The sequence below is a fragment of the Vidua macroura genome, chromosome 6 (assembly GCF_024509145.1).
Source record: "Vidua macroura isolate BioBank_ID:100142 chromosome 6, ASM2450914v1, whole genome shotgun sequence".
In the NCBI taxonomy this organism is placed as follows: Eukaryota; Metazoa; Chordata; class Aves; order Passeriformes; family Viduidae; genus Vidua; species Vidua macroura.
In genome coordinates this window covers 12351666-12640023 of record NC_071576.1, presented here as the reverse complement: position 1 = coordinate 12640023, position 288358 = coordinate 12351666, and the positions used below count along the sequence as shown (strand labels likewise).

General features: G+C 42.2%; 4 protein-coding genes across 13 annotated transcripts in view; 2 read left to right on the top strand and 2 right to left on the bottom strand.

The window, feature by feature from the left end:
• Nucleotides 1-65662: 65662 nt before the first annotated feature.
• Nucleotides 65663-128051, bottom strand: SETD3 (SET domain containing 3, actin histidine methyltransferase). Its single transcript, XM_053980922.1, has 13 exons — nt 127920-128051; nt 104074-104183; nt 102339-102431; nt 99129-99277; nt 97939-98011; nt 97183-97439; nt 80815-80873; nt 78842-78956; nt 74517-74591; nt 71700-71866; nt 70972-71057; nt 69075-69235; nt 65663-68459 (listed from the first exon to the last, which is right to left on the bottom strand). Exons 2-13 carry the CDS (start codon nt 104174-104176, stop codon nt 68016-68018), a joined length of 1782 nt encoding a protein of 593 aa, XP_053836897.1. The 5' UTR covers nt 104177-104183; nt 127920-128051; the 3' UTR covers nt 65663-68015.
• A 332-nt stretch (nt 128052-128383) lies between these two features.
• CCNK (cyclin K) lies at nt 128384-145278 on the top strand. Of its 9 annotated transcripts, none has more exons than XM_053979582.1 (14): nt 128384-128498; nt 129136-129240; nt 129777-129850; nt 129960-130047; nt 130273-130539; nt 131549-131630; nt 132241-132372; nt 133162-133267; nt 133408-133465; nt 135257-135426; nt 136332-136615; nt 140651-140684; nt 141746-141820; nt 143953-145278. In XM_053979582.1, the coding sequence occupies exons 5-14, from the start codon at nt 130343-130345 to the stop codon at nt 144576-144578; spliced, it is 1764 nt and encodes a 587-aa protein (XP_053835557.1). In that variant the 5' UTR covers nt 128384-128498; nt 129136-129240; nt 129777-129850; nt 129960-130047; nt 130273-130342; the 3' UTR covers nt 144579-145278. The 9 variants fall into 9 exon arrangements, with proteins under 9 accessions (XP_053835557.1, XP_053835560.1, XP_053835558.1 ...); XM_053979584.1 differs by lacking the exon at nt 128384-128498 and adding an exon at nt 128525-128717; XM_053979587.1 differs by lacking the exon at nt 128384-128498 and adding an exon at nt 128525-128722.
• Nucleotides 145279-145385: 107 nt separating this feature from the next.
• CCDC85C (coiled-coil domain containing 85C) lies at nt 145386-256174 on the bottom strand. 2 transcript variants are annotated; one of them, XM_053979592.1, is made up of 6 exons: nt 255142-256174; nt 187961-188037; nt 171859-171963; nt 157445-157540; nt 150724-150822; nt 145386-149125 (listed from the first exon to the last, which is right to left on the bottom strand). In XM_053979592.1, the coding sequence occupies exons 1-6, from the start codon at nt 255851-255853 to the stop codon at nt 149036-149038; spliced, it is 1179 nt and encodes a 392-aa protein (XP_053835567.1). In that variant the 5' UTR covers nt 255854-256174; the 3' UTR covers nt 145386-149035. The 2 variants fall into 2 exon arrangements, with proteins under 2 accessions (XP_053835567.1, XP_053835568.1); XM_053979593.1 differs by lacking the exon at nt 157445-157540.
• A 25497-nt stretch (nt 256175-281671) lies between these two features.
• The window catches only part of HHIPL1 (HHIP like 1), a 20627-nt gene continuing 13940 nt past the window's right edge, over nt 281672-288358 (top strand). The window contains exons 1-2 of the mRNA XM_053980616.1: nt 281672-281938; nt 286724-287370. Coding sequence (XP_053836591.1) covers nt 281672-281938; nt 286724-287370 — 914 coding nt within the window. The remainder of the gene's footprint in view (nt 281939-286723; nt 287371-288358) is intronic.

Genomic DNA, 288358 nt, shown 5'->3' with positions numbered 1-288358 from the left:
ACAATTGTTGCACAGATGTCTTATCTCGAGTTGTACTTCAAAAATTATATTTACAAAAGAAATACATGTTTAAATATATTTTTATGCTTTACCTACTATGTATTGGAATAAAAATGCAGATGTTCAATGAGACCATATTTTAAAGCTAGGTCATCGGTGCTATCTAGATACAATGTCTAGCTTAATATCTCTGCCTATTCTCCTCTTGTTATTCCCCAAAAATTCTCACACAGTCTTTAACACAGGTCAGCTGAGTTATTTTGATAGTGAGAGGCAAGCTTCACATAGGTAAGGTTTTGTTACTCATTTTCATTAAAAGAAGGGCACAGCTGATTCCTCTGAAATTTCATCTGTCAGCAAGTGATGATTATTGTGTAAGTTATCTTTCTTTTATTGATAATTCTATCATGTCAGTTACTTTGATATATATAGATACCTGCATAGAAAGTGTTGGGTATTTATACATCCTGATGCCAAACAAAGAGGCAGTCAGTCCCACTGTGATTGCACTTGAGCTCGTGTGGATGGAAGTACTTCAGCTGTAGGATGGCACCAGTGGTTTTAGATTTCAAGCCCATAGTCTGCAAGGAGATGTGCGAAAGCATGTGGCCACATGCCAGATTCTTGGCACAGTAGGCAAACCACAAATTTAGCTAGCTCTTAAAAATACAGGCTGAAGAAATAATTTTTGATGATTATATAAATTAGCAGTGTAAGATCTATTGTTAAGTATATCATGGACTTTCTGAAACAGGAACTTAGAAGCTTTGGACCTGATCCGTGTCTGTCTGGTACCTTGGGTAGGCATTCAGGCATGTCCAAAAATGAGTGCCCAAAGGTACCAGATCAGAGTAAAAGATTTTATCCACCCTTTACCCTTTACACACGATGTGCAGGAGCATGCAGTCAGGAGGTCTCTGATCACAATGCAGACTGTGTCTGGGCCAGATTCTCTGAGCGATGTTATCTCTTCTGACATGGCACAGGGAACAGAGCTATGCCCTTTAGTCCTGTTTGAGTCCTGGACGTGGCCCACAGAGACTGTTTGTCTCCTTAAACAAACTGAGGGTACAGAGGGTTTGTACTGTGACAGGAGGAAAGCTGTGCACTGCCCCGTGCTCTGCCCTGGGTGGTGATCTTGAATGTCAACTGTTATAAACTCAGAGCAATAACATCTCTTGTTTCACAGATTTATTATCAACAGCCTGTGTTGCCCATTGACCTCAAGGTGGTTTTATTGTACATCACCATGCTGTGGTCACATATCTCCAGGTTACAATGAATTGCTGCTTATCTCTTCTTTCAACGACATCACAGCTTCGTGACCCAGCTGGCTCTGGCCTGCCTGTAAGGATGGATGTGGGGCCTGAAATCTGGTGGCCATGCCCTCTCAGGTGTGTGGACCCCCAAAGTCCCTCCTGCTGCTGAAGCCATGCTGTGGGTATCTAAAAGGCATTCCGCTTTTTAATTCCTTAGGGAGCTGCAGGATTGAAGCAAATGTTTTGTTTCTTTACCTCTCTTGCATCTTTGCCCTTGCCAGGCATTTTCCTTCCAGCCTCTCTTGTTGTTTCACTGCAGAATTCCCACACTGGCCCCCGCTGTCTGTGTTATTGGTAGACTGTTCCCCCCTGCTTGCTGCCTTCCTTTGCTGTATTGGTTTGACCTTTCCCTGGGATAGCTAGCTGTTCCCTTGATATCTGGAGGTGTTTCTCTAGGGCTAGATCTCCTCTTTTTATACATTTCTGTAAGAGGGACTCATGTCCTACAGATGATCTTGGTTCCATTTTAGGGAGTGTTTAGCATCTCCAGAGTTATAGATTTTGCAGCTCTGTAAAGCAGGTGTCTATCTCAGCTCCTGCTTCTTGAGGTGGGGTAAAAGATACAATATTTCTCCAGAGTCTCATTCTGTCTGCAGGGTCATGATTCTAATCAAACACCTTTATCAGCTATTCCAGTGTTTCAGGCATTATTCCTGGCAACAGCATCTCACTTGCTTCTTGTCCTTTAATTCCCAGTGGGACAGTAAAAATCCTTACCTTCATTTTCTCATCTTTATCCCTCATGGTCTGCATACAGACTTGGTTCTGGCTTCCCTGCTACCATACAGGTTTGGGCTTTTTTGTCTACCTTCACATCATTGTTTGCTCTCTTTCTGTCTGTGCTCTATAAACCTGCTTTTTCTTGCTTGCTCTGGGCCGACTACCTGGGTTCATGTGCCACATGCTGTGTGATCCCAGGAGAGGACTGTAGTACTTCTAGGTGTGGCTCTCTATTAAGACAATTTCTTTGTTTATGCAGATATGCCACAGACACTGGCTTCCTGGTGCTGATAAATGCTTCTGTCCTGCAATTCTTGTCTGCCTGTCCTGTTCCCAGGGGTAGGCTACAACTGTCCAGCTGTCATTCATCACAGTACCCTGAGCTGCTGCTGGGTGGGATGGGACATGCAATAACAGCAACCCATTTGCTCTTTTGCTCTCTTCTTGAGCACAGTAAGGTGTCCAGCCCTTTAGAAGCCAGCAGCATACAACTGGACAGACATGGTGGGACTGTCTGTGTGCAATGGGCAGGACTTGTGCAGTCCCACAGACACATATGCAGCCCTTAAGCTCTATCACACATGGAACGAAACAGACATGGCACAATTCAACCTAGCCTAAAATGCATGCTAAGATTATTCCACCAAAAAAAAAAAAAAAAAAGGCTTAAAATGCTTGTTTATCTCCTTTTTTTCATCATAAGAACAGACTATCTCCAAAATGAAGAAAACATGAATGTGTTTAAGAAAGAAGGAAGCTCAGAGAAACGACCCTGGGAAGAATATTGATTCTGCTTTGCTTTGCTGGGAGAAGGATTCCTTGCTCTTTTGTACTTAGAAAAGGAGAAAACTTTGGTGTTTGTAGTAAATGTTCAGGATCCAAATCTTCTCTTCTTTGATGTAGCTACTGTTTTCCTTTACTCAGTGCAGCTATCCCAGTATAAGACAAACAACAGAATACAGAACCAGAATGTATTTTTTTTAAATAGGTTAAAATATAGATGAATGAAAAGCCCTGCTCTCCTGGTGTTAATGGAAGGCTTCTTTGTATTTAGTACTGTGGAGAAAATTTATCCAAGAGCAATTCAACCAAATGTAAATATTGCCCCCTACTAGTACTGCCAAGATCAATGAGAAGCTGAATTATCTGCCTTGTAAGTGCCATCCTTTATGTTAGATCAATGCTGGGACTGGTTACATGCATACACTTGATTTTGCAATACCTTTTTTTAATTTCTTTTTAAATTTTTTTTTAATTTCAATTCAGTGAAAGCAATGCCAATAAAAGCTCTCAGGTTGAGGTCTCTGGAAATTGAAGTCATCTGGTTATCAGAAGAGGACGCTTTGGTGTGGCATAATCCCATTCCTGTGGTATTTTGAAGAGATATCACCCAGGTAGCACCAGCCTGCTGCCCTCTGATCAGCTGGTCTGACATGAGTGCAAACTGCAAGACATGACTGTACACCAAGGTTTTCTTACTCAGCTTAATAGGCTGCAGAGCTCATTCCTCACTGTTCATGTAAGCTTAGATCCTCATTCCTGTGTTGGGTTTCTCTATAAAGAAGTGGGAATTCATTTTCATTGCATACTCACACATTTTTATTCATTTTCCACAAACATTCATAGAGGAAATGTTTTTGTTTCTTCCTTCCAAGAGTGTTCCCAGAAAGTCTTGCAGTATCTACCAAGAAAGTTGGACCCTGATCCAGCAAAGCAATTAAGCGTGTGCTTAAAATTACAAACTATCCCTGTGACTGAACAGTCTGTCAGAACCAGGACATCTTTCTCCTGTCGTGACTTTTCATTTTGTGATTATAAATTATCAAAGTAAATGAAGACAAGGCAGACACAGAGTAGGCTGCAACAAAAGTGCACAAGCATCATCCCACACAACCAGCCCCAGAGACAGGTAGCTGGGGCCTGGAAAGCACATTTGTGCTTTATGTTACTTCCAAATTCAAATTTTTGTGTCCACTTAGAACTGTCCCCCTTGGCCTCCAGCTGGACCCAGTCAGCTTTGCCCAAGCCCCCCTGGATGGCACAGCTCCTATGCACGTGTCCACAAGCTCCCTGCAACCCCAGAACTTTCCTTGAGGCATTTCCTACACGTAGACCAGGGGGATATCAGCACCTATTCTTTGGGGAAATTCCTGTGAGATGGAATCCCTGCAGCTTCAACATGGCCACAGCAACATTTTTGAGCAGCTCAGGATGGAGCTGGTGGTGCCAAAGCTTTTACAGGAAATCTGCGCTACGTGGAGCAAAACTGTTTCAGGACACCCTGAGGAGCCTTAAAGCAATATGACATTTTGTCAAATTTAATCCAATTCCACATATTTTGCCAGCGCTTTCCAAACTTCGTTGTCCTACGAATCTGGCAACTCTTCCTTGTCTGCCCTTACAAAACAGGATCAGCTTTCAAAGAGAAATGTGCCCAAGCAAAATCTGCATCTTCCTTGCCAGCAATTACAGGAACATTTTCCATCTCCTTTGCCTTTCTCTAAGAACCTTCTCCCTCCCATTCAAAATTCACTTTATAGGACTTTCAGTCCTTCACCCTGATCTCCTGCAGGCAGACTTACTAGCTGAGGAATTTCTCAGGCTTTCTCTTCGGGAAGCTGAATCTCCTTCTAGAAAATGAACACACTTTGTAAAACAAGTTTTTACTTATTACTGAGAAAAAATGTCCATCTTCTATGATATGGATGAAGAGGTGGTTGCTCTGATTAGGGTAAAAGAAACCAAATAACCCTCATCCAGTCCAATAATAACTGAAAGAGCAGTGGGCTATAAATGTACACTCTTACCAATGCATTCAAATCTTGCCATCTGCTGAACAGAACCTGAACTGGCAAGCCATCTTGCCTAAAAGTGCTAAACATTAAAGAAAATTTTCCTTTGGCTCATGTTGTCCAACTATTTGTCCTGAGAATCTGACAACTAGGGCCACTGTTCTCACAGTACAGCAGCAACTCTGAAGATTCAGTGAGCTAATACTCTTGTAATAGTTCATATTTATAGCACTCTTGCTTGAAGGGTTTTTTTTTCCTTCAAAGCCCATTGGTGAAGGGATTAGGTGGGGTGAGGGGAGAGATAACTATCCAAGAAAGTAAGAATATACATCTGTGAGTCATCACTTATCTTAACAGACCAGTCCTGAGAGCAAAGAGTGCTATGGAAATGTCTATTTCAGTCCAATTAAAAAAAAAAAAAGTTTGGAGAAGTGAACATTTCTGCACAGATTGTCACTACTTTGTGAATACTCACTGAAAAAGCCATGAATCTGGTACAGCTCTGCTGCAGACAACTTTGGAGGAAAGCTTATTCTCCGGCCGTGAATTATGCACAGATAATTATACTGTTCTTTTTTGGCAGCCCACTCTGTGGTTCCCATCTTGGCACATCATCTCCTGTTCCAAGTCGCACACCCATTAGCTCAAGCCTGAGAGCCCTTCCCCAGGTCACACGCACAACACCCTCTGAAGGAGTGGAACCATGATGACAATTTGTCAGATATGATAACTAACAAATTAGTGCCTTGCATCGCCGTCAACGTTTGGGGTTTCTGATACAGTGCATGTAGAGCTATTCATTAGGCATGTTTGACAGAGGGTGGGAGGGGAGAGGTTGTTTTGTCTTCCTTCACTTTTAATTCTGACAATTGCAAAGACGCTGCAGGCTTCTCAGCTCATACACACAGTGCACTATCCTGGCTAAATCCTACTGAGGAGAAGAAATGAGCTCTCTTGGGTGACCACTCCAGCGTGTAGGAGTGAAGCATCCTTTTCATATTCTGTCAGCGCTAGAGCAAAAGCAAAAATCTTTCAAAACATCCTTCATGTATATATTCAGATTCCTCATACTTTTGTTCCACTTTAGGAACATAAGATCATTGGAGACGTCCTAGTTCTAACAAGTATTGTGGAACTACGTTGTCAGAGACTTTTAAAATGTTCTCTTAGATATCTCATCTTAAGATGCAGCCCAGCAGCTGTGAGATACTGTAGTCAGCTACAACTGCTACAATTTGTTGCAGCTCAGCCTCCTGGAATAATCCCTGTCAATGAATCATTATGGATTAGGCCATACTTAAAAGGTTAATTTATATACAACTGCTGGAGCTTGTATTGACCCTTCTTACACTGGTCTAAGGCACTGAATGTTTTATTGCCTTTCTGTATAAACAAAAGTTCCAGATAACTGCATATCCTTGACAAGATGTTCTTAACTCTTTCAGTGATGGACAGCCTTTGTGAGAAAGCTTTGCTCATGAGGACATCAGGAGTGGTGTGTTTGGGGACATACCATACCTGCATGGGGTTACTGGTGTGTTTGCAAGGCAGTCCCATTACACCATGGCACCGCCAGACTGGATTTTGTAGTTTTATATCCCTGATAAATATATAAGAAGGGAAAGCTGTGCAGAGAGTGCTAAAATCTTTCATTAGAGGAAATGGTGGGATTTGAGGGATATGTTTATTGTTTGTTGCTCTAATTTCAGCCTGGAGGAAGGAGTTGTGTGCCTGGGAGGTTGTCCATTTCTATACAAGTCTACCACGTTTCTAGTGAAAACATGATTCAGCCTTACAAACCTCATGTCACCTGATGCATACTTAGCCACCCTACAGGTAGGTGTTAGAGCCTTAAGTGTTATTTGTGAGCAACATTAAACATATGTCCTGGACATTTCTCCACTGTGTAGCCACAAGACAGTGGATACTGTTCAATTACCCAAGGTATCCTTTAATTCCCAAACATACTTGGTGCTAGCATGGCTCAAGAAAATAATAAAAACACACTCCCATAAAAACTCAGCAATGGCTTAAATGCCTCCAGTTGCTCTGTGTGGTAGAGATAGTGTTTGCAATCCATCATGGCCCAACCGTATGTGATGGGAGCACAGGTTGACCTCAACCATCTTCTGTGTGTGGCAGCTGCTGCAGTGCTGCAACCTGACCCTCCCCACAGAAATGCCTGCCAGTACTACAGCCAGGACCTCCACCATCCTGAAACCATCACAGCAGAAAAATCAGGTCCTGATTTTGCAGTCTCTGGGCTGCATTCACTACAGGCATTTTGGGTTTCCAAATACTACTGGAGCCTGTAACCACATCCCAGCTGCAGTACCCCTTGTTGTAATGACTGAACCACGGTGTGCTACACAGACTGGGACTCCCAGCACACCTTACATGCCTCTTACATCTGATTTCATTGTGTTAGAGCACGCATGAGAGCATACCATGTGTCCTCTCAGCCATCCCTTACTCAGGCATCTGCTACCTGCATGTGGAAGCACCCTCTCTGCTGGCACTCTTGAGAGGCAAAGATATGAGATGCATGTCTTTGTCAAGGTTTACCTAGATGGAGAGTCCTAGCCCTTCTGAAGCCATTTCAGTCCATGTTTGCCAGAGAAGTTTCCATCAACTCTTCCTTCTGACATGTGCCAGGATTACAGCTACGATCTACAATTTTTTCACAGCTTAGAATTTTTTTGGCAGGAAAAGGCCACCATCTTCTCCTCCCAAAGCAATCCCAGCAATCCCAGTGTGAATATTATTGCTGCCATGGGTTGTGTGACTACAGCTGGGTGCTGAGGTCTTCAAACTCCTGTAAAACAGATGATTGAGGGATAGTCCAAGGACTTTGTAAGCCAGCCTATCCATCTCTGCATATCTGGGCAGTGCTGCCACAACGAGCCTGGTATCCTGATGTGCCAGGAAATGTTCATGGCCATCTGCAGATGTACAGCTCAGAGCTAAAACTGAACAAGTGTTAGCATAAAGCACCTTAGGGACACTCAGGTTAATTTGGGCTACTTTATCAGTACTCATAAACCCTATCCTCACAGATTTAACACTGGTCTTCTGCCAAGACAGTAGATCATTGTTCTCCTGGTATGAAGGACAGAAGCAAAACTTCTGTCTCCCCTTCCCATGTACCCAGAAAGGACAAACACACAGGGGCCTGATACAAAAACCATCCCTCATACAGAGTCTGTTTGCTTCTTCTCACAACAACCTGAAGATATAGAAAAAGATTTTTATCTTTACAAAAGAAACATTTTTACAAAGCCCTATGCTAAGAACTTTCCTGCTTCATCTTTGATATTATCAGAGGGCTAAAGGCCCTTTTCTGCCAATGTTGTGTGTCAGTGTCATGTACTGGAGGCCCCTGTTAAACCCAGTACCAAACCTCCCTGGGCAGGTTATCAGTACCTTTTTGCTGCTGTTTGCCCATGTTTCTCCCCTGTAGAGATCCCATATCTCCCCCAGGCTCAAGGGAAGCTGCAGCCCAGTGCTATCCCTCCTGGGGCTACCCACCCATGCAAACAGAGAAATTAAGAAACCTAAGGGAGCTTCCAAGGTCCTCAGATGTAAGGAGGTGGCACAGACTTTCTAATGAAATGTACATTTGATATCAGCTGTCCACTTAGGTCAGATTAAACCTACTAGCTTGACTTAGAAATAAATTCAATAGCAATCTGGACAACAAAAACAACTCAGTGGGCCCACGGTGTCCTGTTGCAGTACCTTGCTGTTGCCAGATCTCTAGCAAGGATGGCTGGGACAAGCAAGCCTTGAGATGTTTTGTCATGGGAGTGTGGCTGAGCAAGCACAAAAGTGCCTCTTGATCCTGCTCCTGTTTCTACATCTCCCTCTCTGGGAAGGGGAGACACAAGCTGACTGTTGGGGTCAGTTTTGCTGCAGGAGGGTTCCCCCACTGTTTGTTGCCACATCCACACCCAGCTCTTGGTTGCCAGAAGTGATTTATGATGTGGTGAGTTATTTTTGCTGAAATCAGAGGTACTTCTGCTAGGATGAGAAAATAGATCTAAGTCCTGCCTCACAAAAGCAGATAAGGATCTATCTCCTTTTGAAATTAAAGGCTGCTTTAGAAGGCTAAAACAGGTCATCATTCTCTCATAAAAACTATGTGAAAAGAAGAAAAAGTCTCCTCCCGTGTCCTCTGGATAGAGATGCAATACAGAAGGGGAGGCTTGCTTTCCTCTTTACCATCCTGCCTGAGCTCAAGGCCAGGTTTCCCCTGAGAAGAAGCACAATCCACCATACTCGGTTTCCACCAGCATGACTTCTCTTGCAAAAACCCTTCCACTTGTTGTAGATTATAAAATATTTATTTGCCCAGAGATTTGGGCCTCTCTTCCTTATTTCACATTAGTGTGCTAATCGCTGGCAGCAGAGTAAGTCTCTCTCCCCCTCAACATGCACGGGTGCTCTCCTCCTTCACTTCAATGGATATTTATTTTTCATATAAAGTAGACTAACTGGAAAACCAGAGTATCTGATTACCTGGGGGCAGTGCACTGTGCTGAAATGATGTGCAGCAAGCAGGCAAAGAGTTTGAAGGGTGGTCTCTGCTTTCCATGTTAAATAGTGTGGTTGCCATAGGGTAAAACAAGATACCTCTATGGCTCAGCAGCCTTCTTAACCCAAATACAGTGGGTATGTAATAGTTTAAAATATAACTCTGAAAGGACTTCCTTTAATGTAAAGTTTACTCCCTTGATGGGACTTAAGCCACAGTGTCTAATATAATTTTTTTTTCCATAAAAATGGCATGGAACTTAAGGAAGATGAAAATCCAAAGCTAAAACCATCTCCTTATCTCTCTCTTGGCTTAGACGATGCCTCTTTTCTGACAAAAACCTCGTTGTGGGTAATTAAAGGGTTTTATTTGAGAATTTCTCTCATTGAATTCTTGAGTCAAAGACCAAAATAAAAAAAAATTATTCAGAGATCATTCTGAAATTGCTTGGCCTTTGTGATCCTGAAAATAGACAGAAATTTCACTATATCATGAATTCTCTGTTCTCCTTCCTATCCAATAATATTTGAAATTCTCACACGACTGCTTACATGAGTGGACAATTACAAATCTAAGCAAGAAGATCAGAGTATGTCTCCTAAATATCTTTTGAACTTTGACAGAGGGCAAGTCTTACCCCTTACCACCCTTCCCCAAAGAAATCAGCCTTTGCAACTACTTTGAAAGTTGGCTGTACCTACAATGTTATTGAGAGCATTTTTCCAACATTGCAAGAAAAATTGTCATGACAACATATTATTAATAACTAAACCTGCTGCTGTTCTTCCTCTGTGGCACCAAAATGCTAGAAACTACTTAAAGCAGGAAAGATAATAATCTGTTTAATAAACATGTTTGTGGAAGACAGAGCTTCTAGACCTTTTCTAGATGAAGAATCACCTAATTTGTATTTTTAAAAAAATGCACAAAAATAACTTTGGAAAATAAGTTCATTTATTTCTGTCAAACTTTTTTGTTTCAATATTTGTGAATGGGAGAAGCATATATAGTAGAATTTATGTTTAATTTTGCGGTGTGCCTCTGACCAGGACCAGAGTGTTGGTTCCTGGGCTGGATAGTGAAGATTGTTTGGCTTGGGCAACAAGATGCTTTGGTGATGAGAATTTCTGGTGTTTTTGCTTCGGTGCCTGGTTCCAACACAGCCCTGGTTTGTAACCACCCACCTGTGACAGCTGCTCTCCATAAACCAGTTGATGACCAGCACTGGGATTGGCTTAGCTAAAGCTCCCCAAACAAATGCCTGTAAGGTGCTTCTTTTCAGAGTAGACCATCAAAGGCACAACTGTTAATGCCTGACCACCTTTGCAAATCTCACCTAACCTTGGTCTCTGCACTGGGAAATGTGCTGATGTCCACCTGCAGCTCCAGACTCTACCCTACACAGGGCATGAGGGCACTGCCTCCTGTGTAAGCTGTCCCTGCTGCTAACTCTGCTAGCTGCAGCAGTCATGTGGGGCTTACACAGGGCTTCTCCCCATACCAGACACCCTTGCAGAGTAGGACTGAAGCGGGCTGGCAGGGTGTGAGACAACAGTTTGCACAGATATCTTTCAACCTGCACCTAGGTTGTGACTGAATATATGCCCTCAGGTCTACAGAGAGCAATATAAAGCCTTTCCTTTAAAAAATATGTTCTATTGGAAAGCGTTTAGTGTAGTACAAAGCCAGTAACTGGGTGTGTCTGTTGAAACTCTGAGTCATTTCTCAAGTCCACTCCAAAGCCAATTTGAGTCCTAACGGGCAAAGGAGCAGTTAAGCAATTACTGCACACTGCAGTCCACACTGCTGATAAAAGACAAGGGATCAGGTTGTCACAGCTCAGAGAAATGTCCATCCCCATTTTTATGTTAATCACCAGGGCTAAGGTTTTAATTCATACCCTTGTCAATTTTGTTGCAATAGGATGTAAAATAAAATTGGATACAGATTTGTTTCAGTCAATCCAAGTTATAATTATTGGTCAAAAGTCACAACGCCAGACACATTTATTGTTAGTTATCTCAGTAATCTTTAACCTTCCATGGCAAAAGAGCTCCAAAGAGAAATAGAAAACAAACAAAGGTTGGGCATTAAAACATGATGACTCAACTGAACCTGCACTAGCCTAAGACTCTATTTTCTCTTCTTTTGTTTTAAATGTCCTTGCAAGATTATAAAGCCAGCTTGACATCTGTATCAGGACAAAAGAATTATTAACTTCATAGTGACCTTGTCCATGGAGCATCTGTGGAAGTGTTAAGTTCTCTGAAATTCATGGGGTTTGACCAATCAAAACCCACATCATCTCCTACCACTGTGTGAGAACTTCACATATTGCTTAAAAGTCTGTGTTGAACTGAAGATGTTCATTAAGTCTGTGCACAAATTCCAGCCTGTTTGTTAGGTACTGAAGGGGTAGATACTTCAGATACCATGCAAAAAAGCTCTGAAAAAGTGCATATCACTGTACTGAATTCATATGCCACTTGATATTATGTGCACCAGAGCACATAAGGTATGTCCAGAGAGAGATCACTCACCTATTCTTTAAATATGCAAGCGGAATCATGAAATGTCATTGGCACAAACTGAATTAGACAGCACTCTGCCAGCAAGGCAGATGAGCTTGAGTTTAAGGCTCTAAGGAGACCTGGGTTCAAACCTCAGCAGTGACTCTCTGTTTGACCACAGGTCAATTAATTGCTCAAATAATCTTTGTAAAGTGATGTGAGACCTTTGAGTGAGGGATCATGTAAGAGCCAGGTGATACACACTTTCATTAATCTCTGGTGTGTCTAAACACAACACTGAAATAATAGAGCTGTGTGAAAGCATGATTTCAGTTCACAAAGATTCATTTCAATTTGGTCTGCAACGGAATTGCACAACCATGTTTTGGTTTGCCTTTTGGGGTTTAAAAAAATTCCAGTGTTGGCTCTAATACTGGGAATCAGGATTACTGAGACACTTCTGAAGATGTTCAAACTCTGTGATGAACCAAGTCTGTGGCTCACAAATTTGCAGAGAGAGAATGCGTGTTGGCTGCTGGAATTTTTTTTTTGTTGTTGTTGTTATTGTTTTGTTGTTTGGGGGGCTTTTGGGGTTTTTTTGGGAGGTGTGTTGTTTGACTTAGGTTGTTGGGATTTGGGTTTTTTTCTTGGAAAGAATTGTCTAGTTTCACCTGGTTTTAAATTGACACCATGAGAGAGTACTTTTGGCAGGTTTTTTAGTCCAGACCTGTGAGTCCTCCTAGCTCCTGAACAGTGTGGAAATAGTTTTAGAAATTCAGGCAGATTAGAGAGAGAAAGAGAGAAATGGAGCTCACAAGGGAAAGAAAGAGAAATTTCTCAAAGGGCTAGCAAATCTCAGCAACCTTTTGACAAACGTGGTCTGAGTTCCAAGCTTGCAATGAAACCTGAAGCCAGGCAAGTTTCTTGTGATTTGGGGCTCTGCTATGAACATTTTGCACAGCTCTAGCTAAAAGGATCTGTCCTGCTGTGCTGCACTCTGTGCCCTGTGTGCAGTGCATTTGTCACTGTGCAGAACAGAGGAGGGGAGTACGGATCAAAGGCATCAGAGAAAGATGGGCTCAGCAGCATTCAAGGATCAAGGTGCCCCTTAAAGTTTTTCTGGTTTTCTATTTGTTGTTAAATATTTCTATCTGGGGGCATATGAGGGGGGAGATGCAGAGAGAACTCTGTAGCCCTCTAGTTCTGTGTGCTGCTGATCATTTCTGCATGTAGCACACTGAGCCTTGTCAATTAATGCCTTAGCACCTACATAGAAGTACATTTGTGATCTTCATGTATAGAAAATCAATCTCATTCCTTTTGAGAAAGCCTTGTCTGCTGGAGCAGACCAGCTCTAGAAGCCCACTTCTAAAATAGTGTTTGTGATGCTGCAAAGGAAGGATTTGGATTAATTTCTGTTGCCCTGCTTATGTGCAGAGATCTTCAGGCAATCAGAAACATCACCTGCAAATCTTCCTGACAGTACAATTTTGCCTGAAGCTATGAGGTTCAGTCATACACAAGACGTCTTCCTTCTAGTCTCACTGCTCTTAGAACAGTGGCGGGCACACTTTCTGTTTGCATTAAGCCAAACACATAGACTCAGCATTTGGCATTGTTTTTAAGTCTATCATTACCTTTGTTCATGTTGACATCAAAAGCTTCCTTCATGTGTGTGTCTGTGAGCTCAGTGAAGCCTCTTTATCAATCAATCAAACAACCAGGCAATCAATCAACGTACAACTATCTGAAGCTAAATACAACAAGAGAGCACGTCAGGCAGCTACCTGGCTTCTAATTAGGGCTAGGTATTATTCTAATTTCTCTGACTTGTTCTGTACTTCATAGGACCTGGGGATGTATTTTGTCATTAACATGTCAATAAAGCAATACAAACGAGGCTGGAGGGAAATACCAGCTCCCTGCACCACAGTGTCAGCCCCGGTCTCTGATGCATTCTTTTGCTGGGGGGCGGGAGGGGGAAATGCACTTTCAGACGTAGTTGATCAAAGAAATATCATATACAATAGATTTTCTTTTCTTCACCCCAGCGGCTGGGTGGCCCATTGCGATTGATTGAATTTTATGAATTAAGTGAATAAGTGAACACACAATGACAAGGAGGTTGTGCTACAAAAGCTAGGATGCCAGATTCCGCATCTCTTAAGCCAAGGCCATTTGGGAATAATCCCACTGACAGCAATGGAGTTACACCAGATTTCTTCTGAGGCGGCTTGGATCAGGCCTGCCTTGTTTTTTTGATTGCTGTAATTTAGTTTAATTATTTATGCTAACCCTTTGTGCCATACTTTAAATGTGTTGTGATATATTTTCTCAAGGTAGAGAAAATTTAGTAATATAGGTCATTACCGCAACATTAACGCTATTAAATCTTTGGAGAGAAGAGATCCCACTGCTGGCAGTGTGAAAATGATGAGGTATGTAGATTAGCACAGAGTGAGATAAAAATGCTCAACTGTAAAAGCAGGGGAAAAACAACAATTCCTCTTCATATCTCATGTTATTTGGAAATAGCAAAAGCATCTTATTTCTATTTTCTGTAATATGATATCTGCAAAATAGAAAAAAAAAAAAAAAAGGAGGAAAGTGTAGGGATCCTGGAAATATATGCCTAGAATTGAGAGTATCCATCTCTTTCACAACATCAAGAGCACCCAACTCTTTCACAACAATGTACTTTCCTTCACCCTTGGAAATTTCTCCACTGCACTCATGACAGTGAAAAAAAGAATATGAGAAATAATAGCTTTGATGACTGCAGAGCCTGGATAAGCAGAATTATTGTGCTTAGTAAATTATCAATCTCTATTCTTATGTGGTTGCATAATTCAGATAACTTAAAGGAAGAGCTGTTCTGTTCATGAGATTTAGGGATTGTTTAATGCATGAATGAGCTGCTGCCATCTTCTGACTTTTCTGAGTTCTGCAAATTAAAAAAAAAAAAAATTCTACTGTAATCCAGTGCCCTGGGGAAAATACTTGTAGTGTTAGAACTTGGAGGCTCCTAGGGCTCCTTTAATAATTTTTAAATATGATTAAGTGCTTCAGGTAACTTTTACAAACATATAAAGAAAGATTAAAATTGGAGTTTGGATGTATCAGAGGATTACCATGAAGAGAAGCAAATGAAAACACTTTGCCTGGAAAATGCTCTTTCTGACAAAGTTAGACCCTAATTTGCTTCTCTACAGCACTATGGACAACTCTATTAAACCACTGGGCATTTTCCATGTGTAACTAGAGTGAAAACATGACTTAAACAGCTGAAGGTAGTACTGAGATGAGGATGCATTTGACAATGCAAGCTCTAAGGGAAGGCTCATAGTTTACCCTATATAAAACAGAAGGAGCAAATGAAACGTCTGGCTGAAACAAAAGCCTTGAATTGAAGCAATTCACTTTCAAATTTTTCATGTGACTCTTCGGTTTTACAAGAGGCCAAGATAGAATCTCAGTTGTGAGCATCCACAGCCTTGGGGACATTTGAAATGGGGACCCATATTCTGCACTTTGAGTCTCTTTGAATATCAGTGCTCTTTCCGCTGTTATTGTTTTGAGGTTTTCTTGATGCAGTGTTTGCTCATAGAGGCTGGATATATAATCCTATTCATTTATCAGCCTCAGGGAAATCCAGGGAGATTCTTTCAAGTTTATTGTGAGAAATAAAGACATTATGGGCTACTTTAAGTGAACTGTGACTACTGCCTGGCATATTAATTGCTTCTGGATTGTCTTCTCCTTCCTTATGGACCCTACTCAGGTAGCATTGCCTGAAGAGAGACTTTGTGCTGAGTCTGAAGACTGGCTATTCACATATCTCAGGAAGAGATATGTGGATGTGTCTGGGGAGAAAAAAAGGTTTTGAGAAAGAAACTTTAAGTCCAAGATAGGTAATTTTTGTCTCCTACCATTGACTTGTGCTCAGCACCAGCCATTCTGAATGTTTACAGTTTATTTTCGAGATATTTCTGCACTCAGCCCATAGGTCTGGCTATCTGTACACTGATTTTGGTACCTGACAAAGTGAAGCCCCATCAGACAGCCTCTACCATCACAGCATCCCACCCTGGCAGTGGAGGCACCCAACCAGGGGGGAGCACATTCTGTGAGCACTCATCCTACTCTGGGAAAGAGCCGCCTGAAGTTCCCCTGGATCTCAGCATGCATCCAAAAGGGAAATGCTGTGGATAATTTAATAAACCCAGAAATTCACTGGGACTATGCCCATAATCCTAAGGAGCAGATTACCCATCAGGAATTGTAGCTACAAACATTACCTAGTCAGAGAGTTTTCCTTTCATTCCCTCTGTTGGATATACTGCTGTCCTCTTTAATTGCTCTGTCTCTAAGGAAAAAGAACAAGTTGATAAAATATGTTCTGATCTGCAAATCAATAAGAAAGAGTCGGAGGATTTAACACATCTCTCTCCCATGTGCTCCTTTCTGCTCCAGCAGCAGCCCAAATCTTGTAGAGATGACATGACTTCTAGGGGTACTCTCATACACATCCTGGTGCATGTTCTCAGGTGAGATGGGTGGAAATGGAAGATTCCCTTTGCCATGTGAATAGATAGGTAGACTACGATCCAGAGCAAGTACAGGACAGCAAATACTCAATGCTACTTCTGTCAGGGGAGGGAGAACCCCCAGGTCAGACAGTTCCTCTGAGTGTGGAGCTTTCCACAGTCCCAAGCAGAAGCAGCTCCTCGCTCCAGCAGCATAACAAAGCCCCAAAGCCTCCTGAGATGAATCTCTACACCCAGCAGCATCTGTCCCTATCAGACCAGACCTGATCCAACATGTCTGTTACCCACTGTACCCTTTGCTCTTCAGCTAAAGAAGAGCAAAGCACCTTTCATTGTGCCTTGGTGCAGGAGGCTGGGAGCCCCTGGAGGCTTGGTGACCCGCCCTCACCCTGGCAGCCTGCACCTTCCTGCCCACACAGTATTTACAGCTCTCCTGTGCCAGCCCCACTGCCAGCTGTGAGAGTGCCAGCATGCTTCCTTTCCATTGCCTGTGGAGAGCCACGAGACAAGAAACCTTCTGCCTGTGTGCTGAACCAGTGCTGGCTTATGAAGTATATCTGACATCCAAAGGCCAGCTGTGCTCCATTCCATTCCTAAAATCTCGAGCTGGTGAATGAAATGAATGAAATGTAAGTGCTGCTTTATGAGCTTCTTTTATGTAGGCACCTCAGGCTGCACAGGTGTGCTAGGAGCTGCTGGGATGGGAGCTGTGTGTACGTGGTTAAGCCATGCAGAGACACTTCATCTTGGGAGCACATGACGAGGAGAGGAGAGCCTGTTCAGAGACACCACTGACCTGGGCCTTGAGGAGGTACAAGGCTGGAATACTGACCACACCTGGCTGTCAAAAGTGCTCTCTCCTTAGCCATGGCTAAATTGCAGGGTGGGTAAATATACTTTAAAAATTCACATTCTTTCTATATATTCCAAAATAAATTAGCATCTTAGGCTTACTGTGTTAAAAGTACTGGCAGCTCTGCCTGAAACACCTGTATCCAGGAGGGATAGCAGGTAATCAGGACACATATTTATGTATCAGGATGCCTGCAGATTTCTGTGTAGCTTTGCCATTTGAAACAAAGTCTTCCAAATACTGTAACATATTTCCAAACTACCTTTGGTTAGGAAAGGTGTTTCCATGATGTTATAAACTCTAAATCCAAGAATTCTTGAGGAGACTTTTGCATTATTAGATGATACTGCTATGGGATGAAAGTGACAGATTTTCCATATGATGGTCCCCCCATTCTTCCACCCCTCTCGTGCTATTAAACTGAAGATGCAAATTTTTGTCATTCTCCCCAGTAACATGCACAGCTGCTGTCATCTCCACAGCTTGAGAAAGTGTCTTCTTGCTTGATGAGTGAAGATCAGATTTCCCTATGACCCCCATGAAAATTTGTCTCCACTTGCCCAAGAAATTTACCCTTTATGATACATCCTGCATTCACTGCCTGTGAAAGAAAAAAAAAAAATTACATGGAAAATATGCTATAAGCTGGTGGGGTTTCCCACCCTCATTACTGTTCCCTGCAAAATGTTTTGAATCTTGCTCATTGCATTAATATATTGAGACCCTCTAAAGAAAGCTGGTGAGACCTTCTGGTGATTTGCAGCCCTTGCTGGTGACCATGCAGACTCTGGCCTGCAAACAGTAAGGAATAGATGTACAGCCTTTTGTGTTAAGAGCTTTCATGCTTACTGGGCCTGTTCAGAAGCAGATGCTGCCAAGGAGAGTGCAGTGACATGTCTAAAAATTACAAGTCCCAGCTTTGCTTTCCTTGTTCTCATCTCCTAGAGTAATTCTGACACAAGGACAAATTCTTTCCCCCACTGAAGAAAACAAAACTTAAATAGCTCTCAAGTTCATTTGTTGTACCTTCTTATCAGACTCCTATTCCTGTTCACCCAGAGTAAAAAAATTACATTTCTACTTTCTCTGCTAAGAATGGAAAATGGCTGGTCTTTAATCTTTAACCTAAGAGGCAGCTGTTTTCCAAACACAGCAGAGTCACTGCTACATCTATCTGCAATTGCTTGTCCTGAACTTTAGTGCTCAGGCCATTCTGGGTGCTCAAGATCCTGCCAATGAAGAGTAGGAGTGAGAAGAGTGACAGAGCTGCTCCACTGCACAAACTCTCTGACCCAGCTCCAGACTGACAGAAGTTCCACTGGGAGAAAGCTCCCTGCTCCATCGTGTTTGCACATAGGGGGAACACAGACAGAACATTTTCTTTTAGTGCAGAATTCATTTGGTGACACTTTAGGGATTCCTATGAACAAATGCTAATTCAGAATTGCCAAATAGTAAAACTGGAAATTGAGGAGACGTTGCACAGCAGGAAATTTTTTAAGTGCTCAATTGCTTATTCTGTTCCCTGAGAAAGTCCTTTACCAAAAGGGAGGTGAACTTACATGTGATTGAATAACTCTGGGTGATGTGTGTGTGTATCTATATATATGTGTGTGTGTGTGTGTGTATATGCTATAAATAAATAACTCAAAGATGAATATGTGTTTCTTTTTCCAGAAGATATTCCACAGTTGATGTCTCTTTTCACAGATCCCACCTACACCATAGTGTCACTCATTTATTTACCTCCATTTGGAATAAATGTACATTCGGAATAAATTCAAACAAAACTTGTATAGAAGGTTGTCCAGCAGAAACAGACTGAATGTTAATTATAATTATTTGGGTTTAATGACTACAACTGAATTAGTGCATTAAATGCTGTGCAAAGTAAAAAGGAATTCCACACTCTCAATCACATAGTACTTGACTAGAACTGGCTTGAACCTACATGGTGCAGATTGATGTTAGAAGAGTGTTGAGTCAAATTTAATTATTGCCTTTGAAATCCAGAGACATTCAGGCTTTACCCACTCTTACTTTCCATGGAAGAATGCAGAAGTGTATTAAGGTTCTGACTAGTAACTCTCATGGACATTTTGTTCTAGAATAAATTGAACCGTCTTTTTACTCAAAGATTTCTTCCTTTGTATTGCTGGTAAGAAGACAGCAGACATTTGCATGGTGCCCTGGCAGCAGAGGACAATCTTGCTCTTGGTGGCCTTGGCTCTGGCTCCCATATCAGCCTCTTTTCAACCTAGTTTCAGTTCTTAAAATAACAAAAGCCAGGGAGCCCAAGGCGCAGAGCTGCCAGCCATTCTTTATCTAGAAGGTTGAAATAATAGTCTGGATTTTTGGGGAGCAGTTTCTTGAGAAAATAGCTGAGGCTTGACATTTTCTTTGATGTTTGTCCACCAGAAAACTAAAGATCATGGAAGACAATATATTTTTGATAATCTCTGCACTGCTGTAGGGTTTCATACTAACTCTGTTATCTCCTCTGGGTATTTAACTAGACTTAAGATGTATATTATAAATTGATTTGTCAAAGGACGTGGGGGAGACTGAAAGCAACTAAAGTGGTAGCCTTGGATCAGCCAACTTTAACATGTGGTTCTCTCACTTTTCCTGGAGTTTCACAGTCCTCTGGGTGGGCAAAGTGACCTACTTACTAATGGCCCCAAACAGATTGTGAAAAGAAACAATAGGACTAAAGTGCTTTATGCACATGTGAAATAATTAAGACATTAGAAATTGTTCTCTATGTGTTATTGAGTGATTCCTCCCCCTCACTTTTCAGTGCATAGGGTAGACAGTAGCTGTAAGAAAAAGCCAGTGGTTAAGGGGTTTTTTGTCTGTGTTTTCTTTCAAATTGCAGTCTGAAATGTTTCTTTAATTAAATCCATAGAAAATAAGTTGCATTACTGATTTCCTTTGAGAGGCTTCTGGTTGATGCAAAGGCAGTACAAATCTGTGACCTCCTCAGAGGCTAACTTCAGGCTAACTTCTGTGTTGTCTTCCTATATGGCTGGACACAGACACAAGCTATGAAGTAAATATCAAAAAGTTGTGCAGCTCCAGGTTTTCAGGCCAATAGCAACACAAACCACTGGCTAAAATCAGACTTAAATTCAAGCAAATGTAGCAGTGTATTACTGAAACATTCAGCCCTTTCCTGTCTGCCCCATCTTCTGCCACCTACTTTGTCTCTCCCTAAGGGCATCCCCACTCCTTTCCTCGCATTATCCAACTGTCTTTTAACTATTGTTTTCAGAATGTCTCTCCTGATCTTGACCAGTACTGGAGGGACAGAGATATAAACTGAATGAGTCTCAGTGCTGGAAATTCACCTGAGAAACAACAGGGCTTCTGAGAGCATAAAAAGTAGGAAAAAAAAAGATATTTTCAGATTAATTTTGCAGTCCCTGTTGTTGCAGGCCAAAGCTACTTGGACAGCCCACATAGCCATCTGTGTTTCACAGTGCTTACCTGAGCTGAACTGTCATTATTTTATTTCAGGCTTATCATTAGCTTTGAACAGAACTTTGTCAGGTCTAGGAAGGGAAGGCAGAGACATAGTTGTTGGCCGAGTCTGTCTTCCAACCACCTTCAACAGAAGGGATGAACCTGTCAGGAGCTGATTTGCCTCAAGGTATCCTGTGGCAGTTATTTGTTAGTCCTGTTACCACTGACCCGCTGACAGTGACTCTGGCTCCTGGTTATGGCCATAGAGAAACTGTAAATTAGGGGTTGGAGACTCAGAGACAATGATTATTTTGCAAAGAGACAGCTCTCCAAGAATGTGTTTGCACACATGCTTGTGATTTGGCTGTGAAGGCTTTCCTTGCCTGTCATTCCTATAGATGATGAACGCCAGTTGTCAATGAATCTCTCAAAGATCTGAAATTAATCTTTCAGAGACCTGCTCTGGGATCTTCAGTATTAGAAGAGAATTTACAAAGGAATGCATTACAAGAACTTACAGCCAGCAGTGGTTTGCAAGGGATCATGCTTTAAAAGTAAAACTATTGTTTAATGGTGCCAAAATTCATTCATTCTTGCAAAGTCTCAGATCTTCTTCCTGCAGCACATTCATTCTTAAATATCATACTCCATGCATGCAGCCAAATTTGGTATTTACATGATGGGCACTGCAAACCAAAGCTCCTTAATATAGTTGCAGCCTTGTGATGGGATTATTTTCCTTGTGAAAAAGCAGAATATCAAGTCCATTAAAAGATATGTGAAGTATGGCAGCTACACAGTAGTTTTATAAGACTAAGGCAGAAAATGATGTCTTGCTATGCTGAGTTGAGGCCTTTTCTAATTTTTGACAGTTTACATTTCCAACCTATGTGGTAAAAATCCTCTTTGGTTAGCACCACTGGAGCAAATTCAACTTTCAGCAATGTGGGTGTAGATTTGGAGTAATTCCATTCTGAATGGCAGAGATACTTCAGATGTGCTCTAGTCCCTCTCTTACATAGGTGGCATGATGGAAAAAGGCTGAGAGGAATCCAGCTTATGGAATTATTATTACCAATGACTTGACCATCACACATGTTTATCCCCAGGGGAATTACAACTGCTGAAGTGAGGGACATATCCTATGAGAAGAAAGACTTTCAGACTTGTTTTGTAAGAAGCTATCTGAAACAGAGAACAGAGACCTTGCTCAGGAAAGAACAACACTGTGTCTAGCAGAGGATTATCCACAGGTCCCACTCTGGCTGCTGGGGAACTGGGGCCCAGAGACAGAAATTGCTGCAGGGCAGTGGGAGGCCACAAGCAGAGGGAGAACCAGACCCTGGTTGGGAGTAGGAGATAGGTGCACGGGCTGTATTGGGAAGAAGCACTGAGGTAAAGGAAGGTGTGTACAAAACAACACAGTATTGTCCTTTGCAGGACAGGAAGAGTGTATGTGTGTGTGGATCAAGAAGTTACTGTTTCATGCCAAGTTTCAGGCTGCCATTAAGCCAAGTTTCTATTCTTCTTCCACCCTTCTCCCAAAACAGATTAACAAGAGGGTGATGCAACTTCATACTGGCCAGGGCTGGATTCTGCAAGCCCATCCATCACAGCAGCCACTGGCTGCCACAGGAAGCCATAGAGGCAGCATGACTGTGTTTTAGGGAGGTGAGGAGAGATGCTTATCTGGAAGGGAGCCAAGGCCAGCTGCCCCATGACAGGTGTCCCCATTTTCCCCATTCTTCCCCTTGCCTTGCTGTGTATCTGCTTATCAGTCAAGCTGTGATTTTTCCATCGCAGGCAGGGCTGGAGTGGGATGTTGCTGTATGCCCTCTCTGGCTTCTAGTAGCTGCCTCTCATTACTGCCATGTTGCTAAGGCTTTCATGACTTTTGTCCAAGCCCAGCAGCTGGATTTTGGCAGCCTTCCAAGCACTTCCACTAATGTAACTCAAAGTTACTGTAGGTTTTCTCAGGAGTTTCAGGTTGCTGCCAGACTCTCAGCGATGCTGGCTTTTCCTGACTCCCCTTCTCAAAGGCTTTAGCTTTAATTCTGGATAGTTTACATCTCTGGAGTCGTTAGCTGCGGGACCTGTGTGCTTCTCCCTGATTATGTATCACTCCAACATTTCATCAGAGCGAGGCGCAGCTCTGGTGATGTATGACATGGGAGCATCATCAGTCAGCCGGCGCAATAATGATGCATTAGCGTAATATGCCTTCAGGATGGAGTTGTACTGATGATGTATTTTCAAAAAGATGGAGTCCCAAAGAAAAGAAACAGTCTGGAGCTAATTCAGTATGAACATGGCCACCGAGAGCACACAGTGTGCAGATGATTGGGGTAAGAAAGATGACTTTCCATTACCCATTCTGACCCTGATCCTTTCTTTTTCTCCTTTAATCTTTCTTCTTTGTCCCTTACTCACTTCTGTCCTCTACCAGCACTTTTCTCCTCTTACTCTTTCTTTCTTTCTTTCTTTCTTTCTTTCTTTCTTTCTTTCTTTCTTTCTTTCTTTCTTTCTTTCTTTCTTTCTTTCTTTCTTTCTTTCTTTCTTTCTTTCTTTCTTTCTTTCTTTCTTTCTTTCTTTCTTTCTTTCTTTCTTTCTTTCCTTCTTTCTTTCCTTCTTTCTTTCCTTCTTTCTTTCTTTCCTTTTTTTTCCTGTTTGGGTTTTTTTCACACTGGTGACTCTCATGGCCACTGGCTTTATTCATATATTCCTGTCTCTCACAGTCTGACCTTGTGTCATGCTGTATAACTTAATATTATCCCACTAGAAACTTTTTCCCTTCTCTGAGTGAGATAATATTAAGGTGACCTGTAAGTGCAATAGATAAAAATCTCCAGGCCATCTAGGCAGTGACATTAAAAATCATCACAACCCTTAAGTGATGGAGGGGGTGAAATCTTATGGGATCTTTTCTTGGCAAAGGCAGCAAATGTGGGCTGAGGAGTGGCAACCCCTGGGATTTCTCATAGCCTTCAGCTTCTGGAAGATGAGAAGTGTGTTAACCCATTCACACAGCTAACAATATTAAAACAACAAACAGCGCTCAATCAAACCCAGATTGTCATCTTTCATTGGATAAAAAGTAACCTTTCTAATAAACATTTCAACTAATAAAGACTACAAAAGTAATTAGACTATTAGCTTGCTAGCCCCTGACACCCAGACAGTCATTTGAAAGTAACTTTCCTGCAGTATTTAGACCAAGACAATTGAATGACAGGAAGATATTATACCAAGATGAAACATAAATAAAATTGGCTTCAGTCTCGTCTGGAATTCAGGCTATACATGGAACTCAGATAATGCCCTCAGTCTAGTCCTAACATGTTGTTAGCATCCACCTCAAGAATACATGAATTCTAGGAATTTGATCTTTCAACACTCTCAAATGTATATTCCGTGAAATAAAGAATTTTGCAATACCTCACAATACCAAAGAATTTTGTAATAAATATTCACCATGGAAAATAGAAAAGACTTTTTGTGCTATTTGCAGTTATTTTCAATTTTTATTTTTACTGTAACTCTTTATTTATTATCCTTGGGTTTTATTTAAATTTCATTATACTCAGAGAGTTCAATCAAGACACAGCAACCCGTTGTAAAAGGAACAGGGTACATACACTTAAAAAACCAGTCCTTGCTCAGCCACTTAATCACTACATCCTACACAGTGCAGAATTTCTCTTTATGTTTAGAGTGAGTTAAAAATCCTCTGAAAAATGCAGGGGCTTGTAGCCCTGGTGGTTGAAATCATCTGTTTATTCATGTATAACTCAGGCACATCAGTGTGCCTCAGCACTGAGTTGAACTGACACAACAAGTGTTGATTTTCCATGTCTAGTTTGTGGCCTCACTGTTATAAAAGCTACTAAGCAGGTCAGCTGTGGAGACAGGGAGAAAATGGGCTGTAGCCCACTCTGCTCATTTCCCACAGCCTGCCATGCTCAGTGCAGTCAGGACCAGGAAGCAGTGACCTGCAAGCTTGATGCAGTTCTGCTCTTGCTGCTCCAAATTCATTTTCAGTTAAATTGTTCAGGAGGGAAACTGTAGTATCTCTGGAACAGATATCTTGCTTTTCATTTACTTCCAGCATGAGCTAATTCATCCTCAGCTCATCCAGATGGAAAACCAGGTCGTTTTATTCCCTTTTTACAGGTAGAAAAATTGAAGCAAATTTAATTGACATATTCTGAGTCATAAAAAAAAAGGAAGAGCATGGGTAGCTTAGAAGTAGGAGTCTGCTATTCTAAAGCACCAATTCTGCTTCAGTCCAGGAAAGCCAATTCTGCATTAACTTTTACCTCTTCTGAAATACAACTTCTAAATATCTATTCATCAAGTATCAACATGAATAACATTGTAATTCTTTGATGTTCTTTTCACATAAATTGCCATGAGTTTCTCTACCAGTATTAGGTCATAAAGGTTTGGCTTGCACAATGAATGCTGCCAGAGAGATGATCTCTGCTGCTTTCTAGCACCAAAGCTCTAATTGGCTGGTGAGATTGATTAATATGTGAAGCAAAGATAAGGTCTTTAATCAATCTTAGAAGTAATTTATTGAGAGTATATGACAAAGCCATAAAGGTTGTTGCAAATGACATATTTTAATATTAAAACCAGAATCTTCTGCCGTTGTAGAGGTTTGAATATGTTTTTTCCCCTGTTTATAATAAATTAGGATTGAAATTAAACAGATACAAAATAAAAGGATGATTTGTGAATGTAAGTCTCGTTATCACTAGTCAGTAATATCCATAGCACTGGAATTCCTTGCCCCGGAATGCCTTAGAGCCCAGCCCAAGGTTGATTCATCCCAGCTAACACCTGCTATCACTCCAAAGTGGTTACTTATCATCATGTCTGATCTTGATGAGAAATTTGAAAACACTATGCACACTATTCTCATTTCTCTCTTTGTAGAAGTAAGGTTGAATAAAGTATAGGTGGTTACATGAAATGTCGGTTTCAGTGTATAAAGAAGTCATATGCCACAATATGCTGAGGGCTGATCCCCTGCTCTGCAAGGCAGAAGGGAGCATTTATCCTGCACAGATATCAGATTCAGAATGGATCCTCAGGGAAGGTTGGGTATTGTAAAGATAAACGTGTTCCTAAATCTGAAAGCTCAGCCTGAGACTACACTCCTATGTAAGGAAGGGATATGCCAAGACATTGCATAAGAATCTGACAGCTTGCTAGCTGGATGAAACAGAGAGAGACACCTCTTGGGTGATCTAACATATAGATAGCTATAATTATGTATTTCTATTTCTATCCACCTGTCTTGAAATTGAGTAACTATGCTGTGAAATTTTGATTACAATAACACCAGTATCCTCTGCATTTACCTTAACATTTCCCTTATGTTCAAAGTGACTTTAGAGTAACTGAAAGTCATCTCATTGAAAGGACTTGACAAGCCTCAAAGTAGGATCCTGGACCAACATTTAGAACTACCTCACTGGCAGAGCTGTACAAGACTGCTTAGTGATTTGTAGTTTACATCCTCAAGGACACCCAAAAAAAGGCAATCATTGCCCCTCTGGGCCCAGGAGTTTCTCCAAAGGATCAGTGCAGAAAGCACTAGCCAGAATAGGAATTTACTGTTAGTTATTATTTTTCCAAATATCACTTTTTCAGTCTTACTCTGACTACAGATTTCTTACCACAGAGTTTTTTGTTTGTTCAGCTGCTCTCCAGCTTCTTTTCAGTCACCTCAGGTGAAATGAAAGGCCAGTCACATTCAAGATCAAGCAAAACTGTCATAACAAGGACTTCCAGGGTGGTTCAGAGTAAGCCCAAATTCATCCCCTAATGCAGATAATATGAAACAGGGAGCAGCCAAGTGTGATTTTCACATATGACACAAAGATAAAGGCATTCAATTCCATAAAATTTGCCATCTACACTGTCAGATGAGGAAAATGAGGCAGAGGGAAATCTTCAATTTTTTTCTGCTACCACACAAAACAGCAAAGCAAAAACAATTGTCTGAAATACAACTCAAAAAATTCACTGTAAGACCAACTTCCTTTTTTTTTTTTTACTGTTGTAGTCATTGGCATGTAGAAGCAGCAGCTCTAAAGGCATGTCCTCAGCACTGAAGCCATGTGCATAAGAAGTGAGAGGATTTCCATGTGCAATGGAATGATCTGGTACAACTGCAGTTAAGAGAAAGGCTCTGCTGTTGATGGCCAGAAAGAAAGTGCTTGGCCTAAGAAAAGTAAAACCCATACATTTTGTTTCTCTGACCAATGTGAAAGCTTCCTGGAAAAAAAAAAAAAAAAAAAAAAAAAAAAGAGAGAAAGGAGTAAGGAGAAAGGAGAAGGAGATGTGCAGTTTTGTTTCTAATGATGGAGTCTGTACGACCCTTAATGACCTCCTCCCATCTTCAGGCTCTCAGTGCCCTGAAGAGCAACAGATGCACAGCTGGTAAGGCTAAATCAGGCCTGACAGCACAGCAAGACGGCTGGGGAAAAGGAGAACACTTTTTTCAGATATTAAGTCTGGTATTCTGCCTCTTATTGTGCAGGAGTGTCCTAATGAGGGAAGCGTGCATATAGAAATTAGAGATGGGAAAGGCTATCAGGTCATCTTGTCCATTCTCCTACAATGAGAGAAGTTCTTAAAGAAATATAGCATTAATGTGGGGCCAAAGAACAGAAGAAAAATCAGGAATTAAGTGAAATAAGTTCCAAAAGCATTAGTAGCTGTTATAGGTAACACAAGTTAATAAATAACATTAAGGCAGATGTGAACATTAATTGGCCATTTAGATGGGTGTGAGTGAAGTTATTAATGACAGACAGTTCTAATATATCCTGTCCATGTCCATAGTAAAAGCCAAAAAGAGACCTCATTCAATAGCATAATGAGGCAGTCAATGGATGAGCCAGCTATTTGACCTGTATTTTTAGTGCATTTAAATAGAATAACGAAAATATGTTAACTACAGCTGATATCCAGCAAGAGAGAGAGAGAGAGAAAAAGCATGACATGTCTTTGCAGGGAAAAGGGCTGGAAGTATTACTCCAAAGTTTACACTGTGCTTAAGAGTGGCAGGAAAGATGGTGGAGAGGTCGTATCACACAAAATACTGCACTCTGACATCTATCACAACAAAGCCCTGGTTGCAAATCTCACCATGGAAGAATTATACCCTAATCTAGTTCATTTTGCCAGTGGTCACTGCAAGCCAATGCAGCCACCTGTCATGAAACAGGGATTGATGGTTGTTCTAGTTTAGATGGGTTGTGGGATCTGTGCTGGAAACATCCTCAAACCTCTATGACAGTGGTTCTGTCATAAGCAGAGAAGAATTTGTGACACCTAGAGAGCATTCTACAGGTCTGCTCAGCACTTCCCAGAACCTCTTCTGTACAAAGAACAAAACATAAACCCAAAACTTGGTCATCACATTGCCTCTATACACAGTCTGTGACTGCAGGTGACTCAGATTTTGTAGACATCCTCATAGTCTTGGAAATTCTGCGGGCTCATTTGCAGAGATGATGCTGCCACCAGCAGATTGAGAGTAACTCCATGATCCCAAAGTGTTTTGCCCCACCATCCCTGAACATGTTCTCCAAACAGGTGCCAAGACTTGCTTGGCATGCACCATGACAGTCTGAGGAGAGCAGGGCAGGATCCATTCCACTGGCACAACTGGGCTTGAGACAGGAAGGCAAATCTCATGGTGTGTGAAAACAGCCCATGCTCATTGGAAGCAAACAGCATGGATATAAAACTTCTTGTGTGACTGAGGCCAGAAAAAATACACACATGAAAGAAAGGTGGAGATTGTTGGCCACTGAGACACATAACAGTTTTGTAATGAAAAAAATTGGTCCTACAGCTTAAGTAGACCCAGTCCTTTCTGCATTCAGTCTTCTGGACGATGATTGCTTCTCATTCCAGTGTTTAGAAAGAGTTTAGGGGAAAGGAGGGGATTTAATCTCATGACTGACCTTTACAAAGTATTTACATACACAAATATTTAAAACATGCATAACACCTCTCCTATTTGCCAATTTGTCTCACTAGGTAAGTCCTTCCTGAAGAACCATTTGCACATGCAGCAGTCCTGATCCTATTTCCACTGGCCTGTCAGTGGGATGTGGGGTCTTCTTGGGACGCTGGCTCACCAGGCTGATGGGGTACTGTCATTGTTGGGGTGTCTGAAGGGTGAGGTCAGTGCAGCCCGAGCACTGGGCCTTATTCTGAGGCATCGACCACTTGTGAACAAGGAGATGGGAATCTCTCCAAAGAAGGAGTTAAGGAAGGTAAATCCTAGGTAATTCCCAAGATGCTCATCAATATGCATGAGTAGACAAAGCCAAAGATATTAAAAATGCATTTTTTAAGAAAGCAATGAATGTCATGTGCCTTCTTCGTGGGATGTTCCACTATCCCAGAGGTGGCAGGCGAGGGACCAAAAAGCAGTATTCCCAACATCTTTTTCCCAGAGATCCAAGCTAGCATATTTCCCACCCTCCTGCAAGGGTTAAACAAGAAACCTTTTCCGTGCCCCTGACTTTGTCTTCCCCCTTCTCTGTATTCGTGCTTCCCTTGCCGGATCCATTTGCAAATGATATCACTTGTCTGCATATTGTCACTTGCCGCCTGCCCACCCATTTATCAAGTGTCTGCAGCTCGGCACAGGCTTGCCCTGTCCTGCTTGCTCCATTGTTCCTCCTGACCCAGGGGAAGGCGCGTGTGAGCGGGAGGGGAGCGGGAGCGCTCCCGCGGCCCCGAGCCGGCGGGGCAGAGCGCGGCGGGGCAGCTGGGAAGGGACAATGACAGGGCGAGACTGACAGCTCCCCCTCCCCGGCTGGCATTGACAGATGACCTTGCAGGGACAGCAGCCTGGGCCTCCCCACAGACATTAGCTGATATAATGGGCTAGACTGGACATGCCATCCTGGGAACGTAGGAGGTAGGGAAATCATTCCGGCTTGGTGGAAATAAACTCGGCCGTTTACTTTCACAATAGATTTTCCCTCAAACTCATAAACTTGTTTCTCAGTAACCCTAAAGCAAAATGATCATGGAATTTGAACACAACATTTACCAAGTCCTAATGAATAACATAATTATCACTTTATGCAAATCAAAGCTCATTTGCATATGTGAATATTTAACTATTAAAAACAACGCTTTGATCTTGAATAAAAATATGTATATCACATAATCATAGCCTTATGGAACATGAAAACTATCTTTTTTTTCTTTCTTTTTTTTTTAACTGTACAGTTTTGCTGCACTTGGGTTTGCTGTTTGAACGTTCTCAGCAGGGACTCCATCTATGGAGCTTCTTCCCCAAGGATGTCCACTGGGGTCTCCCGGTGGCTGTCATCCCAGCTGGCTACATTAGGCCTTTCTCTTCAGGTCACTTCATCACTGAGCACGGCAGCCTTCCTTCAGTTTGCTTTTTCCTTGCCCAGTGTCCTCTTTGGTGGCAGGAGCAAACCCCAGCTCTGCAGCCCAGGTGGGCTGAGTGCTCCTGTGTTACGCACCACCCGGAGATGTGCCAAGAGATGGGTACTTTATACATTAATTACAGAGTAAGGGAAGAAGTCAAACTCTGCTTGCATATTTAAATCAGACCACAGTAATACAGATTTTTCTCTTAGGGAAATATTACCAGGGATCACAGAGGAAGCAAGAGTCTTTCACAGGAGGTTTCCCCACTGAAAGCTTTGAACCTGGTTCACAGAATAGCCTTGTGAAGGAACACTTGGAGCCAAGGATCTAGAAGCATCCAAGTGCCCAACACCCACAGGTATCATCTTAAAATTGCTAAAAAGCAGCTCTGAAGGTTCAAGCCATGCACTGTGATATGTTGAATGATAAACCGCCTGTTTATATACTGGAGCTATTACATGTGTTTATATACATATAGTGGAGCTATTATCACTAGTTGTTGTCCTTTGTTATGTTTCACTAAAAATCAAGATTAGATTTAAAAAAAAAAAAAAACCCTTACAATTTACTGAGTAACTCCTTGTCAGCAAAGTTATTAATAGGCTATTAAACTAAATGAACTAATAATGTGTAACCAGTTAGTTAACATTCCCCTACAGGCTATCATTGATTATGGATGGCCCCTGATCAACAATGTGTATACCTAACTGGAGTGGGTAAGGAATATCAGGCCATTTATTGCCTTGTACTTCTATCTGATGGCTTGATGTGGTCCCCTAGGGATGTGAAAGAGTCTCCCCTCCTGGGCTGATGGAGATATACCTTCCCTGCTCCCCCACCCCATCACCCCCTCCCAAATCCAGGTTTTCAGTTATTGCCTTGCCCTGCCTGCAGTAATCCTGTGTGCTAAGGAAACCAGACAGGGACACAAAGCATGTTCTTGACACCAACTTAGTGAGGATGGAGGTGTCCACTTAGGAAAAAAATAAAAATTGGTTCCAGCTCTTAGTTCCAGCACCTGCTTGAGTATTCTGCCCTAAGTTTTTGCTGGAGCAAGGCTTGCTACCTTTGTCTCTCTCTTGCAGGTAATATTGCCCGGGATAAAAAATATTCATGCTCAAATACTTTTTTTTTTTTTTTTTTTTAATCTAGCATTTGATGAAAACAGTATCCTTTTGTAGGACTGTCTGAAAGAGACCCTCTTAAGCACACCCTGAGAGTCCATGGGTTCAAATGCTTTATCATCTCTCCAAAAACCAAACTTGGGTCATTCCCATCCTGGCGGAGCACAGTAACCGCTGAGCTGTTGCAAAAACTGGGAGTGGTGACGAAGGAAACAGGTGGTAGCACTTGCACCTCTTCTGATATTTTGTAAGCAAAGGCTGCTGTAAAAATTTAACTCCAGGACTGCTTATAGTGCCATGATTCCCAGTTGGACTTCAGTGACTTTAAAGTCTGCGCTGTTTAGAATTTGAGTGTTGGTTTGAACTTTGCAGTTTGGGCTTCAGTCTAGCAAGTGCATATTTTAAACAAAGAAAACATTTGGCAAATAGTTGATTCTGCATGCAGGCAATGTCCCTCTGCTCCACACAATTTATTTTTACAAGGGTCTAAGGGAGACACATTTCTCTAAAAATAAAATACATCCACACAAAGCTGAATTATTCCTTCGCAAACACAAACTGATCTTTGCTTGTTTTCAAGCATTCTATCAAATCATAACAACAAAGCAGCACTGTACTCCTTTAGTTAATGAGCCTGTGGCTGTACCAAAATCTTACCCTTTCCATCCCCAAGCACATGCATTGCTCCTACAATGCTTTTGTCCATCAGAATGGACATTGTGACCCCCGACCTTTGAAAGGCTACAGGTTATTGATGGCATTTCCTACACACTGTGTAACATGACAAAGTGCAGCTGATGCAAAAGTAAATTATTAGAGAAGAGTAAAATACTAAGGGTCATTTTTTTTTTCAACTATTCAACTTCTCTTTGCAACAAGTACAGGAAGATGATGTTCTTCAAATCACTGAATTCCTCTTAACGTGCATAGCTCAAAGTTTAGTGATGTGCAAGAGAGAAACTCCTGTAGATCTGTCAAAGGGACAAGAGAAAACATAATTCACATACCAGCACTAACTTGGTATTTTTAATAGGTTGCCAAAAATCTTCCAGCATGTGACGGGTTGACCCTGGCTGTATGTCAGGTGCCCACCAAAGCCCCTCTGTCACTTCCCTTCTCAGCTTCACTGGGGAGAGAAAATACAAGGAAAGGCTCATGGGTCAAGATAAGGAAAGGAAGAGCTAATGGGCAGAACAGATTAAACTTGAAAAAATTAATTTATTTTGTCATCAATCAAATTAGAATAAGATAATGAGAAATAAAACCAAATCTTAAAAAACACCTCCTCCCCACACCTCCCTTCTTCCCAGGTTTAACTTCACTCCCAGAGCCTCTCCTTCCTCCCCACCAATGGTGCTAGGGAATGGGGGCAATGGTCAGTTCATCATATGTTGGCTTTGCTGTTTCTTCCTTCTCAGGGGAGGGACTCCTCACACTCTTCCCTTGTTCCATATGGGGTCCCTGCCAGAGGAGACACAATTCTCCAATATGAGTATTTCCCAAAGCCTCTCTTCACAAACTGCTCGAGTGTGGATCACCACCTTGGGGTGCAGTCCTTCAGGAAGAGAATTTTCCAGCATGGGTCACCAACATTATCACAGTTCCTGGCAGCAAACCTGCTCCAGCATGGTCTCCTCTCTCCAGAGGTCCATAAGTCCTATCAGGACCCTGCTCCAGTGGAGGCTTTCCATGGGGTCACAGCTTCCTTTGGGCATCCTCCTTCTCTGACACTGGGTCCTCCAGGGGTTGCAGCTGATTCTCTGGTCTACTGTGGACCTCCATGTGCTGTAGGGACACAGCTGCTTCACCATGGATTGCACTATGGACTGCAGAGGATCTCACCTCTGATGCCTGGAATACCACCTCCTCCTTCTGCACTCATCTGGGTGTCTGCAGAGGTTTTCCTCTCACACATTCTTAGTCCTTTCTCTGGCTGCAATTCTTCTAGTGCTGCAATTTTTTTCCCTTTCTCTTCAAAACGTTACCATCAAGACATTCACTGTCACTGATGGGTACAGCCTTGGCCAGCGTCGGGTCCATCTGGCAGCCCACTGGCATTGCCTCTACTTGACATAGGGGGAGCTTCCAGAATCTTCTCACAGAAGCCACCTCTATAGCCATCCTTGCTACCAAAAGCCCGCCACACAAACCCAATACACAGAATATTTTCAATAAATGACTCTTCTGTTTACTTGGCCAACAAAAGAAGCACCCCAGTGCTCTATGCACAGGATCACTCTGATCAGAAATGACCAGCAAAAATTTGTGCTTGAGCATCTTGATTCAAGACTTGTAGAAAACCAGATGAAAGAGGATGTGAATTGAAAGTGTGTTTGTTACTGCCCCCTTTTTCCCAAGGTATAGAACAATGAGGCCCAGATGTTATGATTGCAGGAATGCTAAAAATTTCATGAGTTATTCTGCAGGCAAGAAAAGCCACAGAAGGTCAGGCCAAACAGGCTTAGGGTTTGTGTGGGGCAGGTGCTGTTCAGAATGAATCTTTTTAATGTGCAGTATCCATTACCAATTGATGTCAGAGATCCTCTTATAGATGGATCATCTAATGTTTTTTCATAAAAGGCAGAAAAATATCCATAGCAAACTTTCAACACATGTATTGGAAGGAAAATTTGGAGTTATGGAAACACAATATCTGTTTTGACCAGCTAAGAATGGCAAGCTCAAGTTTTATTCTGCTGTCCTTTCCTATGAAAGGATGATTAACAGTAAAAAGCAAAACAAAACAAAACCCCAAGTTTGAAACTATGCTATGTAAGAAAATTCATCCGAAACTCTTTATTTCTAGATTTTAAGTAACTAAGCCTGCTTTCATCAGATCACCTGTTGTCAAGTCAGCAGGTTTGAACAGGCTCAGATCTAACAGTACATAAGTGTGGCACGTATTGGTCTGTGTTTCCAGGACAGAACCCCAGTTTAAGCACAGTTCAAGGTCATACACAAGGCAGAACCATGTGGAGAGTTTGCAAACCACTAGCCTCCAGCAGCTCCCAAATGCTGTTGGGTTTGCTCAAAATGATACCCAAACTGTGGGCATGCTGCTTGTGTTCAGCTCGAGCAGAAGATGTGGTTTCATTGCCAGGAAATTTCCCATATCACAGGGGTTTCCCACATGGTTTCCCTACATGCCAGTGTCTGCAACGGCAGCTGCATAAGCTGCTGCTGCTCCAGACTGCATCTGAAGCAGAACCCTACCTATGACTTCTACTTTCACCCTTCTGTCCTCAGAAAAGTTTTCTCTCCCTTTTCCCCGATATCCAGAGCAGTTTTGGGAAAATACCAGGCATGCCTGATGGTCTGAGATAAAGATACCCGGGTCAGCAGGACTCTGGACTCCTCTGGGAGTGGAAACCTGGATGCAGTCCAGGACTTTGATGGCTCTCCTGCACATCCACCACCCACGTCTGCCATGGCAATCCCACTCACAATGTGGCCATTGACAGCACATCAGCCCCCTATTCCTGAGGGCAGAAGGTCCATACACCCCAGGAATTTCCTATGTCCTCACTTTAGTGTCAACACACCTGCAAATGTCCCTCCCTTGGAGCAATGCTTCCCCATTCAGTGATCCTCTTTCCAGGCCATCCTGCCCTGCTTATTTATCCAGAGTCACTCTCAGACCCCTGTCTCACATTTCACACCACCCACTGTCAGAAGAAACTACTGACAGAGAAAGATTGACCAAAGACAAGGAGGCAACTGATGTCTTGCTCCCATTCCAAACAAAAGAGTGCAGGAGCAGAGGGCTTTTGTCTTGGCTATCTGGGCTTGTGCACACAGCATCTGCCTGTATTGGCTTTGCACAGCCAAGCTTTGGTAGCGGGGATGCTACACGGATGGCTTCTGTGAGAAGCCACCAGAAGCTTCCTCCATGTCCAGGAGAGCCAATCCCTGGCAGTTCCTGGACATACTGCTGTTTGTGGCTGGTCCAATTAGAACCTCTGTGATAACATATTTAGGAAGAAGAAAAAAAAAATTAAAGATATTGTGCTGTTGTAACTGTGGCCGGAAGAGAGTGAAGCAGGGGAAGGACTCCTCTCCCTGGGCAGCAGCAGAAAGGATGCGTGAACTGACCACAACCCCCATTCCCCATCTCCCTGGGCTGCCAGAGGGGAGGAGGTAGAGTAGGGGAAGAGAGAGGAGTGGGGAGAAGTTGTTTTTAAGGTTTTGTTTTACTTCTCATTCTCTTGCTCTGATATTGTTCATAATAAATTCAGTTAATATGTCTAATCTGAGTCTGTTTTGCCCGTGGTGGTATTTGGTGGGTGATCCCTTTCTGTCCCTATCTCAGCTCATGAACCCTTTGTTATATTTTGTCTCCCCCCCCTGTCCAGCTGTAGAGAGGCTTTGGTGGGTGTCTGGCATCCAGTCAGCACCAACCCACTACACTGCCCCGTTTGAAACCAGCCCTGTCTCCTTTCCCATGGCACCACTGCAACAAGGCTTGGAAACACATTGTTCTGTGCACTAGCAAAGCCAGACTCTGAATGAAGAAAGGTGAACATTCCCCATGACAAACACCCTTCTCCGCTTTTGGTACAATCATGTAGCTCCTGCTAATGGCGAACATTTCCTGGCCAGGAACATTTCCTTCGGCAGGACCAAAATCAGAGTTTCATTTACTCACATTTCCTGTGATTTCTCTTTAGTTTGTCCATAATTTCATACAGACATTAAGCTTTCTTGCTATATATATCTCAAGTAGAAATCCATTCAACCAGAATTCCCTTAATAAAGGTTAAAAGATTTGCAGTGAAGAAATGTCAAAATACAGTAGCTTATAATTGCCCTCAAATATGCAGTTTTATATATTTACTTCATGGAGAGGAACCTTGGCATATATTTAATTAGAGAACTGGAGCCTGCAGGAGGTCTTGGAATGGAGCTCATTGTATTTTGGTTTGGGATGAATTTCACAATCTACTCTATAGTTTTATTAATCTCCCCAAGCATGAAAAAACTCCAGCTATTTATGTAGAAAATGGCAAGGAAATAAAACATAGAAGCCTTTGGAAGTGGTTTTAAGCATAGCAGGAGAAATTACAGTATTTAATGTCAGAATCTAGACAATTATTACAGAATAAATGGCTCCTCGCAAGAGAAATAAACTTTGAACCAAGACAGTTAATTGATACTTCAACAAAGAAGACATTTTTATGAAACAGAAATTCTGAAACAGACTTTTAGCGCTTTTATCAATTAACCAACAATAAAGGTTACAATCAGCACCGGGAAAGCCTATAGTTTGATTCCTGTTGACATCATCTTTTTTGATTAAAGCTAGAAATGTTTACCTGAAGACCTGCAGAGCAGGAACCCGAGAAGTAAAGCTCTGGTGAGCTTTCTAACACCAGCTACTGGATCCAGAAGAGAGTGTAGATGAGTGTCACTTACAAAGGTTACTTGGTGGATGTTATAGAGCCACAGCTCAGTGTGGCATAAAATGGTGCCATGCCAACCAGAACATAAGACTTGTAGATCACTTTTTTCCACTTTTTGCAAGAGGTGGAAAACCTGACCTCATGATAGAAGCAAACAAGGGAAATGCACATATGTAATGCCATGTGTGCCAAGTCCAGGGACATCAGCAGGTGGGGAGAACTTTGAATCTGAAGACTTGTTCAATCATCAATTAAAATTAGCATCCTTCTGAAGGGAGTTAATACTTCGTCCCAACAAGGACAGGCCTGGGGTACCTCTAATGGTAATCGGTGACAGGAACATGCTGCTTTGAGTTGGCCAAGGGAAAAGGGTGATTCTATCCTGAAACAAAGACTTTCCTTCTCCTCTTTCTACTTCCTGAAATGTCAAGGCTAGAGGAAAAGTGACCAGAGTAATGAAAGCAGTGAAATAAAATGTTAGAAAATACGAAAAATTCTATTTGTCAGATAGGCTCTGGTGTCAGAATCACAGATCTAAAAAACAAGCTGTTATTTTTCACTGCTTTATTCCTCCATGCTTCTACTTTTTCTCATAGGAAAGTTAGTGCAGGTTAAAATGTGTGGTAATGGGGATATTTTCCACTGAAGTAAATGTAATTTAAGTGTAATAAGACAGAATACAAGTTTCCATGGCAAAACAAAGAATTTGAGAAACATCCCATACATCCCATACAAACTCAACTTGTTCATTTAGAAGAAAAAAAACACCGTCAAGAAATAGATTTATTTTTTCCTGGCTGATATCTGAAAAACTTTTTGATCTATAAAACCAGACTCATGTACTAGTGTGAGTACAAGCATTACCTCTTACCAGTTCCCTGAGAGTCGCATACACACAGCAGAAAGTATAAAGCAGGCTGACTTTAACAGCACAAGGACCTTAAACATGTCATTTTAGCCAGAGGGAATTCATTACCAAAGATCTGAGACAAAGGCTTGATTAATTGTATGTACGCTCCAGCCTACCCCTTTCCTCACTGTCCAACATGTTCATAGTTGAGGCAAAAGGAAATTTCACACCAAAAGAGGAAAACCACACTGGTTTAATACTTAACTTCCACTTACCCCAGTGTGTACTGGAATCCTCAGCCCTGGGTTAGAGACACAGGCATCCCAGGATGCCAGGTCTGGTGTAGGGGAGAAAGTAAATCTGATGCCTCAGGATGGGATTAGAGAAGTTGGGGAGTAGAAAAAGAAGCTGCCCAAGCTGACGGATAAGAAATGTCTACAAGAGGCCATGTGGTGTGCAGTATTTAGTGGTGAAGCAATTAAGCAGAGGCAGTTATAGCTACCAGTGGGAGAGAAGGTGGCACCTATCTCCTCTGAGAGTCCTGGTTGTAAATCCTTTCTCAGAGATAAGAAAAAATACTAAAAAACAACTAACAGTTATCTCACCCATATTTTTCCCTTAGCCACATAAGAGGTAGGAAATTGCTTTCAAAGTCTTCCTCCTCTCTCCTCACCCACACATCTGATTAGAAAGCAGATTCAAACCTTGGTCTCCCATTCAGGAGAGTGTCCTCATCACCACCTTCTCAGGTGTTTGGGAACAGGACTTCCTTAATAATACTCTGCAGAATCTGATCTACTTTGTTGTAGCTAATTAAACACCTGCATTCAATTATAAAAGCTGACTCTCTCACCTTTCTCTGTAAGGCTAAAGGATGAGGATATATGTCCAGAATGTGATCCCAAGTTTAATATTTGCTCCCAAGGAGGGGGGCTCAGATGGCTATGAGGTTTGAAAGGCCTTTTTCCCAGAAGACCTTGTGGCATTTCCCACTCCACTGTGCATGTTCAGAGCGTGCCAGGAGGTGACCCCATGTGTTTTACTGCACCACTGCAATATCAGCTGTACATGGAGAATCTAACATGGTGCTCATGTCACTGTTCTATTGGTGCTGTTAGTGGATGTCTGATGGGTCACATACCTGCCCAGAATATCTAGCTGGAGCACAGCTCCTCCTCCTGCTTCACTGTAACAGTGAGAGTGTTTGTGCTCCTTGCTCCACAATATGCAACAGTGCCAGGAAAACATTTTGCCAAGGATAGGAAAAACTGACTGTTCCTCCACCTACTTTCAGTAGCAAGGGGAAGTATTAGAGTTCTCTTAAAGAGGAGAAAATGCATGGACATGAAAATAAGGTGGGAGGATAAAACCTGTCTGCATCAGGCATCCTCCTCCCTCTGGTACTACAGATGCCCTATCAAGAGGAAAAGGTTATGTAATGAAAGAAGTCTGCCTACAAAGCCTGCTGCTACAAGAGTTTGCCAAGAAAAGAGACTCTCAAGAGAGTGCCTTACAACAGCCTTAAAGCAAGATACTGCAAGACAGAACCTCAAAGCATGATCTCTGAATACTAACCTAGAATGGGTTAAAGGGGTAGAAAGACCACTGAATCAACCAAAAAAAAACACATAAAGAGCCATCTCTGGAGATTCTCACTCACTCATGTTACTGCTATTGCAAATAACAATAATAATGTTTATTTTTGGTTGCAGGAGAGTGGAGGGCTGAATGACTGGGGTTGGTTGTATTTTTAATTGAGCCAGCAAGAACAGAATTTGAATCTAACAGAAGGATGGACAAATTATCATACCAAACATTTCTGGTGTTCAGTGCCACTTCCTTAGGCCCATCTAACAATTAATGTTATGTGACCCATATGACTGATATGACCATGTAATAAATGCAACTGATATGACAAATTAACAAAGAGAAATAGTGTTGGTAGCTAATACTGCCCATGTTATCCAGGTAGCTTTGTCTTGCTCTGCATTTGTTTCAATTCTGTTGTTCTTGCACACGGGACCTGAATATGCATTGTCATGAAGGAAGGTAAATGGAGGCATTTAAATACTTAACTGCCCAACAAACCATGAAATAAAATGCTCAGTCCTTGTTTGATTCAAATTTTCATTAACAGTTTGAGATTGCCAAAGACAGATGCCAGGAAGATGATTACTGATCCCAGAAGTAGCCAACTTCTGATACTTCACTGATACTTCTGGAACCGTTCATCCTTTGTACATACATGTGTTAAGTATAGGTTTCTCTCTTCCCTTGAGCACTGTGATTCACAAACTGATTGTATTAAAAGAGCACAGTGAGATGAGACCCCAAGTGAGTTAGGGACACTTACCCATGTGCTTGTGCTGTCTTTCTGAAAGAAAAGAAAGGAGGTAAATAGTCCTGTGCCCCCTTTACCTTGTGAGGTACAAGCAAACACACTTACTCAAGATGCCACAGGCAAATCTGTGGTGGGGCTGGGAACAAAATCCAGATTTCCTGAATCCTCTCCAGTGTCTTAACCTCAAAAGCACCCTTTCTCACTAATCAGGTATATCAGACGAGTCATCAGACACCTATATGTATATCTGCTTACCCTGAGATTTGTATACCTCTGCGGTCCTGAGAACGAGTTTGTTCTCTCCTGTCTCACCCACAGAAGTTTGATAGGGTGGTAAAACCAGCTTAAAGATTTCCTTTGTTCTGATGAGCAAATAGCAATTCTACTCAAGCCTCTGACCTTGGTCATGAGGACCTGAGAGATGAAACAGCTGTCAGGTGGGCTAAATCCACATGGAAACTTCCTCCTGGTTTGTGCTGCGTTAGGTGTCTCTTGGAGTATCGGTGGCTGGATGTGTTGTCTTGATGAAAGCAGGATAGGCAAACCAATGAAAGAGGCTCATCAGCAGCTCTCCAAAACCACCTTACCTGCAAACAGAAGGCAGGCAAGCAAGGCATGGTCTGCTAAACAGAGAGTGAACAGATCTCAAAGAGAAGCCAAACTGTGTGGAAGTTGCCAAAAACCACTGCCACTGTGTGCAGGTGAGAATCCTGTTACCTTACCATCAGTACATCCTTCCAGATTAGAGAAGCAGAGTCAAGAGCCATAGGAAATCTCCAGGTGAATTTGTTAACCTTGGCTCCATTACTAAGCCAATCTTCATAAGCAGAATATCTGCCTTTCCATTTCCTTTGAAAACAGGTGCTGCAGACCTTGTCTCTAAGTGCAATCAAAGTCTGCTGTGTTGAAAAGAATGTTGACAGAGGTAGCAATAGGTATGACAGGAACATATGAGACTCTTTAAGCTAATCATTAAAGCCAGGATCAAGAAAGCAAGTGCTTACAGGTGCTTCTGTCAGCCTTGTCAATCCAAGAGAAAAAGAGGAGATGGGGGTGAACTCCTGAAAAAGTAACAGATGAAAAGTGAGGCTAGTATGATAAGATGGCAATTCACAAAAAAAAAAAAAAAAAAAAAAAAAAAAAAAAAAAAAAGGTGATTCAGGCAGTAATATATGCTGGTACTAACTAAAAACACAAAAAGTGCATAAGGAAAATGTTGTGAAACTGGCAAAACTGAATAGAATTTAAGAAGAAATCAACAGTTTTGAGAGACTAGCATATTATCACCAGAAAAACGTTCTTACTCTGGCTGGAAAAATAAACAGAGGATAAAGTTTTAACTGTAGGTGGTGTCAAAACTTCTACAGATCTCAGTGGCACCAAGACCTTGTAGAAAAAGAAAACACTGCTGTATCAACCAGCTAGAAGCCTTGGGTGGGGAGAGCCCAAACTTTTCAGTTTCATCACTGTTCCCGCCACCCATGAATTTTCTGAGCTCCTCACAACAGTGTCATTCCCAAAGACTTGGATAGTGTGTGGTACATCTGCACTGCACGTTGTGGTGCTAAAGGAGGTAGGTCTAAAAGAACTAGCTTGAGGATGAGAAGCAATCCAAACTTATTAGCATGGTGCTCTACTCATGCCAGTTTATTGTGCTAATGTAGCTATATAATTTCTAAGTATCCCTGAACAACACAGCGTTGTGAGATCCGGATCTGCCAAGAGCACAGATGTGTCAGTAGGTTGAATGAAGAAGGTCTGAGACTAACAGGTTGGTTGGAAATGTGAGGTACACCAAAGGAGGCTATTACTTTGTGCTGCTTTAATGCCTTCTAATTTTTTTAATTAAAGCTCGGTTACAATATCCCGTAGGGAAATATCCCTTACTGGCAAAAAGAGTAGGCCAAGAAACCTCACAAGCTCTCTTCTGACATTAATGTCTATTACTCTAAGTATCAGTCCAGCCCAAACTTGTAGGAGAATAAAGCTACCACACTCCTACCACAAAAACTATTGTTCTTAGACAGTAATTGATGTTTTTCCATATACAAGGACCAGATAATCTACTTTCATGCAAAATGACTTCTTTTAGGTTAAGGAAAAACAGCAACAAGAAGAAGAAGGGGGCAGGGGGTGGTGGTGATGGGATTAAAATAAAATGCAAGGTCTCCAAGAGAGACCAGTGTGTGTTCACTTCCACGACAGGCTGGAGCAGGCAAGAGGAGCATGGCTGCTCCCTCTGCACACATACAGGATTTCTTTGAAATTCCATGTGTTGCTGGCAGGCTTAAATGTTTTCTTTATTGCATCGGCCTTTCAGGGCTCCCAGTCATTTGGCTGTGCTCTTATCAAGCTTTGCAAATGGCTGAAGTCCAGTGAGGGAGCGATCAGATGCATCTTTGTACTTGGGATCAAGACAGGAACCTGGCTACAGAAAGGTTGGTTTGGCTTCAGCAGAATGGCAATGATGATGATTGTGCTGCCTCCATGAGCCCCCTCTGATATGGTTAGGTGTGAGCTTCCCCACGTGACCACATCCTTGTGCTGCATCGTGTTGCACACTGAGAGAGTAAATCATGTGGGGAAGAAAAGAAGCATCTTGTTCATTCTGTCTTCATACCATCTCAGCAGTGGTCTATGGCCAGAGCCTGTCAATGTCACACAATGTAACACAGCACTAGTGACAGCAAACAAGCGAAACAATTTGAACATGGTAAAACTTTTGCTGGAGTCAGTCCAGGGGTGACCTAGCCCTGGAAAAGGCAGCAGGACAGGGCTGCCTGCAGTTGCTGGATCTCCACTGGAGGGAACAGCAGTGGTGGAAGAAAGAGGTTGATCTGCAGGGCTCAGGGCAAGAGTGACAACCTGATTTATAGTTATGTGCTGCATCAGCTAAAGGAGCTGTGGCACTTTCTTTTCAGCCGGCTGTGGTCATCAGTTAATTGTCCATGAGAAGGTGGAAATCATTAAACCTCAGGAAACCCTTGTGTCTGTGAGTGTGAGAGTAAAAGTGTTTTAGGCAGCTAAACTTACCTGCTAAGAATCAATTTTACTTTCTCTGAGGCCCAGCTCTGGTTTCCACCCCACATGCACGTACGCTCTGGCACACACAGACAAATACATGCACATAAATACTAAACAAATACATTCACCTTGATAGCATTATTGACTATTTGATATGGTCGGATTGCTGAAGTTAAAAACTCTCCAAAGAAAAGAGTTTGCAGATTTCTGTCAGCCAGAGATCTATTACTCATGCTCAACCATCTGGTATTTAATGAGAATATGACAAGCTGATTGTTATTTTTTTTTCACATGGCAAATTGAAAAATGTGACTTTTTGATCTGTATTTTAATTACACCCCCTCTGATCTCTCTCCCTTGCACTTTCTTAGTAATATGATTTTGGAGAGTAAACACATTCTGACTTTCTCTATTAGCCCTGCCTCTCAAATGGATAAATAAAATCTAATTTCTTTATGTTTCTCTGATTTACCTGTGTTCGGTGGAGGTTTAAAGAAAATTATTTATGTCACATCTAAAGAAGAGCTTACGATGAAAAGTGAGACTGCATGACTGCAACCACCCTTGGTACTTCACAGCTTCCTGGCACCCTGCTTTATCCATGCCATTGCAGCTTTCCCGGGAGGGGAGTTATTTCATGTTGTATTTCATGTTTCAGGCATTGCTATTATCTAATAAGCGCATCGTTTTGCTCCAATGCCGATAATTAAAAACATAACATAATGAACAAAGAACCAAAACAATTCTGCCATGAGAAGAAGGGGAGATGATACAAGTGCTAGAAGTCAGGATTTCTGTCAGATTGACCCCTCTCAGTTCATGACATGTCTCTGCCTGCTTAGTTGGGCCTCATGCCTATAGCTGCAACTACATCTGATTACATATGAAAGCCTGACTTTAAAGGGACTGGACCCAATCACATGACATGTTTTTGTCCAAGTTCCACTATCATGTGACAATCTACAGTAGATTTATGAAATTAAGCACAGATGGCTACTTTGTTTTTGTTCTTTGAACTGACAGCTGCTGGTGTAAAAATAAATTAAATTAAATTTCATATAAGTCAGACTCTGAGGTTTTTTTTTTTGGTTAAATAATCTTTAAGGTCCCCCCCACCCTGCACACACATACATTCATTTTAAGGTTTCACTGGTTCTGGCCTTCGCCCCATGATCCTAGCACACCCCCAGGAGCTTTTCCCAGCTACCCTGACAGTGACCTTCCTCCTCATGTGGGCACACAGCCCCTGTCCCCAAACAGACACCAAGCTACAGTGGGGACAAAATGTGCCAAGCCTGGCCAGTGGGCATAGCTGAAGTGGGGCCATTTAAAGCCACTTTCCATGAGGAATCTCAGCTAAAAGAAGGGAAAACCCCATGAATCCTCTACCCTGCAAGCCTGCAGGAGAGTATTCCTAAGCCCTTAGGAGCTGTCAGCTCTGAAAGGCTGCATCTGCCAACAAAAGTGGGAGGATTGTTAATAACTGAGCTGCTAATAATCCAATATATAGGGAAAACCAAAGGAAGTCACTTCTAGGTAGGGAAAGCAATGGCAGGTGCATAAAAGAAAATCAGATGACTTTTTAAGAAAACAATGTTTCAGGATTAGCCAAAGGGTTCTCCTGTATTCACAAATCTCCATGGAGCACTTTAAAGTCTTCTGTGTTTGTATCATTTAAAGTGCTGCTATTTTAGGTCAGTGTAAATAAGTCATGTGTGCCGTCAGCCTTGTACAAGTGCTTTCTGCTGCTTAATAATACATGTGCTTGTCCATTATAGGGGCTACACGGGTATGTGTTGGGATCTGGAGGCAGTCATGCAAAGATCCTGTCTTTGGCATGGCTGCTTAATGCTCTGAGTTAGGGCATGGAGTGTATGCTTGTGATGACCTAGAGCAGGACAGAGGCTAAACAGAGCTCTGATCACAGCACCCAATAAATAATTCATAAGGAGCTATCTAATGGTATCGCTGCTTTCTTCCCCAGCTATGCCATCAATCCAACACTATTGCCTTTTATTTTATTTATACAGAGATATCAGGGCTCTACATAGCATGGGGTTAATTGACCACATCAGAATTCTACTATTTCAAATGCATTTCAGCAGTTTTCTGGGGTCTGGTGGGTATTTTGGAATTATGTCTCAGGTTCCATCATGGAGATGCCTGGCACAAAAGATGCTATTCAGATGCAGCATCCTACAGCACACAGCAAGCAGAGCATCTCCAGCCTGACAATCCCTTTGGATACACATTGATGCTGAGCTGCAGTCTCAGCTATGGCTTGTGCATCCAACAGACTTCCACCTCTGTGAAAGGTACTCCAATCATTGGTCTCAAGTGGGAGCAGGACATTCTGTAGCCCACTGATGTAACCTGGCATTCCGTGCTCCTGTATTGTTCACTCCTTTGTGAGTCCCTGCTCTCTCTGGGTCTCTTTTCCCATGTATGTAATAAATTCATCACTGTGGGGACTCACATCATGTGCTTATCCAGAAGTGAGCACAACGGGTTCCTGTTCCCTGTGGCCCTCTAGGCAGGACAGCAGCAAAGACAACTGGTTTCCCTAAGTGCCACAATGGCACGGCAGTGTCGTGCAATAGCCTGAACACAGGACAGAGAGCATCAACTTTCCAGATCTCAATCATTCGATCATTTTGCAAAGTTGCAGTGAAATGTAGAAGTGATGGTGAAAAAGTAGGCCTGTCCATGATGCATAATTACTGAGTTAGTGCTTAAAAAGCACTCAGGGGTTGGAAGCTGTGAAGTCCTGCTAGGAAGCTGCTGTGGCACATTTTCTTCAGTGCATCTGCATGTTGCTGCATCCAGTCAGGTAGCCATCACCCTGAATTAGAAGTGGATTTTCTTATTCTGAGTCAGTTACTTTGTGGGGAGAAAATGAGTTAAAGTGCCTGTTTTTCCTGATGGATATCTCAGAGAATTAATCAGGTGATATTTTTAAAGGATTTTGCCTTGTTCTCCTGTGATTTTGCCCCAGAGAAGTCAAATCAGATTTGCCATTCCCTCAACAGGAGGAAAATTCAACTAATAAAAGAGCAAACTATCATACTGGAAAAGCCAAATCTCCAGGTCTGACTTGCTGGGAGGGAGATGCCAAAATACCTTTACAAATCTGTGTGAGTGTCAGGTTTGCAAGGTGCAAACTCTGTGCTTATGAGAAAAAAATGAGGGTTTTGTTAGCAGAAGCTTCCCCAATCACACCTCCGCAGACCTCTGCAGGCTACTGAAACTGAGCACAATGTCTGTGAAATTAAGAGGTGAAGAGGAATTTGGTGAAAGAAAATGGTGAAAAGAAAAAAAAAAAGTAGTTTAAAATGTTTTTTTACTTTCCCCTTCAAATGTTACAGTACTGATTTCTTTGACAGAAAAATTAGTGTGTGCATGTGTCTATGTGGTGAGTTATAAGGAGCGGTTTAGAAACAAGATTTCTGATAGAAAACAAAAGCACGTCAGTTAATAAGTATGCAGTAATGTTGAAAAAAACCCACAATAGCGTTTCTCATGCATATGTGGGAGTGAGGGATTGTAAGAACAAGTGGTGGCTGCTTGCCTGGGTTTATCAAAGCCCAGTAGGGCAATATCACCTCTTTGTCTTTCCTGGGCTCAGAGTCATCAATCCCTCCTGTTCCTTCCCGAGCTGTGAAAATGTCAAGGGAGAAACTCCTCCTCCTGTAACAAACCCCAGCTCCAGGCAAGCCCCGGTGCGGCTCTCCGGGGCCCGGGGGAGCCGGCCGGGCTCCGCCGGCTGCGTGAGGCAGAGGGGCTGGGCAGAGCTCCCGGCTGCTGGGACCGCACAGCCCCGGGGCTGGGCTCCCTCCAGGGCCGGCCTCCCCCAGGGCTGGGCTCCCCCCAGGGCTGGGCTCCCCCCAGGGCTGGGCTCCCCCCAGGGCCGGCCTCCCCCAGGGCTGGGCTCCCTCCGGGGCTGGGCTTCCTCCAGCGGGGCTCCCCCGGGGCTGGGGTCCCTCCAGTGCTGAGCTTCTCCAGGGCTGGACTCCCCCCAGGGCTCGCAGTCCTCCGCCAAGCAAGTAAGGGCAGGCCTGGCCAGGGCACCATGGGAAGCAAAGGGACTTTATGCTGCCTTGGAGCAGGGGCTGGCCCCATTTCCTTGCTCTGACAGGGCAGTGCTGGAGGCAGCTTTGCTTAATGGCTCAGCTCATACCTGAAACCACAGCTTCCAAAAAGCCTGGAGCCTCATGTGCATCCTGTTCCACAGGGCTCCCCTTCCCACCGCCTCATGCACAGCCATAAAACCCAAGGACCCTTTTTAATAAGGCAACCCTCAGACTGTCTCCCCTGTCTGCCTAGCCCCCAAACAAAACCTTTCTGGAGGGATGCGCTGCTGAACTCCAGCTCCCTAGGACTGCTCCAGTGCTCATGGAACCCCAGGAGCTGCAAATCACCTCAAAGAGAGGAGGAGGAAAAGGGCCCTTGATGCCCCCTGGGAGCCAGTGCCCCATGGAGGGCCGTGGGTGATTGGCCAAGTCCATCTGCAGGAAGGCACAGTCTGTGGGATGCTGTGGGATGCTGTGGTGGGAGGCAAACAGAGCAGACAAGAGGAATGCAGACAGGGATGGCTGGAGGGGCAGGGAGGAAACTGGAGGGTGGCTGAGGGCAGGACGGGAGAAGAAAGGCTGGAGGACAAGTCAGAGAGTGGAGAGGTATGAGGTATGGGATGATGTGGGAGATGTACTCAAAGGCAGAGCTGGCCAAAGCCTCCAGGCTGGAAACCAGGTGACAGCCGAGGTTGTGGGGGAAGCAGGTGCCTTCACTGCACCTGCAGCACAGCCCCCTCCCAGGGGTAACAGCCCACATGTGGAAAGCTGGGCACCACAGGAAGGAGATCACACAAGCATTGCTTCATACAGGAGTGCTGACAAGCTGGAAACAGAGATTTTATCTCCTTCTATACCTGATGTGCTGCTGGGACAGCAGGAGGGGGTTATGCTGCTGGTTTTACCAGCACACCAGAGGTCTGAGCTGGTGGCTGAGGGACTCTGGTCCCTGACCACGGTAGGAATGAGTGATGGTTTACAAAGGCACCTGTGCAGATCTGTGGCCTTCTCCCTGTGGTCAGGTAGGGGCTGTGGGCAGAGCAGTGTTTTTCCAAGTGTGCTAGCCTGAGAGACAAACATTTCTCTGCCCTCCATCATTTTATTGCAAAAGTGATTCTACCAAAACCATCCAGTTCAGAAGAGATTTCATGAGGAAACAGAGACAAGTATCCAAACCAGGCAGAACTCCAGAGCAGTAGTACAGGATCAAGCACAGGATTTGCCCCAGCTTGATATTACTGTGCTTGTAATTAAAAGCTTTTTTCTTCTGATTGCAAAGATAACCTCATAAGTGTTGCTGACCATAATCCAAATCAGTTTCATATACTTGAGCCTGCATATACTCTGGAATGACAAATACTTCTGAGAAATGATACCATTCTATTGCTGTCAACAAAGCATCCATTGCTAGTGGCACCCATTCATTGTTTGAGTGTTCAGCTCATGTTTTCTCTTTGCTGCTGCTGGACATACCTTCAGACATCAGTGGTAACCTTTTCAGGGTGGTGCTGGCATTGCCAGGAGAGCTAACAACCCTCAGATATGTTATATCATTTGAGATTATTTTAAAGGGAAAGAGAAAAGGAGATTCGTCCTCCTCTGTAAAATTTACTTATTAAAATTTTGAAATCCAACATTTCTTCCTACATTCCCTTCATTGTTCAGATCCTGTCCTCTCCTCCAAAGCAGCCTGTAGCCTACAGAATCTCCCTCTTTGTCACTACAAGTACTGACATATGTTCCTAATAGCTTAAGAAAAACCAGACAATATTTACAAAGTAAAAGAGAGTTTCTACAATGACATGTAAGGGACTAGGTGGGTTAAATGACTCTCTTGAAGAGCAAAAGGATGAGCCCATGTCATACTTTCTTCCAAAGGCACACTGTCAGACACTGCTGTGTTGTACATGGCCCATCACTGTAAAGAGCCACATCACTGTATATTGCCTTCAGTATTTCTAAGGAGAGCAGACAGGGCCCCACTCTGAGGGGCACATCAGTAACCACACAAGCAGAGCTAGGGGAGAAAACCTTTGTGGGAGGCTCAACAACAGCCAGGACTGGCCCACATCTTTACTCCTGCCCTGTGCATGGTCTTGCTCTGTCAGCTCCTGTTTCCTCCTCTTGTGCCAACCAGCTCCAGGGGAATAGGTCAACCCAATTTCCTAGAACAGAGACATATATTTCTCCTTCTGCACCATGAGTAGCTGCTGCTGCCTATGGGAGTTGTCATCCTTCCTGCACAGGAAAAATACAGTGAATGGAAGAGGCTCAAATCCCATGCAGATTTAGAAAAGAGCTAGTTTCTCATCCAGAAGAGTAGAATGCCAGCTCCATTGTCTCCGATAGCAACCCCAGCTGAAGAAAGCAGAACCTGCAATGCTGTCACAGATTTCACTGCCTTCAACACCTACTGATAAGCCATTAAAAGCTCGAGATTCGAATATATCAAACTAAGAAATAGCCCTAGATTGGCTCATGGTTCCAATACACATTAAGAATTTATGCCTGTCAGCCCAAAGTTTGTAGTAAGAGATGTTTCTTAGTGACCTGGGAGTAGGTATGTAAATAGTGAATTAGCAAAATGTCCGGATGACACAGAATTTTTTAGGTTATTCAAGACTATAGGGAGCTACGACATGCTCCAGAAAGACTTGACCAGACAGCATGATGGAAGATGAAATTCAGTGTAGACATGTGCAAGCTAATGCACACTGCAGGAAATAATTTAAGCTTTCATACATGCCAAGGGACTGTGAATTAGTGATGAGAGGCATTATGGTGGACACACAATGCCTTCAGTGAAGCTGGCTGCACAAAGTACAGCCCAGGTCAGCAAAGGAATGAGGGGAAATTCAGATATCTAAAGATGAGTGGGGTGATACTTACATGGCAGAAACCTTCTGGGTCAGGCTGGAATATAATTTAAAGGTACCTGTGAATGAGGCAGCCCTGGAATCAATTCTCTCACTTTGCCTCAGCCAGGTCTTTCAGGGCTCTCATGTCTTACACTCTGAGAAGGTCAGAATAGTTGTCAAGCCTTGTAAAAGAGCTGGACCTTACTGAATTCTTTTTCCATCCATGAAGTCCTTGAAAAATGATAGGTATCCTGACAAAGGTTCAAACTTGGCAATTAAATTCCCATGAGCTGGAATTAGAAAAGGTGTCCCACTTACATGAATAGATTGCATAAAATTGTATTTGGAGGTAGTTTCAACAAGGCTGGTTCCCTGAGTTTTGCTGTGGATAAGCCAAATGTACCTTTAACATAAGGCACTATTGCAATATTACCAAAACTGAACCCCCCTGGAGTGGGAAAGGGAAGACCCTTTTTTGGTTAGGGCTTTTTTTTTTTTTCCTTTGAAACAAAGGGCATAAAACAATGTCTTGGAATGAAAGTCCTATAAATTAATTTATATTATAATTTCTGCAATGCCTTTGTATATAAATGGAAGTTAAGTACATAATTTATGGAGGGTAGTATATGTGAATTGGAGTCTCAAACCCCCTCAAACACACTCACTCAGGCATGATGTGTAGCACACTAACACTCTCAGGCAGTGTGCAGATTGCAATAGTAAAAAAAAAAACACTCTAATACTGTGTGTTACAATAATAAATGCAGGAATTAGAGGGTTTTACCTCTCTGTAAATAAATTATGCATATGTAGTTTTAAATTAGCCAAATTAAATGATTAAAGACACTCCATTCCTTCATAAACTTGTCTCAGGAGTAAGGAATGCAACATACAAGCAGTGGTCTCTGGTTCCTCTGAGCCTCACTGTTTCATTTGAAGCAATCTTAGATGCACTTTCCTTCCCTCACAGCTTTGCAAGGACAGAAGGAATTTTATTTTTCTTCAGTTAATTATTTTCAGATAAAAGCCAGTGTTGTGATTAGAAGCACTAGTTTTGTTTGCATTGGGATGTTGCTGGGGCTGGAGAACTACCGTGGCTCCTCAGAAGTCATCCTGCCCACAATGACTGGTCCCAACATTTGTGCCTCTGGTTTTAACCAAGGTTTTCAAATACCCACAAATACCCTTCATGACTGGGCTGGCAGTGGAAGTGGAGAATGCTCCTGGAATGCAGGTCCACAGTGCCTTCTCTGCACAGAGCACCATTGTGCCAGCCTGTCAGTGGGTCTATGATTTGCTGTGGTACGTGGCTCTGTGACTCACAAGTGGCTACAAACATCGTTGCCCCTTTTCCTGTGGGAGGGAGTTTAGGCCATATCTCAACAGATGCATTTCTCACTAATTCCATGAACTGGCACTGCAGCCTTAAGCCAAAACTCAACCGTCACAAAAAGAAACTGCAGAGTTTTCAAGACTGTTTCTTTCCCAGTATTACCAGTGCTGTCTTACCCCATATTACCAAACAGGGCTTGACTCTACTACATCCTAGATACCAAATTAGCTCAGTTTTTCCAGGGAAAGTTTGGACAGTATCTGTCACTCTCAAAGCATTTAGCTCAAAATGTCATTTTATAGGTGGAGAAGCTGGCAAAGGAAAACAGAGCATCTTTCTTGAGGTCACAGAGTAGAGCAGTGGAAGAGCTAAGATACTCGATTATCGCTGTGGGTCCTGCCCTTGGCCAGTACCACCTCCACACACCATGGTAATTTCATCAGCTGAGCCACTGCAAGATACTATTTCAGCATCACTCAGCGCCTCTCAAGCAACTTGGACCCTGGACAGCTCAGGCATTTACAAATGATAAAACTTTCCAGGGCTGTATGACCAAAAAGGTCTACTGAAATCTGCACGTTAAAACAAAAAATATCAAACAGGGATATCCACCTAGATTTCAACTGGATTTTACATGTATCTGCTAGGGAGGAGTACACAAGCTCGTCACTCTGTGTAAAAATGTGTATTTTAGTGGAATTCTCTCCCCATAAATCAGCTCAAATGCTGATGCTCAAAGCAGTGTGAAAGCAGAAGGAGTTTAAGTGAAGGCAGTGTGGGCATGGCACATGTTCACAAAGCATTTCTCCTTTAATTTCACCTGTAAGTACAGAGTGCTGATATATGCATTCATTCACTGCATTTTGGCCATAATTTCCCTTCTTACTATGATACCAGACTCAGGCTTAACACACAGCATGTAAGACAAGAGGTGTCTCTCAAAACATTCTTGGTGTTTTGGAGAAGATTCCCATTTTCAACAGCAGAAGAAGTTGACTGTTCACATCCACAGCAACAGAGTTTTGGGAAGCAAGTCCTAGGTACAGGCAGTGGGATCAGGAAACACAACAGACTTTAACCTGCAACTTTATGAGTTTATGAATGGGATTATAAATAGATATGAAAAGCAGAATCTTCAGAATCAGATTTACTAATCCAGAGGTTCCTGAGCATTCTTGGTACAGTAAGCATGCCATCCATCTTGGGAATTAGGGTAGCTGTTCCAAGGTAACCAGATACTAAGGCTTCTATTATTCAGACACAAGGTAATTACAATGGACTCCAGAATTTGGTTTATGCTTTGGAGGGAAGTAGGGAGAAATTTTAATCTCACAGTGCCGATATTGATTCTGTGTGATCCTAGCCAAATAAAGATCAAACTGCTTCCAAGATGTTTTTTCTTTTAATGCTGTATAGATCTGTAATTGAGAGAGACACTGCAAGTTTCTGATACAAATACATCCTCATGGTGGAGATTATTAGCTCATTATAGCATGAACCAGAGGTTTTATATATTAATGGGGCAAATACACTGGAAAGAGTTGTGGTCTTTTGTTTAGAAATCTTCTCTTCCAGAGTTTTACACCTCTCACTAGCCAACTTGCCATTAGGATTTGGAAGAATGGAGTCAATGTTCACACAAAACGGCAGACCATGAGGCTATGAGCTCTTTGGAGTTTGGTTCTAGTGTGACAGGTTGCCAGCTTGCCATGGCCTCCAGCAACAGTTCAATACAAATAACCAATGCTACATTTTCTTTCCCCACCTGTTTGCAAAACTTTACCAGTATGTATTTTCAACATCACAAGAAGCTGCTACAAGCTGGCATATATGTGTGCACACCAAAATGTGTATCACGTGTCTATGAAAGCTGGAAAATGCTTCACACTTTTAAATCACTTAAGTTATTGTGTTTGTGTTTGGATCCTGTGTGGGATATGTGTGAAGGATGTATGTGAAGGACAGAGACTACGGCATCTGTGAGGGCAGGTACCCAGTGGGGTTGCTGGATGAAAATGCAGGAGGAATTGAGAAAAAATTGTCTGAACTACAGAGGACATGAAAATCTTGGCTCAGGAAGGAGAGAGGTGGCAGGGCTACACCTCTGCTCCTCATGTGTGTCATTCGGCAGTATCACTCAGATCAGATCCTACTCTTTCTTGCATGACATCAGGTCACTCATGATGATGGTCTTTTCTGCAAGTGAACTTCAATACAGAGCCCACAGAGACAACCATAACCGGGGCCGCACCACAATCAGCGTGGCCAGCAGGTGGAGGGAGATGACTTTCCTTGACTCTGCTCTTGGGAGACCCCACCTGGAGTGCTGCATCTAGCTCTGGGGCCACAATATAGGAAGGATGTGGACCTGTTGGAGTGAATTCAGAGGAGGCCCACAGAGATGATTAGAGGGATGAAGTCCCTCCTTGATGAGGAAAGAATGAGAGAACTGGGATGTTTAGCCTGGAGAAAAGAAAGCTCCAGGGAAACCTTATTGAGGTGTCTCAGTACCTGAAGGGGTACAAGGCACCTGTAGAGGGACTGTTAACAAGCACAAGGGGGAATGACTTCAGAGTGAAAAAGAGTAGGTTTAGATTAGATATTAGGAAGAAATTCTTTACTCTGAGCATGGTGAGGCACTGGCACAGGTTGCCCAGAGAAGCTATGTGTGCCACATCCCTGAAAGTGTTCAAGGCCAGGTTGGATGCATCTTTCAACAACCTGGTCTCATGGGAGGTGTCCCTGCCCATGGCAGCTGGTTGGAACAAGATGATCTTTAAGGTCCCTTACAACCCAATGATTTATGATTGATGATTTATTCTATGATTTATGATTGTGAAGGCTTGCACAGACCCTGGTAAGAAACTCTACAGCTCTGACACAATTTGTGAACATCTCTGGCCTGACATGGCCTGAGCAGAGGCATTTCTTTTGGATCATTCCTGGGAGATGCCGACCTCAAGAACTGCCTGGTGCAGATGATCCCTGTTTGTCCTTACTGAATGGTTGTACAAACTATCTTCTGAGCATGAAGACATTAAACAAGAGCCAAAACCACTCATTCTGTGCAGTCCTTGTCCTGTACAGTAAAAAGAGAAAGTACCTGGAGAGACAAGTTTTTGATTCAACCCACTATTGGGAAAACTGAATTTGGAGCTGAACTTCACAAAGAAGTTATGTTCTGTTGTTTTTCTGAAATTATGACTAAAAGTGAAAAGTGTGGAGTTTAGCAATCTCTGTTCCAAGAAAATGTACTGGAGAACATGTCCCTATTTTTATCTATGCAAGTAAAAATATTCCAGGAGACATTAAACTTGACTATAGAATTTCTTGTACGATCATGGCATGCAGCACATGAACTTCAGGAGATGTAAAAAAAACCACCAACACTGGGCTTATAAAAATAAGAAAATTCATCTTAAAAAAAAAAAGCATTTAAGAAGACATAACAATTGCAGGCACTATAAGTTAAGATAATCACAAAGCTCTTACATTCTTGTCCAAAATACTTGTTAAATGGGATCATGTAAGCTGAGAACTTTTTAATGCACTTGAATTCAAAGCCAGATATCAAGAAACCAGATTACAGGCTCCACCTGTGAACTGTGGAAACTCTATCATCAATAGCAGTGATTGAAATTATGAGCATGGAACTCCATGGAAGTGCCACGGAGCATTTGGCACTTGGCACAAGACAAAGTGGGTTACTGAAGGACTTTGATATTTGACCAGGCAAAATGGCAATCAAAAAGAGAAATACCACCATAAACAGCTTTGGTGTTATGAGCAACCATATGTATTCCAGTGGAGGAATCTTTGAGGAGTACAGAAAAATTAGAGGAACAAAGAGGGGAGATCCTAAAATCACTTTCAGGCTGGAGGAAACTAAGAGCAAGAGGCCTTCTGTGCCTCTTTCATCAAAAGAAGAAGCCTGGGAGGTAAACTTGACTATTCCATACAAGTATATTCACAGAGGGAAATTTCCAGGGACTAGAGAGAGAGTTTTTGCATCCAACAAAACAAAGCAGTACAAAATCTACCATTAGGACCTGAAGCAATAGGAAAATTTTGTTTTTGAAAGTGAGAGTCATCAAATATTGAAACAAGCTGCCAAGAATAGCAACAGAATCACCATTTTCCCCTATCTATGTATCAACACTGGATGACTTTGTCTTGGACAAGTGCACATTATGGACTTCTGCCAGGTAACTGGATTCAGGGTCAGTGTTCTAGTGAACCCTTCATGTCTCAGGATATAAATCTAGAGTTGGTGTGGTTACTCCTAGTGCATTTTGGAAAGGATATAATAGTATCTGCTCATGCTTCAGGGCTTTCATCAATCTTTTTAAAGGTTCAGGATAAGGATCTTCAAGGAAACAGTTTCCTGAATCTGCAGATTCCTGAGCTACTTGTTCTACATTTTCACGAAGAATCAATAGTGTAGACTCTGCCTCCTTGTGCTTCATTTGTCATTTTCATGGTCTTTTTGGCTACCTGAACCATGCCTCTTTAGACATGTCCTTAGATGATAGCAGCTTACTGGGTTATATCTGGAAGACTTATCATTCCTACAATATTATCCAAGATTCACAGCTTATTTCTGTAGGTTTTCCTCTGCTGTCCAGGGTTAGCTAATGAATATCTTGATTACAGCATTCATAAGAGATGATTTACATTTTTTTCATTAAAAATGTCACTGGAAGTCCAGTCTTCCCATGCTAAAGTATTTGAAGCCACTGCCAACATCATACATGGTTGATATTAATTAGAGTAGAGGATGACAGCACTTGGAAAATGACCTTTAACAAGTGCTTGTTCTTTAGTTAGACTAGGTCATTACTAGAGTTTACCAAGCATTTTCAATAAAACTGGAATCTCTGACTCCTCTTCAGCTTTAAATTTGAACAATGAAAAGTAGTGGAGACTCTTCATCTACCATTGCCACTAGCCTGTCCCACCACAACAGACAGCTGGTGATTCCTGTGTATCATCTGCTCTGAGCAGCAGGAGAAGGAAAGTGGTGAGCTTCATTCTCTCCCTTACAAGCAGAGCCTTTCCTTTGCTGCACAGAATCAGGCTCAAGAAGATGGAGGACAACCACCCCAGCACAGTTCCTTTTGTCATCTACACAAAGCTTGTGGAAAAGGGAAGAAAAGCAAGCTTGCAGCCTGTGTTGTCACAGGTAGCAGCCATGTCCAAAATACGGGCAGAGCAGACTTTAAGGAGCTGCAGGCCTGTACCTCATCCTTGGGCAGTACCTTCCCTGCACCACAGCTTCACTCCAGGGCAGTGACACTGTGATCTGCCCTCCTAGGATGCCATGGTTCACCCTAGTTTCTTCTAGGTGCTTTTCACCTTACAACACTGGAGTTTCAGAGTGTGTCACTGGAAAAAAATCCATTTAGAGACACTCTTTGTGCTCATACTTCAGTCGTACCAGGTACCATGGAGCTGAGGATAAAGCTGCAAGCATGGCACACACCATGCAGAAAAAAGGGCAGTGGGGGCAGTCACTCTGTTCCAGCAGTTCTGGACAAGATGGGGTGAGCAGAACAAAAATCTCCCACCCAGCCTCTCTGTTCAGAGAGCAGGGCTTCCCACCATGCTCCACAGCTAGCGGGCCCCATCAAATCCTGCAACTTGCTCCTTTCTCTGTGAGCCACTAAATGAAGGTTCTGGGCATAAATCATGCTGAGAAATTATGCTGCAGTTTAAGAGAGTCAGAACAGAAGGCCTGCTTAGGAAGCAGTTTGAAATTATTGAAAGTAGCACTTCACATTTCCACAGCAGAAGCCTTTATAGGCTGGAAGTCTCAAACCTTGATCACTTCCAATTGAAGCACTTATAAAAAATGTGCACTGCTGGAATATTTTAAATGACTGTGTGCAGTGTGTACTGACTGAACATTAGGGGCTTCAATTAAATAACAGTTCAGAACATAATGAACTGAAAAATTTCACAGTCTCTAAAGTGAGATAAGTATGAAGTGAAGAAGAGAGAATTAAGAAATAGTGCTCTGAAAGTAGCACCAGCTAGTGCCTGATGAGACTCAGGCAGAACCACAACAGAACACTTTGTGAATTGGGGTGTTATGTTTTGGGTTTTTTGGTTTGTTTTATTTTCCAGATCCCTCAGAGAGCACAGGATATGGCCAGGTCCTTTTTTTTTTTTTTTTTTTATCAAAGGGTGACTGTGCTGAAATGGGGGATACACATACCTGTGAGCTCAGCTCAGTCATGTCTGAAGTTAGGCGCTTCTGGAGGCACAGTTTGTCAGCTGCTCCCTGCTGTGGGCTCAGTGGATAATCTGGAGCACAAGTCCAAGGTTCTGGCCTGATATTTTGCTAACACCAAGTCCTTCTGCAGTTCATGCATTTACTAATGAAATAATGTTCTCCTATGACTCCTATGACCAGACACACAGAGTACATTTGAAAATGCTTGTATGCAGCTATGGAGAATGATGCAGCAAAGACTGTCCATGCTGTCCATTTCCTCTGAATGTCAATTAGAGGAGAAGAGGGATGAGCAAAGCTAGAGGTCTGCACCACAATATGAGGCACTTGCTCAGGAACACTGCAGAATGCTTTACAAAAGGGAAAACTGACACTCAGCATGCCAACACACTGCATTTTGGTGACTGCTGACTTCAAACTAGGGCTACTTTCCCTTTGTTCCATGGCTGGCTTGTTAGCTTTGGAGGCAAATCCCTTTACAGACTTCCATGATCTCTAAAGCACACTTATTTGGTTTGAAATGGAACAAAATGAGATCTCATTCCAGTAAGTACCGTATTTATCCTGTTACCAGAAAGGGCACGGGTGTCTTTAGAGATCTTGCAAATATGAAAGATGTTTAAAAAAAACCAACAAACATAAAAACCAGGAAAACTGACACACTTCAGATTTTTAGGCTTATTAGGTTTAACATTTCTATGTTTGAGGTTTTAACTGACTTATTACTATTGTTCTGTCTGTATTATTTCATAGCAACCTTTGGTGGTACCTGCTCTAGGCCCATCCTCCTTCATTTTTTTTAACTGGTGAGCTCCTGTAGCCAAATCCCAGCTGACCAAAGCAGCTGTACTCTCTAGGAGCCCAAGAAGACCGAAGATGATGGCCAGCCATATCAACCTCTATCAAGGATATATCACTTACATGCTGCATTTGACTTGAAACTCTTGAAACTAGACCAGAAAGGACCAAGAGCTGAAAAGTAAGTTGATCTTATTTAGTGGCTACTCTAAGTCATAGAGAGTTAAATCAGTTTGCCAGCAAGTGTTCATGGGGATGTTAATAATCAGGTGGAAGTCAGGAGCCTGCATTTATTGCAGTTTACCTGACATAAACCCAGCATATGAAAAAACGGAACAGACTACAAAACCCATTTATAAGCATATGTGGTAAGCCTAATGATTTAGGAGTTCTATAAAAATTGTAAGTATGCTCTGATCTTCAAAAAAAAGGTTGTCAAATAAAATAAAATAGGAGGGAAACTTATGCACATTTCCTCAAGCTCCATATTGCCAAACTGATGAGTCTGTTATCAAAGACTTGGTCTGACCGGTCTTTTGAGGAATGTAGGAAATCCAGCCCAGACCACTGAACTTTCATTCTGTCATGCATAGAAAAAGCATCAAAAGCAATGCAAAAACTTTGCTCCTTAGACAACCACATAATTATTTGCCCATGGCATAAGTTTCTACCTTCCCCCCTCGATCCAAATCTGCTTGTAATCTTAGGACTGAGGGCTAATTGCCATCTTAATTTTGTCTGTTTACTTTAACAGAAATCTGAAGCGTTGAGACCAATGCTTAGCCTTTTCAGGCTCCTCCTGAGTGGTGGGATTCTTGCCATAGCATGAAGTGTCAGTGGTTAACTATGTTTTGTTGGGTCAGTCTGAAGCTCTCTGCCTTTCAGACTCCCTTTGGTTCTCCTAAGTAAAGGAGGAAGAATGGGACTGCAGCTGAACCAAAGAGCAACTTTACAATTCAGCTTCAAGTTTGTTCTTCAATTTGCAGCAAAATGCATTCTTGACCACTTGCATCAGAGGACAAAAAGCTGTTAAGATACTGAGCTCTTCAAATCTTTGACTTTAGATTTCAAAGAAAAGGGTGAAGTCATAGAATCATACAAGCTTATACTCTTAAAAGGTCATTTCAAACCCAAAGCAGGGTTTAAATTTTAAGCTGATTTTATGAACAAGGCATAGATTTCTTCTTACTCTCATGACTGACCATGAACTGTGTTTTGGCCTGTCTTCACATGAATTTTCTGCTAGTAACATATCAGCTTATGAAGCAGGTCTGTCCCTAAAGCAGGGCACTACCTGGCTGGTGACTTTAATGGGACTCAGCAATCTCTGAGCTTTCTATAATTTTGCTAAATTTGAAGATGACCAACAAATTCTTAACACTTGGCACATAAGTAATATATTAAATGCTTGAACAACATGTAGGGAAATACAGAGACCCAGTTGTTTTGTTTGGTTTTTTTTTCTTTAACAAATCAGTCTTGAAACATCAAAATAGTATGTTTTGACAGATCAAATGTTTTCAGTTTTTTTGCATGAGGAAGATATGCTAAATCTCACCCTTTTCTGCATATTTGTGCAGTTTAGACTAACACACCCCTAAGAGAACATTTTTATCGGTAAATCAATCAGCTATGCCTTTCCCTAAATACCTTTTCTTACTTCATATATATGTATCACAACTAGCCATTATCTTAAAGAGTCTTTAGAAGCTCTCTTATTTAGAGACTTCACCTTGACTTCATTGTCTGTATTTGACTTTTTATATCTTCTTGGAAATGGGATGTTTCTCAGTGTTTTCCAAGTTAATACTTTATTTGCATTTGCCACTACTGACCAAGCTCAGGGAAGATGCCAGCTCAGAACAGGTAAAATTATACCTATGGATCCCAGTCTGTCCTTGGGGGAGGCTTAGCACTGCTGTCACAGCAAGACTTTCTTCCCTCAATATATAGCTAGGGAGAAAAAATCCCAACACTTAATGATCTTCTGTTTGTGAAGAGGAACTGCTTATTTTAGTAAACATTTGTTCTAAACAAGTACCAGGCACATCTCTTTTCTTCTTTCTAGAAACAATCTTGTAGTTTGTTCACAAAACTATTTCAGATGAACTTAGAAATTTAACCCACTCTTGTGACCAGAACTACAGATTCAGGCTCTGCCACCCTATTGCAGCCCCTTCTTCATGTCAGAAAACATAATAATGCTTCTTCATCTCAGAAAAATACTGCAAAAATTCAGCTTTGTGAGTGCTGCAAGGCATTTAGAAACCATTGGGAGAAAACGTGCCATGAAAGTGAATGTCTTCACTGCGGGATGCAAATATATGTTAAGCAATAAAATTCTACTTCCTAAATAGGCTTGTCTTGCTTTGATATTCAAGGATATGAAAAAAAGACATACATACTTCTCATTTAATCCTGCCAAGTTACAAAACTTGCCTATTTTTATACAGTTGCCCAATATGGAAGACAAAAATAGCTTTCTTAATAAAGAGAAAGAAAATACTAGCTAATTTTTCCCGCTGCAAAGCAGGAGAGGTCCACCTCAAGACTGCACATCATTTTAGGCTGAAATTTTACCTGTTGAACCTAATTTTGCTGAGGAAAAATGCTGCTGCTTCTGAAAACTCAGCTGAAGATAAGTGAATTGTCCTGTCAGAGGATATTACTACTCCCAAAAGTAAAATCTGAAGAAGAGATTAACATGCTTTGCTGAGAGTAAGCTCAATAACTATCATTGTGCTGTGTATTTGCTTCTCGCAGCAGACGATATTTGATCACTTGAAATGATTACTTAGCTTTAGCTGAGAATGTTTTGAATCAAGTGGCTCTAAATCATCTGTCCCACAAGTATTGCTACCAGCTAGTGAGCGTTTAGACAGCATTAGCAGAGGTTAATAACACCTCTCAAAGGGAGAAAGGGCAGGGAGTACCTCAAGAGTGTGTGTGCGTTTCTAAAAAACCTCTGGGGACAAGGCAAGAGTTTTTAAGGCAGCAGCTAGACCTCTCCTGTGAAAAATAAGCCACATCATGCCAAACTGTATTGCATTTTAAAATCAAAAGCCACACTCTTTTCCCAGGGGGAAATAATTTCATCTAATCCTGAGCAATGACATTTGAATATGAATGTTGTGCAATTACATTGGTGAACATTAATAGTGCTGGACAGTTTGTATCCCTGTACTTGAAGTGTCCAGCAGCACAGGACTGAGAATTTGAGAAAATGCTATCACCATTTCTTAGGTTTGAGTAGTAGTACTTGCACTACTTAATGAAAAAAATTACACAGGAAACACTATTATTTTCATTCCACAGCTTCTTATCATTTGAAAGATTTGCATGTCATTCCTGCATTGAAGTGTTTAGCACCGACCTATAAACTGCTGCTGTAATATTCCAGGAGGACTCACTGTCTTAGTCAATACCTAAAAATTTCAAAAATGAATGTGAAAAACGGGCTTTCAAGCATCACTCAGTGCTGACATACTATAAAGGTGCAATGATTTTATTAATACAGCAAATGACTACTTCTGATTCATCTGAAGACATTTCTTCAATGGATCATACAATTTAAAATTAATAAATATGCTTTTAGATAGATACTTTTCAGAAGTAATTTTTAAGTGATAGCTTAAGAAACACAACATGCCAATGTAGCCTTTAGGAACTGATGCCACTAGACAGAGCTAAGGGTTTATTTTTACCAAATCTTGTGGCTTCTTAAACCCAGGTATTATTAAGGAATGCAGTATAACTAGGTTTTGGTCACCTGAAAACACCACCACCACCACTTCCTTACTCACTTTGATTGTTTATGCCGTTTAGCTGTGGCTTGATGTTGCTTTACAGCTGTGGGAAAAATTACATGTGTACGTGGAAAAAATTAAAGGGACAAAATATGGATTTGCATAATTTAGAAGCTTAGGTAGAGTAAGTTAACAGGGACGTACGTAGAAATGGCTTTAAACAGCTCACTGTGATGTACACTTTTCTCTTTCATTTACCTGTAGTTTGATCTGTGCTACTCCTTTCATTTCAAATCCATTGCAGTTCTGGTCCTTTTGTTACTAACCATTCAATAGCATCTTGACAGCAGAACTACATCTTCGTTCTCATTTAATAACTATTTATCATTCTGTATCTGCCCATTTTCAAGAAGGAATAAAGTTAAGTGTTCCAGAAATTGGAAAAAATTGAAACTTGACCTTTATTAAGTGGGTTAATTGTCACAATCTCAGCATGTACAAAATTAATGACCAAAAAGTGGAACTTCAGAGTTTCAGAAGACTAGGTTAATGTCCAAAAAAGCCTAAACTCTGACCTTCTTGACATATGCCAAAAGAAACAGCCACCCTAATAAATTACTACCTGTGTGCAATTATAATAAACCATTCCTAGCATCCAATCACTTGAATTAATTGCTACAAGGCAGTGGGACTTATAGATATTCAAGGCAATCTAAAAATTCCTTTGCAGTTCATAGGAGGTTGTTTGTGCATGCCTGTTTCAGCATGGAGATTCAGTTTTAAAGCACATTATTCATACCTTTGGACCACAAATCTGTGTATGAGCCCACTTAGTAGTGCTGAAATTAGGAGCCTTGGCTGAGGTTTTAACATTACTGAAAGCGGTGAACCAGTGTGGGATAAAGCAAAGGCAATGGAATGTCCCTTAAAACCGTATCATAAAGCAGTTGCTGGATGCAGGACACCTACACAGTTTCCAAATTTCAGCCTTACATAGGAGGAACAGGCAACTTCTGTGAATACGACAACAAACCACAGCACATTTAAATTAAACAGCATTTGCAAAAAGAAAGCTGAAAGAGAGAATGAATGTGCCATTTGCATGGGTCCAAGGTAGAAGCACAATGTGAAATCTACTGACTTCCACAGCACCATGTCACACACTGATGAACTGGCCAACAGGACAGCCCACACTTCTCCACAGATAGAAATGCATCTAGGGAACAGGCAGGTTGCCCTAGCTGAACACAAAGCAAGAGGGTACCTGGTCAGAAACGTGTAAGTGAAACAAGGCTGCAAACTGGAATGAAGCTACTCTTGGTACTTGCCATGCACAAGATGTTACAGGGAAATTTGCTTTTTGTCCCTGTTAATACTATTCAAAGGACAATTTATTTGTGTGTTCAGGGCTGGCAAGCCAGCCCATTTTTTAAAAACAGTAAACTTAAATAAAATACCACCGTTTAAGTTCAGTTACCTACTTCTGATGGTGTTTGAATCTGTGCTTAACTAATGGTGACTCAGTTGTGAAACCAACATTACTCATGTGCAAGATTCTATCCCCTGTACTCATGCACATTTTAAGCACCTTTCAGAAGAAGCAAAGTCAAGTCTCAAAAGGCTACAGATCTGTTTCCAATTCACATCAAGGTGCTCAAAGATGCACCACAAGATGTGGTGGTCAGCATCAACTATTTTGCCATGTCTGAACTGGATTTAATTGAAAAATGGTCTGGTTTCTCCAGATAGGGAAGACTCAGGTTCAGAAGCTTCTTCTGTACTTGATAAACTTTAAATAATAAAATAATGCTATACACAAAAAATCACGTGGATGCAGGTCTCTAATTCTAGACACATTGTTTCAGGTGACTGACCTGAATACACTATCTTCTATTTCCATACTGCTCTCTGTGGTTTTGTCCAGTCCTTCCATGATGGATTTGCAAAGCCTTTCCTTAACCCCCAGTACTGAGCAGTTGTCCCCCAATAGCAGAGGAGCAGTTAATGAACAGTAAGTCCAACCCAGACTCCCTGAGGTTACCCCAGCACTGCACTGACAACAAGGCAGCAGCCACTAACATCTGCTCTTCACTGCCAGTTCAACACAACTCTTTGTGATCCATATGTGTTTGTGATCCATAGTGATGCCCTTGCCTAATTGTGAAATTTCACAGTAATTACAGAACTAATGGAGATGATTTTGAACACTGATGGAAATAATTCCTGAACTTCCTATTCTTCAGAACAGCAGCTCCTGCCTCCCGGACAAACTAGCTGTTGTCCCCTTTTCTACTTAGGGAAGGACATCTCCTCAGTTTCCTCCCCTACCTAGCTTAATCTCCCATGATTAAAAATTACACCAGGTCCAGAAACAAGGACCATTTGTGGTTTGCTTTTTTTCTTAATTATGGACTGAGAGGTTTTTTTTGTTTTTTTTTTTTAACTGAAAAATCCTCCACATGGTTTCCAAACTTGTGGCATTTGTTAGGAAATAGATGTAGAACCCACAAACTGCTAAGAAAGCTCTTCTAACCGTGAGTCACCAATTTATGTGCTGTACTTCGCACAGCATGCAGTGCATGAAAAGAAGAAAACTCGATAGAAACTATTAAATATAGATGGTAATTATGTGAAAATCATGTGGTCACATCTGACTTCAACAAGGATCAGTTAAAAATCTTCTAGAGGAAAATTGATGGGTAGATAAATTTGGTAGGGCTATGTTTTCACTGAAAACTCCTGTTTAGAACAGAGTATAAGAGATACCTGGACTGAGTTTCAGTCTATAAGGTCAAGAAAGAAAAGCAGATTTTGGGAGCCCCTTTCTTTTGTCTGATTGAAATACTTCAAATGACGTTTCATAATTACTTCACATGCCATTCTATAAAATGAGGGAGAGAGAAGGGCAGCAGTAGATACTACATACTGTTTTTAAACATGTGAACTAGAGGAGATTCTGTAAACTAAATCTTCCAGAACACCTTTGAATCATGCGAGTTTCATGATTCCATGATGATCATTCCTCCCTAAAGGCAAATCAGCCTCAAGAAGGCAGCTACTGTTGGGTTGCACAGATTTTCTGTACATACCACCTTATAATGATGTCTGAGGCAAAGAATATCTATTCTAGCCAAGAACAAAAACCATCCCACCTCCCCAGCCAGAAGGCTCTCATTTCTCCTTCACTCATGACAGCACTTAAGGTACAGTTGCATTTACACTTTAAAAACATTTTTCAGGCTGGCAGTTGTTGCTCGATTTTGTATATTTGACTTTATCAAGAGGGAAATATGGACATCACCTTGTGGCATGGACCCAAACTAGTTACAGGTTGTTAGGGAAATGATTCATCAGTAGGTAGGTTCATGTAAAATTCAAAAGGCTTTTTTTCCCCTGTTTTGCTTTTGGAGAACAGTCCGAGAAATGCAAGTGATGTCTTTCTTACAGGAATACTTTAGATAGCTAAACAGAAGCAAGATTTGGCATTTAGCCTGGGATTAGTGTGAACAGCCTCTTAACCAAACATTATGAAGAAAGTTAACTTTAAAATGCTTTGAAAGGTCTGTTTTCATGACAGATGGTAATAAGGGCTCATCAGTGCCAATTTTTTTTGTTTTCACCTCAGTTTTCAAAATCTTAAGTTTTAGGTTAGTGCTTCTGAAGGAACCATTACATCCATAGAGGAAAAATGCAAATTACAAAATTAGATTACTCACTATTTTTATTGTGTGTAACATATTTTTCTAAATAACACTAACAGATGAAGAGTAAGAATTTGACCATGCACTCAGTAGAACACGTTCCCTTTCTTTTACTAGAATCCTTTTTTGGGTTTTTTTTTCCCCGGCTATTTGTCCTTTAATCTTTATCTGTATACCTGGACAGATATTCCTCTCCCCACAGACCCCAAAAGATACAGCAGTCAGTAGCAGGTAGAGGTTTTGTTTGTATAATACACTCACTAGTGAAGACATGGTAGAACTATATTTTATTCAAGAAAACCCACACATTCTGTACTGTGGAGACCACAGGCTTTGCTAAGCCATAGATATTAGCAAATATGGAACAAAATACAGTGTATCAGATTCAATCAAAGCATTTAAATTCTAAATTACAGTTATAATTTTCAGGGAAGGCTAGTTTCAGAATTGCATCATAGTATCTAGTACAATGTTGTGCAATGTAAGTGGCAGAAACAGAAGTGGAGTATTGGTCCTAATAAAAACCAAAATGTAATGACTCTTGTATGACATTTAAATTGTCAAGACAACAATTCCATAACATTCTACCAAAGGCAGCATATAGTTACAAAAATACTGGTCCAGCATCTTGTTAGTGATGAAGCTATATCCAAGGTGCAATGGCAACATGCCATTCTTAGTGAAATACTTTTTAAAAAACTATTTTTTCTATTTTCCCCACACGGATACTAGCTGAACATCAGAACTTCTATGACAACCTGAAAGAAGGTCACTACTTAAATGTGTATTGCACCAAAGATTGATGCAAAAACACATGTTCCAGGTTGCAGTATGAAAGAAGCAAAGGCCAAAAAAAACCTACAAATGTGCCAAAAGACGTTTTACTGCAACTGATCTTAGATGAGCAGTTTGCAACCTCTATTAAGTTTTGAACAACTGTCAAGCTTTCCATTCTATTCATTATCACAAACTTAAGGATTCTTAAGGATGTAAAAGACAAAGTCCTTAATATTGAGAACAGATTTAAACCACTTTATACTCCTCTGGATTGATCCACAAAATAAAAATATTCTGCCCTCCTCTCCTCCTAATATGCTGGTAATTTCAAAGTCAAGCCATGGAATTACCCTTGTTCTGATATTGCACAGTGCTAGGACTGTATGGTTTCCACCTCGAAGTTCAAACAGATACCATGATAGTGACCAAAACTGCTGGTGACAGTAGACCTGCTTAAGTTGTGGAGGTATCGCAAGAAATGTGCATCAGATGAAGACACAATCTAAATGGCAAAAACCACTGCAGACTTGGCTGTGGTTTGGACTTGGGCCAAAAATACATAAACCTGTTTGCCATTTCCTGTGAGGAAGCAGGATCACTTAATATCTTAACCAAAAGTCGAGTAAGATCAGGTAACCATGTGAATTCAATGTTACATTCAATAACACAGAAATGAAGGAATAGCAGACAAGAACATTATTAATATTTTCCTTTTAATAATGGTTTAGTCAAAAGTGTAGCTTTGAAAATCTCTAGCTCATTGTGAAAACCTGAAGAAGCTGGGAAGCAACCTCACTTTGATCAGTTTAAAGCTGTGGCTTGGCCTATCTGCTTGCAAAATCTCCAGTAGCTCTGCCAACATTGTAAATAAAAACTACTGCCTGGAAATAAAAAGTAGTCAGCCTTTAAAAGTTCATGAATGTTGTATTGTAGCAGCCTAACTCCAACTGAAGAAGAAAGATATTTTATACAGTAAACAAAAGACAAAGTAAACTGAAATCTTCTGAGATCACTTTAAGTGTATACAATTTGGATTCTCATTGACATTTAAAACTACCAATCATAAGGTTGCCACCTTACCTTTTTCTGGACTGGCACACCTGATTTTAAACAGGTTTTCCTCCAGTCTCCCAAGTTTCTGATCCTCTCATTCAGTTTTCTGCTGTAATGCTCCCCTACCTTCATGCTGAATACCGAGTCAGTCCTGCCTTCTGCTTTTCTTGGCAGGAGGCAGAGCAAGCTTTTAATTTCGGTAGTCAGAGTGACAGAACAACAAACGCACAGCAGATAGAAGAGCTTAATTCTTCCCCAGGAAGAAAATACATTTGGTTCAACAAACGGCTGCAAAATCTTCCAAAGGCACCTCTTTCCCCAGTTTTTGCCTGAAAGCAAGATGGCAATCTTAATTGAAAAGGGATGCTAAATCTTTTAAATAACTTAAAAATTCATTTTTATATAAAGCAGCAAAACCATTTTTCTCTGCAGAAAGAGAAATGTTAACAAAGGAACACACCAACATAAATGCACTGTTGATAAACTTCAGCTAGTTTAATTTCACAAGGAAGTAAAATTTTAGGACTATTCTTTAACCTCATCAGTACTTTCTGAAGAAGATTCTTTGGCATCTTCAGTCCCTCTGTTGCTTTTCTCTTTACTAAGATTTTCACTTTCTGATTTGGTCCCATTAAATAAAGAGTTTTCACCATTTACAAACCCATTCTCTGTGACTTCAGCATCAATGGCTTCATCAATCTTTAAGTCCCCTTGCTCTTCCACATCTTCTAGGTTTCTCAAGACAATAGGGAGTCTAGAGTCTGCCACAGTGTTCTCCAACAAGGCAATATGGCCCTTGTCATACTTTGGAAGCGGAGCTCCATCTGCCATTTGTTTGGTGTAATACTCTCTGCTGGCAGCTGCGCTCTTCACTGCCTTCTCCAGGATCTCTTTTTCACCTAAGCGCAGTTTGATGGCCATTGTTGCATGTGGAGTGAGGTCATGAGTCTCCAGGAAGGACTTATCAACCTGTTAGAAAAGAAAAAGCAAGTCTGCTACTAACACCTAACACAATAAAACAGTCCCTCACCTCATCTCTTTCTCTGAGCAGGATGTGACACCAGGCTCTCCAGGTGAAGCCAAATGGACACAAGGGGGGTCTGCAAGGAGTCCCAGTGAAATTTGTCATGAAATCATAAAAAAGCCCAAAATTTCTGCACATAAATCAGTCTGCATGACAAGCAAAGTCAGGTTACTTCACAAATACATGCAACATGTAGGATCACTTATACATTTGCAATAGGTGCATATTTCTTTGCAGTATGGAGAATGCAAGTAACTGACAAGTTGAAACTGATTCCCCATCTTACTTGCAGAGAAAAAAACAGGTAGTCTCTACTTGGAAAATCAAAGGAAAAATACATTAACAAAATTACATTAACAAAATTTCCTTTTTTGCAATCTTACTTGATTTTACTTAGATAATGCAAAACTGTTTCTGCATTTAAAAAGTACAGAATTAATTATGTACTAACATTCAGGTTGAAGTTTGCAAAGACAAGATGGAGGACAAAATAGCTTTTCCTACAATGACAACGCAAAGAAGAATTCAGACTTTTAAATTACACATAATGATAATTTTACCTCCACAGTTGTTTTATAGGTTTTCAAAAGAAGGGATGCTCTGGCTTCCAGGAATGTCCAAAGCTTAACTTCATTGTCCCAGCTAACAGGAAAGTCTGAGTTCCCCAGAGTGAAGATTTTGCCAATCGCATGCTCACCTATCAAGTGCTCCTTCAGCTCTTCTGCAATAAGTATAAAACCAATCTGTTAAAAAACAATCTCATCATTCACTTTGTCAGTTGACAAACTGCAGAAAGATTTATTTTCCATCGTATATCTTTGAGCAGCTAGCAAAAAATAACCCTCTCCTCAAATAAGAATTATCAGATATGCTGTTTTTTTTCTAGGATTTGCCTCAGAGAGACAACTGAAAGTCTTCAGGTCAGCAGAAAATGAGCCTTCTCTCTACCTGGAAATAAAGATACTTTAGATATCACAGCCTCTCATACACGGCGTAAATCTGTGTCAGTGAAACAGAATGTTTTGTAAAATCATTCATAAATGAAAGGGAGTAGATCTGTAAAGAGTGCAATGAACTTTTTGAGAATAAAAGGAACAAGCCAAAGAGTGTGCAAATAGCAATGGAATTCTTTTTCTTATTGTTTTGATAATCTTTTTCAGTAGCAGAAACTTCCTACAGGTGGTCAGAAAAGACATCCATCAAAACTCAAGAGCAGAAAACATTTAATCAGCTCCTTGACATTACACAAATTTCATTTAAGTTTTAATTAATTAAATTGACTACTGCAAAGCAGTTATGACAAACTTCACCAAGAGCTTGCATGTAGTTTCTCAATAAACCATTTTCTTAAACAGTATTTAAGACATATAAATAAAGTGAGCACAATCATATACCAGAGAAAAGCAATTAAAGCATTCGCTAGCTATATTTTCCTCTCCAAGCCAAAATTCACTTCCTCATCAGCATCCTAAAATTTTCTTCCCTTGAATTTACTTCCCAGAAGTATCAGGCAATTGGAAGAGATGGATGTTGTAGGTCTCTTCCAACTGAACTGTTCCAGTATATTGTAATTCCTTAGTAAGTTCTAGAAGATGGATGACAGGAGGAAGTGAAGGTATGACATTAAGTTACATTGTTGTTTACTAAAGAAAGCAAATACATCACATGCAAAAACTCTACTACTTCAGTATTCCTGCTGGCACAAAAAATCCACATCATCTGCACAGTACTTCTAACTGCAAGGGAGTTCTCTCACTGTCATGACAAACTGTCACATCCAGTGACATCTAACCAGCAAGGAGCTATATGAGCATTTAATGAGAAGATTCACATGCACAAATAAGGTGAATATTTATTAAATGTACACATATTTTGCCTCACAAATAAAAGTAACAGAGGAGAAACACTAGAAAGACAGTCTGCAAATACAGAAATTTGATTTAGATTACCAAAATACTGAATATTTAGATCACAAATTACTAAAATATTGAAAATATTCAACTTTGAAATGACTCTTCCATATTTCATCTACAGTACAGAATATTCCAATTTCATATATGTAAATTATTCCAGTGGTGATGACTAAAATGCTGTGGTTTTAAGCATGTAAACCCCTAGGTAGGTCTTGCATGATCTTGTTCTGCAAACTATTTTGAAACCTAAGAACTAGAGATCAAACTCCAAAGCTCACTCATTCACAAGAGTCTGGGGGATTAAAAGAAATAAAAAATTGTATCATCTCATGCTTTCAGAGTTACTGAAATATTCCCTCAGATGGCATGGCCAAAGATTGGGGTTCTCAGTAGCTTATTGATTCCTTTTTAACTTAAACTCCTCAACTTTTCTGATCTTCTGTCTTAATGTTTTATATCTATGTTGTCTATCCCTTTCCTGCATTAAAAAGAATCCCCACTACAAGACACACATAAATTAGGTTATATTCACAAAATATCCTACCTTCACTCATACAAAACACTCGAAGGAAAGCCAAAAGCTGGGCAGAGATTGCAGGCTCAGTGGAGTGCAAGGCAAAAACACTTGAACTAATAAAAGAAATAATCAAACAACAACAGTAAATACAAGTCCAATTGTAATATCTTTTAACTTATTTTAACATAAAAGACCATAAAGTATTCAACAAAAGTACTGCTACAAAAGTAACTTAAAAAAAAATTAGGTAACATGAGCTCAAACGGAAAAGCTTCCCTAACCTGTATCTGAAAATAATGATTATCTCTACAATTTCACACTTAAAATTATTTTATACAGCTTTCATAATAAATTCATGAAAATGCAATGTTGCATGTCTGCTGCTCCTAATAGTACCCTCTGGACTGCAATGACTAAAGGAAAATGCCATGCTTCACATACTGAGCATTATAGTATGTCTGCAAGGGATAGGAAAGAAAGTAAAACCATAGATTGCTTCAAATTAATCCTTGCTCTGTTTTTGTTCAAATGGTTATTAAAGCAAAGGCTTTTTTCCTTATATATGGTTCAAATTAGATGATAATATAGCTCAGAGAACTTCTGTAAATATTATTACAATAACTTTGATTTGCTATACAAACAGGAGAAATCTTACACCTAAGAAAATTATCACAAAAGAGCTTCATATATGCTTCACTGGACACTATATACTTTGGAAATGTTTTTAAAAACCCATGGCATTGTGTTTTACTTACGTTGGGATACCAGCACGAGCTAAGACCTCTGCCTTCATAGCATACAGCCTGTCACTTTTACTCACGCCAAGCTTTATTTTCACTCTGTCATGTGAATTATTATCAAAGAAAAAACCACTGTGGATCACAAATTCAGCGTTTGACCGAGTGCCATAAAAAATGTAAATCTAGAAGGATGAAAAGAGAAGTGAAGGGACAGGAAAAAAGCTTAAGATCAGCTCACAAAATTGACATAATTTGAAAGTTATTTTCTAGAAGAGTTACTATTCTGAGCTTTGGTTATATGAAGAAACATGCTTTGTTTTCTGCTATTGACTTAAATGCTGTATACAATGTGGCAATTACACTTTAGAGGTAGCTGTAAACATATCCATGTAACAGAGGCTTTGAAAGCCAAGAAGAAATTCTTATTCTGTACTTGAAAATAAAAATGTTCTGGTTTCTCACACTGACATAAAGTACCAGCATACAGAAATAAGCTTTCAAAGGCTTATTAAAGGATAAAAAAAAACAGAGACAAGGAGGGCCCATTAAAAGAAATGTTTCTGGAGTCATTTTCCCCAACCAAATGTCCATGCAAAACTATACTGCTGATAGATCAATTTTGCTTTCATTTAAATGTTACCTTAAGATATGGACATACCACAGTACATCATACAGAGAGATATGAGCTGTGTTCAGCCAGTATTTATTTTTGTTTTACTCTGAACTCTTTTCTATAAAGCATATAGTTACTTGAATTCACATTTTAAAAGAAGTTCCTAAATATAACCTGCAGAATGTATTTAACTCAGGGCTAGGCGGTATGAAATTCATGGGACTAGAGGTCAGGGTAGCAATTGTATTCTCCCACATCAAGAGGATATTTTCCCATTTGTGTTTGATAACAAAATTGTCAATCAGAAAAAAAGTTCCAGCAGTTACAGAATTCCCTTCAGAACCTCAGAGTACAGCAGTGCTCTGGATGCCTGTAAGCTTCCATTCCTCTCCAGCTGACAGAGAAAGACATGGTGCTCTCCAAAGGGCTCAGTAACAGCAATGCTGCCATTTACTTTCTCTGTTTTCAATTTTGTATACAAGCTATTTATCCTAAGCACTAAATGCTTAAGTATGATATTGAATTATATTAAACATTATCCTGTAACACACTCATATGATGAACATGTGACCTGACTAGGTGTATTAAGGCAGTGGGTAAGGAGAGAGTTGCTCACCCTCTCAAGTTTTAAAACTACTGTGATACATCTCATATTAAACTAAAAGTCACATATCATGTATGGATTACACAGTATGCTCTTACACCCCACGACTGTTTTACAAAAAATCCAATTAAACAGAGTGAGAATTGCTTTATTCAGGCCAGTGTTTGACAGACTCTCTGGACCTCTGCTGCCTAACATTTTTTAGTAGTAAAAGCATGGATCATGCACTCTTCCTGCTGAAACTGTAAGAAATGACATCTGTATGGTATATTAAAGGACTGAAGCATTATATAATTACAGTGCTTTAAAGATGTCACTAACAGTTAAAGTTTGCACAGAAATTCTGATAAATAGCAGACAAAGTGAAACTACTAAAATAAAATTGAAATACAGGAACCCTCTATAATTGAAATGGAGAGAGCAGCCAGAACAGCTATATGACACATCCATTGCCAGCTGTGGAAAATTATAAATTGGATCACTTCTGGAAAAACTGTGGACCCCTTTTAACTCATCACACCACAATTTGAAAAAAACAGAAAATATTTGACTACCATAACAAATTCTGAGAGCAAAAATATACAATCACTGTAAACCTCAGCATAGCAATGAGGATAAATACACTTTTGGAAAGATGTATTAAAAAAAGAAAAAATGCCAGATGTTTCTTTGTTTAAAAAATAACAATGCAAAAGAAAAATTAAAATAAAAATATTATAAATTGTAAGACTGGCAATAATAGAGTAAAAGTAATAACTCAGAGGCTGAGTTAGAAAACATTTCAGGATATTTCATATACAAAGGCTTTGTCTGGCCATGCTGACTGCACAGGCAGTAGTCAGAAAAGGAGTGCTGTTCCACTTGAGGGTTTAGGCTGGCTACTGACACAGCACAGGAGCTTCCTACAATCCTGGAACCACTGTCTTCAGTGCATCACTAGTTTGGACACTCAGTTTTGTTTTTGAGCAGTTCTGAGCAAAATACTGGATTCTGAACTGTTCCATGCATCTTTGCAAGACTCTCCTGCTGTCTCAGGATGAAGAGGTAAATGCATGCATGTCTGTGTGAAAGGGATAGAGTATGTTTTTAGGTTCTCTCTCATTTACACTAAGCACTGCAGTGACAACAGCATGGGTTAAAATGACTGGCAACTATACTGCATTTCACCTATTTTAAATGAATGAATACTAACAAGAAACATAAGCCAACAAACACCATTGTTAAAAAAGACTCTACAGTCCATTACTGCAGACAAATCTAAAAAACATTTATCTTTGGTCCTTTGGATATGGCCTTTTACTAAGCTCTTTCAGAATACCAAACTTGGTGGCTGTGTATGTTCACTCACAAATGATTAAATATTTCAACTAGTTCTATAAAATACAAGGAATAAAACTCTCCTACAGTCAGGGTCTACCAAGTGATAGAAAATATTCTGAAAAATGTACATGTTTCTAGTTTGGTAGCATTTTCACTCAAAATTATCTCAGCATAATAAAATTCAAATGTAGCAGGGTTTAATCCACACCGCTACATTATTAAAATTTTCTAGGGAGTCACCAAGTGTTCACAGAACTTAATGGAACAACAATACTGTAGACATTTTTCACACTACCTGTTCTCCAGCCTTGAAATCTTGAAGTGCTACACATTCACACCGGTCATCTTCCAAATTGTAGCCTGTAGTGATCTATCCAGGAAAAGAGTGACAAGAGCACCTTTAGCATCTTATATTTCTCTCTCCCACCACTGACAAATTTTCCTATTGGAAATAAATATTAACAATAGGAATTGCACACATTTCTTTCTCAGCACAATAGAATATAGCTGATAGTGATATAGATAGAATATAGCTGATAGTGATTGCTTTACAATTCCTGAGCAATCTCTTTTTGAAAAAAATCTCTGCATTAAAGAAATCTAAAGGAGGAAATAACCTACCTGAAGTGAACAGAAGGCTCTGAGGAAAGTACCCTCCATAGAGCACAGACAAAGTACCATGCTAAAGCCAGCAGCTTGTTATAAAGTTCTGGAGCTTTCAGTCACTCCCATGAGGCCCAAGGGAGCAAGGCACTGACAGCTCTATATGCTGTGCTTTATCCTTCAACTGCCAACACATTTTTGATCTCTCAATGAAAAAGGATTAGATAACTGTGGATCTTTAGGGGATACAATCTTCAGAGAATTATAATTTACTTGAAAATAATCCCTTTATCTAAAAGTTAAGTAATACTCTTAAAATGCTAAAAGGATTTTTGAGATGGTAGCTGGCAATGGAAGAGGATAAACTCTCTTGACAAACCTGTACTTCCCCAAAAATAATTACTAAACTGTAAAGGGGTCATACTAACAAGTAAAGCTATCCTAAAAATGTAGTATTTTTTATTAAGTGACAAACAGCATGTTCTTGAATAGTATGACCAGAGATTCAGCCACAGGATGGAACGTTAGCTGCTGAAAAATCAGAAAGCAACTTTTATGGTAGGTAGACTGAGTTCAGTACTGACAGAGGCAACATATGGAAAAATATGCTCTGGGCCTGGGGAAAAACCTAGAAGAAGCCAAAGACTCTTTCTCAGCCTTTGAAAATGAAAACATACTTTTTGTAAGTTGACTAACATGAGTTGCAGTATATCCCGATTCCCATCTTGGATTCAGCTTGTCCAAAGACAGAACTCCTCAGATTATTTCAAAAGCTTGGTTGATGGCTTACACATTAATAGTTTTGCACTGCTTGCATCATTAAATGTGCATTTGTCAGCCGAAACAGTGCTTTCAAATGGAGCAAATCCAAAATGTCAGCCCCAAGCACGGACAGCCTGGCCCTGCAGACGCTTGCAGAAACCTCCCTGTGCAGATGCCTCACTGCAGAACTGTTTAATGGGTTTGTGGGGATCACTAAAGAACACGAGAGTCATGCAGTACAGCCCACTGAGAAACACAGGCTGCAGTACTTGAACACAGAAATTCCTGTGCATTCTCTAATTTGGACTGCACGATTTTAATTAAGATTTTTGGTTTAGAAAGTTATCCTACCCTGAACTGCAGGTTAAAAATGCTAGAGGATGACATATCTACCTTCCAAGTTCAAATACAGTCATCTCATGAAAAACCGTACTTTTCATCCAAAAAAAGAAACTCTTGACCTGTCCTGAAATTTTCTTAGGGTGTAAACTCTGAAATAGTTCTGAATGTGAAAAGTCCACTCCAATCCCTTGAAATGCTGGTGAACAGGAGGCTTTCGCAGACTGAGAAATTCCAATATTTTAAGAGAAGGATTCTGTCAGTTTAAGCATGCCTCACTGGAGTACTGATCTTTCTTTTAAATTTTTAGTTTTGCTTTAAAAAAAAACCCAAAACAACGCACAAAACCCAGCAGCACTTCTGAAAGACTTTTCTATAAAGCATAATGGAGTGCTAGACTCCTATTTCCTCTTTCTTTTAATAGCAGTCACATAAGAGAATTAACAGGGTGTTTACTTCTCTTCCCACATGATAGCTGACAAATTGCATCCCTTCAGTTTTATTTCTGAAGCAGACTGATACATGAATTTCAAGTTGTGCAGTTTCAATAGTCTGCTTGGTCAGTGATTAAGGATGGACCCAGCCCAACAGGCAGAATGTAGCTTATTCAAAGCTCTGTCAGAACTGGTAATCAACCTCTGACTGTCAAAATACAATCCCACTAAAGAATAACAATGAGAAATGCATGAAGACAACCATTTTGAAATAGTTCTTAGAGGCAGGTTGATCTAATTAATAGTGTCAGAAGCAAGAAAAAGCTGGATGGACCTAGCGCCAGATAAAATCCAAAGAGCATTTTATTATCGAGCTCTTGGAAAAGGGTCCTGTGGAATAAAGCAAGAACAGGGATATATATGGTAGCTGATTGACTTGGGAGGTATTTCAGCACTACATTTGGAATAAACTAGACAGGGGTGCATTGAATGTCATCGTTTGTTTCTCACTTTCCTGGAATGAATAACAGTTTCCTTGATGTATTTTAAAGGGATTGTGCTATGATTAGAGCAGAGCCCACCCTCACATCACTCTAGAATAATGTAAACTACGATATAGGCAGCTTACAGTTATCTTAGCAGTCACCCCCCATTTCTAATATACACGGCAACTAGCACACAACAGAAATAGTTTTAGTAGCTTTTCTTAACCCATTACCAATTAACAATACTACAGTTTTCTATCCTACCTGAATTTATATCCATTTACATTATTTTCTGTAGAAATATTAAATAAATTACTGAAATCTTTACATATATACAAAATATTTAAGTTCAGCACAACCTCCTTTACCCTTTAGGATATACTTCAGCATAAAAAAATGTTTCCAATCCTGATATACTACTGCATTAGGAGGTTTGGCTCCAGAGGCTGGCTCCATATCAAACCCACTGTTAAACAGCATAATAAAAATAAAAATTACTTTATCAATTTAAATAGAAGTTTGAATGAGTAAAACATAAATAGCTGCTCTTTTAATATATGCTACTTAAATTTTCCCTCACAGAACCTTGATTCTCTTCCTCTTTACTCTAATCCCAACTTTGAAGGCATTCATTAAGAGTTGTCTAATGAATACAGACAAGTCTCTGCAAAAGCATCTGAAAGAGATGCCCAGCAGGAAAAGGATACAGGAAGTACCGACGCTTGCAGCTACGACTTACATTACAAAAATACACATTTCTGAATTTTAAGCAATTTTCTTTATACTGAAGACTCTCACATGAACTTTATTGCTAAATCAAAGCTGTGAGATTGCATAACAAATAGGCAAAGGAAAGAATCACTGTTAAAGAACAACATGTAATCACCTTGCAATAAGGAAAAATAAATAAATAATAAACCCCAAACACTCGCAACTTTGTAGCTTAGCCTACCATGCTGTAATTGATACAGTCATAGTAACACTAAATAAGCTAAATGTCAAGTGAAAAACAATTTGCTTTACAGTTTGTTCTTTTAAAACAGACTTTTTTTATACCAACAGCACTAACACATACTTCTGTCCTAACACTCAGGTCAACCCTCCCACAAAAGAACCAGATCGCTTGAAAAGGATGGTTATATCCAGTGCTTACAATAAATATCTACTGGAAACACAAGTAGGGAGTATGACTTTTGAAGTGTACATGAGCATAACTAAATAACATTGATAAACCAGCCTCTCTGGGTTCCCACTTCCTCACCTCAGCATTAACTAGTCTGTTAATGAAATCAGGAATCATCCCCTGAACCAGCGCACGTAAGCCAAAATGTCAGCAGGTCTGACTTTTTATATACGTATGTCACCTTTTAAATGTTTAATATGCCCTAAAGTAGTATTTTTGCATTTTGTTTCTTTGATGTAGTAACAGATGTACTGTTTTTGTTGAACTAGGCTTTGTTCTTGTTGTTGCTGTCTCTATAACAAGGCTCTTTGGGCACGGTTAGGCGAGCAGGCAGTATTTCTTAGTTGCAAATCTCTAACCACTTTCCCTAGTGGTAGCTACAAGAGGCAACATCCATCAGTGCCTGCTTTCTGTTCTCAGAACAATTCTGTCCAGCAATGTGCATCTTTTTCAGCCCACCAGAAACAAAGCTCCATGTCAGGAGACTATTCAGACTTGTCTGGACAAAACATTTCATGTAAATGAAAACTTTAAAAAGTACATTATAGGTACATAAGACAGAACTTTACATAAGTATCAAATCACTTGTAAAGTTTTCTCTAGATGAAGAAAGCTCTCCCTGAAAAGCTATCATAAGATATTTGAGAAACTAACAAACCTTTCTTTCAGATATTAGTTTTTTAGGGTCTTTTGGGAAGATAACATACCTGTGTTAAGAAGCATAACAGAAAGTGTTACTAAACTGCTGTATAGCAGTTGAAAGACTTAATACTTAAGCCTGAAAGTCTTTCAGCAACACTGAAGAAATCCTTACCAGTCCATTAGTATGATTACACATGTCCCATAAAGGTATTAGAGCCAGTGTAACTCTGGAACCATCTTCTGTTGGAATCTGGTTCTGCCGTGTCATAACAGAGGAAACTGCCCATCTGCAAAAGTTAAAAACATGAGATGGTCAATGTTCAAAGCATTAAAATACAATTGGCCATAGTCCCACCTGAAGCAATCATTTAGACTGGGAGTTTCCAAACTTAGTTTCCTTAAAGATCACACTGACTATAGGAACAGTAGAAGGCAATATCATTTGCAGGAAAAGCAGCAGCTCCCAGGTTTCTAAGACATGCACACAGAACAAATACCAAACCAGGATTGTGATCCCTCTTCTCTTTGCAAGAGAATCTTCATACCTTCCATTGGCTGCATTCCTCAGCCAGAATCCACTCCCTGTGTCAGCTTCTGCTTCCCAGCCCCTCACTGCATATGTACCTCACACTACACATCCCAAGCCCAGGGTCACCTGCTCCTGCAGCTTTTCCTGCTGGGCAGCAGGAGCTCTCATCTATGTGCAAACTCTTGTAAGAGCCAGGACATATTTTCCCCCTCACTCTATAAAAAGATTATGTACTGCATGAACTGGAAACCAGTGCAACCACCTGACACATGCATGATCATTTGCTGTCTCTCTTCATTTTGCAAGATTTTGACTTAGGTCAGTATTGCTAAATTTTCTGCTCAATAGTATTGAGAAGAAAAAAAGCCACAACATTCCAAACAGATATCCAGGTAAAAATCATGAAGAGAGTACTACATAATTCTTTAGCACATGGATATCATTCAAAACCCTTCTAAGTCAGGTGAAGTAAACAAAATACAAGCTACCTTTTCAAACATAAAAATCTTTAGAAAAGCCTAGAATTTCAGTATTTTCTAGAATTTAATTTTTTATTTTATACCTGACAAAAATTAATATTAAACACCAGTGGAAAAAAAGAATCTTAGTCTCACCATGTTCTGGCCTTACTACATACACGTGTTGTGGGGTTTTTTGAGGGAAAAAAAGATGTCACAGGAGAAGGTCAAAATAAATTTAATTCCTATAGACTCCACTACTAACATGTACTTAATATACAGAATAAGACTTCCTGAAGGACTTCTTCAGAAGAACTAGACTGATAAGAAAGACAGTGGCAAACTGAAATCAACCTAATGTCTAAAAAGAAAAGTTAAACTTAAATTGTGGATAATTCTGATATACAAACACTGCTTGAAACACAGTAACAATATGCTTCTTGTTAATTGTTGCAATTTGTCTGTAAATTTTAGACCATTTCACTTGTAAGTTGGTGTGTTCCTTAGTGACTCTTTAAATGAAGGAGGCATGCTTTGGAAATCCCACTTTCATAGCCTTGCCCACAAGTACAACTAGGCTAGAAAATCCCTTATGAATACCTTTTATTCATGCTATTTTAATAATTTAACAGAATTAAAGCTCTCATTATCTTAATTATTATTCTTTTTATCTTAGTTCTGTCACCCTTTACAGCACCTCCAAGTGACACTCATGCTTCATGTGTACAACTTCCATTCTCCAGCTCTCCTGTTCAACAGCAGCAGCTCTAGATATTAACTTTTGCTAGTATGTGCTGCTCGAGCCTTTTATTAAAAAAAAAAATTTAAAAAATTTTCCCCAAATCCTAAAACTCCTGCCACGTCAACTGAATTATTTTCTTAAGAAACAAGGAATTACCTTAGTAATCTGACTATGTGTGCCAGTGGGCTAAACGAACTGCTTATAATGAATGACTATTCTTTTGTAACAATTAAAATCTGCTTATTTATTTCACTTTCTTCTTCATTAATAATGTGTATTAGTATTAAATCCTACAATTAACATTTCAGTAACAATAGGGCTTTCCCACCGATGAAGACTTCCAGGGCCCCATAGTTTACCATAGTAAAAACAGAAAAGAAACAAAGAAAGAAAAAATAATTAAAAGACAGACCAACCTGTAGTCGTCATAAGTGAAAGAATCCTTTAAGGGCAGTTTGCTGGCATTAGGATGGGTCTGCAAAATGTAAGTTGCATAAAAAGGTGAAAAGAAGAAGAAAAGAGAAATCAGAAATCAGTCAGCAGAATTTCATTATTTAGCTGCCTAACAGATCCTAACAAGAGCCAAATGAAGCAGGAGGCGTCCAGCCGCACTACAGAGGGATCATCATGCTATTATGCTCTCATACATCACTGTCAACTTAATTTGTTGTGCCCAGCAGCCGCCATAAATCTGTTTCTTCATATTTCAAGGCTGGAACCCACAGACTTTGTACAAAAATAAAAAAAAATTTAAGGTGGACTGAGTATGTGAAGGTAAAACATAATCCAGCCCTCGATGCACAGTGGGGGAAAGAAATCAGACAATAAGTGTACATTAGCTTTCACCAACTTCCACATTTTCCTCTCCTCTGTGATAGCAGTGAGGTATTTCACAAATGCAAGAAATATTATACAATATTTTCAATTCTCTCTTGATACCTGTAACAGTGTTAACCTGTATTCAGTAAAAGTTGCACTACACCTCTGAAACAAAAGCAGATTAAAATATTTAAATAGCTTTGGTGACAAACACTGATTAGGCAGTATCTACATTAACCCATCTACACACGCTCCTGTCTAAAAGTGGAGCTGTGTCAATTGAGAATGTATACCACAGTTCTCATTAACAAGCAAACATTGAATTTCCAAAAGCTTTAAGAAGCTCTGATACCCGTTATTTTTCTGACTAATTATTTAAAGTCTCAAAAATACAGGTAGCTTTAAACCCACATTCACACATTTCTTTAGAACTTTGTTCCAATTCACAAATGGAAAGCCGTAGAAGCATAAATTTTAATCTTCAGGTTCAATTAGGTCTCTGAGACGAATTGAAGCAAATGATCAAATGGTTATTTCAGAAGATACAAATGATTTTTTGCATAGCTCTATCTTTGCGACGCTTTTAATGCATGAAGCTCCATGTAGTACGCAGTTTTTTACTCTTGATGCATTAGCATCACAAGTGCGTGGTAATTTATCATTTCTCACTGTAATGTACTTGCTGGCACTGTGTGCAGGACAGTAGGGGATGAGGTAAAAGTGGCTCAAACCGTAAATCAATTAGAAAACAAAAGCTTGTGCTCAGCGCGCAATTTTAGGCAAATTATATATTACAAAAGACTGCCAATTGGGTGTGAGGTCCCAGGTGGCTGCTCTCCCTCAGCCCCTCCGGTTAACCCTTCCGATGGGCTTTCTCCGGAACATGACTGAAGTTAACATTTCCAGTGGCTCCTGTCCCTCCCCTCACTTTAATTTTTTTTTTTTCTTTTTACAGCACTCTACGTTTCCTTATGATTTTCACTCACATCGATGGCACAGTCATTGTGTAACAAATCCCTTCGAATTTAATTGTAGCAACATACTGTACAGTTGTTTATTCTCACAAAAACATTCAGCACAAACCCAGGACTGAGACAAAGCCAAGACATTTCAGGAGGCACCTTCGCTGCCGGACGGTCCAGACCCGAGTCCAGAAACGAACGCAGAAACTCAGCCTTCAGCTGGAATTAATTATTACAAACAAAAACCTGCCTATAGTTTTCATTTATGACAATCTAATTTCAACTCTTAGTGTTATTGATGTATTTTGCAGCAGCTTGATAAATTAAGCAGGGAAAGACAGCACCCACACTGCGAGTATCAGCCCCTCAGTTTCTCTTTACAGCACGGCCGCGTTTCCCTGCGGCCCGTGGCGATCGGCGTGAGGAGCCGGCTCTCATTGTGCGCCTCACGTTTGCAGCCGGCGTTTCGCATTTAGCGCCGGGAGCCCCGCGGGCGCCGCTCCCGCGGCCCACGGCCGTGCCCGGCCGCTCGGCCCCGCTCCAGCCCCGGGCCGGGCCCTCACACCGCTGGCCGCGCGGGCCGGCACTGCCCCCTGCCGGCGCCGCCGCGCACCGCTCCGCTCGGCGCGCCCGCTCCGCGCTCCTGCCGCCCGCCCGCGGGGCGAGGGCACCGAAACAAGCGCCGGCAGCACCCCCAAACCCCGCGCTGCACCGCGCACCTGCAGCGTGAGCAAGCGCCCCGGCCCAGCGGGGTCCGACCTGTTCGTCCCAGGAGAAAGATGCCGGTAACGCAAACACCTCTGTCTGTCCTCTCTGTTCTCTCCTGCTTTCCTCCTGCCCCTGAAACAGCAGCATTTAGCGGAACATGCTGTTTTTCCAAGGGTAAGAATGACTATGGTCATAATGCATTGGAAGTGAAAAGGCATCGCAGACACTGCGGGGGCTCAACAGCCAAAAAAAGCGACAGCTACAGCCCCTGTGTCCAGCTCTGGCACACACCCCATTCCAGGAGCACCAGCCTACAGCCTCAGCCCAAACCTGGAGCAAATAACCATAGAATTCAAGATCTAAACATGTTGTCATTGTCCTCTCTGTAGGAAACGTGTATTAGATCAGGGGATTGCAGGGAGATCAATTGTTCATTTCACACAAGCAGCCCCCTGTAATAGCCAACCTGAACACCCACAACACATGGGCAAATATCCTGGATGCTGCCAAATGCTCTGTCACCCTTCCCGGTTTGTAAATCGGTGAAACGTTGGGATTGCCCCTATGTGGACACCATCCAGATGTAATTCACATAAAACCACTAGTAAATTACAATAAAGGACAAAATATATGGTCTTAAGAGACACAGGGCAGAATAAAAATCCCAGCACATGTAATTACCATATTTATAACATCCCGTGGTACAATATTCCAGTAGCTCTTTTAAAGTTAAGATACATCAGCATATTTGATCATGTTAGATTTCTGATTTGGTCTATTTTACTATGTAACTTTAAAACCCTATAGATTACAAGAATCTGAAGACACACAAAAAAGAACAATATTCTGATTAAGAATTTGATTTAGTATGCAGCTTCTCTTTATAGTCCCTTGGTAAAAATGAAATCTCCCTAACAAACACTTAATAAAACCTGTCAATATATCTAGAAAGAAAAATGACACAAATGCATTAAGTATTAAATACCCTTGAAAAAAGTCACATATTCCATGAATTTTTGATGTACTATCTTGACATTAATGTAAAACCTTGATATTTATAATTGACAGATATTTAATAAAGTATAGAAGATGACTGCTGCATAGCATGCAAATTGCTCAGACTGCTCAAAAAAGATACAGACGTATTTAAACTAAACAAACACTTAATATGTAAAAAAAAAAAAAAAATCAGATCTAGCTTTTACAGGTTCATGCAGCTAGGTCTCTACAGATTAGCTTTCAAATGTGACATTATCCACTACATGAACCCTAATTTTAACTTACCAAGTCTGTATGAAGTAGTTTCAGAAAGTTGGGAGGGGAAGCTTTAAATAAAAAATGGGAACATGAAAATGTGAATATATTCATTTAGATGCAGGTCCTGACATTCTACTGAAAGAGTTATTATAAAGAACAAATACCATTTATTTCGTTACCCTTTCTGTGAAAATATTGTCAGAGCTGGCAATCAGGGTGATGACCACTGCAAAAACAAATAGTGGCATGCTGAATTTCATTTTCCTCCTGATGCTGCTATTCCTAAAAAAAAAAACATTAATAAAAAAATGCTTTTTCCCCTTCAGTGTTCCAAGCCTTCTTTGAGACATTTGGAGGATATCTCAAAATAACCAGAAATATTAAAAAGTAACAGTGATTGCTGCCAGATTGTCTGCAGCCACTGTGGAAAGAGACAGACTGTTATTCTAGTCACCTAAAACACTATCAGACTAGAAGCCAGTTACTCAGTATGGCAATCAGAGGAAGGGGGGATGGGGGGGGGGAAGAAAAAAAAGAAAAAAAAAAAAAAGAAATGGATACTTCCAAACACTTCCACTTTTTTCTCTTTTTGTGAAGCAGTAATATCCAGGGATTCACATCTCATGTTTAATGCCTCACAAACAAGGAACACTCCTGATGTGCCATAGGGGCCTCTGCGTTATTAATTTCTCCATCAAACTTTTAGATGGACATCACAAGGTAATGATTCTCAAGTTCCAGAAAGTAGATGCTAAAGGACTCGCACTTTGAGGGCTTGTTTCAATGGCATGAAGGCTGCAGTGTAGAATAGGTGGGTTCCCTTCCAGCTAAGAAGCCATCACAACCTTCACTCTGCTTTCCAGCCTAGGGGCATTCACCTCCTGTCACAGTGGCCAGACTTCTGAAGACAGTAACCCTTTTCCCTCTTCAATCACAAAATGCTACAGCTCATTTATCAGACTTCCTAATCTTGATGGGGAATTTCCATTAAAATTGGCTTAACATTTGCTTGTTTACCAAGTGATGCAAAGAACAAGTCCAATTACTGTAACACACAATACAATGTCTGAGTAGAAGCAAAAATTAAAGTTTACTTAGTGTTAAATTTGTGTTCACATCTACACTACTAGATGCCTTGAAAAGAACTGATGTATTTTTATGTGAAGTCATATTGCCCAGTGTATTCCTTTGTTCTATTAACCCTTGTATAATCCAAGTAAGAAAAAATTATTTTAATCACTAGATGTGATCAAAGTTAGGATTTTTTTTTTAAAAGACACCACCTCTAAACTGAGATAAACTGATTATTGTACCCATCTACTACTCCACTGCAATACATAGCCAAAAAAAGGTTTTTAAAAAATCCTTGTTTTTGTTGGCTTCCTGAGTTTGTAGACAAAGTTGGACTTCTGTGTCAACTATTTCAAGTACTCACAAGTCCAAGGCAAAGCTGTGGGCAATCACTGCACTGATATCACTAAATCAGATTTCAATCATCTCAGAAACCTGTTGTATCCCCATTCAAGTGGTGAAAGCTCTACTTCTACCCCAGGAAATGATGGTAGCTAGTGTTAAGGGTATACTGAGGCCACCACTGCACTCCCTTCACAGCCCTCAAAACACTAAGGGTGCTTGAAACAGTTAAAGCCAAAACCACTTTAAGTTTCCACCTTGTTAACTTTCATTCCTTTGAACATAAACCCCAAGGGTTAGTTGCTTTTGACCAAACAATTTTTTTCCTCCTTAACTTTGCAGATTCTTCTCTCTTTCCACTGTACTCATTAACATGGGGAGATTTCGTTATGAGCCTTAGTGGATGCTACTTGATGGTTTCAGGCCAATGTGTAGGTGTACAAAAACACAAACACACACATATTCAGGGCCAGAAGCAGGAAGATCTGTCAGCATTTGGTGGTTACTGTCCCTTTCCTAGCTCTGGAAATCCTTTGAAGCAGCAGCCTTGAAGAGAAACTCCTCTCTGTGGAGCTGCTGAGGCTTTAACTGCCCTAAAGCTAAGTAAAATAAAGAATTCAGAATGGAGGATCCTAGTGATCTACAGGGAAACAGGAATTCACTTTTTCCATTGGACATATGCTGCCTAACCTAATGAAGGAAGCCAGTTTACTGTACAGGACACGAGACAAAGCCAAAGATTATTTTACTTTGTAACAACAGTTTATAACTACAGAGGCATGCTACAGAATTTTCAAGCAGGCCAATTCATGAAGTGACAGGAATAAGGTTCCCAAACTTGTGCTGTTGTATGACTTTCCTAAAAGAAAAAAGAAAATTCTACTTTGCAAAACCTAATAGAATGAATCTTAATATGAAAAAAGGTACCACAGGATTGAAACTTCTTAAACCTAAATAATATTCTTGCTTAATTCTTTATGTCAGCAATTTTTATTTACTTTCTGCCAATATACACAAGAAAGCACTGTTCCAGACTATTAGGGGATTCATACAGCGGAAGCAAAATGGAATGACTCCTTCTGGTGCAATGGAATTTAACTGCACAGTCCCTTTTTCTGTACCTTCTACCTGCAAAATTGTTCTTTGTTAATGAGACAGCAGTGGCACAACAGACAACTCAAGCCATTAACTATTAACTCAAGGGTCTGAAGGACTGACAACCCACTTCACATGCAACGTAGATATTGCTGTTTGGTAGACAAAGTACACAGAAACAACTCTGAACTCACTGCAACTGAGTACCCCACCTCCAATCTTGTGCCATCTCCTTTTTTAAACAGAGGCAAGACAGCCATGGACTCCTTAACATCCACTTCTTGATTACTCTATTCCAGAATACTACTTATTCTGTATGTGTGTATGTATACATACACAATTCTAAAATACTACTAATCTTTCCCAAAACAGAAGACACTCAGATACAGCATTTAAATAAGTGACCAAGTTCTCTATACCGTTTTTTGTCCTTTCACAAAATCACTTAGAGCTAAGTGCAGCCCCATTAAGGGCTGAAGTGGGAGAAGCTGTGCTGAGATTAGATGTGTTTATCAATGAGACAGCCTCCCGAGTCCTTCCCAAAGCAGTTCACATGACGGAAGGACACACGAGCTCCATTATGTCCTGTGGTAAATCTCCTTGCAAAATATGAGTTTACTGTTCATGTTGGGCCTTAGATTTACAGGTTCATTCTGCAACATTTCATTCACACAGGTACAGTAAGATAGCTACAAAACCCAGCTTCCTTGCAAGGGTCTGTGCACACCATGACACGTCTTTTCCTCTATAGGCTCTTCCTGAGATACAAAGTTTACCTTGAGCATTTTTCATTTCAGGAAACATGTTACCTTGTTAATTTCAGGAGCTGGACTTTGATGATCCTTATGGGTCCCTTCCAACTCTGGGTACTTTACGATTCTGTTTAGTGCAACACACAGGAACTATGTTCATGCACAAATTCACCCCACAACTCTACTATTAGTGAACTCCACTATTAGGTGAATCACAAGCCACAAATAAAATGCTGTGATGGAAACCCTGAACTGCTTTGACAGGACAGAAAGCGTATTTCGGATTCACAACCACCTCTCAACAAAAGAGTTTGCTAACAAGCATCAGTATTATGCAGTATAGCTGAAGTTATGTTACCTGTGATTCAACTACTCAAGCTTTCCAATAAATCCCACCAGAAGCCACTTAGGTGGAAGCTTGGATCACGATTATCTCATAACTAAGCTCCTACAGGCCATGGTAAGTCCTGGAATGAGAGATACTGGGGCTACAGTGGTACACACATCCAAAAAACTAAAAACCTACCATTTCCTCTTCAACCCACATTCAAACAACAGTACAAGAAAATAAACTTTGGTTTACTTAGCAACATATCAATGTCCTACTGTGTGGAGTATTAGCAGTGGGTCTGACTGAAGAGGATAATCCACTTTGTAATTTAGTTAAATTACTAATTTTAACAAAGATAAGTACCCTGTATAATTTTGCAGTGCTTAAAGAATACATCCTTTGAGTATTCTGCTCTAAGAAACATCAGTTATTATATTTTAAATTTATGGAACATTTGTAACTGCTGTTATATCAGGAAAAATATTAAATCTGCACAATAAGTACAAACTTTATATGAGAAAGTATACTTGTAAGTGCATGATGATCTCCTGATGTCTGCTGAGGCACTCACTTCCACAAAAGACACAGACAACATCCCTGGTGATAGACTCAAATGTCCCACAAAGTGCAACTCAGTTAAAAAAAAAGCTACTAACAGAAAAGCAAACAAAAAACTGTCTCCACTCTATTGGCTGTAAAAAGAGATGCTTATCTGCATTCTCAGCTAGGAGAGTGGTTGAGAAACCCATCTTCAAAAAAATGCCTTAAAAGCCCATACTATTAACAAGAGAATGTATTATTCCTCCCAAATGTGGTTTAAACTAAGCAGAAACAAATTTTGTTTTGCACTGGCACATACGCTTTGAAATACATCTCTGCTTCTCTGGAGGAAAGCAGGCGTTTAGGCCACTATAGCAGAATCCATTCAGAATATAAAATAAATTAAAACCTGCTGATTATGAGATCTTAACAATGTCTGTACAATGAAAGATAACATCTATATCCAAAATGAAAGATATCTTTTATCCTGTCTGTCCTCCAACTTCAAATCATTTTGACTCTAAGAAATAGCAGACACCAAGCAGGATGTGCCTGTATTCCGATCTAGGCCAGCACGGTCCAACTGGTGCCCATCGTCTGAATCTGGACCACAGGATGCCTCCATATGGCCTGCCACCTTTTCCTTGGAGGAGATAGGGAACAGCTGTTTGAGGAGCAAACGCTGCCTGAACAGCCAAACACCTCCTCCTGTGTCCGGCTGGCTCAAAGCCCAGAGCTGTCGCCGTGTTCCTGTGGAAGGCAAGGAAGGAACGGGGGAAGAAGGCAGCAGAACCTCCCACCCACGCAAGGACTTGAGCTCTTCATCTGCCTGACTCGGACAGATACAACCCAGCAAAGCCTGGGGCTGCTTCTGCCATGGAGAGGGGCAGCCACAGGAATGGCCTAACGAAGCCCCAGGATCTGCTGTTACTGTCATCATGGCCGAGGGTGGGATATACCAGAAGTGACACAAAAATCAGGAATTTGGCACATGTTTGCAAAGTCTAAACCACCTTACAGTAGCTACACTAAGTGGTACAGTACAAGCATACTGTCAATCTTCAATCTGCTGCCAGCAAAACAGATTAATACAATATTTTGGCCTTCACAGAGAGGAAAAACACAGAAAAGCATAAATATATTTCATTATTAACTGCCTATTTATTTATTATTGATCAAGAAGAACAACTTGGGCATTGAAACCCAGACAAAGCAATTTAGATAGCAACACTATTTTTACCTTTGCAACTGCCCACTCAATGCAATTTTAAATCTCTCCTTAAGGTGACATGCATAGTAGACAAGTGAAAAAAAGGGAAAGATTTTACAGGTTTACAACTGTGCCATCTTTCTTCCACCCATTTTTCACAGTGTCGCTGACATCATTTCCGAATAAAAAAAGCTGTTTGACTGGTATGCCAATGAGTACAAATCAAGTAGGGAGGAAAACTGAGAATCCTGAAGACCTACCTGGTACAGAAACAAAATTGAATTCTGTTTCAAATACATTTGCCTTTTGACTGCATATTGGTTGAACTCTTTGGAAGCATTAAAATATTCTCTATTACATCAACTTGAAAATAATAAACACCTTCTGATTACTTCAATAGGGTGTTTTTAAAAGACAGTATACTTGTCTGCATCCAACATCCAAGTAACATTTAGCACACAAAAGTTAAATGGTGGTGTCTTCAAGCCAAGTACAGAGAGACACCAGATGTTCTACTTCACACTGGCCTGGAAAATCATATGCTTATTGGAATAGGATAGATTAAAAACAACACAGAAAAATAATATAAGAGCAGTGTAAGTAATATTGAAAGTATCGTCACAACTTCAAAAATTGGTGTAAAAATTATGCTAGAGGTGTGAAATCTCACCTAATATACCCAATATTAAAGTCACACACAATACCAGATTTTAAAGATGCTATGATGAAATCTAGAACTTGATGTGTTAAACATCCTAACTAAAATGATATTCCAGTCCCCAACAGCTAATGACTGGATTTTAGAAGTTCATTAATGCTAAATCAATTAGTCAAATTTTATATGAATAATATATGAAATTTAGTATCTGATCAAAAGGGATTACAGCCTCCAGGAAATTAAGTTTTCTGTCCAGTACTGCACACAAACAGATCAAAACATCTTTGGATAGATTACTGCAAAGCTTGTATTCACAACGGGTCTACAACACTTTCACAGTGTCCAGATGTCGATACACCCTAGTCAGAAAACTGTTTGACAGTGTTCCTGTGAAATGCTGGAAGCAAATCAGATTACAGATAATACCTAAAAATTATTAACAACTTCTACCAAATAGATTCTATTTTTAAAAATATTAAAAAGAGTGTGACTCATGGGGCAGCTTCTGTCTTCTTGAGTCAGAGGAACTTGACAGAAGGAAAAGGAAGTACTAGCAAGTATTTGCTCATTAACTTTGCAAAGAAACATAAAACTGAGTCAAAGAAAATAAGTTTACTTGCTAAAATGTTACTTAAATAGGTGACTTTGCTTTCTCCATTCAGTAAGATTTCTAGAATTAAACTGATTTCTCTTGTACTGGGGAGCCCAGCTGGACACAGTACTCTGGGTGTGGCCTCACCAGTGCTGAGTAGAGAAGGATCACCTCTCTCAACACTGCTGCCAACAATCCTAATGCAGCCAGGATGCCATTAGGCCTTTTTGCTGCAAGGACACATTGCTGACTCATGCTCAGCTTGTCCCCCAACATAATAAAGGGATCATTTCACTCCAAGTGCAGGACTTTGCACTTCTTGCTAAACATCAATTAGCAGCCCATTTCTCCAGTCTGTCAAAGTCCCACTGGATGGCACCTTACCAGAAGCTGAAGTGAGGCTAACAGGCTTGTAGTTCCCTGGGTCATCTTTCTATCCTGAGGATAGGAGTGACATTTGCTTTCTTCCAATCCTCAGGAAAGTTTCCCAATCAATGGGAAGATGATGGGAAATCATCGCTCAAAGATCACTGAGAGTCACTGAATTTGCTTTGGAAAGGACCTCTAAGTATAACCTAGTCCAACTCCTCACTGTGATTAACAGGAACATCTTCAACTAGATCATGGTTGCTCAGAGCCCCATCCAACTTGACCCGCAATGTTTCCAGGAATAGGGCATCAACAACCTCTCTGAGCAACCTGTGTCAGCGTTTTGCCATTTTTTTTGTAAAAAATGCCTTCCTTAGGTCTAGTCTAAATCAACCATCTCTTAGTCTAAAACCATTACCCTTGGTCCTCTTACAACAAGCCCTGCTAAGAAGTTGGTCCCCATCTTTCTCACCCCTGTTTAACTACGGAAAGGCTGCTCTAGGACCTCTCTGGAGATCTTTCTTCTCCAGGATGAACAAGGCCAGCTCTCTCAGCATTTCCTCACAGGAGAGGTGCTTCAGCCCTCTGATTATTTCTGTGGCCATCCTCTGGAATCTCTCCATGTCCTTCCTGTGCTGGGAACCCCAGAGCTGGGTACAGTACTCCAGGTGGGGTCTCACCAGAGCAGAGGGAATGAATCCCCTCTCTCAACCTGCTGGCCACACTGCTTTTGATGCAGCCCAGGGTACAACTGGTTTTCTGAGCTGCAAGCACACATTGCTGGCTCCTTCACCAGCACTCCCAAAGTCCATCTCTGCAGGGCTGTACTCAATCCCTTCAACCCACAGCTGTATTGATAGCATGGGTTACCCCAACACAGGTGCAGCACCTTGCACTTTCCCCTGATGAACTTAATGAGGTTCTCAATGGCCCATTTCTCAAGCTTGTCCAGGCACCTCTAGATGGCATCCTGGTACTTGGGACTGCTGAGGCCAGTCTTACCAGTAAAGGAAGGCATTTGATACCCCCATTTTATATGTTATACATCACAGTCCCCCACTCCATCCAGCAGCAGGCCCACATTTCCTCCAGTCCTCCTTTGGTCACCTATGTATCTATAGAAACCCTTTTGATCACTTTTGATATCTCTTGCAAGACGAAATTACTGCTGGGCTTTAGCTTTCCTAACCACATCTCTGGATGATTGGACAATGTCTCCATACTCCTTACAGGTTACCTGTCCCTACTTTCACCTTCCCTATGCTTCCTTTTAATGTCTGAGTTTTTGCCAGGAGTTCCCTTCTGATTCATGAGGCCCCCTGGCACTTTTGCCTGACTTAGTGCTTTTGGGATGAACTGTTCCTGAACTTAGAGGAGGTGATCTATCAATACTAACCATGTTTTCTTTCTTGGATCCTTCTTCTCTCCAAAGCCTTATCCCATGGGACTCTTCAAGCAGAAGGAGCCAGTACTGCTGTCCTGAAGTCCAGCATAGTGACTTGCAGTTTGCTATGCTTCCTCCTCTCAGGATCCTGAAATCCACCACCTCATGATCACTACAGCCAAGGCTGTCTTCAACCTTTGCATCTCCAACAAACCCTTCCTTGTTTGTAAGTATGAGGTCCATGAATGCAAGTAGCACCTCTCCTCATTGGTCCCTCCAATGCTTGGGCAAGGAAATTCTCCACAAACCTCCCAGACTGCTTATGCCCTGCTGTGCTGTTCCTTTAACAGATACTGGAGTGAAGTCCCTGCTGAGGACCAGGCCCTACAAATATCAGGCTGTTTTTAGCTATCTGTAGAAGGCCTCATTCACTTGCTTCTCCCTGTTCAGGCAGCCTTATAGCAGAGGCCAATACATTGTCAACCATATTGGCTGAGGTTAAGGCTTTTTGTTTGTTTTTTTCTTTCCAGCCTGATAACTTGCTGGTGCTCTTCAGAAAAAGAAAAAAAAAATGTGGTCCCTCAGTGGTCCAAAGACTACAGGCTGAAAACACTGTGTAACTCAGTGCCAAATTGCCATCCTGGACAGTCCCACAAAACTGGTGTTTTTTTCCAGCACACGAGAGGCAGCTACATAGAGATACTACTTATTCACAGAGTGTCATTGAAGGCATACAGCCATGGCAAAAACTATGGTTAGCTAATGGTCTGCTGGTTTTGGACTTACCACTTCAAAGATTTTAAAAGACAACTAAAGTTATCATAAAATTGTCTTTTATTTAGGCAGGTAGTAACAGTCTTTACTACAGCTGGGGAAAAGATACAACACTGGTTCAAACCCATCACGTTCAAAATGTAAATAGTTTGGACACTTCCACCTTCTCTAAGTGCATTCCTTGTCTTCATATCTTGTTTTGAGTCACAAAAACTTCTCTGTAGCTGACTACAAACAGGCATAGAGATGCACCTGAAAATCAAACACAAAGACCACTGCATATTCTTTTAAAAAAGCTTCAAACTTGGCTGTATTTTCTTTAGAATATAATCTCACTGTGATTGTCTGTAAACTATATGGCTCCCTCTTGTGTCTATTATACCACATTTCAGTGGACAAAACATTTTTAACATTAAGCCATAAATAACTGGGCTTTGTTCACCCTTCTGCAGGCATGCAGTGCTCATAAATTTTAAGGAAGTCAGACATACCTTCCTTTCTCTTCCCCTGAGAAGAGAAAACCCTGCAGCTTACAGAATTTCTCTTCAGAACAAACTATAAAAAAAATCTTGCAACTACAAGTCTGCAGCAATTACAGTTATCTTTTGAGCATTCCTTGTATTTTGATACCAATGCAGAGGCCAGATGCACAGTTGAAGTACATCTGCAACAACTTTTAGCTATTTTTTAGTTATAAAATTATATATGTTTAGAGAGGTGTCAGTGTGGTTTACAGAGCCTGGCTAACATGCTTAAGAGTTTATTTTTGTCTCCTCAACATCCCACCTGTTTCTGCTTATCAAACCAGACTACAGTTTAGCTTGCAACAGCTGTGAAATTCATAAATCTGCCCATTCTTCATGTGTAGCCAGACTAAGCACTTGGAGAAAGAGTCAGAACTGCAGCAGTCACCCTTTATGGAAAAGCTAAGGAAATAAAACAGAGCAGCACTTCTCAAACTATATTTGAAACTGCACACCTATCAGAAGCCAAATTATTTTAAAAGCAGTCTAGCAATACTATTTGGAAAGAAAAAGAAGCATTTGAAGACAGGACCTGTTAACCCTTTTATTACCCCCACCATTAGAAATATTTTGTAGACTAAAAATGTTGCAATTAGAGTATTTTACCTGCACAAAGTAGTCCCTTTTTAGTACCTTCAAGTAGCAAAAAACCCCAGCTTTTATTTCAAGATGCTGCTAGCATTACTTCCCAGAGTAGAACAACTATCAATAAAGTAAACATTGTTTTAAGATTTTTGTATTACAAAAAACGTATTTCTACTTAAAAAATATACTTTAAAAGGTATTTGTATTTTGAAAAAATTAGTCTGCATACTGAAAGCAATATGAAAATCCTGGTAACACATGACAGCTTTCATTTAAACACTTCTACTAAAGCAGTAGTAGTACTGAATGAAATGATGTTATACAAAAATCTAAAAAAAACTCATTTAATCAAGCTTGCAGAGTACACTGCCTTTTATAGACAAGCGGGCTTGCTTTGCTTTTTTCATTTATATGAAAAATTTCTCTTTCGCTGTTTCTTCCCTTTTCCATCTGCTCATGAATTACCCTTAGCATTAGTATTTTGTGGGTCAATTTTGTTCAAAACATGATATGAGTACATGTAAGCTGATACTAAAATTAATTTGAGCTTTTATGAATAAAGAAAGATGGTACTTTGTTTTAGGGAAGAAAGAGACTTCTATTTTTTCTCTATGAAGTCTTTTCTTCCACCATTTCATAAATTACAAGCTCTTATTTTTGAGAGCAGAAGCAAATCAAAAATTTAAACTTTTCTATAAGTTTTCATCAAAAACATTAATAATAGCTGCCCAATACATACAGTTGGCATTCCTGGAGCCAACTGAATTTATTTGACTTTCTAATGTGAATAGCAGTATTTGCTGAATAGTAGTGAAGAAACATTCAGCTGAAATTGTGATTACATGGCAGTGCTGAAGTAAGGCACCAGACAACCAGGACCCACTTAAAATTTAACTAATACTTATTACCTCTCATTCTGCAAGGGAAAGTAAATAAAGCAAATGAATCCTACCTGATCTACCTTCATCTCATGTTCAACAATGTGAAACAACAGCTATAGAAAAAGATACATAACAAGAACACAAGACAAGCAACAAAAGCATTTGTCAGGAGAACAAAAAAAAAAGCCTGATCTAATTTTCTGACCATTCTGCATTTCAGAGTTTTTTTTCAATTAATGTTGCAGTCACATAACAGTACTAGTGCAGGATTAGTCAGTGAAAATGACAGAACTGGTCATAGTGATAGTTCAGTTGATTCAGATGATTCAGTTCCGAAAAGAACTGCAAGAGCAAGAATAGCAGCTAGAAGAATTGGATAACGTTCCACAATATTCTGCTAATAACTTGTTAAAAACAGTAGACCTTTTTTTTAAAAACAGTAGACCTTTCACCTTTTTAGGGTGAAAAAAATGTTTTAAGGCACAACATTTAGAAGCTCTGTTTGATCAGGCAGCATATTTCGAGAAACTAAGTGAAGGCTGGAAGACCAAGCATGGACTGGCAATCTAGGATAGGACACAGAAAGAAAAAAAGAGTTGGCTGAACTATTGTTTCCTGTACTGTGACACCTGGAAGGAAGAATTCAGTTCCCTTCCAATATCAAAGCCATTGTTTCTAGCTTATTCCTTGTGCATCTGATTTGGCATTCACCAATCATTTTCAATTACTTCAGTTTTCAAAATTTATCCCTCTGCTCCTTATACTCCATAAACTGAATTTGTGTTTGAAACATATTCAGTTCTTGAAACACCAAACAGCTACACGAAATAATGTAACTTCTGTTGAATTAAAACAGTTGTCAGAAAAGCTTTGGAGCTCTGGTAACACTAAAGGATAGAACTGCCTTGTGTCTTCTGACCTCTCCCATGGCCAAACAAAATGTCTCTAGATCACACATTTGGGGAGATTCAGTACATAGAGCCATACATTTTTTATACAGATTGTGCCACAAAAAGCTTTGAATGTTTGGACATTGAGCACTACCTTGAGAACAACACATCAACGTTCACTTACAACATTATATCTAGATATCAGTCAGAATAACAGAGTTCTGTTAGAAACTTGGTTAAAGTCATTACTTCAACTACATCACTACAAACACAATGAAAAGTTCACCCATCTCAAGACTCTCCATACCCTAACTGTTACCAGATGGATTTATCTTTGTGTTTGAAAGCAATCAAAATAATTACGCTAAATAGAACAGAAAACAACAGTTAATCCACGTTCATTGGAAATACAACATATGCAATGGTTTTATACTGTCAATTAACAATTATAATTTTACTTTGTTAAGTGCAAACTACACATTTTTCAAAGAATCAGACGCATGCATAGGTTGTAGATCCCTGCAGGTCATGTAGAAAAGTTTCCAACCTGCAAACTTCTAGAGACTGGCTAACAGCAGCAAGACGAAAGCAGTGACTGGATCATTCCTTATCTCCTTTTCCCCAGAACAAACAAATCCAGATCCCTTAGTCTCCCATACAGATAAGGGTCTGAAGCAAATTACATCTTAATAGCCCTCCTCTGGTCTCATTCCAGTTTGTCAACAAGTTTCCAGTTCGTTAATGTGTCTTTTGCACTGGTGGGCCCAAAATTGTACAGTATTCCAGATGAAGCCTCACCCATTTTTAAACAAAGGGCAATAATCACTTCTCTCAACCAACTAAATACATTTTTATATATCTATAAGCCTACAGAACTGCAAAATTTCAATAGCAGTTCAAAAAAACAGCAGGAAATTGCTTTAATGATTCAGACTTTCAAATGCAATATACTTGTACTACTATTCAGCATCACTGTTTTCACACCTTCCACAATAAGGATCATGAGAGCAACATGTATATACTATATTTAAGATTCTTACCTGAATAACTTTGTAGAAATAGGCATACTGTCGAGCTGTATTTTTATACTGGCTAAAAACATCATGTATGGCCTGAGTTGATTGAAGATACTGTACTTCATCTTCTTCAAAATAGAGAGGAGTATCATATTCACTGGGGAGAGTCTGGATGTAGGGCAGCCAGAAAGAGTTGGGGTTGGCTCGCTCACAAAGGAGATGGAATGCCAATGTTATATTGCCCATGGCTTGAAGAATTCGATCTTGAGAATACAGAGATCCTGAATTAACCAAGAAAGGTGAGGAACTAAATTGATTCTCCATGGAAAATATCATCTTAGATTTACTTTAAATAATAGCTAAGCACTTAACAGAAAAAAAAAGCTTTTCACGTTTCTAAAATATTTAGCTGCCTACACTGTATTCTACTGCAAGATTTTTGACACAGAAAATGCCTCGTGTACAATTGCATGACAAAACTAGAAGAATATTCTCAATACCTCAGAACATTTTATCTCCAAGTATTATACAAGCTACATGATACGTGTTCAAAATAACACAAACACTTGTGGAAGATATCCAGTGCACTCAGCCAGAAACTAACCGGGAAATTAAATTCTTTCCACTGACACTTCAAGTTTCTAAGTATTCCAAACCTGATGGCTAGCATGATAAGCAAGCCCTGTAATAAAAAAGATCAGCTAAAAAAAAAAGAAAGTCTCCTACTGAAAGATCCCATAAATATTAATTTCTTTCTTAAGAACTTCCTTGAGCTCTTACCTAAGACTGAATTTTTAGCTGACTCAACCGTCATCAACAGTTTTCTAGGAACCCACAGAAACAATTCTTCAGCCTACAGAAAGGAAAGAAATGCAAGAGGGTCAGCTAGCATTTATATGATATGCCAAGTGTCTCAAATATACTCCAACTTTAAATTACAAGCTGTTTGCATTATTTTTTTAATATAAAAAGTATTCTGAATCAAAATTCTTCCTTCTCTTCCAATGCAAATTCAACAAACAACCTGTGTTTCATATTGTGGTAACAAATGTTTCAATCTGCATTACACAAAGCTTTAAACACAGGCACTTGGATACAAAAAAAGGCCCTTCCATTTTGGAACTGCCAATAAGTACAATACAAAGTTAAAGCTATCAGACACATTTTATTGCTAATAATTACATGATCACATATTTTCTCACAGTAGAGTTTTTTCATATTGGCTGTTTTTATTCTAGAAGAACTGTTCAGGATTTTTATCAATGTATTAACTGTGTGCTAATGAAGCTCTTAAATGATTATACTGTGCTCATTTTCTAATAGTCTTTCTACAACAGCTGATTGGTCTTCAAACCTGTTTCCCACCTACAAAATGGGAATGGAAAGACAATTTTAAATGCTTACCTTTTAACAGTTACCTAACTCTGTGTGTGCCTATACTCCTTATCTGATGATAAAAAAATCCTTTACAATTATCATAATTTGGGGATTTTTTTCATTTTCACTGGAAAATAGGTATTGCAAACACCTCTTTCTGAGACAAAAAGACCAATTCTTTAAAAGAATGGACATGAATGAAGAAGAGACTAAATAGGTATTGCAAATACCTCTTTTTCAGGCAAAAACCTTTTCCAGTTCTTTAAAAGGGAAATAAAAGAAGAGAAGAGACTAAATAGTTAGAAAACATGGAATAAAGGGATACATCAGTGTGGTAGAGTACCCCGGTGATTAGGTAAAGAGTATCGGCAACGTAGAGAGAAAAAAAAATTGATTAAAATTCACAGTACTATCAGTAGTCATCAAAAATAATACTCTATTTTATCAATAATGTTATTCTCAAGTACACAGAGTTGGTAATGTTTCAGAACAGAATATGCAGTTAAAAGGGGGAAAAGGGTGAGCATTTCAGAGCTCTGCAGATACATTCCAAACACGATTTTCTAATCTAAGTCAAATGTTCACATGCTCACCTTTATCTCTCTTGTTGCTTTCAAACCAAATCCCTCCTCTTCAAAGTTAGCTATTTCAAAACCCTCTGTGGATGCTCCATTTTCAGTTGCCCACTTTATCAATTCAGGGAAATAGTCATCTCTTTTTCCATCAAAGACAACAGACAAACCTACATACACAATTTATTGAAAAACAAATGCAGAAATAAGAGGATCCAGAAAGATAAAAAAGCTCAGTATAGAAGCCCATGTTAAAAGCTATCTGCTATCTCACAGCAGTGCTACTTTGAAGTAGCTGAGTCAGAACTGGTCTCTGTTAAGTGCTACTCAATACTATATAAATGTCATACCAAATTTTCATCAAATTCATTATTGTGCCAAATTGGCTTACCAGTCATCTTAAAAATGCAACTGCCCAAACTGAGCAGCAATGAAATATGAAACTTTCCTCTTCTTTCCCTTTTAATAAAAGCCAAAATATTTCCAATCTTAATATCAGTGATAAATGCAATCACCACAACATGTAGATATAGACTAAGAAGAATTTGACAGGCAAGCTGTAATTTCATTAATTTAGCACTGCAACTGATGATAAGCAGATCTTGAGTTCCTTCTTTCACACACAAGGCAGTTAGCCTTTTCCTGTAGCATATGGATCTACTAAAATATCTAAGGATAGATCTAAGGATAGATCTAAAATATCCAAGGATCATCTTCCTGACATCACAGAGCTCATCCAAATTTTTACACTTTGCTTCTCCAACAGCATGTGGTCCACCAGTGAAATCACAAGCCTCATTCATTTCCTCAGCTTTCCTCTACTGTGAATTCATTTGAATCTCTCTGTAATAGTTCCTGGCTAAACTCAGCCAGCTCCTTTTGTACCTCTGCCTCTGTGTGTTCTCTTCAATCCAAACTCTAGAGTCAGATCATATTAAAAGCGTCCAAAGGCCCCCCAAATGCTCAGGCCATTTTATGAGTGACAAAATGTCATCAGCAAGATGCTTTACATCAAAGATATTTTGGCTAAGCACAGGGAATAAAATACATTTTGAGATTAAAATCCCCATTTTAGGGAAATAGCATTAGTGCATTTAAAATACCCCACTCCTGCCTCCAAATTTTGCATTTCAAGGCCCAAAACCAATCAAATCTGTAGTTAACTTAAAAATGCAAGTATCATTTAAAACTTTCATCTTTGATGATGCAGTATAAAAATTTATTAAGCATTTCTAAAGTATTTTTTGGAATATAATGCCCACACAAACATAGTAAGACTTCTTGCATAGTTTCTACAGAACTTGGTAGGTATTTACACTATCCAAGATTTTGTTCTTTTGATTTCCAATTTTTGCTACTGTATAATAACCACTGGAAGCTTTTAACATCCAGCTTGTACTTGGGACCATTCTTTAAGCATCTCTAAAATTCTACTTCTGTTCCTCATATACAATGTGGACCAATACTTCCCATTTTTTTTCCAAATTAAAGAGAAGACCAGCTCCTTTAAGTCATAAGCACCATTGGGGAATAAACAGTTTCTACACAGAACAAAATATAGTTGAACCGATGAAAATCTATATAAAAAATTAGCTTTATTTAAGATTTTGCTAATGAGTCAAACAAGGAAACCTTTAGAAATTAAAAATACTCAGTTTTCAAATTGAGAGTTTTCTATACTGAAAATCATTCTAGTTCACATCCTGCAACCCCATGTTCTAGTCAAAAAAAGCATAAAGTAAAACATTTTTGGCAATATATATTAATTTGTACATCTCAGAGCTCCCAACAAGAACTTCCTCTGCTAACTGTCTAAAGCCTCTTTAAGCTAGCAAACTCTGTATATTAACTACTATGTTCTATTTAAAATAGTCTTGAAAGACACCATACCATTGCTACTCACTACGTATGTGAAAATGTTACATGGAAAGACACTTGTATGTCAACAGCAGTGTGGTTAGTAGGTTTTGTATCTTCCAAAGAAAAAAATATGCTCTATTAACATGATACTGTTACATTAATTCTACCATCTCTGCCAGCAGCATCTTCCCCGTGGATGGTTTAATCTTTCTGGTGCAGAAGAAAGATTCAGAGAAGAGGCCAACCCCAATGCTAACTCTGCTCTAATTAACCTGAATTATGACTTACTTTAACCCATATATTACATCATAAAAACCTGGACATGTACAGTAAGTTTACAGAAGTCATGGCACAGTTAAAAATGAACCAAGTTCACATCTATATCACTAGAGAATGCAGTCACTGAAAGAGCATCGTTTATTCTTCCATACACCCACTGCCAAAAACTGGTGTTCAGAGGTGTGTTAAGTCCTTTCATGCAGTAAGATCTTTATGTATCAGTCAAAATATATTAAAAACAGGTGTGAAAGAGAAATTTCAAGCCTCTTCAGTATTTGGTTTATCAAGCAACACCATGAACTAGTCAAGCTCCATTTATATGTAGTCTGGCTTTCTTGCTATTACTGTATAAATACCAGAGAAGAAAGAATTGTTTAGGACTTTTTCAGGTACGTCCAGCCCAAATCTATTCATTGCAAGGTTAAAAAGTTGTTTCTCAGTCATTAAAATATATCCGTCATAGAAGAGGTTACTTTTACTAAAATTATATGAAAAGGATTTTTTAGAACATGCCTCCAAGCATAACTAAATTAATATAAAAAAAGCAAGATGTTACAGACCATAATAGAAGAAAACTGATCGAGTATGAAAAATAAGCATACCTTAAACTTTGGAAAACTGGCAATAAAATTCCTCATGAACTGTGATATTATAATAATTTCTTTATTTTGATTATGTGCTTCATTTAGAGCAGAGAGACTTATTAGCTGCTGCATTTATTTTGTGACATACTTTTATCATCACCTGATGTCCTGATATTGTCTTCCTGAAACTGTTTCAACATCCAGTAAAGTCTTGATGTAAAACAGTTACAAATTTAACTTTAGAATGTTCAGATTTATAGAAGCAGAGCACCAGACTATGCAACCAGGAACCAAGGCAGCCTATTATTCTCTAAGGATTGTTACTTCTAGTCCTTCAGATTGTGATGAGAAAACAATTTCAAGCTCCTTTTTCTACTTATCAGACAGAATTCTTACAGGACCAGCTGTCTGTGATAATCATTCAGAATACTGAGTATTAAAATGGTTAATGCCAGTGGTGAAGCCCACCTGAACATTTCAGAAGCACTTGCAAGTGTTTCACATTTACCTTTCTGCTTTTTGCGGATTTTCTCCACAAGCGAACGGATCTGTACATATTCTTCCCATTCTTTACCTGGACCTGGGGGAGGACTGCTGCATTCTGGAAAGAAAAATGTTTTCTTTAATTAAGTACATTACATATCTATACACACATATACATATATACACATATATATGTATATGCACACACACACATATATATATTTTAACCTCAGAACTATGGTTTCACAGTAACTTAACAGAACCCCAGTACTATTTGTCCTTCAAATATGTTTACATGGCAAATAAACCAATCTCCACTGTTATAATCATCCCATTATAAGACAGGTAATTAATTTAGAGTTTTGAAATCTTAACAGTATAACTTATTTTATTTTTAATATTCTTTCAGATATAAGAAATAGCAAATGTCTAAAAAGCTTGGAAGAAAAAAAAAGGTAAACAACCAGGCCATTAAGTAAATAATATCTCAGATAAGACAAACAACAAAAAAAGTGTCTGTTTTCAATAATTTAAGCAAAGCACTCTGTTTACATTACCCTGCTTACCATCACTCTTGCTGTAATGAAAGCAGATAATAGCATAGAGCATACCTTAAATATTTGAGAAATTTGCTGGTACATACATTTGACCTGCCTAGTCAATACTGTTTTCATAGATGCACAAGTACTGGAGGAACAAGCAAAGGAACACAAAGCCATGCTTTAGCTTTAGATTACATCCACAGTGTCTCTGCCAATATTCTAAATGTCAGTGTGTGGATTTCTTGATCTAAGCCATGTAAATCCAAGTGGACAGCTGAAGATTACCTTGCTCAAGTGATTTGAAAAATCTCAGCATTGAATAAAATATGGAAGCTTGACAAAAAGAACAGCTGATACTTGTCTTTGCTTAGCAAATTAGATCTACGTTTTATTTTTGGTAGCAAAGCAGAGGCCAATTGTAGCATAAGCATCAAACTGCTTTGCCAACTCCTTGTCTCCTCCTCATGAGCAATGCTAAGAAAAATTTTAATTTTTCTAAGGCAACATTTAGATGTGTCCAGAATATGAAAATCTGGACTTCTGTTTCAAAAAGAACTATATCATAGCACAGTTACTAATGACAGTAGAAAGAGTCAATAGTATTTTAGCATCATTGTATGAAATTATGCTCTGCTTTTCATATTTACTAGAAATAATGGATGAGTTCCAAGTTCCTCAACAACTGAAACAATCTTTGGTCTATACACAAGATCTAAGCACTATGAAAAGTTTCCAAACAGCAACAAATTTATCTAAGCAACAAAAATATCTGTGCAATTAAAGTGAGTTGTATTACTGCTTCCCACAGTTAATTTCCCTACTCTAGTATCAGTTCAAAGTACTGATCAAGTGATAAATGGAAACAGTGTAATTCTTCAAGTTTACAAGAAAAACATTTTTGACAAAGCTTAAATGCCAAATTGTCTGGTTGTTTAAAAATCTAACCTAACCCACTATTTAAGCTTATATTCAAATGAAAAGCCAAATGCTGCAACAAAAATGGTCTGGCCAATAAATACCTATTTAAATAAGCCAATGATGGCATATATTAACAGAGGTAGTTTAGTGTGTATCTCAGAATATCTATCTTAAGCACTCTGAAATAGCAAGCTTGGCCACTTACAGAAAAAATACAACTCACTGGCTTCAGCAAGAAAATGTTTTTGAGTGGTTTGCACACCATCCCTTTTCCCAGAGAGGCATAAAAACAAAACTTACTTTGCAATAACTCACTAATTAGATTCAACATTTCCTTTGGAGATACTGTCGCTGTGGCTCCTGTACCTGACTTCTGAGTTTTCACTCGGCTTTTCTTCCCCATCTTCCAACTAAAACAGATTAAGAAGCACACTGTCACCAATTACAATGAAACAAAATATAATAAGTATGAATGAATAGATCTTCTTTCACTAGTCACATAAAAAAGAAAAGAATGAGAAATTATTTCTCACCCATATATATGTGCAAGTATTATTTGCATGGCCTGAATGTAAGAGCTATACAGTGCAATCTGAAGCAATATTTCATGTAGTTGCACATTAATTACTTCAGGGTAATTAGAAACTAGAAATCTTAAGAGACAAAAAGAAAAATTATTCTAATCACATGCAAATTCATTAGTTGTGAACAAATATTATGGATTCCAAAGTATTCAGGCTATAGAAAACCAGGTTATTTTATCTCATCAGCTGCATGGCCAATAGCAGCTGAATTAGTATTTTGACTGTATGTTACATAGTAATTCAAAATGAATTGAAAATTAAGTATTCAATTTCAAAATAAAATCCAAATACCATCTGTATATCTTTGCTGCAGCTTCTTCTGATTCAAGGCAACTAGTTAAAGAAAACTTATTTTCAGTTCCCAAAGTAAATGGAACATCATCTTAGGCTGGTACTCCAATATTCAGTGCCCCTTGTTCTCATGCAGGACTTAAATCACACAACACCTCCTGGAACAGCAGTGTAGTAAGGTGTGAAATATCCAGGGAATTTCTCACATGCACTGGGAGCAATTTCTGATGCTGGCACTGAACAGGCTTCTAGAGGAAGGGTTGTGCAGGATCTGGTACTCATGAATAAGGAAGAACAGCTTATGCATGAGACAGCCAACTGCCTTGGATGCAGTAATTGTGAAACTGTAGTATAAGTCTTGAGAAAAGAAAGGAAGGAAAAAAGCAGACTAAAGACTCTGGACTCACTGCAGTAGACAGAGCTGGGACTTCCTGAGGGAATGATAAGCAGAATGACCTGGGAGGCTAAAAATGTGTCCACGACAGCCAGTCATCTTCCTGAACTCTCTTCTCTGAGCACCAAACAAGCCTTCCCAACATGAAAGAAAATCAGCAGGCACAGCAGGAGGCCAGCTGACTGCACACAGGACTCCTCACTGACAGAACTCACATGAAACAGAAACACAGGTAAAGTGGAACTGGGGACAGGCAACTGGAGAATATAGATGCACTGTCTGGGCAAGCAGAGGATGAAAGAGGGAGGCCAAAGCTTGTTTGGAGCTGATATTGAGGATGAATGGGAAAGGCAAGAGGAAAAGCTTTTACCATGAGCAGAAGACACTCTGGGCAAAGTGTAATTCAGCTGCTAAATCAGGAAGCTACCTAGGTACAGAAAGGTACAGAAAAAGTTGAGACACCTGACACTTTGGCCATGGTCTCTACCAGCAAGGGCTGCTATCAGGTTTACCATGTTTCTGCATTTAGTAGCAAAGTTTGAGGGAGAAAAGCTACCAAATCCAAAAGCTATCTAGGTAAGCTGGACCTACAAAAGTATGTAGCATCAGATAGGAAACATCCAAAGTACTGAAAACACTAGTTGATGTCTCTGGAAGGCTGCTGGCTACCATCTTTGAAAAGTCATGGTAATTGCTCATGACAGGAAACTGATAACTTAAAATCAAACAAACAAAACCCAACTGAAAGGCAAAGTGGAGGCAGGAGAGAGTAAAGGATCCAGAGAACTAGAAAAGAGTGAGTCTCACCTAATTTGCTGTACAAAATGTAGATTGAATTCTAAAAGGAAGTTATTTCCAGGCACGATGGACCTAAATGTGACTGGGATCAGAAAACAGACTTCTAAAGGCAAACCCTGCACTGCCTTAAGCAGAACAGTAAGTGGCTTCATGGACCAGGGAGAATTGGTGGTTGTCAGTGCTTTGACTTATGCAAGGTTTTTAATACTATCTTCCATAGCACCCCAATTATCAAACTAAGGAGACATGGACTGAATAGGCAGGCAAAAAAATCCTTGAATTGTGAAGTTCAAAGAGTTTTGGTCCATAATCCTTTATGCCAACTGATTAGGTGCAGTATTTCTCAGTAGACAATTCTGGCCAACACCATCAGATTTGGAAGCTAGGACACTTACAGGATCCTCAGCACATTTACACACAATATAAAATGGGAAAAGCAGCCAACATGTTGAAGGGCAGGACCAGCATTCAGAAGGATCCCAGCTAACTGGAGGAAGAAGCCAGAAGTGACTTCATTAAGTTATACAAAGTATCCTGCATTTGGGAAGGAAAAGATCATATACAGTATCATAGCTACAGACTGGACCAGCAGCAGCTCTGCAGAAAAGGATTTGGAGACTCTAGGAGACAGAAAAAGCCAGCAGCCATAAACCAGTGAAAACTAAGCACAGTTTGACCTGCATAAGCAAAAACATAAACAGCAGGTCCAGAGAAGCAATTATTCCCCTCTGCTTGCAGTGGTGAGGCCACATGTCCAATGCCGCAGCTTTGGGCCACACAGAGCAGGAGGTACTGGCAAACTGAAGCACATCCAGAGGAAGGCCACTAACAGGGCTAACACCTAAGATGAAAGACATCATTTGCTCAGTCTGGAGATGAAAGCGAGTCCACTATTGCCTTTATCTATGTGATAGGGAGTTATACAATAGGTGAAGGCAGATTCTTCTCAGAAAACACAGCAAAAACTCAACAGGCAACAGACACACAAGGCCTCAAAGAAAATTCTACATAAACATAAGGAAACTCCTCACCCTGAGGATGGTTGAGCACTGAACAGGATGGAGCATCTCCAATCAACCTTGGAGAATTAAAAATTTGACTCGGCAAGGCCCTAAGCAACCTGATTTAACTTTGAAGCTAAAGCAGAAAATGGAGCCTCTCAATCTCCAGATTTACTTTTTTTCCCCTATAATTCCACATGTTATTGCAACTGAAGTCTTCACATCTATAAGTAGTCTATACAGGAAATAATATCTTCCTGGACAGCATAGAAGATTCTATGTCCAGCTTCTTTGTAGTGAGATGGAAGAGAGACAGCCATGTCCACAACTTCAGATATCTCAAAGATTTCAAACATCTACCCAAGTCATCAAGATCATCACGGCCATAGCAGCTTTAAGTTACAACACACTGCACAGCAAAATCCATAAAAGGCAAAAATCACTGTACAGAAGCAGTACTTTGGGCTCCAGGTGTTCTGAACATTCTGTGTATATAAAAGGAATAATTTTATCCTTGGTCAGTGTAGTTAGCTGACCCAAAATTACATGTTTCCTCTCATATGCTACCAAAAAGTTTTGCTCTTTGGCAACTAGTATTAATACTGCAATGTACTGACCAGCAGCTGAAAATTCTAGTAGGAAAGGTATATAATCTGGCTGCTTTCCTTTTCCACTAAGATTAGAGAGAACAAGCAGCTACCAAAACCAAGGTTTATTTTAAACAGTAACTTTGAATGATCAGGAAGCAAGCCAAGTTAACATTGTTAACTTATTAACTCAAAATTAAAGGAGCTCAAAACTGACTGAAAAACAACACCTCATAAAAGGAGAGAAAAGTCAGGCAAAACTATAAGGTGTTTTCCAAAGGGAAGGCAAAGAAAATGAGTCTTTCATTTTCTGACATTAAACATAGTGCAAGAACAAGACTAGCTCTGGGTACACACAAACCGTGAAGTCCTGGGGCATATCCACATCCCCTGATTTTAGCACTCTCTGACAGATAGATGTCAGAAGCTCAAGCAACCCACCTGTGCTGCTTAATTTTTATCAGTCCCCCTTGAGTTGCATAACTTACTTTCCCAATACAGTTTCCACCATGAAAAGCCCACACGTGCACTGGTAAGGAGAGATCCCACAGATCCAATGTAAGAACCACTGTCTGATCACATCTCTTGATGTTTGTGAATGAACACTGGACATCCCCTTGAAAGGTGTTGTTCTACCACAAACAGTTACATTTGATATGAGATTTCAGCACAGATGAAGAGGGCAGTAATGCTCATTATGCAATCCATGTTGAATTTATAATAGTATTCATTGGAAATAGGATCAATATAAAAGGTCAACCTGCCATAATGTAGTGTGAGACAAAGATAAAGAATCACAATACCAACAAAAAATTAACTTAAGAGTTTATTTTTATGGTCTTCCCATTATACAGTCTTTCCATCTGGTTTGTTTTATTCTTTACGCCCCAGCAGTTTTCTCATGGTACATCCTTCACAAAGATTTTATTTGCACATCACCTATTGCATGTTCCACTCTCCTGTATGCCATCCTGCTACATTTATTTTAGACTCTTCTGCTCTTAAGAAAAATCAAGTCAGATGCATCTGTAATGGATCCAATAGCAGGAGTGTAGATGGAGTCCAAAATCTTAAAAGCAAGAACAATGCAGTTCTGTGTTGATTCATAGGAATGTTTTCTACATTCCCTCTAAACACAAGTCCCTGCATCTTTAGAATCATCAGAAAATTAAAGCACTCACACACAATATATTTCATCATAAAAGTTATAAATTATGAGCCATAGTTTATATCAAGATACTGCATATCTAGTATTAAGATATGCAGGTTGAAAAAAATGAAATTATTCTGAAGGATTTAGTTTTCTCATTTCCAAGAATGAAGCAAGTTAACTGATCAATTAATTGGGAAAAAACAATCTTAGCAAATGTTCTCTATACACCACTACCAATATACTGCATGCTTTTTTCTTTCCATTATTTTTTTTAAGTTGTATTGAGAGGAATAAGCTGCTTGAAATATAAACATCCATCAGTAAATTTATGAGAAGAAAAAAAACAAAGAAAACTGCGGACATATTATAAATGGAGATATGAGAAGTGCCACCATGGATTCAGAAAAACAATACAGCAATACATGAAGCTGTTCAAATATGGTACACAGCCAGCATTAATTTTTGAATTTTTCCTTGTATGAAACACGTTAATAGCAAGAATCCATTATTCCAATGAAAGTATTGACAAGTATTGTCTAAAGATAAAGCTGATTTCACAGGATAGGAACTTCAGCTTCCCAAATACAAGGAAAAGGAAAATTTGAATAGTGTTTTGTATTTATATTACCACCCTAGATGAATATTGTTTCAGAGGCCAAAACCAGAAATCTAGCTGAAATCTGGTCTACACAAGTAAGAAATTCAAGGCTAACATGAGATATGTCTCAGCTACTACTGATGTTCAAATAACATACAGCAAACATACCATTGAAAAAAACAAGTTCATTGAACACAACTCATAAGATTGATGGCACCATAACCAGAAATGCATTTTTTTCAGTAAACTGCTACCAGTATATGAATATGAAATATGCTCCCTAAGTATCTCTGCTCTCTTCTTTGATACATCTTCTTTGATGCATCCTGTCTAACTATCGCTTCTTAGCCATCAGAATTTCTACAGAGAAAATATTCTGCATGAATGATTAAATCAGCCAGTCTCTCTCACCAAAAAAAAAAAAAAAAAGCAAAACCAAAAACCATCAGACAGCTATCTTGGGATATCCGGTTAAGGAAGTATTTCCTTTTAGGGAATCAGCTAGCTTGATCAAAACTGTACTTTTGGATCCAAGTCCCAATCAGAAAAACAGGTTTCTACTTCCTACATACTCGTCTTCATTCACTGTTCAGTTACACGAAACAGATATAACTATTTAAACCTAACACATTTGACAGCTGTATTGTTTAGCAAGAGCCATAATTTGAAAGGATTTGTTGCTATCCATATCTGTCTAGAAAATGAATTCCAAATACCAGCACTGTGAAGTCTATGTAGCATTAAGAAGTCACACATTATATCTTATAAAATAAATAATTTAAAAATAGATTATGAATGTTTTTTCAAAACTTCTGAAATCTAACAGAACACTTCATCCAATTTCATGTTTGAGAAAAAAGTTTAGTTAAGGAGTGCTCTGCTGTATTTAACCAGCAAATGATGGATTATAATGATAGTGGGAGACCCAATATGGAGAAAGCAAGTATGCTTCCTTTGTGAAACTATCTTTGTAATTCAATTCGTGAAACAGATTTTTGAGTTAAATTTCAATTCAATTAAAAAAAAAATCCTAGAATTCCACTAAATATTTGTAATTTCAGGCAAAAAGGAAACCAGCATATTTTTAATTTTAAATAAAATTTCAGATGAAAAGGTTTTTTTCCTGCAAGTGACTTAAATTATTGTTAAGAAAGAAAGTATGAACCTTCTTTTTGACACTGTAATGAAAGAAATAGGTGTTTGCCTGTACCCGCATGACAACAGAAAAAGCAATAAACACATATAAAAGATATTATATATATATAAAATATAGCAGCACAACATGGGGAGAAACAAAACAAAAAATCCTTCAGATGAACCACAAACTTTATTGATGTCTGAAGAAGCAGCACACATTTCAGTGGAAAAGCAATTTGGTTTTTTTTTTTCCATTTGGCTTTCTGGTTCTATTCTGGTGAATAGCTTTTAAGTACTATGCCATGTTTTCTTTCAAATGAACGTCGTTGAAAATTCCTGAAAGCATTCTCCAAAGAGCAAGTACACTGACAGCAACGATGAATAAGCTTAGTAATACAGAACACAGACAGACTTCCAAATATAGTGTATCAGCTGGCTTGACAAAGAGTATCATGCCAAAACTGGCAGTGAGGGGTGTAAATGATCCATCTCCCTCTCTAATACTGCTATCAAAGAGCAGTTGTGTTGGGTCAGATTTTGAACTGGTTTCCACATCACACACAAAAATAATATTTTAATGAGCTGTAAAATATGCTTCCTTTTGCCTTACAGCTTTAAAAAGTGAGCATGTTTACCTAACAGCTTTAGGAGGTAACCATGAGATGTCCACACAAAACCTCAGACATACTGAAGAACTGCCTCTAAGTGAATGCATTTTTGTTCTTTTATTTAAAAAATAACCATGACTGCTTTAGCATTTAAGAAACCTAATACTTCTGGTATTAGAGAATTTGACTTCATCACAGGACCACATTTCCTTATGGAAGCAATGCCAAGCTTGCATGATAAAACACAGATCTTTGCAAATAATAGGTCAGGAAAAAACTTCCATTTAAACATTAACAAACCCCCCAGTTCACTGCAGCGCTACATAGAGCTGCAGTCAGGTTTGATAGAAAAAAAAAATTTAAAAGATCTATCATTGAGCACTATAAAGACACCTACCTCTCCCTCTAACTGCGTAAAAATACAAGTTTGCAACCTTTGTTACAAAACTGTGAATATGATCATTGTGCTAAGTAAACACTATGTTAATTTTTAACTGTGCTGGATTTAAAAAAATTATCCCACATGATGCTTTCTTTTCCAGTGGCCTCAGAATCCCTGCAGTGCTCTGTCACCCTCCTCATCTCCTCTGGGACTCAGAATAGCTTCAGCTATTACTTTTTACTTTACAGAGCAGTAAACCAGCTACCCAATAATTTGCCAGAGTTTTACAATACCAACCAAGTTAGGAATTCCCACAGCAAGAGTCACCTCTCCAAGTTTAACTTTGCTTCAAGGACTCAGTACATTTCAATGCAGTACCTTAACATTGCATCTTCTTTAATTCAGATCCTTGTAGATACTAATTACATTATGTTCTCATTATTACATAATAGTTACCACTCCACGCATCTACTTGGCACACACAGGCACAGATGGCAGAGGGGTGCAGGTCTAGAATCTGTATTAAAAGGATACATATGGGTAAACAAGGGCAGACAAGGAGAAGATAAGGGAATTCTCAAGCCATGCAAAGAGCAAGGAGAGGTGAGTATTGTAGGTGGCTGTGGGATACATTCCTTGGCTGTATCAAAAGGGAGGACAGATGAGTGGGATGCACACAAATGAGGCTTTCAATTTCTTTTTCTAGTTTGACTGCCTAGCCTAAGTCCTCTTTCCCCCTGCTTCAGAGAGGGAAGTGTATCATCTCTTAGATCAACATATGTTAAGAAGCCAGGGTCTTAAAGGACAAGCTTAATGCTTATAGGCAACTGACAGGAGCTCTCCAATCTGTATGTAGGAGAGCACAATTTTACACTTGATATGACCAGTTTCACGCAGAATGTGATCTTTTGCTTCCACTGAAGCAAGTTTGTTTTTTTCTCCTAAACTTGAATCTTATGACTGTGGCTAAAAAGATAAATACATTTCATAGCAAATAGATGATATCAAGAAGTGTAAGAACAGTGTGGGTGGAGGAAGAGATCTGTGATCTTTAAGAAAAATTCAGCTTATACATTTACAATGAACACTATGTTTTCTTCTGAAAACCACCTACATCATGTCACTTGGAAACCACATTAACAGTCTCATCACTCCTAAGGTATTAATCTAAATGTTCCCAGTAAATAAATTACTGATTCAATCCCTTTCCCTCCAGCTCTTTCATCTTTGATATACTCCACCCCTTCTCTTCTTACTATTAATTCTCCTCCCCTATGACCACCTTTTCCTTTTTCTTCCACTTCTACTCTTAACTGTTCACTCTGTAGCAATGTATTGACCACCTTTTCCTTTTTCTTCCACTTCCTCTACAAACTTGTCCCAAAAGCTGTTCTAAATACAAATGTCATTGCAGTTCACTGTCTGTGTATTTTCTTTCTCCAGCATGTCTCAGTTCTTCTGTTTAAGTTGCAAGCTCTTTTGGACCTTCTGTGATTGTATAGAGGAATAATAACAAGGCAGCCTTTTTTTTTTTTTTTTTAAACAGGATCTGAAGTATTTCTCTAACACTGATGACGATGCTGACAAAAATGACCTAAAGAAAGCACTAATAAGATTAATAATAGAAGAACACATGTTTTTTCCACTTATGACTGCATTCCACTTAAAATACAATGTGAATTTATGTTTCCCTTAACCATAACCCACACAATTTCTTTCAAGAGCCAGCTTTGATACATGCGCTCCTCGTGGCAAGATGCTGTACTTAGTATCAGTCCAATGCACAACACAACTAACAAAGAGTGCCCTAGGATCTTCTGCTCTTCCAAAACAACTTGCACCCCTCAAATGCAGCTCCTTCTTGCTAGTTAATCTGAACACTCTATTCTATATAAAATATAGGCCAGCTGCTTAGGCTTTTCATTTGAATGTCAAGTCACGAAAGCCATCTCCAGCAGCAACCCACAGCTCCAGATACTCATGACCTGCAGAAGAGAGAGATCCTGGAACACACTTATATTGGTTGCACGCTGCAGTTTTTCCCCAATTCCATCTTATGAGGTTCTGCTTACTATTGCCCCCTCCCTTTCTAGTGTCTGCTTCCTGGACTCAAGACCACCCAAAGCCACAGGTCTTCCTCCACAATCTCGATTAAAAACCACTTATTACATTCCCTCATATCTTCCCTTCTACAAAGGACTGCACTAAACAGTATCCTCCATCTCCTGGAGGAATAGAGAGAAGTTGCCCTGCTCTGTTTTTTTTGTAAAGTCTACAGTTTTAATCCTTACCATATTCTCCTTTATTTTTCTTATCCCCTCACCCTGTCTTTTACCAGAGGAAAAGTAACAGTGACAGCAATCAAGAGCAAACTACTTAGAGACCTACAGGAAAAGCAGGACAAGGGATTTTATCCAATACGTTCATGCTGCTTCTTGCAGCCCAAGCTGCAATGTAGTAAGCTTCCCTTCTTCAGGAGGCCGGTGAAATTATCCAGGGCAGCTTCTCCTACTTCATACACAAACTCACTTTTATTTTCTTTTCAAAGACCTGATTTAACCACATGATCTATTTGCAATAGGACTCTGAAGACTTTGTCACTCAGGTAAAGCAAATTAAACAGGTTGTCACCATCACTTCTTAACAAGAACAGTCTTCCTGAGAAAAAGTCTTTGAAAGCCTCATGTCTTTTGATTAAGTTATTTCCTTCCCATACCTTTTCTCATCTTTCTCACTTAGCAGATGGATTTTATTCCCTTCAAGAGATAGGTATCATTTACCTCTGCTCTCTGGGATAACTTGCTTCTCACCAGCATTTCTTTTCTTTGAGGAATCTACACTTTGCTGTTCTCTAAAGTAGACACAGTACCATATGAAAAGTACAATCATCTAAATAAATGTAACTGATTAAGAATAAAATTTTCCTCCAATGGGGACAAAATAAAGACTGATGCAGAAAATGTCTCTCTAGCCTTTGCTAATTAAAAGAACTTACTGGCAAAAAAAATTATTAGAAATGTATGCCCATGTTCTTAATGCTTCCAAATGAATGCTTTCTCTTCCTACAGGTTGGGTTTGAGTACAATTACACTATATGCATGCCATTGCTTTAAAAACAGTTAACATCAACTAAGTAAACAACAAAAAAATTGTTAGATAACATTTTTGCTTTTGTACTTATTCAGAAAAATCCAGTTCTTGCAAAGCATCTGTTTTTCAGCTAGACCATCTTTTTACTTCATATGGGCTATTTACTAAGGTATAAGACAGTCACATGATTGACATATGCTTCAATAAACCCAGATGTAAAATGTTGACTGTTTGTGAGAACACTACTTTTGTCCTGGAAGAGTTGTTTGCTATGGCAGTATAATCCCAGAAGAAACACCCTCAACAAATAAAAGAAACTTTGAAAAAGTTTAGTCTACAAAACAAGTGAGATTAGTTTTTGTCTAGATCTAGCCTCCCAGTGCTCACATAAGAAAACTTCCCAAATGGTAAAACCATAAATACAGAAGTGCTATTATGGACCAAAATATTTATTAGCCAGTATGTCACAGAAAGTTATTTTGATTTTACCTGTTATCCTGTGCACATACATATTACACAATGATTAAGTAAAATTGTTCATATGCTAAGACACAAACTAGTAATTATGTGCTACCTTTGCTGTACTTAAATGGTTCTGTAAAGATCTAAATATTCCACAACTTTCAAAACTAGATCCTGTGATGGCTTAACACAACCTGTTCTACTTGACATTGCAATGTGCCAACAAGGCTCAAAATTACTTCAGTAAGTCATTTCAGACAGCAACTCCTTGGCCATGCTGGCACATTTACCAAGTGTCTTCATGGAAATCTTAATATTAATGATGACTAATGAGATCAAAAACTAGGACCTGCCATCACCATTTCCTGTATTTTGCTTAGTCAGACTACTTTTTAAAAGTAGAAAAAAATACTTACATTGATAACTATGAAGGCACAAGTTAAAATTAAGCAATACTATGTTAATAGAGGTGCAACAAAACACTGTAACACTCAATACATTGCTACAGAGTGAACAGTTAAGAGTAGAAGTTCTGTCCCAGTTCAAGACAGCTGATGTTTTTTGAAATTCTGGCAAGGCCTTGCATGCAATTAGGACTTTAGAATGATGCTATCTAAGTATATATTTCCATGGTAATTGTTTTTTAACGCAAAATGTATATTTCACATAGCTTTGTCTTGGTTACTAATAATCATAGTAATTTCAACCACCAAAAAAGAGGCAGCACCTCTACAAATGGGGGAAAGAACTACTAATAAAAATTTAACCCATTCCCCCATTTGTGTTACTGAAAAAAAGAAGTGTGTGTGTATACCATTCACTTTTTTTTCACATTCTCTAGAATGCACAGAAAAGATTGATTCATATTGATACATATCACTACATATTTACTGCAACCTTCTTCATGTAACTGCTAGAGCAGAAGGAAAGGAGCCTAGCTGAATAGCAAAAAAAATTCTTGGGTATCACTGTGTAATTTTTTTTAAGTCCTTTTTTAATTGCATTATAGTCAATAGCATAAATAACACATAACTAGGCAATAACATATATTCCAATTAACTGGATTGTCTCAAAGGAAGAGATTTAAAGCTGAAGACACTTAATGCCAAGGACTACTGTTTAATTGCAACAATAATTCCACATAAGTGGAATGCCCTCAAGCAACCTAGTAGCAATTGGGCCCACAATTATTGCTATGCACTGAAAAATTCTCCTCTCAGTTCAGCTTAGTTTTTGCTTTAACACCTTTGCCTACCCTCTGCTTTCTGCACCTGCTGCAACTCCAGTATGATTTACTATTGCCTCCTACACTGCTCCCTTCCAATTAGATAATTACATAGGGCCATCATACTGACAAACCTCATCTCCAGTCTCAGCATAGGCAGCACATCCTATAAAGGGATGGCCACAGTCCTGGAACCCTCCTCATATAACTAGTTCTCATGTTGAAGTTACTCCTCCAAGCAGCCAGCTATATGCAGATGTAACCATACATCACATATACCACCTGCATTCTACTGAAAAGAAATTACTACCCACAGAATCCTTCCAATATGGTTACAAAAAACTTCTTGCAAATCACTCTAATGAAAGGGAGGAAGGAAAGAGTACATCCAGAGCAGAAAACAAGTTTCACAAGCTTTAAGACTTGTTCTAGGCTATGTGGTAACACACTCAATTTTTGCCCTCAAAACGACTTTCATTATACATTCATGTCTTGTACCAACTTAAATTGGATGAGTGTTTCAATACCGCTGCTGGAAACAAAAAACTACTTAAGTATCTATATTTGGACACTGAATTGACACTACCCAGCGTGCACAATTAAATCGTGCTTGAAATTATAAATTTCTGAATTCAGCTACAGTTTCACATTGCTTCCTGGAATACCCTGTCCTTAAAGAAAGGATCCTAAGCAGTTTTAAAGTAACTGCTGTATTTTTTTCCAGCTAAGAGTATGAAGAACAGCTGTTCCATCAAGCTTCTGGAGCAGATTAATTCCTTAAGGATGTAGTCAGAGGTGGTACTGGCGGCACTTCACCCTGACCAGGAGAGTTTAGGATCCCTATCAGACCACAAGAAACAAAACATGGTCCAGAAATGTTTACTGAATTCCCAGGGCTTCCAGGCTGCAGCCAGGAACCACAGCAGAAACTAGTGCAAACAATTTGGAGAATTCCATTGGGTATTTGTGTACCTCTTCCTAACCTTTCCAAGATATGGGAATAGTTATGCCAGTTAATGGGTTTGCTGTTAAATTATACTGTGTGCCTTGTACATGTCTGAAAGACACCTGACAGATCATATAGGATCATGGCTGCATGGAGGCAAAAAGTTCAGAGTGGCACTCCAGCTCCATGAGAATGTGCTGCTCTTTTACCCACACAGAGGGTACACCTGGCCTGCCTTCCTGCTCTGGGTTCAGGGCAACATCAGCTCATTGAACACATATATATAAAAATCTATCACTGCTCATTTGTGGAAATAATGAATGAGCATTACTGTCGTTCATTCCATGTGAAGCTCAAGGAGAGTTGAGTGCTTTGTCATACAATGGTTACCAATGTATAAACTGGAGCAGTATACAGATTTACTGCAATGCAATTGATAAGAAATACTTCAGGAATGCTCCTTAATAGCTTGAAAGAAACATTTTACCATTTTACAATTATAACATAGTTGCTTCTTTTGCTGGCAAACCCTTACAGAAGAGATCACAGCCCTCAAGCCCAGTTATGATTACACTTCAATTCACTGCAATTTTAGTGTCCTCAAACCACCCGGGGCAGACCAAGCACTCTGCATTTCTAAATCCCAAAAGAGTACTATTTGACAGTTGGGTGAGGAAGTTCTGACAACATCTAAGAGCTATGCACATTGAAAAAAAATGTAAGAAGTTTCTGCTATGAATGCCTGATAAGTGATGTAATTGAGGGCTTAACGACTGTCAGAAAGTCTTCCAAACCCATTTGCCTTAAGCCCACTCCCTAGCTAGTGGTTAAAATGGTAATTATTCCAGAAGGTGTCTAGAAGTTTCATGTAAAACACTGGCAGTTTTCTGATCTTTTTATTCTAGACCGTGAAAATGAAGCAGCATATTCTTTCAAGCCCCTTCATACCTTCTGGCATTCAGAGTTGGCAACTTGAGACCTTACAGTCTCTTCCATGTTTACTCAAACTCTGCAGTGGTTTGAAATAAAGACACTTTTCACATACACATTTACTGGGCTCTAAGGAACAAGAAAGACACAGCAGTTTTAGGTGTTACCTAGCTTCATCCCCGAGCTTTCAGATGTTTGATAAAGTAATAAACAAAATGTATACAGACTACAAGGTCCTGTAAACTGCCATAATCTTCTCAGAATGTTAATCCTCACCATTTAGAAGAATGACAGGAGAACTGCTAGGAGAACTGCTAGGCAGCACTTGTTTTTCTGGTATGCCCGCAGGTGACAACACAAGCCAAAGAAGAAATATTTTAAACATTTATTTTAGCACACACATTACAGAGTAAGCACATTGCCCACTCCAGTTCTAAAATATCTAGGAAGGCTATATAACTTTCTGAACAAAGGTCTCCTCTCTGTATTAAGGCAAAAAGATTGACCAACATGTTTTCACAAGGTAACTGCCTCTAGTATACTAATAAATTGTTAGCTGAGAATCTGTTTTCCTGACCCATCTTAATTTGGTGCACACCCCTAGTAATTTCCTCAGCCTATCACTCTGACCCCCAGCATGCACTGAATCACAGAGTAGGGCTGACCAGACCCTACAAACAGTATTTCAAAATGTTCAGATAAAGGGGTGAAAAGATTTCTGTAGTCTTCCTACAAACCTCTAGGAAGCCCAAGCTTATCTTGCCTCTGACCCCTCCAAACCAAGATTTCAATGTTTTTATTTCTAAGTACCTTCCTTCCTAGTTCCCTGGGTCTATCTCATTTCTGCACAGCCAGCAAAGATAATCCACTTGTGCCAGACTCCAGGAGTTTGGACTTTCAACAGTCCCAGGCCCCTGCAGACCCTGCACCTTCCATCTCATCTGAGACCTGCACAGCTTCCTGTGCTGCAGCAAGAATCCAGTTCAAGCAGCAGCCTCAGGGCCTGCTGTCACAGCCACAGCCCTCACCAGCAACATCACCGGGTCTCCTTCGGCCATAAAAGGACCACGAACAGACATTGAGTTAACCAACAAGTCACACCTGCAACACTTGCAAGATGATAATTATATCCATCAGCCCAAAAAGAAAATTTGTTCCTACTGAATATAATCTCAAACAAGGGAAAAAACAGCAGCATGACTCCAGACAAGTCTATCGGTGTTATGATTCCCAGTTCTTGTAACTGAGTTTCCTGCTACCACAAATAGAACGTTTATCTACAAGTCAGGCAAATTTGTAAATAGATAGAGATGACTTCTACTCAGAGAGTAATTCTTCCTGAGAGACACAAAGGCCAGAACTGAATACAAACACCATGGCTATTGTAGCAAAGCTGCACCTGATCTCTTGCTGCAGGTGACACTGGTGAATCTCTATCCACCAGGGAAAAAAAAAATTGTATTCTGGGAGCAGCAGCACTTTCCAAAACTAGACCGGCCATGCCCTAGGCCTTAGGCCAACACATCATATAGGGTCAGGACAGAAGTCTGCAGAAATGTGCTCAAACCAGCTTTTTGTTATTCATCTGATCTGTCATTTGAGAGTTTTCTGGAAAAGACACAACTTTATCTTTATAGAAGGTAAAATATTCCTCAAAGTTGCACAGAATTTTGCTGTATTGGAGTGCTACAGTAAAACCCCAGCATGACAAATAAAACCAGCATGATTACACTAACTTCCCACTTTCAAACTAAGCATACACCATGCCTTTAAGACTGCAATCAGTGTTTACTAGAGTTTGCAAAGTTTTTGGCTGTTCATATCATTATATGAAACTCTACACTATACCTCCAAACAACTTAGAGACCAACTCTCAGACATCACAGAATACAGCAAGCATTTTTTTTTTAATTAGTCTATTCATCTTTTTCTTCTAAATGCCCAGACTCAAAGTGCAACAGGCCAGTTTTTCTTTATATTCAGCATGGATTCAAAGACTCGGTAAGCCAGGGAAACAGGTTGTAGAAGCCAGGCATCCTACAGTGGCAGAAGGAAATCAAAATATTATCTGTCATTGTCTTGAAAACAGGAATTCTATTTTCAAACAGAGCATTGACAAATGCAAAAATTGTAATTTCATGAGCCCTTAGAGAGCTCACTGTTCCCAAGCATCAGCTGGGAACAAATAACTGCTTGAATGCTGACTTTTGGAAATAGGGTCAGAGAACAGATACAATCTGAATCTGACAACCACATGAAAACCCAACAGTCATTTTCTGCAACTCTAAGTTTTATAGTTCTATTAGTGTACTCACTGTATCAGCACACAGAGCTTCTCAAATTGGTCTGACAACATCCATTTTACTTGCTCCTGACTGACAGAATCAGGTGCAGCATACCCCAGAGGGAATGGATGCTTCTCTATTTTAAGTAGAGCTAATATATTAATATGCTATCAATGCAACTCTGCTTAGCAAAGGGGAATATTACACATTGTAGGTGGTCATCCAAAGTAACCAGCCCTTTCTTTCTTCACCAGCCAACCCTTATTACTTTCTGCATGTCTAAAAATACTATCCCAGCACACAAAGTTCCTTAAGCAAAGAAATTCATCCATACACAGCTCAGCTTCCTGCTAAGATCCACTTCATTGAAAAAAGCAGTTTTCAAAGAAAGGATTATCCAGTTGCAAGACCATTGATACATACATATGTACATATATATGTATATAAATGTATATATATGTATATAAATGACACCAAGACATACCAGGAATATCCAAATACAGGCAGTTACCCTCCAAAGTGAGCAGGAGCAGTTATAGAATGGCTGCTGGTTTAGAGGTTAGAGTTGGGGTTCCACAGCAAGACTGCTGAAATGTGTCAGTCACCAGTTTCCTGAACCCCAGCAGCTCTAACCATGTCACCTGGAAGCTCACAGACCACCCAGATGCCAGAGCCTGTATAAGGCAGTGGAGACTGACCCAAAAGGCTGTGAAGCCTATTTTGAAAAGTCAGTTTTGCTTGCGCAAAAAACTAAACGCTGGACAAATGGGTCACAGACTTTTAGATAGAGGCCAGTGGCTATTTCTGAGTAACATATTCAACAAGAAACTATGCAGATGCATTTAAAAATGCTTTTGTATCAAGGGTTCAATTGACTAAACTGAATAAATAAACCTGTAAATAAATGCAGCAAAAACCAGCTAAGACTGGAAGACTTGAACATTTTATCACTGGTTTTGAAGAAGCAAGAAAACCAACTTTATGAACACTGATATCAACTTCTGTCCCATTCTATCAAAAGAATGGAAGAGTATATTGGTAACAATTCATCATATCCCAGTGAAAGTGTGGAAAAACAAATGTTAAGACCAGAATAAGGAATAGTGACTACCAATGCAGTAAAACAGAACCATTTTAACAAACCCTGAAATGCTGTCTGTACAGCAGGTATCAAAAATGTAACAAAACCATCTATATGCCTAACACCTTCTACTTCTGAAAATGATAAATTATATTATGTTGTATTTAGGGAAAAGAACAAGTAACCTTGAATGCTAAAACAAATCTTATATAGCTGCCTGGAACTAGAGATTTGATGCACAAGGGTAACTTGGTGTTTGTTAACAGGCATCTGTTAATGGTTTCACAAAATGCACTCTAGCGGCCTACTTTCACTTCTTCTAAGAGTTCACAACTGAAAACTGCAGGATGGAAATAAAGCTATTCTGCTACTACTCCATCATTACAAAGATCTTAAGAGGTGGGACTTTCAACCACCACTTCTTCCAAGCTCAGGAATGCTTCATCTCTATGTGCAGGATGTTAAATCTGCATCAATGGACAAGACACTCCTGACAAAACTCAAACAAAGAAACAGAAGAGGTGAAAGCATGGCCAGCCTACTCAGCAAAAATCAAGGTATTGTTTGAGCATGCAAGGGTGGGGACAGGAAAGCTAAAGCCCATTTGAGTTGAAGCTGGCAAGGGACAAAGTACAAGAAGGACAGTAAGAATGGCTTCTACAGGTGCATCAGGAGCTAAAGAGAAGACAAGGCAAGGTATGAGCCTGATGCTGAATGGGGCTGGGGAACCTGATGACAAAGGACACAAAAAAAAAGACTGGCATTGCTTGCCTTCTTCAATGACAAGACTCGCCTTCAGGAATCCTAGGTCCTGAGATCTGATGGATCTTTAGTGAAATAGGATCAGAAATACAAACATTTAAACAAGCTTAAAAAAAAAATAAATCTCACACTGAAAGGGACCATTGGAGACTGACTTGTTCAACCCCCCTGCTCAGGCAGTGCCACCTAGAGCCAGCTGCCCAGGGCCATGTCCACACAGCTTTTAAATATCTAAAAGAATGGAGACTCAGTCTCCAAACTGTGCTCGGTCACCTTGACAGTAAAAAAGTATTTCCTGATGCTCAGAGAGAACATCCTCTGCTGCAGTTTGTGCCTATTATTTTTTGTCACTGGGCACCCCTGAAAAAAACTGGCTCTGCCTTCTTTGCACCCTCCCTTCAGATATTTGTGCACACTGAGAAGATCCTGCTGGGCCTTCTTTTCTCTAGGCCAAACAGTTCCACCTCTCCCAGCCTTTCTTCATATGAAGAAAGTCCCTTAATCATCTTAGTGGCCCCTCTTCAGTAACTCACCTCTCATGCTGAGGGGCTCAGAACTGAACACTATACTCCAGATGTGGCCTCACCAGTACTGAGTGGAGGGAAGCTGCTGAAGCAAGTAACCTTGATGGGAGAGCAGTGGATGCTGTTCATCTCTACATTGGTAAGGCTTTTAACAACATCTACCATCACATACTCACACAAGCTGATGAACTACCAACTAAAATAGTGGACAGTGAGGCGGACTGAAAACTGGCTGCACTGCTGGATTCAAGAGGTTGTGGGGAATGGCACAAAGTTCAGCTGGAGGCTGGGCACACCAGCATACCCCAGGGATTAGTACTGGGACTAACACTGATTATCATCCTCACTGATGACTTGAGCAGTGGGACAAAGTAGACATACAGTTTCACAAATTATATAATTGCAGACATCAAGATACTGTTCATTTGAATTACCTAGAGGCAAACCTGTAAAAAGAGATCTTTCAGAAGTCCTTGTTGGAAATATTTCAATACAAAAATTCTTAAATGCAAAATTTCCTTCTCTCAGTTCCTGAAGTTATTATGTGGCTACATCTATAAACTGTCATCAAATGAAGATAACCAAGCACCTCCAACAGTGGCCACAAAGACAACCCCCTCAGGACCTGTCAAGGGCAGGAAACAGCCTGCACCTTCTGCTTGGTTGGCACCAACCCCTTCCCACAAAGTAACTCATCTTCCTTTAGCTTGGCATGAGAATGGGCACACCAGGCAAGACCCAGCATACAGGAAGTTCTGGACCAGCAATACAGGTCCGATGGAAGTAGAAATCCACACACCACATCCTCTTCCTACTCTGCTGAAACATTACTCAAAAACTTTGTGTACTAGTGCTAAAAAGCATTAAAGACAAAGCAAGATTAACTAAGAAATACAGCCAGCATTTGTAATGTAAGAGACTTAGTTTTATTGAGATGATTCCATCATTATTTATCATATTCTAAAATACATACAAACATATAAAAAGGACAATCTACAAACTGATCTGCATGCAAAAGGCTAGAATCAGATAGCTAACACAGGAGCCCCAGAGACTGACTCCCCTCTTTTCAGTGCAGGTTATCACACTCTTAACAGAAACAATAAAAAATGAACTGAATAGAACTGACAGACTTTACAGTCTATCTTCAATTACAAAAACAATTTCAGCCTACATTAAAACACTAGTTGAAAACCATATGTTCAAACACTGCTGTAGGCACTTCCAGGACAGGTTAGCCAATTCTTTCAGAGATATTGGGAATATACCCAAGAATTAAATAAGCCAACTAATCTGTCATCCCCAGTACATAACAGACTTTAACATCCAGAAAATACATCCAACTTTAACATTCAGAAAATCCTTCTGAAAAGTAAAACGATATCTCTCAAGGTACAAGTTATATTGTATTTTGATTCCTAATAGGATATTAGCAGTTACATTCTCAGAAACATGCCTTTTCCTTTATTTCTGCTTTATGTATTACCTACATCTGGCCAACTTCAGAACCTGTAAACACCAGTACTGGAGATAAAACTGATCTCAAGCACAGTCATTCACATCTCTGCATGATGCAGCCCAGGTTAGGTATACAGGTGGAAGCCTCCTGCAGTGACAGGTCTGCAGCTCTGGCCTGGTCACAGAACTCAGAGCTGAAATGAAATAGAGCTCTAATTCTTCCTTATTTCAAAGAAAGAAAAAGGATTAACAGACTACCTGAACAGGATGGGAAGTGGTAAAGGAAGGGCAGGGATAGATGGAGCAACTGGAATAGTCATTTGTTAGAAGAGATGCAATCAAGAGGCAATGTAGGGCAGAACAGCTAAAAACAGAAAAAGGGAGCAAAGAAGGTTAAAGCAGAGGAAGGGCAAGACCAAAAATGCAAAGCAATGTTAAAATACACTTGGGCATGAAGTCACCTCTTAACTGCTACAAACACAAGCCTAGCTCCAAATACACAAGACTAAGGCCAGACAACACTAATGGGCCATTTTTATGGAGCAATGAAGAACTCCTGCTGTACTTTTAGTTTTGAGAGGTTCTTTCTCATATTTTACATAACAGTCTAAGTTAAAAACACTATTAGTCATCTAAAGCCAAATCTAGGAAGCTGAAGTGTCTCTTAACAAGTTCTTTAGCAAAGGATGGTCAGAAACAAATAATTCCCTTTACTATAGAAAGCTGTACCACCACAGGTGTGTCAACCACAAGCACAAGCCTAAAGCATTTGGAAAAGAGGAAAGACTGAACCACTGCTGTATGCACTGCATACATCTACTCTGCAAAGAACAAGCTGCTAATCCCATTACAGTGTAAGGTTAAGGAAAGAATGATGGTGATAGTGGTGACTGTGATACTGGGAAGAAGCCAAACTACAGAATAATATCAAAAGAAGCCATTAAAATTAGCTAAATATTTGCTTGATACACTTACAAAAAACACCAACTACAACAAATTTAGCTAATTGTTAAGAATCAAATTCCAAAAGACATTTATTCTTATAATTAGAATCAAAGAAAACATGTCTTGACAACATTCTGATTACAGATGCTTGAGGTAGCACTAATCTACTAAAAAAAGGAAGTCCTGTCATTTTGACATTATGTCCCTCCCCACCCAGTTGAACCTAGCTAGATACTAAGCACAAGACTGCCTCATGCATTAAATATAAACTTCTGGTAAGAAATTATTAATTTGAAGGTAGCACAAAATGCTGAAGGGCAAAAAAAAAAAAAAAAAAAACCCATATCCAACAGAACAGCTAAAAAAAAGTATGCATTTCTTAATTCACTTTTATCAGCTTGCTAATTTGGAACTATTACATTATTTACCACAGGTTTGTCCTTTACCCCTCGGCCTGCCATTAAAGCTTTCTTAAGCAGATGGACAGTTTCTTACTATCAACACCTGACTGATCTTTCTAGGGAAGATAGTTTACTAACTAACCACAGGAAAGAAGCTCTTAACTCTCTTGCCTGTCTCTTGAATCAGATCCTCAGACAACTATTTGACCAGAAAAGAAAAAATACTTACTCTTTAAAAAAAGAAGTTGATAAACTCTACCAATTTACCAACCCACTTTTGTAATTTTATTTTTTGCTTGAATTTTGCTCCTCCTGAAGACTCCCACAAACTTTTTTTTCCTAATTCCTTTAGAGCAGAATTAATTAAAAACCTTTATGTAGTGTCTTTATCTGCATGTTCCTAAATAATGTTCTTAATTTAGAAAATATTAACCTCACTTTATATAATATAACTCCTAATTGAGAATAAAGCAAGCCACCCTGACTTCAGCCATCCATAAGGCAGACTTAACAGAACCACCCAGGCTTCCAAAAGCTTAAGCCACAGGCATCATGAGGTCTCATGCACCGAGCATTATGACAGCCCACTAGAAAAGATACAGATCCCTTAAGACTTCCAGTACCCTTAAAGTGCCTCTTTTTTTTTTTTTTGAAAGAGCAACCACTGAAATACTCACTTGCTGAGAAGTACACAATTTATCAAATTAACTACATAACCAGCACCTCTATGATGAAGTATTACATAGATACAGTAGACATGTCTAAATAGATTTATTACAATTAAAACAGCATCAAGATGTACACTTTTCCATACAGAGAGGCATAACACAATCTATTTTTAATTTCTGTACCATATTGAAATCAGAATTCTATTTCAAGGCACATCTGACTTCAGCAATAGATCAGGCCATCTCTGGAAATAGTGATACACAGATTACAAATGATTTCAGGGTTTGTGGCATTTCTTCCCCCAACAGCCTAAATCTAGTTCTCAGCACACAATGTCAAGAATGTGTTTTCAACTCTACTGCAATGTATACTTCAATCCCTGCTAAACATAACTGAAAACTACTAAGGCACAAGCCAGCATGCTTGAATCTCTACCATATTAAGTTACTTAATTGAGCAAAAATATCAGGAAGCCACCCCCGTCTTTGAGCCCATCATGCCTTTCCTTCCCACAACTTGTACACTGGCTTACTATTTTGTACCAGGAACCTGATAGTGGACATACAGAATGCCACAGTTGTTTTTCACTCACCTATGGGATTACAACAAATGAAAGCAGAAAACACTTGTGAGACATTAAGCTAACATTGTAGCAATTTTCAGAGAACCAAGCTGTCACTTGAATAGACAGGTGCCTTCAATACATGCTCTTAGAAGGGACAAAGACAATCTACTTTCAGCTTGGTCTCAGGAGCAGGCTTAGGTTCCAAAGACAAGTCCATCCAGAAGAGCAGATACCAAGCTTGGGGCAAGAGCAGCTTTGAACCATGAGGGACAACTTCCAAAACTGAGCTTATTCTGATAGCTGAATGTGGGGTAAAAATCTGTCAAATTCAAAATTTAGGAATTTGCTAAGAACTGAAGGCAAAGCACAGCCTCAGCTCAAGCAACTCTAATCAAGTGTTGCTGGGTAAGGAAGAGGAGGAAGGGTTCACGGGACAGGCAGCTGTTGTAGCAATAGGGGAAAGCTGAAATACCGAGGCTGTTTCAGGAGTAACACCCCTGTCAATAAACAGTTTACGATTTTTTCTAATTTTAACTCCCTTCCTTTTTTTCCTCCAAAGATTTAACTCTGCTTAAGCAGGCTGCAGACGGGGTGATAAACCAGAGCACTCTTCTACAGCCAGAGGAGGGCTCTGAGGAGCCACACACCCGCAGAGACCCCGAGAGCTGGGGGCATGGGAGGCTCTATGGGAAACTGAAGTAGGAGCAGGGAGGATTCAAACCGTATCACATATTTAAAAAAAAAAACAAACAAAAACAAAAACAAAAAAACCAAATCCTAATTACATCATGAGGAAATCAGTTTTAAGCCATTTGTTTTACTCTCGTTTCTATCAGCCTCTCGAGGGGGGATGGGGCAAGGGAAAACGCCAGTGCCGCTGCCTCGCTCACGAGAAACGCGCGCAGGCCGGGCTGGAGCGAACCCGGCCCGCCCACGGCGGACCCGGGGGACGCGCCGGCCTCGTCGGCCGGGCAGCGGGAGAGGGAAAGGCCGGGGCGAGCCGCGACGGACGCTGCGGCTCGCAGGGGAAGGAGGCCCGGACCAGCCTCGCACCGGCCACGCGGGGGAAGGCAGGGGCGGCGAGGCCCGCGGAGCGCGCCCCGGGGCGGCTGGAGGGGTTGTCCGGAAAGAGCGGCGCCTCCTGCGGAGAAGGAGGCGGCGGCGGAGCGGGGCGAGCCCACGCCGCTCGGAGGGTTGAGAGGAAGGGCCCGTGCCGCGCCGGGGCGAGCGGCTGAGGCAGGGCAGGGGGCGCGGGCAGGCCCCGCCTTACCTCCCGCCAGCGGCCGCTCCTGCCTGGCCCGAGGGAGCGGCGCACCCGAGCCCGCGCCGGACGCCGCTGCCCGCGGTGGGGAGGCGGAGGCTCCGCCCGGCCCCGCCCCCTCCTGCGCCCCTGCCGCCATTGGCCGAGCTGCCGCCCGCCGGAAGGCCCCGCCCCTCCCGCGCCCGTGGCGGCCAATCCTTCGCGGCCGGCTTCAGACAGGGCACGGCAGCGCTCCCATTGGCTGTCATTCAGTCCCTGTTGGCCCGCCTTCAGGTCTCTATTGGTCGCTGAGGCTCGCAATCTTCCCCTTTCGCGTTCCGACTGGTCCGTCCCCAGCGTACGGCGGCACGTCGGCCTCCTGCCGCGGCTCAGCAGCCGCTGACGGAGCCGGGATTGGGCGGGAGGCAGAGGGGGCGGTGCCGCTTCCCATTGGCGGGGCCACCGTCCTCGCGCGCTACGCCTTTGCGACGTGATGACGCAGCGCGTGGCCCGGCCTGGCTCCCAAGATGGCGGCGCACAGGGCGCGGAGGCCGCGCTGTCGCTGAGAGGCCCCGCGCTCCGGTGCGGCTCCCGCTCCCCGCGAGCCCTGTGAGTGCGCGGGGCCCGCCCGGGCCGCCCGCCGGCGACAGCCGCCGCCTGAGGAAGGGGGGAAGGGAGCGGGGAGGCCGGGGTGGGGAGCGAGCTCCTCCCCGGGCACCGGCAGCCCCGTGTAGGGAGGCCGGGCGGGCGGGTCTGAGAGGCGGCGTGAGCATCCCCGGCCGCGTTGGGGCTGCAGGGGCGGAGCTGCGGTCGGTGGGTTCGTCTCAGGTAAGGTATGAAAAAGCCGCGATCGAGCTCTGGAACTCTCCTTCAGTTTAATGGGGTGCGTAAAAAAAGGCAGGGAAAACTTATTATTTCTGAGCGTTGCGGTCTGGATTGGGACGTTTAAGATGGTTCATTTAAGGTGTTTACGGGTGATAATTTTCATTCCTGGTTCTGTATTCGGAAATGCGTTCGGGCTTTTATAGAAAGAGATCTTGTCGCTTCAGGCGCTTTTAGTGTTAACTGTCTTTTAAGCGCTTTAGAAGTTAGAAAGTAAAATATCTTGTAAGGAATAAGGATCGTTACAGTTATAAAAAATAGCACCCTTCTAGTAAATGTGATGGGAATGTGTGGTCGTGGCCTGGCGCGCTTTTGTTGATTCTGGAAATAGTTTTTAGTAGCCATTTACTTTTTCTTGTGGCAGAATTTAGATCTGTCTGTGACCGATACCACGAGTTGTGAAGGTGATTCCAAAACCACCGTGAGGCAAAGACAGTTTCCTTTATTGTGAAAAAGAAACTTTTTGAAGGTGAGCGAGGGGCTGATTGTAGGCATCGTTCTGTGGCTGTTCATGTGATCTTCCTTCCGTTTTTCCTTCCCTTTCCGGAAGGGAAACGTCTCGAAAAGTAATAACTGATTTTAAGAGTTTTAAGCTTGGGTCTTGCTGTGACTGTCTTGCTTAGAGCGAATATGTTGCATCATATGTTAATGACTGTCTGTTATGCAAACCTTTGCAGGTGACTGCAGTAGTCTGGGAATAGTATCTGTAGTTGAATTGGAGTAAGAGCAGTTTTGTGCCTGAAAGAAATAATAGGCAGCGAGTGCTCATTCTTTAAGCTGAGGCATGGCTGAATGTCTGTCATAATTCAAACACCAGAAAGGTGCCTGCAGAGCTCTGTGATCTACATCTGTGTACACAAAGTGCTGGTAAACAGGGGCAAGTAGGAGACTCTTGGGGTGTATTGTTTGGGGGATGATTTTAGATGCTGCCATACTCTATTAAACTCACATTGGTTGTCTTAATCTTGGTATGTGAAAGAACACTGACACATTTTTTTCTTTAAGTAATAAAAGTACAGATCACTTTACAAAGCTTCTGCCAAGTGGCTGCTGCTCAAGGTGTCCCTGGGAGCAGGCAGGTATTTAAGAGGCACCTCACCAGTGCCTTTCCTAATTACCGATAGTCAGGTAATCCCCCTAACTTTGCAAATCTTTCTGCAGCCATCACTGAATTGGTTTTTTTCCTAGTTTTATGGACAAACTAGATGGAAGTTGTTCTACTAAGAAATAGCAGATATTGTTGGAGATGTATTCTTGAAGTTTCCTTATTAAACAGGTAATAGCAAGGATAACCTATGGCTTTTTCTTTGTATTTGCAATATATGGAGAGTATGGGGATTGTATTTGTAGTATATAAAGTTAAAGTTCTTTATTACTTGAGCATAGGAAAAAGTTCTTTCCAACAGGCAAGGCTAAGCACTATTCTTCTTTACTCCTCTTTGAGCAGGAACTTCAGAAGACAGTTCTTTCTATTTTTAAAGAATTCCTTTTTTTCTTCAAGGTCCTGAAGTGACTCTCTGAAGACTTCATTTTTGAAAATTCAAAAAGCAAAGACAATTCTGTTTTAATAAATGAAGGAGAATAAAGAAAATTCCAGCCCTTCTGTAAACTTGGCAAACCTGGACCATACAAAGCCATGCTGGTACTGGGATAAGAAAGACTTGGCACACACACCATCACAGCTTGAAGGGCTTGATCCAGCTACAGAGGCACGATACCGCAGGGAAGGGGCCAGATTCATATTCGATGTGGGAACACGTTTAGGGCTGTATCCTTTACACTCATGTTGGTATGAAATATCTCTATGAATAGTGAATTTTCAGAATACACAAGAAATGTGACATGCTCAGCTGTTCAGATGTTTAATTGCTAATCAAAAATATATTTGTGTTGAAGTGTCTTTTGATGTAATGTGTTCCTACACAATTTCTATCTATTCATTGGATAAACAAGGTTCCAATTTGGTAATAGAGAAGTAAGATGATACAAACTTTCCAATTAAGAGCAACTTCTGTGAGTTATGAAACTCAGTGTTTCACTATATTAATCTACATGACTTCAAAATTTTGAATTTTTCCCTCAGTTTTCTAGATTGTTAGAATCTAGCCTTTGAGGCTTCTAACCTCTGCCTCCCCAGTCTTGGTCTTTGGTGACTGTTTTTTTGTTTCATGGTTTGGAATTTACAACTGTGTATAAATTCTCCTGACTGTCCCACTCCCTCATAGACAGCCACTTAAATTTTCTGCTTCCTATATTCCTATGCTTCCTTTAATCTCCTTAGTTCTTTCTTTAATAAAGCATGGTGAAGACAAAATTTTTACTTGTCTTAAAGTGAAGAATATGGAGCATGTTCAGATTTTATTTGCATTTGTAGGTGTGAATAGTAGCTTTCCTCCACACCAGCACTTGAATGTGAAGCGATAATTGTTCTGTTCCTTCATGTACCTACTGTTGGATTTGCCCTTCTCTGAGGCAGGTATGGTGCAACACAGGGGTGACCTTCTGTGCATCCTCTTGGAAACACAATCAGGACTTTGCACACTTACAACAAATGCTTTAGATATCAGCTGCATCTGGGCCTGATCATAGTATTTACACAGCTTTAAGGGCTTTTGTGGCTTTTTTTTTTTTCCCCTAAAGCTCCTGTTTTACATGCAGTGTTTTCTAACTGGTCACTGAACAGCCAATTACTTGAAGTACTTGATAAAGTAGAATCCATTGTGCATGTTTGGTTTTAAATTTATGTGCTGTTTGAAAATCCTTAATCTGCATCACAGACATTATGACACTCTAGCAACCGGAATAATTTATTTCCATCGGTTTTATATGTTTCATTCCTTCAAACAGTTCCCAAGATATGTAAGTATTTAGATATTGATGACTTAATTTAATGATTGCACTAGGCAGGGACCATTTGAAATGGTGATTAGTCACGTGGGTACTACTACTGCTATTCACTACAGAAAGATGGAAAATTAGCATTATGTCATTTAATTATTTTGGCTTAAAATTTTTTGTTGTTACCTGTTTACACATTTCTGTTTATGCTCAGAAATGTATTGACATTGCAGCTACGATTTGCTGATACTGTTCTTTAGGAGTAGTAGCTGTAGTGCTGGCACTTCTGTATTAGCTGAAAGAAAAAAAGAAGTGTAATACAGTTTTAAAACTCCTGGACAGACAACATTGAACTGAGACAAATTGTGCTTTGGGTTTCTGACCTTGAAATGAAGTTGTATAAAATAGACAGTCCTCCAAATTCTGTATTTTTCCTCTAAGAAAATAAAAGTTTAACACTATATTAAACTAGAAGCGAACTATATTAAAGTAGAAATTATTATGCTCATTAAGTCTTTCTTGGGAGACTTCTACAGTACTGTTAATGGAAACTGACAGTGCTTTTATAATGCTACACTGTATTGCATATCTACATGCAGACCACTTTTTGAAAGTACTTGCCTTCTTTTAGGTGACAGGAGCCTGCTGTCTCTTCCTAGCAGGAAAGGTTGAAGAAACACCCAAGAAATGTAAAGACATAATTAAAACAGCTCGTAGCTTACTAAATGATGTACAGTTTGGGCAGTTTGGAGATGACCCAAAGGTAAAAATACTCATGTTGAAATTGATTTCCTGTTGTACTGTAGTAAAGTGACACATGCTCAATAGAGCATTGACTGATTTTCAGTTGTTCTAAATTAAATTAGATGTTCAGCATGCATTTATGGCTCTTCTGGGTAGTGTGGTTGGTAGCTTTGAAAGTAATTCTTCCTAATAAAAATTAGGATTTTACTGGAATAATTGTTTTCATAAAAAGTTTGTATTTTATTTCATGTAAATTCTGATATTATTTTGTAAATTAAAGTAAATTTGAGTAATTTCAGCCAGAGCTAGAAATTTTATCAAGACATAAATCAAAATCATCTGAATGGGATTTTAGGAAGTAATTAATAGTGAATCTTAAATAAAAGACCTAGATCTTAAAAGTACTGAGAAGTTTCTTGTTTACAGCATTAACTTAGCAAAACTATGCTTCTCTTAAAGTTTGTTTATTTTAAATAGCAGAACTACATGAAACTTTTGAGTGAAATGTGGTAGAGCTTATATTTTTGTTGTGATTGTGTATCTGGCAATTTTATGCTGTGTCTAGTTCAGTTCATTCCTCTGCAGAGGAACAGGGATTTTAAACATCACATCCCCTGTCCTTACTCAAATAAATGTGAAGAAAAGGTATCTGAGTTTAAAATAATATTTTAAGTTGGAGAGCTTTCTGTTCTCCTTGGAGACAAACATGGCTGCCTGGAGGTGCTGTGAAGTCATGCCCTCTACTAGCATGAAGTATTTTTGAGTGAAAGAAGGAATAATACTGTGGTTACCTTGTAACTCTCTATAGGAAGAAGTGATGGTACTTGAAAGAATCTTGCTACAAACAATAAAGTTTGATTTGCAAGTGGAACATCCATACCAATTTCTTCTCAAGTATGCCAAGCAACTCAAAGGTAAAATATTGCAGGGTGAGCAAGTAATGCCTGTTACTGATTTCCAGAACTTATGTATTAACAGTGCAAAAATAATCTACTTCTAGCTGTTTGTCCCTCCTAATTTTATGTCCTATTTTTTTTTTCTGATTGTTTTTCAGGAGACAAAAATAAAATTCAAAAGCTGGTTCAAATGGCATGGACATTTGTCAATGACAGGTAAGATACACCTAGAAAACATTCTGAAAGTGAAATAGTTACTGTTGCTTACTTTGTTGTGGTATTGGATATTTTTTTGACAAGTATTTGATTTTTTTTTTCTGCTTGTTACATGTTTTCTTGGTCATGTTCCTCAGTTTTTCTTTCCATAATTACCATGATAATTCCATTGAGCACCAAATCTGGAATGAGTATGAAGTAGACCAGTAAGACCTCTGCAATGCTGTGGCACTAATTTAGTGCTGCATTAAAAAGAAACTCACTGTTTGAAAGGGCCAAACCAAATTCTAAATCTCCAGGATACAAATCAGCTTCTTGCCAAATCTGTGATATATGGTACATTCTGAAAAAAATAAGTCACTTCTCAATTCCATCAATATATTTTTAATGTGATATTTTGGTAGTAGTAAAGTAGCCATTAAATTCACTGAGGAATATAGTTTTTAGCACTGGATTTACAATTTCTTGAATAATGAACTTGTAAGACATCAACTAATGTGAGTGCATGTAAAAGCATTTCTCATGTGGTATTGAAAAAACACCAAAACAACTTGACACACTTTAGTCTTGTTCAGGAGGATTCTACAGAGCTCGGCAAGCTAATGTATTAAGGACTTCAATATTACTTTTTTGTTTCCATAAGCAAACCCTTTAGAAAATGGGTCGACTGTCCAGAAATTGTGAATACATGGCTTTCAGTCATGCCTACAGCAGTAGAACATCATAAAAAAGAGGTGTCTTTTTAATCATATGCCTGATTTGAATTAGCCCTGTGTGGGTTCAGATTTTGTAAACTCTCCAAATTAATTTGACCAAAATTAATGTGGATCTTGAGTTGTTTACTTCAGCTGATGTCAGTCTTGCAGATCGTGGTCTTACAGGTAGAACAAAATTATGGCATAACTGTCACTGTTAAACCTGTCAAACTACTGTAATTTATCCGTCAAAACTTGGACACCATTGTACTTGGAATTAGATAGTGCTTAATATTTTAAAAACCTAACAATTAAAATGCACTTCAGGAAAACACTTGTATGAAGTTGGAGGGGTTGTTTCAAATGATGCATAATAATTAGCTCTGTTCTAAGGAGGCTATATTGTGCTTACTTAATAAGCACCATATTAGAAGTTTACTTTGTTTATAGGATCCTGGGAAAATAATTCTGTGCTTTGCATTACAGGCCTTTAGAATAAAGGGTTCTGTTCTTATACAGCCACAGTGAATTCATGAAAATTCAGCTGACTGGCTGAATTTAAAATTCTGTAAGCAGATGATATGCTACAGAATCTATGGAGAAAAGAGAGAAAAAATATTTCATAATTTAAAATTGATACCAGGAAATAGTAATTGATTATGACAGAAAGTTAGTTAATATCAATAATACCAATAACATCAATTATTTTAGCATTAGCTTTAACAAAGGCTATTCAAGAGATGACCTTTTATATGTTGATCTGACACTTGTGTTGCACTCGACAAGTTGCTTTGCAAGTTCATGTTGGCTGTTCTGGGGTTTTGGGGGTTTTTTAGTATTTGTTTACATTTTATTGACAAACATTTTGGAAGCTCCAAAATCTGATTTGGGACCTGATTTCATGACAGTGGTAGTCCAGAAATAATTAAGTTTTGTGAACTCTTTTGTTTAACAAGGGTCTCGATTAAAATTGCCCAAGAAGTTAGAATGTGGTAGGATTTTATACCCTGTTAATTATAGCTGCTGTATATTAAAGTGCACCTGGACAATCAGGTAATCCAGGGTTGTGTTTTGCTTGGTTTGTTTTCTGTTGCAGTCTCTGCACTACACTGTCCCTGCAGTGGGAGCCTGAGATCATAGCTGTTGCAGTTATGTACTTAGCAGGCCGTTTGTGTAAGTTTGAAATACAGGAATGGACATCAAAACCAATGTACAGACGATGGTGGGAACAGTTTGTCCAAGATGTTCCTGTTGATGTTTTGGAAGGTATGAAAACCATTTCCCACAACATTTCTTGCAACTGTGTGGCCTAGGTCATAAATAAATGCAAATAGCTTTTTATCTAGGTTTCAGTCAAAGTAATCTTGTATCAAGTATGTAACTCAGGTCGTATGTGCTGTGCCTTAATCAGGTTTTAAATTGAACTGGCTTAGATTAGAAGCATATTTAATCATCATGATTAGTCTTTTGTTCAATGTTTGCTTTACAATTTGTTTAGTTTATAACACATCTAATTAGCCTGAATTGTCATGGTGTGTTTTCTATATTTTTAATGATTATCTACTCCCCATTTTACGTAAGTGTTTCTACAAACACTGGAACTAATGGAGCCTGATTTCCAGCAGTTTTCCCATTGATAATTGGTCTCTTTGACCAAATTATGCTAGGATAGAAGGTTTTCTGTGACATACCATGAATGATGAAGAGATTATGGGGGACCTTTAGCTCCTGATGTGTTGGAAGAAGAATTTAATACTAGTCCTTTGCTTAGTTTCCTAAAACATTTTTGACTGGCCTAACAAGACATGTATGTTTTAACATATAATCTTCCACTTGCTTTCTGTCCTGTTAGTGTGGTTACCTGTCTCTCCAGGCACACAGTAATGGCATATAGTGTGTTATTACCAAGACACTGTTCTTCTTCTGAAAGATGTGCATATACATGTACATATTGCTCAGGATAGGCAGAAGAAACTCAGAAATGCAAGTATAAGTTGAAAATTAATCTGCTTTTAAAAAGTTATTTCATTTATTATTATGATGAGTAATATTTGCAATGAATTTTTCCAAAGCTGATGTCCATTAAAAATCAGAGTTGGTAATTGTGTTAAATACATGCTTGTACATTATAAGGTTGTAATACTTCCGAATTTCCTTTCTTTATTATTAAGATATCTGTCATCAGATCCTGGATCTATACTCACAGGGAAAACAGCAAATGCCTCATCATACTCCTCATCAGTTGCAGCAGCCACCATCTCTTCAGTCTACACCCCAGGCACCTACAGTACAGCAGTCCCAGCAATCCCAGAGTTCAGAGCAATCCCAGACGCAGCAGCAAAAAGAGTCTCAGCAGTCAGCACAGCAACAGCAGCAGCAGCAGCAAACACAAGCACAGCAATCTAAAAAGCCCTCTCCCCAGTCAAGTCCTCCTAGACAAATTAAAAGACCAGCAGTAAGTTGAACTTTACCTTGCAATTTATTTTCAGGCTGATCTGATGCCTATTTGATTTAAAGGCCACAATGTGCAGCAGACTTGTGTTTGCTTTAAGAATGAGCCTTGTAATTAATTTTATGTAGTTGATTTCCCTTGGTTATGTGGCAACTTTGTTAATTCCAGACAGCCTTTAAAGCTCTGACGTATGACATTCTTACTCCACTTGGGCCAAAAGCCATGGAGAGGCTTTGCAGTCAACGTGAGCTGTTCAGGGTCTCAGTGTTTGTGGTTCTGGGCTATCTCACTTCCTTGTTTTCTCTATTAAGCAGGTTTAATTTAGGGAGGGTTTCTTGTGCTGCACCTGAATGTAGAGATATGCACAATGCTGATGAAGACATTATTTGACTCTTTGATTACTAATATTAAGAGAATAGTGACTTCTAAGGTTATATCAAAATTCTTGAAAAAAAAAAGTATTTTAAAATAATCCTTTAACAATGTCAGCCTATATATCATCATACTTTATAGCCTCACTTTGTCCATAATATCACATCATAATTGAAAATAAGAAGCTACATTAGCAGTTGGCTAGTGTCACAAGTACTCTGAGCACTTTTCAACAGCCATCAAGTTCAAATGAAACTTTCAGATTTTAATGTATACTTCTCTTAATTTTTTTCACTTGTAAGTTAAAAAAAAAAAATACCCAAGTCTTCTTTCATGTGTACTTAGCAAGAGGAGTGTTTTCAGAAATACAGTCTTTGGAACCAGTCCATTTAGGATGTAAATTTTATTCTGACTTTTGCTCCAACTTGTAATTAATGTATGCCCAAATTAGAGAACAGACATCGGGGGGGGGGGAAAAAAAACAAACAAAAAAAAAAAACAAACAAACAAAAAAAAAAACTATAAGCAGCAAATACTGGAATGAAATGGAATTGGAAGAGTGCAGCATCCTCCTGATGGCAGACTCCCAAAAAAGACAAAAATGTAACTCTGTAAAACCTTGCTCTTGTAAGTGCAGGATAGAGCTTACTACAGGAAAAGACCTACTCTGAAATTTTTAGCTGTTGCACTGAACTTTAGCATTGTTCAGGATAGAAAGGTGATAATATTATTAATTAGCTGGAAAGCTGTGAGAGTTCTTTATAGGTATTATGTATTTCTTTTACTTCATATTTTTTATGCCATCAGCACAAATTCTGCTTGAGTTGTCAGACCTGTAGGATCTCTTATAATTTTTCTTCAACAAAAATGCCTGGGACAGTTTGGCACATCAGAAACTGTTAATAACAATTTTGGTTTTTCCTATGTGTGCCATCTAAGTTGTTACTTAGATGCTTGTTCATTCTTGTAAAGGATCTACCATTACAGTACTACTGATTTTGCCCCATCCCATATGTAATTGAAGTATCTCATAGAAAAAAGTGATGCTTTTGCATGGCTAGTATCTGTTGTTCTTGAACAGTTGCCTCTGGTCAAGCCATCATAGATAAGTGAAACTTATCTTTTCTTGAAATCAGTTTGAGGTCCATTACCTAATAATTAAAGAAAAAAATAGTAGATAGTAAGGAGCCACATCAAATAAAAAGCAAAGGGTGTTTTGCAACAAATAAAAAACAAAGAGTGTTTCAAAACTCAAAGGAGTTTTGTACAAATACAGCACAAGCAGCGTGAATTTGAGAAAATTAAATGTGGTGATTCAAAATTGTTCTTTATCCAGAAAACAGTCTGGGAGAACAAGATGTGTGGTGTTTGAAAGGTTTACTTGGTGCTTCTAGAATGTTCTTGAGTTAGATGTACTATAAACTTAAAATCTTTGCCTGCTTCTATAAATAGGGCTTTGCATGACTTCTCCTTTGGTTTGTGCAGAACAGAAATACACTTTGTTCCTGGAGGCCAGATTTTCAATTTACATGAACTCTTATAACTCCCATTACCTTCTACTGAGCCAAGATGCTTTCAAGCAGCTGAGGCATTGGCCCATGACTTACAGATCCGTATCAGATGTCTAAAGTATCTGCATATCCTCTACCTCTCTAGTGGTGAAGAGTGCTTGAATTTTCAGTTGATTTCACTAAAAATATACTGGTGAATCATTAGATGTAAATAGTATTTTCATTTGGATTAAACTACAAATTGTTGGGGATACAATTTTATTGCTCATAGAAAGAGCAGTAAAGGAACAGTTCCATTGTATAGATTCAGCTGAAGGTATTAAATATCCACCAGCATGACAGTAGATAATATTGATAATTTATTATTGTTTATTATGACCCTCAGGTGTTTTGGCTGAGGCAGTACAAACTACAGTGCAGTAGAATGACTAAATAAATGCTCATCTCGATTTTAGCAGCTGCTGTTAGAGAATTGTGGCTGCTTGATTCTTTTTTTTTTTTTTTTCTTTAGGATAAATTGATGTTTGTTTTTTCTGTCATGAGTTATTTTGCTCCAGTTTCTTGTTCTACTGTAATGGTGTACCTTGATGTTTTTTGAATATTGCTCAATATTAACAATTCCACAGTAATTGAACTGCTTGTCACCTGAAGTGATCATCTGACTTCACAAAATAAGTGATTTTTGGAAAAGATCCAACAAGTAGTGATTTGCTTCTATTTGAAAGTGCAGGGAGAGATGATACAGTTTTACAGGCATGGAATTTAGTGCTAGAAAGTCGAGAAAAGACCATCCAAGTAAAATGAAGGCAGCAGATGAGTCCATGAGAGTCACTAAGAAAAAAGTGTGGGTTTGAAATGGTAAGATAAAGATTGTCCTTAAAAAGCAGGAAAGCAACTGGATAGTGTCTGGAAAATTGAAATTATTATCAAAGGAATATAAGAGTGAGGTTGCCTCAAGCAGGCAAGAATTAGACAGCAAAGATTTTGAGAATACCCATCAGAAATAAGGAAAAGTACTGTTCAAGTTAGATTGAAGTGTGTGTCCATTCTTGCTGTGGAAAGCAAAATGAAGGAAACAGAGAACAATTTATGCAGGTAAAGCTACTGGAGATACACAGTCCCTTAAAAAAACATTTTCATTGAAAAGACAGAGAAGCTGTGTACTGTCCCCCTCTCACCTTCATAATTCATTCTAAATACAGTTGTACTTTAAATTTCAGTTAAGTTCTCTGCTTTTCTCAGAAACCATCAAGTAGTCATCTCAGTGGGACTGTGTAATCTGGGAAGATTTTTTTTATTCCTTTATCCGTGGTTGTTTCATAAAACTGCAATGAAAGAATAACCAACGAAACAATAAAAAACCCAACCCAAAACTTCTGATTGGAAGGATGGTGTGAGGGTTTGTGGGTTTTGTTCAGTGTGCATACATTTTTTTCCTGCAATAACATTTGGACTTTATACAGTGCTTTCCATCTGAAGGCTTCTGAAATGTTTTACGCTGTGCAACACTTTCACTGCCCTCCTGTCCTGCTAAATAAAGCATAAGAGCCTGAAGTGATTTTGACAAAGGTTGAGTGACAGGTCAAGGCAGAATTGGGAACAGAGGCCAGGCCTCTTGTTTTCAGCTCAATGAGCAGTGAACCAGACCATGACGTATGTGCAGTGGATGATAAATACATCAAATGATATGTAATACTCAGCAGTGGGAACAGCAGGAAATGCTGCATATAAAATACCTGCTAATTTTCCAGTTTTTTCATTCTGCTAGTTAAGCTGGGCTTTCCTAGTGTGGTTTGACTTTGTTCATCTTGCATTTGTTGTAAGAAAATATAGAAGCATTACGTTGGAAAAGATCTTAAAGATCATCAATCATTAATGCAGCACTGTCAAGTCTACCACTAAACCATGTCCCCAGGTGCCACATCTACACATCTTTTGAATACCTACAGATGGGATGGTGATTGAACCACTTCTCTGGGCAGTCTGTCCCAATGCCTGACCACCCTTTCCATGAAGAGTTTTACCTCATATCCAATCTAAACATTCCTTGGCACAACTTGAGGCTGATTCTTCTTGTTCTGTCACTTGTTACCTGGGAGAAGAGACTGACTGCAATGGTCTTATTCTTATATTTTTTCTTCTTTTTTTCAAACAGGCTGTATCTCCGAAAGAAGAAACAAAGGCAGCAGGTAAATATTAATATTCTATTCATGTTGCTTCCATTTTACTGCTTAAACCAGAATAAGTAATTTGCTGTCATGCACTTAGTTTGTCTGCTTACAGGCTTGGCAGTTCTAAACTATTATGATCCTGATAATGTACCTTAAATATATACAATAACTGTTTTTAAAATGTCCCTAACTACAAAACTTGAAATAAATTGAGTATAGCTGTGCCCAAAGAGTTCCTTAATAGAGTCAATTCAATAGAAGTCTTGCTAAACTAGTCAACTCTCAATGTATAACTCCATGCATCATTTGGGAATAGTTCCTCAGCAAGCTGTGAGGCCTTGAAGTGACTAAAGGTACCATGTCATTAAATAGCTGCACTAACAGCGCAGTAGTTGGTAATCAGTGATGTTTGTAGTTGGTTGTTGGCATGGCTGTCACTAAAAGGCATTTTGTGTCAATAGATAGTGTAGTGAAAGAAATGTATACTCACTGCAGTGATCATACCTGGTTATTTTGTTTATTTGGGGGTTTTTCTTCACTTTGCTGGTTTGAACAAAGTCATTCAGGATAGCTAGGATGTACTTCTTAAGGAAGCCTGGCATTTAATCCCCTGTAGCTCTGCAGATAGATTCCAGACAGCTGTCTCTTATCCCTCCTCTCTCCTGTCCAATCGCTATTTTGTTTGGTTTATGACACACACTTCCCTAGCAGAGCAAAGGTCAACTTCTGAGGGCTGTTCCAACTACTTACAAGTTAAAGTTTTGGGCTAGAATACAAGCATATCCTTGCTCATCTTCACTTACATACTGTTATTTGGACAGTTTGTCTCTAGTTACAAAGGCACTTGAGCTTGCAGGCATACCTTCATTTGGAAGACTTGTATGTGATACTTGATGCCACTTTATTTATACAAAGGTGTTGATTTTAGTTTTCTTTATTAAACATACCTCGTAAATAGGATTTCCACTGCACTTTTGCATGTGTAATGTGATATGATAATCATTATCATGAGAGCAGAGTTGGAATTTGGAAAATATTACAGAGCAATAACCAATCACAAACTGACAAATGTTTTTTAGAACCACCGCCACCATCTAAAATTCCTAAAATTGAAACTTCACATCCACCAATACCTCCTGCACATCCACCTCCAGGTAAGCTTTTATTTTCTTAAACACATTTATTCTTGTTAATTTCCTTGCTTTTCATTCAGGTGGTGGTAGGCAATGGTGTGGGGGCAGGGGTTTGTTGCCTTGATTAATCTGCTTGGCAAGTAAAAATACAAGGTTGGTAAGCTCTAGAGAGAATTTCATCATAGTAGCACAGGCTTTTCCAGATAGAAGTAAAAAACTTACAATGGAAACGAGACTATACTAGGTGGATAAAGGCAAAACAAAGCTGCAACAGTTAAAGGCCTAGAAGACTAAAACTAATTGTTAATAGCAGGCTAAAAGGGACTTCTTGATCTCAAAAGGATGGTAGATGCCATATTGGGTTACTAGACAGCCTTCAGCTGTCCTATAGAAATTTTCCATGTTTTATCTGTCATGCAGGAATTCTGCAGGTGTGCAACTTCCAAACAATAATTAAAAAAAAAAAAGAAAAGAAAACAAAAAAAAAAAAAAAAAAAAAAAAACCACGGGGGATACTTTCTTTGCTGTACCTCAAAAGCGGATTTTTTTCTGCCAGGGAACACTAATACTGCACACATGTTATATGTTTGCAAAATAAACTGTACTTTTGTAAAAATGTGCTTCCAGCGCCTTGATGCATTAGCTGTCTTCCAGTGACCCTTAAATATGACATAAATATTTCACAGCCCATGGTCCATAATGTAACTGTAAGATGACAGCTTCTAAAGGGAACTATGAGAGAGAAAAGCAGTGCCCTGAAATATAGGAGGACAATTTTTCTCATTTGTTAAAATTTAATTAAGAATGAAGTTTTTCTAAATACCATGCTCATTATTCCTTCAGTTGTTACATCTTGAATGCACATCTTGCATCCAGAATGGTTTTGAAAATTAGGAAATTGTTGCCTGCTACAATTTAGGAGCTTGAAGTCACTGAAATCATGAGTACCATAGCCAGAATGCCCACTTTATGTGATTTAATTACATGGCTTTCCTAGGAGGCAGTTTTGCTGTTAAAATCCTACTTAGGCAGGTAATGGATTTATTTCCCTTGTTACCTGAAATTTTCCTCTTTGTTTATACAAGGATGTAATTGTACAAGCACTGAAACGTTATTAAAATAAAGGGCAGCTCTGTGGAAAAGTCAGGTGAAAACAAAGAATGCATCTTGACCAAGTGAACTAGAAGGAGAATTTATGTCAAATTCTGTTTAACAGTGACAGTGTAGTACACCACTAGAAATGACTGCCCTGCATGTGTTTCTAAATAGCTTTTCTTACTGAACAATGTTGTAGATGCTCATATATACAAGCAAGATGTCCCAAACCCTTTTTTGTTGGTCCTTCTAATAATCTCTCTGACCATACAGAGAGGTTGCTATGAGTGGTATTACTTACTTTATAATGCCTGCATTAAGAGGGGGAAACAAACGATTCTTATTTAAAGAGAAGACTGCTTAAAGCATGTTCTTTCCAGAAGTGGCTAATTATAATTCTGTAAAATGCTGACCTTTTTATGAAGTTCTCCAGAGTGTCAGGTACTGAGTTCACTGAAATAAATCAGTGGGCAAAGCTGATCAGATTTCATGTCCTTCTTACTTACCCTTTGGTTTTCTTTTTCTCTTTCTTTGGTAAACAGGTTTAGTACTGAGCGTTAAAAACTTGAGACTTTGTCCTGTGTTCTCAAATAATGTTTCCCAATGTGGGAGGCAGGTGAAGGGCAGAGGGTAATCCCAGGCCACCTTCTGGACTACCAAAGAGGTAGAAAGGAGGCCTGAACTAAGGAAGGTGAAAGCACTGAACTAAAGATTTTTGGTATCATGAATCCTGTGACTTTTTAAATCCACTAGTTGTGATTCCATCCATCCAGTCTGTTAATTCTGCTGATTGTACAACAATATTTAAATTATAAAAAAATAGTAATAAGAAAGATGTATTTAACTTTCAGAATGGGAAAAGCTGACCTTGAAGTTTTGATAGGTAGCTTAGTTGGTTTTTAGTGACCTGAGACTGTCTGACTGGATACCATATGGCATTCAAAGACTTAAAGAATTGAGTTCTCTTTTGCTAATTTAACTGGAGGAAAAATATGAAGTATTCAGAAGCTGTTCTTGACACTATCCTTCAAAAAAATAAATTAAATTTTCTTTTCCAGAGCGCAAGCCTCCTTTGACAACAGCAGTTACAATGGGAGAACCAGAGCAATCTGCTACTGTGGACTCAGTAGATGTTCCAAAGGTCCAGATTCCTCCTCCTGCTCATCCTGCCCCAGTACATCAACCTCCCCCTCTGCCACATCGTCCTCCACCCCCACCCCCCACCAGTTATATTACAGGGATGTCTACTACAAATTCTTACATGTCAGGGGAGGGTTATCAAAGTCTCCAGTCAATGATGAAAACAGAAGGACCAACATACGGAGCTTTACCACCGGCCTATGGACCACCAGCTCATCTACCATATCATCCTCATGTCTACCCTCCCAACCCTCCTCCACCACCAGTTCCACCTCCACCCCCTGCTTCTTTCCCCCCACCCAATATTCCACCTCCTACTCCTGGATATCCTCCTCCGCCTACATACAACCCTAATTTCCCACCTCCAAGACTGCCTCCAACTCATGCAGTACCACCTCATCCACCTCCAGGGCTGGGAATGCCACCAGCTAGTTACCCCCCTCCTACTGTTCCCCCAGGTGGACAGCCACCTGTACCACCTCCAATTCCACCACCTGGTATGCCACCTGTAGCAGGACTTGGACGTGCTACATGGATGAGATAGCATGAGGTAATTTGCACGAATATACCTTTATGTTGATTAGGCAGGAGTAGATAGCCAAAACCTACGTTGTAAAGATGAAGAGGAGGGTAATCTGTATAATTTAGATGAAATGAGATTAAATGAAAATTTAGCTGATCTGTTTGCAGTATGGTTTATGGTGAGTTATATAGGCTTCTAGATTTTAATCAGCTTTGCAGTATCTATTCTAACTTTATACATTTGACATAAGTTTGAATTGTCTTGACTTATTCCAGCACTGGATTACTTTGTACTAGCAAAACCAGCCATATTGGCTCAATTATATCAGTAAGAAGAAAATTTCCTTCTAGAAATCAGTGCCTATTTTTAAGTATCGAAATAGCCAGATACTATGATATTTGATCTATAATAAGAAACTTCATTTTTAATAGTAAGTAAAACAACACAATGTCAAGCATAAAAGCTGCTTTATTTAAGAGAGATTCTGAATGCTGGCTGACTGGAATAATTTTGAGGTGTTTGCCTTGCTGATAGTTTTGGTTTGGAATGTACTGGTATCTTAAAATATTGTATGTTTACACCTATTTGCAAATTCCTGTACATAATATATATATTTTCTAAGTGTGAAAGTCTGAATGTAACAGCCTACTGTGATGTACATCATAGTTATAAATGGGACTACTTTGTTCACTCTACCCAAATAAAATTGGTTCTGAATTTAGTGGATTTCCAGGTTTTTCATATTAGTTCAGAGGTTATAACTATGGTTACTCCAAGATACTTACTCCAGGGTATTTCAGCAGTGGTCTCCCAAATGTTACTCATCAGTTTATTTAAAAAGAATGTATTTTATTTTATTCAGCTAGAAGTATACACTATCACAATCAATCTCTTACTTCATTTTTACTAAAATATTTCAAAAGAATGTTTTACACACATTATCAAAAAAAACTGTACTATTACTTTCCTTCCCCAAAAAAGTCAGAGTGGTTCAATAATAGGTAAAAACGCGTGCTAAGGTCTAAAGAATTTTGCTATGTACACAACAGCAGGTGCTAACTTTTCCAGTTCTTTGTAAATCATATACAGAAAATATAGCAGGGCTGTAAGATCACAGGTTTAACAGAAATCAAACTTTAAACTGATTTCTAAAGCAGCACAAATAGACTTTCCCCACATTATGAAAAATATACAATTTTATCACTTTACAGTCATGCACTTTGAAAAAGATCAGTAGTACTCTTCCCCCCCAGTTTCTAGAAAGATAAAAGGTCACTTTAACACTGATTTCATTTAATATCTAATATTTGGATAAAAATGTGCCATTCTCAAACAAGGTTGTGCTCAGCAGTCTTATCAAGGTGCGAAGAGCCAACTGAAGCTGGTTACACTGCAGCATTTCAGGAACTGTTAGGGAAACGCTGCTTGCTCCAGTCACTCCAACAAAAGTCAAGGATGTGATTTTACTTTTCTTAAGCAAGCAAAGTCCATTTGTAAACAGTGGATGCTTTCTTTGCCAGAGGATTGCAGAACCCAGGGCTTCAATCTTGAGGAAATTATCTTGGGCTATTGCCCCAGATAGATGAATTTAATGGCCACTATTTCAAGGGATTCTCCCCTCCAACTTCCTGTACAAAACTCCTCAGGTAGTTTTCACTGAATACTGAGCGCATAGGTAAGTGAATTTAAATATGCATATAAAATATCTATTTAGATAGCTGAAAATTCAGCACCCAAGTCATCCTGTAAAGTCATTGAGCATCTTTTTACCTCAGGAAGACATTTTATAGCTCAAATTGAATAAGTATGAAGGTTGGCAAGCCTAAAAACCCCTAAACAGTAACACTGCAAGGTACAGCACTATCATCTTCTGCAAAATCAGTGATGTGCATCTTACATTGAAGATGATAAATAAAATCTTCAAAAGGGCAGTACCCTACAAGTATGAAGTTTGTTCAGCTGTGCTGGCTACCCTATAAAGTGGCTCTTCAGGATTTGTAGGGTTAATTGACCTCAAATGCAGCACTGTTTCCCTTGTAGGTGAGATCTGCAGGTGGAACAAAACAAGCTTTGCTTGAAGTCAATGAATAGATTTTGAGAGAGATTGGAGAGCAGGGAACGTTTGAGTGGGAATTACATAGTGGTGAGACAAGTAATCTGATGAGTATAGCTCTGGTCTTGTTGAGAGGACCTGCTAATAGCCTCATATACCCCTTAAATAGCAAGCGTGTCATGAACACAGTTAACTCTCTCCAAGTGCTGGCAACGTTTGTGTTGCTTTAGTTAAAATTCACTGACATAAATCAACCTTGTTCCAAATATACTTCAACTCTCTGCTTAATCCAGCAATCAGATGCCACCAATGTTAAAATGGGCTAAGCAGATAGATTAAAGTAACACTCAGTTTGACCTTAGATGTTAAGGAACAATGATGCTCAGCTTTACAACACCTTTTCTGTTACAGAAGTCTCAATGTATAAATTGTACAGGAGGAAGACAAGTAATCACCAGTAGTGACTAGAAACTGGAGGTCAAAATAAAAAGCAGAGAGGAGGAAATCCAGAATCCTCTAAAGATGCTTAAAGGAGACAGTCAGCTCCAGAATGGATTTTTCCAGGCTCCATGGGATATAAATACTATTAGACTGAGAGCTATCTAGCTCAGTGTTCACTGACTGAGCAGTAGTAGGACATAATCTACTGGTGGGTGTGTGAGTGAGAGTATGCATTTGTGTTTTGGGGGTGGTTCTCGGTTGGTTATTTTTAAATAACCTACTCAACTGTTATATTTCTATTTCTGCAATGAATAATGAAGTGGTGCTTACTCTTACTAGTAATTTTGTACTTTGGTTGTATTCCTTCTCTATTCTTTTACTGATTACAGGTTTTGGTTCTGACACTGCAAATTCTTCAGCCAGGCAGCTATAGTTTATTGTACACCACGGGACCAATTACCTTTCATAAGTTGCCACATGGGTTCCTTGGTATTGTATCAGTGTTCCATGTAATACAATACCACAAGTCAAGAACTCAACTGGTAGAACAAATTAATTTAGAGGAAGAACCTGTCCAGCTAATACAGCTGTCTGTAGCTGTGACCGATTCTTGTAGGGAACAAAAAGGAAGTAATGGTGTTTGAGGTCATTACATCCTACAACTAATCACTAAAATCAATGCACCTTTTGAAGAGGAGGCTTTGATCTTTTCACATGCCTGTCTTTAAAATTATTTTACACCAATGAGTTCTAATAACGAAGCCCCGCTTCCTTGGACTATTGGGAAAGAACATCTAATGAAATACAGGGACAGCTGCTGTGACAACTTGGAAAAGGAGGGAGTCAAATTCTTACAACTACACAGGCAGCTACTCCACAATAGCAAAATGTAAGTCCCATTATTTTATATACAACCATTTGAAGAAGCAAAAACCCACTTGTTTTGGTTCATTAACAAAAATAAAGCTTGAATGGCAGGAAGTAGTCTCACCTGACAGCCTGTGTTTATGGAGTTTTTATTCAGCTCTGCAAGGCTGTTGTTTGGTTACCTTACACAGGAACCTGTATAGGTGAGGGATCCAGAAAGAACATTAAAAAATCCCACCCAAATCTTCCTTTTGTGAAAGATGAGCTGCTTTTGAAGATCCTGTGTAAGCCATAAGCACTGTCAGGATAGCAGTTTCTGCTGAATTATTTCATAGTGAAAGCTTTTCAAGAAAAGTGTTGCCATTTTGTAGGGAATACTGTTGTGTGGCTAAGTGACTTCATTCACATTACGAATGCAGAAATCTTGTGTCATTTGATCATGAAAAATTGTTCATTAACACCTGATATGGAGACTTCAGCCTTTATGTACACTTGTGTGATAAGTACCACTGTACAATGGGCAGTACAAGTGTTTTTAGCTTGCCACTCAGTATTTTACAAAGAGCCTTGTGAAAACAGTTGCATGTCATTCTTCAAAATAAGGACCTCCAAAAAAAAGTGTTAGCAGCTCATTAACTTGGCAGGCAATAAGCCAATGAATTTGAATTGCATTTTCCTTGGCTACCTGGAGCCACTAACCTGGCTATGAATCACAGACAAGTGAGTGGACAGGAGCAATACAAATGGTGACGTCTCCGCAGGTTAAGGGTTCTTCTTGTTCCTCTTAGAAATTCTCTTGAGTTAGTTAATTCTACAAACAGACCATTACAACAAAGCAGGTTTGAACTACAATAAAAATGATGCAAGTCTGGCATTATTGGATGGTTACCCGGTGAACAGTAGCTCCAGAGCACCACAGCCTGGGAATCAGGCCTTTAGCTGCCATATTTACACTATTGTTACAAAAAAAAAAGCTGGGGGGAAAAAAAAAGGAAGAAAAAAGGAAACCCTGAAAACACTCAACCCCAACTCCCAAAGAACAGGCAGCCAGAAACACTGAGCTCTGCCTCTTTAGTCTTCACAGAATCCATCACTTCCAGTCTCCAGGATGGTGTTCCTACAAGGGACCCTTGAACTGGTTTCCTGACAGATGTTGCCTGATGGAGGGTTTGGAGCTTGCAGCATCACCCAGCTTTCGCCAGACAACCTGCAAGAAAAAATAAAGGGTTTGGGGAGAGAAAGACAGGAACTTAAAAAAAAAAAAAAAAAAAAAAAAAAAGACACTGAGGAATAGCAATATTTTTAAATTGCAGTCTGAAATCCAAAACCAGCCCTTTCTTAGAGCTGGGCTGCAGTTCTCAGCAGAGACACTGGATGGCATCTTTGCACCAGTTTCCAAGGGAAAAAAACTGATGCATTTTTCTAATTAGTCCCTCTTGAAATTAGAATCGTTTTTGCCTGGGGTAATAGTATAAAACAAATACACTAGATTCAGAACATAAGTTCAATGGTAGGTCAACCCTGCCATGCTTACAGAAAAGATGCTACCGTGAACAGAAAAGATAATGAAAAAGATAATGATTAAAATTATATATACATGACTTTCTAAAAACATACATTTTATCACTCTGGGGCCACTATTTAAATAAAAAATAAACTGCATAAAACTTTATAGCTGCCTTGAATCTACATGGAATGAATATTTAAAGAGAAAACAGCTGATGATAGACAAACAGAGATGAGTCAGTTTGGGAAGATGAAGTTACAGTATTTTACCTTTCCCCCAGCATAGCTACAAGGGACTGGGAAATTAAGCAGACAAAATATCTTAAAAAGCAGGCCTCAATTTACTCTGGTCTTTGCTTTGCTTATAGGAATCCAGCAACCAAACTGAAGTGCCTCAGCCCTTGCCAAGGATGCTCACAGTGTTTTAGCTCGGCAAGCTGCGCTTGTGTCCGCACCCTCTTTTTAGGGTTAAGGTGGGTTTCAGAATTTAAACAGAGCATTAGGCCCCTCTCAACTGCTGGAAGGCACTAAATGGTGCCACCTGGGCCCACCTCTTATGTGGACTTCAAAAAAAGAAGGCTCACAGGCATTCTCTTCCCTACTCTGGGCAATTGAACAGCACATCCCCAACTGCAGGTGACAGGCAGCTCAGGCAGTGTTCCAGCAGAAATCTCAAACTTTCTTTCTGTTCAAAGCCAGAGCATGGCCAAGGTGCTTTGGGGCTGGAGGCAATGCCATGACAGAAGACACTGCAGAGCAGAGGCTGGGTATGAGCACTCCCTACACAGGATGTGGCCAGCTCAGTTAACAGTGTGGTTGCCCAAAATACCAGCAGTGTTAATAGCACCCCACATATCATGATGCTGTTCAATGACTCCAGACAAGATTCTCCCTCTGACATTACCACATGGTTTAGGCTCAAACCTGTTCAAGCTGTACAGCTTTAAACATAGCATGCAATTGTGGCTTAACCCAAACCAAGTCCTTAAGGGCACAGGTGGAGACATTTGCTAACAGGACCCTTCTAGTCAGGGAGAGCCCCTTGGACATCTCTGGTCAGCTAGACTAGCTGCTCTACAGCCAGGAAGGCAGCAAAGTGGGAACTATCTACTGAGCAAAGGCTGCTCTGTGCAGTGAACAAAGCACTCAGATTATCCAAAACAGTGGTCAGCAGAGTCTCCACTCTTCCCTTGTGCCTATGGACTTCACAAGGATTACATGCAGCAGATCCCTGTTCCTCCATACTCGTAACAAAAGACCACAAAAGGAACACCAAGAGTTGCTGGAAGGAGTTCTTACATTGCACATTTCACGAACTATTGCCTTCTCCTTTTCACTTAGGTCTTCTTCATAGTTGTCTTGCATTTGCCTGTCCAAATTTTCATGGACCTCAAGGACCTACAAAAAAACAGTATTACAAAACCATTATGATCCTCAAATAATTATTTGCATCCCTAAGAACATCATTAACAAGTATTTAAATTGGCAGGATTCACAAAGCCTCAAGACAAGCAAAGACAAACATGACATCAAGCTGGGCACCTCCATCCTCCCTGTTCTCCCAGCCATGTCCTGCCTCTGTCCCACCACCTTCATGGTGTGGCTGCTGCCAGTCCTGGGGACCACTGGCAGCAGGTTGCTTGTGCCCACAAGTGCATCTCTTCCAGGAAGGCTGCTGGTAGTCCCACCTTCCAGGCAGCACCCCAACAAGCATGATGTTGTTCCTCACCATGTGCTGCCCACACCCCAAACCTCTGAGCAGCTCAAGTGGGAGCCAGTCCCAGCCTGCCACATCCCACTGTCCTGACAACCTCCACAGAGCTCCTTCAGGGAGAAAGTGCCCAGCTGTGGCCAGCTGGTCCCTTGATCACAAAAGGAGGCTGCCTGAGGCTAAAGGCAGCCTTCATTTCCAGTTAGTAACACTGACCCGAGGGATACCCCTCTGTCACACCCACATGCATTCCAACAGTTCCTCCAGACAGGCACATCCCACAAGGTGGGCATAGCACAGCACAGGAACCTCCAGGTTTTACTGTTGTCTCTGTGCTGATTTACACACCTCACCCAGGGCTTCACCACTGATGAGCCAGGTGGGCAGCTCAGTGTGCAGTGTCAGAAATCCTACAACCACCCAACATCATCAAACAGCACATGGTCTCATTCACCACAATGCATCCACACACACAGAGGAATGTGTACAACAGGTGTAGTTGTATGAATAAATATTCCTATACATATTCCTATACCCAGGGAGGTACAGAGCCAGGTGCTGTGCTAGGATGGGTTTCAGCCTTTGCTGAAGTATATACAGCACTGGCTGCTCCACGAAATGGGATACCAGGGAAGATTACCCCCAGGTCTGCTTCAGCACAGCAATCCTGCTGTACTCAAAATGAGTTACAAACAAAAATAGGTCATTCTTCTATGGCCTGTAGCCTACTGGGGACCAGTCTTTGCACAGACAGGAATTATCCACATCCATTCTAAGAAGGGAGGAAGGGCAAAAAGGATGCAAAAAGCATGTACATGCTGACAAAGAGAGCATCTAATTTCTGCTAAAGAGGAGGGAATTAATTATTGATCCAGCTGGACTCGCACATTGAACTTGCTTGTCTGGAGCCCGTGTGCTTCCGATGCTGGCTGCACAGCAGCAGCCTGCAGGATCACATCCTGGCATGGAGCACCACGGCTGGCAGCTAAACATCGGCTGTGTCCACAGGGCAAGTGTCAAGGAAACCATGGGGTAGATTAGTTAAAGATCACATCAGCCCCAGCCTCTGCTTTCAACAGCCATCCATCTTGCAGGCATGAGAGTCTCAGTGGACTAAAATAAACTGTTTTTCTACAATTTGTGCTTAAACTAAACCCACATTCCCTGGTCCAGGAGGTGTGAAAAGGTGGCACAACATATTATTTCTTTCAGTGGAAATGTCTTTTAATAGCGTTAACCAGGCAGAGCTGGAGCTGAAAGATGATCAGATGGAAGTTATGTTTGTATTTAATTTCTGAATCTCATTTACTCTGGAAATCATCCTGCTTCCCAGGCTCAACCCATGTCTGGCTAGGCACTTTGTAAAGATGTGTTAGCATCTTGGGTATGGGAAAATGGGATTCATAGTGATAAAATGCAACAGCCTATCCAGGAAAGGCATGTTGGAAGAAAATACACTCTGAATAGTGAAATAACCTCCTGAAGAAAGACAGGAAAGCTTTTTCTTAGTGCTGACCCAGCCCCAGCTATTCTCAGATCCTGCCAGATGCCTCCTCAGCTGTTTAGAAGGACCAGTTACACCACTGGGGAATACAAACATGCCTTCACATCAGCTATCTATGGATCAGCTAAAGTTCAAGGACTGTGCATTCAGTGTGGGTCTAAGAAACTGGGGTATGTCCTGTGATTTCTGCCACCTCTCAACCCAGGAGCCTAAAGGAAACAGGCAAATGTACCCCAGGCTCTAAGCGGCTCATCCCATCCCCTCCTTTTTGCTTTTCATCGAGCTGCACTGACAGCACTTGGTCCTCTGTTGACACAGCAGCCCTTTGTGATCTCCCTGGGTAAAATGCCAGCCAGTGAGCAGCCTGCTCCACTCTGGCATGGGGCTGGACTGGGAAATGCTGCTCTTCTGCACAGGGATGTTACTTCCCAAAAACAACTTTCACCTTGCTCTCAGTGGCCATGCCAGCTTGTCTGGCATTTTCCCTACTGATACATAAACTGAGGAACACCTCAAGTGCTCTTTGAGACTGCATTGATGTCTGTGAGCAAGACAATGTCACCTCAAAGTCACCTGATGACACATCCCTTCTGACTTGCTGTACTGATCCCATATGGCCAAATATATTTTAAAAACAAATATTCAATCAAAAAACACCACTAAAGAGTCTGAATGACAGTAGTAAAGCTTTGGAAGGGAAGCTGAAAGTTGAGATATTCATTTCTGCAACACAAAGCACACTAAGATTGAGGGATACTTTCCAAATTGTGCAAACCTCACTAATTTTGTTGCTTCATAAGTGAGCTGGACACAGCACTGGGAAACATCCTACTTCAGCAAGGGAACAGTCCATATGCCCTGCTAGGATTTTTCCCTAGTTTTGGAAGGCCAAATCCTGTCTTATCCACAATTAGTGGGAGTGATGATCACCTGCTTGATAGCTCTGTGTGCATGGAAGAGGTCCAGGCTGCTGCTGTGGGGGCAGCTGGGTTAAAGGCTAAATGTCATTCTTTTACATTTGTCTCCTCATCACCTCCCCACGTCTTTAGCAGGTTTGCTCAGTTCCTAAGAAAAGTGCTTTGATGTTCAGTGAGATATTGAGCTGTAGCATATGTACCTTTTATTCTTGTTAGCAAAAACAGCTGTTAGGAGTGCCAACCTGTCATCTTGCTCCTTATTTAGTAGGTGCAAACAAACAAAACTATTTCAGAAGGAAAAATAAAGAAAATCCTAAACATGCTCAAGGAAGAACCTGTGCTAAATTGCAGGCAGTACTTCAGCCACATAGATAGAATTTATCTGGCAGAAAATCCCAAGGAAAAAGCCTAGGGGATATTATGTATGTGGGTGCAGACAGAGGCAGTCCAGAAGGCCTGCAGATCCATGTGGAATGGACAGTCCCACAGTGACCTTTGCTTGGGCACAGAGCCACATCCTTGCAGCCTCATCACTTATGGATAGGCTTACATGCAAGTGTTCCACAAGACAAGTGGAGCCAACTGCACAGAATCGTGGAATAATAGAATGGTTTGGTATGGATGCCATTCATTAGAGCAGGTTGCTCAGAGCCCCATCCAGCCTGGCCTTGAAGGGATTTCCAGGGATGGAGCATCCACAGCTTCTCTGGGCAACCTGTTCCAGTGCCTCTCCACTCTCACAGTAAAGAATTCCTTCCCAACAACTAATCTAAACCTGCCTTCTTTCAGTTTAAAACCATTGCCTCTTGTCCGGTCACTATGTGACATAAAAGTCCCTCTCCCTCTTTTTTTTATGAGTTCCCTTTAGAGGACTGGAAGGTGCCATAGGGTCCCTCTGGAGCCTTGTCTTTCCAGGCTGAACAACCCCAGTACCCTCAGCCTTTCTTCATCGGATAGGTGCTCCATCCCCTTGATCATTTAAATGGCCTTTCCATCTCTCCTTGCCTTTTCCGACAGTAAGGAGCTGGCCTGCTTAGCCATAAGGACTTCTTTTCTCAACCAAGCAGTGCTTCTTCCAGCTGTGGTACAGCCAAAGCACAAAGTCTCATTTGTAAGCTGCTCTCTTCTCAAGAGACAGTCACGATCTGTATCACAGGAGGTGAGGGTCTAAGGCAGCAGCTGCATCCAGCCTCCCACATGCAGGGCCTGGCACTGGAAAAGCTACCCAGTTCTGCAGGGGCAAATAAGATCTACTTCATATGGTACAGCATGATGTGGCCAAAAAAAGGTCTGCAGCTGGAGACCAGCACCTACCAACTATTTCACTGTGCCACAAGGGAGGAGGAGAGATTGAGACCATGACCAGATTCCTCAGTCTTTCAATTTCCAGATGATCCTTGGAAATGGGCTACAGGATGGAAAAACAGACCCTCTCATCCCTCTGTGCCACACTGACCTACAGGAGAATTTCCTCCTCACTTCAAATGTGAGAACATTTTTAACCTCAAGTGAGTGAGCAGGACCCATCATGTGAGATCATTTATGCCCTGTGAGATGTGACTGCTATGTCACCTGCTTCCTGACTCAAGCCATGGCAGTTGCCAGGGTTCTGGAGACAGATAAATGCACCTCACCAGCCAAACTATGAAGTTGCAGAGGAGAATTTCTTCTGAATATCTTCTAGCCCTTCCTAGGAATCCACAAAGCTCTGAAGCAGAGAGATTACTAATATGTGCAAACAACAAGTCATCCAAGTTCCTTTCAATTCCTTTAAAGGAATCATTGCGCCAGACCTCCCAAACTTAATTTCCAGTTTCCACGAATCTTCCTCATTAATTTTCAATCCTTTTCATATGCTTATCAAATCACATCTTAAAACCATTTCTGTTTCTTGCCCTTAGTAAGAAATTCAGTCCTGCAATTCCTAAAGCAAATAGGAAACTAATTGCTCCCCAGAATATGATCATAATCAATTTATAAGTATTTGATCTTGTAATTTAAAAACACTACCAACTCTGCTTAATACTATCCCTCACCACCACCTTGCCAAATGCAATGAAGGGCAGGACCAGAAAGGTATGAACTCCACAGTTTGGAAAGAAAAAGCAAACAGCAATAGTCTGGACTGTATAGGGCTTGGATGATTAAATGCAATCAAAGACAAATCAATACAAAGTGACAGAAAAACAAAGGTTCACATGAGTTTGCAACATTCTGCAAGGCAACAATTTAGCAGATCCATCTGTATGTATATATATATATACATACACACACACACAGGAGAAATGTCACCCACAAGCACATTGCAGCATAGTACAGGATGGAGCTTTCTGATAGCACAGAGCCATTCACAATATGCAAAGAAGAAACTTGTTGGAAAACAGAGGACAAATATATGGCAGCAAGTGAACTGCCACTTGTGTAGTCAGCTCCTTTGGGAACAAGCAAAAACTGTATTAAAGGTATTTCCTAATCCTTGACCATGCTGGACATCCTCCTCTTAAGGAGTTATACAATCAATCAATAGTAGTTATACAATTTGGATGGATAAAGTCTCAAGAAAGCTGAAAAATCAAGACTTTCAATTTGAAGGATCATTTATAATTTAAATTCTAATTAGATCCAAATTAAATCAAACTAGTCTTGACTTTAATAACTACTTGAGAAATAGTGGCATTCAATATCCTCCTGGGATCTGGCGACTGCCCAGTGGAACCAATATCTTTGCCAGCCGCACTACTGCTTCTCCTGACATTTGTTGGTTTTACCACAACCACCACCACAACATCTGTCCTGGAGCCAAGAGACCCTGGACAGGCATAATATACTAAGATAGAAACACTAAAAATTAGAAAATTTAGGAAATTTGTGGATCATAACCATGAGCAACATCTGTGACATTTATTTATCTGTCAGAGGTGGAAAGGTACAAAGCAAAGAGCTGTTTAAGCATCTGTCTCCAGGTCTAATCATTCAAGCTAGTGATGCCACTGCTGGACCTTTTTTCCAGCTATGACCATATGGATCTGAGCTCCAGAGCAGCCATCCAGGAATCCTCCTCTGAGTTGAGATGTAATCTTTTTAACCCTGTATCAAATTCTTCAGCTCCAGCAAATCCAAATCTATAAATCACTACATTTCAACCAAAGACTAATTTAGTTGAGACTTTCCAGCCATCCCTATGGCACCTTGTAAAGGATTTGTGCTTCTGTGTCTCTTGGATACTCAGAAGTACCTTGCTTAACTAGTTAAACATGTAGCACTGGGGAATCACACTTTTTCTGCTAATGGATGGTCACTAGAATCTGAAAGCTGCTGTGAAATCACTGTGCAAGTTTTCTCCTTTAACTCATCTACCAGTCTCCCATGGTCCCATTGTCAATAGTCTTGACTTAATCACTACTGATGATGCACATCCTACACAGGTAGGATGCCACTGTTTGTTGTATATTTTCATAAAATAAAATCTTTCTCCTCTGAAGGCTGCTGCAGGATTTTCAATAACAAAATATAAGAGGAAATGCAGTTTTTGTGTTCCTTTTTGAAACAGCATTTTGGTCACCACTGTCACCCCAGCGATTCAGTTTACACAGGACTGATGAACACAAAGGGTAACCAACACCTTCAGCATCAGCAGCTTTTATTGGAGGTTTCCAACCCCCAAAAAATAGCTGTGCATAATCTTGCTTAGCTCTGCAACTATTTTAAGCAATGCTTATTCATCATGACACAGGTGCGGGTTACCAATATCCTGCCCGTGTATTAACTTTCTGTTCAGTCATTTCCACAAGAAACAACTGTGTTCAGTTGTTTCCACAAGAAGAGCCAATGCCCAGCTCTGTCACAAAGGTGCAACACAGGACACTTCAGTGCCCCACACAGCCTTACCTTCATTGCATGCACCACAGCCTCTGGCTTCTGACCCACAGGGACATACCCCACTGCAGGAGAAGATGCAAGATCAGATGTCATGCGAGCTGGTCCCTGTGGAAATCAGATAAGATATGTGTTCATTCCCCTTTGGGTGATTTAAGTAAGGATGAAGAAAGTATTCAGAAAATTTGACCACTAGCTTGTCTCAAATTCAATCCCCTTAGCCACCTTCAAAGACAAAAGACACCACTACGCCTTCCTCACAAGTCACTTGATTTGACACCATATTAAGTACCAGCACTCAGTCTAGATGTGTTCAGGCAGGAGATCACCCTGGTTTAAATCTAAATTGATTCAAGAAACACTTTTTGTTCATTTAGGTTAGCTTTCCACAAGGACAAGATCAAACAGTACTCATCCTTCTAGACACAGGAGCAATGCAAACAAGATGATTTTCCAGCATAAAACAGTAATTTCTAGGAAGCTGTGTTCATGAAAGAAACAGTTGGCATAACTTCATTGCTTCTCTGGCAGCATTTTCACATAGACATCAAGTACCGATCTTCAGCTACAGAGAAAATTGTGAAAGCAACCTTAAAACAAGCAGATGTCCAAACCTAATGTTGGCTGGGTTTGTTTCCAAAATGCTGGCCAGTCCTCCTGCGTGAAGGATTCCGTTGGGAAAGACGCCGAAATTGCATTTTACAAAAGATTTCCACTGTCCAACCAGCCTTGTAAGCATTTTTCATAGGGCTTTCCTTTTTCTACAGGCATCCAGCTTGAATTATGAGAGACACAATATCTTTATTCAGTGAGATGCACCCTGCCTGTCCCTAATATTTTTGCATTGCTTTGTAACTCCAGGAGAAATCAACAATGGAATCATTGACCAAACTTGTATTTAGCTTTCACATCCTTTAGGAAACACAAAGAATTATTATACTTGGGGGCCTCTGAAAGCAAATTAGGATGGCAGAGCGGCATGTAGCACCATCACAGGAATGCTTTCACAACAACACACGAGGCACTCCATTCACGTCTTCCCCGGGTTTAAAAACACAGCATGTTTTATGCTTTGTCTCCTCACTTTGCCTTCCATGCCAAGGCCAGCAAGTTAGTTGTGCCAGAAGAATCACAGAATAATAGAAACACAGAATAGTTTGGGTTGGAAGGGACCCTAAAGATCCTCTAGTTCCAACCCTGTGCCATGGGCAGGGAACCTTCCACTAAATCAGGTTTCTTAAAACCCCGTGCAGCCTGGCCTTGAACATTTCCAGGATTGGAGCATCCACAACTTTTCTGGGCAACCTGTGCCAGTGCCTCACCACTTTTACAGTAAAGGAGAACCAATGGAGGGGCACTTTCTCAGCTCTCATTCTTCCAAATGTTTTAAGTTGTAGGGGCCTTTTTACTCATTAAAGTGTTCATTGCATATATATTAAAGGAAAAGATGGGCTAATCCATTAGGCTACAGACAAAAGCCCTGGCCATTGATCTGTACCTCACCCATGCCACGACCAACAGCCATTTACTCATTACAGCAACCTTCACAAACTGAGTCACAGGTGATACACAAACCTCCTTTGGAGAGGGGGTGGCATCTCAGAAAAAGGAAAGTCAGACTTACTACTCCACAAAAATTCTCCAAGGTTATTTAACAGACCGAAAAAGCAGAGGCATTAATAGGATGGGCATGGTTCTGGACCTAGTGGCAGAGTGTTACAGCTTGCTGGAGCTGTGGCCACCTGGGGACACATCCTCAGCCACCCCATCCATAACATCAGACAGAAAAGCCAGAGGCTGGGGAGGGAGCACCAGGGACTGGATCCAGCTAGTCTACAGCTGTGACTTACAACTGCAACATGGGGTACAAACTTTTCACAGGGCTGGTAAATGCAACAGAATCCTTCCAGAATCAGCTTCCCCCAGAGGTCAGAGACACCAATGCACGCATAATTACTCTGGCTTCATCATGAAAAATGCTTTCTTTCTATAAATGACCAGCTTCATGACAGAAGAAAGAAGAATATTCAGGAGTTTCTGGTCATACTTGATATGGATCTTCTCCCATGGCCCTCTTCAGAACTAACACAGGAAATGCCAAACAAAGGTCTAACATCTAGTATTTCTTTGGAATTGAGAGTAATATGACAAAGTAAAAAGGAATTCTGCTGGATATTGCTGCTGACAACATTTTAAATACAGTTTCCTGGCCAAACTAGAGTAGATCACAAGGTCTCCCGTATGAAAGACAGCAGCTTCTCCTCACATAACTGAAGGCACTAATGAGCTACAAAGCACTTCCATGATCACAATCACTCTCAGAATTATTACAGAATACAAATGAAACAAAAATGATTAGAGAGAAATGTTTTTTCTAAAGAGCTTGATCATACTTAGCCAATCACCATACTGACAAGATAAAAGCATTCTTGCAAACACAGTGATATGCTGGATATATTATATCACACAAAAAGCATTCAAAGGGTCACCTTCCTCCTCAGACAAGGGCAGTCAACTGAGGGGCCCCTGAACACAGGTAGAGAATTTGACTGAAGAAGGGAAAAATAATTTTAAAAAATGAGAAGTGCAGCAAAAGAGGTAGACCCAAAATCTGTAGTAAAAGTGACAGATTACTTCATTTCTAAAATAGGCATGATCCTTGATCCTTAGCTTGGAAGTTAAAAGCCTCAGCCAACAGAAGGAGATGTCCAGATTGCTGAGTGCCATCATCAGCAATGGTGAGTGAACCACATGGCCACGCCACTGAGACCTCCCCACCATGCCAGGCTGGTGCTACAAAAGGTCCACACGTGAAGAAGGTGGGGGAGCAAGCAAGGATCTCACCAACATCCCTCAGTCTTTGCAGCTATGGGATGCAGTCAGTAAAAATACAGACACAGCTAAGGGTGGCTCAGTGCTCATCACTGCAGTGAGTGCTTCTTGTGCAGCTGCACCCTCAGGGAAGGCTCCTTCCAGACACACAAAGAGTCAGTGTTTTTTAAAGGGGTTGGTGCTTCATTCCCACTGATTTCATGTGGTTCACAGGAAAGAAAAAAAGCTTCAGCCAAACCCCTATCAGCTTCCTGCACAGAGGCACACACAGAGGAGGCCAGAACTGAGGGGACTGCAGTCAGCAAGGAAAGAAGTGACAGCATATCCAGCAGGATACATGGGCAGCAGGATGCATGGCCAGCCTTTGGAGGATGGAGGAGAGGAAAAGGGGCAGAGTTCACCGACAGTGTTAGCTGAAGAGGAGGAAATGGAAGGAATTGGAGATAAGGTCAAGGTTGCTATATTGGAAAACTGCCAACAGTGGGAGAAGGGAGGGAATGGGAAGGAAGAGGAGGATGTGTATTTTACCCAGCAGGAAACCCACTGAGGTGAAATGCAGGCAAGAGGGAACCAGAGATTTGAAATAGGAGATTGGAAGTCAGGCAGGGAAAATCTCAAGAAGTCAGTGTCAAAGTAGTAAGTAAAATTGCACAGATGGAGGAGATTCCTCATGCCTAGAACAGATGCATTTGGAAACTGTAGGCAAGAATTCCCACAGCTGCACCCCAACACTCTAACTCAGCTAATCTGAGGACCCCCACCACTACAGAAACCCATGCCCTTCCTGTTCCCTATAGCTGACATTTTCACAGACATAGGAACACAGCTGACTCAGCACCCTGGCAGACAATAATAGCAAGGTTAATCTGGTTACATGCTAAGAAGCAGAAATTGTCCATATAGGCAAAAAGCAACATGGTGTGTTTTGAGGCAAGTGTCACTCTCAGTTTCCTCTCCCCGTCTGGTTTTGTCGAGCATGCAGTCTTTGTATTAGATGGACATATGGCTTTTCCACTTGCTAGGTTTTTATAGTGTTTGGAAGTTCAGAGGTGGTTTACTCTTCACCCTCAGATTTGTGGCTAGGCATTATGCAATTATATAAATGAATGGTGCTACAAGACAGCACAGAAGTCACCAAAAATGCCATTAAAATTTATAATAAAGATGTTGAGAAATAGCATACCACTTCCAGCTACATCCACAGCCATAGTCTCCCCACCAAAGGAAGAGCTGCCCAGCAGTGAGATTACCAGTCTAATTAAGGAGAGGGGGTATAGGTTATGTCTCTGAGTGTCCAGATGCTTGCAGGAAGCACCTTTCTTCCCTGTGCACAGGGTTTATCAACCACTGCACCTCTGAGACCCAAAAACAGTTCTCCTTAAGAAGCAAAAGTCCCAGGGAAGCAGAGGCTGCGGAGCTGTGTGTGACCCATCCTATGCTTCATCAGCAAGTTGGTGATTTTGCTTCTTTCCAAACCACTGTGGCTGCTCAGAACACTCCAGATCGCTGTGGCATGGATCTCTGATGAGCTCAGCCCTGGACAGAACAGCCCTATCTCTGCTGAGACTGCAGTGTCCTGAGAGAATGGTTCTGGGACTGCAGAGTCCTGAGAGGGTCCTGATGAGACTCTTTGCATCCATCAAAGGAGGACAGTGCCAAGTACCCCCATATCCAGGCCCTTTTCCACAGGGAAAACCACAACAAGAGCTACTCCTCTGCTGCCTCTGTGCAGACAGCAGTACTGAAGCACCACTGAACACATTTCCCTTTCAGCCCTCACTTGTTCCTCCATTTCAAGCAGATCAGTGCTGAATATTTGCTGGTATCAGTGATGGCACCAGTGCACTTCTCAGAGCTTACTGCTCCCATGTGGCATCAGTCCCCTTCCCATCCCACTCACCCCACATCATGCATGCTAAAACCATAAATCTACCAGAAAAGCTCAATTCTATCTGAGACTCTCCCAGAAACCTCTCTCTGAAGCCTGCAGGGCTTGTCTCCAAGTCTGTATGGAGAGTCACAGTCCAGCTGTATAATTGACTAAGAAAAGAGAGAAAAATTCTGCAGTCTCTCCTGCCAGGGCATCCTTGAAGCAATATGCTACAAGCAGGGGATAAGTTCCCCAATTCTCTATTGCAAGAATGACACTGGCACCCTCCAATCCAAAGCAGAAGACAAAGCAAATCAAAGTAGCCCCATTCACTGCCCCAGACAAAAACCATCAGCAAAGCAATAGTGCTAATATGAGAAAGAAAATCCCCAGACCACAAATAGTGCCAACGGTTCTTTTCAGTCTGACACCAAAAAAATGAAGAGCAGAGGCCTCAACTTGCAGCTGCTGGCGAACATCTGCTGCTGTGTGTCACGCCACAATGTCATTACCGGTGTCTAAGACCAAGTTTCCTAATGAGTCCTTGCTGGCTCTATCTGGCTGCATGGGATGTGGTCCAGCACAGATGCTGACAAGCACTGCCATGGATACTCCATTCCTGTGTATTTGGAGGACCAAAATTCATAAGACTCTCTGCAATAGGCACGCTGCAAAATCCTGATAATGACACACCTCCACAGAGGTAAAGTAAGGCTTAAAATACGAACCTCTCTTAATAACAGTGGGAATACTTTGGAGCCCAAGAAGAAAAGAGCCTAACTGGGGATGACAGGTGTCTGCTCTTTTAGAGGTTTTGGATCAGAAATTAAAAAAAAAAAAAGAACAAAAACATTGTGATAAACAATTTCTCCTTGATTCCTCCAGGGATCTGAAAAGACATGAGACCTTGGGCCTGCCATCAATTTTCAATCTCTTTTTGCTCAGTTATGTTCTGTCTTTTAATGACACCCTTTCCTACCTCACCTCCAAGAGAGCTATTCCTGATTTGCAGAAAGACTGCAAAAGACTAAGTTTCAAAACCCAGAAGAGAACATCCTGCTGGTTTTACTTCAGCCAGCAGGCACAACCTAGGCACTGGGGATGCTTCAGACCAGCACGGAACATATGAGCAAATATTAATGCTTCTGAACCTTACAACTTCCCCTTGCCTTCTATTAATTTTTGTCTTCCATTTCAAAAAACAAGCATTTAGAATTCAAACCTGATTATATAAGCTACATTTTTCTAATGGCATACCTCAGACAACATTAAAGCTAAATGGAATCATATCAGACACCGTGAAGTTTTTATTACTGAGACAGAACATAGAAAATTACATTACATCTGGCACTGTCAGACAGCTCACAATAAAATTCCCAGGCACGCCTGTTTATCTCACAGTGGTTTTGCTTGCAACCTGCTTACCCAGATTTGAATTGTACTTGGACCCTTCCTTAGCACCTGTCACCATTCAGGTGTTTTAAATAAATAATAAATAAAGGTGTCAATGCTACTCTGCAAATTAGGAATTGTTAAGAGACAAGCAGGAGGCAGTAACATGCCCACAGTTCATGGAAAGTGGGTGGCAGAGCCAGGTAGTACCATGGAAAGGTGCCCTGACTGGCACCCCAGCCCTGGTGTGCTGACAGAACAGGGGGCCCAGCACATTTTCATTTTGTGAGTGACACATATGGCTACAAGCTAAAGGAAGTGCCTGGAGCAGCTCCAGACAGGCAATACTGGGGGCAGATGGGGGAAAACCAACATCAAAACCAAGGACTGAGAGCACAAGGCCACCCTGGCATGGGAGAAGGGAAGGCAGGGAGTGCACCAAAACCCTGAAGCACGGTGTCCCCATCAGAAGAGTAGCACAGGCAGCAAGCAGGCAGCATGCACTGGGCTCACACGGACTGATGGTCCATTCAGAATGAGAAATCTCCCTTCACACAAAGATAAGTGGCATTCCTGGGTGATCACACACAAAAAAACCTCCTGTTACTGCCAGCCTGAGAAATTCCCTGGGCTCCTTCATCATCCCGGGCCACATTTCCCATGCTCTGCTGCCCTGCAGCTGCAGAGGGGTTAACGGCTGAAACAAAGGGGCTGGAGCATGACAAGACTCCCGGCTGACATCCACCCTCCTTCCTGCAAAGTCCCTTCCCTCCCTGCTGCATCTTCTCATGCCCACGGCAGCTCTGCCATTGCCAGCACGTGTGGTGCTCCTGAGGGAGCCCAGCTCCTCTCATGGCCCTGCAGGGACAGGGCTACCTGGTGGCACTCTGGCAGCAGCCCCAGGGCTCCTTGCTGGCTACAAGATTTCCTGGAGATACAGAGAAGTGACCAGTGCCGGCTCCTCTGCAGACCACACCTTTTTGCCACCCTACTGCAGATGATGGCAGACCTCCGATACCTGAGCATGGGACACCCTGACAGGAGCCAGGGAGCTGTGTCCTGTCTGCCTGACTGATGATCCAGAGCACTGGTGGTGCTTGGCTGCTGTTATTCCACACCTATGCAGAAAGCCTGCCAGCACCCAGCTCAAACCCAACCACCAGCTCCTTCTGGGGCACTTAAACGGCTGCACAGTCCTACGTTCCTAAAGACACAGGGGGCTGCCCTGCAGCTGCAAGCACCTGACAGTCAGGCACTGGAGAAGGAACCTGTGCAAGATTCCTAGACAGACCCAGCTCTCCAGCACAACACAGGTCCTGGCCACTGACAGGGAACGAGTTCAGAGCCATCAGTACTCTGTATTAGCATCTTCCTTATCAAATCAAGGGACTTTATTGCAGATGATAATCTCCTTTGGCATTACTTAATTTGCTGCCTTTAATCATAGAGAGCAGCTGGTCATGTAAACATTCAAATCCATGAATTAACTGCTGGGTCCACACAGGAGCCAGACAGAGCCCGTCTGTGCGTCTCAGCCACCTCCTCCTGCATCTTCATGGTGCCCCAGAATGTGTGGATGTCTACTTAAGTAATAACAAGTAATTTAAATTTTCTACTTAAGTAATAACGTGGTGCTTTCTGATTATTAAAGAAACAATTTCATTGCTTTCTCAGCAAACATCACAGACACCCAAGAAAAGAATAGCTCCTCTCCCTGGCAGGCATGACACAGCGCTGGCTGTACGGGCACCAAAGGGAAGATTTCAGGCACTGCCCCAAACAGAAAAACAAAGTCAGGACATTGTTTCCAACTGGATGTCATTACAAACAGGAAGGGTGTCTTTTCTCAGCACTGAGTTGATCGAAGCTCCAGACTCAGGAGACTCCTTGGAGCATGCAGAGGCAGTGAGTCAGCCTCCTCCAGCAGTGGTGGGGGCGAGGGGAGTGCTCACTCTATGGGCTGGTAGCAGCACTGGGCAGCTGGGATGGGGGCACGCCGGTAAAATCACCGCCGACAGCTTCAGCTGCCCCCTCGGACTGAAAGCCTTACCAACGTGACACGTGCAGAGCAGCCTCAGCCCGTAAGCACCTGACACGGGCAAGCAGAACAAGCGTCCGGACAGAGCGAGCCCAGCCGTACCAGCAGACAAGTGCACTAACTCTGACTGACTCACAGGGGCACTGTCAGCGTGAGGAATTTGAGAGGTGCTGCTACTTTTGATAAAGGGAAGTCAAGCACATTTGTTTTCAGAAGGAAACGGTGGGCATTTTTAAGGCTTTCATGATTTTGAAGCAAATCTGATTTGGGGATGATGCAGGTGAAAGCCTCTGAGTGGGTAGAGGATGCGTGCAGGCACAGGAGGATACCTGTGCACATCTGTATGATCCCTCAGGTCTCCACTTGAGCCTGGCTGTCCTTCCAGTCCTATGGCAGAGCAAGGGTCTGTTGTGCCACTGCCTCTCCCCCGACCCATTGCCAGCCCCACACAAAGGTACATGAAAAATGAGCATGAGAACCTACAGCAGATCCTCAAAGCAGATGAAATTTTCTTGCTTCCTCTTGTTACCGGTAAGGGTGAATTATGGGCACGGCCTCTCAACGCCTCTTTTGCTCATCAAAACTCCCAATTTTGTCACTGCCAAACCTTGTGCTGGTTAGCTGCCATGGGGAAAAAAGCCACCCACTGCTCAGAGCCTCTGCAATAGCAGCAGATGAAGGGCAGCTGCTTTCAAAAATGGATTGGTTTGTTCTCAGCTGCTGGTGATACACCCTGAAGCTTCACCATGGCACTCCCTGGGCCATAAATCCTGACAAACCTTTCATTTTACTTTCTCTTCCACAGCTACTGTTGTTGCAGTGGCAAATCAGCCACCTTGAATTTCTTTTTGTCTGCTCAATAACATCCTGGTGGTATCGGTGAAGCCAGTGGGAAGGAGCTGCCTTCTGCTGCTTCTTTCAATCATTGCTTCCCCCTGCCTAAAAAGGCACCATGGCCATCACTTACGTGGGAAGGTGAGAAACCAGCCTAGAGTCATCCTCTGACACACACCAGCTGAGCTCAGCTCACCTGACAGCTACAGGGGATGGGGTGCAGGGATAGAAGAAGGCAGGGGACCATCAGGGCACTGCACACGAGGGGCTTGAAGTAACAGAAGGGGCTGGAGGCATTTTGAGATGCCACAATGGAGATGCTGAAGATCTAAGTGCAGTCCTGGGGATGCCAGAGGCACTGGGCAGCCAGAGATCCCCCTGCCCAGGGGCTTCATATAGAACTGTGAGGGGCTGGGAGTTCCTTGCTGGCAGTGGAGGGGTTGCTGTGCTGGGACACCTTGGGGCCTTGCTAAGGTCCTCAGTGCACCAGGTGATTCTGCAGGGGCAATCAATGCTCCAAGGGCTCCCCTGACTCTCCTGGGTGCATCTTCAGGACATCATAATGAGAACAGTATGGTGATCTTTAGCCATTTCAAGCTTGATTTGAAAAGTCAGGTTGGCTTTAAGAAGCTGATCCAGTTCTTCTCCCTGAGAGGAATAGATTTACTCCCATGCAGGATGAGAAGGGACAAGACTTGCCCTGTGCTCCCCAGTGAGACCCAAGACCAGGCTTGGGCCACAGTTACATCTCCTTGCCTACACCAGGTTGGTTCAGGGACCAGCTTTTTCTTTCCTCTGCAGGGAGCTGAGGGAGAGATAGTGAGTTACCTTCTGGCTTTTCTTCTGCCTTAGCCCTTGTACTGAACAGGATGGAGACCACTGTCTTTCCAGGCAAAAGGGAGAGACAGAACTGTCACTGGGGTTGAGGTTTAGCTACTGTGTTCCCTCACATCTCTCCTCACCACTGCTCTCACAGGCCCAGCAGACAGCCAGCGCTTCAGCCAAGGACTCATCATCCCTTCCCACTCCATCTAATGGCTTCTCTTTACACCTACAGACCACAAACATTTGGGCTTGTTTTTGTAATAGCAAGTGTGCCATCTGGCAAAATGAAATACACTTCCCCCAAGTATCTCTACAAGGCAGAGGTACAAAATGTGACTCCTTGTGGCAGCATGGTGGGAATCAAGGGACGGGGCTGGTGCTGCAGCCAGGCTGCCAGAGGTATCTCCCAGGCTTTGCATCCCTCAAGAAGTGGGCACTGGAGAAAAATACAATCAGAAACAGTGTCAGGAAGCCAGAGACTCCACAGCCCTCTAAGTTGAGTGCTCTCCACTACATTGCATTTTCCTATGGACCTGGTTGTTTTTGGAATAGATGTACAAGGAAAAAGAAATTGTGCCTCCCCAGTCTGGTCTGTAGTCTATACAGACTCCTGAGAGAAGCAGCTTTGAACACTGTAACAGAAATCTCACTTTTATCTGGAGGTACTTATTGTAGTCCTCAGGGGCCTATATAAAAGCTGGGTATTGGCATCAGCAGCATTGTCTTCTTAAAAAGACAGAGCTTGTCTCAGCTCTCACAGAGTCTATCTGCAGGTACTTTCCACAGGGATTCCCAGTTCCAGACCCAGGATGGTCTCCAGTCACCACCTACAGCACCAGCAGATTTAATGTGGATAAATCCTCCTGCACCCTGATGGGGAACCACCAGGAGCTCCTGCTCCTCAGCAAGGGAACACTACAAACTTGGTACAAAAACTTAAGGAAGGGGAAGGTGATGGTTATTTAAACTTAACGTGTCACTCACACCCACACAGCTACAAACACACATTCACGTGTTTACCAAAAGGTGGTCAGGGTCACTGTGTGTGGCACAGAAAACAAGGGACACCCACTAGCAAGTCCTAATGACAGCCCTGGCATCCCTCCTCATTGACAGCAAAGAAATGGGTTCTGGGGCACATTTTTCACATGCCTTAGGAGTCAGTGGTTATTACAGGCTGATCTTTATCGTAGCATCTTGCTTACCCTCCAAAAACCCTAGGAAAGCTGCTGCCTGTTGCCTCCTTTCCATCACTTTGGTCATCTTATCTACTCCTTCCTCTTGGAACCACAGGAAGAAAAATTGTGGTGTGACAGTGCTCCTGTTATCAGGGACCCAGTCCTCTGCTGATGAGCCATCTGTGCTGTGGCCTTATCACAGCACAGACCTCCCAGTCCTGACACAAACCACACATCCTGTGGTGTTTACCCATTTCTTTGCTGCCAGTCACGCCTTTGGCCATCAGCACAGGCCAAAGCATCCCTTCCTCTAGAATTCCTGCTGGTGTTTTCACATACACTTTCCTACCCACACTCCATCCACACTACCCTTTGTATTTCCATTGAGTTACTCCCACCAAAGGCAGGATTCCCATTATAAATCACATGAACACTGCTAACAGATTTTAAGTCTAAGCCAGCCAGGCTAGCTCTGACTGCTAGTAACAAGCTGGTTCATGTTTAATGGTGTTCCTTGCCAGTGTGGATAAATGGTTCCTCCAGGCAGCTGGTTTATGAGTTTCTCAAGGTGATGGTACCACCATAGGACCATAGGCAGCCCTCAGGTCACCTTCTCATGCCTGGGCACTGAGATGGGCCTGTGGCACAGCCACGGGGCAGAGGGCAGGTACATGAAAATCTACAAGGAACATGTGATCCACATGGCTGCCAGAGCACACATGAAGAGGCCAAAGAGAGAGATGCAAGCTCTGGGCCATGCCTCAGCCCCCACGTGCATCCTCAGCTGTGCTGCAGGGGTTTTGGATGTCCCCCTAGATGTGGGGGGAGTGAGTAAGCAGCTGTGTGGGGTTCAGTTGCCAGCTGCAGTTAAACCATGGCACCCAGATGCCAGATGGGCCATGGAGTCCTCAGCAGTGCTCGGCTTACAGGTACCTCAAAGACAGCTCTCATGCCTGGGACATCGGCTCACATGAGACTGAGCAGCTCTGGAGGCTGCTGGCAATGGGACAGATGGAGCCAGCCTGTCCAGCTTAGTCTCATCCCAGGGAAATGGCAGGTCCCATCAGGAGCTTGTTGCTGCCTCCTCTCACGAGTCCAAGCCAGAGGAAATCACCCTCACCTCCCAAAGGACACAGTACTCTGGTACTCCATGAAATGACACTGGGTGGCAGTTCCTAGAGCTGGAAAGACTGACTCTCTGCTATCAGTTCAAGCTAACATATATATCACACCTTCCCTTGCAAAGGCCAGGGTCTTGTAGGCCCTTGTAACCCCAAGGATTGCTGTTCCTGGATATTTGGTAACCACTGCAGACTACAGAGCAAATCTATAATTACCCATGTGCATGAAGCCAAATGCACAGAGTGCAACTGTGAATGTCTTTTGCTTCTGCATCTTGAGTGTCCACTGGTGTCCCTGATCCAGGATACATTAGAAACACCCAGCTGTGTCATTAACTGGGGTATGTCAGAGCCCTGGGGAACTGGAGTGATGCCTGCTTGTTACCTGTGTGACAGTGAGGGATGTACTGTGGAACTTCCCAGAGTTACACAGGCAGTGCTGATGATGGAACCCTGAACGGATGTGGCAGCTTTGAAGCTGACACCAATTGTTCATCACTCACCCACAGGAAGCTTGTGCAGGCACAAAGAATGATTTCTCACAAACTCATGCCTGCTGCCTATTAAAAAAAGCCACAGAGAAACTCAGGTACATCTAAATGTCCACTTCTGGGACAAGAATGCTCAAGTCATTCAAAGACTTCATTCATTTTCATGAGTCTGTGATCATTATCCTTGTCACAAAAACAGTGCATTATGTCAAGCTACAAACCAAAGGGATTTCGGTAGGAATAAGTAAATAAATGGCTACATAAGCATCTCAGACAATGTGGATTTGGAACCAAAGCTGTTTTTGATTTTTCTCTATCAACTTCCCGCAAAGAAGGCAGAACACAGCTAGGGTGACAGATGAAAGTGAATGCCACACAGTACCCAGGCCTCTCCATAAATGCCAGGTGCCATCGCTTCCTTGAGGAAGGAGAGAAAACAGGGACAAGTAGCCAGGAAGGGCTCCAGCAGGCAGGGCCATCTGCCACCAGCCCTCACACAGCCCCAGTGAGCTGCAGGGGCCAATGCTCAAGCAGAAAACTCTCCTGCCAGCTCCCATCCCAGCACAGCTCCTCTGCAGAGAGCTGCTGGACGTATCCCAGCCTGACTGACAAGATAAACATAAAATCATGAGTAGCAGCACTCCTTGGGGCAACCAGCACAGGCTGACTGAGCATTGCCAACCTGGAACAAAGCTGGGGATCAAAAGCCTAAACACCAGGGAAGCAAAGCAAAATCTCCAAAATTGTAAGGCTGGCACAGCCAGACAAACATCTCCAGGTTCGAGTCTCTCTGCATTCCCTATAAAGTCTCCTGTCTTTATACACAGGGCACAAAGTTGGAAAAATGAATATTCACCTGGACAGCTTTATCCCTCTTTTTTTAGCTTGAAGCATCTCTATTCATCCTGCCATTTAGCAGGGATAGGAAAGGGATATGCTTCCATACTTGAGGTTTTTTTATGCAAACTCTATTAAATTATCATTGTGCCCTTCTTTACAACTGTAAGAGATACACTAAATCTACAGAATGACTCTTTCCCAGTCAAGCAGCCAACACATGACTGGTCCTACAGGACCTGCAGCTTTGCTGACCAGTGTCCCAGACATGGAGCAGGGAGGTTCTCCAGCTGTGCTGCCATCAGGATTTTGTTCACATTCCTAACACTCACAGCCCACTCCCACCAGGACTCTCTGACTGTTTCTACACTCTTCCTCTAATCTGGAAAACAATATCACCACACAAATATAGGGGCCCAAACAGTGAGGGAAACATCTGGAAGGCAAACACCTGGCAGGGCTCAGGATCCTCAGCCATGCCCAGCACATGGGTGCCCTGACACAGCAGCACAGACTCCATCTTATGCAAGAGGCTGTAGTCAAGGTTCTTCTGTGGTTTGAAAAGCAATGCAGGAAAATTGTAGGAAACTCAAACCTTATTTGTGATACAGAAAAACCTAAGAACTTACTCACTAAACAACCCTGTCCATGCACTGCCAGACACCTGGCAAGCTTCACCCACAACCAAGATTTTTTACTGCAGGCACAGGACATTTACCAAAAAGAAGCTGCAGGTATAACAAGAATCACCCTAGCTTTAAAAGATTCACAACTGCGACTGTCAGTTGACTGAAAACCCATACTGGGAAGCTGATGAACTCAATTCAGGCAAAGATTAATGTTCCAGGGGCTCCCCATCCTCCCAACATCTGCAGGCTTCAGCTGCACATTTACAATTCCAACTTCAGGGTGAATAATCATTTGTGAGCGCTCCCCTGTAATCTTCACCATGCCCACTTTTGGGGAAACCCATGGCCCTGCCTGTGTAGGGAAGGAAACTTCTCTTACGTTCTGCAGGGCGTCCTGGTACTGTGGCAGTGACGAGAGCTGTGACTCAGAGTGGTACGGGGACAATCCTTTCCTCAGAGTCCTCAGGTCCCCCGTGCTGGACTGCTGCAAAGACAACAGAAAACAGGACAGTCCATGTTAATGAGAAGAAAACAAGCTGTGCCCCTCCTGATGTCCTGGCTTTTCCCATGACCACATCTGTTCCCTGACCTGTTCTCTTTACTTCTCCCTGCACCAGCAGTGACAGTGAGCACTGTAATAAAATGATTTTTCCATGTGTAGTCCTAGAGAAAACACCTGCAAGCAGTTGGAGGTGAACTGTTCAAGGTCTGCTACATTAAGTGATACAGCAGGAAGGCATTTTTGTTTTACCTAAGTTCCTACATGCTCAATAAAAAACATCTGTTAAGAAGCACATAAAAATATTATTAAGACTTCAGATTAAATCAAAACCAGCAAAAAATCCACAAACCCCAAACAAACAAATAAACCAACCAACCAAAAAACCCACCCAAAAACCCACATCAGGAGACATTTTATAGATTAAGGCTTTGTAAACAGTGCTACTATCATTCACCTAAGCTTGCAAAATGTGTGTTGACAGGAACAGTTTCTTATTTGGTTACAAATTTGCTTGCACCCACAGGTCTTAAACATAGTTAAATAAATGAAGGTAGTCTATATGACCCTAAAAGCTAGATAAATGCAACCAATAGTCTGCACTCATAGGGAAGGAGCACTGGGTGTTAGGAGTACTGAATAATCTCCCTGGGACAAAGTTTCTGCCTTGTGTTTTTAACTTTCTCTGTGATCTTGAAATGTGAAGAATGAGAAGTGTTTCTCATTTATAAAAGTGCACCCAGAAAAAGCCAATACATAAACAGCCAAAATCAAAGGTCTGGGATAAGATTCTATCTTTATCACCAATAAACATCTCATTAACTTTTCATATTTTTAAGAGTATCCAGCAGTACACTGTCCTCTATTTTAAAGTTAAAAAATCATGACCTTTCAGATTTTTATGCTCTATTAAGACTTTCAACTCCCATTTGCTACAGAAATTATGTTTTCTACTTCAAAAGAACCAAAGAAAAATAATTGGAGCAATAAAATTTAACAAGAAATCTCATAAATCAAATCAATTGTATGTAAAAACCCCACAGTAACCCAAAGGCCTGAACATAACAGAGACTTTGGAGACTGTTGTCATGCACAGATCTCTGGAAACATTGGAAGTTCATTTCCATTTCCTGCTCAAAGAGAAGAACTGGTGCACTCTGAGTGGATGCATTATTTTCTATCAGTGTCATATATATTTTCTTGTAGTTACATGGCCTGTTTTAGTTGATATTCAGCTTTGGTTTTATTTCAAAATGTTGTCTTCTTAGGTTAAAACTTCTACAGTGACCCAGTGCTTTCACAACCATTCTGGAGCCCTCACCCTATCAACTTTCTTTTTATAAGCTGTGAAGAGAAGGGCAGTTCTCAGGAAAGCCATTATGAGGGATGGATGCTAGTCCTGTATGACCCAATCTGCTGGGAACTGCTGTGTCTCACATGGAGCCAAGTGATACAGAATGAGTTCAGCATATCAGATATCTGGGATTCCCCTGAATTTAGGAACAGAGAAGATGTGGCCTGTATTTCTTTCACATTTCACAACAGAGAGTCAGGGAGAGAGATCTGAAGGAGATAACTCCTTCTGAAGCTGAAAAGTGACTGCTGCAAAACTGAGTTTCCACTATTCCTGGGAGGTATATAATTTCAAAGAAAGGTTAGCAGGTCACTATGGAACATGATAAGAAGACTCTTAGTTTACTGGCAGCGTCCCAGGCATGTGATGTCTCTTGGTGGTTATCCTGAAAGGATTTCACCTTGGCTGGTTGTGCTCCCACATCCCTGCTGTGTGCAACCCCTTCTCCACTCTTGTGTGTGCATGGGGACACAGCAACCTCCTGGAGGGGTCCTGGCACTGCCACCCATTCATTTGGGCTGTCAGCTCAGGAGCTCAGGCACTCTTCCCTGACATCTGTGATGAAGAGGCATGTGCATGGCCAAGGGAAAAGCAGAACAGCAGAGCCAAAATGTGAGGTTGTGCCTCTGGAGACCCCAGAGATTGCAGATTCCCTCAAAGTCTCTGCTCCAGAAGAGCATGTGTTGCCTCAGCAGTTTAGAGGCTGTGGATTACTCAGACTTTAGCAAACCACACTGAGACCTGCAAGATGCCACACGATCACGGGGAACCAGAAATGTGGAAAGAGGCCTGAGAAAGAGAGATTTGGTGCACATTTGCATCCCAGAAACTTGCTGTCTTACCCCTAAATCTGAAGAGGTTGGTCTACATTGGATTCCCCATGTGTTCCATCACATTACAGCTTGTCCTCACAGAAAGTCAAAATGCTTTGCCCAGCTAAGGAAGGAAGACAACCAAACACAAGTCCAGACAATACCCAGTATCACACTGCTGTCGCTAAAAACACACTAGTATAAATTGATTTAATTAACTGCCCTATGCTCCTGCCTGGAGAAAAAGTCTGCATTAATTTCATTTTGGCTTAAATTGGTTGAAATTGTGTTGGTAAATACACAGATACAGTCAAAACTCTGCTCTAACAAGTGTTTATAATGGATTAGTTCTATTGCTTTTTTTAAAGCAAATCCCATTTAAGGCTGCGCTAGCGTGTGACAAAACTATTGTTAGGTTGTTTCAGTGACTGCTGATGATGAATCTGACCTAATGCATTCAATTTGATGGAAAGATTCCCACTGAGTTCAATGAACATCAAAACAAGCTCTTAATTAAAGAACAGAAAGGAAAAAGAGGAAAAAAAAATAGGACAAGAAAAAGAAAAGACATCTAAGAAATAAAAAAACTGAGCAGAGATCTATCCAGAAGAGGAACAAGGTGTTTGGAGCAGAGAGTGGGTTTGCTAGTGCCAAAAGAGTCTTCACCTGCCATTATTTATAAGACATCTCTGCCAGAGCTGGACAGAGTAAACTTTTTCCTCCCACTGTCTGTCATAGAGCCAGCCCCTTTCACGAGTCCTCCACTCAATGCAATTTTCCTTCCATATTTTCTAGAAGTTATTTGGGAATTTATCTTACTTTAATTGCTTGTGTTTTTTTACAACAGGCTACCAACCACAGCTCTGCACTATTTGTCTTCCCTGTACTAAAGGCAAATGTGTGATTTTCACTATAGAAAGAAAACTGCTTTTTCTTCCTTTTTAAAATTAAAATGGTGCAGTGACACATATTCAACAGACCTCCCTAAACATTTGCACATTCCTTGGGCTTTGCTATCAGTGCTAGACCTAACCAGGGAAAGAAAGTGAATCCCTCATTAAAAACCAATATGACTAATGATGCATCAGAATGAGTAGCCATTACTCCACTTAAACCTAAATTAAAAATCCTGGTATTTGCATTGTCAATTCACTCACAAAATGAAATCTCTTATTACCTTACCCAATTTTCATTACTGAGATGTAAGTGGATCCCAAATTGCTTTTCTAGTCAGAAAGACATTTTAAAAGTAGAATCCTTGATAATCTCTGTTCATCATCATTGCTGGAAATTATCTCAACTAACGGGCAACATATCTATAATAAATTATCCTTCAGGTAAAATCACTTCACATTTCAGGAGTTTCAAGGAATTTATCACTAAAATAATTTTCATCTGAACTAAAACTCCATGGGAGCATGCAGTCTCAATTGAACTTTTATTGGAAATATTTTCTAAGCTGAGGAGCAGAGACAGAAGAAGAAAGGAACGCAGCAAAGGAGAGCACGTGAGAGCTCAGGAGACTCACACACCAATCCCCATCAAACACCAACAACTGGCCACTGACTACTCCAAGAGTGGCTCTTGCTGCATTACTGTGAATATTTTTCAAACCCTAGTTTCATCCATAGTTCAAAGGAAAAAAAAGAAAAAAAAAAGAAAAAAAAGAAAGAGAAAAAAAAAAGAAAAAGCATGTCCTTTCACAGTGGTACAAAAGTGCAAGAGCTGCCCTTGGTCTAACTCAGCACTTTGACAAGCCTGCAGAGCCAGCACCTTCACCTGCAGCACAAACCTGTGCCACACACAGCCAGCACTGCCACCCCACCGCCACCATTCCGGCACAATCACTCCTCAACACTCGCAAAAAATGACAAAACATTTATTGATACATTTTTCAACTAAGCAGGACTTAAGAGCGAGCCCAGAAGATACCACTGGACCAAAGCCCAAGACCTTGTCAGCCTGTTATGAAACAAATGGACACAGGCATGTCCCTCCCACCAGGGAAGGGAGTTTGGCCTACTCCTACCAATGAGAAAAGAGTAGGGTCAACAAATCAAGATTCTTTTAGTAAAAATAGACTGCAAAACCAACTTTTTTTCTCTGTAGAAAACAGAAGCAATTTGATGGGTGGAAAGTGGTATTTTCCATAACATATAATGTATAATTTTAAATGCCTGAGATAGAAATTAAAGTATTGGTGCTTACCAAAGACTAAAATTACATTTAAAAAGAAAAAAAAAAAAAGCCAAAACAAAACAATGAAAGAATAGTAAACACTTGTTCCTATCAAAGCTTTCTATCCTGCTAGCAAAGAAAGAAATGGTGGCCTCTGACTTTTTGACCCTCTGTGCTGAGTGATTCAATTGAAAAATAACACAAATAACACAAGAAGATGGATGGTGTTTGTGGTATTTTAAGGTCAAAGTACTACGAAGAAACATTTATTTTCCTTTTCCTTTCTGTCCAGTAAAGTCAGATCAGTGCTGTGGCCATGTCGGACCAACTGTGAAGATAAAGTGTTGAAAACTTAGAGACAAGTCAGACAAATTATCTTTTCTGCTACCCTTCAGTATTACTTCTGCTAGAAGGGAGAAAAAAGATGACAAATATATAATTCTGAAATACTTTGATCCAACAAAATGGACTGTTCTTAACATAAATTAAATACAGAAAGACAGAAATTTACTTGACAGAAAATTCTCAGCATTTATGAGAGATTAGCAAAAAATTATTTCCATTAGTATTATGTTCTGAAGTGACTGTGGAAAATTAAAAAGCAGCACTGTCAGCTCCCAGTAATTCATGAATTAGCATTCAAAACAAGGTCGTTACATAAGCCTTTAATTGAAAACATTTTTTCCTCCTTTCACATAAGTTGTAACAGATGAAGGCTGAAAAGAGATTTTAAAAAGTATTTAATCATAAATGATCAGTTTGACCCTGTGCCCTGCTTTCACAGAGGGTCACAGCTTCCCTTCTCCCCATGGGCTGTGGAGTCATTTGGGAGCAATCTGGGTGTTTAAACATGGGCATCCTGTGCCTGAGCATACCCAAGGCACCCCTGGAGCCTTGGTAGATGTGATAAAGAGCTGCTAGAGATGAGCATCCTCCAGCTGCAGGCAGGAGCAAGGAGGGACAGGCCTGGAGTCACCTGAGGACTACAGCTCTCTAAACCCCTTTGGAACTCATTTCTAACCTCCTGCATTGTGAAAACTTCCTCTCCTGCTTCACAAGTCGCTTTTAAAAACACACCACAAAGCACCAAAGTGAAGGTCAGGAGCCACTTTTTGTTTACCTCTGGGGAGTATAAAGGGATGGCAAAACGTGTCCAGAACACAAGAGAATCAAGCATACGTGAGTCACTGACAGCAGACTTCCCAAAGGGCTGTCATTTCCAAGGGTTTATAATAATCAGCTTCATTTTCCTACAATGCAGACCCACTTGCACTAAGCTCAAGAGACAGCGGATTACACACCGCACCACTTAAATGTATTAATATTATATCTGCTTTCAACACAACTTTAGAAGAAATTATGTAACAGCATAAAATGCAAAGAGACAAAAAGGAAAACTACAGGGAACTCAATATTGACAGGAGAGCATACCCTTATTGACACCAGCTCAGAAGATTCTCTTTGGACAAATCATTATGCCACACCATCACCCAGCCCTATGACAGACAAGCAATTTCCATTTTTCAGTGGCTACCTCCCCTTTTACAAAGCACAGGATTTCCTTCAGCCATCATTTAAACATCAGAGTGAACTTGGTCCTCAGCAACAGGGCAAGGGCATCACACCCTGACCATGTAAGCCCATAAGGATCTTGGCTTATGATTTGGGTAATTATATGGGGGAAAAAAAAAAGCCTACATTAAAAAAAAATATCACTCTCACTTCAGATTTTAGTTTCACCCATAAATCTTGGATGTTAGATGGAAAACTCTGTTGAGACCTTGGCTTTTGATTATATACATTTGTGAAGAGGAAAAAAAATGCAGGTTTTATTTCAGTCCACTTTGTCAGGCTGCCTTCATCTTTATGGACTCTTACACTGCCCATTACCTGGACTACTTGTTTCTCACTGTAATATAAATTTTTAACCTACCAGCAACAATACTCTAAACCATAATTGTTCCAGTAATTGAAACTGCCTCAATTTTGACACTCAAAAACCCATTGTTTGCAACTGAGTAATTAAATGGAAGGTTTAGCTCAAAACCTTTTTCTGTTATTTCCTGTAGCAATTTAGCTGAAAGTGCACACTTCTCTTCACATAGGCTAATGGCATTGATTTGAACTTGGCCAAAACACAGATATTACTAACCAATGTCTTTTGCACAAGTACAGAGCAGAAATAAAAATAAATCAGTGGCATATTTAATAAATTCAGATGATTAAAAAATGGAAATCACCAACATTAGCAAGTGAAAGAATAAGCAATCAGAGCCCTAAACAACCAGCAGCAGTACTAAAATGCAGCCCCCCAGTTCCAAAAAGCTGCTTGTGGATGCATTAGCTCTCTCTGCCTTTACTGAAATCTCATGGCAAGCTGTTGCAGTCAGCCAGCTAGGAGGGAACAGAAGAACATTATACATGTGGAAACCTAATAGAAATAAAGCTATTTTATTATCTTGAAAAAAACACCATATCTTTACCACAGGTGACCAAAGGTCGTATATGCAGGTGTCAATATTGAGTTACTTGATAAGATAATATCATTATTTGAACTTCAACCCCTATCCCTATATTCATGAATGAAGCCTTGCAGAATCCACCTGCACAAAGATTAATATCTTATTATCCAGATTCAGAGCGTGGTGATCCCCTCAAACAGTTGGTAAAGCTTGATCACCTTACTCTTCTTCACAACTACCACACTTTACCACACCTACAGAGGTCAATGGCACTATCAGAGCTCTATAGCAACAACCTGGCCCAAGGCAGCCTCAGGTATCACAGCAGAGCAGTGAGCTCTGCTGAGCTAAAGCAAAGCAGAAACACATCTCAAATAACACACAGGAGACGGTGCAAAGCACCTGCCTTGCACAGCTCTCACAGGGGCATCAGGGCAATGAGGAGTGATTGGCCTTGTCAGGCAGCCTTGTGCCCCAGAAAACATCCCCTACCACACAACCTTGCACAAACATTTCCCCCTTATCTCATTAACCCATATTTTAGTGTCTCACGCACCAGGAATCTGAGGGATGGGCAACTGCACTGTGTGAAGCTGGCAAATAATTGAATTAAGGTTCAGTAATTGCAGTTATCACTACAAGACATATTCAAGCAAAAATAAGCTCAGCAAAGCACATATCTGACTTTAAGTATACGTGAAGAGTCCCATTAGCTTCAGCAGCATTTATCAGGCAAGTTGGAAATCACACACATGAGAGTTCAATTTAAAAAATCAACGTATTTGATTTTGAAAGAACTCTGCACATAAGGAAAAAAAATTAAGGGATGAGATTAAAACTATTTAACATCTTCCATGTCATGCAATAATATGAGCTTTCTGTTACAGGACAGATTAAATTCCTTTACACTGGTTCATATCCCTGTTGTACATGCAAACACATCTGGGGATCACTTGAACTGGTAACAAAGGCTTTAGAGGGTAAGGGTCTGTCAAAACACCTACTTTCCTGATTCCCTCTTCAGTATTCAGCCAGCTCCATCAGTAAATCCATTTTTAGTAGTTCGTTTAGAATTGGAAATGCATTTGGGCATTGTGCCATGGCTGGATCTCAGCCATTCACAAATGTAACACAGGGATGAGGATCCCCACTTCTGCCTAGGCTCTGACTTCCCCTTCACATCATGATCTGTGTTCACAGATGGAGGGGCAACCAGATTTCACCTGGTTGTATTGGTGACAGCTGGAATTCACTATTGTTGAGGGAGCTAACAACTTTGGGAAAGGCAGGAAACAGTCAGTAAGAGGCTTAGCAGATTCTACCATGTAAAATCACTCTTGGAAAAAGACTTATTAGTATCTCAGTGGGGTACAGGACATAAAAACAGTGCAGGTTTCAAACCTCTCCATTCTCTGTAGCAACTGAGGTAGGGAACTTTAGTACACTGCTAATATTCAAGAATGTCTGTATTTTTGTCCTCTTGTTTTAGATCTGCAGAGAAAGATCAAGTCCATAACTCACAGGAGACTCAGATAATCAGTTCAAACCAAATTGCAGTATATAATTATAATCACACAACTGGCAGGCTTTGCTCAAGAGGATATATGAGCTGGCACGGCTGAGAGATCCAAGTATCACAGCCTATAACCCAAATAGAAATGCAGCTCAATAGTTAAGAAAGCCAAACAGAGCTATAGCCATTGGTATTTGGTGCAGCCTGAGTCTGGTCTGTGGCTTGCATGCCTTGAGTTTCAGAGTCACAGACTAACAGAGCCCATCATGGCTCATTAGAACCAAAATCAGCATCTTTACTGAGGGTGCCAGTGGAGAAACTACAGAATGCTGCCCCAGTTCCTCCAGGGAAGTAGATTTTTATATGGATGTAGTATCAAGCACAGGTCTGGACCAGCCCCTGGAGTTACCCTTCATTTTCTCCTGTCAACTGCACTCCAGGCAAGGAGGCTACAGGGAACCACTGCACCTCCTCCCAAAATCGCAGCCACAGCAATGCTGCTGGGCTGCCCTCAAGGCACTCCCCACATCACATAAAACAGCAGAGTTAGGAATGAGAATAATAAAGACCTGAAACCTCTGCTGACAAAGCAGCAAAGGTCCCTTGCAGTATTTAGCTCATGCTGGGCACCCAAGGCCCTCTCCTCTGGAGGACCACTCGGATGTTCCAAGCTCTCTGCTAAATTGGGACTCAAGCAGCCAGGGAGAATCAATTACTGCCAGTCTCTTTTTTTTTGAGATAATCTGAATATTCTTTAAAAGTCTCTTATAAAGATTTAGATTTGCATTTTTGGCTTCATGAAAAACAAAACAAAACTGAAAGTCTTGTCATAAACTTACAGTTTTGAGTAAAGAGGCTTTTTTCTTCTCAAAGCAATGAATGATTAACATCCTTCACATTGTTGCCCAAGTAGTTTTCAGATGTCAGACTCTGAATTTTTATTGATCTGAGCTTGAATTTGGCATTTTACTCATCATAAAAATCTGGTTTTAAGCCTCTGCAGTTATTGCATAGTTTCCCCTCAAGACATTTTTCAGTACTTCTCAGATGGACGGATCACTGAGATTCTGTGTACTTTGAACCTCTCCACATGTATCAAAGCCACAAAAAGCTGCTTCTTCGTAGCCTGATCTAACTGCAATTAAGAGCTTTTTCCCTGGCCCTGTCCTCATACAGAGATAAAAAGTAGAATTCAGTGAAATTATTACAAAGCTGGTTAAGCACAGGATATGACTAATCCTGTATTTCACAGCTGGAAGTTAAACTGAGCCTCATTAAACCCAATGTTCTTGCTTACCCACAACAGAAACAAATGGGGCATGACAGAGCTTTGCATGTGTGCATCTCTCTCACACACACTCAAACACTGAAATTCAGCTCCAGCCCTTCCAAAATTTCAAGTTGCAAGAAATTATATGATGGTCTCAAATTTGTAAGACTCAATTAGCCCAGTATGTCTCTGTCTATCTGTTAGTTGACTTCTGGATCCAGATCTTTTGAATTATATTTCCTAGGTTTTTAGGGAACTTTATTTACAGTATCGTAAAATCCATGGATACCGCAGGTGACAACTCCCAGAACACACAGTACACCACTCAGATTTCATTATAAGTTGCAAAAGCTCATTTCTGTCACTGATTGTGCATTTTAGAACTCCATGAAGGTACTTCTAAATATTTATTTAGAGAAAATTTACTTTGGTAGGTAGATTAGCTCAAATCTCTGATGTCCAAACAGAAGGAACTCCGCTGTCTTAGAGGGCTTGAAGGTATTTTGAACTGCTCCTACACATTTCTTATTTGGGAAGGAAAAACATTTTATTCAATAAGTACACATTGTTACTTAAATCTCAAGTTAACTTATTGGATAGCAAATTGGTCAGATCAGTCTTGTCATTGTAATTCACAAAAAAGGAGGTGAAATGGAACACACTTGGATATTGATTGGCTTTGCATACTATGTTGGGTTTTTTTAAGATTTGTTTTCACAACTAAGGAAGCAACATTTGAGGATTCAGTTATCATATTTTGCATTTACACTTGTAAGCAATGCAGTGCATTCTCAAAAGTGTATCAAAGTTTTGATCTCAAGAGAGAAGGTCTCACAAAAATCTGTTTCTTCAAGAGCTGTACTCCAAAATGCATGGAGTCCTGTAGGAATTCTCACCATTGACTTGAAAGGAATATTTGGATGTGACCCCAAATAGGAATCTCCTTTTTTATTACTTAAAATGCAGCTAAACATTGAAATACTATCTAAAAATGGTAATAGAGTAACTGAAGGTACATCCCCTTCAGTATTCTGAATTTAAATGGAGACCAACCACCTGGAAAGCTTTCATGTCTGAGTTGCTCTGCATTACCAAAAAAAAAAAAAAGCCAACAACCTATTTCCCTTGTGAGACCTTAAATTAAAGCAATTATACTTATCCTCCTCACGCACAAACAATAGGTAGACTTTGGGGAAATCAGATAGGTTTGTAATTTTGTTCCTGTCATGGTGAGTGTGTGCAGTGCTCCTGGCACAAGCCATGGCCTCAGACAAACCTCCAGAGCCAATTCACAGAGAGGCCCAAATGCTATAAGACCTTATAGCAACTCTGAGAGCTGAGAGGCAGCTCTGCAAGCAGGAACTGCTAATGGCAGACTTGGCACAGAAGTGACTGATAATAAAATAACAGGGGAAATTGCACTCTGACTCTCCTGAAGCCAGCCAGCACATTGTGGGCAATTTCTTTTTCTCCTCCTTGGGAAGAGATCAGGCTCTCCACTGAATGGCATTTACATCTTTGTTCTTTGCAGTGCTAATGACTGTCAGGCTCTTTTTTGGCCCTGGGGTCCAGATTTCCCCCCTTGTTTTCAGAAGGATATGCTGGAAACTGCCTGCTGAGTGCATGGTTGTGCCAAGATCCCATTTGCCTAAGAACTGTGGCAGCCTGCAGATGCTGTGACCATGGAAGTTCCTTGCTCAAACACCTCAGCTCTGTTTTAATAGCAGTGTTACAGGCATTGCCTACTATGATTTTATCAACTCTACAGCTGCAGCCTTTTAATTCAGGAAAAGCATGCAGTTTCTTAAAAGTAAGACTAAGAACAGTTTTCAAGAACTTCTAGGGATGCTCTAAAGATCTTCCAAGGAAGCTGTACATCCCAGGCAGCTAGCAGGCTCAACTGCTGTGAAGTGCTGGTGCTACTGAAGTCTATTTGGCAATTTTAATTAAATACTCATAAATCTCAAGGGCTGACACTCCCTAGAGAAGAATTTTTTTGTTTCTGCTCTGCACCAGAGGACTTGAAATTTTCTGTGAAAGAGGCACCAGGCATTGTCAAACATCCAGTTACTTAGAGCCTCACCTGCCCAATGCATCTGCTTTCTATAAAGCTGGGCTTTTTGAAACAAAGATGTGTAATGTGCCCTGAGCATCTCTGAATAGAAAAATGCCTCTGGCACTCCTGCTCTCAAGGGAAAAGGTAGACACAGCTCAGAGACTATAAACCAAAAGGAGTCCTGACAACCAGCCCATGATGCACGGTACTTAGTTACAAGGAGAGAGAAAAGTGATGAATCCACACAGCCTATACACTTTTAGCTAAGTTTTAGCTAAAAGTGCTTAATCTTTGTGTGTGTACAGAATGAGCTGAAAATGCAAAATAATGTGAAAGAATGGCCAGAAGATTGTTACCCTTATTGTTTCTAAAATGTATGCATTAATTATGAAACTACCCAGAACTGACCTTTGGAGCTCCTAAATGTTGTAAATACAGGTCTCTCTAACCTTAAGGGGAAAGTATGCAATTAAAATTTCCTTTTTGTTCCAGGGGCAGTATGAAGTGGCTTAAGGGGCTTATTTTGTGCTTGGATATTTCTAGCTCAGAGGAATGGAAAGCAAATATGGTCTCCCACCTTAGGGATTAGATCTTAGCACTATGGAAGGTACCCTCACCTAGTCAACCAGACACCACTAATAACATCAGCTATTCTGGGCATTGCCCACAATGACACAGAGGAATAACAGGACTTCACCCACGTGATGTTGCACAGACCAACTGCATGCACACAGCAGAACTCGGTGCAAGTCTTCCCTGGAGAATGTGAGGCTACAGAAGTGATGCCCATGAAGCTCTCTGAAACCAACACTCAGCATTTTTCAGAGCTTTCATTCATCATCTTCACACTGCAACTAAAACTTCCAGAAACCAGCTACACCTGTGAGAAAGGTTCACACCATCCCCACTGGGCTTTGTGGGGTCTTTGCCACTGTGGCTACACCAGAGACACCTACCAGCACTGGAGAGCAGGATTCAGTGGTCTTTTCTGGTAGTGGCATTTGTTACAACCGCTGCCCAAACAATATAAACCAGGGCAACAAAAGTTGTGGGTTGCCAGAGACTTTGCCAGCACAGCAATGCCATCCAAGAGCATGACCTTCTAGCTGACATGGCCACACCAACAAAACATCACAGCATAAACTGCATCAAAAAAAGTAAAAACTGGAGTAGTTTCTCCTCAGAGACAGGAAAATGGAGGGAGTGATGAGTACTGATGGGTTAGCAATATCAGAAACATATAATTTTCCAAAGGGAAATACAGATCATATCCTTCTCTAGAAAGTAAAAGAAGTCAAAACAACAACAAAAAAAAAACCACATATATGGCTATCATAGTAACGCCCTTCTCTCCATTTGCTTTCCTCCCACTGCAGTGTGGCTTGTGAGATGGTATTTCTTGATCTCCAAGAGTAAGAAAAGCTCTCTCCATTAACCTGTTCAAATAAGTCACTAGAAAAACAGAAGTGTGAATGCCAGCATGTCTGTACTGCAGGTGACATGTACAGTGCAGAGCAGCTGCCAGGCATAGGTTGGGAGCTTTTGCCTGTCCCACTGAGGCTTTCTTCTAAAGTGCTTATAGAGAAAGGATATGTTGGGAAGCAGGAGAAAAAGTGAAGCTCAGGATCCCCTGCAATCAGCATCTTGATTCCAGAAGGGGCTACAAAGACACCACCTCTCAGCACACCTTCACTCCAGAGATGCTGAAGAAGTTAAAGCAACAAATCTCACTCAGGATGCACCAGCCAGCAAAAGGGTATTGTGTCACTGGTCACTGGAATATAAATCCAGCCATAAAGCTTGCAAATATCCTTTGCAGCACCAGCCTTCTCAGGTTTCTCTGGATGAAGCACTATTTCAGCTCTATGTTTAGCAGTTGGAAGGAAGCCAGGAAGACTTCCATAACCACCCCTGATTTGTTAATCCCTTAATGCACAGGCACTGTTTGTTACTTAGGACGTCAGGTTTCATCACTCCTCAGCACGCTGGTGATAGAACTTCTTGACACCAGGCTGCAAATATTATTGCAAAGTCAATACTCCCAGGGAGAAAAAGCCAAGCCGAGTTGAAATGTGACTTTGGTGTTGACAAGCCAGTTTGGCACTGCAGAGTTCAAACAGCCAGGATCACCTGGCAACTTTCAAAACAGAAGAAAGTTTGCCAGGATCCTTTCTAACTAGAGTCTTATCCCAAGATCCGCATGGTAACAGCTAAACACTTTCCAATCAGACAAAGCAAGTAAAAACACAGTAAGTGGATTATGCTTTCTGGGAAAGTGCTGGGAACTATGTGTACATATGCATGTGAGTTTGTGTCTATGCAGATTTTCCTAATCTTTCTCATTAAAAGAGAAAAAAATCCAGATCTGGGTGTGTAGCATGACAGACTGGAGGTGATGCAGCTCAGTATTCCCAGGGAGTTCAGCCAGCCCAGGGTAGCTTCAACAGTCCTGTTGCCCTAAGGAAAGCTGACTCCCTGCTTATAATAAAGAAGTTATTTCCTGAATGTAATCTAAAAGAAGCTGGATCCTGGTATTTTTGGAGGGCCATTGAGACATCATACAGGGGCTGCACAGCACATCACAGCCAGGCTGGCATCAGTGACTGCTGCCACTGGAGTCATGATTGGCCTTCTCCAGAACACAGAGCTATTTTAAGGTAATTTCCCTCCCTCCTGGATTCAAGTATTTGTAATAATACAGCCCAAAAGGTGATGACACCTGAGGACAGTGGAGGAAAAGGCATAGCCTTCACACCCAGGGCAGCATGTAGGTGAAGGGTTGATGTATGAACCCGAAGCAGCCCTGCACAACCCAAAATTAACTGGGTTTCATCCTCCCAATGCAATAAGCCCATGCAGCTATGCAGACCCTATTTGTTTTCACCATTAATTACCAACTTTTTCTTGACCTCCTAAGGCAGATCTGACAGAGTAATGTCCTTGGCTGTGGCAGGACAAAGCTAGGCCAAGGGTACACTGAGCCCATCCCTGAATCCATGCACATCCCATCTGCCTATCAATAGCTCCAATTAAACAGCCACCAGACACCAGCTCAGACACAGTTTGGGAGAAAGACAGGGGGACTCAAAATCAAATTAGCAATCAATTAATACATGAAGCAACTACAAAGTTGTTATGTACCCTTTTGGGGTTTAACCCTTTGGTGCCTCTGAGTTTTTTTCATGGCTAGTAATGCCAGTGAGTATGCTGGGAGAAAGGAGTAATCTTTAAAAAAGCTCAGAGTCAGGTCAAAAAATATGTATTTCAGAAAAAAAACATTTGACAAAATGATGTTATTATAATTTCAGTACACATAGAGCTCTTCATTATTTTTGTTTGTTTATTTTAAATGAGAATGTTTTAAAAATGTGACCCTGGAACAGTCTGATCTCCAATTTGGTGAAATGCAAAGAACAGCACAACATAAACTGGCAAAAAGGCATTTAAAAAATATTACAAGGGCTTTTCTATTTCCAGCCCTTATAATTGGGAAGAATCTGGAACAAAATGACTATGAAACATGGTGCTTGAAATAAGAAGCAAAGTATAGAAAAAAAAAAAACTTTTAAAATGCCAGGAAGGTAGAACATAAAAGCAGTGAAAGGAAGTAAAGTACAGGAAAAAAAGGGTAAGTTTTCCAATGGTTTAAATAGACAGTGCCTTATTAAATGCAGCAGAGCTGCCCCTGTTTACACCAACTCCTGTGTTTTACAGGGGATCCAGAGGACATACCAAACAGAATGGCTGTTTTCTTCTCACTGTTTGACATTGCTATATAAAGACAGGTAAGCAACATGAGTGATCAAAAGCACAGTGGCACGTGGAGTAGACTTTGAAAGGGAGATGCAATCAAAAAGTGCCCCTTTAGAGAGTCTGTTCAGATTTAAGTAAGATCTCAAATAATAGCTGGGAGCCTGCACCACACACAGCTATTCCCAAGGCTGTCCTTTGACAACAGTCTCCTCTTTCAACAAGATAAAAGTCAATGTAAATGGGCAAGGAAGACAAAATCCTACAGCAAGGACACAGACAGAGCTGGACTCTCATGGCATCCCCAGGAGCAGAGGTGGGTCAAGGAGCTCTGCAGGGAGGCATTAATGCATCTCTGAAACACACAGAGACACTAACAGAGGATTCACTTTTTTTTTCCTATTTTTTTTTTTTAATTTTAACAAAAGGAGACCAAATTCTATCTGTGTGGGGTTAATATGAATTGTGTTCTTCCTGTGCAAGATGTTTACCAAAAGCCAGCGTGCATTAAAATGAGCAGTCAGACACAATCATATGGAAACAGGAGAACTGGGCCACACTAGTATCTATTAGGAAATAAAACCTACCTGGGAAAGAAGCTTGTTGTCATCCTCCAGCAGTTTCACTTTTGTTTCAAGTTGCCTGATATAGTTGGAAGATGAATCTTTAGGAAAAGAGAAAAAAAAAAAAAAAACAAATACATTTAAGCTTCTTGTGGTACAGGCAAGTATTGTGTCAGAAGCAACATGTTTTCCCACTCTGTAGAAGGCAAGTTTGGGAATGACTTGCTAAATAAAACCTTATGTGTGTAGGGTGATGAGGGACTCCATCAAAGGTTTTTTCATTAAAAAGCTGAGATGCAGCAACAGCAAAATCTTCTGTGAATCCGCATCAATGCCAGTTTGAGGGGTGGGTGATACAGAAAGAAAGTGAAGTTGAAACACTGTGTTTTGTATTTTCATAAAAGTAATTTCCTAGTTTTGAAAGCTATTCTCATTTATCTAGACTGCACCAAAATACTCCACAACAGAACAAGATGTTTCTTTTTAGGTTTGAATAAACAACCCCTCCAGACACGTGCCTTTTTCTTTCAAAAACAACTGAGAAACTCACAAAACCAAGCTGTTGGCACAGCTCTAAGAGGAGGTCAGTGCCACAACTTCCAGTGCTGTAAAAGGGGGAGAAGTGTATTCAGCAAGGCCACAGAGCTGCAGCATGCACACAGCCTGACACAAACAACAAGTGCCTACCCAGGACATCTGTTTTTTCTAGTGGAAGCACGTGACACTAACCAGAAAAACACCAGGACAATAAAATACAGAATACCCTCACATAAAATGGTAATATTCAACCTGAAGGAATGCAATGGCCAGTTTACCATTGCAGCAAGACAGCAACACCAGACAGGGTGGCCTGGCATAGAAGGTAAGTCACTGGAGAGCTCTGTGGGTGGCTTACTGCTCTCCAAAGCATCTGGGTCTTGTTTTGAACCATGCTTAGAAGAAACACATCTGAAAATGTCACAGGGAAGAAAATAAAGGACACTGGGAAAACCTTTTCTCCATTCTCATTACAGCTTGATGAGCTCTTCCCTTACAATTGACTCTTTGCAAAATTTCTCCTCCACTTGTAATTTAAGTAGCAGAGGCCATTCGCTGTTACAGCAGGAGGAAAAGTTTTGCAACATAAGTATATTAAAAACTCCAAACATTTTCCACACTTCTAAAGGGGCTCTGAAAAGTACAAAATTATAATTTCCCTCATCTCATTTATTATGGTATGACTGCAGAAGCCACTGTTCCACCCCAGGACTTGCTGCTGAGCATGAATCGGCAAGGAACCAGGTGTTAACACAAGGGCCCCAGTGCCATTGGCGTGTGCTGCAGTGGCCAGCAGCTTTTGGGATCAGTCCCCCCATGGAGAGCAGGCACCTCTGGCTGCAGCTCTGGCACACAAACACCCACACGGGTGAGGTTTGGGCTGGCTCTGTGCTGAACAGCTTCTCTCTGCCTTTGCCAGTGGCTGCCAAGCACACTCGGCACTAAGCCTGAACGCTCTTCCTGGCCACTCAGCAGAAGGGCTAGCAGGGAAGCTACAGCTAATCACTGACACTGCTTTGGCCACTCAAGGGAAAAACTGGAATACACTCAAAAAAGTGCTACCATAGACCAGTGCCAAACCACACAAAGGAACAGCAGGATGGATCTGAGTCAAGTGCCCATCTAAAGCACACTCTCAAAAGAAAAACGCTCAGTTTTTTGACTGGATTATGCTTTGTTGAAACCCAGAAAATCCAAACAAGTCCTCGTGAGAAAGGTTAAGAAGACACTGTAGGGAGCTATGTAAGTTCAGTGAACAGCTAAAGTGGTGACAAGGTACACAGCAACATCAGCTTGAGCTGCAGGGAGCACAAACTCAGCCCAACAACCACCCTAACATGGGGGAGTCTCCAGGTCAGAGGAGAAGAGAGCAAAACAAGTATGTTATAAAATCCATCTAAAGCACTTTCCCTGTGAAGGCCACACATATCCAAGGGTGATGAGCAGAATGCTGCAGTAGATTGGTGCTGAATGCAGCAAGATTTCAGGATCAGCTAGAAGAACCTGCTAAATTAGTAATGAACCTGTCCTCCAGCAGGGTGCAAGGGGAGTTTGAGATTGTTAAAGCCAGGAGGACCATGGATTCTTTGGTCTGACCTCTTCTGTACCCCAGGCCATCATGCTTTGTTAACTTACCCCTAAATTCAGTACAATAATACCCATTTGGATAAACAGTTCCAAAACCAGTCTCAATCCCTGTCTGAAGACAACCAGAGATTACTGGCTGTGTGTTGAATACAACAGCTTCCACTGGCAGCTCTGGTCAGATAAGGTGTCCTTCCCACCTGCATTCCAGCTCCACCAATACCCTATTTGTGCCAGCAGCTACAAGGATTTTAGGTTAAGTGGATGAATGGGGATGCAGAAGCTGTCATGTTCAGGCCCTGAATGCTACCAGGACTGACTGACTGGTTGACAAAAAGAATAGAGCATGACTGTCAAAGAAAAGGAAATAGAGAATTATTTCCTCTCTATGGTTTTATACCCCTTACCAAAAAAAAAGGATATTCCTTGGGAAGGCAAGCCCTGCATCCTCAGGAGCCAATGTACACCACTGGTTCTGAAAGCCTGACCTGAGAACTGCTAGAATTCTTCGGACACCACTGTTCAACCCTAAACCATATTTGATGTCTGACCTCAGCCAGGAAACACCCTATGGCAATGTAAAATACACGCAGGGGAAAAAAACCAAATGAGTCGTTTTGTCAGCAGAAAATGCTCCATCTCAGGCAAAGGCTGTGAAACAGTGCTCAGAGCCATCCCAGTCCTTGCTATGCCCTCAGAGATGAAACACCTCCATTTTCTGGACCTGCCTGTGTTGAGGCAGGTGCCAGATGAACCATTTGCCTCTTGTCTCAGTTTTTAAAATCTCGTAACTCTCACAACAGCAGGCAGTAACACTGCCAGGCTAAGCAGTGAAACCCCAGGCTAGGTCTCACCCATGTTATATCAAGAAACACATTCCCAACATTTTTCTGTCTCCGACTTTCTCTTATCAGTGAATTTCCGTCCTCTCCTGCCTCCCCCAGAGCCAGGAGACAAGGACAGCCTCACTGACCCATCTAGGAGAGGCAGCAGAGCTGGATCTCTGACTGATCAGACCCTCACATCCCTTTTCATTAGAAATCAAACTCACAAAGGTCCTCACTGCTGTGCCAAAGCCTGCTGCCAGCTGTGAGCAGTGCTCTACCTTCACCAGCCCAAAAGCACTCTCCCAGTGGCTGGAGCAGCTCCCAGACTCAGGTCCTGGGTGCAGTGTACCCCAGCACACCCACCTAGCCACTCACACCTGCCAGCGCCCTGCTGGTGACCAGACCAGTATGGAGGTCAAGGACACATGGTCAAGGATAAGCCTTCTGGCACTCTTTTCTCTGCCACTCAGTGCTGCCTGGGATGCCACCGGGGCCAACACCCTCCTCTGGTTACCCCTTGGGGCCACGAGAACCAGCTGCACGAGCAGTGGGTGACTTAGTGGGCCAGATGGCACCAGAGGGAACAAAATTTCCCATCAAAGCATTTCACATCCCACTCAGCACCCTCCCTGTGGCAGCCATCACACAGAAGAGGAAGCTGGGAGAGAGGCAGAACGTGCCCTGCCAGGCTGCTACCCCCGACAGCAAAACGGGTGAAAACTAATCACCATCAGCCATCGCTCACTTGCACAATGTAAATTCTACAAGCTAAATTGTTCCCAGAGCTGTGAAACCTGAAGTCCTGTTTCTTATAAAGCCTTGGAAAAATTAATTGGATGTAGAGCTCTCCACATTATCTCCATGAGAGGCAGAGGAGCTGCACTCCAGCTCAGAAAGGCGCATTACTGTTATTATCCACCCTCCTCAAGATTTACTGTTCAAAAAAACATACTCCATCTGGAATGGGATGTAATTCAGCTTGGATGTAATCTAGCTGAGTAACTTTTCTCCACATAGATAAACCACTTAATACTCATTACAGCTAAATGGAGGCAAGACAAATCAGTCTACCTTGTTTTAACTCAATGGTCTCTCAGAGAGCAGGGAACTGCCTGGCTCCTCAAGCTTTGTAAAAACATAAATTAGAAATTGTTTTAACAAACAAAACAATCTTGCAGCCTGCAGAGCACAGAACAGTGTAATTTTAAAAGACACTTGTAGCCTTTCTGATTCTCATCTGAGATTTCAGAGGAATCTGGCAGAGGGGTAAATATGATAAATTACACATATATTTTGTCAGCAGCAAAATAAATGGTTTTATTTCCTTGTATGCCACTTCTCCAACCACAAGAATGCAGAGCAGAGGTTTGTGTGGTAGCTGTGAGGTTGGGATTGAGACACTTTTATTTAAGACCTTCTCATACTGAGGTGCTAGCACCTAATGAATATAAGAAAATAACTGCCCTTTACTTAGGGCAGTTCACACCAGAGATGTCAGAAAAGGTTAAGGTAGGTGTCTGTGAAATGAGAAAATTGTGAGAGCCCTTTGATGTGACTCATTCACAGCAGGACAGTCCTTACACCCAGCCTGGGCAATACCAAACAAAATGGCAAGAGCAGACTTGAACCAACAGAGGTGCTTTAGGCCTCTTCCACAGCACCCCATTGAGGTTTGATTTGTCTTTTTGATTTGCCTTTTTGCTACAAAGCACAGGTTACACAGCTGGAGTGCTGGCTGGCAGGTCAGGGCACGGTGCCCCACTCCAGCTCTGTCCCACATGCACCTCAGAGGTGCCCCACACATCCAGGAGCGAGGCTGGACACCCACTGCTTCCACTGCATTTTTTCCCAGGAGCTACTTTAACTAAGCATGATTCATGACAGTAAAGCACAGCTATATTTTGGCAATGTCCTGCAAACAAGGCTCTTCCTATCCTCATAAAAAGCAGCATCCCTAAAGGGATTCTCCCAAACCACAGAGGAAAGGCACATGAAGGAATGATGCTCTGCCAGATTTGCACCTTGCAGCCAGCTGCCTTCTTTGCATGATAGAATGCTGACATTTTCTCTTCCTGTCCTTCCATCAAAGATCATCTCATAAGAAGGCCTTCACCTGTGCTCAATAAAACACTTTGCTGTTTGTTGGCAGTTTCATTATCACATCTCTGCTCTTCCCCACTATATTTCATATTTGTACTGCTCCACTGGTCTTACTTCTTGACACACACAAGCAGGCTGAAAAATGGCCAGTGGTTATCTCTTGTAAAGAAGTTGATTTATTAAAGCAACAGCACTCTTTCAGAGCAGTTGGAAAGCAGATGAAACTCACATATCTTGAATATTGTTATTAAAGGAAACTCTTGGGAGAGATGGACAAATACACCACCCTTGCTTTTCCTAGGCAGCCTCCATCTTTCCGCTCCTACCAGAAAACCCCAATCCCAATGTCCTGCTTCAATGTCCAATTTCCTGACTGGTATGCAAGGCAAGTTTTCACAACAGTCAGTGGATGGCTCAAATGTGAGCAGGGCCACCACAAAGCCAATGCTGAGTTATTTTGGTTTCACAGGTGCTGCCCTCTGCTATGGCACCATCAGGGTTTTCAGGGAATGCTCATTGGTTTGCCTTGGTGCAGAATCTCAGAATAACCTGTGTGGGAAGGGACCTTTAGCAGCCACCTTTAGTACAGCCCCTGCAGCAAGCAGGGACATCTTCAACTAGATCAGGCTGCTCAGAGCCTCATCCACCTGTCCTTGAATGTTTCCAGGGATGGGGTATCTACCACCTCTTGGCCAACCTGTGACAATATTTCACCATTCTCATTGTACAGACTTTTTTCCTTATATCTAACCTAAGCCTGACCTCTGTCAGTTCAAAGCCATTACTCCATCTCCTATCACTACATACTCCTGTAAAAAGTCCCCTCCAGCTCTCTCACAGCTCACTTTGGTACTGAAAAGCTGCTCTAAGGTCTCCTTGGAGCCTTCTCTTTTCCAGGCTGAACAACCCCAACTCTCTCAGCTTCTCCTCAGAGGAGAGGTGTTCCAGCCCCCTGATAATCTTCACATCTTCACGATCATAATGTCCAAAACATCATACTCCGCTAATCCCAAATCCCACGCCTGTCCAGTAGCATCTTAGTCACAATTTGGGGTCTCCCTTGAGATGTGGTAAGAGAATATGCAGCAACAAGATCTATGGTAAATAGACGCTCCCAGTGTTTTGTACCTCTGCAAGATATTCAGCAAGCAAACCATACCAACCTGCTCTACCCTCTTGTCCCACCACCTCATTCACTGTGGGTTGTGTAGGGAGAAGTTTCCTCTGCACTCTGACAGCCACTGTTAAAGAGGTGGCAGGAATGCACTCACAGAAAGAGAACTAGGGCCAAATCTTAAATATTTCCATAGCTGAGGTGCAGCACATCTACTGAACAGACACTGCCTTAGACTACACTAAATAAATAAAAGGCCCATCTGTAGCATCCAAAGCCACCCACAATAACATCTGTCTGAATAAGACTGATAGGATCAGGCCTCATTTTCAAGGTGCAGGTGATAGCTCAGGCATAGCTTAGGTATTCAAACACTAGTCAAAACAACAGAGAAGTGTGCAGCCAGTCCAATCACAAATAACGAAAAAATATGGTCTCAGAATAGTACACATTTTTAACTCTAGCAAGACTGGCTATGAACGGGCAACATGGCTGTGCTGCAGCTCTGACAGGATGGAACATATGCCACTGCAGCTAATTAATTAACATTTCATAGCAAGCCTCTAACTACGAGCTCAAGACTGTATGTTCCTGACTGTTTCAGTTCATTAGACCTCTCGAGGTGCTTAGCAGCCTCAAGCTGGTCTGTAAGAGTCTGGTACGGTCTCTCCTGACTCTGGTTGTTACAGCTCACTACTATGACTTCCAGACATCACAGCAGCTCTGCACACAGCAAAATATCTGCCCACAATGACTGTCAACAGTTCAGGAGCTTCTGAAATCAGGATTTCACTAGGAGGTGGCTGATCGGGAAGGAGTGTGTGTGTGCCCATGTGCTGCGGCATGGTGGCCTCCAGTTTCCCCTTCCTTGTTTGGGTGATGTGTACATGACAATCTTTGTGGGGCCTGTCCCTCTGTCACAGCACAGAACAGCAGGCACCACTGGAGAACATCTGCATCTGAGGATGTCTAACCCTTGCAACCACGAAACCTGCCAAACAGGAACGTGGTAAAACACCTCCCAGTCCTGTCATCTGAAACCACACCTGCCCCCTCCTGAGGGGACAACCAGCAGCTGCTCTTCTGCTGCTGGGAGTGGGCAAGGACCACAGTGTGGCTGTGGCTCTCCAGGGCTCTCCACAGCTTACAGGAGTAAGCCTGCATGCAGAGGACAGCACCTTCACCAGGTTTCTCAGATGTGCTGCCTGAGTGCCAGACTGCCTCAGCCCTGGTACTATAGTCACTGCTGGTCAGCCAGGATTCCTGGGGAGAGCTTTCCTGCTATTCCCCCAGAAATTTTGAAGGTAAACAGCCAAGGAAAAAAATGTGTTTGCATTACAATTTGTGTTTAATGCCTGAATGTGGGCATCACCCCAAGTAAAATCACTGTGAGTTTCTGATGGTTCAGCCTCAGACTAAGTTTTCAGTCAAGAGTGAATAGACTGTAATTAGATGAAATAAGCAAACACGGCAATAGAAATATTAATTTCCAAGACACGCACAGCCAGACAGTCTTGACTGGTGTACATGTAACCGAGAAAAGCTGATTTGCATCCCCTGCAGTGCTCTCACTCCCTGCACATGGAAGACTGCCCTGTCTGAGAAAGCAGGTGCTCTCCAGATCAATCCCAGGTGCTGCAATACCTGCAAGACCCATCATAAACCACTGACACCAGGCAAAATTCAGAGTTTCCTTGGCCTCTTTAAGAAGCCATTTGCTGTACAACTACTGGATCTACTCAACTATTTCTGCCTGAATGCAGAAAGGACAATTCTAAAGAAAGTACAACAATGTTCAGATTTCAGGTGGATCAGAGTGATCCTGTCTTCCAGACACTGTGGGGCAAGAATTTCCACACCAGAGCTTAGTAGCTGATATGAAGGGACACAAAAGAAGATACAGACGTTGGAGGAAAGACAGGGGAGGATAAGACTGACTACTGGATGTGATGCTGCACTCATGAAAACTTGCAAGAGAGGAAAAGGAGTACCACAAATAAACTGGAGGCTCTTTGAGGGCCTTATGCCTTAATTAACATGGTTTCATTCAAAAAGTTTTGCTTCCCATGTCAGAGATGCACTGTAGCAGTGCAGGATCTTCTGCTGTCACCAATCCCAGCACAGTAAAGCCATAGCCCACTGACCAGTGCCAAAGAAGTGACTTAGGAGATCATCATAATCTTCCTTATCCTGTACCTCTCTGCTATTGCCACAGATGGACAAGGGCTGATCTACCACAGTATGGCCTGAGCAGGACCTTCCAAGGGAGTCTAATTTTAGAAACGGAGAGATAAATCCTCTGCTTTTGATAGATCCATGGACTGTTTCTCCTTGGTACAACAAACTCCTTGATCCACATGAAGGAATGGCTAGACTCAGCTCAAAGTTTGGGTCCTAGCAAGGAGTTGGGTTGCACTCTCCTGTGGGGGGAAACAGAGGTGAACAGAAAGTTGTGTCACCAGTGGTGCACCTCCTTGTTAGGGGAGCGAAGCTGCAAGTCACTCACTGCTAATGGGATTCTGCAGCTTTAATGATTATGAAAAGGTTAAAATGACCTGCCAGGCACCCTCAGCTGTTTAAGCCTCTTTTCCTTCCTCGTGCTGCTTTAATCTTGATTGCATGATCACGTGACCAGGTCAAAAAAAGCCCCAAAGCCGATTAGTGTCTTTCCACTGGCTACAAAGGACTCAACATTTGGGGTAGTGTGGATGCTTCAGCAAGAGTGGCCCATTTTGCTCCACCACCTCCTTTTGGGAGCACTGATGAACACTGCAGCCTCTAGAAGTCAGCAAGAGAGTATGGCCTCAGGGGAAATTCCCTGAAACCTATGGGACAGACTGTACTCATTTCTATTTGCATCAATCCAATTTCTCAATTCCTCTCTCCCATTGCCAAAACCCAACCCTTCCTGTCTGACTTTGGATACTGCTGTGGTGGCTGCTCTCCCTGTCTCTACAGCATCAACAAAAGGCTCAGTCCATCCCACTGCCAGCATGCCATGCTCACAGCCTCTGCCAAGGTCAACCCAAATTTTGTGGCAGCATCCTTTGAGTCCTCATTCAGCATACAGCAGTCCTGTGGAAAAGGATCTTGGAGACTATTGCAACTTGTAAACTGTGCATGCACCAGTTGTTAGGCTGAAAACAATATCTGAGATCGTATCATGATGCAGAAACAAGAGACTTGTATGTAAACAGGGGAAATAATCCTCCTTTACCAGTGCTATTAAACATCTTGAATAGGGATCTGTGTCCAGTTTTAGGCATCACGCTTCAAGACTCATGCGGGCTATTTGGAAACAATTCAGGAGAGAAATAAGGAGCATCAGAGTGTGGAATGTATAATCTAGCAGGAGAGCTTGCAGGAATCCAGGTTGTTTAGCCTGGGGAAGAAAAGACCTAACATAGATGCAGTAATGGATTCAAATATGTAAATGATTGAAAAATAAAAAAGTGAATAAATTGTATTCCATCTCCATCCAGAAAGAGCAAGGTCTCTAATAACAGAAATATTTAAGGGCTAGAAGAGGCTGCCTTGGGAGGCAGTGGAATTGCCATTGATGATGACTTTCTCAAGCAGGGTAAACAAATATCTGTCAGGAGCAGTTTAGGTAAAGCCGAGTCTGACTTGGGGCAAAGGGATTGGTCAGGTGAAACTAAGAGCCCCTCAATCCTGTTTTCCATGTCTGTTACCCTGTGTAATATAACATGAGGAAAATCTGTGGATGTTTCACTTTAATTCCAGAAAGCAAACATCACAATTTACTTGAAGGCAAAAAATTAAATCACTAAGCAGCCTCTGTTGTCATGTCAGATTCAACAATCTGAAACCCTTCATGCCTTTTGGTTTTCCATCACCTGCAGAAAGTCTCACCTAATTGCAGAGTGGCTGGCAAAGAAGAAAAGACGGCTGGAAAGACAATGGGGAGAAGAACAAGTGCTGGGGTAGGGCTCTCTGACACTGCTGGGATGCTTGCAATAAAAAGGTTATATTAGAAACAGATGGCTGTGTAAAATACAGACAGAGGTTTCAAAAGTTAGTACTTCCCCACCAATAAAAAAAATTTAAAAAAAAAAAAAAGTTTTTTATCTTTAAGAGTTATCCAGCTTTTCCACATAAATTCACAGTCCTAAATCACAGAAGGCCAACATGGATGAGGCTTGGTATGACTATAGTAACAACATATGGTCTCTAGCTGAAAGAGCTTAAAAAAGAGGCTGCTCAGTGTATGTAGGCAGGCTGGAGAATGCCAGAAAACCACGTGGGTTAGGAAACAGCCTCAGAAGCACTGACAGTCCAACTGTGGTCAAGGTTTGTAGGCACCCTGTCAGAGGAAAGGGCTGGAGAAAGCTGAGGAGACAGCCTGTGTCTGTGAGTGTCTGTGAGTCTTTGGGCAGCAAAAGTGAAAGCGCTGATTTGAAAATTGAGGATGGGGAATGGAGACTGGGTGGTTTAAAGCTATTTTAATAATCCAGAAACCCCCATAATAGTTGCTAACCCCCCCCCTCAAGTTGCTAACTTCACCAAAACAACCACATGGTCTTTTGAGACTGGAAGGTAGCTATCAGAAGCCCAAATCCTCTTGGGTTCATGTTAGTTAAACCAAAAAGAATTGCAAATGAAAGTCAAGCTAGGTTCAGAGTCCTCTGCCACCCTGTCACAGTCAGAAAGCTCTGGAAATAAGGCCTATCTGAAATGTCTACATGCACAGCTGTCCTGCTAAATTATCTCTTACGAATCCACTGAAATGAGCACAAGTGCTTCCAGAATCTCCTCCCTGGTCCCCAATTTGCACTATTGCTGCTCCACTTCTCAGCAAGGAAAAAAAGAGTGAGCATCCACAATGAGCATTTTTCTCTTTCATCTCATCACACTAATCAAAGTTGCACAGGATGTTTGTCCTCAGATCTGATCCCACCCAAACACATGCAAATTTGATCCCACTCTTGGAGGATTTGGTGGGATTGTTGCAGTTCCAAAAGCTTCCACAGATTTGACAAGACCTTTGCTGAAATGTCTCCATTTTTATGGCAAATTTCAAACTATCGATGGTTCAAAACCCAGTGAGAAAGACACGAGGTTAATCCAAAGGCTTGTGAAAGAGAACAGTTGTAAATGAGCTTTGCTTTGACATTTTAGGTTTCTTTGAATCCTTTCACATGTTCTCCTGGGTAGATTAACATTACCTCCTAGGTAAGAAGCACTTCCAAGTTTCAGATGGCTGTAAATCTTTTATTTGACACTGTACATAAAAATGGGCAAGTAGATTTTATGCAGAAATTCCCACTGCCAGGAATTCTGCTTAGAAACTGATAGCACAAAGCAGCCCAGTTGCAGAAGGGCTCTCTTGAGTTTACAAAACTATTTCCTAAGCAACCTGTGAGGGGAAAGGCAGATTACCAGATTAATTGATGGGAGTTATTTTGTTAAAAGGGTAAATAAAATCTTAAATTGTTGCAGAAGTTTTCCTTAGCAAACATTAAGTTGAAGCTTTTGCAGGCTCTAAAAATGCATTTTGGGTTGTAAATCTGCTCCCCCTTTTTGCTTGGGAAGATTCTTCTGGACAATAAATGCAGTGAGCCTGGGAGAGGGCTGCATAATTATCCACTCCACACAATGGAAACCAGCCTTTCCAATACGGTCCTCAACCGTCAGGAATCCAAGCTGCGTGATAATTAAAACTCAAAAATCTTCTTCCATCCAGAGAGAAATTAAACTTTCATTTCCACTCATCAAATAACCCCACCATGTCCAGGAAGCTCCCTATTAAAAAAAAAAAAAAAATCATAGATGCAAATGATGCCCTTCTGAGTACTGACAGGAAAAATTTAATTGGCAGTGAGGAAAATCTAATGATTAGGTTAATGAAAAATAGGCTGTATTGACTCAGGCCACTCGACCATTCTGATGAGGGTAAACAGCCCCCCTTCCTCTTCCCTGCTCCCCTCGTCTTTGTCTGCTGTGCAGGGCAAGGCTGAGAGCAGGAATGCATTCAAAGGCAGCGCCTCGTTGGGAAAAGGCTGGAGTCAGATCAAAGTCCTTCCAGCCAGGGGCCCACAGGAGCCCAAAGCTTGCTGAATGGTCTCCATGTGCCCATGAATTCATTATCCCCCCCACAGGCTGCCCTACATCTCATCTTTAACCTCAGCACTGTCTGCCCCCATCTCTCTCCCTGAGCCTAAAAAAGTGCAAGGTAGCAAAGGTGTTAATGCTTTTTCCAGCAAAAAGCATTTACCCAGTTGTAACTGGCACTTATGCACAGGATGGCAACAAACCTCATTCCACCTGGGGGCTAGCAGGGGAGGGCTCTTGGCCAAGAGGCAAGGGGGATGCCTGATTTCAGTGTCACACCACTTGGGATGAGGGCTGGTTAGGAAATTTTAGGTAAAGCAGTTTTTGGTAGGAAAACACTGTTTTATCAAAAGACCATTTTTTTATCCTACACACTCAGTTTCAAGCAATTTTTAGCTCTGGATGAAATTTCTGGTCAGACCTTCAGAGAGAAAAGGGGAGAAAGCCTAAAATAGCTGTGAGTCCATGGCTTAAGGCCATCACCAGGAAATGTCTAAATCCCTGCACACTAAGCTCTTCTGGAGTTGGGGATTGTACGTGAATGTGTCAAACACACAAATTTCTGTGGCCAGGGATATGGAGTTTTGCTAAACTGCAGGCAGAAGCCCCACACCCAGTCCTATTTGCCAAAAATAACTGCAGTTGTAGAGTCAGTGATTCCTACCAGCAAGGATGGGCACCTGTGAAGGCTCCAGTGTTCACCTAGAATTCAGTTTTGGATCTCTGTGTGTTTTGCAGTTAGCTGGTTTAATGTGCTGGACTCTCCCAGAGACCCAGTGTTTTGAGAAGAAATGCTCTGCTGCAGTCCAGAGCAGAAGACCCTGTTGCCTTCCACCTGCTCCCCTGTGATCTGGGGGTTTTCTGAGGAACTTATTTTCTCTTCCACTGCCCAGTTTCTCCTTTCCATCCAGCAGCAGAAACCCCTCAGCCTCATGCTCTCCTACTGCAGCCTGTAGTTAAACATTACATGCTGCAGTTGCCTTCTAACTTAACCAGCTTGTGATAAACACAATCCAGTGGTGGGGTGAGAACATGAGGTGAAGGTGTGCTTCTTCCTAAACATCTTTAGGAACTCACTACAGTCAGGAGAAACAGCCACACACAAAAAATGATAAAGTATGTACACTTAATTCACTGTACTTCTGTGTCAAGCTGGAAGATGGCATGGATCTGATCCCCGCCAGCTTTCACCTGAGAAAAAATTCAACCAAAAAAACATAAACAATTGTGCCACAGAGGAGACCCTTTATGCCATCAAATTACACAAAGAGAGCAGAGACAGTTGCCTATGTTTTCTTCCTGAGGGTGGAGGGAAATCCTCGTTTTGGAAAAGAGCAATGCCCCTACTCCTACCTGCAGCCCTTTCCTGCCTGCACCCGCTGCCCTGCCGCGGGAGTCAGCAAGAGGAAATTAAACAGGAGAAGGGCTGTCAAGTGTAATGTGTTGGCTATGCCAAAACAGCGTGGGCTTTGTCAGGACCGGCTGGGAACAGCAGTAGGCCAACCAAAAATATGCTATAACCCAGAACTGAGCAGAACAAGGACTCCAGACACCTAAGCAAGTGACACAGGGTATGGCTTATGAATCCAAATACAGCAAATGTATAATTCAGCCTGGAAAGAAAGGCTAGACAATGCATACCTAAGAATTTCATAATGCACAGTGTCTGATGGGAGTAGAAACAAGGTGGAGACACAGATTACAGTGTATCACTGGGCTGGATTGAAACAATGAGACATGGGAACAAAACCTGTTTTAAAACAAGTTAATAGTGCAGTGCTACTACAATAACAATAGGAGATATAATTTAGAAACAGTAAGTCTACCTCAGATAGTTTCCCTAATAATTGTAACTCACTCTTGTCCATGCTGCCACCCTGAGCCAAGAATTTTAGGGAAGTACACTACAAAGCTGATCGATCCATGCCAGATCTGGCCCCTTACAGGGGATGCTGAGCAACCCTCACTGTGAGGGCAGCTGTCCTGGCAGCACCCCACAGGAAAAATCCCTAGTGATGACAGCAAACCAGGGAACTGCACCATCACTTTGCCTGGGGTAGCCAAGGAGAGCCCAAGCATTTGGCCCCTGGGGATAATGAAATCAGTCCCACAATGATTCAGAGCGCAGGCAGCTGGAGGAGACCTGATCCTCCAAGCCAAACAAGTGCTCACACAGTTTTGCAAACGGCTGTGCGAACCTTTGCCATGTTTCTCTGAGGTTACATGCAGAAACTAAAACTATGCAACACTGCCAGCTTTCCCTGTTATTTATTAACCAGTTTATTGCCTCTCACTCCAGCCCCTTGGCCTGGCTGCTGACGGCTCCCTGCCAGGCAGGTTGACATGTGCTTTTCTAGGCTAAGGCAGCCTTCATGGCTCACTCTCAGCCTCACTGCTCCAGCAGCACACAGGGGCCCACAGGACCCACCTCTGTGCACTGGCTTTCAAATGCATTTTCTGTGTTCCAGGCTTGAAGAGCAGGCTCTCAGCAGTGTGAAGCCCTGCTCCCTCCCTCGTGTCACATTCATGAGTAGGTTCTGCCTACACATCATGGCAGAGCTGGGGCAAAGGGAAGCAACGTGGAAAGGGACCCTGTGACGAACATCTTCATTCTCAACCACGTGCTGCTCCAGGCCTTTCCTGTCTGCTCACCGCCTGGGGCTCCTCTGTGTCCACATCTCAGGACTATCTGAGAACTAGTTTAGGGAGAGATGATGGTCTTATTTCCACAGAATAGCTATTTGCAGCAAGCCCCCTAAAGCTGCTGATATCCCCTATCTGTCCCCCAAATAATCAGGTGGGCTCATTTTCTAGGAGTGTATGCTGCACAGAGATGGGAAACAAATCATTCACCCAAAGATAAAGGGTGTCTATTGGTTCAGGCACAAGGATAGTGAAGTAAAATACATGGATGGTCAAAGTAACACCATTCATAAGAGCATAAATATGTTTCAGGTCATCTAGCACAGAGGTTCCCAAATTGTTTTGTTTGCCAGTTACTCCCACTCTTGAGAAATATGTTCTAAGCCCTCCCTCTTACAAGCCAGACATTACACAGAAATAGCATTTTGAAAGGCCAAAACAATTAGGGGGTGCTGTTCCAGGACCTACCAGAGCTCTGACTAACTCCAGGTCAAGTCCCAGCTGACAGCTTACTGGTAACATCCTGTTTTGGAAGACAGCAGCCCACAGCTCCCTGGAACTTGACCCTCAGCTGAAGACCCTGAAGCCCCCTCCATCCCTCCCAGAAGTGCACTATCCCTGGGGAGCAGTCACATCTCCCTGGAGCCCCTGAAGTCACTGATAACATCCATCTCCTCCCCAAAGCCAGATTTTTCTCATATTGTCATTTAAACACAATCCAAGTAGGTAAGTGCCCATTGCTTCCCTTGAGAAGCTGTGCTACAGCCTAATAGCTTTCACCTTGAGGAAACACTTCCTGACAACTTTCTCCTTCACCTAATTTCATCCCATTAATCCTGGTTATACAGGCTGGAGTTACCCCACACCACACCTCCCCCGCCTTGTAGACACAGGGGCTTGGTGAGTGCATTCCTGCTGAGGCTGCTTGCTCCCACTGCCAGAAAAGTGGAGACCCAACCTCACACTCCCTCATTGCCAACTGAACCCCAGCAGGCATGTGAGAAATGCCTGGGAAGTTGCTTGCATGGAGGGATTTGTTCTTCCCCCCTCCTCCCCATCACTGCCAAACACCCTCTGAATGTGGTTTTAAATGACAGGTTGCCCCTGCCTTTCTCTAGGAAGTGCTTTGCAATGCCAATCTCCATCCCATGAACGCACAGCCTGCACAGCACTATTTGTGTTGACCAACAGGAATTTAATCAACCAACAATAATAAAGTGGGTAATACTCAATTGTATGAAGCCGGCAGTCAGATGAAAGGATTTACAAAGGCTGGATTGATCTCCAAGCCCTGGCAGCTTTCCCACGGTCCCCTTCTAATCTGTGGAGCCAGAGAGAATACACAAAAACTCCAAAATCCAGGTTTTCCTGCGGGGTGTGCTAAGTTCAAATAAGTCAACCACATATGTGTATTTTTTTTCATGGCCCCCTGTTCTGAGGCAGGCACTTCCCTTACCCTAAAGGAGCATCGTGCCACAGCAAAGCCCCTTGGAGACAGCCAGCTTATGTAACCAGTAATGCCATAAGCACTACAATGTCTTTAATGATAAAAAGGCTCAACACAGACTCAGACCAACTGCAGCCAATTCACTGCTGAGAGCTAAAGAGAAGAAACCGGTGTTACACTGGGAAATCCATCAGCATCAGCAGCGTTGCTTGAGCAGATAGCAATTTTCCAGCAGGTATGGGATCATCTGACACCACAAAGCATTGGCAGGATGGTGTTTGCTTACTTGGGGGAAGAAAGAAAACCAAGGAAATGCTCCAGGGCATCTTTTGGCTGTAAACCCTGAGAGTATGTGCTCTCAGAGCTGAGGTATTTGCATGTGCCCCCTCTGGCCTTGCACTTACGCAGGCTGCTGGAATCCTCACCTTCCTTCTGCAGAACCTGCCGGCACTTCCAGCGGGGAGCCCTGCAAGACAGGGTCAGATGAGGGTGACACTGGGTCAGCATTGTGAGAGATGACCCATTTGGGGTGACACTGGTCACCACTGTGCAAGCCAACATGACAGAGGGAGGAGAGGCTAATTCAGGCATGCCACCCCTGCACAAGACATGGACCATCAGCACTGTGGGTCTCCTCTTCCAGCACCTCAGTGGCTCCCCCTGAAACACACAGACACTAGCACGTGGCTGAGCAGTCCCCAGCCCACGCAGCCGAGAGCACTCAGAGGCTTTGGAAATGACCTATGGTTCACATCATCCAGACAGTCACAGTATTGCTGATTTTACAGCCATCTCCCCACAAACCAGGTAAGCATCTGGGCTTTGGGCCTGAGCTGCAGGGATTGAAAGCAGCTGTGATACTGGCAGTGGTGGCTGCATAGGGGCCATCAAAGCCAAAGGTAGCATTCCTGGACTGGGAAGCCCTTGAGCTGCAAATCTCTGGTGGCTGGGAGAGTATGGTAGGGAAACCCATCATCATACGTGGTCATCATTTGCCCTAGTTCTTATTCCCCTGAGCACTACTGAAGACATCAGGCCAGGGGGATCTTCAGTCTGACCCAAAGCAGCCATTGTCACAGTTTTCAGGCTATTTTCACCTCTGCTCATCACATGGCTCAGAGGCACTGCAGTGGAGGAGAGGACCACAGCATCAGGACGTCCATTGCTCTGCCACACATCCAGCCAGCTATAACCACACTCACCCACACACCATGAGATGGGGGCAGAATTCAAAGGAAAAGAGAAATTAAACAAACACATAGAAGTACCCAAGCAGGGGAGGCAACACAGCAAAACAGCAGCATTAGCCAGCAGCACAGGCAGAGTGGCAGTAGCTGCTTTCCTAGGGTCAGTTGCAATATCTGATTCATCCACATCCCTATCAACTGTCATAACAGAGGATCTAATGAAAGACACCTTAAAAGCCCACCAGAATAATAATTTTACAATCAATTGATGAAGAATGAGAAGGTGTGGGAGGGCCCTACAAGCAGTGATGCGTCCCTTGGCTAGGAATCAACTGCATGAGCAAACTGAGAGCCCACAATACGGGCATTGGCTCTGCTTTATGGCCAGACGTGGTTTGTGGTAGGAAGAAATCTGGGACAGAAATTTCCTGTAGTGGGAGGAGGTTTGGGCAGAGGTTTGGCAGTTTTCACCCTTGAAGCCAAGGTTGTGTTTGGTAGTCAAAGTCCTCTGTCTACAGAGGTATTCACCACAAACACTCATCAGAAAAACAAAATAAACATCTCTACACACTTGTGAGCAATCTCCGTTTCCCTCCCCTTCTTCTTTAGTCCTAAGGAGAGATGAAAAAGGCCAGCCCTGGGAGTCACACCTCCATCCCACACTGGCCAGCTCACACCACCTCCACCAGCTGGCTCCAGGGAATAAACACACACATGCACCCAGCAGCTCCCTCCCCTCCAATCTGCACTAATCTCCCCCAGTGTCTGTGCTGCAGAAGATAATTTAGAGGCGATGGCGAGCTCCTGAACACATCGCCTCTCTCATACAGCAATTAAATGAACATCACTGCCAGGCTGTCCCGTATCCTTGGGGCAGGAGGGATTGTCATCATCTTAGAGTCATGATTTACAGAGGTAATAATCACGGCACCAGACTCATTACATGCCAACTTTTGGGAAATTAGGTGATAGATATTATTCATTAAGTTGCTACATGATGCCCATACCCATCCATCTGTTACAGCTGAGCTAACATTTTGGTTCGGAGCATGCAAGCTAATGGCTTCTTTAGGAGGGAAGCAGGTGCTGTCCTGAAAGGCAGTGAGGAGAAAAGAGTATGGTTGCAACTGGGTATAAATAATTTAACAAAAAAAAAATTAAATTAAACAGAGACCTTTGAGACTTCTCAGACATTGGAGGCTCCATGAGTACCCAACAGCAGGACACTCAGGCCAAAGCAGAGCAATACACAAGACATAACATGATGCTCAAAAACGTCATGCCTGAGGCAAAAGTTTCATTCCTGGTGAGCTCACCCCAACCAGCAGCATGTGTCACAGAGCAGACTGATTTTGGGTTGCTTTGTCAGGCTCCTCCATCACCCTGAGCTGCATGAGGGGGCTCCAAGGAGCTGTTTGGACTTTGCCCAGTGCACGGTGTCCAGGCTGTGGCTGCTGCTCCCCTTGCAGCAACCAGAATGGGACTGCATGGGGTTATGTTTGTAAAGGCTCATCTACTCTAAAACCTCAGAGTCCAGGGGTCCTCCAGCCATCCTTGGCTGCTGCCAAGAGCCAAGACCTGTCTTTGACAGCCTCAGAAGAATGGAGATACATGTCCTCAATCCCTACACCTGTGTCAACACACAAGGGACTGAAGGAAGAACAGGCTGGAGATCTGGCTGTCACCCAGAGCAGGGACAAAACACACACGCAAAGAGTGCATGTCCCAGAGAGACAAGGGACCCCCAACCTTCTCTGTTTCTCCCCCAAAACTACTTATCACCCAATTTTGCCTCAACAAAAACTAAGATGAGAATTTTTAGAGAACTCGTTTTCAGGATGATTCACACTCAAAAAGGAGGAATGAAAGGATTCCTGTAAAGTATTTTTTGGCTTTTTTATCTTTTTAGGGAAGGCTGTGTTCTTAGGCACAAAACCCAGACGGTAAGTGCTGAGACCTCAGACAGACACACTCCTGCATTGCTCAGATACCCACTTTCAAGTATTAGTCATCATTAGTTAAATAATACAAATGGTTTCCCAGCAAATTCCTTGCCAGAAGGATGAGAAAAGTGAGTCCTGATGGTGCTGCAGTAGCTGGTGCCAGCCTTTGACATGATGGCACTGCAAGTCCCTGACAGAGGCAGAAACAGAAAGAGCTTCATGCCCATCAAGCCACAGTATGCCCAGAGGCTCAAATTTATCTTCTCTAACCCTACTTGACCCTTTTAACAAACACTTCCTCAAGCAAAATGCATTAAGAGGTATCACAAGAATAAAAGCATTCCTACTTACTCTCTCAATGCATAAAAGGGCTGGTTTTGGTCACAGAAGATACCAGAGCCAGCTAGGGACCTCAGATCTGGGGAATCCTGTAACACTGATTGCAAAGAGGGCAAGAATTGGAGTGTGGGGGAGGCAGAGAGCCAAAGCCTGGGACCTGGAAAGCCTACATTCTGCTTAAAAGCTTGCCACTAACAATGGGCAAGACCTCAGCTTTTGTGCCCACCCAACCACAGGCAGCTGCCTAAAGGGGCAACACTTCCCACTGACATCCCGGGATGACCTGGTGACGCAGAGCATCCCCGTCTGGGGCTGGCACGAGGCATGGGGACGTGCAGCTGGGCATGGGGAGCCAGCACCAGCCCTTGGCAGCTGCCCAACACGAGGTCAGTCAGAGCTGCCTGTGAAACCACATGCCTGGTGCTTCATCGCCGAACCGGAGCTAATGGCTCCCCACTGGCTTTTCCCCTCCACAGCGCAGGACATTCGGCTGAGCAAAATGGAAAGTGATGAATGGAACTGTGATGTTCTACAGCGCAATTCAGTCAGGGTAGCATCCCAGCCACACTGGGTAGCAAACCTACTGTCTCTGCAGCATTAACAAATCTGGGACTTTCAGTATGCTTCACAGTACTTACAGCACTTCCCACACAACTTGATAAAGTTCTGAATACCAGCCTGGCACTCCCAGGCTCCAGTGGTGCTGTATGACTTCCCTGCCCCAAGTCCTGACCTGGGCCTCCCCATCAAGACAAAGAAGCTGAATAAATTTAATACTAGCTAAGCAAAACTTCCTGCAGAGCTAAGCAAGTGTTAAATCCTGGCTGAACAGCTCAGTAACCTGAGGAATGATGAAAAGCCATTGCCTAGAGTCAATCATACTTCCATGTGCTTTTCTGGATCAGAGCTGTGCATCACAAGCCTTCAGCACAGCCATAAGCAGCATCTTCCTTGCCTACCCCCAAGCCCCACACTTCAGGCAGCAGGTTTTCTTCTCCCTGCCACTCCTCCCTTGCCTGGCACAGCCCACAGGGCAGGGCCATGTCCTGCTCACCAGCACAGGCAGAAGTACTGAGCACAGAGCTGCCAGGCACAGCAGCACCCTGCACGCCACAGGAGTTACACTACATTTTTGTGAGCCAAGGCTGCCCCAGATATGTTTCTCTATAAATGTACCAACCAACTGGGAATTTTAAGGTGCCCTTGACTGTGCTCATATAGGTCTTCTTCCAAAGTAATGCATTAGCACAGGTTCCCAGGTGGGAGCTGAAGGGCTCACTTTGCAAGGCTACCTATGACATTCACAGCACACATTATGAGGTTAGATGTTGCTGTTAGGATGAAAGCGACATCATGATAGCAGAACCCAGGATTCACACCGACACGCTTGTGTTCCTCCAGGACTCAGCAGCATTTGCCTTGGGCAATAATATGGCAGGAAGAGCAAAATGTTCAGCAACTGAAAGAGATGAAAATATGAACACAGACTAAATTTGAAGACATTTACAATAGAAAAGAAGTGTTTGAGATTCGGGAATATAATTTGCCTTGCAATAAAAGCAGCAGGAACAAAAATTTCAGAAGGCAGTCAGTGTCAAATGTGAGTGCTCACTATGGCACAAGACCACATTCACCAACCCCAAATGTCCCTTCTGATCTCCTGTGTCCTTATACTGGTGCATTTCGGATATAGCCATCAGCACACGTCACACACAGCATCAGTGTAAGATTAATCTAAGGGGCTGGGCATACTCACTCCATGGTGGATATTAGAAAATATTGAGTGTTTTGGACACTAGAGCATTTCTCCCTTGTGATAGTAAATCAGGTATAATTAGGTACAGCATAATTAAAAATAGATTTCACAGAAATTAATTTGCAAACACAAAGATTCAGGACTAAATTCAGTCCTGTTTTAATTCTCCTGGAGTCAGCTGAAATGACCTCAGGGATGAATTTGGCTAACTTGAATACCCATGTCTCATTATTACCAGATGAGCTGTGCACCTGCAAAGGGGTAACGGGTCTTTTGGACAAGCATGATGACATACAAAGATGGGGGATGTCCAGGATTGAGGCAATGGATAAAAGTGCCTCTTGGCTTAGGATTCTCTAGCACTCATCTGCTGATTTTACTGCTGTTTTTGCTTAGCCAAAAAAATTTGTTTCAGCTTTTCTTCAAAATAACACAAGTAACACACTCTCCTTCAGGTCACTGCCACAGTATAACAAGTGCTGGGTGGCCCTTGGGAATATGAGCTTTCAGACAGATTAATACAGCTTGACTGAAGAAGTGAAGATGACAGAGACTACTTAACAGACTCCAAGCTGGGCTCATCCTTGAACTGAATTTTCTTCACTATCTCACAATTCCTCAATTGGAAAAGTCAGTCCTCATATAATGAAGCGCAAATACTTCTACTCTGGGTAATTACTTTTAATTTAGACAGTGGACAAAAGGTAAAGATCAGCTTTTTGGTTTTTTTTTTGCTTTTACTGGCATTGTTTTAAACATTCAAATACACAGACATCAGAACCACAGGTTCAGTGACAATAACTTAAACACAACAACCAAATATTTTACAAATGTTTCCATGAAACAATTGTCTTGTTAAGGTACTATACACTTACTCAATGCATTTTCAATCACCAGAAAAGCCATGGGGCCCTTCAGTACGCAAGGCCCTTGGAAAGTTTATCACAGGGAGTTTACCACAGCTACAGGGTCATCCTTGACTTTTTAAAACCTTTCGTGAAATAGAAATAATGATACTAAAATGATGCACACATATTATACTTGACTGTGGCTTTGCCCATAAAGGACATCACCAAGGACAAGAAGGAACAGACAGAAAATTTAACTCTTTGCCCTCTTCCCTCTAGGCCCCCAAACTGCCAGTGGGTCTGCTGCATGAGAGCACAAAATGTTTTATTTCATGCAGACCATCGGTGTGCTGGGTGTCACCGAGGCAGGGGGGTCCAGGACACAGGGAGAGGCAGCTGCCAGGCCCTTCCAGGCTGCAGGCAGCCCTGCCCGTGCCCCTGCCACAACGGGGGCAAGCGGCCCCACGGTGTCACACGTGCCACCATCGGCCTTCGGGGACTCACAACCCGCCGCACTAATTTTAGCACTAACAGCCTTGCTGGCATCTGGGGAAGCCGTCTGCCATGCAGGCAGCCAGTGGCAGAGCCCCAGCAACAGCAAACCCCAGGTGAGATCTGCCAGGGGTAACAGCACGAGGGAGGACACAGCCGGGAGCGGCATCTCCGCTGATGGGCACTGGGAGAGCGCTGGCAGGAGGAGCACAATGCACGGGCAGGATCGCAGCTGGAGGGGCAGGCACAGCCAGCACTCAGAGCAGCCCTGCGTGTTGTGCTGCCCCAGGTGCGTGCAGAGCCCATTTTTTGTCTTCCTTTGCCCCTGGAGAACAGGGCTCTGTCCAAAACCTGGTCAAAAATGCTGCATTCTGAAACCCTTATCTGATTCACCCACCTCTCCCACCAAGAGCAGAGCTCCAGCCACCTCTAGCTGCCAAGGACAATAAAGTTGAAAAAGGGATGTTATATTGTGCAGCCAGCTATTGGAGAAAATCCCACTTTTATCTTAGCAAAACAACTTTCCCTTTCTACTGCTGGAAGAAAAACTGTCCCCACCTATCTGCATTGCATAATGCAGCTGCAGCATCTAAAGCAGTGTTTACCTGAGGAAAAGATATTAGGCAAACAATTCGTGCCTGGTTTCCAGACTGCAAAGGGATGCAGCACTTGGAATCCAAGAAAACAACAGCAGCACTGGGTATCAGCCAGATCCAGGGATCACCAGTTTGGCAAAGCAGCCTTCTGGGAGGACAAGACACATTAGAGGGCCAATTCAAAGTGAGCACTGGGGAGATAGTCAAGACAAGATAGTCAGGCTTTTCCAGCACTGGTAGGTGTGATCCCAGAGCAAGGCTTTTCCCCTGCCATCACAGCCCCTGAGAGACACCAAACCTGCCCTTGCAGCACCTGCCTGCACATCAGCCCCTGCCCTGCACCTCCCAGCCCCCATGCCCTCTGCTCACCCCCTCCTGCATGATGACCCAGGCTTTCATCTGTTCAGCAGCCAGTGCTCAGTTCAAAGACATCAATATAAAAATAGTGGGAGCACTGAGCCCCAGTGGATTGAATCCACCACTCCTTGCTCACACATGTCCACACAGCAATGGGAAAATTCATGCCTGGTGTTCCTAAGAGCAGGAATCTCAGTTAATATTGCTGCTCATTAAAAGTAAAAAACAACAAAAAACCCCAACAAACCAAATCCAAGACTCTTTGCAAGGCTAAAAGAAAAAAAAAAAAAAGATCCTGCAGTCTTGGGAAATGTCTTTCCCATTGGCTTGTCCTTAAGGATTTGGTTTAGGCTTGTGGGAACTTAGCACATTAGAAACTCGCCCATAATTTGCATGCCCCAAACAGTGGGGAGATATCATGAGATCTGGTAGTCCTGAGATTTTTTTCCTTTGGCAAAATATATTCCAGAATTCACTTGAAGAAAAGTTCACACATCATTACAAGTAAACTGTATTCAGCCAGTGAGTGAAGAAAGGGCACAAGATGACACATTATCCTGTGGTTTTGTTATACAAGCTTTGCTCCCTTACCTCATTTGCAAAATTAGGGTTGGTCATAATCCTTCCATCAGTCTTTCCTGAAAATTAGCAAGGGCCCAAACCAGACTTTCAAATTAAATAAAAATCTTCCCACACTTTTAAGAGATGTGAAAATGGATTTGCCAAATATTTCATTTGAAGGAGCTTTCTGAAGTACCGGCTTGGCATCTGAATGCTAAAATGCTTCTTTGCAAGTGATTTGGGAGATGCTCTAGTGAATATTCCCCAGAAACACACACAGCCCGAGTGATCCCCTATTTCACCCATTCATCTGAGAAGGAATGAAAGGCAATGTGGGCCAGAAGGTAGACAAAGATTAAGACCGTTGAATTATTTGCTTTAAAAACAGTATTATTTAAGAATACTGCTTATTTTCCTGTAAATGCTCAGGTGCAATGAATAAAAGTAAGATACAAGGACTCAGAAGCTTGCAAATGCCTTGGTGATGGGCACCTCCAGTGCATTCTACTTGCCCATTTTCACCCTGAACTTGGCAGTCAGACCAAAGAAATCCTCCAAGTGAGATGCTGAAACCCTCTCCAGGCAGGTCTAGAGCACTCACTGCTGTGCAGGAACTCAAATGGGATAAGCTGGTGTTTCTGCTTCTGCAGGGAGGACAGAAGCTCTGAGCACACAGAAAGCAAACAGCAGAGCTGTGGAGAGGTAAGGGAGCAGGGCCTCCTTCTGTAGGACTGAAGGAGAGACAGCCCCCATACCTTGCCTAATGCTGGGGACCAGGCACTCTGCCCTTCAGCCCACCCAATCCCACCGGTGCGTGGCAATCCTCGGGAGCTGTGTCCTCCTGGCTCCTAAGGCAATATTCCTTATTTGTAAAGCAGTGGTCTACCCCAAGCATGTGAGCCTGGCTGTGGCAGCAGCACCCAGCCAACCCAGAGCAGAGCCTGAAGCTCCATTGTGCAGTGCCCAGGAAAGCCAATGCTGCCCAGAGAGCCTGTAATTCAGCTGGACACCCTCAATGGAACAAACCTTGCTACCCCCATCTCGCCAATGGCAACCCAGACACAGAGAAGCTAAGTGACTTGCCTAAGGTCACACCAGAAGTCTGTGGCCAATCCCAGTCCCACGAGGCCCAATCCACTGCCTTAACCACACACCAGCTCCTCTCTTTCATGTGGTGACCGGGCAGAAGCTGAAGAGCTGCTGATGTCTCGCAAGGCAAAGCCACATCCTCAAGCCCTTCCTTGGCACACATCCTGCAGCAGCCAGCAACTTTGAGAGCAGCACTGAAGCACCATGCAGCAACTGAAGATCATGGCTCATATTTCTCCCCTTAGAAAAAACAGCCCCTTGGCCCCAGCCCCTGCCCAATGCCAGCCTCTCCACCACCTCCCCTCCTTTACCTTCACTCTGCAAACTGGAAGTCAGCTGTTGCCATAACACTGTTGCCAAGGAAATACAACAATATGCTTATCAATAAAAAGTGTTGGGTGTGCACAGACAAACCAGTTAAATTTGCTGGGCCTGGAGCCACTCCTCCTGTTCTCCAGCTGTCCTAATCCACCTGTGACCTCCTCTGTGGCTTTAGACATTAGCACATGCACAAGCAGAGACGCAAAAAGGAATATTTACTGGCCTGAGGAGCTTCCTTGTTCTTCAGTCCAGCACTGCAACGAACTGACCCGAGAGGTTGCATGGTCTCCAGACCCAACAGAACCTCCTCTGATCTCATGGACAACCCTGCTATGAGCAGCATGTTGAAGAAAAGATTTCCTGAGGCCCTTTCCAGCCTGAACTACCCTCTGACTGTTGCTGGCCATTGTTCTGACTCCAATTGCTCCTTCACTGGCACAAAATGCTCACTGCCAACAGGCAGCAGCACTGATGGGATCTGAGTGTCTCAGTTCCCATTTGACCACCCCTGTGGGGAGCAGCTCCTTTCTTTGCTGCAGCTCCACAAACATGTGGATGTCACTATCCATGTTTACAGCTCTTGATCCTGCAAGAAATGATAGAACTTGGTACACAAAAGTAACAGCCAGATTTTATAAATCCTTGTCAAGAGAAAAAAGCCTGGGTGATTCACAGACATGAGGTTGGGTACAGCTGACCTAGGGCTAGGGAACAAAGGCCAGAACCTTGGTGTTAACACAGGAGTTAACCAAATCAGGCTCCTGGAAATCCACCACTGAGGATTTCCCACATAGCAAAGGAGGAGGATTCCCAAATCCACAGCAAATAGGAAATTCCAATATTGAATAAAGAAATACTAAAAATGAAGCAATGACAAAATAAATTTGAATGTTTAAAGAAAAAAAAATTAACCTACACACATATAATTAGGCCAGTAAAAATTTTGTTGTCAGTGTTGCAATCTAAAAAAAAAAAAATTTAAAAAAAAAAAATGTTTCTAAAGCGCCTTCCTTGCTCCAGAATAATCTCCAAGAGATTTTTATTCTCTAATATTTGGGCAGGAAAAATCTGACCAGCAGTACTTACTATACTCTGACCTTTTTCCACCTACTGCCTTCTTTTCTTTTAAGGCTTGGATGTTTTAAGAGACCTTACCTGGACCTAGGGTTTTTCCCCCACACTTTGTTAAACAAAATTTTAAAACCAAGCTACCTGAGTGCTCACATTCTTCCCAACAAGTTCACACACCCCTTCAAAGTCAGAAAGAGGAAATAACCTAACTTGATAAACAGGCTGAGATTTATTTTATTTTAATTATTAAAAATGACTGTTAATTTCAGGGCCTTCAATTACCCAGGAGACAAAACTGTTAGACCAAACCCTATAAAATATCTATAAACAAAACAAAACATATCAGTAGCAGGCAGAACGACTGAATCTATTACCCTATCCCCCAATCAAAAACCACGCTGCCAGGCGCTGGCATGGCTGCAGGTAATAAAAGTGATGCTGAATGTTTCGGGGGGGAACAATGCTCCCGCGTGCAGTTAGAAGTGGGTGACAGCATCCTTTCTTCCACTCAGCTGGCGTTTTTTAAAGCCGTAGCTCCTCATCCCCTCCAAATCCTTTTGTTCAGCAAACAAGGCACCCTGCACAGATGGCACTGACTTGTGAGACAAGTCAGTGAGACAAACCGTTCCGATAATTGTTCACCCTGTGTGGGAGGAGAGCGCAGGGAGCCAGGCACGGTGCAGCCGCAAAGCGCCCTGCGAGGGGCATCCGCGCCTCCCCCCGCCACGCGGGTCTGTGCGGGGCAAGGGAGGGGTAGGGGGGAAAGAACCATGCCCTAAAAGAAAAGCTTAGGTACCAAAAAGAGTTGAATTGGTCGAGACAGCAACACAACCAGCATCTTTGCTCTGCCTTGCACGGGAAACCTCTCCAGCACAAAGGAGTGCATCCTGCTATTTATATGAGCCAGCGCCTCCCTCCGCGCCAGTCGGAGCCCTGAGTCCACCCGCCTTCCCTGCGTGCTTCTCCTGTTCCCAATGAAAATGGACCCCTCCGTTTCATCTAACAATTTGTTTCTTCTCCAAGGCATATTTCAGGGGGGAGGGGAAACAGGTAGGAATGCCCAGGGACAGGACCCAAAAGAAATCTGTGTCAGCTTCTTGTCACCAGACCATGCCTCAGAAAAATAAATGCCAAGTTAAATTCCATAAACCACCGTAACCACCAGAAATGCAGATTCCTGCAAACAGAAATATCATCAAAAAGGTCACATTGGTAGCAAGTGTGACCTGTGCTTGGAGCCAGGCAGAGCCCTGCCCTTCTGCTTTGCTGCCCCTGCATCTGGAGGAGGACATCAGATGCTGCATCTCCATTTAGAAACAAAAAAGGAAACCTATGCCTTTTATTGAAGGTACTGTTGTGGAATTTGGTAAATGGATAAAATGTTCAGGATCTACTAGCATGACTATAAACACAAAAAAAAAAAAAAAAAAAAAAAAAAAAAAGAAAAAAAAAAAAGAAAGGAAAAGCCTGCAGCAAGACTAATATTAATACCCAGTCATGTCACTCTCAATTAAGTTCATATCTAATGAGCCCATTTTCTCCTTGCACTGTCCACTGATGCTGTAAGCAATGTCCAATGAAAAGCCTAAAATGCTGCTTCTGGAAAGCAATGATCTGTACTGGTGAATTTTGAACTGACCAATTATGAACATTATTTTTAATGGAACGAGCAGGGTTTCTACCAACTATAGTTGTCAATGCCAGAAAATGTCTGTGTCCACAAAATGTCCAGACACACTTCTCTCAGACTGCAAGTACTATTGCTATTGATTTCCTTTTACCACTATCTTTGTAAAGAGATACATATATATATATATAATGTAAATAAATCTCCTGTGCACCCTAGCTGTCAACCACTCTCACTCAGCACTGCATTTGTTTTGGGAACGCCTGTTTCCCAGGAACAGCAACTGTTTCTCTAGATTAGACAAAATCTGAAACTCAGCAAAACCTACCCAAGAAGCACCCTTTTCTATTAGGTAAAATTTAACTGTGCTGCCCTAAAATCAACTTTGTAGCATTCATACATGGAAAATCTTACATCATCCCCAAAAGCGCTTATCTGTTGCCTGCCGAAGGTGTGGCAGGGAGAACCAAGAGCAATGCTGGGCAGATCTCAAGCGAGTAGAGCAGGATAGCACTGTGGCCAAGTGAACAAGTCCTGACACACAGCTCTCCCTGGAGGAGGTTACGTTATGCCCGGATCCTCTGCTACAGCCTCCATTCCCACAGGCATCCATCCATCCCTGGGTTGCGCTCCACGACAAGGTACAGGCACACCCTCCAAATCATTTTAATGAAAACTGGTTGAAGGGAGAAAGTTAACCTGCTCCCCAGTCTAGTTAGCTTTATAAAATTAATCTTTGGATTGACTATATTAATGTAATCCGTATTAGCCTGCATGGCTGGAGGCTCATGGAGGTTTTGTGAGGCGCTGAAGTACACGGAAGGGCAGCTGCTTTGCTCCAGAAGGGAAGAGACACCTCTCCTCATCATGATGCCCTCAACACATTACCCTCCCCCCATCCTCTTTTCCTAGGAAGAGATCACTTAATCCCAATGATCACACAGTGCGTGGTTGGCTGACTCTCATCCCCTCCCAGGGAGCTCTGGAGCATATAACCATGTCTAAGAAGCTCTCTACCTCAATTCTGAGTTGAGATGACACATAAATGAACAGGACCAACTTCCAATATGGATATGGTGTTGGTCTACCCTTCTCAGCCAGGGACAGCACACTAAAAATGGGCAGTTAAACCCAACATACAGCTCAAAAGCCATTTTAGCCAGTCAGAGGCATACTCAGGTAGGCACAGCAACATCCTGAGAGTGAGTTTCGAAGCCAGGTACAGGCCTGTCCTTTGCAAATGCATCAACAGTGGTGCCTGCACTGTTGGCCCAGCTTGCCCCACAGCTTTGGTCTGCCTTCATCCAGCACTTCATCAGTAACACCTCATCTCCTGTCCAGCCCCAACAAACAAACAATTGCAGGCCAAAACAGTAATCCCCGTGGGATGCTGGATATACTAGGAAGACTGTGTTGATCTTCCATCCTCCTTTCTTTGTACTGCCAGAATTTTCTTACTGCTTTCTCCCTGTTTCAGGTAACAGGTGCTTCAAGAGGGACAATGAAGGAGCAGAGAAAGAAACACGCACTAAACTACAGTCCACTTCTCAAAGATTTAAGCACATAGGTTGAATTCTCCATGAAGGCTTCTCTCAAAACCTTTAATGAGAAAAAGAACATTTTTTTTCCCTCAGATTGGACCTGTACTTGCAAGAAAATAAAATCTCTCCCTTGGGGTGGGAGAAAGGGGAGAAGAAATGCTCTGGGCCAGTTCAACCTCAAAGAAACAATGCTGTTGTTTTAAAATTACCCATCCTTCTGAAGTCAGCCAGTCAGAAGTGATTCTTTCCAAACCTATTTGCTTTGGTTTTTTTTCTCACTGCTTTAGCATGGTTTTACTGGAGGGAGGACATACAAGAAAAGTGAATACGTTCAGGAGGTATTTGAGTCCTACACAACCCTCACCCCCACATTCACACACTGCAATCTGATACAATCATTTTATTACTGCTTTAGCTCTGCTAAATCAAATTTATCCACCAGGCCATAAATCTTGCTGTGTATAGCAGCAGAGGCTTGGTTTCAATCTCCAAGAGATGTTTCACCAAGTAATGAGTGTCCCAAGCAGGTTACTGTTTAACCTGCAGCGTGGCAGTGGAACAAACGGCATGTCAGCATGTGCAGCTCCAAATGGCAACACAGCAGATGATAGAGACCTAAGTGTTTTGCAAATACAGAGGAAGAAAAAGGAAAATATTTGTATTCAGCAGCTCCACCAAGTCTGTATAAACACTCCAAGGTCAGATGCACACGTGGACTGCTGAACGATCAGTCATGTGTTATGAAATTCTCCCTCCAAAACCCTCAAGTTTTAAGAGTGTCTGGCAGAGACAAAAGACCTGGTAAGGAAATCAAATCTGTTTCACAGGGTAATTATCTTCTATCTTTTACAACTGTTGCCTGAACTGGGCGGGGGGAAGGAGGAGGAAAAAGGGGGAAATTAGGATTATCTACTCCAAATGCTGTAAGAGCCCTGTGTCCTCTTGCACCATCACCATGCCTGGCAGCCTCACAAGGCTGAGCGCTTGCACAACTCCAGGGCTGGCACCCAGCCCACTGGTTCAGGGAGGGGAAAGCACGGAAGCGGCATCCATCAACAAGCAGAGAGAAAAATGCACAAGGGTGTGATCCTAAGCTCTGGGAAAAAGGCTGGAGGGCTCCTTTAGGCATTCCTTTGCCACAGGTAATGCCAGTTGGGACATGGGCTTGATGCCTGTTTTGAGCAAGCAGCCTGGCTGCAAGGTACCTGTTGGCCATGTTTTGGGAGCTTGCTTTGTTTTATCCTTTATTCCACGTGTGAATGTAGCAGTTGGCCAGAGTTTGATGCTGGAATTCCTGGAACAGGATAAGTAGATTGGTGTCAAGGAAGGAGAGACTGGTAAGCAACCAGTTTTGCCACTGAAGAAAACATATTGGGTAGCTGGACCCTCTCCTGTCACCCTGTAAGGTCTATTTTGAGTCCAAGCATAAACTGCAATTCCAAGGCAGAGGAGGTCCCTCAATCCATATCACACTAAGGAAATAAGGATGATCCCTCGGTTTGATTTCATTGCACAAGGTATTCCCCCTGCCCCCACTCCAACAGTTTCTCATGAAATCAGCTGAAGCACTAGGAGCAAAGGAAAAACAATTAATTTCTAAAGCAATGGCAACCTGCCAGTTTTTTAAAGAGTCAAATTTTGAGTGGCTCTCTGGAAACTCAGGCAGCTCGCTGCACGAGCCAAAGGGAGAAACTAAGTACTCCACTCCCTTCCCTCAGCCTCCTCTTTTTCATGTATTTCTGCTTGACACAAAAGTTCGTAACAATCTAAATGGAAGTCAGGACTACAAAAGCAAGGAACTGCTCACGGATACTTCTGAGACCCAGCAGCCCTGTCAAGATACTCAGCCCAGGCTGCAAACTCTGCTGGAGCTCCAACAGCCCATTTGGGCATGTGGGAACCTCAAAGGCAGCAACCCCTGTGCCAAGGTGGTTTCTTCCTGAGGGCAGACCATGAGGCATGTGTGCCAGTAGGATGCCTTTCTCAAGGACTTTATTATTCCCCACAGAGATGGGCACTCTGAGCTCCTGGTGAGCAGCAGTCGGCCTGTACCAGCTCCTCCCTCTCTGCTTAGCATCGCTCTCACACAGCCAGCTGGTTTGGGGCATCACGCTTCAAAAAAGGAAGCACATTGATTTGACAGTCCACTGGGGAACAAGACTTTTCTGCAGCCTAGAAAACATGACCTACAAAGGATGACTGAAGGAACTAGGTTGTTTAGTCTAGTGAAGACTGAGAATAGACACGATAACTATATCTGAAATACATGACAAGTAGGTGGAAAGAATAACCTGTTCTCCTTTCCCACAGCAGACTGGACATGGGAAAACCAGACCTAAAGTGCAGTGATAAAGATTTTGGTTAGAGGTTAGAAAAGGCCAGTTGGAAATGACAGTGCCACACTGGAAGCCACTGCCTGCTGAGGTTATGGAATTGCCATCTGTGGAGATTTTAAGACCAGGCTATGAAAACACCTACTTAATATGAGGTGGTCTTGCCTTAGGGCAGAGAGATGAGCTAAATGACCCCTGAAAGACTCGCATCCTGTTGCTGCTTAATCCATTAGTAACAGTGGTTCACAAGTCAATATCACAGTTTTCAAATCAATTGGTTCGTTTGAGGCCTGTTATTGATGTCTGCATATTTTGTGCTAAGCCCAGTGCCCCCAGGACTACTGCTCTGTCCAAGGCTGGTCCCAGACCCCTACCAACAAAGCAGGCAACCACAAGAGCATATCTGCTTTGCACACTGTATTCCGTGAAGTGGAGGAGGTCCAAAGTAGCTGGCCTTGCTCACAAGGACAAGATTTCCAAATGATGGTGGAGCTAACAGAGGATCACACAAAACTCTGAAGCACAACCAGTCCTCTCCTGAACTGGTGTCCCTTGGTCAGCCTGTGACCAACGCAGCCCCAAGCTGTGCACACAAATACAGAAGTTCTGAAAACAATCTTAAAATTCCCATGAACGTTTTTGTTGCCAGCCAATGAAGTCTGCAAGCTGGCTTCTGTAATCACAAGGAGTGTGTTCTGTCTCTTGGTACATACACACACCACAGATACATAAGACAACACAACATGACAAGTAACCATCGGGGAAAAAAAACCCAGTGTCTAAGCAGACATCAAGAATGCGTTAACCTTCTGAACCCAGCTCTCCTGTGACACGCATCTGCTTTAGTTTCACCTCCGAGCAGAAAGTCTCCAATTCAACCTGTGCATGAGAGGAGAGTCGAGCCTTTTCCACCTCCCTACGCCAAAAACCAGACACCAACAGGAAGGTCAAACCTGGACCTGGTTAAAGACAACAGAGGTGCGCCAGGCTTCACTTCCCACCACAGTGCAGCCAAGCTACCAGTCAGCATTTCAGCTGAAATGCTGGCTTCCCTTCCAGCTCCCTCTCCCTGAGGGCATCTTTTCTTCCTTCCAAGGCATGGCAAGGGGCTGCTTGCATTGGGGAATACACATTTTGAAACCAAGGGGACAACTCAGTTCAACAAACTGAACAACCTCTTCCTCAAAACTCTAATTTCAGAAAATTACATTCGTGGCAACCCCAAACACACAAACACCTCAATGGTACAGAAACTAGTGAAAACAAGCCATTGACTTTTATGCACCACCAGAAATCAGGTACTGTGTAAATTGATAAAGGTCTGGCTTTAACAAGGGGCATAAGGAGACATATTTAGCATCTTTTTTTAATCCTTCTAAATTGCAAGCAGTTTTTCAGCTATATTAATTCTTTGAAGCGAGTGGTTCTCCACTAATCATCCTGGTTTATGTTTACATTATGAGGTGTAATGATGCATCTCAGGAATGTTATGGTATTAGTTAAATTAACTAAGACAACTCTGCCTGCAAACTGATGAATTTTAATGTGTCAACATCAGATATGAAAACGCAGTTGTGTGGGTCTCCAGATTCACATGACCATATGGTTCAGAATTCTAATTAATTCCTTTGGATTTCATTTCACATAACTTACAGCTACATTAATTCAATTTTTTTTTTTTCAGAATTTTGGAGAAACATACATTTTGCCAAGCTGTGACTTTTCAGCTCGCAGTAAGTGTTAAGTTTAAGAAAAACCTTTCATTTCCCCTTTTCCTGATAACCTTGTCTTACCTCCCTGTGGGCTGGCATTCTTCCCAAACCAGAGGTCAGGTGGAGCTGTTCTGCCCTAGACAGACTGCGAAGACCCACTTTGCAAGAGCCATAAAGGTTTATTACTAAAAACAAACTCGTTTTCAAATTGTTATGTGCTGTGGGCAATCAATCAGACAAACTCTCTGGGAGGAAATGCAATCCAGGCTTCTGAAACGCAGTGATTGTGACAAGTAGGGATAGCACAGACCCTGGAGCCAGGCACTGCTATCATCACTGCAGACCATCACAGTCATATGAGCATTGACAGAAGATTTCCAGCTCCATGGGGCGTTGCACAGTGCATGGGTTTGCAAGTTCCAGTTTGGGGACAGTGGTATTTTCTCTTCTTTATCTGACCCCATTTCTTAATGATCCACATTCAAGATCTCCCTCTAGGCAACAAAGAACATTTACTTGTGCTTCTCATTAGTTAAACCAAATCTGAATAAAATAAAAGCACAAAGCACACTCATCCCAGAGCTCAAAATAGATCTGGTCAGACATACATGCCATCCACTGTTACTTTAGAAAAAATATTTCAGCACAGAAACTAATAATCCTTGAGATCTCCATTGCGTGAATGGAGCAACTGCAACATAATTGTGGTTTTCTGAAGCATGCAATGCTTTCAAAAGCCAGGTACACTAACAACAGCCCTCAGTAGCCTTGAAAGACCCCCATGAGTGACCGTGGCAGGCACTGGTTCATGCTCAGTAGGAGAAGGCTGAGACCTGCAAGCACATCATGGCATGGCTACATTCAGGTAGGATTTCTTCTGATACAGTTACACATTCTCACAGCATAGCACGAAATGATGGGCTTGAGAGGTTTAAAGATTTAAGATGTTTCTCTGCCTTCACAAGAGTAACTACAGGCACTATCAATTTAACAGCTCAGCTCGGCAAGAACTAAACACGCTCAGCTTCCCATCTACACTGCCCAGCGGGGGAAGTTTTTAACACGTCAGACAATATTTGTTCCATTTTTGAAAGGGTCAAGAAGAACCAAGACTGGGATTGCCAGATCTGCAATTTCCTGCATCCCTTACTTCAGAGAATGTCTAGGGAAAATCTGAACACAAAAGCCCAATGCAAGTGCAGAATTACTGGTTACAGTCCCCAAGGTGGTATTACAGAAGCACTGGTAGGGGCTGGGTGACACAACACACAGTGACAATGGGTCCCAGCTGCCTCCAGTCTCCGAATAAAAATGCTCTGGAGCAGTCACAATATTTCTGCTGCCACAAGGGTCAGTTCCTCCTTTACATCTGAGACAGGGCGTTAGCCAACCCATACAGCAAATAACTCACCAAAACAATCAGCATCATTATCAATGACCATTTAAGTACTCAATTTTCCTTCAAGGGATATGAGGCACTTTGACATTGCTGAGAATTTGGGCTACAGACCTAGTCTCCCAAAATCATGTTACTTCTACAACTGCACAAAAGGTGTAAGAAAACATCAGAAAGCAGCAGGGCAAAGGGCCATTTCAGCTAAGGCAGAAATACAACCAGAATCCAGCAACTGCTGGTTTTCCCCTTCTCTTAAAGTGACTAAAGCCACATCAACACAAGCCACCAGCCTCTCATTCCTCTATCTGGGAGAAGATCACCTTTACCTGGCCTGGACCAGCTCTAGCACCAACCACCCTTGGCCACCTCTTCAGCAAAAGAAGTGGGTGAGAGAAGAAAGCCGTGTCCCACAGCTGAAGGACACAGCCAGGGACTGGGAATGCCGCTGGTCCTTAGGCTTCCTCTTGTCACAGCACATCACATTTGGAACAGCCATGATACACAGAGTATCACCATGCAATTTCAGATGGTTTCCAGCATTTGCCCATACAGAGTAACACATACCACATCAGAAGGCTTCAAGCACCTGCCCATACAGAGTAACATCACTTCAGGAGCCTGCAAGCATCTGCTCCTTCTTGTTCTTCAGCAAGAGTATAAAAAAAACCCCTTTCATTCTTTTATACCTTTATTGTACATGCATTGCACCTGTGTGCCCTTTGGTGACTGGTCAGAATACCTGGGCACTCCATGTCGCATCACCTTCAACGCTGTTCACCTGACCTGCACAGCTCTAGCCCATTGGGGATGAGGTTCGACCACAGCCCCACTCCCAACTACCACAAACTGTGTGCCTACACCCTCTTAGCCCCCTCCTCAAATGTATTTCCAGATCTGGCACCTTGCTTCTGGAGGGAGGCAGATAGCCTGACTTCATCAAAGTAAATTAATAGATCTGTTGAGTTTAAAAGGTTCAAACTCCCTCTTTCCACCCCAAAGAGTTGAAAGAAAGGGACATCTTTGGGCTTGTTTTAAAGCTCCAATTCATATTAAATGGCAGTCCTACAGGGAGGGAACAATGGTGGGAAACAAAATCCCAGAAGTATTGCAAAGAGCATTTCTGAAGTGAAACAGCTACACAGTTTCATCTCACAAAACTCTATGAGAAGATGTTGCTAATGCACAAGACTCCATCTCTGTAAATGCTATGTAACAAGCAGTCAGACAGAGCCAATTCACCTAACAACAAAACCCCAGGAAAACTTGGGGGAAAAAACCCAGATTGCAATCCTAATCCTGCTAGCAATCTTTTGCTTAAATATTATTATTATTATTATTATGTAGTTGTTATTTGCATTATAAGCCTAGTCACAGACAGATAAGTCTTGTCTGAGCTGCTGTTCAGACACCAAATAAAGTCAAGTTTTTCATCCCCAAGTGACTGGAGCTATCACAGCTAAAGCAGGGACACACAAGGGACTGTGGCAGCTGTGCAAGGGCTGCCTCCCTGTTTCTGCTCAGAGAATAATTGCAACAAGTGCATGAGATCCTTCAGTTGTGCCCACTGAGGTACAGCAACCCCACCTTGGGCTGTCATAATCCATCCCACTTTCCCCATGTACACACCAGGGAGAGCCTGTGCTCTCCTGCATAACACTTAATTGTTATTTCTCCTGTGGAAGTGCTTAAAGACTCCTAAAGTGCTTACAGCCCCATTACCCCAGGCACCATAAAAGCAGGGAGCCCAAGGTCAGCTCCTAACCACAGAGACAGGTGAGATTGAATACATTAACCACAGTGGTCTCCAAAGCCTCAGGTGGCTCCCACAAAACCTTTAACTCAGCCTGAGAACAGCAGATGACAACTCACCCCACACAACTGAATAAGAGAGGATGGCTTCTGAATTTCTCAAAGAAAAGAGGGGGGGAAAAAAGAAGGTGATTCCCTTATCAATTAATAATTTGTTCTAAGTGGCTGTTAAGGAATTGTTTGTGTTCCACATTTGTGTGAAAGCAATATAGTTTTATGACAAGAGATTTTTTTTAAGGCCCTTGGGCTTTTGTATTGAAGTTTTTCACCCCACGGTGGGACAACGGCAGCGAAGCAGAACATCACAGACAAATAAGGACGTGATGTGCTGAAATGCTGCCCTCAGATGGAGTTGGACATTCTTAAGTTGTGACAATGAAATGCTGTTTGTTAAATCATGGAGAGTAATGTCCTATAAAAATACAAAGTTTTATCCAAATCCCAGAGCAATCCATAAGCCTGATGCTAGCAGCCACCCTCGTGTAAATCACTGACTGGGTTTTGATAGCAATCTCATTAGCTATTGTACCAGGAGCTCAAGTACACATTGATGAGTGCTGTGGAGCACTACCTGTCTTCCCACATCTTTTCAAATAGGTGGAACAGGCAAAAATAAATCTTCTGTAGGCTTTGAAAAGATCAAGATGCTTCAGAAAAGGCTTCTCATCTCCATTTTTTTCAAACGCAAGCAAAAGAAAAGATCCACTGAAGTCTCTACTCTTTCACTGAAGAGATCACAGCCGTATCACTGGTCTCTTTAGTGCTCAGCAAATGGTCCTTTCTCAGACTACACCCCTGCTGATGCAAGGGGAGTTAGGAGGCTGGACCCTGACCTGGGAGATCACCCACCACCTCCAAGACAGACGGATCCTGCAGTGCACCCGCAGGCACGGCTGCCACAGCTGCCTGTGAGAGAGGGTCTGCACACCCTGTGCTTAAGGAAAGCCATGTCTGACCATTTATTTCTTGGATCCTGTCTACATTTTCATCTCTTCTAGACTCTGCTGATGTTCTCCTCCTTCACATCTGCATTTCCTTCTGCTTCTCTGCCTTCTTTTGCTGCTGTTTTATGCTTTACTTTCATTTCAAGAATATGTATTTAAACAAACAAAATCACAAATGCCTATTGCTCCCTTTATAACAAAATACAGACTTCTGCCCCAGCAGCTTGATTGCTGGCTTTGGCCAAAGAAAGTGAGAGTTTATCCAGGCAACCTGTGCTCCACTGGCAGATCAGTGGAGACACTAATGAGTTGGTCCTACTCTGCAGGGAAGAGCAACTTCTTCTACCAGGCCAACCATCTCCAAAAATGCCACTTTTCTGCCCAAAGCCTTGTCTGAACACACGTAAGTCACATCATCACAACAATGCCAGTGCAGCCAAGGAAGAAACAGCCCCTTCCATCTTTGCTCTGATGCCATCACACCGGTGTGCACACCGTATACACCACGCTCCTTCTGCCGAGAACAGTGATGTACAGCCTGTTCCTGCAGTGAAGCTGTGCCTCAGACAGGAGAAACTGCACAGGAGAGAGCAAACAAACACCAGAAGCAGGCACCAAACCCACAGACCTGGGTATGTACTGCAGCGATGACACACCTTGGGAGGCTCCCATTCCTCCACCTCCCAGTCCTGAATGCATGTGAGAACAGAGCAGGACAAGCACCATGTACTCTTCCTCCTTCCCAGCACCGCGCTCACCCCTAGCTCTCTTTTCAGAGAGGGACCACAAAAAGAGACTGAAAAGCATCACACGAGCCACAGCTGAAGAGTGAGGATTGGCTGGAGACTTTTTTGGAGGAGTTCAGCTCTTGTGAGGAAAGGATGAGTTGTTTTAAATATAAATAAATAAATAAGTCCAATTTTTAATTTTAATTTCATCAGATCAGCTCTGTAACTTGAATTGTATCTGTTTTGGCAGCGTGACCGAGCACTTGAAACCAGCAGTGTTAAGAGCCCTGCTTCCCACCCGCAGCAGCAGACCATGTGCTATTTCATGTCAAGACATTAAGCAGATTAGCAGCAGCAGCCTGTTTGAACCCATTTTGCTGGCTTGGCTCTGGGGAAGGCTCAGGCTGAGGGAGCAGCTCCAGTCTGGCCCCACAAGTACAACTTCAGAGCCCAGCAGGTGCTGAAGTCCATCCCAGAGCAGGTCACAGGCACATTCTGGCAGCTCTGTGGAGCGATCAGCTTGCAATCCAAGCTCAAGGGATGGCAATTCAGAGCTTGACAGCCACCTCTGATATACATCAAGCTCTGAGGGATACAAACAGGACCATGTCACCAAAAATTTCAATGCAGCCATTGGAAACCCAACTGTGAGTAACCCCCAGGGCTGGCTCACTACCCCCAAGCAAGGACCATTTAATACCTCCATCTGCACAACAGGGAACTGCTGTTATTTACTGCTGCCAGTGGGATCAGTCCTGCACAAAATCTGGAGAAAGACAGGGTGCCTGATTCAAGTAGCTAACAAGCCTACTGCTGCCTAAAACAGCAGCTTTGTGCTTTTATGAAATACTGCAGCCTCCCAGACAGCACGAGGAGGAATGGAAAAATAAAAACATCCCTTATCACTTAGGATGCTTTAGCAGAGATTAGATAAATCAGATGTGTTTCAAGGCAGGAACCCAGTCTGGCAGGGGAATCTGTGAGAGCATCCCTGACAAGCTGGGAGGTTATGGACAATCCAAGGGGTCACTCTTCATTTCCTTCATTACAGAGGAGAAAAATCTTGAACTTTTTTTTTCTGTTGTCACCCAAGGCCATGATATTGCAAGGTATTAGAACCACTGAAATACTTTTTTCCTACGTCATGCCTGGAACTGAGCAGCCCAGGATGGAATCCTTGACTCAAATATCTGTTTTTCCAGGCCTGTCTGCTTTGCAGAACTCTCAGTGCAGAATTAAGGCTCTTTATTGCCCAAAGCACAGATTGCCTAATCAAAGCACAGGCTAACCCTCCTCAAAGGCATCGTGCTCAAGACAGCTCCAGAAGTAGCCCTAAACTCAGCAATAAAATAATCAGAGGCCTCTTCCCAGGTCCCAGTAGCAAGCATCAGAGGAAGCAGAGGGTCAGGCAGTGGGGAGGAGGTGAGCCAGGTCAGTCTCCCCCCAAACCAGACCAGGCTGTCTGGGGAGCAGCTCTGCTCCAAAACAACTGCCCCAGTTCACTTGCTCCTGGCAGCCTTGCTCCACACTTTAAACTTCTGCATTCCTCCACAGACCACTGCTCCTTGCAGCTTCTCCCTCACCCTGTCCCAGTCTCTTCCACAAAGAGAACAGAATCAGAAAATGCTGTGCTGTGCTATGGTGAAGAAGTATAAATTGATACGAAAAGTTTTACAAAAGAGGCCAACATCTGGAGGAAGGCCAACATTTCTTCCCTGTAGCATTCCTAGATGCAGAGCAGCATTTCCAGTTTCCAACTCTGACACTTAGTTCCTGCACCTCCATCTCATCCAGCAGTTTCAATGACCAGGCCACAGAGGATGTGGAAAGCCAGCTCAGGCAAGAGCCAATTCTCCTGAGCTTGCAGCAATGAGGGGGTTTGTAGGTCCAAACACTCCAGATCCAACTGCCTGGCTTGCTCTGCAAATCAACCTTTCTGTGTTGGATGGACTTTCTAGCAGACAAGCTTGGTTTTCCTTTGGGTGCTTTTACAGTCCCACCGCCAAGCTTATGAGAGAATTACAGCACCAGCAGCATTTTCATGAACCAGTTGTCTCAGCAGCAGCTGCTGCCCAAAGCCTTAAAGCACAACAGGAAAACAGCATCTTAGCACTTGCCTTGCGGCTTCCTACAAAAGTTTCCCTTTTCACCTCCTTCATCACAGGAAAACCTCGCTTTCCACCTCTTAAAATAGCAAAAGCTGCAAGTGAGAGATTCCTGAAGGAAATAAAACCAATATCCATTCCAGATAAATAGCTTAAAGAATTGGTCACGCCAGGACTTTTCAAGGGTCCTTACTGAGGACTTCTCTGAGGATCCCCAACACGGACTTTTCCAAGTATCCCCAACAGAGACACTTCCAATGACACTTCCAAGTATTCCCGCCAGCAGTGACAGGCTGAAGCAGGCCACCAGCAGCCTGCCCTACCTAAGATTGAGCACCCCAGCAGCAGAAGAGCTGCTCTGTGTCAGCTTGCAGCAGGGCAGGCTCCTCTGGTCACTGACACCGGAGCAACACCACCAGGAAACAGGAGCTCAACACAAGCTTGCAGGGTTCAAGCTGCTGTCACTTATTTCCACATAAAGACTACTGAAATGCAAAGGCTCATAACTACCTCTGCTGATCATTTGGCAATAGGATAAATACACTGGTGAACAGAGAGGGAAAGCAAATAGAAGGACTTGTCACTGCCTTGTCACTCATCCATTTTTGAAGTGGCATATCTGGATTTGCAGCTCTGCAGCTGGGAATGACACCCATACAGTGATGGTTCTGGTGCAGACTGTACAAACAAGGAAATTTGTAATGAAAAGTAAAAAATTCTTCCCTAACCTACAAACTCCAGCATTCAGGAAGGTCCCATAGCACCACACGAATGCTTCAGAGCACTTCTCTCTCCCTTGAACACCATGCAGCAAGAAAGTGTCTGTAATCAAGAATTTCTTTTACCCTTGATGGCAAACAATGTACCTCCCTATTTTTAGTTGTGACCTCGGATACTTAATGACTTCAGAACATATGCTTAATTCACACACATGCAAGCAAGAAAAAATTACTCATAGGCAAAGAATAACAAATGTTTGACATTTAAATGAGACTTATTTGTAAGACTAGTTAACATTTGTATTAATTAAGGCATACTCGTTGAAAGATTGTTCTGTGTCACTCATCTAGTATACATGAAGACTGTTGTCTACCTCAGAAAAAAAACCCATGAAAATTATGTGTAATTACCTGCCTGTACTTTCCACATGAGTATCATTAAAGACAGCAGAATTTTAATGCAATATTCTAATTGAATACCTCACAAAAAAGTCAAGTTATGAATGTCATCACGATCACAGGCTTTGGTGCACAGAAACAAAATAGATCTAAAAATTGTCTGGTATAAATGGATTGACAGCATTCTACCCCTTTGAAAAAAATCTATCAGTTTATCACATTTTTGGGAATGTTTGTGTCTGTTCAGATCTAACTGGATCATACAAATATCTGGAGTGGTGCTTTCACCTTCTGGAACAAAGGGTGAGCTTTGGCCTGGCGTCTGCACCAGGGAAAGAAAACGGAATCAACCAACATTCCCTCACCAAGAAAGGGCACTTTCTGGTCTCTAGCTTCCAGTAAAAGATGACGACCCTAATAAAAACAAGAGGGAATAGTCTCAAGTTGCTCCAGGAGGGGTTTAGACTGGCTTTTAGAAAGCTTTTTTCACCTGAAGTGTTGTCCAGCATTGGAAAAGGCTGCCCAGAAAAGTTATGGAGTGTGGCAAGCACATTTCTCTCTCTCTCAGAATTTTTCATAGAGGTGCACAGAGAGAAAGAAAGAGAAAACAATTTCCATTTCTGCTCCTTGTTTTTCTCATGTGGAATGTGCTTGGAGAATTGTTTACCTGGGGTGATTGCTTGATTGGATTCTGGTGAGGATTGTTTGAGTCTGGTGGCCAATCAGATCCACCTGTGTCTGGACTCTGGAGAACAGGATCACGAGTTGTGAGCAGTTAGATATGATAGAGAAACTAGCATGTAGCTTTAGTATCCTCCTTTATATAGTATATTAATGTATTATAGCATAGCTATAATAAATCATTTAGCCTTCTTAACTGAGTCAGACTTAATCATTCCTTCCCATTGGGTTTGCCTGCATTTTACAATAATGGAGGTATTTAACAGAGGTGCAGATGAGGCATTTAGTAGCATGGGTTAGTGGTGTACTTGGCAGTGCTGGGTTAAAGACTGGTCTCAGTCATCTTTAGGGTATTTTCCAACCTAAATATTTCTACAATACTATAAAAATTAATTCTAGCTAAACATCATTACTGTCAGTTTTGTATCTGTGAGATTATCACTGGACCATGCCCACCAAAGAAGATGGGACTGAGGTCCTTGGAGAGCAGGCAATGCCACAAGCTATTCTTTAGAAAAGCTTCTTCAACACTTAGATCACTTCCCTTCCAGAAACCTAAACTTTCCTAAAGAGAAGAGCTTCTACCAGCACAAATAAATAAATAACAATGTGGCTGCAACCACCCCAGCTTTTAATGAAACTGCAACTGAACAAACAGCTTGACAGCCGCTGTGCCGGGGTGGCCGTAACCTGCTCCTGCTGCTGCCCTTTTGGCTCTGCGCTCCCAGGGTCAGATTCTCAGCATACCCTTGCCCGCAGCCCTGCCTTTCCTTTGAAGCTGTACAAGCTCTGGTTTTGTTGGGGTTTTTTTGGAGGTTTGTTTTTACCGTAAGGGCAACATCACGCCTGGCACGCACCCGGCTGCAGGCAGGGATTTCCTTATCCTCCCCAGGACTGGAGAGGTGTTCGGTGGAAACAGCTCCCAGGAGCTTAGAAAAAAAAGGCAGAAAGCTTCAAAAAGGTACTACATTAATCTCACAAGTTGCTTCCTACCATCACTCATTATTTTCTAGGAGAGACCTAATGTTTCTAACAAATATAAATGGATCTATGGCCCTGGTAACACACAATCATCACGAGTGCAATTCCACCAGCAACAAATTTGCCTCCACCCCACTCCCTGCTCTGACTTTGTCAAACCTACCTCTTGCCTCTAGAAAAGAAAAACCCACAAAAATAAGCACCACACCTTTGTAGCCTTATCTTTTAATACAACACAGCACGTTGTGTTTTATTTTAACAGCTCAAGTTTTCAAGGTTTTCCACCTTAGATTGCATTATCAGATCTCCCTCAACCCACCACTGAGCGAAAAAAACAGTACTATTGAAATGCAAGTACTTTATAGTGACTGTGCATTGTTCATAAGAGATCAGGGATAGCTTTTCTATTTTAAAAAAACCAACGAACCCTAAGATAGCAGGCATCATTTTCACTTCTTTATTAAGCCAAGGATCTGTTAAAGTGCAGATTTCCCCCCTGTGCCAATAACACCTGGCAGTACATAACACATTAAGCATTTTTACTGTAAGACACTTCCATTGAAATTCATGCAGGCATTTGACTACATTTCCAGAGAGGTGGAATATTATTCAGTGAGGGAACACAGATACTCTGGGAGGTGAGAAGGGGTAGAAGGAAAATCGCAGGCAATTAGTATTTTCTTGACCTAACTGTAATTTGTCAATTTGTAAAAGTCCTCTTCTGAAATGTTGGTTAATCTGATCCAAGAATAACTCAAAAAGTGTCTGTCGCATTCCTGCCCTCACAAACACAGACCAGCACACTCACATGAGTCCAGCCCAGAAGAAAAGCAAAGCCAATCCCCTCTGTCCCCTGCATTCACCCCAGCAGTGGGCAGTCCCCTCCCACACCACCCCGCAATCTGATCGAGGGCTGATGCACTCAGCAAAGGAACAAGGGAGGAGACTTCGAGTGACTAACAATACCCTTCAAAGAGAAAAAATATTTTCCCATGGTTTAAAATTACCGTCTGAACTTCAGTAGAAAAGCGATAGTGGTGCTATAGCCAGAGGTACCAGATAGCATTATCCCATCCCCTGTCATATGGGAATGTGAACTGCAGCTCCACCACAGGTAATCCACATTCTCAAAATATACTGCTGACCTACATGCCCAGGTGCCCCATCACATAGGTGGCCTGTTTCTTTGCAAGATTGCAACTGGGATTTCTTTGCTTTCATGCCTTCTCTGCTTGAGAGGCCACCACACATGAAATGGGGAGAGAGGGGCTGGGGCTTGGGGAAGGGGAGGTGGGGGTGGTCAGGTGAAGCCTGCAGAAAGGGTAAGAAATTTCTATGACAAGATAAACAGTGATCACTTCCCAATAGCTTAGACACAGGATACCACTTCTCATGCGAATGTATTTACACTTAAATAATACATCTCTGTGACTAAAGGCAAGGACTAATCAAAAGCTGCCATTTCAGCTGTGCACTGAAAAAGTAAACCACCTCTAAAAGTGAAATGTTAGAGGAAAGAGGGTGGTATGCTTTTGATTTATAGGTTACTTTAAAATTAGTGGTGGGGGAGTTCTCCCGGTAGCGCTCGAGAAGGTCTCTGTTTATTTGAGGAGCTCACAGGAGCACAGCCACAGCAGAGACTCCTGTTCAGGCCCATAGCCCACACGGAGCCCAATCTACTCTATCAGTATTTATTTACCTTTAAATACAAAAGGAAGGCTATCCAAACAAAAGTTGAGAGTGTCCAGCAGATAATTAAGTACGCTAATGCACAAATCTATTTAGACAAGAGTGAGCATATTGGTACAATCAAAAGGCAGGTCACAGTTTATAATCCATTCTCTGTATAAACAAGCTCCACCAATTCTCCTCACACCAGAATTGTACTTAGGGTTAACACCCTTTCCCTCCTGAAACCCTTACCAGTGCAGGATTTTGGACACTGCATTTGGGCTGCTGAATGCACATCTCAGCATTGGCTGAACAACTCCAGGTTTTGGCCCACTCCTCCCTGTGTCCTCCTGAGTGTTCAAGCCCCTGGAGCCCCAGCCATTGGCCATCCATGGAGCATCCTCACGGAGCTGCCACTGCTGGAAGTAGGCAGGAGGGCACCAGCAGGCATCATAGAGTCCAAGCTACTTCTGGCTCAACTGTTCAAATGAAACCACAGTTTATCTATTTTTATTGTTCTCTGTATACCTGCTCTGTTTTCCTGTACATAAATTATTCTTCACTTCCTTCCTGAAAGAGCTATTATTTAACAGCATAGCTGGCATTAACTATTGTATCACATTCCCCAGAGATTCATTAGAGCAATGATAGAGTGCAACACCAACACAAAAACACATGCACAAACACTCCCTGAACTAAACCCTTCTAAAGCAGCCTTTTCAAACAGAAGAGGCAATATAAATAGAAGAGATCATAAGCCTAACCAGGACATGCTACAGTGTAGACAGATTACTTCTTCCACTTCACAAAATTAAAATACATGGCCTACAGTTAATTATTGTTCTGCTTGTTCTGGACATATCTAGCCCTGAATGGTCAAAGAGGGGTATTGCTTGGATTTCTCCACATTTATCAAGGGGTCAGACAAGGCTTGCTTTGGATTCTCTCTGTCTCTTGAAAGCTGTTTTTATTTAATCATAATTCAAATTATCTGAAGCAGCCCTCTCATCTACTTCCAAGGAGAAACACTGGATTTGGGCTTGAAACTGTCCTTCCTAGTATTTCAAAGTAAAGGTATCTCCTCATCTAGGGACATTTTTGCACACAAAAAGTCAACTAAAATACTAATTCCAAACCCTGGCTGATCTGAAGTAATACACCAGCTATATAACACACTTAAAATGGATGTTTTGTTTTATACACATCTTTTTTTAGATTCCAATCTCATTTCAGCCTCTGTCCCCAAAGCAGCTTTCAGTGGATGATTCCTCCACCCTAAGAAAGTTACACTAACTTCAAATACCTACACAAAACCACTGGTCTCTAATTAGGAATTCAACTGAATTAGTATTTTAATGAGCCCCAGAAAGCTGCCTATAGGCATGGATTTATCTAACCAAGGCCACACTGTCTGGAGATTAGCAAACAAAGTATTCCCCAACCCCACCGTGCCGGGAGCCCCCATCCACCGCCGCGGGTGGCTGGGGGCTGGCAGCAGAGGATGCAGCACCTCTGGCTCCCAGAAAGGAGCTGCCAGCAGGTGGTGAGGAGCCTGCTGCTCCCTAAACCTCCTGCCAGGACATGAATGCTTGTTCACAGGACCAATACAAGTTGTTCTCTCGAGTGTCTTGCTTCTGCTGTCCTTACCACCAAGGAAGTGGGTGGGAAGAAGTCACAACACCACCTTCTAAGACAACAGAGCAAACAAGGAGTTCCCCTTTTCTGAGGTAGAAGGCTTTAGGCTTCTCTTAAGGCTTTAGCAACAATCCTACTCTAATCAGCTCCAGCAGAAGCTATGGCATAGGAGGTGTCTACAGCAGCAGTAACACTGCTCTGGAGTAAAGCATGCAAGCAGAAAACAAAAACAGACTACAAATCCAAAATTTGCATCTGTCCAAGAAACCTTCACACATATCACCCACCACAGATAATCCATGAAGTTGTGGGCTGAGCAACTTCTCTCCAGCTCCTGCTTTGCCTTCTCCAAGCACCTCCAGAACAAAGCATAATCCTATCCTGAGGCAAGGTATTGCATGAAACACAAGGTTGGTGGAACAATATACACTTTAGACCTGCGGGTTAACATGCCCAAATGGCCTGGACAGGCCACCTGGCACCAGATATTTGGTTCATATCATCTGCTCTTCACAGATTTTGACTTCATAAATTCAAATCCAGTCCAACATTTATTTAAAGCAACAGCAACTTCCCTTGATTCACACTTTTTTAAACAGAGAAGAAGACTAGTTAATGCAAAGCTGCCTTGGACAGAAAGGGAAGTCAGTGGCACCTCTCCAAAACTCTGGAGGCAAAGGTCCAACAATTAGCCCTGGCTGGGTGATAAAAGGGAAAACAATGCAAAGCCACAGGGAAGTTGACAGAGAAGCCCAACAAAGTGCTCTCCCAGGGACAGGGATGCTGACCTGGGAAGTGCCAAGGTCTCACCTCCAGCCAGGCCTTGGCCAGGTCACTTCCCAGTCCTGAACAGACCATCAGAGAATTTAACATCTCCAAATTCCCCCATAACAAACTAAAAAATTTAACATCGCAAAGACAAGGCTTTGGTTTCTCCAGAATCTCTAATTTCTGTGGCCTGCCACCGCTTGGGGGTAAATGTTAGCCCAGAGATACTTCTCTTACAGCAAATGAGGCTTCTCACCCCTTTTCAGTCCCAAATACAGAGCCAGGTGTTCCAAAATACAAGTCAAAACACAGGGAGGGCTAAGAAAAAAACTAGAGAAGCAGGAATCCCAAATGGGTTTTGCCTGGAGGCAAGGGGCAAAAGCAGTGAGATGCTGTAACTTTAACACGTTAATTTTATAAGATTAAAAAGAAATAGGTCATCTTGTCACTACAGAGATTGGGTCGGATTAGTTTAATACCCGTTTGCCCAAATAAAGATCAAAACCAGCTCCTCTGAACAAAAAAGTTTTGAGGATTTTGCTATTAGCAAGGTAGTTTCTTAGATCATATTTGTGAACTTGCCTAGGTGGGTCTGAAGAAAAGATAGATGCCATCCAAGAGAGTCCAGAACAAGGCAGTTTGCAGTGGCTCTGAGAGGCAGATTTCCAAGCCACAGATTTAAAAGTTAGGGCTGCATGGGCTTGTCTGGATTTGCAGAGTGAATCTGCCAAACATTTCAATGCATATATTTGTAACACAACCCAAGATCTGCATACGATCCAACTGGAGGCTCCCACATTGTGCTTAAAGGATGGCACCAAGCAGCAGGTCTCTCCAGCGTGCCATGAGGCTAAAGCTCCTCAAAGAGCAGTCCTTGGAGGAAATCCAATAACAGAACATACCACAGCATCATACTTGCTGTGCTGTCTTAGCCCTTGGCCTATGGTGATTCATCTTTGCCTGCAACCTCTGACATTTTCCACCACCATTCATGCAGACACGTTACTAGGATTCAGTCACAGACTAATACATCCAGCATGGATCACAGGCCAAACCCACATAAGACATTTTCCTGGATCACAGGAAAGGGAGCCCACTCTAAAAAGATGACAAAGAACTCAGAATAGCACCAGGAAAAAACAGCCTCAGATGCAAGAACTGAAATGTGGAAGAGTTTGTTTCCCTCTTAAATACTCTACAAGTCACTTTGAGCTACAGCCTGCACCTTTATTTTTGTCTGAAAGGAGCAATCCTTGGTCAATGTGAATATTCTTGATCAGCCATTGCAAAGGTTAAGCTGGCTTTGAAGTCACCAGCTGTATGACTCTGCCCCAAATTCCACACTCTGTGGCTGCCTCCCTGCCCCAGCATCCCCCACATCAGGGGCTGATCAGAACCTGCCCCAGACCCAGGTCACTCAGAAACTCCCTCTCAGCAGGGGCTGATCAGAACCTGCCCCAGACCCAGGTCACTCAGAAACTCCCTCTCAGCAGGGGCTGATCAGAACCTGCCCCAGACCCAGGTCACTCAGAAACTCCCTCTCATGCTGTCTGCAGTCGCTGCAGCTCACCCGGCCTGAGCAGGCGCTCAGGCTGCATCAGCATCCCCGCCTTCAATGCCTGGAATTAGACTCTGCAGATTAGGCAACGTGCTGAGGCTTATCTCTGGGTCTAATCACTAATAAAGTTGCAACCTGGTGCATTTGTACCCTATTAGGTCTCGCTCAACAACACGGACTTTAAAGGTCATCTGCCTCCTCCAATCGCTGCCAGGTTTAATGCAGCGGGTCCCGGTGGGTCCTGCTCCCTCGGACCGGCCAGCACCAGCAGCAATCCAATTAGGGGCACAATGGTCCCAGCCCGGAGAGGCTCCCGGGCCCCTCAGCCCTCCCGCCCTGGCGCCCTCTCCACAATGCCGGCTTTTGTCTCAGCCTCGCTATTGTTCGGGATTCTCTCGCATCCCTGGACACGGGATAAAGAGCCCTGCTTGGAGAGATGTTTATGAATGAGGTCTCAGAGCACAGGGGTGCAGCAACACAGGGCTTGACCATGGACAAAAAAGGTCATGGTTTCTAAAAGCCACGTTGAAGAGAAATCATTAAAGATGTAATATGCAATAGCCAGGAATGAAAAGTTACAGGCAAACAGAAAATAAGAAGTCCCAGTGCTTTTAAAGCCAAGGAAAGTTTTGCCACATATCTCAGTGTAGTCCAGGTGTCTCACAAAATATCTGCACTAAATAAAATACCTAGCAGACCTCATTGCTTTAAGGGCAGTTTTGAAAAGATTTTACATAGCTTTGATTTCCAAAGCAGGAAGAAAATTATTTTATTTTCATGTTTTATGATTAAAAATGTAGCAGATATGACAGTAAACAGTAAAATATGGGCCAAAGAAATGAGGTGAAAAATATCAGCTAAAAAAAATCTAAATCATCCTTCTAGGGTCAGAGAAAATATTGTGATCTTGAGCTGGTATAATGAATATGCTACACTAAATTCATCAAGAGGAAAGACCTATGCCTCTTTAAAACCTGTAGGAGTTACAAGGGTCTTCACAATTAACAACATATAACACCAGGACAGCTCTGCAGTGCAAATCTGTAAGAGTTCAGGCAAAGTTGAGCAAAACTTCTCAAACACCTTCAGCACAACAGCTCCATGAGTCTTGCTAACAACCACCTTCCCTCACATACCCAGGCCTACCAGAGACAAAGCCACCCTCAAACCTCACCCATCACATGGGAAAGTGCCTCTTTGTGAGGCTCTGCTGAGCAGAGGAAGATAGTAAAATTGTGAAACCTTTCTGGACTTTAAAGAGTAGAGGCAGACGTGTAATTGCATTCAATGAAACATCATATGGTAATGAGCAGCAATGGAATAGCCAAGTATAAATCTCCCATTCAGTAGAGTGTCACATGTATAAATCTATTTACCAAGGATGACTCTGTAGCTCCTACCATAATAAATCTTCAGGAGAATGCCTTGTGCACCACTAACAGAGCAGGAGTTTGGAAAAACAGGCAGACTATTCTTCATAAGGAGTACTGATAACCAGCCAACCTGCTTGTTAAAAAGATTATATTAATTGTGCTCTACTTATTTAGTGTGTTTGTTTGGGTGCTTGGGAGGCTAAAGTCGATTTTTTTTTCTTTTTTTTTTTTTTTTAATACAAGAACATCAATACACATAGACTGTAATACTAAGCTCAAGTACTAAGTCAAGTGGTACAAACCAAAAAAAGAGGTACTAAGACAAAATCCAGAGTTAATGTCCACTCACTGAAAGAACCACAAAGGCTCATTTGATTTTAGAAGATGTACCATACTGCAATTCATAGGATCATGGAATTATTAAATCATTTTAATTGGAAAAGATCCTTGAATACCATCGAGTCCAACCATTAACCCAGTACTGCCAAGTCCATCACAAAACCATGTCCCACAGTGCCACATCTGCAAAACTTTTAAATTCCTCCAAGGATGCTGCCTCCACCACTTCCCTGGGCAGCCTGTTCCAATGCCTGACAAACTTTTGCTGAAGAAATTTGTCCTAATATCAAACTCAATCTCCTGGTACAACTTGAGCTAATTTCCTCTTTTCCTATTGCTTGTTATCTGGGAGAAGTGACCAGCCTCCACCTGGTTCCAACCTCCTTTCAGGCAGCTGTAAAGAGCAATAAGGTCCTCCCTGAGCCTCCTCTTCCCCAGGTCCCCCAGCTACTCCTCATCAGACTGAGTGGTATTCTGGCCTAGTTTCTGCTCAATGTAAATGTTTCATGTAGGTTAATCCCAGATAAATAACTGTTTTCTTGCATTATCTAGATCTTCTCCTACACATTATGGGATGTATTAGAAAGATTAAGCACTGCACAGTCAACTAGAGCCTCCCTACAGGATGCTCCTGCCCCCAGCTCTGCAAGGATGCCACATCACACACTGCAATAGCCCCTGTATCTGCATGACTTGCCAAAACCTCTTGCTAATCACCTGAGGTTTCTATTTGTAGCCATGTGCAAACAGTTTCAGGAAAGCTTTTGTTCTGTGCTGAAGAGCTAAGGCTAAGCTTCATTCCAGAAGTAGACAGATAAGGAAAATGTCACATGCCAATATAGCATTTAATATACCAGAATCAGACAGAAATCACAGTCCAGTCATAAGGAAGAGGCAAAGGCTTTAATGGCACTTGATCCAGCGATACACAGGTCTGAAGTGCAGCAACACATTAAACACGGTTTCACAAAAGAAGGATGTGGACCTGTTTCTCCATGGCTGGAGCAGGTCCAGCAGAGAGACACAGGAATGATCAGAGGGCTGAAACAGCTCTCCAAGAGGAAAAGCTGAGAGTTGGGTTTGTTTAGCCTGGAGAAGAAAAGGCTCCTGGGAGACCTCAGTGCTGCCTTTAGTGCTTAAAGGGAGGTTATAAGATAGAGGGGGACAAAATCTTTATTAGGGCCTTTTTGGATACAACAAGGATAATGGTAATGGTTATAAACTAAAAGAGGGTAGATTTAGATTAAATCTAAGAAAGATGTTTTTTACAATGAGGGTGGTAAAACACTGGCACAGCTTGCCCAGAGAGGTGGTGGATGCCCATCCCTAGAAACACTCAAGGTTAGTTTGGATGGAGCTTTGAGAAACCTGATCAAGTTGAAGTTGTCCCTGCTCATTGCAGACGGGTTGGATTGGACAGTCTCTAAAGGTCCCTTCCAACCCAGACTATTCTATGATTCCATCAGACCAGAAATGCTGTTAATTCTAACAACCACATCATGAAGATCACCACCTCCACATCTAGGACTTTACAGACTCTTTGCTGGGATCTTCACTGGTCTCCAGTCCAAGAAAAAGCAGTGAGATTTGAAAGCAGTTTTTCAGGTTAGGGATGTGAAAGCACTATGTGAAATGTCTGCTTGCATATGCTTATCCTACAGCTAAAGAGGGACTTATCCTTCCAGAACTGTCTTTTACAGCATGTGTCACCAAATTTACACACAAAATATTTACAAAATTTATCTACAATCCACACGGTGCTCATGTTGCAGAATATCCTACTACATAAATCTGTAGAAATAATGCAGACATTCTGGGATGAATGTCTGAGAAAGCTGCTAAGGAAAAATCTGTGTGTGCCCACTGCAGTGTGTGATCCCACCTACTTTGCAAGGCCTTTTTCACAGGCATCACTCTCACTGCCCTTTGACATCGGCAATTATCTGCTCCCAATCCTTCTGACCTCACATTCCTTACCCACCTGCAACTCCCACGTAAAGATAACAGAAGTTTGCATTCACATTAACTAAGTCTCTTTGTTCTGGGCAAGGAAACAATATTCATAATGCCTAATCTGATTTCATTCCAGCAGAGGATTAATTTCAATCTCTGCTGCTGTAGAACAAAATGGCAAGCACGAAATTATCATCAAATAATTACAATGCTTTACGCTTTACAAAGGCCACTCAGAGGTTTGTATTAAAAAAAACCAAGCATTTTTCTGGAGTGAATCTGCAGTAAATTTCTAAGCATGCCTCACACACTTAGGAAGCCTACCGAGTCCTGCAGATAAGGCCCAGGACTGAGGGTCAGATGAAAGCTCTGCTGCCTGCTCTTTGCCTACTTAGGCTGGTCAACATCCAAACTGTAAAGAAGGGGAATAATAATGCTTCTTCTCAGGCTTATAAATATGCTATGAGGCCAAACTCATTAGCGTTTACAAAGCACTCCTAGACTCCTAGTCTGGAAGGAGTTATACAACCATAAAGTATTATTCATGCTGTTCTAAGGCAGAAAAGTACGTATTACTGCAAATCCAGCAGTAGCTCTTCATGCACCATTAAGGTTTACTACACTGTCTTAATCTAATCATCAGCACTTCAGAACCCAGATCTGTCATTCGAAACATCCAGATCAGAATTCATCACTGAATAACCAACTGGGTCAACGATATACAGCACAGGACACACATGCCCTTTTTTAACCCACATCACACATCTACAACTGAACCATTTGTATTTTCAAAACCTCACCATTATTGGTTTTCCTGCCATATAGCATTATGTCTACTCAGGATTTTAACAGGTTCAAAACTCAGATTCTAGATCTGTTGGCACATTTTTAAAAAGCTGATATGGGAAGGAGTGCAAAGTTCAGGTCCACACCTCTTCCAGCATTTATCAAGGAAACTGGTTCCTTCAGGCAACTTTATCTGCCCATTATTATTCTGAGATCTCCTTTGCTTGTAATTCTGAAAATGTATTCATAACTAGTGGTACGCTTGCTTTTGACTTGCTGATCAAAATACAATCTTTATAGCTCCAGGCACCATCATCAATGCTGAGCTGGAGGGAGTTCAATCCAGTTCAACAAAATCAGCTGTTAAAAATAACAGCTAGCTCCCAAACCACATCTTTGCAGTGATTTACTCCATCCCCTCATTCAGCTGCTTCCACATCCCTTTGTGGTGGTCTCCAACCCATCTTGAGCTAGGCAGGCAGTTTTTGCTGCCCACTCCTCACACACTGAGAACATCTTCTTCCCCAAGCGCAGCACAAGGGCTGCATTAGAGCTTCATCTGAGCTTGATGGAAGTTCTGCCCCCAAGTGCCCTCTTGCTCCCTACCCTGCCACAGCAGCTCCAGGAAGTCAGCACCTCCATGGCTTCCCATGCCAGGACACATACTCCATGCAGCCCAGCTCTTGCCTCCAGCTCTACAGATGTTTTCAACAGAAGAAACCTGTCCCTTTGTGCATGACACAGTTTTGGTTTAAATTCACACATTAAATCTTTCCTGTAAAAAAAAAAGAAGACCAAATTCAAATATGGCCAACCTTGAACATAACAGAGTCAGGAGGTTCTACTCTTTATACAGCATTCTTTTTACAGGGGCAGTTCCAAGGCTGTCCCAAAAATATTGTCTTTCCTTCACTTTACACTGCCAAATAGAAGAAAAATTTTAAAAGGACAGTCCCATAATTTTTATCAAAATAAGGCAGAATGAAGCACAGGAGAGCGATCTTCCATTGAAAATCTTCTCTGTCCAATCTGGCCTGGATGCTGTAACAAGAAGAAAGAAGAAATAGAGGCCTTTCCAACAACTGCATCAGCTGCTGAATCAGCTGCATTCCTCATCTTGCAGGTCTCTGAGCAAACTTGTCCCCACAGCTGTGGGATCAGAAAACTTGTTTGACCTATGCTGCTATGGACAGAGGGCATTTACAGCTCTGGAGTGATGTTTTCTCAAGAACACAATCCCATGGCCAAGAAAATTAACTAGTCACCTCAGCCACTTCCAAGAATGAAGCCTGCATTACTCTCACAATACTTAATACTCCAAAAATGCTGAGCACCTGTGCTTTGAACAGAAGATGCCCCTCAATATCCCTGGTGGACCCACAAAGACAAACGTGCTATGGATCACTTGCCACCATGAGAGCTCTGGACCTGCTGCTACAGAGCCAAAGCAGGACTGTGTCCTGCACATGCCACCTTTACCAACACTCCTGCCCTCGGCTCTCACTTGCGTTAGGCAGCAGATGCTACAGAACGCTCCCTTATTTCTTGGGGAAAAAAACCCAAAAAAATACAATAACAAAACACACAGAAGTGGATAAAAACATAGCTTTACTTTTAAGCACAGATTAAAAAACATTGATGTTTAGAGGGCTGTGTTTTTAAAGAACAAATTTCCAGAAGAAGTTAATTATGCTCCTGGGGCTCACAAAAGGATTTGCGTGATCCAGTTTCTCTTCCTTACTACACTGCAAGTGAGGGATGTGACTGAATACAACACTTCACTTAACCCCGGAGGATCTACACCCATCATTTTGAAAATTAGAGAGCATTCATTTGGGATGATCCTTTCTCTTCCCCTCTCTGCTGTTTAGCTTTACATAGAGAAAATAATTAGTGTATAAGGCAAACAACAAACAGGAATAAAATTAGTCCTTTCAAACTGAGATATTGTTTAACTTAACTAATTGAAAAGAGAGAAAGCAAAATTGTGTGGCTAGTGGCAAAGTCATAAAATGTCACTTTTCTGAGGTTCATACCCCAGTAATCATCTTTTATACAAAGAACAGTGACTCATAAAACTGGTTTTTCATGAAAATTTTGCAAAAAAAAAGTCTGAAATAAAGGATGTCCCCTCCCCTTTTTTTCTTGGTCAACTAGAAGCTGAAGCATGGTCTTTATGAGCTGTGGGAGTGAAAAGTAATTAGGGCTTCAATTCTAAATGAAAATTAAAGCTTTTAACTTCCCATACTACTCATACTGACAACCTTTCATACATAATTGCCTAGGAAGAGTTACTGTGGTCTTGTCACCCTGCTAACACGTCAGTGATACGCTGACAAATAGATCCTCCCTCCCAATTCCACCACGCAAATGGAAATAAAAGCCCATGTGGTTAAGAAACTCTGAGTTCACACCCAAGAATTACTTTGATGACTTTTCAGTCAGGACTCATTAGGAGTTACCAAATTACCAGCATCAGAAATAAAGCAATCAAGAGATCAGGTAAGAATTTAACTGGAAAGAGGAAGAGTGCCTTCAGCAATTACAGCAAAGACACCACTGCTTTGCAGTGACATGGGGAGCAACACGACAAGCAGGACACTTCTGCTTCACAGCTGTGATTCTTCACCTCAGTCAAAACTGTACCAGGCTGACAGATAAACATTTTAAATACACATATATAACATGACATTCAACTGGGCAACATAGATGGGATGAGCTGAAATAACAACAAATGCTGTGTCCACTCTCTGAAAGGTATCAAGGTAACCTGTCGCTGTGACAACAGCAGCAGCATCTTTCTGCACTTATCTGTGCTTGTGGAGAGGCAAATCCTACTTTTTATCTAATTTTGCTCATCTTCTCATTTGAGAAAATTATTATTTGACAAGTTTCTGTTTTTTTATAGTGGCGAGAGACTGATCACACTTCATCATCCTGTGGTTCCAAGAAGTATATACAGTACAGAGGGAAGCAACACAACATGTGAAGTGCTTTTATCCCAGTAAAACTGAAACAGGATTTGAAGCAGCTTCAAAACTGGGAATTAGAAATGTGTGGAGTTACTCTAAAGATGTCTCCTTCCTTGCTAGTTCAGTATAACTCAAAACCTATTTGTTATCACTGGTATCATAGCAATGGTCAGAGGCCCCGTTTGAGGTAAGGGTCTAATTCTGTTGAGCACCACAATAAACTTGGACAAGACAAAGGAAATATATTATCCTGGTTGTATAAAAGGAGAACCGCAAATCACATAAGTTAGCTAAAAGACTACACCAGAAAGCCATGTGACAATGAGACAGCACTCCAAATCTGAGTCCCAGTTCAGTGCTCTAACTTGCAGAACCATCCATCCTTTTGTTATTTTAAAGCTTACATCTAAAACAATACAGTCTTAACTGATGTCATAAAAAGAGGACTGCATTTTGTTACAAGAGGTCAGGAGACAAGCATGGGAGAGACTTTCAGCTAAATTGCTCAGAATGCAGTAAGCAATCAGCGGCACCAAAACTCAAAAAGAACAACTTTCAGAAGATGGTTGAACACAGTCACACACATGCAGCTACATCCACATGGCCTGGAGGACAGAGCCGCAGAAACCATTATTGCTCCTGAAGTGGAAGCTGCAGCCACTCCAGAAGAGAAGATCTCCACAAGCAAGGCATGTATTATCATGCTTCAAGACATCAAAGAGGAATAAACACATAGGCTTTAAAAATGGATTCCTATTTTTACAAGGTGTTAAAAGGATGGAAAAGGAAAACCCTCTAAATGTTAGCAGAACTGAAATATGGAAAGGCTGCTGCACTGACTGAAATACTCAGCTGGTTTGTAGCCTCAAAAATAAGAATCACAGAGAAATGAATGAATAACTGAAATAAAGCAAGCAAGTGTCGAGGTATTTGTAACAGCAAAGGACAGTTGTATCAGCAGTTTGACCAGGAGTGAATGATTGACTCAATCCCACGCTGGGTTTCAGCTGCAATCACGAAAATGAACAAGGGAACATTTTATCAGTTTTTCACAATGTGCCATCCCTGTGCAATGCATGAACCGCTGCTGAAGATCATATAACCTGTAACTATGTATCACATTCAACAGCAAACAAGCTTTTAACTCAGTGGAAAGGGATTAAAAGCTCCGTAGATCCAAAGCATAGATCAAAGTTATATTCAGCTGCTGGGAAATAGATAAATATGAGACTGCAAATCCCAGTAAGGGAGATAAGAAAAGGAAACCAAGAAGACAAAAGAATACTGTGTATCACAATAGCCCTTTAAGATTGTACATTAAAATAAGATTTTCTTAACACCTTTGTTATGAGCTGGAAAAGATTCAACATCAACCAAAATTAGTTATTTTTAATTACTGATGCTCTGTTAGCATCTGATGATGTTATTCTGGCATAAAACAGTAGACTTTTATGTAGATTGTCCTGGAACCTATTCTATTAGATCCTATTAAAAAGAAAAAAGGTGGGGGGGGGGAACAGTGAAAACATCAACATGGAAATGGTAAATTCCTGCATGTATATAACCAGCAGTAGTCCTCTGGCAACACAAAAATCAAGCAGAACATTGCCTAAATAAAACAGATTACTTTCCTTCTTGGAGATTAAAGACACTCTGGATTTCCTTTGAAAAAAAAAAAAAACAAAAAAACAAACTAAAGCCAGTGTAAAGAGTCCAAGTCTCAATTTCATTCAAGTCCAACAGTGTCCCACAGTAACTTTACTGGCCACTGAGATGTACCACAGCACTGAACAGTCCATGGCCTCATACAAAGTCACAGCCAGGAGCAGAGTGTAACAGAAGTGGCATTTAAAGGACAAGGCATTATCAATAAGTGTCATAGAGTGAGAGAAATGTACCTTAGCAAGTAAAAAACTGCAGATGAAAGATAGATGCCAGTCCTCCAGAGACTGCTTAGCACTCAATCAAAAGTCGGAAACCAGGAATCGTGCATTTGTGATGCACAGCAAGCTGTCTTCAGATGATCCAGAGATGATGGAAGATGTGGGGAAGAACAAACAAAATCTAGTCAGTCCCACTAGATCAGAGACTGACAGCAAGCCTCTTCCTGCTATTTCCATAGAAATATTACACTTTGGGGACTGGAAATGCTGTCTTTTTTCTCCTTTTCTAAAACAATGGTTTGGTTTTGCTGTTCTACTTTAAGTAGGCCTTTTGCCTGCTTCTTTCCTCTTCATGGATCTTCTACAGCACAAGGACAGAGAGGCAGCTGCTCTGCAGCCTTCCCCGCAGGACACGCGGGGGACTCTCATTGTCCTGGGAATGCAGGGACGGGTCAGACAGAGCTGTCAAACCCCCAGGCACAGGCACCCCTGGAGATGGTTTGATCTTACTGTCCTGGAGATGGCTTGAAAGAGCAGCTAAGTATCTCCTCTTGCTTCCCAGGCTGAGCCCTACTCCATCCATTTGCTCCACACACCTCATCTTTCATCTCGCACAGACATTCAAATGCAGCTGACCTTCTTGTACATGAATGAAACCCCAGCAGCAGAGGAGTTTGGGATGAAATGGGGGGAAAGGCAGCAGCATGCAGTCCTAAGTATCACTGCACAGAGCTCAGGGATGGAGCAAAGTCTGAAGGGCTTTTCAGAGCACTCCAGCTTTGATTGAACTAATTCTGCCAGCAAGCCAGCGTTGACACAACCACAGAAGACAGCTAGCGTGTCACCCTGCGACTGCAGTGTACAGCTGGCCAAAGCCCTGATGCCATAAGCCTGACACTCACCGACGGTGCTCCCTCTGCTGCAGACAGCCCTCCCACCACAGCCACCCCAGGCAAACAGGAGACATCCCATCCTACAAGCCCTTAGCAGAGCCCGAGCAGACAATGAGATAACTCACATCAGATTTAGGATTGCTTCAATCTCACTGCAAGATCCATGAAGTCTCAAAGCCAGTCAAAACTAAGCTGTAATCTACTTCACAAGGACTTTAGGTCACAAAGACCCTTTACAGAAGAGGCTCTGAGCAAGGTGAACACTTGGCACCACCACCTTGGAGACATAAACATAAGTCAGAACAAGCAATGAGTTCCCTGAGAGAAGCAAAATAGCAAGGTAAGAAACAATTTAAGGGAAGGAAGACTAGATATACCTGTATGTACAGGGGCTAAAGTAACCTGGCATAAATGGTTTTGACCCAGACATGAGTCACTAGAAAAGTGTTCAAAATAACCTGCCCAGCAGCGTTCAATTGCCATGGTGATAAATGTTTCCTAATGCCTAAGAGCAGCTAAGTCCTGAACCCCATGTACCTCCTTCACTAACAAAAGCTTTCATTATACTGGAAAAAAAAAAAAAATCACGACCAAATTGTGGCCATTTTAAGCCCTCCTCAGATCAAGGGCCGATTTACGCACCCTGGTTTCAATGGGGAGTACTCTGCTCACATCACTGCTAATTCAGAAGATGGAGCTGGCTTGCTTTTTGCTTCACAATTCAGTAGGCAAGGGGAAGATAGATTCTCTGAGACAGTGTTACTTTTTCTGCCAGGAGTTATCTATTTGCAGAAGTGGGTCAACTTTCTCTTGGTGGACATGTTCGTGTGCGAGTGCCTAGCAGCGCTGCCTGCGCCTCTCTGCCCGCTCCGCGTGCAGAGGAACCTCTGCACATAACTATTTATGGCAGCCAAGTGTTTCATGAATTGCAGCAAGTTAACCACAAGGGGATGATGACATTTGGCGACAGGGCAGGATGAATTCTGGCTGGCAGACAAAAAGTCAGGTTAAAAATACAGAATGCAGAAGCAAACCCAGTCAGTTGCAGCTAATTCGCAGGAAAACTGGATGCGCAACCCCCAAACCTTCCCTGTTCCAGGCGAGCAGTGCTGTGTGTTTTGCAATGGGATGCATTAAGGCCTGCATGTGTATGTGGAAAGAATATCAGCCTTCTGGGTTCAAGCATTTTAGCTGAATTTTAAATGGGCTTAGATGTTTCTCATTAGCCTCACTCCACACCTGATGTATACCAGATGTTTTTGCCAGTTTAAGCACCTCAACCCATCTCACCTACCATCAGCTGTTGTCCATTTTTCTGTTCCCAGAGCATCTCCAAAGGGCAGCCCCAGTACAGAAGGATGCTGCAAGGGCAGTCTGGAGTGACAATGTCAGTAGACCCTGCCATGGAAATGTCTGTGTGAGATGCAAGCAAGACCACAGCCATGCTGTGGGGCAGATAAAAAGCCCAATGCCTCCCAGGGCAGGCCTCCAGCATCCCCAAGGTCGCAAGGATGCAGGCACCGTTGTCCCCACAAAGTGTTAACCCTTCAGCTTTCAGATGCAATGCTTCTGTCAGTGTTGGTATTCATGCCTCTCATCTCCACACACACATCAGGTGTAACACCCGCCAGGGCTGCATTTTGGGCTCCCATGCCTGCCACTTCATTAGATCACCATTTAATTTGATCCTCAGCTTTATTTGATGAAATGTCTCCAGAGGACCAAATCATTTACATGTAACCAACACAGGCTACTTCCCTTATTCTGATTGCTTTCAATGAGAGTAAGTGGATAATTCCATCAAAGGCCCATAGAAAATTGTCTTTTAATCAATACAAGTTTTTTTCCTTCAACAGGACAGCTGAGAATAAGATATCTCTATATAATACGCAAGAGGAAAACAAAATTAGAACACATTACCATGGAGAATATATTTCCAGATATGGCCTAATTTTAATTTAAGCATCCTGAGCCTTGTTTTCAGGGACACCAGCTACCCTGAAGTTTGGGAACCAAGCAGGCTGGCACACAGGCAGTGCCCCAGCAAGAAGGCAGGAGTGGACAATGACAAAGATGCCTCAAATGAAGCACTCCATGGAAGTCCTTTGAATGAGTGGCCAATGACTACTGGCTACAAGAAACTCAAGCTGTACCCTTCCTACCTGAGACCTCAGCATTCATAAGCCAACTAGCAGAACACATTGAACTTACAGCAGAGATGGAAACAGGTGTTTCTCCAGAGGTCTTACATCTATCTAGTGTACCACCCCAGAGCAGATTTCCTGTCTTAATCACAAGGAGTCTGTATGTAACAGCCTACAGCACCAAAAATACCAACACATTTAAAACAGCAGTATTAAAAAAACAACATTAAAGCCGTTTCCAAAGGATGAAAAGTGCTCTTGATATAAGAAAGAAAATAATTGGTCAAGTAACCACTTAAGCTTGGCAGGAGCCACTGAGCTCTGAGAGGTCCCCAGCACAGAGAACGGGACTTTTTCTGACCTGGGCTGCCCATGCAGTGTGGGATTATAAGGGGGTGACATCTGAAGGTTGCTGAGAAAGGCAATTTCCTCTCTTTCACCAGAGCTAGGACAGGTGCACTGCAAAAGTGGACAATGGTCATCACAGGACCTGGAACAGGGCTGATCTCATCTGGCTTTAGATGGTTGCATGTGAATGAGCTGACCACGCTTGCTCCTCATCAGCAGAGAGAAAGAGCACAACCAGCATACAATTCTGCTCTCTTTGATGCATAGTTCACATAAATCATCACACTAAAGTGCCTTTCTCCACATGGCCAATAAAGGATGTCCAAGGGAATACAGATGTTAAAGCCTTTACTGGAGATAATCTCAAATTAAATAGTATGAACCTCATATTTTGCTTCTGCCCCTACATATTATCATCTCAAAGGCCTCATAAATATGCCATCATAAATAATAAGTATATTGATTATTAAAACACTAATAAACCAAAGTATTTTGGCCTTAAGGGTACGCGAAGAAAAGAAGTAAGCACAGGGTAGCTGCATTACCAATCAATACCAACCCACAGAGAACAGCCATTTCTCTCTGCCACCATTTTAACTGCAATATATTGTACCCTCCAGGTAAATATGTGGACATCTACAAGTGGGAATCAATAGAACTAGAGATCTTCCCACCCCCTCACCCAGAGACCATTCTTCTTTCACTGGAGAAGACAGCAACAAGAGGCCACAGATTAATATCTCTGCTACTAAAGGCTCTCTGCTGTACCCACAGCTTTTTTCTGGGCCTTCCTGACCACTTTTTAATTGTTGATATTTTCAATCATTTATAAAAACAAAACATCAGAATTAACATTTCACCCAACTGGAATAAAGTCAGAGATGCTGGAAACCACCCAGTCCATTTTGGGAACCTAGAGCAAACAGTTTCAGTGGAAGGTGAAGTTCTAATGACAACTTCAGTTGATGGGTGTGAAATAAAACTAAAGCCTGAATGCTTTGCCTGTATGCACAGGATTTTGTCCAGGACACATCACCAGTTGAGTCTGTATGCCTCCGGGCTCGAAGATGGATGAACAGTTATCCCAGTGAGATCTAGATAAGGCTAAAACCGGTGGAAGCCCTTGCCCTGGCCTCAGGGAACTTTGAGTCACTCCTCCCAATGCCCCCACATACCTCACAGTCCAGGGATATATCCTGTGGGAATAAACCTGAGGGTTTTTTCTTCCCCCAGGTCATGTTAATATCAATACCACTAAATGTGCCTTTTTTTTTTTTTTAATTCTCTTTTTCAAACCTAATTCCCTCAGGAGCCAAGCAGCTGCTTCAACAGAGCTGTCTAAAGCTGGATGGACAGAAAGATTGTGTGTGCACACAGAGATCGATGCATAAAAAGGAAAGCCAAAGCACTCACATAGTGACTGTGCCTCAATTTCTGTCCTACATCCGGGTAGGTTTTGAACTGTGACATGTCATTACAGAGGTAACTGGCCAGTTTCCATCAGACAATTTGGAGATGCTCACAGCCCAGGTCCCTGTGCACACAGAGATTGGCCATACCTCTCACTTTGAGAACAAGAAGGATTACATGTCATCTAGTATTAGCCATTTCCACACTATGTTATAATTATTATCTTATCTTCCATGAGCGAATAATTAATCATCAGCTTCTGAAAGACAACTTGCAGAAGTAAATAGACTTCAGAAAACTAAAGAAAAGGTGGACCACCGGTTGGGTTGGAGTCGTTTTTTACACTTATGCCATTTATTCTGAATTCACCTTACAAATCTAGAGTTCATCACCTCACACTGGGGTGGGTCACTGGGGCCAATAAATCAAGCCCTGGTTCAACAACTCACTTCCAAGGACTGCTGAACAGAAAATGAGAAACATTTAACCCACCTTTGCACACTACCTTCCTTCAAGTGTTTTAACAGCTACCATACTCCTGACTCCTTTAGAAAAGCACTTAACAAGTGAAGCTCAATAGATACCATTAGCAGGGGCAGTAGAGATCTGCATTTTCCAGCTCCCAATTTCAGGATTTTCCAGTTTTTCCATAAGCAAAAATACTCTAGCAAGCAGCTCAGAAGTAACAACCTTGCTCCCACCAGGTGTCCAAAGCTTCTGCTGAGTGCTTACTACAGATGCTAAATTCTGCACTGCATCCCTTTCAGCCACCTCCTCTCCCTAAGAAAGCACACAGGGCTGTTCATTTCAGTTTCAGCTGAGCTGGCCGGGCAGTCCCTGTTTCACCCTCTGGTTAGTTCTCCAGCACTTTAAAGACATGAGACAACAGCAAACGAGACTCAAGCTTACAACAAAAAAATGAAAGGCCACACACTCTTTTTCCTCTGCCTTCCTTCTGTTTTATTCCTGAGGAAAATAAAAATCACCAAGAAGACAGTACAAAAGGCTGAGATCTCGGCTGCACACACGGAAGGCAGGGACAGGAGCAGGAGACACGGCAGGATGCTCACTGCGGGGCTGCTCAGTGACAGCTCCACCACCCACCTGACTCACTTTTTCATGTTCACCTGCTCCTGCCCTGCTCCTCTACACCGTCACAGGCTTAACAGAATTGTTGCTTGGTCCCAGGCAAACACCCCTCCCAGATTTCTTGCTGTCAGTCAAAAAAGGGGCCTGATAAGCCCTGCATTTGCATATGTATTGAGAGGCATTTCCAAAGGCACAGTCAGGGAAATGGCCTTGCTGAATACCGATGCTATCTGAGAATGACAACTATTCAAGTCATTTTACGGCTTCACTACCTAAGTGGAGAGATCAGGCTTGTCTACATCTTTACAAGGATTATTAGCTTTAAAAGTGCTGATCATCTCCGTTGCACCCTCAGAAATGAAGTCGCACTGGTTCACAGGAAAGAGCTTCAATTCTTTCCAAAGAGACCACCTTCCACAGGCACCCCAGAAACAGAAGTCACTAAAACCTAAAGGTCACGTCTGAAACGGCCCATAGCCATCCTTCCGACAGAGGAAATGAGAAGGGGTGTGCAAAGGCACGCATGGAAGCACGTGTGCACAGATGGTCACCCTCCCTTTCCTACTTACCCTACGGTAGGACATGAGATTCGGTTCTCAGTCCCCTCCAAAAGATGCTGCTGGGCAGTCCCACGCACAGCGCTTGAGGAGGGCGATGAGGACCGAGCTCTGAAAGCAGAGGCTTCCCTCTTTGTGCTGACAGGGGGGACTTTGAATCCCAGGTGAAGCATCCCACTGTGTCTTCACCCCGGACTGAAGGGGCAGTTCTAAGGTATTGGTTATGTTTTGTATACTCAAGAGCCCTGAGTTAACAGATTAATTCAACTAGCTTTGTCCCGTTCAGCTACCAATACCTAAAAGGGACACGGTCTAAGGTTCACAAACCAGAACTGTGAAGCCCTTCTCTTCCATAACAGTAACAGCACGTTCAATACCTGTCATGTGCTCTTCAAGCCTCCGTGGAGAAGCAATGCTTTATGAAAATAAACTCAAGTCACGTCAAGAGCAGAAGCTATCTGCAGATTTACAAACCACATACTTCTGATTTACACAGCTCTATGAGAGAGAGATTAAAAAATTCCACACCAAAAATTTAAAGATGTTTGCTGTAATATGCACCATCTGGTGACTGGATCACCCTTGAAACCAACAATCCCTGACTACCCTGATTGAAACCAACAATCCCTGACTACTGGGCAAGGTGGCCAGAACATCTCCAGCGTGAGTTGAGACACACACTGAGGCAACAGGACTGCAAACAGCACATTCATGGATGAACACTTGTGAAACGAGATGATCAATCCTCCATGCCCTCAGGTCTCTTGGGACATAAAGACTTGCCACAAATCACAAAAAAAAAAAAAAAAAAAAACAAAAAAAAAAAAAAAAAACAAAAAAAAACAAAAAAAAAAAAAAAAAAAAAAAAAAAAAGCTCTGGGAGCTGAAAGCATGGCTATCTGGTAAGCACATCCATTGCTGACATCAATCAGAACCAACCTCTGGGGCTCCATCCCCCTCTGGGTGCTTAGAGGTGGGAAAAGGACACCCCACAAAGAAAATAGCCCTCTCTGGTGGGAAAAGAGGATTAAGAACATTAAAAGTAGTTTTATATATAAGAAGTTTTTAGATTGCTGCCTGGTTTGATTCCTACTGAATCCTCTTGACCACACGTTCTAAAAGTCATGTATTTGGTCTTGTTGGTTTTAAAAGATTTTTTTTTAATCTCCATTTTAAAGATATTCCAATATTATGTTAATGCCTGATCACTATTAGACAACAGGAGAAACTTTGCTCGAATATGAACTGCCAGAGGAGGCTTGGCACGATTTCGTTGTGGAGCTTGTTTCTAACTTCAATGACTAGCCTGAACAAAATCCTGAGTACAGCGTCCCTTCGAGAGCAATCTCTTCTCTACAAACAATCTCTTCTCTCCTCTTTCTGAAGTGGAGACAGGGGAAAGCCGAGTTGCCCCTCTCCAAAACTGCTGAGCATTTCATAGCCAGGCTGCCCTGAGAGCTTGTGGAGCTAACAGGTGATGCTCTGTGGGACAAACCTGAACTTTCATCAGATGCTTCCAAAATCTCATCCCGTTTTTATCAATCTTATCAAACTAGCACTCAAACAAGCCAAACATAAACAAAATATTTAAAGGGGGAGAGAAAGAGGAGAAATCAGTGTTTATTTAACCCTGAAAACTCGGGCTGATTTTTGTCAAAATAGAATACCCCAAACAAACAAACAAAACCAAACACCAACCCTGCTGGAGATAAAAGAGACTCCAACCCTGAGCCCAGGACATCGATGACACAGTTAACGCACTGATAACACACACCCCGCACACAGGTGCCCCTCCCCGGCTCCCGGGACTGCTCTGCCAGAGGTCACCATGGATGGACAGGGTTGGGAATGGCCAGGACCCCCCTCCCCGGAGTCCCTCACCCCAGCGCCAAGGGGGACCGGACATGCCGGGGGTGGTGGCGCGGGGCCAGCGGGGCGGGGCGGGGCAGGGGAGGGCAGGGGCTCACCATTGAGGCCGTTCGGGATGCTCCTGTGGTGAAGGGGCGCGGACAGGTCATCCATAGACCTCCGCATGGCCCCGGCCTTGCTGTCGCCGGCCTTATGGTGGTGAAGGTGGTGGTGATGGTGGTCGGGGCTGCCCGCACTGCCCGTGCTGGAGGTGCTGCTCCCGTCCCCCACGTCCCTGGTGGCCGAGCCGCCGTTGAGGTTGGTCAGGCTGGCCTGACTGTCGATGGAGCTCCGCGAGCCGGCCCCGCTCCGCTCCTCGTCCAGCATCAGCACCATCTCCTTCAGCTCCACGTTCTCCCGCAGGAGGGTCTCCTGCCTCGCCTCCAGGTCCTTCAGCTTCTGCTGGTACATGCCCACCTCCTTCCACATCACGCTGGCCGTGTGCCTCCCGAAACGCTGCCATTCCCTTGACAGCTTCTTGCCTTTTTGCCGGTCGTCGTCCAAGAAGCAGCAGAGCTCCCGCAGCTCCTGGTTGTCGTCCTGCAACTTCTGGTTCACCTCCTTCAGCCCGCGGATCTCGTGCAGGTGGAGCTGGAGCCGCCGGTTCACGTCTTTCATCAAGTTGCCGTGTTCCACCATTAAGTTCATCTTTTCATTCTCCACTTTCCTCAGTCTTTTCACCAGCTCTTCCTTGCTCCATCTCAGCATCTCCTCTTCCGAAATTTTGCTCAGGTCTTCTTTAGACCCTTCCATGGAATTTTTTGCCATCATCTGTGCCTGGGCTGCGTTCGCTCTCACAGGGTAACAAATGGTTCGGGTTATTCGGATGATTTTGTTCGCCTGATTTCCTAGAACTAAAAATCACTGCAGCATCTCGGGGAAGAAATATTATAGTTCTCCGTTGAGCGTTGGACAAGAAAGAAGAGCAATGCCGGACTGGAAATTCTGCTTCCCCACAGACCCCATAATAATAATAAAATGAAAACACAAACCAAAGGGGGAGGGGGGGAATGAAATAAAAAAAGGCGCCCCCACTGCCCCGGAGGCTGGGGGCGACAGGGAGCCGGGAGCCAAGCGCTGCACCCTCCAAGCGAAGCCTCCGCAGGGATCGGCCAACTTACCCCGGGCAAAACAACTACGCGGCGGCCGCTCCCCCGTTCCCGGGCGCTCCGTCCACTTGTCCTCCCGCCCGCCCGCCGCCCGCCGCTGCCCGCCGCGGGGACCGCGCACCCGCCGCCGCTGCCCCGCTCCGCCGGTGCGCGTCCGCAGCCCTGGGGCGACGCGGGGCCGAGCCCGGTGCGGTGGCGGCCGATGCCGGTGCGGCGCTGCCGAGGAGCGGCGGGGGAGCCGGCGCCTTCCCGGAATGGCTCAGCCCTCGGGAGGGAGGGAGCGAGAGAGCGAGGGAGGAGGGGGGCGGCAGCGCCGCGGCTTGGTCCCACCTCCTGCCGGGCAGGGCGGCGCGGCCCTGCCCCAGCCGAGCCGAGCGGCGGGGAAGGAGAATCGGCTGCTGGCGGCGGAGCCGAGCCGAGCCGAGCCGAGCCGCGCTGAGCCGCCCCTTGGCTGCCGGGCTGGGCGCTGGCCGGGCCCGGTGCGCCGCGCCCGCCGCCGGCTCGGGTTACGGGAGCCGCGGCCGCCGCAGCCAATGCGGGGCCGCCTGGCGCCTTCGAACGGCAGGTACAAAGGGACGGGGCCGCTCCCTCCTCCCCCCGCCCTCCGCCCGCCCCGCCGTGCCCTGCCATGCCCTGCCCGCCGCGGCCGTGCTGGCTCACCGCTGGCCCCCCCCGGGGCTTCCACCCCGCTTTTTGCCTTTTTTTTTTTTTTTTTTTTTCCCAGATGGGTTTCCTCAGGTTTTCTTAAAGAAAAGGTACCGGAGAGAGCACCATCCCGGGAAAGGGTGGGGTTGGACAGGCAGGAAAACGCGCCTGCCGGGCGGCCCGGGGAAGCGGCGCCGAAATGGCCCCGGTCCCGCTCTGCCCAGCGCGGGGAGGGAGCCGGAGCCACGGGCGGCCGCCTTGGGCTGCGAGCGGAGCGGCATCTCCCGGAACATCTCCGCTGCTGCCGCCCCCGCCAAGGGCTTTGTCACCGGGCTCCTTCCCTGCTTCTCTCTGCCCCGCTGCCCACCCTCTCTCTGGGGTGGCCGCCTTCGTCCGTGGGTCCCTCCTGCCTCGGCAGGCTGAAAGAGCTGGCTCCAGCATCCCTGCCACCTCTCTGCTCCCGAGAACGGCATATTCCTTTATACCTCAGTGGTGCGGGAGGAAACGGCCCTGAAGTCGCAGATAATGCTTATTCTTCGGTAAAATCGTCACAAATTCTGGTCGTCCTTACTGTCAGGAGGCTGAGGTTCCAGCCTCAACTAATGCACACACCGGACAGAACCAAGTAAAGGGCATGGAAAGTTCATAAAGTGAATTTCCTAGGCAACATGTGGCAGATTTCCTATATCTTTGCATCATATCCCCTGAGTTTCAGTCTAATGCACTTTTCCTTGGGCTATGATATCTCTCTGTGGGCTGCTTTTTGGCCAGGATCACATTGTTAAAACAAAAGGTACACCAGGACACAGCATGAGTATCCTTAAAAAGCCCCAGGGAGCTGCCAGCTTTGTGTTCCTTAGGAACCTGAGTAAATGGTTTGACTCCAGGGTTAATCCAGTGTAACATCAGGTTTCTGACCACACTGGAAAGCTGGTCAAGACACCCTCTAGCTATAAAGAGACAATCAAATACGATGCCAGAGCGTGGGATGCAGAGCATATGGCCTGTGCATGGAAGGAATATCGGAACAGAGAGGGATGGAGGATTGCAACTTCTGCCTTTTGATGTTATCTTTCTCATTCTTGGTAAAGCTGCAGTTTCTTCCTGTTTTTCTGCACAAGTCTATGTTGCTGGGTTTCTGAGCCCAGACATACCCTTGGCAAACTAGACAACTGCCTTTTCCCTACTAAAGCAAAACAGCAGACCCTCCCTTCTTCTGGAGGAGCTCATCCCCTCATTTATTAACAAAGGGGTAAGAGGAGCTTAGGACAGAGCACAGACACTGGTTCACTTCACGTGGGATTTGCAGGTGGATTCTTGGTAGCACACAGCACAGATCTGAAGATGTGAAGAGGACAGTTCTCCCATAGCACAGACCCACATCAGGGTAGTTCCCTAGAGAGAAGGGAATCACATTGTACAGCCAGTGGTGAGGCCTGCTTGCTCCTTTCAAGAGGCATGGCTCTGAGCAGGTAAGACAGGCACCACCCAGGACCAGAGCTGTGCTCTGACCTGGGTTCCACCTTGGTGACAGTTCTTCAGAAGGTGCAATCCTGGCTGTGGCTGGTCAGGCTTTCCTGAGGTTGCCACCTCAGTTAGCCCTTAGGACATGGAAACCAGCAGGTGTCTGTGCCAAGAGGTCACTGCTCCTGGGGTCTGGGGCAGACAGGCCACAGCCAGTGTGGCATGGCATCACACTGTGTCCCACCTCCTGCTTCTCATCACCCTGAGCCACTGATCATGGCTGCATTCTGTCCAGAAGGCACCCAAGCATTTTTTTGAGCCAAGCCTTTTATTTACAAGGTTTTAATCATATCCTTCCCCACAGGAAGAGGAAAGTGCTTCTCCCAGACCCTCCCAAGTGCTGATCTGACTAGCAGGTCCCTGGCCAGTGGCCGGGGGAAGAAGGAGCAGAGCAGGGGGATATTGCAGAACTATTGTTTAACATTGACCAAAGTCAAAAAGAGAGAGAAGCCTCTGGCAGCTGTGTCACAGACACAGGTGAAGCTACACTATGGCAGTGCCTGGCCTGGGCAGTTTATTGCTGGGCTCACCTGATATTTGCTTCATCCCTTTCCCAAGAAAAGCTGTCTTTCATAGGTGAAAGCTTTCAAAGTTTGAGCGTTATTGATGTTTCTGTAGAAACTGAGCTCAGCAGACAGGGGGGCTCCTCAGAGGAAGTAAGAAGATTATTAATATCCACAGAGGAAGTCCCTGTGATGATTAAGACTTGCTTTCAGTACTCAGTGGGTATGTCTGTGCTTTTGGGAATGTTAACACCACAGATCCACCCTGATGCCATCCACAAGGTGTTCACTGTCAGTGCCGCCATTCTGGTGCCCAGGTGGCTGTTGAGGGATGGTGACTTGCTGTGCTTGGGCACCCAGAGGCCTGTGTGCTCAGGAAATGGCATTGAAGCTGCCAGGTGTCCAGATGGCAAATGGTCTGAGTGACTGTGACCTGAATAAAGAGGACATGATGCATCATCACCTGTACTGCACCCTCATCTTCCCTTCAAGGTGGACCTTGCAGTGCAGTAGAAGAAAATCCCTTCATTTTGGAAAGGCAAGGCAGCTGTGCTAGAGAAGAGGTATCAGAAAGTGTCTGTGACCCTATTTCCCGGTGTTGTTCAGAAGGCATTGTGATTTCCTCGTGTGTTTTAGATGAAGTGTAGAAGGAGTTGATAAACAACACGCTACGGATTCCCTCTTGTTACATCTGGCCATGGGGCCTTCTGCAAGCTGCCAGTGAAAAACACTTTTAATATGCATGTTAGCTTAAGCTTTTGATGCTCGTGTAAGACAGCATCAAAGCCTATCCCCTACATTGAATCAGATGGGCATTTCCACCCTGTTCAGTCAGGGATGAAATTTTAAAGCGAATTATAGCAAAATAAGAATTGTAGAAAAAATCCCAACAAAACAACTACCGGCAACCTACTGGGTAAAGATGCTCTTGATGTTAACTCCTGAACTCAGCAGGTGATGCAAAAAATGAATTTGGTCCCTGATAGAACACAGCGATACACAGCCTCATTGAAGTCTTACCAAAGCATTCCCTCTACAGGGATATGTCAGTATTACAGAAGACACCACCACAGCTCAGAGCTATGCTGCCGCTTCCCTCCCTTCCCCAGAGAGGGTGGCTCTTCCAAAGCCCGCTCTGGGGTGTGGGAGTGGGCAGAGGGGCAGGATTAATCCCAGTGAGACTTTCCCAGACATTGGTTTTCTGAGGCAGCCTGAGAAATACACACTGCTGCCTGCACATCCAGACCATGATACAGTTTTTATTCACCAAGGACCTATCTTGAAGAGCACATACTCCATTAATCATTTACATGGGATATATCCTCTGTGGCACTGCTGTTTTCCCATAAATCAGCACCAAGGCCTAATCCTCGATTAATGTTTTGAAATCCAGCTCCCAGATTGCAACAATGGAAGCTCTCTTTTTTGAGACAAAGCTGTATGGTAACAAAAACTAAGCAATGCTCCAAACTCTGCTATCAAGATAGGAAAATTACTTCCAGCCTGATTAAGCATTATCTTCAGCCAGAACACATTTCCAAGTAGCAATAACCTGAAGAACTGTCTTGTGTCATTCTTCCTTCTTTTCCCAGATCAGCTGAACCATCCTGTGAAAAGCCTTTGTGCCTCCATTTGCCCATCTGGCTGAGCAATGAGGAAAACACAGTCTCTTGGAAGATTATGTAGCACTCCTAAATGCTGGCTTCTGGCAATATAACTGGGCCATCCAGTTCATTCTCTCTCCTTATGAAAATAGTATGTTTTACTGGAAGATTTCATCTTATGTCCACAAAGCCTTTTTATTTTGTGCCCTGAAACTGCTAGTAAAATTCTCCAATGCACTAATTTGTTTAAAGGACTTCAGGATATTCCAAGAAGGATTATGGTTATGACCAGCAAACTCTTTGCCTCGCCAGAAAAACAGGTCTTTCAAAAGGCATAACCAGTAGCCTTTCAACATTGCTACAAAGAGTACCATCCAAACTGAAGACCAGCAGAGATGAAGAGCTGTTCCTTGAAGGAAAGCATGGGAGGTGTGTGTTCTCAAGATGTGCCTTAAATGCTGTTTTCCAGTCCATTTCAAAGTGTCCTGCAGTCACCCAAGAGGTGCACATTCACATGTTGGGTCCAGATCTGTTCTGTGCAGGCAGCCTTACAGGGCTGATGGAGCAATACCAAATCAGATCTCTTCTAGTGGCAGCTGCAGAGTAGGCATACATGGTATGTTTGAGCCAAACAGAAAAAAACCCATAAAAATCCCCTCACCCACAGTGTTTGCTACCACTTAATTTTCATGGAAGTTTGTAACCATTTTGTGCAACTCTAAATATGGAGGCTTTTCCCCTCATCCCTAATCTGTACGTTGGGAAAGGACTGGAAGCTAAATCCTAAGAAGGAGTAGTCAATGCTGCTCCTACGTGGGAGCTGCAGGTGATTGACATGTCTGAAACACATACATAACAACTAGAGCAGAAGTTTCACTGCTAATTTAGTGCATAGTGGGGATCCAATTTCATTGTGCAGTCAGAAGGCTACATATAATATCAGAGTAACTTTTTAAGTATTAAGAAAAATCTCCTAACTCCACTTACAAGATTTGAATCATCAGGATTGCCACGTGCCTGTGAGCTGAAGCCATGTTCTGGGGAGCTGTCACATCCTCCACCATCATCTACACAAAGAGAAGAGACACTAAGATTTTGGATCCAAGTGTATGTCAGGAAAATAATTTGACAGAACTTATTCTGAATAGGTAAGAAATCAATCAGTAGCAGGAGTAGAAAGACAGGCAGACTGGATCAAAGTGCTGGCCCCTGTATTGTCTCTGCCAGTGGCAAACACCAGATGCTGATGAGAATACTGGGAAAAACTTGCCCATAGGGTGAGTTTCCTCCTCTCTGCCATGTGGTACCTCTTGGTTTCTTCCTAGCAGCATTAAGGTTTACATGCCTTCCAAAAATATTTACCATCCTATCTAACATGGGAAGAAGGCCAGAAATGTTTGATATGTCTTTGCCCTTTGTAAATACCCCTTTTGTAAATACCTACAACAAGTGTTGCAACAAGAGATGGGAGAAATGGAAGGTAAGAATTTACATCTGCCTTGGTATCACAAAACTGCAGCCCTCAGTTACCCTGACTTCAGCGTGCATCTCTGAGGACAAATTCTGCCCTGAGTTACACACAGAGCTCACAGCATGGGGCAGGGGCTCTGCATATATGGGACAGAACTTGGTTCCTGAAGGCTGAGGAACTTGCAGGAGGTTATTTTGCCAGACAAAAGCACTTTCTGGTTTATAGTTGCATCTTTCCTGAATGTGCAGCACCCACCCACTGACAAGGCACAGGAAACTCCAGGAATTTAGACCTCTATCATTTAAGTCACTGCTGATTTAAACCCTGGTTTTGCCAAGAGTATATTCACATCACATGCATTTTTCCTTGTTTCTCTTACAGCTCTAATAACCCGTCAGTTTTGGGGAGGCAGAGTGAATGCTCTTCCATGCTTGACAATGAATTTATAACAGTTTCAAATGAATTGTCTTTGACATCATTGGTTTAAAAACAGGAGAAAAAAAATCAATGCAAGGATAGAAAAATTATCAGCACTGTTCCCAGGGACTGTTCAGTTTCATGGCAAGTGTCTGTAGCCCAATCAGCCTCTGACCTCGACAGGTTTGCCTGGAACAGTCTGTGTCCTGGGGGATGCAGCAGCCCCTGGGCCATCCTGGGCTCCTCCACTCCACATACAGCCTCCTTTTCCCTGGCACAGCTCTGTGCTCTGGCTCAGCACTGCTGCCTACAGCACAGACACCTGGCTATTCAAGCAGATGAGCCCACTGCTATTAGCAGCATGAGGTCAATGCAACCTGAGTAATTGTGCAATAGAGAAAACAGGCAATGTTACACTATCCCCCATCTTCATTACACTCTGATTTCTCATTCCCGAATGAATAAATGACCTTTTAGATGTATTGATGCACCAGGGAGTTACAAATACCAGGTTTTCTACTATAAGCAAGGCCTGTTGGTACCCTTCACTCAGTGTTAAAGAGTATTTTCTGCTTGCAAGACAGCAATGCTGCTGAGGACCTAATTTTGCCTTTTATAGCTTGGTGAAGCCACTGGGATTTTATAGTAGATAAGAGAGAAGAGTCATGCCCTAAAATGCTGACACCACTTCTATATATCATAGAGATATCTGAATAATTCATAGTGTCAAGCAGCACAGCTTAAAGGAACAGTGGCTTAAGTGCCAACATCCAGTTTTAGTACATGCTGCACAAAAATTAATACTCCACAAATTTCTTTCTTACACAAAATCCATTATCAGTCTTTCCAAGGAAGAACTGCAACAGTGTTACATGAAGTGGGGTGATACACAAAACATGGGATTTCCTTGTGATTTTACACATTACTCCTTACCTTTGCCTTCTGTAGTATTTCAAATGGAATGAAATATAATTTGTCCTGGATTGGAAAAAGGGACAACAAAAAATGCCCTTCCCCTTGGGCTCATCCTGGTGGAGAGATGTTGCAGACCCCAGGTTGCTGTTGTCAGGTCTCCAGGATCACTTTCTGTTCCTTATAGCAACTGCCTTTCAAAACAATTAAGTCCAAAGCAAAGGCTGGAGATCAAGTGTTTATGCTGCTGGTTCATCAGGGATCTGGGAACTCGGAGGATGTTTTGGATTGAAGCCAGACTCATGTTTTTCCAAAAGACGCTTACCATCACACTGAACGGAGTGAGGGAAAGCCCTCCAGGAAATCACACTTCCACTTCTGATATAAAAGTAGCACTCCCAGCTTGTCTCTCTTGCCTGTGTGAAAGTAAAAAATCCTCTGGAAGTGGCAGGTCTGTTTTCTACTCTGTTTTTCTCAGGCCATAGTTTGGACTGGTGACCCTTGCAGGGGCTGATATTTCAGGCTGGGTGCTGGGCAGGGGATGCCTTGAGAACACTGACACCTTGCCAGCTCCGTGGTGTGGGGCTGGGCACCGCATGATGTGCTCTGCAAATGGGAACCAAGCAGGAAGGGGGTGTCATTTTAGACCTCCTAGCAGCTGATCTCAGTGTGTTCACCTTTTGGTGTGGCTGAAATCCCCTTCCTGGCCTGGGTGACCACAGCAGGTCCTGGAGGCAGGTGACTCTGTTGCCTCTTCTGCTCACATCTGCTGCCACTGCCAGACAGGGTCACCATTACCAGCAGGGATGCCACCGGAATATAAAGAGGAGGCAGGACACCAGTGTCCACCCACGGGAGCCCAGGGGAAGTGCAGCTGGTGTGGGGTGATCCGATTGCCAAGGTGGGGTGAGGCGCCTTTCCCAGCATGGCGCTGGTTGTGATTATATTTCCTGCACTCTGTCACCAGTGTGATGAAGTCTTTCCCACGGCTCAGTGGGTCACAGCAGCGCTGGTCTGGCTGGGGCTTTTCTCTCCAGCGAGCAGGTTGCCGTGCCTTTGTATTCACGGCTCATTATGTGCCGGCGGTTGTTTACCTCCGCTCCACACCCGCCCCTCTCGGCCGCCCGCCTTATTGTCCATGGCAATCGTTGTTGCCGCAGAAGTAAAACTCTGAAAGTGAGGAATTAACTGCCTTAGGGCTCTGATCATTTTTAGTGGCGCGGAGATAATCTGTCAGACATAGGAACCATTCTAGCGCCGAGCAGCCAGAGCAGCAAAGATCCCCATATTTGTAATCTTATTTTTAGTCTCTTCATTTCCAGGGCAAACAAACTCAAGGATTTACATTTTGGGTACAACTCGAGCTTTGTTTTGCAGATACTACTTTTCAGCCATGATGTACATTGATTTTGATAGCATGCAGGATGTACCAGGCTTAATTGATCAGTTCTGCTTGCACATTTGAGCTTATTGGTTGTAGTCCCTGCTTTGCCTTCATTAGAAGTGAATGTAATGCTCAGGAAAGTTCCCAGAATTGACAACTCCGGAAACCAAAGTTCCAGCTGAACAGAGCGAATCAAAGCAAATTTATTACGCCCATGTGCTCCCTGCAGCTTAACCCCTGTTCTTTAGGTCAGCCTTATTGCTGGGATCACCAACAGCATCATCCATGAGGAGCAGTCCTATTGATGAGGATACTCTGCTCTGGTTGCCTGCCTGTTAAAATGTGCAGTGGACTGAACAAGCCTCCTGGTGCTTCCAGCTGGGCCCTCTGGAGTGGCTCTCTGATCTTGGGCTGGCCTTCTGGAGGCTCAGGACTAGAAAGTATGGCAGGGTGGTGGCAAATGATGTAGTGCAACAAGGGAGCAGCACACATTGCCACCAGCAGAAGGTTTTGCCCAGTCTGCCCATAAAGCTTCCAAAGCTTTACCTTAACTCTGCTTCTTTCAATAAGTCTATCTCTGGACTAGGAATAGTCCCACACAGTGAATTTCTCTGTGCCAAGAAAAAGAGTCGTTACTGCTATACATGGTACTTCTGTTTTGTTTGCAGGTCAGGCACCTGCAGAGAATAGTGAAGGAGAGAGGCTGTGAGAAAGGAAGTTTTCATGCTCCCTGAACTGGGAGGCATATTTCCACACAAACCCTGTGCAAGTAATGAAAAGAGAGAGAGGAAAACAAAGAGGTGGAAGCTTCTTTGGCAGGCAATGTGTCTAGGTTAGACCTAACTCCTCAGGGAGCAATAAAAATATCCCCCAGGAGCCATCACAGTGCCTAGGGAGTAGGGAGCAGTGATCAGTCTCCTGATCCTCCTGTACATGGGCCAGCCCCTTTGGCCACCTGGGATCTGCTCAGCTCCTCAAGCCTGTTTTCTGCCATCACCACTCCCAGAACTGCATCTGTGTGAGATCTGTGCTGGTAAACCTCCCCTTCCTACCCCCTGATCACTGAGCACATCGTCATCTTGCATGGTTTGCTGTACAGAAGGATTGCTGTTGCTGCTCTTGCACAGATTATTCAGAGCAAAGAATTCCTAGATGCAAGTCTGGCATCCTTGAGAGGTCTGCTGATCAGAGAGGAAGCCTTTCTGCAGTCACTGTCACCCTGCATGGCCTGGAGTCTGCAACTGGGGACCACAGAAGTGACTGTCGTACAAACTGTATAATAATAAAAATAATAACAATAACAACAATAACAACAGTAATAATACTAATACTAACACTAATATGCAGATAATTTGAGACGCATGCTAACTCTCTTCTTACTTCACCACCAACATCAGCGGCCCTTCCCATGCTTTAAACCTCGAGCAAAGGTCTCTCCTCACTGCTGGGGGCTGGGGCAGGGGCAAGGTGGGCTGTGGGAGCCACAGGTCCCTGCTGCCATCCCTTCCCCTTCCTGCACACAGCAATGCTTTTGTTCCTCGCTTCACTTACCTGACCTGACAGACCGGAAAAGCTGCCGTGGGGCTTGGGAGGGGACCCTGCCCACTATTGAGCACCAGCCCTGCTGGAAGCAGCGTTCCTACCAGAGCAGGAGCTGTTCATTTCCATAGGCAGCGCTCAGCATTGCCAGGTTGAAAGCAGGGGGAAGGGAAGGAGGAAGATGGAAGAGTTGTTTTTGCATGTAGTGTCTTCAGGTAACATTTTATTGCCGTTTCTATCCCAGAAGCGTGTTGTTTTGGAGCTTGTAGGTAGAGTTTGGGTAGTGCTCACTACTGAATACTATCTGGATTCACTCCTGATAAATTGAAGCCAAAATGGGTTTGGCTGCTGATATTTTCATGTATGTCCTTAGAGGAAGATTATTTTGCAGCCCCTGTACTTATCAGGTGTGTTAGACAGGTAAGCCTACTCATTTTATTTTCACTGGGTGAGCTGAATCTTCTCTTAGGGTAAATGGGAGCAGCTCAGCTCACTTAAATTGATTTTATACCTATCTGTAATTTGGTGCCCCTTCCTCTGTCCCCCAGCTATTTTAAGAGGCCACACATAGTGCTTTTAATAAGAATATAATAAAGACTTTTAGTTTGGAAGTACAGTGGGCACTGGGAGGCAAATGGATGTGGGAGTGGGGGAGCCCAAGATGGGGATAGACCCTGCAGTACCTCCCTGTCAGCTGGCAGCCTGAGACAGAACTTTCTGGGTGCAGGAGGGAGCTTTTAGGTGCTGGACAGATGTACCTTTGCAAACTTCTTCCTTTAAATGCAAGATTTTGACACTAATGCGATAGACATCTGCTGGAAAAGAGTGGGCTGGCTCGGGGAGAGGCAGTAATGAGATACCAGGCCTTTTGTTTCTGGGTTACTGGTTCAAACCCGGGCCAGATAGGAATGACTGGGAGTCATTACTGCCTGACAGCTGCTAAATAGTTGGTGTCAATGGGGCTGGTGTCCTTGGTCAACTTTCTCATTAACAGGTGTCCCCATCTCAGCACCTCAAAGAGAAAACAATTATCAGCCTCATCCCTGACAGGGCTTCATCCCTCCCTGGGTACCGACATGAATTACTGAGTCACCAGAATGAGCTTGGAAATGTGGTCCCAGCCAGGAGTGGGGGGTGCTGATGGGGAAAAATGTCTTATGCTATACTGCCCCTTCCCTTCATGCCCCTGGGATAGACAGAAGAGATAAGCCTTTAGAGATACCAAGCCTTGTTGTTTCAATAACTTCACAACCTCCTGCTCTTTACTGTGATAGTGCTAAAATACTCTAGTCTTCTTCTTAAATCTTAGGGAAATTGTCCCTGCCCTTCAGTGACCTGTGCAAGGCAAGAGATGGCAGATCTGTATCTACAGCAGCCAAACAAAGGGAATGCAAACTAAGGACATTTTGGTTTTCATCACATCATTAAACTGCTTTAAATCTTAGGCTAATAATAAGAAAGAAAGAAAGAAAGAAAGAAAGAAAGAAAGAAAGAAAGAAAGAAAGAAAGAAAGAAAGAAAGAAAGAAAGAAAGAAAGAAAGAAAGAAAGAAAGAAAGAAAGAAAGAAAGAAAGAAAGAAAGAAAGAAAGAAAGAAAGAAAGAAAGAAAGAAAGAAAGAAAGAAAGAAAGAAAGAAAGAAAGAAAGAAAGAAAGAAAGAAAATGCAACACCAAAAGTTTAAAAATCTCAGAACTGCAACTTTTATATATTTGCATTTAACAACTGCAATGCAAAAGGCTTGGAACAGTAAGAAATGCAACTATGACTTTAACATACTGCAAATACTCTTTTGGCTAAGTAAAAATAGGACTTGCTTTCACTTACAGCATGCTCAGTCTTACATGAATCTTAAATTCATAAGACAGAAAAAGTGAAATTAGTTTGCAGTTGATAAATGATATCATATATTTTTAAAATAAAAATCATTATGGTAACTAATTATATCATTATTTAGTACAAAACTTGTGATGAGAAGACAATCTGGTGCCTGAACAAGCTTCTTCTCAGACTCCATCCTACAATCCTGCATAACTCTTGCTGTGAACCTAAAACACAGCAGTTGCTGCAGGGGAAAAAAATGGACAACTAATGAAAGCTGTTGCCTGTCCACATGCTACTTCATTAGCAGAATCACCAAATGATATCCAGGCCTCAGATCAGTGATTGTTTTTCACCTATCACATACCAGAGGTCAAACCTTGCTCAAGAATTGCAGGAAAGTGTCTCCTTGGCAGCAGGAACAGCTGATGGCTGAGACATAAAAGTCTCCTGCTCCTGAGCTGAGCAAAAGCAGTCCATCATATAAGAGCAGCCTGGGTGGACTAAGTGGTCATTGTGGGTCCCTTCCAACTGAAATATTCTATTCTATCCCAATTTCAACACACCTGTAACAGTGGTAGCTCACATCCAAAGCACGAATAATGTTGAACAGCTCAAAAGCACTTTTAAAATTAATAGGGGAGACAACTTATTTCTGCTACAGAAAAATCAAAGAGGAATTAAAATAGAGTGACCATTTTATACAGCCTTTTTTTTTTTCAGTCTCAGTGAAAGTTGTTCTCTTGTTTTTAAGTCACTGACTACACTTAATCACCACTAAGAAGGGTGCTTTCCCTGTTACTGGGTTGGCCAAAAGAAAGCTGAAGTCTCTGTGAAAATGAGGGGGGAAAGGGAAATAGAATAGGATGGGAAGAGAGCATCTGTGTTACCTGAGGCATCAGGGAAAGAGCCACACTGAAGCTTGCTTTGCAAAATAGGCTCTGAAAAAGAAATCTTGAAGGACAGACCAGCCTGAGGTGCTGGCAGCAGGAGATCCCATCTCCCTCATCCTCACTGCTCTGGCTCTGTCCACAGCAGGTTTGGGCAAAAAGGCTCTCACCTGTAACTGGGAACTAATGGGAAAGTTTCCAGTTTGTGTTTCTTCCTTTTACACTCCTTCTGAAGGTGATACTTTCAGGCAGGTTATCATTTTCCTGTAGCTTTGGCAACACTGTAGTTAGCATAATCATAATATGATTATTAATGTGTGAGAATAGGAAATCAGCCATGAATATGATGAGCAGTTATCAGTGTCCAACTGATTGTGTTATAACAATGCCACAGATAGGGAAAAACTCATTTGACTTCTTTCAAAGTGGTTTATTCAGTATAATTTAAATTCTCTTTTTTGTAGCCTTAAGATACAGTTTTTAAAGATATATATTTTTTTGTGTTCAGAAAAGCACAAAATCATCTCTAATACATTTCTCGTTTTTTACAAACCCCCCATACTGCTAATTGGGTGATCAGATAAGATTCTTATTCACACTGAAACAACTATAAAAACAATTTATTTACAACTGCAATGGTACTAAAATTAAACCCAAGTGTGAGAGCTGCTTCTTGCTGAAGGTCTCTGAATGTCCTTCGAGTTTATAATAAGTTCTCATGGGACACATGAATTCATGCCCTTAATCCATTCTGACTTTAAAAGTCCAGCTTTTTTATGAAATGTCTCATTATACAAGCTCTTGCTTGAGCAAATGCACTCCCATCACTTTTCTCTGAAATCTGTTTAATACAACACCTTCTGAATTATTTAATGGGCAAATATATGGATTAAATAAAGCAAACACATCTACTAGAGCTTCTTTATGCCTGACAAACTTTTGACCAAAACTTTCAGACATTCAACAGCTGTCATTTAAAATCTCTAAGCTTCAGACCTGGTCAGCATTGTGGTCTTTGTGATACAGCTCAGCCATTCCTGAAGCTGTGGCAACAGGTCCTTAAGGTCTCTTCCCACTCTGAAAAAATGACGAATCCCAGAAAAGTAGCAAGTCAGGGATCTGATCATGGAAAACCACCTTGAGGCTAGCAATAGAATCAGTCAGAGCAGCTTTTCCCCTGTCCCAGTGTGTGATAAGGACTGCCCAGGCAGACTCAGGGGTCATGTCCACCCATTTCCCTTTGTGTTGCTCCCCAGTCTCTGCTGTGTGATTTTCAGCTTCAAAAAAAGCCACAGCTTTTTTCCTATGGCTTACATTTTGTTCAGTGCTCTGAAATTCAATTCTAGATTACATTTCCATTTTTTGGAGTGATATATAGTCCATGGTGAATGTTTACCCATGTATGTGTAAGCCAGTCTGGAGTCTGTCTCTGATTAATTTGAATTTAAATCTGCATTTCATTTCTCCTGACCTTTGAAATCTCCCTCATGGCTACTCATCAGGAAACCTTGATATGATAAATTAGAAATTCTTTTAGATCTTGGATCAGACTGGAATAATAATCACACCACTTCCCAAATACCAATTTCAGGATTTGTTAGTCTGTTTCCAGAAACTGTGGATCGTTTAAGTCAAAAGAGTTGCAGATATTAAAGTGGAAACATTTCTACATGTGAATTTAAGAGCAGAAAAAAATTGCCTTCCCTTCCCATGGCTCTTTCAGACATTTAAACCAGACATTCTGACCACAGTTTTAGATTATTAGTGACCCTTTTCTAAACTGTTCTGACCCCAAGGCTTCTTCACATGCCTTGATTAGTTTTATTCATAGCTGAAACTGTGAAACAAAAGCAGAAGTCAGATGCATCTGTTAAAGCTAAGAAATTGAACTGCTGTTTTATTATTCGTAGCAATTTAGGTGCAAATAAGGAAGGTTGGAAGTCTGAAAAAGCCGGGCACAGAGCAGCCAGGAGGTTTGGGACCCTGTGGCAGCAGAACACTTAAGACTGCGGGGAGTGGAGGAGTACCCAGGAGGCACACGGGTGGCACATGAATTTTAAATGATCTCTTTTCCTTAGCAGAGGGATTCGCTGTTTAGGGAGAATTCTTAGAGCCTGTAGCTGACCACCACCATCCATAAAGCTAAGTTGCTAAGTGGGCAGAGGTAGCGGGGGAAAAAAATTGCACAACTTTAATGTCTCACTAATTCCATTCACTGGAATAATTTGTAATAATTATCTGTAAGTAGTCTATCAATGAAAGAGACATCTCAGTGCCCCAGCAAAGGAAGCCAAAAAATTGCTTTCAGACCCAAGGACCTCACCATCCAAACAACTGTGCTGTGTTTTAGTGCTCTGGCTTATGAGCTGTCTCTAAACTCCATTTGAATGATACACCCTGACTGTACTACCCATGATGTTTTCCTTTTTTAGTGGGTTATTTTGAAACTTTTTACATGGAAGCTTGGATGACAAAGTATCCTGGCTAAAATCCTGGCCCAAATAAAGTCAAAGACTGTGCTGCCATTGACTTACATGGCTGAAGATTGTGGCTCCGTGATCTGCAGAAAACAGGTCTGATTTCTCACATCTGTGTTTATATTGGAATTTTGTTTCTTGTTTGGTGTCAAAATAATGGAATTATACCTGTATTAAACAAGATATTGGCAGTCCTTCAAGTGAGTATACAGGAGACAGAAAATAATTTCCCCTCTAAATGCCAGTAAACAAATTTTCATAAATATACTTCACAAAGGAACTCAGTCTAGTTTCAGCAAGACTTCATGGACCCTTCCTTAATGAACCATATGACACAATTAAATCTTAGCATGTTGCAGACAAGGTCAGTTCCAAAATTTAACTTGATAATACTAAGTACACACAATTAGCTTCTTAGAAATTCAGCATTCGTGGTCTGATTTGCCAGTTAACTTCGCATCTTTCCAAAGATATCTCAAATCCAGCATCCCAGAATAATGCAAATAATAAGAGTGGCTTGATTTGGGAGCTATTAGAAAAGTAACTTCACTTGATATGCAGCTGGGTTTGCAGCAAAGTACTTTCCCACTGCTTTTGCACCAGAAGGTTGCTCCTTCTGACACTTAATGTAATATTTTGCTTTAAGGTTTTAACAGTCAATTATTTGACCTGGGCAATTCCAGCCCCACCAAATACAGTGAAAAGACAGGTTTGAAAGCAAAGTTTGCATCTTAGAGCTCAGGAGGAGTTTTGCAATAAATGTCATGGGTTGGCATTGTTCCTTTAAGTTGGCACTTAAAGTAAAGACAGCATAAGAATACACTGTGTTAACACTGCAAAATTACCCAGATATAAAATTCATAATTTCAAGATTTTTTATAAATTTTAATCCTTATAAGCTATTTATTTTTATTTATATTTCTATTCTAATCTATTTCTATTCTATTCTATTCTATTCTATTCTATTCTATTCTATTCTATTCTATTCTATTCTATTCTATTCCATTCCATTCCATTCCATTCCATTCCTTTCTATTCCTTTCTGTTCCAAGCTTTTTTAGTCTCTTCAGTGATGTACTGGATTCCTGTACCTTGTTGATATCCAGGACATGACAGATTTGTGACAAGGTGGCACTAGATTGGGAGCCTGACTTGCATTTTATGCCAAAGTCCTAGTCCTGGAGATATCTGGTCAGCAATTACAAATGTCATAGAAATATCACAGAACTGCTGAGTTCATCAAAATTATATACGTTGTATGGCTTAAATTCAATCCATGGGGCTATGAAGTCTTTGAAGTGGCCCCAGGTGATACGAAAGCTTAACCCTGACGAGGTGGCAGAGCTCGTGTGACCCAGTTTCAAAGGCTTGGTGCTGCCACCGGGTGGGAGGAGACTAGCAGACCCTCCTTTTGCCCAAGCCCAGAAGAATTCCCTTCGCATGGGAGGAGTTGCTCGCATGTATAGGACAGCTCAGATGTATAATCCAGAAGGATATGAAATTAATAGGGGGAAATAGGATGCCAGGGACGGAGCATGCGTTTGTGTGCGCGTGTGCCCGTGCGCAGGAGGGAGTGGGCTGGCTGCTTCTGCAATTTTGAAGCATTTCTCTAATAGCAACAGACAGATAGCCCAAGCATGTATTACTGCTCCTCTGCTTTGTTGCTCATTGCCCAGACAATCTGGTAATAAGCACGGAAAAATGCCCAGGGAGAGAAATGCAGCAAAAACCTCAGTGTCCTTTCCTATGTTCACATCTCTTCTGCAATATTAGCCAAAGCAGACAGATGCCCAGACATCATCCTGTATCAGCCGACCCAGAGATCTCAAAGCAAAAATACCATAGGAGTAATTGTAAGGCACGAGGATGTTTTGTTTTGCATGGAGCGTATCTTCATTTGGTAGTAACCATTTTAAAGTCGGGAAGAATTTTGCACTCACTAAGCTGATTTTACAAGCAAAGAGAAGTGCTTGTCAGCAAAGGTTAATGTAGCTGTCACTGCAGGAGAGCCCTGTGGGTAGAAAGTCTCATCTGGCTGTTTTTTAAAGGGCAAGAGTCATCACTGTGAAGGAGGAATTTTTCCATTTCTAGGAACCTTTCACATCATTGTAGTGAACTGCTGCATCAGTTACTGCTTCTCTACAGTTTCTCTGTTTTTATTATTATCAATATTTGTGTCTATTATATGTATTTTAAAGTCTTATAAGATGTTCTTGTCCAAAATGAATAAGTCTTTATTTGAGAAGATGAAAAGAGAACTTCTGTGTGTTTTTATGGCTTGCACTGGTACCATATCAGAGTACTGCGAAGTATAAAAGACCTATCTCCCCTTTTTATTGATGGAAACAGGGGAAAGAAGAGAAGTACTGAAATTAGGCTACATACTCTAACCTCCTGCCTCAAGTATTCTGAACACCTTTAATTCATGGTGGTCTAATAATAAGGGAATTGAATCCAAGTCTTCAGCATCCAGGCTACCTGTTTACTGTTGGGTAGGCTCGACCCTCCTTTAAGCATCAAAGGTGAGATCTGTACAGCTCTGGGCTAAATACTCCTAATTCATGTACTGTAGTTGCAACAAAGAGATATTTGGCCACATCAGGCTGGCCTGACCATGGGGGGTCTCACACTGGAGATATCCAGACCCTGTGGTCAGCTTCCATTTAGACCTTTAGGATGTCACTGGCACAGCCAGGGGACGCACACACTCCATGTCACAACAAAAAGCCAAGAATGATCCTGGGACTCCCAAATAGCAGATGGCTTTATTTCCCCCTGGTTACCAGGAGATGGAGTCGTGCCACATGAAGCATCAGTGCAGGCAATGCTTTGCCTCATAGAGAGGACCTTTAGTTGAGATATACAGGAAATTTTCTCTTGGAGCTTACAAATAAGAAAGCTGGCAATGCTGAATGCTTGGATGAAGAGGCATGGAGGGGAAGAAGGCAAAGTGTGGGCATTCCCTTGTGAGGACAGTGCTGTGAACAAGCCAGTTTCCCAAGCAAGTCAATAGAGGCTAATAAAGATGCCATTGGATTCAGCTCACATGGCAGCTATTTGTATGGTAACAGCTCTTAGGTGTTACTGAACTAGATTTGAAACAAAGACTCTGAGGTGAAAATCTGGATTTGGATCCACTAGAGACCAAACCACCATAGACATGTCACATAAAGAATAGAGAAAAGTATTAATCTTTAACCCAGATCCATCCCATTATCTCTGCCATGTCAGATGCAGGAAATATCCATATGGTAGCAGGCTATGCATTGTATATCACAATTTAACTGAAAATCTGTTGACAGAAGAGTTTGTACCCTGGCAGAACTTCATGCATGGAAGCTCAGAGCAGCTACAAGATTTGCATTACCCCTACAGCTCAGCCATCTCCTCCAGTGGAGGCCAGAGGCAATCCATCCAGGAGCACCTCCATGCCTTCCTTGGGCTTTGAGTGACCCTGAAAGGCCACCTTCCCTGCTCCTCAATCCACAGCACTTAGGAGCAATAAAGAGCTGAGAGGCCCTGAGAAGCTGCTCTCAGCCAAGGGATAAATGTGGTTATTTCATGGAGCACTGCCTGGGTTGCATAAAACAGACTCAGCATTTAGAAATAGCACAGGATCCTCCTTAGCTGATGAATAGCCAAAGCACCAGGAGCAGGGATGCTTTTTTCACTGCTGATGCTTGCTCAGAGGGGATTTCCTTCTGCTCCTGACCCAGATGTTCATACAGGGCTCTGCTCAATCTAGCTTGGGTTACTGCAGGATGCCCCAAGGGCATCCAGAAATAGCAATGCTGTGCGATCTCCAGTGACCTCTCAGTTATCTCTGTGTGAAAATCAGGCTGTTAATTTTGACATATATTAGCTGTAGTTAGTTCAAGACCTCCTTATCTGACCTCCCCTTTGGTTGACTGTTGGGGCTGTGGGAGGTAATCAGACCATCATTTCCCAGATATGACCTGTTCAGGGCTTGTGACAGGTCACTGACAGGGAAAACCCCTTTGCTCCTGAGCTTTGCTCCTTCCTGCCTGCAACAGCCAAAGCTGACAACTCCTGACACCCATCAGGTCCCCACTGAAAATGCTGCAGCCAACACAAAAGCCAGGGAAGAGCCAAGAGTAGAAATTCCTTTAAACCTGTGTACTCCTACAGCAACAGATACTATTGCTCATGAATTAAACATCAAATAAATACAGCTCTAATTTGCAGTTATTTCCAGCGGATCTTAGAAAACTCTGCAAAAATAAAAATTCTGCACAACACCTAGAGTTTGTTGATGTGGTTGTGCCTTTTTGGCTTTCACAGCTATGTTTCTGCAAAGCTTTTAAAGTGCCACATCTGCTTTTGAGCATTTTGAACTATGTCGGGTTGACTCATAAATCATAACTGATATACAGACTATGAGATGTTTTGCTTATGGCAAAATAACTCTAAGTGTCTGAAAATGCCATTCTTTCAAAACTTAGGAATTAATTCCATTATTTAGGTCAATAGGACTTTAAAGCTGGAATTGCAGAAGTCTGGAGGCACATTGAGACAGTGGAAGTGCCAAAGATTTTGAAGCACATCAGACATTGAGCCTGTGTGGACACCAGTGGCAGGCAGGCACCTAACCTACTTGGATTTGTAAAAGGCCATCATGAACTTCCTCCAGAATTAGGCTGTGAGAGAATTTAGTAGTCTGCAGTACTGTTGCTCCATTACAGCCTTTTCTGCAGGGCAGAACAGCAACAGAAAGGGAAGTAGTGAGAACCTCAGAATCTCCCTCAAGTTTCCAGGTACTGCACCTAGAGCAGGCTTTAGTTGCAGTGTTCCCAGACCACTGTAGCATTTGCTGTTAACAAGAGAGGTACTTGAAGATACCCCACAGTTGCAGATACCCCACAGCAGTCTGGGGGGCAGAGCCTCCTCAGCTTTGGGGAGGGAAATGATCACATGTGTTTCTTCTCAGCCTTGCCCAGAGAATGTGAAAGAAAAGGCACCAAGCCAGTGATGGAGGAGCCTGGCTGTCTTGGCCCTTAAATGCAATACTACTGTAAACAAACTGAAAATTTGTATATTCCCTTATCAGAGAATGTCATTCTTTGAGTATTTCATGAAGACACTGGATTTGATTGGAAACCACTGGCAGTGTGGTTACCAGCTGCCTGCTGGCCCTGGGGCAGATATGCAAGGGATGTAACTACCCAAGAGTTGCCAGATTAGGTCAGGATTCTCCAGGTGTCCTACAGTATGCATGGTCTGCACAGCCAGGATCCCTGTTCCTCCAGAAAAGAGCCCACTAGAACATCCACAGGGACTTTTGCAATTTCTTTTTTTTTTTGCTTTGCTATTTTGTCCTTCCTGAAAATTTCTTTGGCCTCTAGGTATGTTTTTTATGAAATACATGTCTGAGGGCTTGGTTGAGCTGTCAGTGTTATACACCTCATTTCTCAGAAAGATTTCAGAAATACTAAATTTGTAATATCTCTGGGTTTAGACCAGCATCCATTCTTTGCTGCATAACCTGATTACTTCGGGGAAGAATCTTTCAAGTTTCAGCTGGCTTTTATTGGCTCTGACTTGTATTTTCAACTATTAGAAAATATCTGAACAACCTGTTTATTAGCTTCAATAGGGGTGGTGTAATAGCAGCATTGGCTGCTGCTAGCTTTCTTCCAACAAAGTAACATTTTTGTGGTTCTTAATCAAAAAAACCTTATTCTCTCCAAACTAGAGATGGAACTGAATGATCCTGGGACAAATGGCTGGATCCAAATGGGATTTTTTTCCTTTTGAGTATGAGCTCAAGCTATGATTAATCACCTTTTCTTTCAGTGGAATATACTAGCTTCTGTTAGTGAGCTTTTTCACCTCACAGAGGGAAATGAAAAAGCAGGGTATTTCATTATGCCTTGGATCACTGATGAGGAAAGGCTCATTTGTACAATTCACTGAGCAAGTCTTTTGGTCTCTTTCTTGTTACAGACAAATTATATGGTTATATGTTAAGTTACAACACAAAGTATTCAGATGTTACATAAAATCAATACAAAGCTTTCTGAAAAGAAATATACATTTTCATGTCTTTATTTCTCTTGTGACCAAAAAGGCAAAAAGATCCATGTACTATAAAACAAAGAGAACCCATTCAAGGGTTGTTAGTTATTGTTCTATAGCTGTTACCGCAGGGAAAATAGTAGTAATTTTTAAAAATCATTTCTGCATGATCTGCTTTTGTGTGAACTGATAAGAAAATATGTTCTTTCTGCACATGCAACACATAAGGAATGTTTACTGCCCATATGGTCTCTTGAGGACTCTGACATTAGAATTTCTATGGTAGCAAGTTGAGAGCAAAAAAAGCAATTATCTGAATGCTGTAAAACTGTGATATTTTCATCCTGCCTGTGCATAAAATGAGAATAAGAAGGACAGGAAAAGCATTTAACAGTGTGTCACCTGTAAGGGAATCCTAGATGCTATACACTATGGTTGAGCTCTGCTGATTTACATCCTCTGCAGGGTTGCCTCACTGCTTTGTACAAAAATCTGCCATGACACATGACACAGAGCCCAGAAATATGCACCAAAGGCTACTGCTGAAGGTGCTTCATCACAGCACGATTAAAGGATGTGATGGACTCGTGTCGTTCCATTAGAAGGAGAAATTAGGTCTTTGATGCTGCAGGAGTTTGTTTCATTCCACATCTGAGTCATCCCAGCATGTCAGGACGCAGTGGGATTTCCGCTTATCGAACCCTCTGACAGTATTCCTGATATAGCACACGGTGCTGCCTGCGCTGGGTTGGCTCCCCAGCTTCCTTGCATTAAACACTTCCACAACATCAAAATGTATTGGTAGGCCTGTCACAGCCAGTGGGACTCCAGCTACTTGTGTTCCCTGGAAAATCACCTTGAATAGAAGATGCCCATTTGCTTTTGACTGTGCTATACAATTATTCTTTCATCTTTCCTAAGATTTAATATATTTTTTCAATTGTTTGTGTAGAATAGAAAGAGCTGTGTGAATGAGCACTCTCCATGCCAGTGGATCACAGAGTGCCTAGCATGGGTTCTGTCTGTTCAGGTCTTACCTCACTTGCATTGTGAGTTTGTGTGCACAGGCACACACACACTTTCCTTTATTTTATTCTCATAATAACAATCTGTCCTCAGTATCTCCACCAGTCAGGAAAACAAAACACCAAGAAGACAAATGAGGAGCAGAAGGGTTTTGCGATCAGATGAGCATTGAGAAAGCAAAGCCTAATTTCCTTTGAGAAGAGCTATAATCCTCTATTTAATTCCTGGCTGTTACAATTTTAGGGATGGTGTTCACAGCTGCCTTGGGTATGAGCAGTGTGTCCTTTGGCTATTATAGCTCAGAGCATTAAGCTCCCTTTAAGGATGGACTTCCAGACACGGGGTCTAATACTGGTCATTTGATCAAACGCAATTTGTTTACATTTTTAATCAATGTGCCCACATTCACTCATTCATGCCCGCAGTCCCATGAACACTAACAAATTCTAATGTATGCAGGAAGAGTGAAAAAATCTGGAAGTGGCACATTCAAGGAGCTCAGCTGGAGGTACATAAGGAAGGTTTTTTTGAGCTGCAGGGTACCTTCAACTATCAGTTGCTTCAATGGTCATTAAAGATTTCAGGTTTCATACAGCAAAACAGACAACATTTTTTAAATGTATTTTTTGTGTCTTAATGTTGTGTTGTTTGCAACCAAATACTGCATTTTCACACCTGGCTTCTTCAATTTCATCCATCAATAAAAATGCTAATTTTGAGAATTAATTAAAGTCAAAAACTTCAATGAACTTCAAGTTCATTGGGAATAGGAGCAATCCAAGATCTTAACGAAAAAATCAATTAAAAAGCCCCCAAAAAATAAACTAAAAAAAAAAGGACCTGTTTCCAACAGCTGATATACAGCACAAAATATTTAATTGATTGTTTCAGTCCATTAGGGCACAAGAATGAGTATTCAAATGAACCAAATTAAAAATTAGTCATTTTAATACAAAACATTCTGAGTACAAAATTCTCAAACTACCATATGATCTTGGAGAATACTGTTTAAATCAAACTTCATCCCCATTCTGTGGCTGCTGCACAGATGCATGTTATTGCCCCTGGGTAGGAACAAGGGCAACTTCAAATTTAGTATGTCAGGTCAAGGGTAACAGTTCCCCTTCTGAGTTTAGTCTCTAGCAATGGCTCAGCAGAGAACTCATAAAAAAAGAAAAAAAAGGTGATTAAAAATATCAATAAACTACAACTTGAGAGATTGCCATGGGGCGGATGAGCATTGACTGAGCTCATTTTGTGAATGAAGCACAAGAAACAAGCAGAAACACAGTTTCTTGGGAATAGTAAATGAAGTCTCCAGGCAGAGCTAGAAAGAAAAGCCAGAGCTGTGTGCTCTATCCACCACACCACAAATCCCTCAAATGCAGCCCATGAGCTCCTACCTGTGGCCTGGGAAGCCTCAAAAATCAGCTAACAGCAAGCTGTAAAATAAGCCATCTTTAATTGAATGATCTCATTAAAAAGTCAAGACAACTCCAGTCTCTGCTTCAGTAGTGCCTTGCCTATGAATTGCTGTACAGTCCCCAGCCTGAGGGGCAACCAAATAATTGCCCTGTCTGAAAGAGCAAAAGGGTGGTAGCATTGGCATGGGAGGTGTTTTGTAAATGCACACAGGGGACTTCCAAAAGGTATTTTATGCTGTATCACAGTGATGAGCAGACCAAGTCTGTAGTTCTTGTTCTACAACTCAGTGCTAAATATGCACAGCATTTAATTTTCCTTTCATGTCTGAAACATTTCATGGATGTCAAACTAGTCAAACTAGTCAAGAATTCCAATAGCAAATCAAGAGGCTATAGGATAAGTCTCATTATCCAGAATATGTTTGCCTACTGCAATCCATTCTTTATATATTAAGCATTGTTTCAGTGTTAATTAACAGTGTCTAATAATCATTATAAACACTGAAACAACAGCTAATGTTAACCACAGGAATAAAAGATTAGCTGGGATGAAGAGGGAGATGTCTTTACATTAGGGTTTTTTTATGCAATATGGAGTTGCATAACTGCATACTCATTTTTTGCACAGCTCACAAACTTTTCAGGGGCAGTAACTTGATCTTGTGCTTTCCAAAGCATTTGAAAAGCTTGTCTGTGAAAAAAAGTGGTTTTAAGTGACCAAAAATGAAAGGGCAGAGGATTCTCAAGCAAGATCATTGGGTATTCTGGTTGCCTGCACATTTGGAGAGTTTTGAGTGACCTTAACAGCAGTTACATAAGCATATGGAGAGAAAATAAACTCGTATAAAATGTGTAACACATATGGTCTCCTGACAGGATGTTCCAAGCCACGCAGTGATTTTATAGTCCACATGCACTGTACAGTAGTTCTTTGGTCTCAAAGTAGGAGTCAGAAATAGAATATCAGCATGAACTCTCCTGTCTTTGAGGGGCAGTCAGTGTGTTAATATTAAAATACACAATACACTTTGGCTAGCTGTGTTTAACAGCAAAAAAGTGCCATCTGCATGGAACTAGATCTTACCAGCTGATAACACCACATATGATATGGCTATATGATGTGTATGTGGACTAACTATTTTCCTGGAGTGTGCCATGAGGAACTTTAGGGTAAAGAAAGTGTCTTCAGTAGTTTTATTTTATTTGGGCAAGGGAGCACCATTCTGAGTGCTCCCTTCACAGGACAAAGTATATCACCTGGGCTGCCTAGGGCCACACGGTGTAAAAGACTACACCAGACCTCTTCTTTCCAGCTTCAAAGCTAAACCTAATCAGTCTCAGAGCAGGATGAGATTGACAAAGGACGCAGAAGCACCAGTTGTACTGAAGTTGGGTTTTCTTGTTATTAAACATGTCCATCAGCCGCATAAACTCCCGAGTGCTATTATTCTGTCGTGCGTGGGTCACACAAAAGCCTCCGCGGCAGAACCGAGTCCAGCAGACGTCACTTGAGGAGTCGGTCTAAGGAATTAGTTCCCAGTACGATCCACTCCGGTGCTGTGTGACACCCTGTGCCGGCTGTCCAGCCAAGTACCTGCCCGCTTGCGCTCTGGGCGGAATCAAAATAAAATCGCCTGTCCAAGGCCACCACGGAAACACGCGGGTGCCGCCGGTGCGGGGCTGAGCGCCCTCGGGGCGGCCGCTCCCGCGCTCCCGGGGCCGCGGGCGGAGCGGGCCGGCGGGGCCGGCCGAGCCCGGGCACAGCAGGGCGGGGGCAGCGCTCACCTCGCCGGCCGTGCCCCGGCAGAGCCATGCGGGGCCCGCGGGCGGCCCTGGCGCTGCTGCTGGCGGCGGCGTTCGCCCCGCGGCCGGCGCGGCCGCACCCGCAGTGCCTGGACTTCAAGCCGCCGTTCCGGCCGCCGCGGGGCCTCGCCTTCTGCCGCCGCTACGCCGAGTTCGGCTGCTGCGACCCGCGCCGCGACCGCGCCCTGCTCCAGCGCTTCTACCGCCTCAGCGCCCGCCTCGACGAGCCCACCTACGCCGCCTGCGCCGGGCACCTGCAGGAGCTGCTCTGCCAGGTGAGACCTCCGGGACTCCCGGAGCTCCTGCTGCGCTGGGGGGATCCCGCCGCGCAGGGCTCAGCCACACAGGGGTGTTCAGCCCCTGCACGGAGCTCTGGTGTAGTCATAGGTGCTTCTGCCCCATCGCAGTGCTTTGGCCCAGGTGTGTGTGCATCTACTCATGCAGCCTGCATGAGTATGGATGTATGGACGCTTTGGCCCAGACAGGGGTGCATTGATCCCATGGGTGCATGGATCCGATGCACTGGTCCAGGCACAGGAACTTTGGACAGTCCAGGGGAGTGTGATCCATGACTTTAATTCCCAAGCCCACACTGGAGTACCCATCCACAGGTGTATGAGCCATGGCATTAGCTCCTGGGCACAGGCATGGGTACACCAGCCCACACATCAGTGCATCAGGGACAGCACAGCAGCCTAGGCGTGTGTTCCCAGGCACCGGAAGAAGTGTCTGTCCATCATCAAGCATCCCTGTGGGCTTTTTGTTCTTTGGCTGTTATGTAAAAGAGGAACAGGGACGTTGTTCTTCTTTAGTTAGGAGCGGCAGTCTCTGAGAAAGTTAAGTGGGCAGTTACAGTTTGCAGATTCTCCTCACCCTATCCAGGGTTAGGATACCTGATTTGGTGAAAAAACCCACAGGGCACCTGCCTGTGCAAATCTTGCTCCTTGTTATGACCAGCTGATGGGGTCAAGTGCTTTTTTGTGTTCTGGGTTACAGCACTTTTAGCATGTGCCAGGTGCTAATAGCCCTGGTGATGGGTGCAGAGTAATGCCTGCAGATGTGGCTCAGGAGCCTCTGTGGTGGCTGTCCTGCACAGGGGCAATTTCCGCTCAGACTTGATGTTCTGGGGCCAGATACGATAATGGGGTGGTCACAGTCTGCCCAGAGCAAAGTGTCTCACCCTATCATCAGTGGAGGCCTCGCATGTATGAAAATGCCCCTGAGACAGAGCAGTGGCAGCTCAGCACTGCGCAAGTGTAAACCTTAAATTAATTCAGACAGTGGAGTCTTGTCTGCTGTGCTCAGATGGGATCAAAATGCTTTTTCAGAAATCCTGCTCTTAGCATTTTGCTGGTACCTCTTGGGTTCCTTAAAGCATGAAGAGAAAGACAACACTTTTCCACACCAGGATCTAGAGAATTGACTTCTATTTCATCTCACATTGTACTGGAAGCAAAAAACATTTGAATATATTTCTGAAACAAGCAGAGTCTAAGAGTCCATTTGCAGATAGGACGCAGTTAGCAATGTGTGCTAAGCACTCCTGCTTCTGGAAGTGATAACTAAGTCTCTTGTGTTTGTCAAAAAGCCAACCATTGAAAATGTCTTCAGAAGCAGAGAAATATTTCAATGTGGGAGCAATGATTCACTGAAAAGTTCTGATGACCTCAGTGCATCACCAGCCCAGATGTGGCTACAAATCACTGCCTCTGGCTGCACAAGCATGTCATGGATGTTCAGTCATTGCAAACACTCTAGAACATTCTGCTTCTATTCATTGTATATACTATTTATATCCTATTTATATCATTCATGTATATACTATTTATATCCTATTTATATCATTCATTCTGCTTCTATTCATTGTATATACTATTTATATCCTAGACCTGAATTACTAAGTATGTTTCTGTGGCTTAGGCAGCACACTTCTGTCTCCTTCTCCTGACAATTCATGATTTCTCTCAAATGTGATCAAATTATTTTGACAAGTGTCTCAGTTTGTACTTGTGGATTCCTGCCTTTTCTTGAATCCATAGAATAACAGAACAGCTTGATTTGGAAAGGACCTAGTCCAACCTCCCCCGCAATGAGTCGGGACAGCTTCAACTAGATCAGGTTGCTTAACCTGTCCTTGAATGTTTCCAGGGATGGGGCTTCTATCACCTCTCTTGGCAACCTGTTACAGTATTTCCACCCTCATTATAAACAACTTCTTTCTTAAATCTGGTCTATGTTGACCCTCCTTCAATTTAAAGCCATTGCCTCTTGTCCTATCACTACACTGCTTTGTAAAACATCCCTCTCCTGTTCTCCTGTGGAGGATGCCATAAGGTTACCTTGGAGCCTTCTCTTCTCTGCCAAACTGCAAGAGCAGATGCCTCACTCTGCTTCTCAGGGAACAGCTTGCTTAAAGGCTCGAGTTTCCAGATGGAGGTGGTCAAGGAATGTCAGGGATAATGTAGAAGTTAAATGCTTTTCTGAGGAGTGCTGTTGCTTCCTCCTGGCTGATAGCAACAGTAAATAAGACATTGTCTGATGTGGGTGTTCCATCACATTCAGACTGTTGGAATTCCCCAGATAAGGAGCTGACACTAAATTCCTGGAACACACAGGATGCATTTGGTTAGCCTGTCTTAATGTGACTTGTTTTGTTTTCTGATGAGTTATTTTCATAGTACAAACTTGTTCCAGCCCTACTGAAGTAACTGATCATCTGCCCAGTAGTTTCCTCAGTCTTTGGACCACATCATATTTTAAAATTAATGAACAGACAGCATCATTTGGAAATGACAATTCAGATCTAATATTGATTCTGGGCTCTGACTATGGGTAGAGCTTCTTGGTGTTTTGAGTTATGTGGACATGACAGGATGATGTGAAGGCTAAAGGACCACAACATTTGCTTCTGAAGTAGAGAAATTCAGCATAAGGCATGAGGCTCCATCTCTTCCAGAATAAAATTTGGAAAATATTTCATATGTCTTGAAAATACCCTAGGACATGCTTAGGTACTTTCAGGCTAGTGATAGATCTCTGAATATCACTGCCAGTGTAATGCTGCTGTATTTAGCTGTATGTCACCAGGAATGTTGTAAGGAGAGAAGAAGTTGCCCACAGCTTCTGTTCAGACACACATGAGGCTGTGGTGAACAGCCTGCAATGGCAAAGACAGGGAATCCATATCTCTGGGCTATTTTTAATTCTGATGCTGAAGCCAGGGCATTGCTTTGTAATGCATGAGATCACTGCTTGCTTTGAAAGAGGCTTTCACAGAATGAGGTACACCTGAGTACTCAAGTGAGGGGCCTCCTCTCTCTGAATGGGAAACCTCCATAGGCAACAACAGATTGAGCTCCCACCCAGCTCTCCCATCAAATTTTCTTTCTATCTCATTTCAATTCGTTTTCTAAGGCAAATTTTTCAGTCATTACAATTGACAAATGTTCTGTCTCCTTCTGTCCTTGGCACACCTCGTGTAACCAAGCCAAGTGTGTTACCCAATCTGCCTGTGTAATTTCAGTGTTTTGTGTTACAAGCAATCTTCTTTTTACCACATTAATTGCTGCTCATTTGAAAGCATAATAACCTTCATTTTGCAATGAATGGCTTGACATTCCAGGAGGAAAGCTTATTGTGCACTAATGATCTGTTATATGGCCTCTCAGTTTATTATGGTATGTAAGGGAAAATAAAATAAAAATTAAATATTGTGTATGCTTATCAGCTAATTTAAACAGTTTGGAATCTCAGATGTTATATCTTTTCAGCTATTGAATAGCATTGTAATCAGCATTAAGAAATATCCCCCTATAGATCAAGAAACAGCTCCCTATTATTTTTTTAATTAAGCTGGTTTTGCTTAGTAAAAGAAGAAGCAATGCCAGATAGGAATTTAAAAAATACAGAATTTATTTAAGTAGTAGTTTCTTCTCTGACCTTTGTTGCCTCAGATTTATTGAAATATAACTTTGAAAATAATTGAGCTTCCACAGAATCATGTTGCATTATTTGAAGAGCGCTTTTGAGGTGCTCGTTGGGAAGATGCATTATAAATGGAAAATATTGTGTTTATTATAAGCAAAAACCCTTGCAAAACAGAACCGAATCACTTTGGTCATTTGTAACTTACAGACGGTTTTATTGAATTGCAGCTTTTTCATAAGGAAAATGTGTCTGTAGGAGTTCTCATCATGGAGATTACAATGAGCTGTGTGAACTTGATCCAGTCCTTAAGCAGATTTCCAAGGCTGCACCTTCCATAAACAAGGGTTGAGCTGCAGCTGCTGCCAGGACCTTGCCTGGGTTATGGCCATTTTGTGCTCACTGTCTGAAATCCTGTGACCTCGGCATCCCTCACAGAACTCAGTGACCCATGTCATGATCATAAAATGCCTTTCACCACTCCTGGCTGGAGATATAAACTATCTGTAGGCAAAGGTTTACCAGCAAAGGCAGCTGGACCCAAGCAAGGACGGTGTCCTCTCTTCCTCCTCCACTTTCACATCCCACTCCTTCCAAGCTGTAAATCACATCCATGTTTGAGGCCTATGCCTGGATTATCAGATGATGAGGTATGAATGTCCCAGGCTTTGGCCCTGATGATCTTTCCCTTTCTATCATCAGTGTGGAGATGCAGGGCCTAAATCTTCTCAGCTAATTCTTCAGTTTCCCTTCTGTTTTGTGATGGATTTTATTATTGCATAGATAAAGTCAGAGCATCCAAGGAAGAAAAGTCTCTTTTTCCCCAGTACAGTCTGCTAGGGTGATGTAGCAACATAGGCATCATTGCAGTTTTGTTTTTTTTTTTTTAATTTCTGTGGTTAGAATAAATGAGTAACAGCTTGAGGAAGTCAGCTTTCACAAGGAATATTGAAGATAATTTCCATGAGTGCTGAGACAAACCCCCTTTCTAAGATCTTTCCCTCTGTTAACGTATCTTCAGAATAAACCACAACATATCTTGTAATTAAGAGGAAATATCTCCAGTTAGTATCACTGCTCAGCTGTTTCAAATCTGGTCCAATAAATGACTTGAATCCTTTTCTCCCTCCCTCTAGGAATGCTCTCCATATGCAGCTCACTTGTATGACGCTGAAGATCCCTCCACCCCCGTGCGGACGATACCAGGACTATGCCAAGACTACTGCACGCAAGTGTGGCAAAACTGCCGCTCCATTTTTCGCGCTCTCTCTGCAGACCCAGAGTTAATTGCACTGGAAAACAACATGGCAAAGTTCTGCCGCTACCTCTCTCTGGAGGACACCGACTACTGCTTCCCACACCTGCTGGCCAACCAGAACCTTAACCAGAACCTGGGGCTGGTCACCGCTGATGCGGAGGGCTGTCTCCAGCTCTGCCTCGTGGAGGTGGCCAACGGGCTGCGCAATCCCGTTGCGATGGTTCACGCCAACGACGGCACCCACAGGTTCTTCATTGCAGAGCAGGTCGGCCTGGTGTGGACCTACCTTCCCGACGGATCCAGGCTTGAAAAGCCATTTCTGAACATCAGCGAAGCTGTGCTTACCTCACCTTGGGAAGGAGATGAGAGAGGGTTTCTGTGTATTGTCTTCCATCCTAAATTCAAATTTAATGGTAAAGTGTATGTCTACTATTCAGTTGAAGTTCGCTTTGAAGAGAGAATCCGAATTAGTGAGTTCAGAATTTCTCCTTCTGACATGAATGCCTTGGACCATGGTTCTGAAAGGTATGGTACACACGTTTCTCTGGCAAATAAATTTAAGATCTAAGAGGGCAAGTTGTGCATTTTTAAAGACCATTAATGAATGAGGCTTACTTAGCTTAATGCTTTTGCATTCCAGAGTGCTAGCATGTTAGTCCCTGTCCATGTCTAGTGTACTGAGGTGCAGAAAGTGTGTGTCCTCCATGGATGAACTGCAAGTGTTCAGGGATAAAACAGACAGAGCTCTCAGTTCTAGCGTGTCAGAGGATTTAAGTAAACATGGATTAAACATTATTTATAGTTCGTGTTTTGGGGTTATTGTTGGGTGGGGCTTGGAAGTTTATTTGTTTGTTTTGTACTTTTGTGATTACCCTTTAAAATAGACTTCTGCAAAGCATGAGTGAAATTCATTCCAAAGCCAAAGGTTTCCAAAATTAGTATAAACAAACTAAGTGATACCAGACCAGAGATGGATTTGGTCCCATATTTCTTTATCTGAACAATAACTCAACCCTTTGATATTACAAATTTAATAGCAAATTAAATAAAACACAAGTCACTATATTATTACGGAGTGCATTTTAATTGGAAATGTCATTTGTTTGAGTCTGGTCTTGCAGTTGTTCCACACTAATGTGCACAGATGATGAGAGACTTGTTTGTGGAATCAGGCTCATAGATTTATAACCTGTTGCAGAACTATGTTATAGAACCACTGTTTTAAGAGACCCTTGAATATTACTAATTCTAAGATTTTTTTCTTCATTATTTGGATTTTATAAGGGTGCTTTCCAAACACCCAGCTGTGGATAATTCTAGCTCAAAAATGCACATAGCCTAATGGTAGAGAGGGGATACTGGTTTATAAAGCAATTTCAGCAATCCAGTGTAAGCGGCACTGTAGATGACAGGTAAGGGGAACTACAACGTGGCACTCAGGAAAGCAAATCAGAAACCTGCAGATATCAACAGGCCATGAGCTGTCTTGTTTAAGAATCCTCAGGCTCTATGT

Excerpts from the sequence above, each read along its gene's own strand:
- SETD3 (XM_053980922.1), bottom strand. The coding sequence starts at position 104,176 with ATGGGGAAGAAAAGCCGAGTGAAAACTCAGAAGTCAGGTACAGGAGCC. Across the intron at positions 102,432-104,073 it reads AATTAGTGAGTTATTGCAAA|AATGCAGCAGTCCTCCCCCA; the intron begins GTAAGTTTTGTT and ends TTTTCTTTCCAG. Across the intron at positions 80,874-97,182 it reads ATTTCTACAAAGTTATTCAG|ACCCATCCTAATGCCAGCAA; the intron begins GTAAGAATCTTA and ends TACATTTTGCAG.
- CCNK (XM_053979589.1), top strand. The coding sequence starts at position 130,343 with ATGAAGGAGAATAAAGAAAATTCCAGCCCTTCTGTAAACTTGGCAAAC. Across the intron at positions 133,268-133,407 it reads GTATGCCAAGCAACTCAAAG|GAGACAAAAATAAAATTCAA; the intron begins GTAAAATATTGC and ends ATTGTTTTTCAG. Across the intron at positions 136,616-140,650 it reads GACAAATTAAAAGACCAGCA|GCTGTATCTCCGAAAGAAGA; the intron begins GTAAGTTGAACT and ends TTTTTCAAACAG.
- CCDC85C (XM_053979592.1), bottom strand. The coding sequence starts at position 255,853 with ATGATGGCAAAAAATTCCATGGAAGGGTCTAAAGAAGACCTGAGCAAA. Across the intron at positions 150,823-157,444 it reads CTGTGGTGCATGCAATGAAG|GTCCTTGAGGTCCATGAAAA; the intron begins GTAAGGCTGTGT and ends GTTTTTTTGTAG. Across the intron at positions 149,126-150,723 it reads TAGTTCGTGAAATGTGCAAT|GTTGTCTGGCGAAAGCTGGG; the intron begins GTAAGAACTCCT and ends TTTTTCTTGCAG.